Consider the following 288,358-nt stretch of genomic DNA (forward strand, 5'->3'; position numbering starts at 1 on the left):
CAGGCGCTACATGAACCAATTTAAGGCCCGCTACCTTTAGGCCCCACTCCCTGCAATGGGGAAAATGATTGAGAACGAAAATCCCCAGGAAACCAAGTTTTAGGGCAATGAAAATATTTGTTTTCTTTTTGTATAAAACGTCAAATACCAGTAAAGCAGGAACTTTGAAGAAAAAGTACCTTAAAATTGATGTTTTAAATTGTAGCTATAAAAATGTTGTTTTAATCAATGCTGAACGCGGAGAAAAACCTAAAGAGTTAATGCTAAATATTCTGGGAAGTTCAAGCAACAGTCTTAGAACAAATCACTTTTACAACTAGCAGCTGGCCCCAATTAATGGAGCCGGCAGACCTAGGTTGTCAAGCTCATAAGTCAAGAGATAATATGTAGGTTACAGTGTCTGGGTAAGATAAATAGGACTGGGGAATCATTCAAAGAAGCATCACCTTTATCTGATGTCATTACTTAAAGGCCAGCTAATGAGTAACATAAGAACATACGAAATAGGAGCAGGCCATACGGCCCCTCGAGCCTGCTCCACCATTCAGTAAGATCATGGCTGATCTTCGACCTCAACTCCACTTTCCTGCCCGATCCCCATATCCCCTGATTCACTTCATGTCCAAATATCCATCAATCTCAGTCTTGAATATACTCAGCGACTGAGCATCCACAGCCCTCTGGGGTAGAGAATTCCAAAGATTCACAACCCTCCTGAATGGCCGACCCCTTATCTTGAGACTATGACCCCTAATTCTAGACTCTTCAGCCGGGGAAACAGCCTCTCAGCATCTACCCTGTCAAGCCCTCTAAGAATTTTATATGTTTCAATGAGACCACCTCTCACTCTGCTAAACTCCAGAGAATATAGTCCCATTCTACTCAATCTCTCCTGACAGGACAACCCTCTCATCCCAGGAATCAATCTACTGAACCTTCGTTGCACCCCCTCTAAGGCAGACCGAGGTTGGAAAGCTTATGGGCCTGATGTTAGCAGGGCTGTGGGTTCTCGGCGGGGGGGGCTATCAGGCGCGTGGATAACGCGCCCGGTAAAATTAGTCAGCTCCCCACGCGATTGTAGCATACAATCCACTAATTGGATCCACTTACCTGCTCCTCCGGGTTCCCCACTGCTGATCTGCGCGTCGGGCGGGCTGCGCATGCGCAGTAAGATCTGTCAGCTGGAGGAGCTCTATTTAAAGGGGCAGTCCTCCACTGACAGATGCTGCAACAAACAGCAAAAATTACAGCATGGAGCAGCCCAGGGGGAAGGCTGCTCCCAGTCTAATGATGCCTCACTCCAGGTATCAATACATGGGGTGAGGAGGAGAGGGAGGACAGAGATCTTCCACCCGGCAGGCGGGAGGAAGCGGCCTGCCTCTGCCACCAGGAAGGCCTGGCTCGAGGTAGCAGAGGAGGTCACCAGCACCACCAACATATCGCCCACCTGCATACAGTGCAGGAGGCGCTCCAATGACCTAAGTAGGTCAGCCAAAGTGAGGAAACTTACCCTTTCCTCTACCCTCCGTCTGCCACATCACCGCCCCCAACCCACATCTCCTTCTGCACTGCCAACACTACTCTGTCACATCACCCCTCATACCCACTCAAACCTCATCCTCATCGTACCTGCACCTACTCACCTCGCCAGTACTCATCCCGCCACTAACACTCAACCCAATCCTCATACAATCTCATGGCTCTATCGCATACTCACCCTCTCGTGCATCTCTTTCACGGCCAGCCTCATTCATCCTGCCATTACCTGTGCTGCAGCCACAGGGCATGCATCACATATGTGCAGTAGGCAGCGTAAGGCAAACGTGTCGTGAGCATGAAGGGGATGCACAAGGGTGTTTGAGGGTTTGTCATGGTTGTTACCTATATTGAATTTCTGACCAACTCACATTACATATTATATTGGCACCACTACTGCCATGACTTCGCGAATCTTGTCTGGTTTGTGCAATAATGCCCTTTCCTGAGGATCACTATGAAGACCCACAACTGATGCCACCCATTGTGTCACTGCAGAGTGGGTGTAGGTGTATTTGCAGGGCTCTTTTGTGCAGACGGCTGAGAGACGTCGGCGATGTCCCCGGTTGCACCCTAGAAGGATGCGGAGGAGAGGTTGTTGAGGGCAGTGGTGACTTTGACAGCGACAGGTAAGAAGATGGTGCTCGGGCCAGCCAGGAGCAGCTTGGCAGATGTCCACGGCTACATGTCGAGTGACTCTGAACCTCCGTGTGCACTGCTGCTCAGAGAGGTCCAGGAAGCTGAGCCTCGGTCTGTGGACCCTGTGGCGAGGGTAGTTCCCTCTGCGACGCATCTCTCTCTGCGGTTGCCCTCCCTCCTGCTGTGCAGGTGGATGTGTCACAGCACTCTGTTGTGGAGCTCCACGTGTCAGAGGTGGATGGCGAGGCTGGCGAGGCTGGTGATGCTGTCCGCCCTCCAAGGAGGTCATGACTGCAGCTACGGCGGCCCCCAGCCGCAAGATGTACATCTGAGGGGGTCCGCAAGGTAGGTACATGTGTCTGGACACCGGGGTAAGTGTGCAAGTTGGTGACTTTGATTGTCAGGAGGAGGGTGGTGGAGGCCAAACTTTGTCCCAAGTGACAGAGTGGCCTCCTGCAATGAGTGAGGGTCTCCCCCCACCACCTGTCAAATGGACCTTTGCAGCTGCCACAGGCTGATGGTTGCAACAGGTCAATTTGAACTGGGAGTGTTTCCCCCAGTGTGGGAAACAGTCCCAGGTTGCTCTAAAATCCCACCCCTCCTCACATAATCCCTTAATCAGGTCAGTTAATGACCTGAACAAGCCCAATAAATACTTTCAAGTGGAACCCCGCTGGCTTTAATTGCCTGCGGGATTCCCACCAGCGGAGGCTGCGCACGCACGCCGGCGCGTCAGTGGGGAACCCGGAAGTCCGCGGGTTCGAGGCGGGCTCCGGTCCCGCTCCGGGATTTCACGATTTTCGGGCCCCCCCCGCCAGGAACGCACCCGATAGCGGGTGCTAAAATGCTGCCCTATAAGTCTGTGTAAACCTGATTTCAGTCTTATAATTAAAATTTGCTCCTCATAAACCCTAGACATGTGTCTTGCAAGGTGATTGACATGTTAAGGTGAATCTTTGCAATAAAATGGTTCCTCTCGATTGGTTATACATCAAAATAAAGGGGCCTTACTTTATGAAATTAAGTGTATGAAAAATTGGGTTTTTGACACCCCAAACCAGAAATCTGGAGAGGTTTGGAGAAGTCTAGGAATGACTCAGAGCCGCCTATGAAGAAAGCCTTCTATGCCAAGAAAGTATTAAGAATGAGAATTCAAAAAGTTTAAGAACTAGTCAGATATAGGCAAATGCTTCAGTGTATCACACGTATGCAATGGTTCAAGTCTCAAGAGAACAAAGGGACATTTGTAAGATTGGATCGACCAAGTGGAGAAGCAGGCAATGAAAGGAGGAAGGAATACCATGGCTACAGTTGGAGATGAACCTTCCAGATGTCCCAAGAACAAACACAAGTGATCAGAGGAAGGTAGATTCACCCAGCTTTACCACCACCAACCCAGAAGGACATATTGGTGTAAAATCTAGAAATATTGGTTTCGAGTTTCCGCTTGTTTCGCCAATAATATCAGCGCAATCAAGATGGAATTGGCCGAACCAACGCAAAAAATCGGGGAATTTTAAACGTGAGTTATACCCAAAATCACTTACGCTCGTATTTTCCACGATCATTTACGCTGGTTCAAGATTCAATTTGACCAGATCAGGCCCCGCCCACAAAACTGGCCGTGCCCCCAGGTTGAGATTGTGATATTCTGCCGATTGTGCTAGTTCGGGAAGGCTCTTCAAATTCATCAGGCGCACAGGCACTGGTAGGCAGATTTTAAAAGTTTTCTCATATCAAAAAATATTAAATTTACTAAGAATAAAGTACACCAATGAAACTATTGAATGGTTCAGTATAGTTTCATTAGGTCATTTTCAATGATTTTAAATCAGGTTACTCATAGGTGGAGTATAAGGAGCAAATTGAATGAATTGCAGGCGCAAATTCAACTTAGAAGGTACGACATGGTGGCCAATACTGAGACATGGCTGCAGGACGGTCAGGACTGGGAACTGAATATACCAGGTTATAAGGTCTACTGGAAGGATAGAGAAACTGATAGAGAGGGAGGAGTAGCCTTAGTGATTAAGGATGAAATTACATCAATATAACAAGAGGTAAGCAGGCAGTGGAGGCTTTATGGGTAGAATTAAGAAATAGAAAAGGATTTAAGACTGTAGTGAGAGTTGTGTATAGGTCCCCTGGTAGCAGCTGTGAAGTGGCAGAATTTATAAATGCAGAGATTAGACAAGCATGTCGCAAAGGCAGAGTGGTTTTAATGGGGAATTTTAACATTCATATAGATTGGGATAAGCAGATGAACTCATGTCAGAAAGGTGGCTAATTTCTTGAATGTGTTCAGGACAGCTTTCTGCAACAATATGTCCTAGAACCAACAAGGGGGCAGGCCATATTAGATTTAATAATGGATAATGAGCCAGATTTAGTTAACAGCCTAATGGTGCGTGAACATTCATCTAATAACTGACATAATATGATTGAGTTCAATGTTGTGTTTGAAAGGGAGAAATGTATCAGCTACTAAGATTCTAAATTTAGGTAAGGCCGACTTCAACGGGATGAGACAGAGACTGTCCACTGTAAACTGGGCAAATCTGTTAATGGGTAAAGCGACAGAAGATCAGTGGGAGATGTTCAAAAAAGAATTTAACGTGATACAGAACAGTTTATATCTCTAAGGGGCAAGAGCTCTACTTGCCAAAAATAGCCATCGATGACAAAAGAGGTAAGGGACAACAAAAATCTAAAAGAAAAAGCATACAAAAATGCAAAAAAGAGCACAGATCCTGGTGACTTGGAGCATTACAAAGAACAGCAAAGGGTGACAAAACAGATAGTAAGAGCTACAAAAAGGGAGTATGAAAAGAAATTTGCAAGGGATATCAAAATCAACACAAAAATTTTGTACAATTATATCAGGAAAAAGAGGTTGGTCAAGAACAATGTGGGCCCCTTAAAAACTGATAACGGTGATATTGTAAATGAAAATAAGGAAACATGTTAAATAATTACTTTGTGTCAGTATTTACAGTAGAGGACAAGGATAGCATGCCAGAAGCCCCAAGGAAACTAATCTTGAATCAGGGACGCACCAAAATTAATGTAAGCAAATTAACAGTAATGAAGAAAATAATGGCACTAAAGAATGACAAATCCCCAGGACCAGATAGTTTCCATTCCAGGGTTTTAAAGGAAGTAGGTGAGAACATTGCAGAAGTCCCAACTATAGTCTTCCAAAGTCCAATTGATTCAGGAACCATTCCTTTAGATTGGAAAATTGTACATGTCACTCCGCTATTTAAGAAAGGTGAGAGAGGGAAACCAGGGAATTATAGACCAGTTAGCCTAACATCTGTTGTTGGGAAATTGCTAGAATCTATAATTAAGGATAGAGTGACTGAACACCTTGAAAATTTTCAGCTGATCAGAGAGAGCCAGCATGGATTTGTAAAGGGTAGGTCATGCCTGACAAACCTGATTGAATTTTTTGAAGAGATGAATAAAGTAGTGGACAGGGGAATGTCTATGGATGTTGTTTATATGAATTTCCAGAAGGCATTCGATAAAGTCCCTCATAAGAGACTGTTAGTTAAAGTTGAAGCTCATAGAATTGATGGCAAATTATTAACATGGTTAGGAAATTGGCTGAGGGGCAGAAGACAGAGAGTAGGGATAATGGGCAGGTACTCAAATTGGCAGGATGTGACTAGTGGTGTCCCATGGGGATCTGTGTTGGGGCCTCAACTATTCACTGTATTTATTAACGACTTAGATGACAGAATAGAGAGCCACATATCCAAGTTTGCCGATGACTCAAAGATAGGCAGCGTAGTAAGCAGTGTCGATGGAAGCATAAAATTACAGAGGGACATTAATAGGTTAAGTGAATGGGCAAAACTCTGACAAATGGATTTCAATGTAGGCAAGTGTGAGGTTATCCACTTTGGACCTAAAAAGGATTGGTCAGAGTACTTTCTAAATGGTGAAAAGCTCGAAACAGTGGAGGTGCAAAGAGACTTAAGGGTCCATGTACGTAGGCCATTAAAATGTCATGGACAGGTACAGAAAATAATCAAAATGGCTAATGGAATGCTGGCCTTTAAATCTAGAGGACTAGAATACAAAGGGGCAGAAGTTATGCTACAGCTATACAAAGCTCGGGCACACCACACCTCGAGTACTGTGTTCAGTTCTGGGCACCGTACCTTAGGAAGGATATACTGCCTTGGAAGGAGTGCAGCGTAGATTTACTAGAATGATACCTGGACTCCAAGGGTTAAATTACAAAGAGCGATTACACAAACTAGGGCTGTATTCCCTGGAATTTAAAAGATTAAGGGGTGATTTGATCGAAGTTTTCAAGATACTGAGGGGAACTGATAGGGTAGATAGAGAGAAACTATTTCCACTGGTTGGGGAATCTAGGACTTGGGGACATAGCCTAAAAATTAGAGCCAGGACTTTCAGGAGTGAAGTTAGGAAACACTTCTACACGCAAAGGGTGGTAGAAGTTTGGAACTCTCTTCCAAATGGCAGTTCATAATTTTAAATCTGATATTGATAGATTTTTGTTAACCAAAGGTATTAGGAACATAGGAACATAGGAACAGGAGTAGGCCATTCAGCCCCTCGTGCCTGCTCCGCCATTTGATAAGATCATGGCTGATCTGTGATCTAACTCCATATACCTGCCTTTGGCCCATATCCCTTAATACCTTTGGTTGCCAAAAAGCTATCTATCTCAGATTTAAATTAGCAATTGAGCTAGTATCAATTGCTGTTTGCGGAAGAGAGTTCCAAACTTCTACAACCCTTTGTGTGTAGAAATGTTTTCTAATCTTGCTCCTGAAAGGTCTGGCTCTAATTTTTAGACTGTGCCCCCTACTCCTAAAATCCCCAATCAGCAGAAATAGTTTCTCTCTATCCACCCTATCCGTTCCCCTTAATATCTTATAAACTTCGATCAGATCACCCCTTAACCTTCTAAACTCTAGAGAATAATCTCTCCTCGTAACTTAACCCTTGAAGTCCGGGTATCATTCTAGTAAAGCTATGCTGCACTCCCTCCAAGGCCAATATGTCCTTCCGAAGGTGCGGTGCCCAGAAATGCTCACAGTACTTCAGGTGCGGGATATGGGGCTAAGGCGGGTATATGGAGTTAGGCCACAGATCGGCCATGATCTCAATGAATGGCGTAACAGGCTCGAGGGGCTAAATGGCCTACTCCTGTTCCTATGACTGGATATCCTTATTAAAAATGCTTATTTTTGCTGATAAACTCATTTTCAGCTGTATTAATAAAACTGCACCAGGTTACCGCTCTTAAATACATCAAGGGATACTTTTTAATGGAAAGAAAAATAAAAGAAATGATTACTTTCTATTACACTGTCCGATTGCACTGGTTAATGGAAAATTTTATGTTTGTGATTAAGCAAATGAATTTTAGTGGAAACTTGAACCGTAATCTAACCAGTGCAATTTCAAGTGGAAACTCTACCCCAACATTGTCAAACCTAGCAGCTTATCATCAATATGCTGACATAGACTTTAGACATACTTAGATGTCCAAAGCTGTTAACTGGTCGGCAATCTAACTCATAACCTAACATAACATAAGACCTATGTCATCTTATGCAGTGATCGTAACTCTATGCTATATTAAGTAGACCCCAGCTGCTACTGAGTTGTTGTGACGCATTTAAATTATGTTTAATTATTGAACTGTCAGTTAATAATATTTATTCAAGTATTTCATGCAGTCCTTAATACTTAATCGTGGAATCACAGATGTGTTAATAAAGTGATGTTAGTTCATGTTTACTTGTGTCTGACATCATTTTTGGTGGCTCTGGTAAGATGGAATTAAGATGGAGTTAACTAATTTATTTGGTGCTGCACAGGGTTCGACCTGAGTTTGGCTTGGTTTGTGTAACTGTTAAGATACTTGGACAGATTAATATAAGACATTCCAAACAATCCAAGTTCTGGGAGTCAAATAAACCTTAGATGTGAAAGGTAAATCTCCACACCTATTCTCTAATGGAGAGTTGAAGAAAAATGGTTAAAGATTTATTTGACACCCTTTGACGAGTACCTAATACATGATTTATGGAATTTCCATGACAGCCTCCTTCTTACAAACTTTATTTTTTCCTGGGTAATTTTCCCGAGAAAAACACAATTCCCATTGCTATATTAAATGGTTGTTTACAGTGTGTCACTGGTGTGACAAACAAAACTTTAAAGAATTCCAAGTTTCACAGTGGAACGAATACTAATTGATCACAGCAGCTGCCTTTTTTTTAAACTTGTTTGTACTGAGAACTCAAAAAACAATATTTGTTCATGGAAACAAAACACAGAGCAAACTGGAGAAAAATTTGTATAAAAGTCATGAATTTACTAACAGGTACAGCTTTAATACAATAAATATTGTTACAAGGATATTTGGTAAAGGAGGAAAGATGCTAATAAGAAAAGACTTATAAAGTTTCATATATTTCTTAGGCTTCGCAATAGAAAGCCACACTTTGAACAGGTCGACAGTATAGTACTGCTCCCCATATTACATGGTATTTATTTACCTCTGCGCAGTCGGTGAAGAAAACAGAGGCCGCAAAATTCCAAGTGTGGTGGAGAGGGCTTTACGTCCGCCAATGTCAAGTGACCCAGACTCCATCCCAAATCGTGGCGATGGGCCATTTGCCTCATTGGGGCTGGCGGCCCACAACTATAAGGGCGCATCAGCAGCACTCGCCCGACCCGCTGGCAGAGAACAGAAGGGTCCAAAGCTGCCTCGATAAGGGAACCGCCAATGCCCTTCCCAGAGTTACTCTGGGAAGTAAATTATCACTTTAGTTGTGAATTTTAAGTTAATAGTTCCCCTCAACTAGACATGCCCCCTTGATGGGGGGTGGGGGGGAGGGCAGAAGATTTGCTCGCGATCTTCACCCCCCCCCCACATTCCCCCACACTGGAATTTAAATTGGCACTTGGAATTGGAAAGAATCCCAGCCAACCATGTTCCACCCCAAATTCTGGCCTCTGTCACGGAATCCACCTAAATTGTTCTATTGGGTCCATTTAGAGTTACGTGCTCTTTATGTAACTTTTAGGGACCAATTAAAAAGAAAACACTTGCCTCATTGTTTCTAGGGAGATCTCTTACAAATTTCTTTTCAAATTCTTTGATTGGAAATGTGCACCTCTCCCCCAACTTCCATACCCAGCACCCTCCCCCTTGCAATAACGTAACCTCAACTCACTTGTCACACAGCACATGTCACACTTTGCCACAGTTGCAAACAGCCTTTTTTTAAAGAAAGAGAAAGAACACCACAAATTTGAATTGAGATTCTTCTGAACTGGAACCTGAAATTTACAAGCTATTTACTGACTTAAAATTGACTTCAGGAATTTACAAGCAGCTAAAATTACATGGATTCCTACACGGATTACTGCCTTAAAAGGAACGGTCTGGGTTAGCGTCTATAAAAAACAGTAGATCTGTGGCCAATAAAGAAAAGAAAGACTTGCCTCTATATAGTGCCTTTTGTGACCTCAGGACGTCCCTAAACACTTTACATCCAATGAAGTACTTTTGAAGTGTTGGCAGTGTTGTAGGTAATGCAGCAGTCAATTTGCACACAGCAAGGCCCCACAAACAGCAATGAAATAAATGGCCAAATGATGTTGGTTGAGGGATAAATATTGGCCAAGACACCAGAAGAACTCCCTTCGAAATTGTGCCGTGGGATTTCTGACGTCCACCTGAGAGGGCAGAAGGGGCCTCGGTGTAATGTCTCATCCAAAAGACAACAACTCCAACAGTGCAGCACTCCCTCAGTACTGCACTGGAGTATCAGCCTAGATTTTGTGCTCAAGTCTCTGGAATGGGACTTGGACTCATAACCTTCTGATTCAAAGGCGAGAGAGCTACCACTCAACCAAGGCTGACAGCTAAGCCATGGGAATTCTATTAAATGTTAAAACAAGATCAACAGCGGAGGTAGTAGACCTGTTTATTTTGACATCTGTTATAGGGAGGGTGGCTCCCCATCTGTTTCTTGACTGGACAGTCCACTTTTTGAATTCTGTTCATCCATTTTATTCCCTCCCACTCCCTCTTGTGCTGTTCCTTTTTAAATGCTGTTCTTCTGTAATACCTTCCAGTTTTGACGAAGGTTCCATATCTGAACTGTTAACTTGTCTGTTCTCTCCACCTGACCTGCTGAGTGTTTCTCAGCATTTTCTGCTTTTGTTTCAGATCTTCAGCATCTGTGGTATTTTGCTTTTTAATCCATTTTTTGAGCTGGCACCATGAAAAAATATCACGAAAGCTGTCAGATAATTGTAGAAATCCAACTGGTTCTGCAATATCCTTCAGAGAAAGGAACCTGCCACCCCTACCGTGTCTGGCCTACAAGTGACTGCAGTCCCACAGTACATGGTTGACTCTTAATGCCCTCAGGGAAAAAAATCCAGCATTGCCCGTATCTCAAGAGAAAAAACATCCTGGTTTTGGTGCGTTTTTTTGTCCGATATCGTGGATTTTACAGTAGCATATTAGAACCAGACCTAGAATCATAGAATCATAGAATGGTTGCAGCCCAGAAGGAGGCCATTTGGCCCATCGAGTCCATGCCGGCTCTCTGCAAGAGCAATCCAGCTAATCCCACTCCCCCACCCTATCCCCCTGTAGCCCTGCAAATTTTTTCCCTTCAAGTGCTTATCCAATTCCCTTTTGAAGGCCATGGTTGAATCTGCCTCCACCGCCCCCTCGGGCAGTGCTTTCCAGATCACAACCACTCGCTGTGTAAAAAAGTTTTTCCTCTTGTCACCTTTGGTTCTTTGGCCAATCATCTTAAATCTATGTCCGCTGGTTCTTGACCCTTCTGCCAATGGGAACAATTTCTCTCTATCTACCCTGTCTACATGATTTTGAACACCTCTATCAAATCTCCTCCCAACCTTCTCTGTTCCAAGAAGAACAACCCCAGCTTCTCCAGTCTATCTACGTAACTAAAGTCCCTCATCTCTGTAAACTTCTTCTGTTCCCTTTCTAAGGCCTTCACAACCTTCCTAAAGTGTGGTGCCCAGAATTGGACACAATGGGGCCGATTTTCGGATGGCGGAGCGGGTGCATTGGGGATGGGGGGTGGGGGGTGGGGGGTGGGGGGTGGGGGCTCCAAAAATCGCAGAAATCCGGAGCGGGTTCGGAGCCCGGCTCCAACCCGCTGACTTCTGGGTTCCCTGGTGACGCGTTCGGGTGGGATAATTTATGTATTTGACAGAAAGTTAAAGTACTTGAAATACTTGATTGAGTCGACATTTTGGCAGAGGTGCAATTTTGAAGGATCGTCAGAGCTGTGCCAGCAGCCAGAGAGAGATGCAAATGATTATTTGACAGATGGGGAGAAAACCTCATTTATTGCAGCAGGGCACTCTGTCACTTCAGACAAAGTTTTCGCTGCAAGACCTTTGTGTTTTCACTCAAAATTCTTACTTTCCACCCAAAACTCTGCTGTGCATACATATTTACCTACTTTGTGGACCCCTTCAAACTCACACCGTCAGGATGGGGGGGCGCCATGGGTGCATTCACTGCTTCATCTGAGGACAAGCAACGTCACCAGCCTTGCTAGGCATGGCGTCCACCTCCGCCATGTGGAGCTCCACAACACAGTGCTGTGCCACAGGCACCTGCACAAGAGCACAGAGGGCAACAAAAGCGAGTGTGACGTCGCAGAAGGCACTACCCTTGCAATAGGGTCTACAGACTGAGGCTCAGCTTCCTGGACCTCTCTGAGGAGCAGTGCATACGAAGGCTCAGAGTTAGTCGTCAGCTAGTCGCAGACATCTGCAGCCTCCTTCATGCCGAGCTGCTTCCGGCTGGCCCGAGGAGCATCTTCTTACCTGTCACTGTCAAAGTCACCACTGCCCTCAACTTCTTCGCCTCCAGATCCTTCTAGGGTGCCAGGGACATCGCCGGGGTCTCTCAATCGTCTGCCCACAAGCGCATGAGGCAGGTCACTGATGGCTTGTTTCGTGGGGTCTCGCACTACGTCAACTTCCCCATGGACAACCTCAGCCAGACGGAGAGGGCAGTGGGATTCCACGCTATGGCTGTCTTCCCACGAGTGCAGGGTGTAATCGATTGCACCCATATAGCAATACGAGCACCTCCACACGAGCCAGGACAGTTCATCAACAGGAAGGGTTATCACTCCATCAACACTCAGCTCATTTGTGACCACTGCAAGAGATTCCTTCATGCCTGTGCCAGATTCCCTGGCAGCTGTCATGATTCCTTCATCCTCCGGGAATCCAACATCCTGCCCCTCTTCCACGCACCGAACACCCTTAAGGGCTGGCTCCTCTGGGCCAAGGGATGACCCCTGCACACGTGGCTCATGACACCTCTGAGGAACCCCACCACCGAGCAACAGCGTCGATATAACGACAGCCACATCGCTACCAGGTCTACAATTGAGCATGTGATAGGGCTGCTCAAGATGCGCTTCAGGGCCTTGATTGTTCTGGGGGAGCGTTTCAATACGCGCCAGACAGAGTGGGACGCATTATAGTTGTGTGTTGTGCCCTGCACAATATGGCACATCAGAGAGGGGTGCTGCTTGAGGAGGCCCCATCCACATCTGCCACCCACATTGAGGAGGAGGAGGAGGAAGAGGAGGAATCGGAGGAGGAGAAGGAGGAGGAGGAGGAGGAGCAATCCATGGGCAGAATAGCAGCTCACCTGGCTGCTCGTGAGGCCAGCGAGTCACTGATACGTGAACGGTTCTCCTAACATCAGACAGTGTGAAGAGTCCAGTCCACACCACCTGGATAGAACAGTGGCCACACCAGCCCCTCCCACCACCACATTGCACAAAACAGTCCTACAACTACACATACGCCCACTGTAGAGTGACCCAATGGGTGGCATCAAGTGTGGGCGTTCATGGTGAACCTCATGAAAGGGCCTTCTTACAGAAGCCAGTCAAGCATGGCCAAGACGTGGCAGTAGTGGTGACAATTATAATATTTAATGTGCGTTTAACAAAAAGCAAATATAAATAAAAAACATGACCAACCGTCAAACAATCTTGTGCATCCCCTTTGTGCTTACAAAATCTTCGCCTTTCACTTCCGACTACTCTACGTGGTGCCACCCCTGTGGCTGCAGCAGAGGTAGTGGCAGGTTGCTCTTGTTCATGCCCTGACCAACTAGTTGCTTTGGGCTTATGCCCTCTGGGTTTCAGTGCCCATGAGGGCCCTTCCAAAGACTGCTCCACCTGCACCTGTGCAGGGGCAGACTCGGCCACCTGGAGAGGAGGCAGCATTGCAGGTACTGGTTGATAGGGGACAAGGGGTGAGACGCGGGGGTGCTTTGAGCGGTGTCCCCATTTCCATGTCCCCTTTCGCCATCATCCCTCTCCTGGGCCAGGCCCACATCACTCCTACCATTCAGCTGCATGACAGTTTGGAGGACATGTGTGAAGCCTTGTAAGGCCGGTGTTAGTGTATCTGCCTGCCTGTTTAAGGCGGCAGAATTTTGTTCGCCCTGAGTCTGAAGGGCCGTTGTCAGGGCCCGAATGGACTCATTTGTGAGACGTGCTTGAAGCTTCATGGAAGCTGGCCTTCCCTCCATCGCATTCCCGCACTTACCCGCGACACTATCTCAGAGATGCCCTCACGTCCTTGTGACAGTATCTCAGAGATTCCCTCCCGTTTCTGTGCCACCATTCCCCTCATGCAGGAGTTGGACTCCTACATCCTCTGCGCGATTGTGGAGAGTGCGCGTGGCAACTGTTCCAGTACCTCGCAAATGTGCTGCTGCCCTTCGATCATTCTCCTTTTAAAGGATGGCCCCTAGGGTTCAGCATCTGTGTCCAGCTGAGCAGAGCCTGGAGAGGAGTCTCCCACTGACGCAGACTCTCCACATCTGCCCCTGCCACCAGTGTCTGCTCGTGCTCACGTGTGTGGTAACTCACCATGTGCGACCCCAACTAACTGAGGACGGGGACCCACCGAGGTGTGTGTATCTGCGCTGGTGGATGGCTCGCTCAGATGTGACGGTGCCCCCTCACAGGCTGGCAGGTCCTCTGAGGTGTCGCCCTTCACCGTCACAGCAGTCGCTGAAGAGAACAGAAGGCAACATTAAGCATCATCACAGATGTTGAGGTGCTGAAGATGGCAAGGTATGTTAACATCAATTCATATTGTGTGTGCTGAATGTTAAAGTTCTGTCACCAGATGTTTGTCGGGTGCTAGTCTCGGTGTCCCTGACGGACTGGTACTCGAGGGTGCGTCTCAGCTCCAGCGCCTCCTGCTCAGCATCTTTGAGGATGACGATCTGTTGCAGCCCCCCTCCGGTTCTCGCCCTCTCCCGTACATTCTGGGCTCTCCTCCTATAAGGGGAGAAAGTACAGACACGTGAGTGAGTGATGGTGATGTGGCCAATCGATGAATGCATTGGTTTGGGTGTGGCTGACCCTGAAAGAGATGCATCAGAGGGTGAGTATGAGACAGCCATGACATTGTACGAGGATTGGGGTGAGTGGCAGTGGTGGGGTGAGTAATGGGGAGGTGAGGAAGTGGTGAGGAAGTGCAGGTGAGTTGAGAATGAGCTTTGAGTGGGTGTGAGGAGTGATGGGATAGAGCAGTGTTGGCAGTGCACTAATGTCCTTTAGGGAAGGAAACCTGCCGTCCTTACCCGGTCTGGCCTATATGTGACTCCAGACCCACAGCAATGTGGTTGATTCTTAATTGCCCTCTGAAATGACCGAGCAAGCCACTCAGTTGTAAAATCTCGCTAAAAAAAGTCATAATAAGAATAAAACCGGACGGACCACCCGGCATCGAACCACTAGGCACCGGACTCGACAATGGCAAAACAAGCCCAGTTCACCCTGCAAAGACCTCCTCACTAACATCTGGGACTTGTGCCAAAATTGGGAGAGCTGTCCCACAGACTAGTCAAGCAACAGCCTGACATAGCCATACTCACAGAAACATACCTTTCAGCCAACGCCCCAGACTCTTCCATCACCATCCTTGGGTATGTCCTGTCCCACCGGCAGGACAGACCCACCAGAGGTGGCGGTACAGTGATATGCAGTCAGGAGGGAGTGGCCCTGGGAGTCCTCAACATTGACTCTGGACCCCATGAAATCTCATGGCATCAGGTCAAACATGGGCAAGGAAACCTCCTGCTGATTACCACCTACCCGTCCTCCCTCAGCTGATGAATCAGTCCTCCTCCATGTTGAGCACCACTTGGAGGAAGCACTCAGGGTAGCAAGGGCACAAAATGTACTCTGGGTGGGGGACTTCAACGTTCATCACCAGGAGTGGCTCGGTAGCACCACTACTGACCGAGCTGGCCGAGTCCTGAAGGACATAGCTGCCAGACTGGGCCTGCGGCAGGTGGTGAGCGAACCAACACGAGGGAAAAACTTACTTGACCGCGTCCTCACCAATCTACCTGTTGCAAATGCATCTGTCCATGACAGTATTGGTAGGAGTGACCACCGCACAGTTCTCGTGGAGACGAAGTCCCATCTTCGCATTGAGGACACCATCCAACGTGTTGTGTGGCACTACCACTGTGCTAAATGGGATAGATTCAGAACAGATCTAGCAGCTCAAAACTGGGCATCCATGAGGTGCTGTGGGCCATCAGCAACAGCAGAATTGTATTCCAGCACAATCTGTAACCTCATGGCCCGGCATATTCCTCACTCTACCATTACCAACAAGCCAGGGGATCAACCCTGGTTCAATGAGGAGTGTAGAAGAACATGCCAGGAGCAGCACCAGGCGTACCTAAAAATGAGGTGCCAACCTGGTGAAGCTACAACTCAGGACTACATGCATGCTAAACAGCGGAAGCAATATGCTATAGACAGAGCTAAGCGATTCCACAACCAACGGATCAGATCAAAGCTCTGCAGTCCTGCCACATCCAGTCATGAATGGTGGTGGACAATTAAACAAGTAACGGGAGGAGGAGGCTCTGCAAACATCCCCATCCTCAATGATGGCGGAGTCCAGCACGTGAGTGCGAAAGACAAGGCTGAAGCGTTTGCAACCATCTTCAGCCAGAAGTGCTGAGTGGATGATCCATCTCAGCCTCCTCTCGATATCCCCACCATCACAGAATCCAGTCTTCAGCCAATTCAATTCACTCCACGTGATATCAAGAAACGGCTGAATGCACTGGATACAGCAAAGGCTATGGGGCCCGACAGCATCCCAGCTGTGGTGCTGAAGTCTTGTGCTCCAGAACTAGCTGCGCCTCTAGCCAAACTGTTCCAGTACAGCTAAAACACTGGCATCTACCCGACAATGTGGAAAATTGCCCAAGTATGTCCTGTCCACAAAAAGCAGGACAAATCCAATCTGGCCAATTACCGCCCCATCAGTCCACTCTCAATCATCAGCAAAGTGATGGAAGGTATCTTCGACAGTGCTATCAAGCGGCACTTACTCACCAATAACCTGCTCACCAATGCTCAGTTTGGGTTCCGCCAGGACCACTCAGCTCCAGACCTCATTACAGCCTTGGTCCAAACATGGACAAAAGAGCTGAATTCCAGAGGTGAGGTGAGAGTGACTGCCCTTGACATCAAGGCAGCATTTGACCGAGTGTGGCACCAGGGAGCCCGAGTAAAATTGAAGTCGATGGGAATCAGGGGGAAAACTCTCCAGTGGCTGGAATCATACCTAGCACAAAGGAAGATGGTAGTGGTTGTTGGAAGTCAATCATCTCAGCCCCAGGGCATTGCTGCAGGAGTTTCTCAGGGCAGTGTCCTAGGCCCAACCATCTTCAGCTGCTTCATCAATGACCTTCCCTCCATCATAAGGTCAGAAATGGGGATGTTCGCTGATGATTGCACAGTGTTCAGTTCCATTCGCAACCCCTCAGACAATGAAGCCGTCCGAGCCCACATGCAGCAAGGCCTGGACAACATCCAGGCTTGGGCTGATAAGTGGCAAGTAACATTCGCAGCAGACAAGTGCCAGGCAATGACCATCTCCAACAAGAGAGAGTCTCACCATCTCCCCTTGACATTCAATGGCATTACAATCGCCGAATCCCCCACCATCAACATCCTTGGGGGGGGGTCACCATTGACCAGAAACTTAACTGGACCAGCCATATAAATACTGTGGCTACAAGAGCAGGTCAGAGGCTGGGTATTCTGCGGCGAGTGACCCACCTCCTGACTCCCCAAAGCCTTTCCACCATCTGCAAGGCACAAGTCAGGAGTGTGATGGAATACTCTCCATTTTCCTGGATGAGTGCAGCTCCAACAACACTCAAGAAGCTCGTGCCATCCAGGACAAAGCAGACCGCTTGATTGGCACCCCATCTGCCACCCTAAACATTCACTCCCTTCACCTCCAGCGCACAGTGGCTGCAGTGTGTACCATCCACAGGATGCACTGCAGCAACTCGCCAAGGCTTCTTCGACAGCACCTCCCAAACCCGCGACCTCTACCACCTAGAAGGACAAGAGCAGCAGGCACATGGGAACAACACCACCTGCACGTTCCACTCCAAGTCACACACCATCCTGACTTGGAAATATATTGCCGTTCCTTCATCGTCGCTGGGTCAAAATTCTGGAACTCCCTTCCTGACAGCACTGTGGGAGAACTGTCACCACACAGAATCAGAATCAGTTTCTTTCTTGGACACACGAATCTCCATCAAAGACGGTGGTGGAACTGTCACCACACAGAATCAGAATCAGTTTCTTTCTTGGACACACGAATCTCCATCAAAGACGGGCACCTCAGCACCTCACTCTACCGCAAGCCCACGGACAACCTCACGATGCTCCACTTTTCCAGCTTCCACCCTAACCACGTCAAAGAGGCCATCCCCTATGGACAGGCCCTGCGAATACACAGGGTCTGCTCAGACGAGGAGGAACGCGATGGACACCTACAGACGCTGAAAGACGCCCTAGTAAGAACGGGATATGACGCTCGACTCATCGATCGACAGTTCCGACGGGCCACAGCAAAAAATCGCATAGACCTCCTCAGGAGACTAACACGGGACGCAACCAACAGAGTACCCTTCGTCGTCCAGTACTTCCCCGGAGCGGAGAAACTACGCCATGTTCTCCGCAGCCTTCAACATGTCATCAATGAGGACAAACACCTCGCTATGGCCATCCCCACACCTCCACTACTCGCCTTTAAACAGCCACCCAACCTCAAACAGACCATCGTTCGCAGCAAATTACCTAGCTTTCAAGAGAACAGCGTCCACGACACCACACAACCCTGCCATGGTAACCACTGCAAGACATGCCAGATCATCGACACAGATACCACCATCACACGAGAGGACACCACCCACCAGGTGCATGGTTCATACTCCTGTGACTCGGCCAACGTTGTCTACCTCATACGTTGCAGGAAAGGATGCCCCAGAGCATGGTACATTGGCGAGACCATGCAGACGCTGCGACAACGGATGAACGGACACCGCGCAACAATCGCCAAACAGGAGGGTTCCCTCCCAGTCGGGGAACACTTCAGCAGTCATGGACATTCATCCACCGACCTTCGGGTAAGCGTACTCCAAGGCGGCCTTCGAGACACACGACAACGCAAAATCGTCGAGCAGAAATTGATAGCCAAGTTCCGCACCCATGAGGACGGCCTCAACCGGGATCTTGGGTTCATGTCACGCTACACGTTACCCCACCAGCGAACAAATGTTATCTGTTTTTAATATAATGGCTCATTTGCTGGCTTTCTCTGCCTTCCGGATGTTTCTGCTTCTCTCTGTTTTTTTTCCTGTTTGTTTTTTTGTTGAATGTGTATTCGGGGGTTCTGCAGGTGACACCTCTCTGTCTGAACACGGTGATTGCCTTGGCAACGGGCAGTTGCAGGGGCATTCTGTAAACACCATGTATTGTTCTATATGTATAAATGCGTAGGCTTCGAGGAGCTCCTGAACATTTACCTGAGGAAGGAGGAAGCCTCCGAAAGCTTGTGAATTTAAAATAAAATTGCTGGACTATAACTTGGTGTTGTAAAATTGTTTACAACCACACAGACTGCAGCGGTTCAAGAAGGCGGCTCACCACCACCTTCTCAAGGGCAATTAGGGATGGGCAATAAATGCCGGCTTCGCCAGCGACGCCCACATCCCATGAACGAATTAAAAAAAGGAGTTGTGGGGTGGGGGCAGGGATGTGGAAGACAGAATGTAGGAGAATGAGTAAGTGTACTTACTTTGGGTGACCTAGTTAGGTCATGGAAGCGCTTCCTGCACTGGATCCAGGTGGGAGAGATGTTGCTGCTGCTGATGACCTCCTCCGCCACCTCGAGTCAGGCCTTCCTGGTGGCAGAGGCAGGCCATTTCCTCCCGTCCGCCGGACAGAACACATCCCTCCTCCTCCTCACCCCATCCAGTAGCACCTGGAGTGAGGCATCACTAAATCTAGGAGCAGCCTTTCCCCTGTGCTGTTCCATTGTGCTATTTGGGTGTTTGCTCTAGGAACAGCCATTAGAGGACTGCCCCTTTAAATAGAGCTCCTCCAGCTGACAGCCTGTGATGTGGGTGCGGAGTCCGCCCGCTGCGCAGTTTTCCAATGGCAAACCCAGAAGCCACGTTAAGTGGCTCCAATTTACCCGCGATCGCGTGGGGAATGGACAGATTTTATTGGGTGGGTTCCCCACGTGCCCAATCGCCCCCCCCCCTCCCCCGCCGCTGCCATCCCACCTCCCCGCTAATATCGGGGCCAATACTCCAGTTGTGGCCAAACCAGTGTTTTCTCAAGGTTCATCACAACCTCCTTGCTTTTGTACTCTATGCCTCTATTTATAAAGCCCAGGATCCCGTATGCTTTTTTAACCGCTTTCTCAACCTGCCCTGCCACCTTCAACGATTTGTGCACCTTTACCCCAGATCTCTCTGTTCCTGCACCCCTTTTAGAATTGTACCCTTTAGTTTATATTGCATCTCCGTGTTCTTCCTACCAAAATGTATCACTTCTTTTCTGCATTAAATTTCATCTGCCACGTGTCCGCCCATTCCACCGTCCTGTCTATGTCCTTTCGAAGTCTATCACTATTCTCCTCACAGTTTACTACACTTCTAAGTTTTGTGTCATCTGCAAATTTTGCAATTGTGCCCTGTATACCCAAGTCCAAGTCATTGAGATATATCAAGAAAAGCAATGGTCCCAGCATCGACCCCTGGAGAACACCTCTGTACATCTCCCTCCAGTCCGAAAAACAACCGTTCACTACTAATGTCTGTTTCCTGTGACATCAACCTGTGTTCAAATCCTTGAGAAGCCACTTCAGTCTTAATGTTCAGCACCATAAGCCAGAAGAGGAACAGCTGGTCCCAGGAGTTAATGGAAAATTATTAAGAGCTGTGCAATTATTGGTTTTCAACAATGCAACATTGAATAGTTGGAGTGGGATTTACTGGAGGCACTCAAGCAGCTGCTTCAGGGAACATTGCGATGAGTTTGTGAAGTTAAAACTGGCCACAACTGATGGAAGAAGATCCATATCATGCAGCCAGGGAAGGTAGCCTCACAGTGCCTGGTCCTGGAGATAGAAGGAAGCCATCCAATGTATCAGTTAACAGAGCTTGGGGCACAAGCCAGCGAGAGTATCAAAATAAATATAAATCATTTGGGTCGGAGTCAATTTTTGTCTGATTACACCTCTGATGTCTTTCTACCTTAAAGGCTTAATATAAGTGCAAGTTGTTGTTGCTGTTCTTTTTTTATTTTTGTATGGAAAAATATTCCGACATTTCAGCTACTGAATGTTACTGATGCATTCTGGGAAATTAGATACACTGAACATGCTCAGACTTCACAATTTGAATTCTGCTCACAACATCTGGGTACAAATAGTAAACTCAAGTCTCGGCTTTTGGGAGACGAGGTCTTCAAGTAAAAGCTTTAATGAATGTATTAAAAGACACAAACAACAATTAGATTTAATCATGTTCATAGAATCATACAGCACAGATGGAGACCATTCAGCCCATCTGCCTGTGCCGGCTCTTTGAAAGAGTTATCCAATTAGTCCCATTACCCTGCTCTTTCCCCATAGCCCTGCAACTGTCAGGTTATTGTCAAATAGGTAATTTTTTTGAATTTTTAAATTATGATAAAACTCTTACTTTGGATAGCAGAAATTATAGTTACTGAGAAATAAAATGGCAGTTGGAAAAAAAATTTTCATCAAGCATTTTGAATGATTTGTAGGAACCTGGTGGCCAGATTGCGCAATCACAAGTTTACATTGCAAAACCCATTATAAATATGTACATAAGAATTTATTGCGGGAAAAAGTTGACAGAAATTGTGTGACATGACAACAAAAAGTAAAGTTGTGCAGACAAGAAGTGTGCACAGATGTAAGATGTTTAGTATATTACTCATTGATCTCTAGTGACACAGCCACTGGGAATTCAAGACCAAGTGTAAACTTCAGGTGAAGTGGGGTTAGAAGGTTTGGGTAACTGAGCCAAGGCACACAGTTGTACTTCAGTCTCTATTTTAAAGTCATACATTCTTTGGTTATTTTTATATTTCCATTATAAATTCCCGTGTCTATGTTTTTAATGGAAACTGTCTATGTAAACTTGTCACACTGTAGTTGTATCATCCCGCCTGCGGGGAGGCTGCAGCACCACCAGTGGCAGGAGGGGATCAATACAGCGTGACAATTTTACATAGGCAGTTTCTATTATAACTGTGGATAGAGGAATCTTTCATGGGAAAAAAATGACACAAAATGCATGCAGATATAAGACTTTTCAATGTGTTATAGATACGCATAGATGCAGGATTTTAATGTGTTATAGCTCGATATTTAATAAAAAGAAACCTTTGATGATTACGTTTTGTAAATTTTTATCTACACAAATATAGAATCATAGAATCTTACAACACAGAAGGAGGTCTTTCGGCCCATCATGCCTGTGCCAGCTCCTTGAAAGAGCTATCCAATTAGTCCCACACCATCACTCTATCTCCATAGCCCTGCAACTTTTTCCATTTCAAATATATATCCAATTCCCTTTTGAAAGTTATTATTGAATCTGCTTCCACCACCCTATCAGGCAGTGTATATTACAGATCATAACAACTCGCTGCGTAAAAAATATTCTCCTCATCTCCCTCTTGGTTCCCTTGCTAATTGTCTTAAATCTGTGTGCTCTGGTTAACGACCCTCCTGCCAGTGGAAAGATTTACTCTATCAAAACCCTTCATAATAATATGATTATTTTAATGGTGAAAGTTCAATAAACTGTAAGTTGCAATAAATAGATGCATACTGTTATCATTGAGAACACAGCAAGCAACGGTGAAGGAAGGACCTACACCAAAAGGCAGTTGTACAGAAATCTATTTGCAATTTTAGAAGACATTAATTTATATTAGCAATAAAAACAGAAAATGCTGGAAACACTGTTTCTCTCTCCACAAGTGCTGTCTGACTTGCTGAGTATTTCCAGCATTTTGTTTTTATTTCACATTTCCAGCATCTGCAGTATTTTGCTTTTAATTTATATTAGCAGCAGGATTATGTAAAATGCTAAATCATGAAGACTTAAACTAACTCACCCCCCAAAGATAAACGATGAAACCCAGAATTTGAAAATACAATTTCCTCAACCTGTCAGCTTCTGGTTTTCTGATGGGAACTGCAAATATTATTCTGCATCCTTTTTCCTTCGACAGACACTGCGCGGAAAAGTGATCTTTGTTTATTTTTATGAGCTAAATAAAGCTCCATACTGAGCTATTTAAATCCATGAAGGGAAAAACAAAAGTGATGCATAAAACTTCCTAAAGGATCAGATCATAAATAGGTGGGAGTTATAACGTGTTTTCTAGAATTATTCTCAAATCAATAAATAATCAAGATCGACCAAACCTATAAGCAGGTAATTGCTATCGAATAGTTTGTAGGTTTGCAATAGTCTTTTTGCAGAGGCTCAGTGTGTGTGTATTCACTCCAGGAGGGGGCGGGACAACGTGTGACCGATTCCCCCGAACGTCATCTGGACCATCTCTATATAAATAGCTGGGCTCTGCCGGCTTGTAATTTCTGGACTAACGGGGAATGAATGGTGTGAGCATCGCCGATTGTTTGACGGACGGTTTCCCCTTTTAGTTCCCAAAGAGCTGATGAAAGACATGGCTCTGTCTTTCTGTGGGAATGACACCGCTACAGCTTACAACGTCGACGGGGGCGTTTTAAACAACGGCTGTTTCGTGGATGCTCTTAATTTAGTTCCTCATGTCTTCCTGCTCTTCATCACTTTCCCCATATTATTTATCGGTGAGTAAATGTACGTTATTAAGAGTTTCTTGATTGGGAATAGTATCAGAACTAGAATAATCAAGAATTCACCCACAGCGCAGGACCTTTGCTTTGACAGATCGACTCTAGCCTTGTGTTGCTTTGTTTCTGTAACGGAATTGGGTGCATTGGAACCTGGCTTTCTCTTAAAGAGACACTGTCCTAATCTGCTTAGGAACAGGTAGGAATCCTGGAGAGTTTCTTCTCTGCACATTAAGCAAGTTAACCCAACTGGTTGACTAATGCCTTACAGGTAAAGGACCCTGTCCCCTCACCCCCCCCCCCAAAAAAAACCCCCACTTGGTCAGGCCTATCCGTGATTCTAGTCCATCTATGTGGTTGACTCTTAATGCCCTCTCGAGTGGCCTAGCAAGCCACTCAGTTATACAAGCCATCACTATTCAAGAAGGTGGCTCACCAGCACCTTCTCAGGGCAACGAGGGGTGGGCAATAACATTGTCCGCATCACCCGCATCTCAACAACAAAATTTTTTAAAGTTGGGTGGTTTACGTAGGGATCATTACACATGGCCTTTTCTTTAATGCTTTCCTAGGCCTTTATGACTCACAGGGATCATAACCCCTTCCTAGGCAAGAGTGCCTTGAACCATAACGGCTGCATTGTCTCCCAGCCCCACATTTAAGAGATGTCTATGCTTCAAGGCGCTCACAGTCAGCCCTTCTAAACATTGTTCATCAGTATGATGATGTATGAGGGAGTGATTATACCATAATGTGCAATTTGATTTTTTTTTGCCCTTCAGGTAGGGAATTTCTAGGCTTAATTCTTGTCTCACCTACTTACAAATTAGAAGTTTTCAAATGTGGTCACTAGATTCTATCGCCTACAGAATTTTAAATCATTTGGACCAAAATGTTTAACTGCAACTAGATTAGTTAAGCATAATATGTGACCTGATAATCTCACCATATAGGTTTAGAAACCAAAAAAGTTGTCTTGCTGATTTCTTTTAAAAAGGTAATATCCCATTAAGAGAAAAACAGAAGTGTTTTGTATAGTATAAATCACTTAAGCAGCTTCAGAATGGTTTTGATGGCCCAAAATATTTCAGCACATTCTACGAACTGAGAATATATATAAAATTATTTGACCTTGGCCCTTTAATAGGGTATCACAGGACTATAGGAATAAGTGGACTGTTTCCTCTAAGTGCAATGGTTTGATTATTCTCAAAGAGTATTTTAACTTTTGGTACTATTCTGAAATCTGTGAAGGGTTATGTCATCATCCATTTTGACAGGTTACCTGGATTGATCTCGTTTGGACATGTGGGACAGGTTTTTTGCCTTTGGTGTAATACTGGTGGAATCTCACTAGGACATCCTTGGCATCTGCTCTACGTCTCCACTCTTAACCACGGGGCAATTTTCTAGGGTCAGGCTATTAGGCATATTTTAGACAGGGCGCTTGCACCTCCACCAGGCAGCGCACCTGGTAACAAATGGAAGATGGCTAGGGTAGGCCTCAGGCATTCGCCACAATCCAGTGCATCTGGCAGCCTCAGGACTGATTGGATAAAGGGGAAAAAGCCTTAGTCTAAGCAACTAATTACCCTGTGGTCAATTGCATAGGCTTTGGCGGCCTTTAAAATTTTAATGATGCCAAGGAATGCACCAGCATTGGTCAGGTGCAAATGATGGAAAATATGCCAGATGACGTATGTCCATCATGTGTGACCATTTAGAATATGGCCACCAATATTAGGGCAGATGTATTCTATATTCCTGTCACTTCCGACTGAAAATCCTGGAATTAAGGGGAGAGTGGAGAGCTGGCGAAGCGAATCTAGGAGTGGTTTCTCACCCAGCCTCCTGGAGTTATGCCCGACAATGGGCATAAGTCCAACGGAACATCTTGCCTATAATTCGTACGAATCAGACGTGGCTGCCCAATATGAGATGGAAGTGAAGACTGGAATATGATCGTGTGATGTAATCATAGGTGAAGCAGGAATTTGCTGCAGCAATCATTTGAGGGTATACAACCTAAGAAACAGACCAATCACAAAACATCTGCTACCCCTTAGAACAAGATAGGATAGCAAATAAGGATGAAGAAGCAGATGGAGAAATAAGCCTCATAACTTGAGCATGAATCCAAGGATCAGAAACCTTAAAGATTTGGACATGAAAAGTTGGATGTCCATGGTCATGAAGGCGGTAGAGAGATTAGTTTAGGAATGAATTCTCAGAGTATGAGATGGTCTCCTTCATTCACAGTTGTTCACCACCAAAGGAAACTTGCACAGGCTACAAAGCAAATGAAAACATACAAAATGCTATAGCAAAAGCAAAATACTGCGGATGCTGGAAATCTGAAATAAAAACAGAAAATGCTGGAAACACTCAGCCGGTCAGGCAGCATCTGTGGAGAGAGAAACAGAGTTAACGTTTCATCAGAACTGGAAGAAGTTAGAGATTTAACAGTTATTAAGCAAATACAGAGCCTGGGAAAAAAGGTGGGGGGTGGAGGCCGGAGGGAGGGAGGAAGGAACAAAGGGAAAGGTCTGTGATAGGGTGAAGGGCAGGAATGATTAAATGGCAAAAGGGATGATGGTGCAAGGCAAAAGGGGGGCGGTAATGGGACAAGAAACAAAAGATGGGTCCAGAGGAGGTGTGAATGGTTACAGCAGAACCATTACCAGCACCCGCTGTCCTGAAAATGGGAGCGGTGGTTAAGATCTAAAGTTGTTGAACTCAATGTCAAGGCCGGAAGGCTGTAAAGTGCCTAATCGAAAGATGAGGTGCTGTTCCTCTAACTTGCATTGAACTTCATTGGAACAGTGTAGGAGGCTGAGGACAGAGAGGTCAGAGTGGGAACGGGGCGGAGAATTAAAGTGGCAAGCAACCAAAAAAGTAAGGGTCATGCTTGCGGACTGAACAGAGGTGTTCAGCAAAGCGATCACCCAATCTGCGTTTGGTCTCCCCAATGTAGATGGGACCGCATCGTGAGCAGCGATACAGTATAATAAGTTGGGAGAAATACAGGTAAATCGCTGTTTCACCTGGAAGAAGTGTTGGAGGCCTGGACCGTGGGAAGGGAGGAAGTGTATCTCCTACGCTTGCACGGGAAGGTGCCCTGGGAAGGCGAATGGGTGTTGGGAGTGATTGAAGAATGGACCAAGGTGTTGCGGAGAGAACGATCCCTTAGGAATGCTGAAAGTGGGGTGGGGGTGGGGAGATGTGTTTGGTGGTGGGATCGCGCTGGAGGTGGTGGAAATGGTGGAGGATGGTCCGTTGAATGTGGAGGCTGGTGGGGTGAAAGGTGAGAACAAGAGGGACGCTATCATGGTTCTGGGAGGGGAAGGGGTGAGGGCAGAAGTGTGTGAAATGGGACGGAAATGGTCGAGGGCCCTGTCACTCACTGTGGAGGGGAATCCTCGGTTGAGGAAAAAGAAAGACACTACAGTGGAGGGGAATCCTCGGCTGTAGATTCCATAGCAGCTGTCTGGAGAACCTAAAGAAATCCAATAGCTGGAAACAGACCAAGGAAGCAGCCTCCCAACAGCTTCTGACTTGCTTCAGCCTGGTGGGAATGTCGTAGTGACTTCAGGCCCGAGTTGAAAGCCCATTGACGTAATTGGAACCCCGATTAGCATAAAGTTATGAGGCTTCTGCCTGCTTCTGGTGGGTCCCTCAGTTATTGAACTTCAGCAAGCAGTTAAAATGGTGGCCAGTGGGATTCCAGCAATAACAAGGTGATAAGTCGGAAAGCTCTATTTTAAAGGCCCCCCCCCCCAACCCCCATCCCATTCTTGCTGGGCGGGTTGGGTTAAAATTCCCCCCAAGGTTTTACAAAGAGCATCCTTGTGCAATTAGGATAGGACAACCTGGATTAACAGAAAAAAGGGGAAGCATCATGGAGGAAGATCTAAAGTCATGTTGTAAGTCACATACCTTTAAACCTTAGCAATAACTGGGATCGCTTCTCACAAAGGATATCAAATGGTCACATAGCAGCTAATGCAGAAATAGTTGGTTGGATTGTAAGCAGAGAAGAGTTACAGATGGTGGGATCTTGTTAGCTCCAAGATTTGAACAACTAGTTGACATGTGTAGGTTAAATTTAATGTTCCCTGTTCAATAATGAGTTGATCTAATAGGGAATCTGAAGCTGTGTGACCTTCACATGAGAAGCAAGGTGAGGGGAAGTTTGAAAACTGAAGCTCAGATTCTTTCTCTTACGGAGTCCATGACTGTTGAACCTCATGGTCACTTCAACACCTGTGTCTTCACAAAAGAGAGGAAAAGAACTAAATGACAGTGTGGGAATTGAACCTTTGAAGTGAATTTGAAGAGTGAGGCCTTGAAATTCCTGAGGCTGAAGAGGCTAGAATTGTTTATTTATACTGTGGAGGGTGGGGGGGGGGGGGCGGGTGGGGAGGATGGGCTGGGATTTGGGTCAGAAACCAGTTATGTTGGGATTCAGCCCCATTTGCCCATGTCTTTTAAATTCTGGAAGAGCCTTCTGAAGACCTCCAAACCTTTACTAGACTAAGGTGATTGATCTTGAAGAGGATCAATTACCTTGTCTGGAGGCAGAATGGCTCATTTTGGAGCTTGAGAGTGAATAAAGATCATGGGGATGACTTTAGTTGTTTCCCACTAGGCGGGAAACAGGCAGTAATGGGTTAATTGTTCGTTTTGCACCCCACCCGCTTTTCCTTTCCAATGATAGGCCTATTCAGAAGGCAAATATTCTGATAATAAAGAAGACATCATCTCATTTAAATGCACAGTGAAAACCTTGGAGCGAAATACAACAAAGTGATCAACAACAACAACTTACATTTATATAGCGCCTTTAACGTAGTAAAACGTCCCAAGGCACTTCACAGGAGCGTAATCGGACAAAAACTGACACTGAGCCAAAGAAGGAGACATTAGGACAGGTGACCAATTGGTTGGTCAAAGCAATAGGTTTTAAGGAGGGTCTTAAAGGAGGAGAGAGAGGTAGATAGTCGAAGAGGTTTGGGGAGGGAATTCCAGAACTTGGGGCTTAGACAACTGAAGGACGGCCAACAATGGTGGGGCGAAGGAAGTGGGGGATGGGCAAGAGGCCAGAATTAGAGGAAGACAGAGTTCTTGGAGGGTTGTAGGGCTGGAGGAGGTTACAGAAATACGGAGGGGTGAGGTCATGGAGGGATTTGAACATAAGGATCACTGGCAGAGACACCATACGAGAAGTTTTTAAGCTTTTATGAAATGCCTTACATGGATTGATGCTCAGAGGACTGCACTTGTTTAGTTAGCAAAAAAAAAGAATTAAAAGAGGACATAATCCAGGTTTTAGAAATACTGAAAGATATAAGTAGTGTAGAAGTAAGGATGCTATTTAACTTGGTATTAACAGATAGCTGAAAGACACAAATTCAAAATTAACATTGGATGAATTTTTTTCCTCTGAGGTGGAAAAGTGGAGCAGAGTTTCAGCAAATGCCAATCATGCTCTGTGAAATAATAACTTTAAGGAGAAGTGGATAAATATGTAGTTTGGAAGGGGATTGATGGCTATAGGGATACATATGGCCGGACGATCAAATATGTTATGGGACAGGATGGTTCATGTGCTTTTGGAAATGTCATTTGTGGAAAGCAAACAACCAGAGTTGAATATTGGAACTTGTACAGCTGTATTACTATTCTGTAGTGCTGTTTCACAATAGCTCTGGTGGTTGGGAAGAAATTATGCAGAACTTTCCCTCAGGAGATTAAGTTAGTTGCAGTGTCCATAATAGGGCAGATTGTGCAAAATCTTTGAAAGCAGTGGATTTGATGGGACACAGGAGATTTTTTTTTCTTGTTTTGAACTTCTTATATATTCTAAATAGGGAACTTTAGGAAGACTTAACTACATAGTCCTTGCTGATGATAATGACCTTCAAGTTTTTCAAGGATTGTAGTCTTCATTAATCCATTAAGGATAAGGTGGATTCCCCTCAACCCATTGGAATTGTGAACACAGTAATCAGTCCTCCCCTTGAAAATCCTGAAGGAAGAAGAAATGCTTCATCACCTTATCTGTCCAGGACTAAAGTTATATCCCAGATAATAAAGAATTATCACGGAATATCACACTAGAAGGGCTCATGATGACAATCCTTGGGTGTTCCTCTATCAAATCCAACATATAAGAGATATAACAGCCTGCTAATTCTAAAGGCAGTGTTATTTCCTTTTTGATACTGGCCTAAGGATGAAAGACTGAAAAAATCAGTGTTGTTTGAGATAAAAGAGGCTTGGGAGTTCATCAGAAGACAGATATGTGCAAGAAAACTCATTAAAAACTTTGATCCTCTAACCCTTAATGGTTTGCTAGAGAAGACTGATGCCTCTTCTTAGTTTGATTCTTTTGAATTGCTCTGAGTGAATTAAAAATCCTGTCCAGGAAGATTATGGAAATCTCAAGAAGATTATGGAGATTATGCCTGCTCTAAAAAATTACACTCTCAGGCAGCATCCATACGTTTATACCATGAATCATTATTTTCCAGTCTGAGCAAGTTGATTTAATAATCCTTCACCATTGCACCATAAGAGAAAGCCCAGCTCTTACCTTGCAGTGGAGTGTGACGAGGTGTTAATAATAACCTGTTGGGATGTAGCTGATTAACAAGTGAATAACTATCACATTTGATGATGATTTGGACCATTTTTCCACAGATCTGATTTGGAAAAAGTGTTACTTTTAGATATTTTGAAGCGTAATGTATTAACACCAGTTTTTTTAAAAGGCACTGAGATGATCAGTGGTTAATATGCTAATGAGTAAAACTTTGATGTTGACTGTAAATAATAAGCAATTCATTAGCTTGAATTGGCAATCGGTAAACGCCTCACATCCATTGTGTTGGGACGTCTCTGATCCTTTTTGGCTGTGAACTGAAAGAGATTTTAAAAAAAACAGACAGATACAGTTAGTCTTGCATTTTGTAAAACAGAATGATGCACAACAGTCAAGCCCAGGAAAGGCTACAAAAAGATTTTCACGAAGGGGAGTAGTTTAAGGTAATTTCAAATCAAATGAAATGCCCCACTGGTGTGAGGAAACGTAGCATATTCATTATTTTGTACTATTATGTGAAGTCAAATTAAGATGTACTGATTGAACTAAATGAATTTGACCATAACTGTTGCTCTTTATGTTCACTTACTGCGCAATACATCAGTTTAACAATTTGTATCTGGCCTTGACCTACCAAGTCTTTGCTCAGTCTGGCTTCGGAGAGATTGAAGACATACACGTGCAAATGACACGCATATCCAGTGCAGACCATAAGGGGTCCTATTGTTATACCTCCAGGTTATGCACCTCCATGATTATACTATCATATAGTTAGATAGTGAGGACTACAGGCACACTCCTGAACATAAGATGCTCAGACCGCTTACAGGAGTGACTTATCTAACTTATCGGAAAGAATGGGCTGGATTTGGCTGTGAAAATAATGGTGAGGCTAACAGTGCTCACCGTTATTCATGTAACTTCTGGCAACCGCACATGCACAGTTAAACGCGGAAATCCAGAAGTTGCTGGCTGAGATGTGATGCTCCTCCAAAAGCTGCACGAAAATGGCATCTGGCTCCCGTTCAAATGTATTGAACGGCATGAAGTTCCTGTACTTACCTCAAAGGTACGGTCTAAACTCGCCAAAAAAAGTTACGTCGAGTCATTTCAAGTCTAAGTACTCTTTTAATGGTGTGATAAGTCTTATTTACTGCCAAACAACCTTTCTGGCACTGAAAATTAACTTTAACAAGTGTGGAGTCTCATTCCTTCAGATTTTAATTATTGTTGGACATTTAAAAAAATGGAGGGTCGGTGGGATCCTGAAGGCAAGCCAAAGATGTTGGTCAAAGTAGAAACTTTCCTTTTAAAACCTTTCCTCCTTCTCGGATGATCTAAAGGCACTAGGCAGTGGCCGGGAGTCCAGCTTCAGGCTTGTTGAGGGAAGACTTGTGCCGGGCCATGCAAATGACCCAGAGCAGAAACATTAGGTGCTCCATATTATGACAGGTGCTCACCGGGCACCTGTAGAGGAAATTCAGCCCCTTAATCTTATGGTTGAAAGATCGCTTACTATTATCGAGAAAGTTTTTTTTATTCGTTCATGGGATGTGGGCGTTGCTGGCGAGGCCATCATTTATTGCCCATCCCTAATTGCCCTTGAGAAGGTGCCTTCTTGAACCGCTGCGGTCCGTGTGGTGAAGGTTCTCCCACAGTGCTGTTAGGTAGGGAGTTCCAGGATTTTGACCCAGCGACGACGAAGGAATGGCGATATATTTCCAAGTCAGGATGGTGTGTGACTTGGAGGGGAACGTGCAGGTGGTGTTCCCATGTGCCTGCTGCCCTTGTCCTTCTAGGTGGTAGAGGTCGCGGGTCTGGCGAGTTGCTGCAGTGCATCCTGTGGATGGTACACACTGCAGCCACAGTGTGCCGGTGGTGAAGGGAGTGAATGTTTAGGGTGGTGGATGGGGTGCCAATCAAGCGGGTTGCTTTATCTTGGATGGTGTCGAGCTTCTTGAGTGTTGTTGGAGCTGCACTCATCCAAGCAAGTGGAGAGTATTCCATCATACTCCTGACTTGTGCCTTGTAGATGGTGGAAAGGCTTTGGGGAGTCAGGAAGTGAGTCACTCGCTGCAGGATACCCAGCCTCTGACCTGCTCTTATAGCCACAGTATTTATATGGCTGGTCCAGTTAAGTTTCTGGTCAATGGTGACCCCCAAGATGGTGATAGTGAGGGATTCAGCGATGGTAATGCCATTGAATGTCAAGGGGAGGTGGTTAGACTCTCTTTTTGGAGATGGTCATTGCCTGGCACTTGTCTGGTGCGAATGTTACTTGTCACTTATGAGCCCAAGCCTGGATGTTGTGCAGGTCTTGCTGCATTCGGGCATGGACTGCTTCATTATCTGAGGGGTTGCGAATGGAACTGCACACTGTGCAATCATCAGCGAACATCCCCATTTCTGACCTTATGATGGAGGGAAGGTCATTGATGAAGCAGCTGAAGATGGTTGGGCCTAGGACACTGCCCTGAGAAACTCCTGCAGCAATGCCCTGGGGCTGAGATGATTGACTTCCAACAACCACTACCATCTTCCTTTGTGCTAGGTATGATTCCAGCCACTGGAGAGTTTTCCCCCTGATTCCCATCGACTTCAATTTTATTCGGGCTCCCTGGTGCCACACTCGGTCAAATGCTGCCTTGATGTCAAGGGCAGTCACTCTCACCTCACCTCTGGAATTCAGCTCTTTTGTCCATGTTTGGACCAAGGCTGTAATGAGGTCTGGAGCTGAGTGGTCCTGGCGGAACCCAAACTGAGCATTGGTGAGCAGGTTATTGGTGAGTAAGTGCCGCTTGATAGCACTGTCGAAGATACCTTCCATCACTTTGCTGATGATTGAGAGTGGACTGATGAGGCGGTAATTGTCCAGATTGGATTTGTCTTGCTTTTTGTGGATTGGACATACCTGGGCAATTTTCCACATTTGTCCCCCTCACTCTGAATAATGCTGAAATCAAAATCTGGTTGACATCTTGAGTTGAGACCTACATGGACCTTAATTTGCCTTGATTGAAAGTTAAATTTCCTATTCACTGATAATTCCACAGGCCTAAACATCCACCCTCTCAACCACCGTGCAGTGTCTACTATCTACAAGATGCACTGCAGCAATTCGCCAAGGCACAAGTCAGGAGTATGATGGACTTGTTTCCATTTGCCTGGATGGGTGCAGCCCAGTATGTTTATTGTGATTTGAGGGAGCTTTTGCATAAATGTTTTTGTAAATAAAGGAGAGGCTAACTGAAGACAACTTTGTCTCTAACTTATAACTGCGCAATAGGTCCTGCAATTTTTTTTTGTTTCAACAAGATATATCGTTTATACAGAAGATGACTGCAATGGTTTCAAGAATGGAAACAGCTAGAATACCTTTCATGTCCCTGCACACAGAGGTCCATGGAACAAGAAGCTGAGGAAGACCAAGGAAGTGCTGGATAGACAATGTCAAGTGTGACTTGTCACAGAAAGAGATCCAGAGGACTGAAACGGCCAGGGCTGGTTCAGAAGTGACAACAGTGGAGTGAATTCATTTGGCCCCATTGTCACTGTTGAGCTGACTGATTGGAAGTTACAGTCCGATTTGCACATAAATAACGGTGGGTGCTGTTAACCTCAACTTGGTAGTAGTAGGTCCTGCAAGGCAAGACTTGCAGAAATCCCAATGATAGCCCAGAGTAAATGAAATGCATCAACATGACTTCACATCCCCATTACTTTATCAACTGTCAATAGGAAGATACCATGGGGATTGCAATGTTGCATGCAGCTGCTACAACTACTGTAATCAACTGGATTCATCTGTGTAACGAATTCCAATAGGGGTAGTTGGAAATCAGCACCAGTAAGGAATGGGACAAAAACATATTTGGTTTAAAAAAAATCAAACTTTAAAGGAATGAGGGCTGGACTGTCTCCAAGGCTCTGAAGGTTACAATTAGCAGGGCACTGGCAATGGCTACAAAGCCATCACTGGGGCCTAGTGAGGTTTTACAGGGTCCAGGCACCTATAGTGTAATTGCAATAACCGGTAAAATATTGGGCCAGATTTTGCTGTAAAAATATTGTTGAGGTTAACAGCACCCACCGTTATTTATGTGCAAATCGGACTGTAACTTCCGGTGAGCGCACATGCGCAGTTAAACGCAGAAATCGGGAAGTTGCTGTCCGAGATGCAATGCTGCTCCAAAAGCTGTATAAAAACGGCATCTCGCCCTCTGACTCCTCATTCAAATGTATTGAATGGTGTGAAGTTCCTGTACTTACCTCATAGATACGGACTAAACTCACCAAAAAAAATTAGGGCTTCTCCATTCCAGTGTAAGTACCCCTTTAATGACATGGTAAGTCTTAATTACTGCCAAACAATCTCTCTGGCACTGAAAATTAACTTTAACAAGTGTGGAGTCTCATTCCTTCAGCTTTTAATTATTGTTGGACATTTAAAAAAAAAAGTAATTAATTTTTTTAACTTTTTCTTTCTGTCTCTTATCTCCGTCCCTTAATTGAATCTTTCTTTCCCTCTCTTTATTTTGTTTACTGTATCTGATTTGACTTTGAATTCACTATTCTAATTTACACTTCCTAGTTCAGACTGCGCTATTCTTAACGATTCTTCGATCTGGTTGGTTAAGGAGATACACAGTTGCTTGTGCTGTTCACACAGGCCCCAGATGCTATGTAGAGGACGCCGCGCTGTTTGGCTGTCCCATTGACACTAACTTGCCGTGCAGAAGCTCATAGAAAGTCTATGGGCAAGTGCAAGTCTAATGAATGGCGGGCACTGTTTGTTCACCGCTCACAGCAAATAGGAATTAATCTACAACTTAGGCTGGAGACGTACCGCTCTGTGAAGAACCTCCTGATGACAGACCTAAATTTGCCTTTAACTAATTTGAACCTGTGTCCCTTGTCCTACTCACACGATTTACTTTAAAGTAATTTTCCAGATTTACTTTTTCTATGCTATTAACTATCTTGTATGAACCATGAAGTCGTAGAACTTTACAGCATAGAAGGAGCACATTTGGCCCATTGTGTCTGTGTTCTAAAGGTGCTATATAAATGCAAGTTGTTGTTGTTGTTTACTCTTTGCTAGAGCAACTCAAAACTAATCCCACTGCCCTGCTCTCTCCCCATCGGTCTGTATCTTCCTCTGCTTCAGATATTAATCCGATAGCCCGCTAAAAGATGCAGTGGGCCCTGCCTCAGTAACCCCTGTGTGGCAAAACGTTCCATGTTCCAACAACCTTCAAGAAATTTCTTCTAACCCATCTCCTTCCTTTCTTAGTAACAATTTTAAATTGGTTATCTCTTGTCAGATTCCCCAAACAGGAGAAACTGGGGGTAAATTTTCATCTTCACTGCCTGGGCCATAATCTGGCAGAGTGGATCGATCACCCATTGTAGAACCCTCCTGCTTTTCATTCCATTGAAGTCATTGGAATTAAAATTGGATGATTTCTATAATGGGCGGACTATCTGCTCTGCCAGATTACCACATTTACCCCCGAGTTGTCTTCTATTCAATCTCTGAAAACCCTTCATACTTTTAATCTCCTCGTGGCTATCTCTGATCAAGTGGAAATAGCCCCTGATAACTAAGATCGTCAGTTAAATGTCTCCCTTCAAGGCAGAAAAGCTGTGTAGACATTCCTTAAGAACCAACCTTAATAAGAACTAACCAGTATGGATTTAGAAGGGAAAGGTCCAGTGAGGCAAACCTCATTGATTTCTTTGAGGGCATGCAGACAAAATAGATTGTGGACCTCACTATGAAAGTGCTTACTTTGACTTTCTGAAAGATTTTGATAAGGTTCCACATGAAAGACTTCTAATGAAACTCAAAGACACAGGAATCCAGAGTAGAACACAGACTGGGTAAAAAGTTGATTTGAAAATAGAAACTAAAATACTCGTAATGTTGGACTCTGGGTGAGGTGTTGAGTGGACTCCTTCAGGGTCAGTACTTGAAGACCGGTTTACATTGCTTTTCTGGGTTGGTTCAGATCATCCGCTGAAGTTACAACCGGAGATCAGGAGAATTCCTGCAGACATTCTATCCTAGAGGATGTAATAAAATATTTGCAGAAGATTAGCTATTAAACTGGGTAGACAAATGGAAAATTAAATGAAACACTTATTTATGAAAAGTTGTGTACATTGGTCAGAAAAATGTGCGTCACACATATGTAATGAATGGGATTGAACTGGCAGAGGGAGACTAAAGGTTCATTAAACTGCCACTTTTGTGTCTACACATTGTGGCGAAGCAATTTAATAAGCTAATAAAATGCTGGAATAAATAGCCAGAATAATGGACAGTAAGCAGTTCCACTTTGTAGCAAAGCAATAGTGGCCATATATTCCAGAGCCTGTGACTCTAAATAAGTGTGGGACCTCTATGGGGCAGGTGTCTCACACCAAGTGGAGTATAACTTTGATGGGTTGAACATATTTTTCTTGTCCTTAACTCTTTACGCTTTTAGAACCAGAATAATTATGGCCTGAAATAAAAGATCTTTCAGCCCATGTATACACAATTTAGACTTAACGAGGGTAATTTGGACTTTGGGCAATAGCGTAAAATGAGCAATATTGGATCAGCTGCCATTATACACCTCGGACGATTTTCATTAAATTTTTTATTTCATGTATGTTATCCTTTGCTCTTTAATCTTACATTCTATTATTTTGCATTGTCTAATTCTAAAAAGAAATTGATTATTTGAATTTCAGGTTGGGGAAGTCAAAGTTCAAAGGTTCAGATCCACCATAACACGTGGTTGCACTTCCCTGGACACAGTTTCCGATGGATTCTCACGTTTGTACTTCTCTTTGTACTTGTCTGCGAAATTGCAGAGGGAATGGTTTCAGATAGGTATGGTTTGGATTTATTACATTAACATTTTAAAAAATTGTGGCATTGCAAATGGAATATTAAAAATGTGATCAGAAGGCTATAAAATATAGAGCTATTGTTTTGATTGCATTGGTATCATATAGTTGGTGAAAGAAAACTTTGTAGGCCAAAATTCCTACTTTCGCTGAAGAGCAGACGTGAGAATAAAAGTGGTGAAATGTAGGTAGAAAGTGCCAATGAGCTAGTCACCATTGTTGGTCAAATCTACCTTTAGTGAGGCTAATGAACAGGGACATTTTCTAAAATGTCACCACAGCGGTGACAGAGGTGAATAGTATACAGGAGATTTTATTTGTCAAAGCATGATTGTTGTACCCATCGGGAGATAAGTAGAACAGGAGGAGAAGGGGATATGCAGGAGCACAGAGGGTTTAGGATTCCAGAAGGTACTACCTGGATCTGCCACAAGAGTTAGCTACCTGGGCATGACGAGGAGCAGTGCACAAGCAGGCACAAAGGCTTGCTAGGGAAATTGCTGTTAATAACAGACACTGCGACTTGTATTGATCGATGAGGTTAAATGGAATCGTCTGAATAATATCTTGCACGAAATCTACTGCACCAACTTTATAACTCATTTTAGGGCAGTGCTCAATACGTTAGCCACTAGTCACATGTGGCTAATTGGGAATCCAGATGTGGCTGACTGTATTTCTGATTAGTAAATAAAAAATGAGTAATGGATACCATCATTGGGCCTGTGATCTCAATACCCGTATCTGCACGTGTATACATGTGAACTTTAATCTTGTGCGTTTGTTGGTAAGACGAAAAGCAGAGAGTGAGAGTGTTTTTGGATCATTGCAAGTACTTTATCTCCTTGGTTATTGAATGGTGGTAGATGGTTGTTAAGTAAATATACACATGTGAAGTACATTTACCTGTATTGTGTGAGTGTGTGTAAGGGTTTTTCTACTAATATTAGTGCATGTGGTTAAAACTGAATCGCCGTAGCCTCACTTGTGGCTAGTCAGCGATTTCTATTGGACAAAAATGGTCTGGAGCAAACTATCCACAAGTTCCATTTGCAAGTTTGAAACTTGAAGCTTGCAGCGTTCTGTGATCAGAATAACAGCATTTCTTGGACAATTTATAAGATCAGGATAAACCTTGGCTAGGTATACACACTAGCACTGCTTAAGAAGGTTATTTACTGAGCCAAGGTTCAAGGATAAAGTGCGATATTAAATTTGTGCAGCGCTATAGGTATAACCAAGGGCAATCGGGAAATAGTCTTAAGTAGAAAGAAGTGCTTTATACTTTACTGTGAACTTGGAACACAAATCTGGGCACTTTTGCAGACATTTTTGCAAATATTTTCAAGTTTCACTCATAACAAAGGATAAAATTCTTTGATCGTCTCTCAATAGCAGTCAGATATTTAAGCAGAGTCTATTCCAGTGGAAATGGCTGTCTTGTTTCTCTGCATCGTAGTGTTTTCACTAAATAAGGAGGTCTTTTGTGGGTCCATATAAAACCTCCTTATTACGCTGCATTTCATTTCTCAATAAACACTTGGAAGATTTGCAACATTCCAGTACACTTGGTCACCTCCACCGTTTATTTTTTTTGGCTGTCCTCAAGGTGAGGGATTTTAGATGGAAAGAACTTGCATTTATATCGTGCTTTATATAACCTCAGAACATCCCAAAGCGCTTTGCAGCTGATGAAGTACTTTTTGAAGTGTAATGTAGGGAAATGTGTCAGCTAATTTGAGCACAAGGTCCCATAGACAGCAATGAGGTAAATGGCCAGAGAATCTGTTTTAGCGATGTTGGTTGAAGGATGAATATTGACCACGACACTTCCCTTCTCCTCTTGAAATAGCGGGCAGACGGGGCCTCAGTTTAACATCTCATCTGAAAGGCAGCACCTCCGACAGTGCAGCGCTCCCTCAGTACTGGACTGGAGTGTCAGCCTAGATTATGTGCTCAAGCCTCTGGAGTGGGGCTTGACCTAGTGCTTGGGAATGGGACTCTTCCCATTTCAGGTGACCTTTTATCAGCAAGCACATAGGAACAGGAGTAGGCCATTCAGCCCCTCAAGCCTGTTCCACCATTCAGTGAGATTATGACTGATCTGTATCCTAACCCCATTTGCCAGGTTTGGCTCCACATCCCTTAATACCTTTGGCCGGCAAAAATCTATTGATCTCAGATTTAAAGTTATTAATTGAGCTAGCATCTATTGCTTTTTGTGGGAGAGAGTTTCACACTTCTACCACCTTTTGGGTGAAGAAATGTTTCCTAACTTCTCTCCTGAATGGGCCTGCCTCTGATTTTAAGGTTATGCCCCCTTGTTCTAGACTCCCCCACTCTCATGACAAGTGTACCACATCCAGATGCAGAGTAAAGTTCCCCCTACTCTGTCCCAAAAATGTGCCACAACCCCAATCTTAGAAGAGTACCTACACTAGCCTTCCCGTGGCCTATCTGTGAGATTGATAATTAGTGCTCGTTTTGTGCTGTAAAGACACATGCTCACTAGGAATTGGATTAAGATTGCCCAGACCCATTTCACATAGGATCCTTATAGCCAATACACAAAGGAGACTCATTCCTTGAGTCTAGGTTGGATTTGAATCCAGGTCCCTGAGGTGAAAGGCCATTGTCAAACCTACTGCACCCGGTTTCCAACCCATGTCTGTAGAAGAACCAAGATTTGGATCTCTCTGATCATTGAATCCTGCTAATTGAATAATATCCCCATAATCAGAATGGTCCAGGTATAATGAGACCCAAAAGTGCAATACATTGCAGCTTTTGCCTTTTGCTATGCCCATTGTCCGGTAAAATACATTCCTGGGTTAGGGGATGGGGGGGCGCAGGTGCAAACAGGACCACCCAAACAGACTGACCATGACTGATAAAGTGGTGAAAGAGTGTCTCCGATGGCAGGAGTGGAGACTGAACAATTGCCTCTTGCACTCGCCACACCTGTTGATGCTCACAGTGAGCCTGAGAGCTTCATTACAAAGTCTGACTTCAGGCATAACAGTAGATAGTTGAGGCTCGCATAAAACGCTCATTTTCTTGCTCCGTTCCCGCAGTACGCCGAGCTCACCCAGTTAAAATGGGTGTTTAAACAAAGCAAAGTTCTTGCCTGTCGTAAAGCGATTCCTTAAACCAGCACTTTTTTTGTTGTTGCTGCGGCTCAGTTGCAAGATACAGGGATTGCTTTCAGTGGTCCCCTCTGGCATCATTTCATGGAAGTGGATGAAGAAGAACGAACAAGGAATACCAAGGGATTTCAGATGACACCAGGAGTGGATTAGGAATGTCTGAACAGGAGTAGGTCATACAGCCCCTCGAGCCTGTTCCATTATTCAATTAGATCATGCCTGATCTGTATCTTAACTCCATCTACCCACCTTGGTTCCATAACTTTTAATACGTAGCCTAACAAAAATCTATCAAAATCTCAGTTTTGACATTTTCAATTGACCCCCAGCCGCAACAGCTCTGTGGGGGAGTGAGTTCCAGATTTCCACTGCCCTTTGTGTGAAGTGCTTTTTCACATCACCCCTGAACGGCCTAGCTCTAATTTTAAGGTTATGCCCCCTTGTTCTGGACTCCCCCACCAGTGGAAATAGTTTCTCTCTATCTACCCTATCAAATCCTTTAATCATCTTAAATACATCAATTAAATCACCCCTTAATCTTCTACACTCAAGGGAATACAAGCCTAGTCTAAGCAATCCGTCCTCATAATTTAACCCTTTTAGCCCCAGCATCATTCTGGTGAATCTGCCCTGCACCCCCTCCAAGGTCAGTATATCCTTCCCGAAGTGCAGTGCCCAGAATTGAATGCAGTACTCCAAATAGGGTCTAACCAGAATTCTGTGCAGCTGTAACATAACTTCCACCCTATTGTATTCAACCCTCTTGAGATAAAGGCCAACATTCCATTTGCCTTTTAAATTATTTTTTGTACCTGTCCACTTGCTTTTAGTGATTTCTGTAAATTGACCCCTAAATCCCTCTGCTCATCCACTGTTCCTAGCTTTTCACCATTTAGAAATTACTCTGATCTTTCTTTCTTAGGTCCAAAGTGAATGACGTCACATTTCCCAACACTGAACTCCATCTGCCACAGTTTTGCCCACTCACTTAATCTATCAATGCTCCTTTGCAACATTCTGCTCCCATCTACACTACTTACGGTGCCACCTAACTTAGTGTTGTCAGCAAACTTCTATATACGGCTCTCTATTCCTTTTTCTAAGTCATATCTAAATATAGTGAATAGCTGAGGCCCCAGTACAGATCCCTTGGGGACACCACTAGTCACATCCTGCCTCATTACGTTCTCATTAGCCCTACTCTCTTTCTCCTACTTAACCAATTCCCTACCCATGACAATAAGAGAAAGTCATGTTCTCTGACCGGGAATCAAACCCAGGCCGTGGCGGTGAAAACATCGAATCCTAATCACTACACCATCAGGGAAGGCTGTGAGGGCTCCCCTAGGCAACGTTCTGTGCAGGAAGCAGCTTGTACGAACAAGGACATTTTCTACAAATGCTGGAATTCGAGGTGTGACCAACTGTGCAAGAAAAGCGCTCTGGATTTCCCACATCTGGCCATTCCACCTGAATTGCATCCCAACAGGATTTTCTGCCCTTGTGATAACAGAGAGTGAGAAAGAGAGATTGGTGTGAATGATGTAAATTAAAGGAATGTCTAACCTGTTGCCCTTGTTTTACTACTTTTGTGACCTGTGGCATAATATACATTGAGCCCTTCCTCCGCAAAAAGCTACTTTACCCTTTTAGTCTGCTGTAAACTCGAAATACTTTTGGCTAAAGAGCAGAAGGTAAAGACTAATCTAGACACTGTTCTAGACTCATTACTAGAACATGTAAAATTGCCAAAAATATCTCTTAATTAAAATAAATTATGATGTAAATCTCAATCAGTCAATCTCTCCCTCTTTCTTTTGTCTCATCACTTAATAGGTCCATCTAAGTGATGCTATCTATCCGAGTACAAAATGTTCAGTTCCCCCAGTGTCTTCTCTCCTGACCCAGTGACCCCCATCACTTTAATGGTTTGAAGATATCTGATCGCAAAGGAGTTAAGGGCCTGCAGAAAATGTTTGGAAAATAGACACATTAAAACATGATGTACGCAGGCATATTATAAAATATGTTTACGACATTTGCCTTTCATTATCCAAGATTAACTAAATTATGAAAATTTTACTTTATGAAAATGCGACAGTTAAATATCTGAAGGAGAGAAACTGAACATTTTGTAGGACTTTTTTTGAACTAGAATGAACTACAATATCATTCTTTCGAATCATATAATTGAACTGCTGGTTTATACATACTCCATTTATTTTGATTCATGCATTTTATAATATTTGAGTTTGTTGTAATTTTCTTTTAGTAGCAGAGAATTTGCCAAGACCACGAAGCACAGATTTAAAGGAACCTTACATGTTAATGTGGGAATGGAACATATACATCAATCTAGAAAACCAGCAAAGGCTGACACAGGCCCAAAATAGCTGGCAGCTCAAACAGGCCTGAATTAGTTACACTGAGAGTATAGTGGAACATGAGTTTGTTATAACATCTCATCACTTGTATAGTGGAAAATTGTGGCAAAAATGATGGGGATTTTCCCTCATGTCTTTTGGAGCAACTGAAATATTGTGCATCTATATTAATACTGTCTTGCTAAATTTGATTGATAAATTGTTTTGAAATTCTTTATACGGTTGTCGCAGTGACATGGAGTCAATCTTTTGCTCCTCTCCCCAGCTCCAAATGGCACTCATTGTCTCTCTCCCCTCTTCTCTGCCCGGCCGTTCATGCTGGCACCCTTCTTTTCCCACTTCCCTCAGTTTACATTGACACTCCTATCTGATTCTACTTTCCCCTCCCCTCTCCTGGTTTACTATGTTCTCCAATTCCTCACCCCCAGTTCACTCTGGCACTATTCTCTGCCCTCTCCCCGACTCTATTTTGCGCTGGCACTGTCCTTCCCTGATTCTTCTCTCATTCTTACCTAATATTGGTGCTCTGGAGGAAGCAAAACTCTCTTGCATCGCATAGGGGAGAATTCCTGATGTTGAGGTGCTTTCACGAGATCAGGAATTCCCACCACAGTGTGTAGTGGAGTTACAATCTCCCAGAAAATGGCATCAGACAGGGCTGAAGAGGGAACACTGCTGCTCTTAGTCCATAAACTGGGTTAAGCGCGGGGCTGATTCCCTAATTAGGTGCTACCAGCGAAGAGCGCTTGCAGGGACCACTGGCTGGAAAGTTGTGGGCCTGCAGCCCTGATTTTTCATCCACTTAAATTAATGGATCGACAATCAGGGGCTGCAGACCCCAATCGCTGCTCCCTATGAGCGCCACTCCTTGCCTGGAGCCGCCCAATCAGGCAGTCAAACTTTATGCTTGAACATAGGAACATAAGAACAGGAGTAGGCCATTCAGCCCCTCGAGCCTGTTCTGCCATTCAATTGAGATCATGGCTGATCTGAAGTGTGGATAGTTGGTATGTATATAGAGCAGGAATTATTAATGTCTCAGCACCTGTGCACCAGGAACCATTTAGGAAACAGGATGTCAGCCTAGGCTTGGAGGTAGCACATTTGCCTCTGAGTTAGAAGATCGTGGCTTCAAGTCCCACTCCAGAGACTTAAGCACATGATATACACTGGCAATTCAGTACAGTACTGAGGGAGTGCTGCACTGCCAAAGGTGCTGTCTTTTATCCCCTGGCACTATTCTCCTGGTGTCCTGTCCTATTAGCTGGAGTCCTGTCCTATTACTGAAAAAACAGATTATCTGGCCATTTATCTCATTTGCTGTTTGTGAAACTTTAAGCATAAATTGGCTGCTGCGTTTCCCTACATAACAGTGACTTGATTGAATTTTTTGAGGTGGTAACAAGCAGGGTCGATGAGGATAGTGTGTTTGATGTAGTGTACATGTATTTTAGCAAGGCTTTTGACAAGGTCCCACATGGCAGACTGGTCAAAAAAGTAAAAGCCTATGGGATCCAAGGGAAAGTGGCAAGTTGGATCCAAAATTGGCTCAGTGGCAGGAAGCAAAGGGTAATGGTTGGGTGTTTTTGAGACTAGAAGGCTGTTTCCAGTGGGGTCCCACAAGGCTCAGTACTAGTTCCCTTGCCTTTTGTGATATATATTAATGATTTAGACTTGAATGTGGGGAGCTTGATCAAGAAGTTTGCAGATGATACAAAAATTGGCCATGTGGTTGATAGTGAGGAGGAAAGCTGTAGACTGCAGGAAGATATCAATGGACTGGTCAGGTGGGCAGAAAAGTGGCAAATGGAATTCAATCTGGAGAAGTGTGAGGTAATGCATTTGGGGAGAGCAAACAAGGCAAGGGAATACACAATAAATGGGAGGATACTGAGAGGTGTAGAGGAACAAAAATGACCTTGGAGTGCATGTCCACAGATCCCTGAAGGTAGCAGGACAGGTAGATAAGGTGGTTAAGAAGGCATACGGCATACTTTCCTTTATTAGCTAAGGCTTAGAATATAAGAGCAGGGAGTATATGCTAGAACTGTATAAAACATTGTTTAGGTCACAGCTTGTGTACTGCGTACAGTTCTGGTCACCACATTACAGGAAAAATGTGATTGCACTAGAGAGGGTGCAGAGGAGATTTATGAGGATGTTGCCGGGGCTGGAGAATTTTAGCTATGAGCAAAGATTGGATAGGCTGGGATTGTTTTCTTTGGAACAAAGGAGGTTGAGGGGAGATTTAATTGAGGTGTATAAAATTATGTCGGGACTAGATAGAGTGGATAGGGAGGACCTATTTCCCTTAGCAGAGAGGTCAGTGACCAGGGGCATAGATTTAAAGTAATTGGTAGCAGGGTTAGAGGGGAGCTCAGGATAATTTTTTCACCCAGAACGTGTTGGGGGTCTGGAACTCACTGCCTAAAAGGGTGGTAGAGTCTGAAACACTCAACTCATTTTAAAAAGTACTTGGATATGCACTTGAAGTTCCGTAACCTAGAGGGCTACGGAGCATAAGAACATAAGAACATAAGAAATAGGAGCAGGAGTAGGCTATATAGCCCCTCGATCCTGCTCCACCATTCAATCAGATCATGGCTGATCTTCGATCTCAACTCCACTTTCCCGTCCGATCCCCATATCCCTTGATTCCCCTAGAGTCCAAAAATCTATCCATCTCAACCTTGAATATATTCAATGACTCAGCATCCACAGCCCTCTGGGGTAGAGAAATCCAAAGATTCACAACCCTCTGCGTGAAGAAATTCCTCCTCATCTCAGTCTTGAATGTCCGACACCATATCCTGTGATTATGCCCCCTAATTCTAGATTCTCTAGCCAGGAGAAACAATCTCTTAGCATCTACCTTGTCAAGCCCCCTCATAATCTTATGTTTCATTGAGATCACTTCTCATTCTTCTAAACTCCAGAGAGTATAGGCCCATTCTACTCAACCTCTCTTCATAGGACAACCCTCTCATCCCAGGAATTAATCTAGTGAACCTTCGATGAACCGCCTCTAAGGCAAGTATATCCTTCCTTAGATAAGAAGACCAAAACTGTACACAGTACTCCAAGTGAGGTCTCACCAATGTCCTGTACAACTGTAGCAAGACTTCCTTACACTTGTACTCCAACCCCCTTGCAATAAAGGCCAATGCGCCATTTGCTTTCCTAATTGCCTGCTGTACCTGCATACTAACTTTTTGTGTTACTTATACGAGGATACCCAAGACTCTCTGAACACCAACATTTAATAGTTTCTCACCATTTAAAAAATATTCTGCCTTTCTAGTCTTCCTATCAGTGAATAACCTCACATTTCCCCACATTATACTCCATCTGCCACCTTCTTGCCCACTCACTTAACCTGTTTATATCCCTTTACAGACTCTTTGTGTCCTCCTCACAGTGTCTTCCCCAAGTGCTGGAAAGTGGGATTAATCTGGATAGCTCTTTATCGGCCAGCACGGACATGATGGGCCGAATGGCCTCCTCCTGTGCTGTAACTTTCTATGATTCAATGTCTACACTTCAAAAGTACCTGATTGGCTGTGAAGTGTTTTGGGACGTCCTGAGGTCCTGAAAGGTGCTATATAAATGCAAGTGCTTTCTATGTATGCTCATCTATCGAGTTTTGCTGGGCGAATATTTGAATCTTGTTTGTTGGGCCTAAAAGGTTCACATTATCAATCCGAATCCTTGATCTTCAGGATGGGACTGTTCTTCCATGGGTCTTTTCTTGCCTCCTCTGGTTCTGAATACAGCCAGGCACCCCAAGCTTTGTCGTAAGACACATGGAACTGAGGCCTGCCCATCCCAGAAAGAGATCCGTTACGACTCATAAACCATGAGCTGAATTGACCCTGTCAGTGGCACTGAGGATCAGAGCCAAGAAAATAGGAACATAGGAACTGGTAGATGAAAAAAGACCAAGGTCCATCTAGTTCGCCTTCTACAATCCTGGTAGTTGTATGATACAATGATAATGGAGTTGTTGGTTAATCATAGCAATCAATTTCTACCAATTAGTCTACAACAGACCCAGACATAAGTTGAAGAAAATCCCAGTGGTGGAGAGCTTTGGGAACCACTAGTGCAAAGTTAGCTGTTTCTCCCAAGCATGTTACACTAACCACATGTCATGTCTCATATGACTCACATACTGTATCCCAAAATGTTATTTTCTAGAGCGGAGCTGAAGGGCAGAGCTGGGATTGGTGTTGATTTCCATCCTGGATCCACATCCCATTCTGTACTACCTTCACTAGGTGTAGTAGAGGAAAAAAAGTGAGGGTATTGTGCTCCTAGGACTACGGGAAGTGTGCTGTGTGAGTGTTAATGTGGGTGTTAATATTGTGTGTGTATGTGCCCTCCTGCCTTCATCGGTTGAGGGAGCACAATGTGACCATAAGCTGCAGCATACATGGTGCGATGTACATGCAGCACTGATTCAGAAGCCTGCATGCTTGTGGACTTACCATCCCCCTATCAGACACCATTGCGATACGTACATTTACTTCTTAGTACTTATGGACCCCCTCCCCATCTCTGGGGGACAAACTTGGGTGAAGATTGTAAGCCCTGTATAGCTAGATATGTACTCTTTGCAGCAGTGTAGGAGTTTCAGAAGCAAATGGCCACCACCAGTACCTGCTCATGATCTGGCATTGTGCGTGAAATTTGCCTGCAGTAAACAAAATGGTGACAAATCATAGATTCTTTCAGCACAGAAGGGGGCCATTCGGCCCATTGTTCCCATGCCGGCTCTTTGAAAGAGCTATCAAATTAGTCCCACTCTCCCGCTTTTTCCCCATTGCCCTGCACGTTCTTTATTTACAAGCATATATCCAATTCCCTTTTGAAAGTTACTACTGAATCTGCTTCCACCACCCTTTCAGGCAGTGCATTCCAGATCATGACAACTCGCTGCGTAAAATAAAACTCCTCATCTTCTCCTCTGGTTCTTTTGCCACATATCTTAAAGGGTAGCTCAATTTTTGGATTTCTGTGTAAGTGGCAGAAAGGACCCAGAAAGCCAAGGTCACTACAACACATATCGTGATGCCCAGATGACCCCTTGCATAGATTCAGTTACGTGTTTGCTGCCCGTGGTGTAACTATCCTGCAATTGTTCACATGGGGTCCTTTCTGACACTTACATAGAAATGCAAAAACTAGCTACCCTTCCTCAATTTTATTCCAATATCTCCTCACATATGCACCAAATGCTCAACCATTTCATGCTGCAGGCTTTCATAGCTTATTGGTCCATTGATAATTACTGAACCAGCTCATTAATGGTGAGCATTGAAATAGCAGCTTCACTCACATTCCTTTTTACATTCGACCATATTTGTCAGTTGTGACTATAGCAACATTTCTTTTTTATTGGCTGAAGAAAATATGATGCCATACAATGCAGAATATTTTCCATTGCAATAATATATCTTGTTGACACTGTTTGCTCTGCACCTTTTTAGAATCATAGAATCATAGAAGTTTACAACATGGAAACAGGCCCTTCGGCCCAACATGTCCATGTCGCCCAGTTTATACCACTAAGCTAGTCCCAATTGCCTGCACTTGGCCCATATCCCTCTATACCCATCTTACCCACGTAACTGTCCAAATGCTTTTTAAAAGACAAAATTGTACCCGCCTCTACTACTGCCTCTGGCAGCTCGTTCCAGACACTCACCACCCTTTGAGTGAAAAAATTGCCCCTCTGAACCCTTTTGTATCTCTCCCCTCTCACCTTAAATCTATGCCCCCTCGTTATAGACTCCCCTACCTTTGGGAAAAGATTTTGACTATCTACCTTATCTATGCCCCTCATTATTTTATAGACTTCTATAAGATCACCCCTTAACCTCCTACTCTCCAGGGAAAAAAGTCTGTCTATCCAACCTCTCCCTATAAGTCAAACCATCAAGTCCCGGTAGCATCCTAGTAAATCTTTTCTGCACTCTTTCTAGTTTAATAATACCCTTTCTATAATAGGGTGACCAGAACTGTACACAGTATTCCAAGTGTGGCCTTACTAATGTCTTGTACAACTTCAACAAGACATCCCAACTCCTGTATTCAATGTTCTGACCAATGAAACAAAGCATGCTGAATGCCTTCTTCACCACCCTATCCACCTGTGACTCCACTTTCAAGGAGCTATGAATCTGTACTCCCAGATCTCTTTGTTCTATAACTCTCCCCAACGCCCTACCATTAACGGAGTAGGTCCTGGCCCGATTCGATCTACCAAAATGCATCACCTCACATTTATCTAAATTAAACTCCATCTGCCATTCATCGGCCCACTGGCCCAATTTATCAAGATCCCGTTGCAATCCTAGATAACCTTCTTCACTGTCCACAATGCCACCAATCTTGGTGTCATCTGCAAACTTACTAACCATGCCTCCTAAATTCTCATCCAAATCATTAATATGAACAACAAATAACAGCGGACCCAGCACCGATCCCTGAGACACACCGCTGGTCACAGGCCTCCAGTTTGAAAAACAACCCTCTACAACCACCCTCTGTCTTCTGTTGTCAATCCAATTTTGTATCCAATTGGCTACCTCACCTTGGATCCCGTGAGATTTAACCTTATATAACAACCTACCATGCAGTACCTTGTCAAAGGTTTTGCTAAAGTCCATGTAAACAATTTTACAACACCAAGTTATAGTCCAACAATTTTATTTGAAATTCACAAGCTTTCGGAGGCTTCCTCCTTCCTCAGGTGAATGTGGAAATGAAATCCTCGAACCCTTCGCATTCATAAATCACAGAACAATACCTGGTGATTACAGAGAGTCTTTCCAATTGCCCATTGCCAAGGCAATCACAGTGTGCAGACAGAGAGGTGTTACCTACAGGGCCACCGAATATACAAACAACCAAAAAAAAACAGAGAGCGAGGCAGAAACATAGAAACATCCGGAAGGAAGAGAAAGACAGCAAATGACTTTCAAAAGGAAATCGGATATGTCCTTGAAAAGGAGAAATTTGCAGGGCTACGGGGAAGGAGCAGGTGAGTGGAACAAATTGAACAGCTCTTTCAAAGAGCCAGCACACACACTGTGGGCCGAATGGCCTTCTTCTGTGCAGTGTGATTCTATGATTTGCATATTACTTAATTGTTGAATATGTCATCCTATGATTACCCACAGAATATTAAGTCCTGTGTTTCAGTCAAGTGCAATGTGCTGCTTATTTTGTTTTATTTTGTTTTGTTGCAACAGAAAAATGACGACTCGCCACCTTCACCTATTTATGCCTGCTACTATGGGATTTATAGCTGCAACTACATCTATAGTGTACTATCATAATATAGAAACCTCCAACTTTCCAAAGTTACTATTAGGTGAGTATGCATTTCTAATTCCAGGTGTACAAAACCATTCCTGATGTAAAATTCCTCTTAATATGTTATCAACTAGCTTGTTTTTTTTGTTGAGAGAAGCAAAAAGTAATTTGACTATTGATGATTAACACAGGCCCTGGATTTTCTCTGAAGGGAGCCTGGTGGAATTTCTCAGAATAGGGCCAAAACCTGGATATGCTGAGGTCCTTAGTTGGGGGTTTCCTGGTTGTCTCTGTAAAGGGCAGTGCCTCCGCCTTGCCCTCACAAGGCCTGCCTTGTCAGAGGGGGCGGGGCCAGAGGTGGGGAATCCCTATGCTGGGGGGGTTCCCATTTCCCTGGTCCATTAGACACCTGGTGTAACACCGGGAGGCTGATGCCCCCATTGAGAACAGATGTTCCAACTTCTAGAAGGGCAGAAGTGAGCTGCACCAGGCTAGGTGAGGTCCAGTGAAGAAAACGGCCTGGACCCTCAAAGGTGTGGAGAATTTTTTTAAAAATGTATTGGCCCCTTACTACAGGGGGTCAAATGGGGGAGAACATGTGATCTCGGGGGTGGGGGAGGGGGCCTGGCACACCCCTATTGGCAGCCAGGCGCCGATGTTTCAGGTAGCATAGGACCGGCGGGCGCCTGCGATGTGCCCATCATGGCACGGGCGCCGGTCGTGGAGCAAATGAAATCCCCCGACTCCCCCCCCACCCCCACCCCCCATTGACTCCGGGGGTGTGGGATGCGTTGGTGAAGGGACAGCGGCCTGTGGATTCTTGGGGCCACGGTATTTATGAAAACAAAAATGGTTGTAGTCGGTTTAAGAGACACGAGAGACCTCAGCAACCCCAGGGACATGAGATCACTTCTCTTTTGTTAAAGAAAATGTAATGCAGAAGCAAAGTGAAGCATTGAACAAAAGGTTTAATCCTGTGCCTAAATCTGTGCATAAAGAGGTTTTCTTGTGTTAAGGACAGATTGCATATCCCTGATTTCCATCGCTGCACCATTGGTGGCCGAACATTCAGCCGTTTAGGCCCTAAACTATGGAATTCCCTCCCTTAACCTCACTGCCTCTCTACTGCTCTCTCCTCCTTTAAGACGTTCCCTAAGTCCCACCTCTTTGACTAAGCTTTTGGTCATCTGTCCTAATATCTCCTTATGTGGCTCAGTGTCAAATTTTGCTCGATAATGCTCCTGTGAAGCGCCTTGGGATGTTTTACTGCGTTAAAGGCGCTATATAAATGCAAGTTGTTGTTGATTGTATCTTTGTTTTCACAGCCCTTTTCATCTACTGGATCCTGGCTTTTATCACTAAATCCATTAAGCTGGTGAAGTACTGTGATCATGGAGTGAGCATGTTCCAACTGCGGTTCTGTATAACGCTTATGTTGGTCTTTCTGTACGGATCGCTGATGGCTGTTGAAATCAATGTGATCATATTTAGAGTAAGTAGTTCCAATTATCTTATGAAAACAAGTGGAATTTTTAATGTTTCTGATTTAATTTAATCAGAAATAAGGAAAACCCGTCCCTGCAAATCCAGAGCATGTTTTGCTATCTTTCGCAAACTGCATCGGTTTGAAGTTTGCAGCAGTAGCACAAGGCACATCAAAACGAAGATGGCCGTGACACACAAGCCTATAATAAAATCACAGTGGGACTGTAGTTTGCTCTATAGTCTGAGGTCTGGTGCCCACAGATGGGGGAGGTGATGGTCGGAGAGGGGCGGGGGCAGTGTCGCACATTTCTTAGGTGTCCGATGTACAAGCTGTTGGTGACAAACCTTTCTCCTGCTGCCATCATTCCGTTCACTTCAAAGTAGGGCCTCACTTCACTCCAGATTTCCAGAGTGTGTAATTGTTGGCTACAATTCTCTAGGTCTATGTATGAATGTCACATTCATTACATTTGCTCTTCAAGTTTCCTTTGAAGCATTTCACTGGCCCAGCCTCCCCCTCGCTACCCCTGACCTTTACCCCATCAGCTGGCTGTATATTATGGCTTTGGGCCAGTATTTTGTATATTGTTTGGACAACATTTCCGGCCCACTGGACCAGTATCTGTAAAACCGTGACTTTGATGCATACTATGTTATTAGGCTGCAACACTTTGGTGTTCATGACTCTATTTTGCCACTTGATTTTCAGGAGAGATCAAATATGCTTTTGAGGGGCAGGGCTGGGAGCGGCACCGGTTTTCGTCCTGGGTCCACCTCCGACTCTGGCAGCTGCATACAGCTGTGCAGCTGTGTCTTTAATATCACACCACGTTGGTTCCAAACATGGTGCAGCAGTTGTACGCATCGCTGGCCTTCCTGATGTGCCTGTCGTTTGCTTTGCCTGTTTTTAAAAAAACATCATTCTCTAGATGTGGGCATCGCTGGCAAGGCTGGCATTTATTGCCCATCCCTAATTGCCCCTGAGAAGGTGGTGGTGGGCCTTCTTCTTGAACCGCTTCAGTCCATGTGGTGAAGGTACTTCCACAGTGCTGTTAGGTAGGGAATTCTAAGATTTTGACCCAGCGACAACGAAGGAATGGCGATATATTTCCAAGTCGGGATGATGTGTGACTTGGAAGGGAACTTGGAGGTGATGGTGTTGTTCCCATGCACCTGCTGCCCTTGTCCTTCTAGGTGGTAGATGTCACGGCTTTGGGAGGTGCTGTCGAAGAAGCCTTAGTGAGTTGCTGCAGTGCATCTTGTAGATGGTACACACTGCAGCCACTGTGCGCCAGTGGTGGAGGGAGTGGATGTCTAAGGTGGTAGATGGTTTGCCGATCAAGTGGGCTGCTTTGTCCTGGATGGTGTCGAGCTTCTCAAGCGTTGTTGGAGCTGCACTCATCCAGGCAAGTGGAGAATATTCCATCACACTCCTGACTTGTGCCTTGTAGGTGGTGGAAAGGCTTTGGGGAGTCAGGAGTTGACCCACTCGCCACAGAATAGCCAGCCTCTGACCTGTTCGAGTAGCCACAGTATTTATGTCGCTGCACATTGTCACTGGATGTGCTTAGATATGTAAAACTATTCAAAGCATTTAGCTTTGAGCCGCCAATCGTGATCTTGGGTTTGACCTAGTGAAGTTTGGTTCATAAGTTCAGTTCATTTTTTTAACTTGATGGTCCCTTTCAGGCAGTGCATTCCAGATCATAACAACTTGCTGTGTAAATTTTTTTTCCCCGTCTCCCACCTGATTCTTTTATCAATTATCTTAGATCTATGTCCTCTCGTTATTGACCCTCCTGCCAGTGGAAACCATTTCTTCCTATCTACTCTCTCAAAACCCTTCATAATTTTAAACACCTCTATCGATCTCCCTTTAACCTTCTCTGTTCGAAGGAGAACATTCCCAGCTTCTCCAGTCTCACCACATAACTGAAGCCCCTCATCCCTGGGATCACTCTGGTAAATTTCCTCTGCACCCTCTCCAAGGCCTTGACGTCGTTCTTAAAGTGTGGTGGCAAGAATTGGAAGCAATACTCCAACTGAGGCCTAACCAGCGATTTATAAAGGTTTAGCATAACTTCCTTGCTTATGTACTCTATACCTCTATTTATAAAGCCAAGGATCCTGGTATGCCTTTTCAACAGCCTTCTCAACTTGTCCTGCCACCTTCAAAGATTTGTGTCTGCTGCCTTATGTTAGCTTAGGTTGAAAATATCACTAGTTGTCCAGAATTGTACGTTGATGCCCTTGTTCAAGTGTATAGTGGCATTGTCCGACAAAGCTGCAAATAACACCCCGATCTGGCTGGACTTGAGTAGGTAGCTTCACTTGTTTGTCATGGAGATGTATCACCATCAGTGATTATGTCACGGTAGAATTGGCAGATTATCGAGACAGATTATCTCATCGGGACAGCCAAACTTGAGCAGCTTCTGGACTCCTCCCCTGCGGGTCACACTGAAAGCTTCGACGGTATTTACACTGGGATTTCAACCCAGTGGATTCTCAAGGCCCTAAGGTTCAGGTTTAGATCTATTTCGCAGATTCATTTGGAGCAAAAGGTTGGAAATGTTTGATTGCACACAACAATTGAAAAGAATCAATAGGTGCCAGAACCAGATCGAGGATCGAGCCTAGGACCTTTATGGTCTATAATAGGTTAACTACTTAGTCAGAACCTCTCAGTTCTGATATCTATCAGGAAAGATTGAACAGGCTGGGGCTCTTTTCTCTAGAAAAGAGGAGTCTGAGGGGTGACCTGATAGAGGTCTTTAAAAAAGGATTTGATAGGATAGACGTAGAGAAGATGTTTCCATTTGTGGGGGTGACCAAAACATCCCGCCATAAATATAAGATACTCACTAATAAATCTGATCGGGAATTCAGGCGCTACTTCTTTACAGAGAGAGTGGTTAGGATGTGGAACTCGCTACCACAAGGAGTAGTTGAGGTGAATAGCATAGATGCATTTAAGGGGAAGCTAGATAAACACATGAGGGAGAAAGGAATAAAAGGATATGCTGATGGGTTAGATGAAGTTAGGTGGGAGGAGGCTTGTGTGGAGCATAAACACAGGCATAGACCCGTTGGGCCAAATGGCCTGTTTCTGTGCTGCACATTCTATGTAATCTAAAACCAATGTGATTTGTTCAAGTGACATCTGTTTAACCAGCCTCATTTTCACTCCTGCTAGAAATATGTCTTCTTTAAAATCCCCAAAAAAGTGAAGCCTCCAGAGGACTTGCAAGATCTGGGAGTGAGATTCCTGCAGCCATTTGTCAATTTACTATCAAAAGCGACGTACTGGTGGATGAACACGCTCATCATTTCAGCACACAAGAGGCCAATAGACCTGAAAACCATCGGCAAGCTGCCCATAGCCACAAGGGCTCTCACCAACTACATGTGTCTGAAAGAAGCTTATGAAGAGCAGAAGGTAAGAGTCCCAATCAAACGCAGACGTGTCTCATCTCGTTGAGCGGTGACGGCAAAATATATCTTCCATAATTCTCTGTCTGCACTGGTGATAATGAATTGTGTTATCGATTTCTCCATTTATTTAATACTATTTAGAGTTTATTTAGCACCTGGAAGCCATGTAACTTCAAATCAAAATAAAAGTAGTTCAGTCCCTTGGAATTAATACACAATAACACCTCAATATTTTAGATGCGAAATATTAGAACTTGTTTCTGCCTGAATTCTTCTGCAATGGCGACCAATAATATTTTGTCCTTATGATGGTGACTTCCAAATCACGCATAATTTTGAAGCACTTTTTGGAAGGTCAAACCTTATATCTGAAAATGTTTCACAATATCACTTTTTAACAAACTTCTTGGCTCTGTGCAACAATTAATGATCATAGCAAAGCACAGAATATCTTCAGTATTATCGTAGGGCACCGGCAGTCCCACACAGTAGGGCATCGGCAATCTACACCCTAGTGTATCAATGGTCCTTCATCCATTACATAGGAAGATTCCCCAGACTGTCAAATATTTTATAAAATGTGAGAGTAAGACAAGGGGACACAGGTTCAAACTAGTAAAAGGCAAATTTTGGAAATTCTTCTTTACACAAAGACTGATCAAGTATGGAATAGATTTCCAGCAAAAAATCTGGAATCTTTTAAGAAACAATTAGATACTAAAGTGGGAAGACCTTAGGAACTCCCTGGATGGATGGACTGAGGAAGAATGGCCTTCCTCACCTGTAATTATTTTCTGATCTTGAGTAACCTAATAGTGCAATTTGTTAATTTGCTTTGGAGACTGCAGAGTGTACATTTTCATTAATTTTCTATTGCTAGTTTCATCCTGAGCAGTAGTTACTGACCCTTATGACAATTTTACTAGTGAGCAAAATGATTGAAAATTAATGTGTTGTGCCATCCTTTCAATCTGTAAACAAACTGCTCACTTTTGCCCCTGGCCAGCTTCTAAATCTCTTTTTTTTTCTTCAAATGTACAGTTGGTTGAGTTTGATCTAATATTGTATGTTTATTCTCTCCTGCAGAAAAATGCACGCTTCACAGGGGATCGGCCTCCATCGATATGGCGTTCTATGTACAGGGCTTACGGTCGACCGATCCTCCTTAGCAGCACGTTCCGCTATTTGGCTGACCTCTTGGGTTTTGCTGGCCCCCTTTGTATCTTTAAAATTGTCGACCACCTTAGCCGGCCAAGCAAACTGACTAGCGCAGTGAGTTTGCGATTTAGTACATTAGTCCGTTTCTGGGTGTGATCAGTTCCTATTGATGTGTTCATGTGTTTAGCAGAACGCCAGGCATGTCTGAAATTCGCCTTTCTGTTCTTGTCTGATCTGAACAGCTGTGGTTGGGCCTTTCTATGAACCAAATGGCTCGTGAGGAGCATGAACACCGGCATAGAGCAGTTGGGCCGAATGGCCTGGTCCTGTGCTGTAAATTCTGTGTCATTCTATATAAAACTGAGGAGTTTTTGTTGTGACGTACACTGAACTGGGAGAATGTGTCGGCAAGCAAAGTGTTGGCGGATAAAGTGACATGTCTGATAAGATCACAAAAACACATTTTCATTCGGAGAAGACTGGCTCCTCAGTTATTTGAATGTAATGGGGAGAGTGGCAGATTCATGAGCTCTGATCCAAGGCAGCCTTCCCTTGCAGAGGCTTTAAATGGAACTCACCCTCAAGCCTCTTAGGTTAGGTTTTGCTAGACCATAATGTCCTGGAAATTGGAAAGAAGCAGCTAACCAGTGACATTGAGGTGCCCTGCCACCTCTCCCCATTTATGCTGACTCAATTGTCTGGGCACCTGGTGCCAATTAGAGGGGTAGAAGACCTTCTTTCTACTGCTAGCTTGCTCTGAGCACCTCTATAGCTGCATCAGGGAGCCCTGAAGGAAGTCATGCCGCTCGCTAATTCAGAAACACATTTTCCACTAACCACCGTTGAAAAGAGCACCTCCTCTTTAAGGGGTTGCAGGCTGCCTTTAAGTAACGGCCGCTTCCCTCCTCTTCCGTTCCCCCGCCCACCCCGGTTTTCCTGCCCTCCCACACAGCGAGCTGCCCATTAAGGGTGCAATCAGCGCTGGCAGCTCGTCAATCCGATTTAAATGAGGCAAGACCATGAAAATTGATTGGGTCTCCAGCCGACTGCATCGGGCAGAGGGAGCAGACACCCCACCCAGTGGTTACCCAACATACTCCTGAAGCAAAACCCCCCACCCCCCCAGAAAGTCGGTCTTAAATCTTCTGAACACCACTTATTCAGAACATTAACAAAACGTTATTGGAGGAAAGAAAATATAAATGTTATACCGACACCCGCGGGATTTTTAAAAAAAGAAACTCTTTGCTCATAAAAGTGGATCATTGAAAGTCTGACTTTCCTCAGGTTAATGAAACCAGTATCCTGGAAAACTCCAGCATTACAGAGAATCAGACGGACAAAGTAAGTAAAATTGGCCCTTTTTTCCTCTGATAATGACGCACCCTATGATTAAAAAGATGTATATGGACCACGACAAATGAACAAAATCCAGTGCATTCGCAGTTAAAAGACCAGCAGAATTGACACATCTTTTCCATTAATGTATAAGGTTACGTAGTGTAATGGTTATGTTACTGGACTAGTAATCCAGAAGGGCCTGGATTAATAATCCAGAGAACATGAGTTCAAATCATACCATGAGCAGCTTGAGAATTTGAATTCAGTTTAAAAAATCTGGAAATAAAAAGCTGATATCAATAAAAGTGACCGTGAAGCTGTTGGATTGTTGTAAAAACCCAACGGGTTCACTAACGTACTTTAGAGAAGGAAACCTGTCGTCTTTACCTGATCTGGCCTATGTGTGATCCAAGTCCCACAGTGTGGTTGATTCTTAACTGCCCTCTGAAGTACAGTTGTATCAAACCGCTAATAGTGGTTCAAGAAGAATGTCCACCATCACCTTCTCAGGGCAACTAAGGATGGGCAATAAATGCCGGCCTTGTCAGCGACGCCCACGTCCTGAGAATGAACAAAAAACAAAAATAAAAATGGATGCCTGTACATTCTAATACAATCAATTGCAGACAAAGGGAGGTCTTTATTAATTCCCACTGCTGCTGACTTAGTATAACTCCTCCCATGTGCAGTCAGACGTCACTCCTGTCGATTCACATAAAAGGACAGTCACAGTTGAATGAAGCCAAGCCAATTCATAACTATGTATTTCAATATTTTACTTTTTTTACTTCTCAGCAACCAGAGTAGCAAGTTATCCCACCATAATCTGTGGATCTTAAACAAAGCCCGCAGTTCAATCTGCATTTCTCCTTGGCCATGCCATTTCATTTGCATATTGTGACCCATCTAGCAGTTCTGTTATTGCCTACCTCCATTGGAGACTTATAAAGCCAGTTGTGAATTGCAGTGAATCATCCTCTGGCAAAGGCAATAGCACTCAGATGGGAGATACAGAATGGGCTGGACAGGGCCCGAGGGGGAGCTCATTGGACTCAAGTTGTAATGAGAATTTGCTTCTATAAATAAATAAATTGCATGGGCAGTGGGAAACCAGAAGATTCCAGTCCCACTCACTCTCCCGAACCTGCTCCAGCTCCTTCCATTGAAATGTAATTTGAATTTTGCTACCTCACCATTGCCAATGTCTGGCCAATGTTAATAATTCCATTATCTATGGGTCTGGTCCGGGAATATGGTTGAACCCTTGTCCAATAAAAGAGGTGCCCACGGGAAAAATGTAGACATCGGTCTGACTCCAGTGATGTAATGATGCACTTAGCTGGCGAGTGTTTAAAACACTGTATAATTGCGCCTCTAAAACCAAGGCTTAAGTGGCACCCTTAACAAGAAGTGCTGCAATAAAATGGGTTGTTATCATTACTTGCTATTACAGCATGGAAAAATGAACAGATCCAGCTGACAGCCCAATTGTTTTGTTTTAAGACCTGACTTGCAGACATAAGGGGGCAGCATCTGGGGACAGTGTGGAAAATGCGTTTAGGATTAGACTGATCAAAGTCACCTTCTTTTGTTCATCCACAAACTTAATGAAACTTTAATGAAACAAACTTCGGAAAGTGTTTATGCCCGATATAGTTAATGTTTTCTGTTTGAAATGTTATCCTTAGTAAAATAAATCAAATGGATTTCTCTGTGGCTGAGATGCCTTTTAATACTTTGTACATATCCAGCAGACATCAGGCTATAAGGCAAATGCTATCGTTTCTACTGTTGACTGAAATCTTTTCTTTTTTAGGTAAAGTTTTTGGGCGTTTATTTCCTGTCGTCAAAGGAATTCTTCGATGATGCTTATGTTCTGGCAGTGTTGTTGTTCCTTTCCCTTATTCTGCAGAGAACGTTTTTACAAGCCTCCTATTATGTGGCCATAGAAATGGGCATCAATTTACGTGGAGCCTTACTGGTGCGTAAGATACCAAATTGTCTCACATCGTACCCTGTTTACTGCTGCTCATTTCAAGTTAAGATTTTGTTTTGTCGTAAGACTGATCACCTAATCAAATGCTGCAGTCACCTAATCAAATGCTGCAGCATCTGCAGCTGGTCCTAGAGGACACTGTGGGAACCGTTCCAAATAATATGATAGCAAAATCTTACAGGGATTGACCAGATCTTTTAAAAGTGGATATTTGCTTTTCTAGTGCTTTTAGTGAGTCTTACATAGAGTGCTATACAGCCAATGAAATGCTTTTGAAGTGTAGTCACTACTGCAATGTAGGAAACGCAGCAGGCAATTTGCGCACAGCCACCTCCCACCAACAGAAATGTGATAAATGTCCAGAAAATCTGTTTTAACAGAGCCTGCTGTGGTCGGTCTGCCCTATATGCGACTCCAGTCCCTTACCAATGTGGTTGACTCTTAACTGCCTCTGAAGTGGCCTACCAGTTGTATCAAACTAGGGATGGGCAATAAATGCTAGCCCTGCCAGAGAATCCCATTGTATTGATTTTTAAAAAAAAAACAGTGCCACAGAAATGCAATTGGCAGTTCTCCCGATAGCTCGGTTGGTGAAGATGAGAAACGGAACTCCCAGCAGGGAGCGATGCGTGTAGAGTGTTGCATCTTGGGAGATCTAGGGCTGTACGCTCACAATTGCCCAAAATGGGTTCCCTGCCAGCACCGATCCCTGGTTGGGATCACCAGATCATGGAATCATTCTGTGTTCTGGTCAGGTTTGATTCCCAGTCTGTAGTGAGTTAGCAACCTTCAATCAGGTTCCTATTCCTGATGGTTAACCAGTAGCCCTTGTTGGAACATGTGAGTGGGTGGGAACAGGTTTGGGCTTAGTTCCTAGGCCCATCATGGTTGAATAGCCAACTGACACTCGCTGAGAACCCTGCCTTCCTCCAATTCTGACCTCTTGTGCATCCCCCACTTCCTGCACCCCACCATTGGCAGCCGTGCCTTCAACTGCCAAGGCCCTAAACTCTGGAATTCGCTCCCTAAACCCCTCCGCCTCGCTACCTCTCTCTCCTCCTTTAAGATGATCCTTAAAACCCACCTCCTCCTGTCCTAATATCTCTTTTGTGGCTCGGTGTCACATTTTGTCTGATAACGCTCCTGTGAAGTATCATGGGACATTTCCCTACATTAAAGGCGCTATATAATTGCAAGTTATTGTTGTTTGGCTCACACACAAAGAATGGCCACTTGGCTGAGGTACCGAAAGGAGCCTGGTTCTGGTGGAACCGTGTATCAGTAGCAGTCATGTCTCAGGAGAGGAGAAAGTTAGCAAAAAAATAAGTTATCTCTATTTCAGTCCCTTCATTGATGACTGCCAATGGAGGGGGATGGGGAGTGTGGAATGAGGAATATTCAATATATTTTAAAGCAGCCTCACCCCTCACTCAGGGGTGTTGATGGTACAATCAATGATACTGTGCTTCTTCCAGTGGAACTGCAACCTCGGGATTCTTCAGCTGCCTTAAGCTGGCGCTGAGTGTGACGCTATCATCAAATGATATATCTGCTGATCTCTGCCTGCACCTTACAAAGCTGCGATGCAACATAATCTCTGAATGTTTTCTGCCCCCTTTCCTGTTCCACTTCCAACACACAAACCTCAAATGCAGTAAACGTCGTTGAGTTTTCAGTGTATTTTTCTCATTTGTTATCGAAGGCTGATTTTCAGCACAAAATATCGAGGAACTTTCGCGTGTAAGTAACTTGTTACACTACGCCCGAGTTTCCTTGACCCTTTGCACCGATTCAGTGAAACCTCCACTGAAATCCTCTGCCGCTCATTAACATAGCTCTGCCCCTCATGCTAAAGACCAGCTCGCTCGAGCTTCGTGCATTTACGCCAGTTCTGAACGGGATGAAAATTTGCACTCAAGATTTTAGACGCAGCAGACCCGAAAGCCATATTTCTGGTGTTTTATGGTGATTTATTTTTAAGTGTTTTTAAAAAAAATTCTCCTCATTGAGACCTGCACTGTATTTTCTGTATCTTTGAATGGTTTTGTACAGCATCAGAGTGAGTTGCATTATAAACAGAGAATCTTCCATTATTGCATTTTCTTATTCATGCTGGACCTAATTTGCAGTAATGATGATGGATTGATAGCTTCCATTTTAAATTTTCTTGCGTAAAGAAGGACTTCATAAATATGGTGTATGTACTGCACTTTCCTTAGGTCCTGATTGTTTACACTGATTTCTGCTTGTTTAACCCGGCTTTTACATTTTTTCTATTCGTTCATGGGATGTGGGTGTCGCTGGTGAGGCCAGCATTTATTGCCCATCCCTAATTGCCCTTGAGAAGGTGGTGGTGAGCCAACTTCTTGTACCGCTGCATTCCGTGTGGTGAAGGTTCTCTCACAGTGCTGTTAGGAAGGGAGTTCCAGGATTTTGACCCAGCGACTATGAAGGAACGGCGATATATTTCCAAGTCGAGGTGGTGTGTGACTTGGAGGGGAACATGCAGGTGGTGTTGTTCCCACGTACCTGCTGCCCTTGTCCTTCTAGATGGTAGAGGTCGCGGGTTTCGGAGGTGCTGTTGAAGAAGCCTTGGCGAGTTGCTGCAGTGCATCCTGTGGATGGTACACACTGCAGCTACAGTGTGCCGGTGGTGAAGGGAGTGAATGTTTAGGGTGGTGGATGGGGTATCAATCAGACGGGCTGCTTTGTCTTGGATGGTGTCGAGCTTCTTGAGTGTTGTTGGAGCTGCACTCATCCAGGCAAGTGGAGAGTATTCCATCACACTCCTGACTTGTGCCTTGTAGATGGTGGAAAGGCTTATCTGAGGTATGCTAATGATATAGGCAGGAAATTTCGTTGTAAGTACTGGTCGGGCAAGATTGGCGTAGAAACTGGCATAAGTTTTGGCGTAACTTGCCGACCAGACCCTTTGAGGAAATTCCGGGCCTTTAAATTTAAAATGGATCATTGTCATTTTCAGTAGGGCCACTTTTAACGTTCGTTACCTTATTTTATATGCAAATTATTGTCCCTTATTTTGCACCTGAATTGACAAAATGCTTGCAATTTCTTGCCGCCATTTATGAAATAGGTCTGTTCTCACTGAAAGTAACATTGTGTTATGCTTTGTTTTCTTTAGGCTATGATCTACAATAAGATTCTCCGTCTGTCCACCTCAAATATGTCAATGGGAGAGATGACCTTGGGCCAAATCAATAACCTTGTTGCCATAGAAACGAATCAGTTGATGTGGTTCCTATTCCTCTGTCCTAATCTGTGGGCCATGCCAGTTCAGGTAGAGCACTCAAGTAATATTTTACTAACAACCCTGGCTTGTCAAACAGGTAACTTGTACTAGAACTGAAAAGGGTATTTCTGAATGTCCGATCCAGTCTGACTGCATCTTGTTCAATAGAAAGCAGGTTGCTTTACTAATCTAACTAGTGTAATAAAATAAGCTTGCACACTGAGCCACAGAGCCTACTTAAGAGTATGTTCTGGGCTGAACTGTGTTCTTTGTGTTTTGCACAAACATGTTGCACGCTTCATTGGTTCATTTGCTTGGAAACTTTTCGGTAACACTAGGCAGCACTTTAAGTAGTCAAGTAAACCTACATTAAATTCAATTCCTGGCATGTTTTGACATTGGCACCTGAATTATATCTGGGCCTCAGGCTTCACATGGTGCAAGAAGATTAATGTCACAGAACAATATTACATTTCTATTTGGGCTAAAATGGCACTGAGCCTTTTATAGGATCAAGGATCTGTGACTACACATTTTGTACTTGGTCCTTAAGAATGAAGGAAATAAAAGACGGATAAAAGACCTTTTGGGCCATCAAGCCTATTCCTTCAACAGACCATAGACTCCACTGTGTCTTATCTCCTGGGAGATGGTTCTGTGTTAAGCTCCACGATCCCCGAGGTTAGTCAACCAAAACTCCAGAATCCATTCCCACATCTCCACTATTTGCACCTAAGCCGCAACTGGCAGAATGTGGGGTATGTGGGCACCCCAGAGTTCAAAACACTGCCCTGTGGCAGGCGTTGGGCACTGCACTGATACTCCATCCACCTCTTCTTAATGATGTGATGCAAACATCATGGACCTTTGCTCACGGGAAGATGAGTAGAAGTCATTGGGGTAATTTTCACCATCACCCCTGTGCTCAGTGACCTACATTGGCTCCCGGTCCAGGAACGCCTCGATTTTAAAATTCTGATCCTTGTTTTTAAATCCCTCCATGTACTCGCCCCTCCCTATCTCTGTAACCACCTCCAACCCTACAACCCTCCGAGAGCTCTGCGCTCCTCCAATTCTGATCCCTTCATCGCTCCACCATTGGTGGCTGTGCCTTCAGCTGCCTAAGCCCTAAGCTCTGGAATTCCCTCCCTAAACCTCTCCACCTCCTTCTTTAAGAGGCTCCTTAAAACCTACCTCTTTGACCAAGCGTTTGGTTTAGTATATCTAATATCTCCTATATGGCTCTGTGTCAAGTTGTTTGATAACACTCCTGTGAAACACCTTGGGACATTTTACTAGGTTAAAGGTGCTATATAAATGCAAGTTGTTGTTGTTCACGATTGGTGGTAAACTGGCAGAGCTGATTGCCTATCCCTTATAGAACCCGCCCGATTTACAAATGAGAATGAGACGGGCTCTAGAACAGGTGGTGACCCACTCTGCGAGGTTACTGCCCAGGCATGCAAAGTGGAAATTATCTCCCATTATTTCCTCATTATTCATTTATAACGGTGCTGTAGAACAAATTGTGCATTGCTGCAAAGAGTTATGCAGGGGTTGAAGCCTAATCTTGTGTATGTGGTAGAAATCAGTGTATGGAGGTGTACAGATCAAAATATAACTATCCTGACAGCTCCTGCTGATTGTATGTTGCATTCAAGGTAAACGTGACCATATTCTCAGCAGTACGTTGTAAACCTATGTTTGCCCCATGCTTCAACCATGGTCCATCAGCTACTGACTGGACCCTTCTGATGAGCTTTCAAAGACCAGACAATGTGCAGAACCAATTGAAAGGGCAAATAGAATGCTGGGATATATAGTCCCAACAGTAGAGGACGCTGACTGAGGCTTTAAAAACACTGGTCAGACTAACGGGTACAGTTGCGTATTGGTTATGTTGCAGGATTAGTAATCCAGAGTACGTGAGTTTAAACCCCACCATAGCAGTTTGAGAATTTGAATTCAGTTTTTAAAAAAATCTGGAAATAAAAAGCAGTTATCAGTAAAAGTGACCATGAAGCTGTCGGATTGTCACAAATATCCAATTGGTTCACTACAACAACAGCTTGCATTTATATAGCACCTTTAACATAGTAAAACGTCCCAAGGTGCGTCACAGGAGTGTTATCAAACAAAATTTGACATTGAGCCACATAGGAGATATTTGGACAGGTGAGCAAAAGCTTGGCCAAAGAGGTGGAATTTAAGGAATGACTTAAAGGAGGAGAGAGAGGTGGAGAGGTTCAGGGGGGATTTCCTGAATCTAGGCTCTAAGCAGCTGAAGGCACGGCTGCCGATGGAAATTGGGGATGTGCAAGAGGCCAGAATTGGAGGAACGCAGAATTCTTCGAGGGTTGTAGGGCTGGAGGAGGTTACAGAGATAGGAAGGGGCAAGGTCATGGAGGGGATTTGAACACAGGGAGGAGAATTTTAAAATCGAGGTATTGACGGACCGGGAGCCAATATAGGTCAGTGAGCACAGGGGTGATGGGTGAACAGGACTTGGTGCGAATTAGGATACGGGCAGCAGAGTTTTTGGATGAGCTCAAGTTTACGGGGGGTGGGGGGGGGGGGGGGTGGAAGGTCGGCCAGGAGAGCATTGGAATAGTCAAGTCTGGACGTAACAAAGGCAATAATGCCCTTTAGGGAAGGAGACCTGTCATCCTTACCCAGTCTGGCCCATATGTGACTCCAGTTGAATCTTAACTGACCTCTGAAGTTGCCTAGCAAGTCACTCAGTGGGGCAACTAAGGGAGAGACAATAAATGCCGGCCTTGCCATTGTACCCACGTCCTGAGAATGAATTAAAAAAAAGCAGTGTGCATTTACACAACAGATGTAGTGTTGACGTGGCGATGTTTGGGTGTGCACCTTCACTACAATTTTAGTGTAAGTGCAGCCTGAGCCTGGTGTTAGGGCCTGACCTAACACTGTGGAGGTGAGACCCCCTGGAACCCACCAGCACACACCTTCTAATCTCACACATGAGGAACACCCACATGGATGAGGTACAGGCAAGAGCCCAGCCCCCATGGAACCCCATCCCAACAAAGAAAAATCGCTTTCAGGCATTGGGGAGCGGACAAAATTGGTGGGGAAAAGTTTTTAGTTTAAGGTGAGAGTATTCACTGGAGAGTTAATTTATTAACGACTAAACCTATATCATCATCTTCTCTTCTGTGGCTAACAACACGTGAGGCTACTCATTTCTTCCACTGCTTTAACATCCAGCAGATTATGCCTTGGGTTGTTGCTGTAACAAAGACCCTTTATTTATTACAAAGACAGATCTATTGGCCAGACTGAGGGTGGGGAGAGGCTAGATGTCAGGAAGAGGGGTTGGTCACCAGTCCATTCCCAGCAGACAGGAGTAGCCTGCTGGATATCACCCATCATTTAGAGACAGTAATTCTGGTCTCTACTTACCTGGGCTGTCTGGAGTGGGGCTTGAACCCAAAACCTGCTTATTACAGAGGCAGGAATGCTACCATTGAGCTAAGGCTCACTCCACTAACCCCGATATTTCCCTGTAAGTGTTTTACCGTTGATCATTATCCTATGATGTGATTTATTCGTTCTTACTCACAGATTATCATGGGTGTGATCTTGTTGTATTACCTGCTGGGAACAAGCGCTCTGATTGGTGCGTCTGTCCTAGCTCTGCTCGCTCCTCTGCAATATTTCATAGCAACTAAGCTTGCAGATGCACAGAAAAGCACTCTGGTAAGTACTGAGTATTTAAAACAAGAAATCACGCCCAACTTCATGTAACATACAATTTACTGGTTAAATGGGAGCCCATCTCTGGGTTTTGGTTTAGCAGTTGGTGAAATTTTGCATTCGAAGTGAGGGATGGTGTGTACTTTACATTTAGTGCACCCAGTTTGCAGCTTGAAATGCTCTCCGGTCTGGTATAGATCAAGCAGCTGCACAGTAAAGTGCCAGTTGGAGCCGGATTAAGAATTCAGGGCCTCTCGGCACACCCTCGCACAGCTCCCTCAACACCCCTCTGCAGAACCCCCCTCCATCCATTCAAACACAAATGTGTAGTAAAATGCATGAAGAAATGGGCCCATAGAATGTTTACACATTGCATTAATATTATTAATAATAAAACATATCATGTCACAATATACTATGCTTAAATGAAACATATTTGCACGGAACTCCTGATGGGGACCCCATATTCGTCTGGAGCCCTTGGGCAGAAGCCTCATAAGCCCATGCGTTAATCCAGCCCTGCCACCAATATTCTGCACCAATGATACACCTTGGCTGCAACCTTAAGAGAACCCTGATCTTAAAGGCCTCATTGCAGCTGAGAGGCCTGTCAGGCCTCCCATCTCCTGCCCGGTCAGGCCTCCCATCTCCTGCCCGGTCAGGCCTCCCATCTCCTGCCCTATTTGTAGCCAGAAGGCAGGGACAGGGCCTGTGACTGGAGTTCCCCAAGACCATGCAAACGGCGGGTGAAGAACCATAAGGGGCTTCTCCTCACAGATGAGTAAACCTCAGCTTTGCGGCCATGTTGGGAACCCATAGAAGAAAGTCTATTGTCTGTTGTACATTAGGATAAACAACGTCATTCTTATCATAGAATCATAGAATCATTGAAGTTACAACATGGAAACAGGCCCTTCGGCCCAACATGTCCATGTCGCCCAGTTTATACCATTAAGCTAGTCCCAATTGCCTGCACTTGGCCCATATCCCTCTATACCCATCTTACCCATGTAACTGTCCAAATGCATTTTAAAAGACAAAATTGTACCCGCCTCTACTACTGCCTCTGGCAGCTCGTTCCAGACACTCACCACCCTTTGAGTGAAAAAATTGCCCCTCTGGACCCTTTTGTATCTCTCCCCTCTCACCTTAAATCTATGCCCCCTACCTTTGGGAAAAGATTTTGACTATCTACCTTATCTATGCCCCTCATTATTTTATAGACTTCTATAAGATCACCCCTTAACCTCCTACTCTCCAGGGAAAAAAGTCCCAATCTATCTAACCTCTCCCTATAAGTCAAACCATCAAGTCCCGGTAGCATCCTAGTAAATCTTTTCTGCACTCTTTCTAGTTTAATAATATCCTTTCTATAATAGGGTGACCAGAACTGTGCACAGTATTCCAAGTGTGGCCTTACTAATGTCTTGTACAACTTCAACAAGACATCCCAACTCCTGTATTCAATGTTCTGACCAATGAAACCAAGCATGCTGAATGCCTTCTTCACCACCCTATCCACCTGTGACTCCACTTTCAAGGAGCTATGAACCTGTACTCCTAGATCTCTTTGTTCTATAACTCTCCCCAACGCCCTACCATTAACGGAGTAGGTCCTGGCCCGATTCGATCTACCAAAATGCATCACCTCACATTTATCTAAATTAAACTCCATCTGCCATTCATCGGCCCACTGGCCCAATTTATCAAGATCCCGTTGCAATCCTAGATAACCTTCTTCACTGTCCACAATGCCACCAATCTTGGTGTCATCTGCAAACTTACTAACCATGCCTCCTAAATTCTTATCCAAATCATTAATATAAATAACAAATAACAGTGGACCCAGCACTGATCCCTGAGACACACCGCTGGACACAAGCCTCCAGTCTGAAAAACAACCCTCTACAACCACCCTCTGTCTTCTGTCGTCAATCCAATGTTGTATCCAATTGGCTACCTCACCTTGGATCCCGTGAGATTTAACCTTATATAACAACCTACCATGCGGTACCTTGTCAAAGGCTTTGCTAAAGTCCATGTAGACCACGTCTACTGCACAGCCCTCATCTACAATTAATTGTTTCATTTTATGCATTATTGCATTTTCTAGTAAACTTACTTCTTAGTTAGAGTAGAGTTTTACAGCTCAGTACTCACTGATTGATTGTTTACAGTGTTTTCATTCCTTTCATAGGACTACTCCACAGAAAGACTGAAGAATACCAATGAGATCTTGAAGGGCATCAAACTTTTGAAGCTTTACGCCTGGGAGCACATTTTCTGCAACAATGTGGAAAAAACAAGAATGCAGGAGTTAACCAGTCTCAAGAGCTTTGCACTTTACACATCGTTATCCAGTAGGTATTGACCAGAATTAGCATGTTGCCTCAGAGATAATTAAAATACCACTTACATTTTGGAAAACAAAGCTTGCAGGGGCAGAATTTCCTCTTTGCCACAATGCGATGGATTTCCACTGACCGTGGTCCCAACCGGTTCCCCAGGATCCGTAATTTGGATGGGCGTAGAACCAGTGACATCACTGCCGGTTGCCTTTACTACGTTAATGTTACTACGTTAAAGGCTCTATATAAATGCAAATTGTTGTTGTTGCCTGCCTTGGGTGGAGGGGAGGGGGAAATTGTTGCGATCAATTGCACTCGGCAAAGTGGCCCCTTTAAAATTTAAACCCTCCCCATTCCGCCTTGTGGCATATAGCAACACTGGAAAGCAGGAAGACCCTGGCATTCCTTGCGCCAATGTTGCTGGAGTGCAATTAAATGGAAATACGGCATATGATGTACTCCTGTCCTTCATATCTAATTATAAGTTTGTGTCAGCTGTACCTCAGTCATTAGTACTCTCGCCTCTGAGTCAGAAAGTTGTGAAACTCCAGAGACTTGAGCTCGTAACCCAGGCTGACACTTCAGTGGACTGCTGCACTGTCAGAGGGGGCTGTCTTTTGGATGAGACGTTAAACCGAGGCCTCACCTGACTCTCAGGTGGACGTAAAAGATCACATGACACTATTGGAAGAAGGCGGGGGAGTTCTCCCCAATGTCCTGGCCAATATTAATCCCTTAGCCAACACCTAAAACAGATTATCTGGTCATTATCCCTTTGCTGTTTGTGGGACCTTGCTGTGTGCAAATAGGCTGCCGAGTTTCCTACATTACAACAGTGACTACACTTCAAAAGTACTTCTTTGATTGTAAAGCGCTTTGGGACATCCTGAGATAGTGAAAGGCGCTATATAAATGCAAGCCCTTTCTTTCTAATATGCCCACCCATATTTGGGCAAACCTGTAAGCCGCCCACTGTAATTTCTCTGGGAAATCCCGGAAGTGGAATTGGGTGGCGGGGAGCTGGTGGAATGGCTCCTCTTTCTGCCCAGAAGAGGAGATTCTGCTCTGTAGTGTATGAATTATAGCAACAATTCCGATCACTCTATGGCATCCTGTCACTCACTGAAGCTTTGTACTCTTTATTTTTCTAGTTTTTATGAATGCAGCGATACCGATAGCAGCCGTGTTGGCGGTAAGAAAAAAAATGTTTAATGAAAATGTAGTAGAGAAGCTCCCTCTCTCCTCGCTTCCTGAACTAGATAAAGTCTTAACATGAAAGTTTGCTGTTGTTACCTTTTAAACACAGATCAGTGAGAAGTTTACGCTTTAGAATAGCTGTTATAACTATTTAAAATCAAGCTGCCGCTAGTTCAACAGTGAAGAAATGTAAACTTAAAAACCAGGTGGGAAAGGTGAGCTTAGAATCATCCAGCTATAAAATGTTTTTTTACTGTACTCATTACTCAAACAGTAAATTTTGTTTCAATGGTGATTATCTGTGTGCTAGATTTTTTCACAGTGAAATGCTGCTGGGGAAGGGGAGGGGAGCAGAAGGGAGCCTGTTAATGCTACCCCGGGGGAAATTCAACTTGCACCCGAGATGGGCGCAAAGTCAGCGGGATGATTCAAATTCATTTAAATGCCGCCGATCCCTGGCAGACTGAGGCCCAATCAGAATAGGGCCTCGGGCCGCTTTTGCATTAATCAGGCGCGCTGTGGTCACCAGACGGGTGTCCCGATGCAGATCGGCTCGGGGCCTGACCAATTCCGGCCAGCTCCAAGGACGAGCTGGCCCGCGGGTAAGTCTTGTGGGAGCGGAGGTGGGGGGGTTGGAGGCGATGCTGGGCGGGTGCAGGGCCCGGTAGTTTTGTGGAACCAGGCGGGCGCCCTGCTCATCTTGAGATCACTGGCTTCCAATTTGGCAACTGATGCACTTCAGGGGGAGATCGGGCAAGATTTTTACACTTAAAAAACAGGCTCAACAATGTTTAATTCCCCCCCCCACCCCACCAGTATCTCCAGCTGTGACTTCACAAACAGATGAGAAAGTGGCCAAGCAAGGCTGACTGAATAACTCATGAAGACAAAGACTCACAAGTGGAGATATTTACCTTTGTGATGACCTATTCTATTTATAAGCTTGTAGTGGCATCAGAGATTTTTTTTGTAGCCAATCTACATGGTAACGTCATTGGGCTATAAAGCCGTCTTGGCCATGTGGGCAATAGCAAATTAATAGCCCATTTTACACTCCGCCTGATTTTTGTTTTCCATTGTGTTACTGCCTGAGATGAATTCATACCTCAGTGTCTCTTATTTCTCCCCACAGCTGGAGTCAGGCCACTTTTAGTAAAATATTTACAATACCAGCCATTACTCATCAAATCAATCTTGCTTGTTGATATATTTGTCATAAGCCACATTCCCCATGACATAGGAATTGCCAGACGGAAAAAGACCAGGGTCCATCTAGTTCGCCTTCTACCATCCTGGTAGTCACACGATACAATGATAATGGAGTTGTTGACTAATCATAGCAATCAATCTCTATCAATGTGATAGATCTTGACTTTGTGCGATACTGTAAAACGGGTGATAGTGAAGCAGTAACCCATTATACATCTCTCTTGGTTTTTATTTCCATCAAAAAATGGAAATAAAAATCGGGACAGATGTAAAACAAGCTGTCGACTCGCTATCACCCGTTTTTAAACTATCGCACAAAGTCAAGATCTACCCCAATTAGTCTACAGACATGACACGAGGAAAACCCCCAGTGCTGGAGAGCTTTGGGAACCATAGGTCCAAAGTCACCTGTTCCTCCCAAGCATGTTCTACTTCCACATGTCATGTCTCAAATTACTCATACACTGTATCCCAAGATGTTATTTTTCACCAGTCCAGGATTCCACTTCATGTATTAGACTCCAGGATTGCTAGACATTTTAATCTTCCTTTCACGTTTGGAAAAGGTCTGTGCTCTCAAGTTAGTTCACTGGGTGGGACTGCTTCCCAAAAATGGAAGATCGCAACTTGGAAAAGAAAAACTAAAACTTAGCAAATGTCATCTTGCACCTCAAGTAAGCTGGTTATAGAACAACACTGACAAACTTGTGACCTGCATTATACTGTCACCTTAATCAGTGCAATCAAGGAAGAGAAATCAGAGGAACTAAGAGAACTTGATGAGCAGACACCCTGCTTGTTAGAGCTCGACCAGTCAGCATTGCTACATAGAATTACATAAAATATATAGCACAGAAACAGGCCATTCGGCCTAACAGCTCTATGCCAGTGTTTATGCTGCACATGAGCCTCCTCCCACCTGACTTCATCAAACCCTATCAACATATGCTTCTATTCCTTTCTCCTTCGTGTACTTATCTAACTTCCCCTTAACTTCATCGATGCTATTCGCCTCAACTACACCATGTGGTAGCAGGTTCCACATTTTAACTACTCTCTGGGTAAAGAAGTTTCTCCTAAATTCCTTATTGGATTTATTAGTGACTATCTTATATTTATGGCCCCAGCGGAAACATCTTTGCTACGTGTACCCTATCGAACCCCTTCATAATTTTAAAGACCTTTATTAGGTCACCTCTCAGCCTACTCTTTTCCAGGGAAAAGAGCCGCAGCCTGTTCAGTCTTTCCTACATAAGAACATAAGAAATAGGACCAGGAGTAGGCCATACCGCCATTCGAGCCTGCTCCGCCATTCAATAAGATCATGGCTGATCTTCGACCTCAACTCCACTTTCCCGCCCGATCCCCATATCCCTTGAGTCCAAAAATCTATCTGTATCAGCCTTGAACATACTCAACGACCCAGCATTCACATGCCAATTTGATTTGTCCAGTCTATATGAAGATTAAAGTCCCCCATGATTATTGCATTACCTTTGTTACAAGCTTCTATCATTTTGTGATTAATACTCTGCCCAACAGTATTGCTACTGTTAAGGGCCTATAAGCTATTCCCACCAGTGTTTTCTGCCCCTTGTTATTTCTTCTTTCCACCCATACTGATTCTACTTCCTGATCCTCCGAGCCAAGATCCTTTCTCACCACTGTCCTTATGTCACCCTTTATCAGGGCTACACCCCCTCCTTTTCAAGTCAAGTACCCTGGAATATTTAGTTCCCAACCTTGGTCACCTTGCAACCATGTCTCTGTAATGGCTATTAGATCAAACACATTTATCTCTATTTGTGCCACTAATTCGTCTATCTTGTTATGAGTGCTTTGTACATTCAAATAAAGTGCCTTTAATTTTAACTTTTTACCGTTTTTCCCTGCTTTTACCTTATTTACTGATGCATTATTACAGTTAAACTTTCTGTCCCTTCCTGCCACACTCTGCCTATCTTTACCCAAATCACTACACTGCTCTGTTGCCTTGACTTTTCTCTTTTGATTTCTAAACTTCTCACCTGACCCCTCCTGCTCCCCCCCCCCCCCCAACTTTTTAGTTTAAAGCCCTATTTACAGCCCTAGTTATTCGATTCGCCAGGACGCTGGTCCCAGCCCGGTTTAAGTGGAGCCCGTCCCATCGGAACAGCTCCCTCTTTCCCCAGTACTGGTGTCAGTGCCCCATGAATCGAAACCCCTGTCTCCCACACTACTGTTTGAGCCACACGTTTAACTCACTGATCTGTGTGCGTGGTTCAGGTAGTAATCCAAAGATAATTAGCTTTGAGGTTATGCTTATTAATTTAGACCCTAGCTCCTCAAACTGTATCAGCAGAACCTCATTCTTAGTTCTGCCTGTGTCGTTGGTTCCTACGTGGACCACGACAACTGGATCCTCCCCCTCATGCTCCAAGTTCTTGTCCAGCCGTGAGGAGCTATCCTTAACCCTGGCATCTGGCAGACAACACAGCCTTCACGACTCCTGGCTGCGGCTGCAGAGAACTTTCCTGATAGTTATGACCTTTCATTTCTCGTATTAACCTTGTAAATCTTTTTTGCACTTTCTCATTTGTTGTAATGCTTTCAGTAATTGGTTGAACTGAAGTAAGATTCTAAGAAATGCTGAAACCAGCTCTACAAGAGCAAAACTGGGTTAGAACCAAGTAAAGTCTCCGAGTATAGTTACTGTTCAGACAGTGGTCATTTAATCGACTACAGTCTGCAGGCGAAGCCATTGTGTTTCCTTTTTTTGGAGAATGAGATTATTGAGCGCTGATTTACTGTGATGTGATGTGGAGCGTTATCTTTAATCAGGATTTTTTTCTGCTGTCCGACAGACCTTTGTGGCGCATACCCATGACAGTTCAGCGGTTCTGACCCCTGCTGTGGCCTTTGCTTCGATGTCTCTGTTAAACATCTTGGTGACCCCGCTATTTCTGCTCTCCACCATGGTCAGATTCGCAGTTAAAGCCCTGGTCAGGTATAGTAATCATTTATAATTTTCAATATTGCAGTTTCTATTTTTTTTCCAGCTTGGAAGACACTCTAGGCCACTAAACCTCTGCACTGATGCTACTCCACTGGCATGTAATCATCAGGGCTTTACTTAGAAGTCCACTGTCTTACCTCAAGAACTGCTCGGATGATATAAAAATAATGATACAGGCGTTTATTTATGGCCGCATTGCGTTGAAGTATCTCAAAATGCTACCCACAAGGACTTTTTTTTAATAGTGCAGCAAATGTTATGTAGGCAAACAGCTAACCCTACCTTCTCTAACTTCTTTCTGGTCAGTTGCCACCATTAATGGCCATGCCTTCAGCTGCCTAGGCCCTAAGCTCTGGAATTACCTTCCTAAATTCTCTACCCCAGAGAGCTGTGGATGCTCGGTCGATGAATATATTCAAGATTGAGATCAATGGATTTTTGGACTCTAAAGAATCAAGAGATATGGGGATAGGGCGGGAAAATGGAGTTGAGGTGGAAGATCAGCCATGATCTTACTGAATGGCAAAGCAGGCTTGAGGGGCCATATGGCCTACTCTTGCTCCTATTTCTTATGTTCTTAAACCTCTTCGCCTCTCCATCTCTCTCTCTCCTCCTTTTAAGATGCTCCTTAAAACCTACCTCTTTGACCAAGCTTTTGGTCACTTGTCCTAATGTCTCTTTCTTTGGGTTGGTGTCAATTTGTTTTTGTCTCATTACGCTCCTGTGACGAGACCTTGGGATGTTTTACTACTTTCATGGCACTATATAAATGCAAGTTGTTGCTGTTGTCAGTTGATCTCCAAATGTGAGGAATCAGTGCTCAGATTCAAAAGATTTGTTGGAGTTTTGTTTTCAATATTTAAGAGTCTCCAGTTACTTCATTTCTTCACATTTCACCTTCTTATTCCACTGTAGAGTACAGCCCCTTTCCACCAGTCTGTTGTGTTCCCATTATGTCTATCCACACAGCACAGTTTCTTTTGTAGATTGAAGAACTTCTGTAAACTGTTCAACCTGCAAACCTGAGACCAATTGCTCATTGTAAGTTATTTAAGAACTCCTCTGGTTTGCTTGTCAGTAAACCTGTGTCCATTTTTCCAATCAGGAGTTTATGAAGATTTTTAAAAGCGTGTTTCTCTGCATTTGATGGGGAGAGGGCAAAGAGATTGTACAAAGAGACAAATTTTAGTCAGGAGGAACAAACAAAAACATACTAATCATTCTTGTCTATATGCACAGTCCTTTGAAAAATCTTCGCAGTGTGAGAATTAATGTTCCGACGTGCTGTGCTATGGGCTTGTTCTTGTTTTATGCTCAGTCGGAGTTTTAAAAATTTAATTTCTTACTTTATACCCCATTTTGTTTTAATCTTTGCTTCAAGTAGGATAGCAGTCATCTGAGACTCATCGTAGGCCTGGTTTCTGCACGTCTGTAGGGAATGAGATGTATGTAAGTCTTAAAGCGAATGTAGGTGAGCTGGATTACACTCCATTTTCCACTGACTGGACACAATTAACTCATTGACTAAGAAGCACTGTATAATGTGAACAGGCTAGAGTGCACCTGTCAAACAGAGAAGAGGGCGATGAGTAATGGGACACATCTCGATTTGGCTACTGCCACTTTGTGTACAGTGTCGTGCACTTTGAAAAACTGCAGAACTTTGAACTCTGAAAAGGAGAAGATTGAAAAGCACTTAGAGCCATGACATCCCATCAAGTGCTCAGAAACTGTTCAACTTCACAAGCCAAATGACACCTCGTTAAGAAGTTTTTTGCTTTGATCGTTAAATAAATATCACGCAGAGCCTGTATCTGTTTTTGCAGTCAGAAGTTTCTCACCAATTTCTATTTTAAACAAAATAATTGGGATATGGAAGGTTTATATACTTGGTTAAGTTGTGGTAGAATTGAATTCACCTTGTATAAGTAAATATTCATTACACATATGCTTTGAAGCTGTTTGTTGGCAAGAGGCAGATTTTTTTAAATGGAGAGTTTGATTTTGATTGGGATATGGCAGACAGATAGAGAAATCTTGCGAGGAATAAACTGCACAGGGTGGGGGGTGGGGGGTAGATTGTTCCCTGTGCTGGAGTAAGATGACAACACATTTAAAAAAAACACTTTAACGCTCGTAAAAAATGCAAGAACAAAACCACTAAGTGCTATAACACGAGGCTCCTTCAGTTTAGAAGGAGTCAGTGCAATGAGGTTCACGAGATTAATTCCTGGGATGAGAGGATTGTCCTATGAAGAGAGGTTGGGTAGAATGGCCTATACTGTCTGGAGTTTAGAGGAATGAGAGGTGATCTCATTGAAACATATAAGATTATGAGGGGGCTTGACAGGGGAAATGCCGAGAGATTGTTTCCCCTGGCTAGAGAGTCTAGAACTAGGGGGCATAATCACCGGATAAGGGGTCAGCCATTCAAAAGTGAGATGAGGAGGAATTTCTTCACAAAAAGGGTTATGAATTTTTGGAATTCTCTTCCCCAGAGGGCTGTGGATGCTGAGTCATTGAATATGTTCAAGGCTGAGATTGATAGATTTTTGGACTCTAGGGGAATCAAGGGATCGGGTGGGAAAGTGGAGTTGAGGTCGAAGATCAGCCATGATCTGATTGAATGGTTTACTCCTGCTTCTATTTCTTATGTTCTTATGTCCGACTTCCCGAATAAAGATACAACAAAGTAGGGTTCATCCAGGGGCCTCAATATTGAATCCCAGCCTGGACAATGTTGAGTCCAGTGGCAGGGACACTGAGCAAGCAAACAGTTTTAAGCTGAAACTATGTTAGATAGCAACATTTTATATAAATTGCTATCAGTGTTATACTAGAGAACAAAACACTAATTTATCAGTCTTTTTTAAAAACTGAATTTATTTCAATATTTGGCTTTATTTCTTGGATTTGCTCCAGTAAAATAAAGTTGGTTAGTTGCGATTTTTGAGCAAATAGTTTTCTTTTGTTTACAAAGAAACTTGTCGGCTCTTCCTTGAATTTGATATAATCAGTCATTGTCCATTCAGTTGCTATTGGTTGACTAAAGATTCTTGCAGGATAGATTTGTAATGTATTCTAACGGTCTTATGTGGACAGGGGATCATTTACATGATGGTGTCAGGCGTTCCATCATGCATACTTGCTTAGTTTGTCAGTTGGGTGATGTGCTGTTTTAAAAAGAAACATTTAAACATAAAATCAACAAGGAATGACATAGCAACCTCTAAAATCCAGCAACAAATGGTTAAATAAAAAAGAGTTGCAATTATATAGCGCCTTTCATGACCTCAGGAAGTCCCAAAGCACTTTACAGCCAATGAGGTACTTTTGAAGTGTAGTCACTGTTGTAATGTTGGAGACATGGCAACCAATTTGCGCACACAAAGCTCCCACATACAGCAATGCGATAATAACCTAATGTTCTGTTTTAGTGATGTTGGTTGAGGGATAAATATTGGCCCAGGTCACCAGGAGAACTGCCCTGCTCTTCTTCTTAATAATGCCATGGGATCTTTTACATCCACCTGAGAGGGCAGATGGAGTTTAATGTTTCACCCAAAAGACCACACCTCCAACAGCTCAGTACAGCACTTGCTGGAGTGTCAGCCTAGATTTTGTGCTTAAGTCCCATGGAGTGAGGCTTGAACCCACAACCTTCTAACTCAGAGGCGAGAGCGCTACCAACTGAGCTACAGCTAGCACCATGTCAGGATGTTGTATCAAAAAAAAAGGAGCTTCTCCATGACTTACTCGGTAAATTAACTAAATGGTATAGTACTGAGCCACAGAAACGAGGAAAAGCTCAGCTTTGCTATCTGATCGATATCGAATTAGCTGATTTCAATTGGAACGATGGTGACGGTGTCATATGTCACTGGGATAGAGTGGGAAAAATCGATCTGCCAGAGTTCCTGATCTTGAATGATGTGTAGTGACTCTTCTAGAAAGTGTATTGGCATTAGGTGAGGACAGGATGAGGCTCTACTGAAAGTAGAAACCTAATGCCTCAGAGTTTCCTCATCAGTTATATGATGACCATCTGCCTTCGGCATGTTGAGGGGACCTACACAAGATGGCGTATATAGTCTTCTGGAGACCTGCCATTATGAGTTCAGTATTGGCCAGGACTTGAGTCCTCGTTCTCCATGGATGAAGGTGGAGGTGGAAGAAGACTGGAAAAACCCGGGAAAAGAATCCTGCCCCCATCCATGTGGATAGATCCCAAGCTCTTCCCTTTTCCACTTTCTCTATTCTTTGCCATCTGCATGATTTTGTGCCTCTTCTCAACCATCTCATGCCCTATTCTCTAAATACTCATTAAAATCAGAGTGGTTCGTGAGACATATCTGGCTGGGAATATGTACCCATTCTATTTTTTATTTAACACTCAAACCAAAGAGCTTAAAATCTTTTTGATAGAAAGTTAGAATTGAGAGAATGCCAAAGAATTTCAATCCATGTCTCTTCCACATATTTAGCCTAATGAGCAGCAATAAGGATTTATAAATTTGTACATAGTCTAATTGCTATCCTCTGCACCAAGACCAATATCAGTTGCCTTGGTAGCTTTTCTAAAAATGCAGGAACATATGAATATTTAGTAAAAGGAAAAGGCTGTTAGATCCAAACAAACTTGGCCATTTTTTATAGATCAATTTCACTTAACCACCTTCTCACTGTATCTCTCAATCCCTTCTCTCTCTCCCAAAATGCATCAAATTGCCTCTTTGAAATCATTTGTAGTGCCTGCGTTAATGGTAACTCAATGCACAATTTTGAGCCGCAGAGTTTTTTTGTAGTGCGGGCAAATTGCTCTCTAACCCTTAGGAGGGGTTGCCAATGGAGCATGTGGGCAACTTACTAGAAAGCAGCGCTGCTCTGTAAGATAAGTTATGATGAAGAGCAGGAATTGCCAACGTTAAAAGGTGACAATAATAAAGGAAAGACGGAATGAAGAGAGATGATGGAACCAGACAAAAGAATGGAGGTTCGATGGATATATGTGGGGTACAGTTTTCTGAAGTATATCATATAATTTTACAGCACAGGAGGCCCACTCAGCTCATTGGGCTTATACCAGCTCTCAAAGAGCTGTCCACCTATTCCCATTCCACTGCTGTTTTTCCACAGCTTATTGATTTTCTCTTATTTATTTCCGTTTTAACAGCAATTCTAGATTCTGCCTCCACCACAAGGCATTCCATGTCTCTTATTCCTCTTCCTTTGTTCTTTTGGCGATGATCTTAATGAATACCCTCTAGTTACTGACTTGCTTACCAATGGGCTGCTTTACCAGAGAAAGCTATGTGATTTCAGTTTTTGTTGCTATCAGGTTTTTTGATTTTGGGGTGATGTCATTGGGCCCCAACAGCAATTTTAACTTATAGAACCATGGAATGGTTACAGCACAGAAGGAGCCATTCGGCCCGTCGAGCCTGTGCTGGTTCTCCAAGAGCAGTCCAGCTAGTCCCACTCCCCTGCCCTTTCTCTGTAGCCCTGCAAATTTTTTTCCTTCAGGTACTTATCCAGTTCCCTTTTGAAAGCCACGATTGAATCTGCCTCCACCACCCTTTCTGACAGTGCATTCCAGATCATAACTACTCGCTGCGTAAAAAAGTTTTTCCTCATGTCGCCTTTGGTTCTTTTCCAATTACCTTAAATCTGTGTCCTCTGGTTCTCGATCCTTCTGCCAATGGGAACAGTTTCTCTCTATCTACCCTTTCTAGACTCCATGATTTTGAATGCCTGTATCAAATCTTCTCACAACCTTCTCTGCTCTAAGGAGAACAACCCCAACTTCTCTCCTCTATCCACGTAACTGAAGTCCCTCATCCCTGGATCCATTCTAGTAAATCTTTTCTGCACCCTCTCTAAGACCTTCACATCTTTCCTAAAGAGCGGTGCCCAGAATTGGACACAATACTCCAGTTGTGGCCAAACCAGTGTTTTATAAAGGTTCATCGTAAGTTCCTTGCTTTTGTACTCTATGCTTCTGTTTATAAAGCCCAGGATCCTGTATGCTTTTTTAACTGCTTTCTCAACCTGCCCTGCCACCTTCAGCGATTTGTGCACATATACCCCCAGATCTTTCTGTTCCTGCACCCCCTTTAGAATTGTACCCTTTAGTTTATATTGCGTCTCCTTGTTCTTCCTACCAAAATGCACTCTCTGCGTTAAATTTCATCTGCCACGTGTCCACCCATTCCACCAGTCTGTCCATGTCCTCTTGAAGCCTATCACTATCCTCCTCACTGTTCACTACACTTCCAAATTTTGTGTCATCTGCAAATTTGGAAATTGTGCCTGTACACCCAAGTCCAAGTCATCAATATATATTAAAAAAAAGCAGTGGTTCTAGTACTGACCCCTGGGGAACACCACTGTACACCTCCCTCCAGTCCGAAAAACAACCGTTCACCACTGCTCTGTTTCCTGTCACTTAGCCAATTTCGTATCCATGCTGCCACTGCCCCCTTTATTGCATGGGCTTCAAGTTGGGCCTGAGTGAGGCTTTCCCTCACTCAAATAATGTTTGACAGATCAATTTTGAATTTACCCCCCCTTCAAGCGCAGGCCGTGTCCTCTGGTTCTACTGTTCTGGACCAGGTGAAACGGCTGGTCATGGTCTACATGATCTAGTCTCTTTTTGGAATCTTAAGAACAGCAATCGTATCACCTCTCTCAACCTTCTCTTTTCCGGTGAGAACATGGCCAGTTTACATAATTGCTCCTTATTACCCGAACTTACTAACCCAGTAGTGGATGCGGAGACTGACTGGGAATCCAAACTGGGATGGTGGCTTGGACTGCTACCAGCAATTTTTTTGTTAAATGGCTTCTTTGTAAGGCGACAGCGAGGCGGAGCTAGAATTTCCTACCGGAGGATTGTGGGGGTGGGGGGAATGTGTGCAACACTTCCCCCTGGTTGAGGACTTACACTGGACTTTCTAGTTTGGTTTATATGGCAGATACCCCTGCTGTGCCTTGGCAGGAAAATTAGAGAACCTCCCCCTGACCCCAGAAAGTTCGCAGGGGTCAGCAGTGAGGGTTCCTGGAAGGCACGATCCGGCGTAAATGCTGGGATCACTGGCCGGCGGATTTTCTAGGCTTCACAAGCTCAGTGTTGGTGCAAAGCTTTCTGCTAGCTTGTAGTGCGAATGCACTATAGTCTGTGGTCCCTTTGCTCATTTTAACCTGATATTTGAATTTGTGGGAATGATTCGCTGCCCTTCTCGCATGATGCTGACTACTATTTTTTTTTCGAATCTCCCACCAGCGAGCAAAAGTTGAAAGAGTTTCTGACGAGTGACGAGATTTCGGCCGTTGGTTTCCGGGGCGGTGAGACCTCATTGAATGTAGAGACATGCAAAAAACACTCAGGAGTTGTAAGTAACAAGACCACAGTTAAACTATAGACAGATAAGCCTTTTCCAGAAACAAATGGCAACAGATCCAAACATAGGTAATACTGATGCGTCCAATGTTGGCTAAACTGCCTTGCTTAAAAAAAATTGCAATCAGTAATTGTGCGAAGCCATAAAAAACCAAGATGGCATCACATAAACCACTTGACGTTAGATTATACTTTGTATTGGTTGAAAAGTCACAGGCATGACTCTGAAATCACAACAAAAGGAGTTATTTTGTACAGTTTCTTAAAGTCAACTATAAATATCAGAAGGCCCTCTAGTTCCTGTAGTGTTAAGTGGCGTTTATCTGTCCATGATATGTTGGCCTAACGCTGAAAAATGATAAGCCACAAAACTATAAATTCAGTTTTCACTAAACTTGAAATAATAAGGTCATCCAAATGTTATTAGTGTGACTTATCAAAAATTTGGCACACTGTTCGACAGTCATCTTTGGTTGCTGTTGCTGTAGTGCATTCTTGGTAGCAATCAATCCCTGTATGATTTTGTTACAGGCTTAATTTCCAGCATATTAGGAAAAATGGAAATGCATGGAATTGGAGGCAACCTATTAGCTTGGATATTAGTTAGGAGGTAGGAGACAGAGTAGGGGTAATTGTTATGTAATCCAATTGGTAGGATGTGACTAGTTCCTCCAGGGGTCTGTACTGGAGCCTCAGCTTTCACTAGAAATGACTTAGATGAAGGACTAGAGAGCCGTATATCCAAGTTTGCTGATGATACCAAGTTAGGTGACGCAGTAAATAGTGTAGATGGGAGCAGAAAGTTGCAAAGGGACATTGATAGATTAAATGAGTGGGCAAAACTGTGGCAGATGGAGTTCAACGTGGGAAAAATGTAAGGTCATCCATTTTGGACCTAAGAAAGATAGATCAGAATATTTTCTAAATAGTGAGAAGCTAGGAACTGTGGAGGAGCAGAGAGATTCATGTACATAAATCACTAAAAACTAGGTACAGAAACTAATTAAAAAGGCTAATGGAATGTTGGCCTTCATGTCAAGGGGGATGGAATACAAACGGGTGGAAGTTATGTTACAGCTGTACAGAGCTCTGTTTAGACTGCATTTAGAGTACTGTTCAATTCTGGGCACTGCATCTCAGGAAGGTTATTTGGCCTTGAAGGGGGGCAATGCAGATTCACTAGAACTTGGGCTAAAAAGGTTAAATTATGAGCACAAGTAGCATTGACTAGGCTTGTATTCCCTCGAGTTTAGAAGATTAAGGAGTGATATAATTGAGGTGTTTAAGATGATTGAAGGATTTGATAGGGTAGATAGAGAGAAACTATTTCCTCTGGTGGGAGAGACCAGAACAAAGGGGCATAACCTTAAAATTAGAGCTAGGCCGTTCAGGGGTGATGTCAGGAAGCACTTCTTCACACAAAGGGTAGTGGAAATCTGGAACTCTCTCCCCCAAAAAGCTGTTGAGGTTAAGCCAATTAAAAATTTCAAAACTGAGATAGATAGAATTTTGTTGGGTAAGGGTATCAAGGGATATGAAGCTAAGGCAGGTAAACGGAGTTGAGGTACAGGTCAGCCATGGTCTAATTGAATGGCGGAACAGGTTCGAGGGGCTGAATGGCCTACTCCTGTTCCTATGTCTCTGCAAGGTACTTTAAACTTCTCCCTGGCTCGGATAATGGCTAATGGCTAAAGGCAAGAAAAATAAGAGCACAGATTTAACTCCCTGGAAGGAGTCGTGCAGGTGGGAGCAGGGGCAGACAGGAAACCGTTCGGTGTTCTAGGAAGTTTTACCTCCCAGGCCTCATCTCTGTGGGCCCAGTCAGTCCCACGCCCAAACCTGGTTTGTAGCCCTAGCTGGCAGGTGGGCGGGAGCGGGATTTCGGGCGGCTGGAGGCCCCCGCCGGGGACCCGAAGGAATGGTCCCCGGGCACTCAGGTAAGTGGTTGGGATGATGGTGGGGAGAGGATCTGGAGGGCATCTTGGTCGGGAGAGATGGAGGGAAACCCAGGGCAGGGGGATGCCCAATATTTCCTTGTGGGACCTGGAGGGCCATTCCTCCTACGCCTGGCCCACAAGGAAACCAAAAAAAATTAAATTATTTAATTTTCTGGGCCTCTTCTGGCCCTGGTTCCACTTGCCGCTAGGTTTTACTGGCACTGGACGGGACTTCCACGATTTGTAGTTAAATTGGCGTCGGGGTCCTAATTGTGCCGTAGCCTGCCTCTGAAACGGTTAAAATGGCGGCGGGCAGGCAGGGTTAAAATCGGGGCTAAAGTTAGCACAAAAAGATGGAGCGAAGGCTGCAAACTACAAAATTGAAAATACTACAAAACAACCGGGTCATATCTTTGTTAATATTTTAGTATAAAATAAACACCGTGGAGTTATTAGAGGTAAATGCAGATGGGATCCTAAAGTGTTGCAGCTTATTCGCCGGGAGCATATTGTAAAGAAAGTGGCAAAAGTGGTAAAAACAAAGCTGTGCTGAGGCAAGTGGCAAAACATCGGCTAGCGGAAAGAAAAAAGTACAAGACCAAAACAAAAGGACAACAGAGCTCAACCCCTCCACCATCTACTGAGATAAGCAGCGATGTCTTCTTCTGACCTGCCATTCAAATTCACTGCAAACACTCTACACTTGGACCATGATGGTTGAACAGGGTTGAAATCCTACTTTGAACCCTGGATGTGAAAGGCAGTGTCAGCTCTGCTACTTCACTACACAAGTGAACAAGTCCTGTAATATATCTGATACATTGGCAGACACAGAGGGTATTAAGAATTGTGACCAAAGCAAAGTAGCATTTGCAAGTTATTTCTCCGCCAAGAAAAATTCTTGACGTTGAAATGTATTAATTCGGCCAAGTCCGGCAAAAATCCGGAGAGCACCATGCAAGAGTGTGCAAGCTTGCTGCCGTGCGTGAGTACACAATTCTGGATAAAGACATTGGAATTCAGACATTACAAGGGGTAGAGGTACATAGATCATTGAAGTGTCATGAACAGGTGCAGAAAATAATCAAGAAGGCAAATGGAATGTTGGCCTTTATATCTAGAGGACTAGAGTACAAGAGGGCAGAAGTTATGCTGCAGCTATACAAACCCCTGGTTAGACCGCACCTGGAGTACTGTGAGCAGTTCTGGGCACCGCACCTTCGGAAGGACATATTGGCCTTGGAGGGAGTGCAGCGTAGGTTTACTAGAATGATACCCGGACTTCAAGGGTTAAGTTACGAGGAGAGATTACACAAATTGGGGTTGTATTCTCTAGAGTTTCGAAGGTTAAGGGGTGATCTGATCGAAGTTTATAAGATATTAAGGGGAACAGATAGGGTGGATAGAGAGAAACTATTTCCGCTGGTTGGAGATTTTAGGAGTAGGGGGCACAGTCTAAAAATTAGAGCCAGACCTTTCAGGAGCGAGATTAGAAAACATTTCTACACTCAAAGGGTTGTAGAAGTTTGGAACTCTCTTCCGCAAACAGCAATTGATACTAGCTCAATTGCTAAATTTAAATCTGAGATAGATAGCTTTTTGGCAATCAAAGGTATTAAGGGATATGGACCAAAGGCAGGTATATGGAGCTAGATCACAGATCAGCCATGATCTTATCAAATGGCAGAGCAGGCACGAGGGGTTGAATAGCCTACTCCTGTTCCTATGTTCCTATATATATCAGTGAGGTTGCGGAGGTTAAGTTCGAAGAGGTCACGACATGTTCTTTAACCAAGCTAATGGATGCCGTTCAAGGAAATAAAGCAACAGGCACAGCGAAAAGGAAAATGGAGTCAGTAGCTACATAACCAAAACTACCACATCCATAAAGCACAAGTCACCAAAACAAGCCAAATATGCAGCTTCGCTGCTGATACCAAATCTAAAGTCTAACGTTGTATGCTGTCCTAAAACCAGGCACATTACCACATAGACAGGCTGTGTCGGCATTTCATCAGTTGCTCTTATTTCCCAGAATGTCATCAGGCAAGCAATATTTGGAACTCCAGGAGGGTAATTTTGACTTTGTGCGATAGTGTAAAACGGGTGATAGCGAATCGGCAGCCTGTTTTAAATCTCTCCCGATTTTTATTTCCATTGAAGTTAGTTTTGAGTCATATACATTCAAATCAGTGCTCTTTGGATTTAAGGGAGCGAAGTTGGGGGCCGTGCCAGGGGGAATGAGTAAGATGGGAAAGATTAAGGGTTTTACTGGGGACAAGAGCATTAAAGGAGGAGATGAGAGTGATTAAGCAGATCGACAGTTGCAAAAGTATTGTGGCAAATGAAGGGCCAAAAGCTAGAGTTTGAAAGTTCCATTGGATGTGACTTGGGGGAAAGTTTTTTCCAGGGGTAGCAGGAAGAGGGATTGGAAGGAGGAAGGGGGATGTGAGTGGTGAGGGATACAAGGAAGTGATCAGAGATGGCTTTGTCTGTGATGAGACAATGGGACTAAAGTGGTCATGTGAGATGGCAAGATCAAGGGGGTGACTGTGAATATGTGTAGGAGAGTTTATATGGAGGAAGAGGTTAAGGGAGGACAGGTGGCCAGTGAACTCAGAAAAAAGAAGGCAAGGTGAGTTGAGATGGAGGCTGGAATCACTGAGGATGAGAAGTTGCTCGGTGCAGAGGCTGAGGGAGGAAAGCAGTGAGGATATCTCGGTGAGAAACTTGGCGTGGGGATTGAGTGGGCGGTAGAGAATGAGGATTTTAAAGGAGAGATGAGAGGGATGGAACCAGGTGAGGTGATCAAAGGAAAAGAAGGTGCCAAAGGAATTGGGGGACAGACCAAGGTGAGATTTGGTGATAAAAACCACAGCACCACCGCGGTGGTTTGGGCAGAAGGTATAGCCAGGCGGGGAGGCTTCAGTAAGAGGAAGATGTTGTCACCGGAGAGCTAAATTTCTACCAAGGCCATGGTTTCAAAGTAGTCATCCACAATAAAGTCATAGATGGCAAGGGCTTTGTTCGCAGAGTTATTCTGGAGGGAAATGCAGAGAGAGGCAGTGATTATTGATCTGTTGGCAGAGTTTACGGGCTCAGTGGTGGGAGGGGAAGGAAGTTAGCAAGATTAGCCCCCAGCAGGGGTATGGGTGGGAAGGTTGGCAAGAGAGTAGGATGGGGCAGTTGAGGTTGCTGCTGGTAAGGAGGCAGCGACGAGTGCCTCGATGGGTCCTTTGTTGAATGCCGAGAGGCACAGAGGGAAGCTGTGGGCTTATCCAAGAGGGAGTCAAACTTACGGAAGTAGGAGAGTAGGAAGGTCGGGGAGTCGGGCTTTGGCGGGGGGGGTGGTGTCAAAGTACCCGAGAGGGGAAAAATGAAAGGAGGAATGACTGGGCAATGGGAAGGGGAGGAGACAGGAGTGAAGGGCCTAAGAGGGGTAAAGAGAAGAGAAAGATAGGGGTTGATAGGAGTAATGGACTTGGGTCCGGAGGGGTAGTCAAAATGCGCGTGCGAATGGACACAGAGGAAATTCAGGTTGCATAGGCTTGGTAAAGATTAGGATAGATATGTCCTGGTTGTAAATGGAGAATAGGGAGAAGACAATAAGAGAGAGTCCAAAGTTAAAGTCAGAGGTCTCGTGGTGGGATGAAGTTGACTTAATAAAGTGATCTAAATTAGCTTTGAGTCAGCAGAATTGTAATAAAATGTTTTTTTATTTACAACACAGCACACTAAGGCCTTCAACAGGAGGCAGCCCCTGAAGAGCCAGCTGGAAGGTAATGAACAGCCACTGAGGAGGTACATTCGGTCCAGGGAGACAGAAGATGTGTCAGTCAAGGTCACTAACTTGTAATTGTTTCCTTCTGTTGAGTTGTGGTTCTCATGCTTGAGATTAATCCCTGTCTCTGTGTGTACACGGTAACAAAACGGAAAGAGCAGTCCAGACTGTTGCTCAGAAATTATAAATGAGGCAACATTAGCCTTTCCCACAGTCAGTGCAGAAGTCACATTGTGTAAGAGTATTCACTTCCTGCTTTTAATCACTGCAATAAAATTATAAATCAAACAAAAAAAATGAATTGGATGTTAACTTGCTGTTATTTTAAAAGGACAGCAGTAGCTTTATCTGCACTGAGATAAAAATGCTTATCCCTCGATCAAACACTCCCAATGAGGAAGCCCTGATTTTCCATCTACTGTCCCCACCACTTTCACCATCCTCACTTATCCAGGATAGCCGCCTATATCGGGCAAACAATGCTGACCGTTTGCCATCACCATAGGCATCATTTACAAAGGCGCCATTTAAACCGCACACAGGCACACACACACACACACACACACACAGACACAGGCAAACACACACACAATCGCACACACAATCGCACACACAAGCGCACACGCAATCACACACACACATGCAAACACACACACAATTTCCAGTAAGGATTACTTGATCACAACTTGAATTGGGAACACCAGCTGACTTTACTCCTAGCCAAGGCTCTGGGCACAGAGACTAATTGTAAGACCTCAGTGTCACTCTGACTAAGATCTCCTAACTCAGCACAAGCCAGGGTTAAACCTGGGACCTCCATAGTCTGTCTATGGCAAAAATATATTTTCCAATAGTTAAATGCTTTCCACAAACCAGCCCCAGTGACATTAGGCCTTGAATAATTCATCTGTGATCTGTAAATAGTGCTAACGATGCAAAACAAAACCAATACATTTGAGGAAAACTGAATCTGTCCAATTTCAAATCGTTCAGAAATTTTTTTTAAAAACCTTTCAGTTAAATTGTATGTCTGAAACACTTTCTCACCCTAAATATTTTCAAATCCCAGGTTACCAATGGATTCTTTTCTTGGGGCAGTGGCGTGGCAACTCTTTCTGACATCAGCATCAGAGTTCCAACAGGTAAAATATACCAACTCCCATAAATCGGATTTTGCCATTAAAATATACCAACTCCCATTGATCGTATCTTGCCCTTACGTCCAGTTACATCGAAACTACAGCACAGAAACAGGCCATTCAGCCCAACTGGTCTATGCTGGCGTTTATGCTCCACATGACCTCCTCCCTCCCTACTTCATCTAACCCTATCAGGATGCCCTTCTATTCCTTTCTCCTCCACGTTTATCTAGCTTCCCCTTAAAATATACCAACTCCCATTGATCAAATCTTACCGTTAAAATATACCAACTCCCATTGATCGAACCTTTCTGTTAAAATATACCAACTCCCATTAATCAGATCTTGTCTTTAAATATACCAACTCCCATTAATTGGGAGGAATCCTTTCATGGGATCCCTGTGCAGCAAGTAATCTCCTGCTGAAACATTTTGCTAGGCACAATGTGCTCTTCCTCAAAAAACGTGAGAGTTTAATTAAAATGTTATAATCGATGGTGATGAGCGTTAGTGTGATTCCCTGAATTTCTAGTGGGGAATGTGTAATGTGCTTATCTCGTCCATATAAAGCGGATTTACTCCTTGGGCTTATTCCCACGAGATTTAGTCCTCGGGCTTATTCCCATTGACAGCATCAGTCAATTTATGCTATTTCCCACCTCTTCCATTCCCCCTCCCCCACCTTTGGTGACCTCCCACTTGGATGCCCAATTCACCTTGCATAACACATGAGAGCCAATCACCAAAGACCCAGAAAGATTGGCATTTCCAGATTCAGGTGAGCAAGAAATTTGCAGACAGTCCTTCTATGCTTTGAGATATGCCCAAATTCCATTAACAGTTGTGGGTGTTCAGTGTCTCCAAACCAGCACTGGCAGAGCCCAGATCTAAACTGACCCAAAGCTTATTTTGATATGAAAACTACTTCTCCTAAAATGCTAAATTGGAGAGTCGAGTTCTTACCCATTGGTGGGTAAGGATTAGTGGAATTATGATATTTTAGTTGTCTCCTTAATTCAAATGAACTTGTATGTAGTTCAGAAAATGGTAGAGTGGGAGGGAGGGGGAATGAATAGATTTATCACCTCAAGTATGTAATTCCAACTCCCTATGGCAAAACCTAGATATGTTTATTTGTTCACAACCTCGTAGATTGGTTAGTTCCAGCTTTAATACAAGCAGCCCATTTAGAAGGTTTCTGCATCTCTGCTCACATTGCCTAAATTGAATTTCTGAAACATCATTAGATAGTTTTGGTTAAAAGGTAATTTAATACAGAACTGATGAAAGATTGTTTGCTTATTATTCATTTCCAGGTCAACTGACAATGATTGTAGGGCAGGTGGGATGTGGAAAATCTTCACTTCTCCTTGCTACCCTTGGAGAGATGCTGAAAGTTTCTGGGAAGGTTTACTGGAGCAAGTAAGTAAAGTGACTATGATTAGCATCAATGAAGAAGATTGTCTCATTGTGTTTCCTTGCAGTGAAATACAGGTTAACAGCCCTGTTCCTTTGAGTGAAATTTAGGCCTACAGCCTCCACATATGCCAAACTTTCCGTTCCTCCGACTCTGGCCCCTTATGAATCCCCATTTCCATTTGCACCATCATTGGCAGCTGTGCCTTCAGCCATCCAGGTCCCACACTTTGGAATTCCCTCCCTGAACCCTCTGCCTCTCTAACTTCCTCTCCTCCTTTAAGTTTTTGGTCACCCCTCCTAATATCTCCTTCTTTGGCTCGCTGTCCATTTTGTGATTACAGCTCTGTGAAGTGCTTTGGGATTTGTTTTTGGGTTAATGGTTCCATATAAATGCTAGTTGTATTTCCTTTGACTAGTGGTAATATAAGTTCTGCCAACACATCACTATAGATTTCTCCATCTGCCTCATTTAAAATAAATGGCATATGTTAGGACTTGTTAGGAGAAGGTAGTTGTGTCCAAACTCTACTGTTGGAACAAACATCCTGCCTCTGTGTTGTCACTCTGCTTGCCCAACATCCTGGATGAGCCAGAATTTCCTCCAATTTATTATTGGGAAGACCAAAGCCATTGTCTTTGGTCCCTGCCACACATTCTGCTCCCTCGCCACCAATTCACCCCCCCCTCCCTGGCCACTGTTCTAGGCTGAACCAGACTGTTTGCAAACTTGGCGTCTTATTTAACTCTGAGCTGAGCTTCCGACCTCATGTCCTCTCCGTCACCAAGACCGTCTACTTCCATCTCCGTAATATCGCCTGTCTCCGCCCCTGCCGCAGACCATCTGCTGCTGAAATCCTCATCCATGCCTTGTAACTCCAGACTCGACTATTCCAATGCTGTCCTGGCCAGTTTCCCATCTTTCACCCTTCATAAACTTCAGCTCATCCAAAACTCTGCTGCCTGTATCCTAACTCACGCCAAGTCCCGTTCATCCATCACCCATGTGCTCTCTGACCTGCATTAGCTCCGGGTCCACCAGCTCCTTGATTTTAAAATTCTCATCCTCATTTTCAAATCCCTACATGGCCTCGCCCCTCAATATCTCTGTAACCTTCTCCAACCCCACAACCCTCCGAGATCTTTGTGCTCCTCCAATTCTGGCCTCTGGTGCATCTCCCACTCCTTTCACCCCACCATTGATGACCGTGCCTTCAGTCGTCCAGGCCCTAAGCTCTGGAATTCCTTCCCTAAACCTCTCCGTCACCCCAACTATCTCTCCTCCTTTATGATGCTCCTTAAAACCTACCAAGCTTTTAGTCACCCGTCCTAATACCTCCTTCTTTGGCTTAGTGTCACTTTGTGCCTGACTACGCTCCTATGAAGCGCCTTGGTACATTTTCCTACGTTAAAGGCGCTATATAAATGCAAGTTGTTGTTACTGTGGTGAGTGAGCAGCATTATTACTGAGGTTGGGGGATTGTTGAATTGTTACACAAGGTTAATGATGATACAAAGTAGTGAAAGTGCTGGATATGATTGGTCGTGTTGCCACATGCGTAAAGTAAATTACTGCTTGCTGCGATGTAGCCTTTTGGATTCTGTACAGTTGCTTATTACTGGTATAGTTGTGTCAATTGTTTCCTTGAATGCAACAATCTACTGAAGAAAAATGCATAATTTTTGCCCTGTTCATTTATTTGAAGTACAGGAAAATGTTGCAGAATTTGTGATATAAGTCAGTAAATGAACAATATTCTCATTTTAAGTATCGTGACGACAGTGTCGAATCTCATGGTATTTGTACCTTGCTGTGCCCACTAACCCTGAGAATGGTTATGTTTCTTGTTTTTGATACAAATTCTAGAGAGCCTGAAAATGAAATGAACCAGGAAGCAACATGGAGGTATTTTGAGCTACGTTATAACTTCATTTTCATCTGCACCAGGGAACTAAATCCTCTGATTTTAAAGTCTTATTTAAGTGTTCTGAACAGTAGTTGATTCACTTTGTTTGATCCACCTTGTTTTCGAGGTTGGAGTTCTCTGCTTAGCACTATGTGTCTGAACACTATTTCTGTATTTGGAATGAATTTTTCCCTCCAATTTTCTTCTGTCCTCTCCAGTTGAGATACAGTTCTACAAGTGCCTGCCCCTTTCTGGTACCTTCTGGCCGTTCTTCATGCATGAGCCGGCTGTTTGACTGTAGGGGCATCACAGAGAAGCGCACTCCTCCCCTCACCTGACGTTCTATATAACTGGCTAGGAATTGGGAGCAGTAACCCTGGCTGATTTTCATCTTCTCTAATCCGGGTTTAAGGGCCATTACTACTGTCTCAGTTTAAGACCACTTGTCAGTACAGACCAGGGATCACACCTGGTACTCTCCTGGCCTCTGTGCTTCAGTTCCACAATATGCAGTGCATTTGATAGCTTAGCCATTTGGGGAGGCCTTTCACAGAGAAACTATTTCCTCTGATGGGGGAATGAAAGGGTATTGCTATCAGTTTAGTTGTAGTGTCTACTATCAATGTTAAGTGTTCATTAAGTAATGCAAAGAAATTGGACAAGGATTAGATATTATACAGAAAAACATTGGGCTTTTAATGCGTGGGAAAGCAATACATCATGATGAACGGAAAAAGCATTGCTCCATAAGTGATTGTTGCTGATATTAGTGTCAGGATTCTTAATTTGCTCATACGGCATTCATTTGTTTGCAGAGGTGTCAACCCATTGAAATAAAGGTTATAGTGACCAAGTTAAAATAGCGGACATGAACGCATTAAGTATCGTCCACTGATATCGCCAGCGGTCTTTCAGGAACATCGGAACAGTAGTAGACCATTCAGCCCCTCGAGCCTGCTCTGCCATTCAGTTATGATGTGGAGATGCCGGTGATGGACTGGGGTTGACAAATGTAAGGAATCTTACAACACCAGGTTATAGTCCAACAGTTTTATTTGAAAATCACAAGCTTTCGGAGGCTTTCTCCTTCGTCAGGTCACCTGACGAAGGAGAAAGCCTCCGAAAGCTTGTGATTTTCAAATAAAACTGTTGGACTATAACCTGGTGTTGTAAGATTCCTTACAGCCATTCAGTTAGATCATGGCTGATCTGTATCTTAACTCCATTTACCCACCTTGGTTCCGTAACCCTTAATACCCTTACCCAACAAAAATCTATCAATCTAAATTTTGAAATTTTCAATTGACCCTTAGCCTCAGCAGCTTTTTGGGGGAGAGTTCCAGATTTCCACTCTCCTTGTGTGAAGAAGTGTTTCCTGACATCACCCCTGGAATGGCCTAGCTCTAATTTTAAGGTTATGCCCTCTTGTTTTCGATTTCCCCACCAAAGGAAATAGTTTCTCTGTGTCCACCTTATCGAATCCTCTTAACATTTTGAGGCTGTTGACTTCATGATAGAAAAGCTGAGGGGGGTGGGGGTAGAGTTGGTACATCCTGGGGGAGTCATTCCCTGCGACTAACAGGAGCATTCCTGCTCGTATCACCACTGAGGCACCCAAGGATTTTATTTACTGTGTGCGTTATGACTTGTTCCCTTTCTCTCATTCCCTGATTACCTTTAAAAAGCGCCGTTCCCATGTGAGTGATAGGAAAATTTCTGTCTTGCAAGATTAGAACAAAAAATAAAGCTTTGGACTGTGAAGGAAACTTGTTCAGTAAGTAATCTACTGTCGCAATCACTTTCTCTTGCTAACTTGGTTTTACCATAAATTGCAGTGCACATGAGATTGAGCCTGTATTCGAGGCGACTGGGAGGTACACCCTTTCTTACTCTTTGCCAGTTACTAATTGTGTGATGTATTATTTTTCTAGTGACACTTCATCCTGATAACCATCACATCAGTGGTAATGCTTTTTACACTTGTAACTAATCATTGCACCGTCCACCATTTTCTTCTGTTTCTTCCCTCTTTTTAAGAATGGTGTTTTCTGTTGCTTGGCTACCTGGGCCCTGATTCTGTCACTGCTGACCACCAATGGAAGGTCCGCTTCTGTTATCACAAACGTATGTTGGCATGCGATGCTCGTCATTTGTGATCATGTTTAGCCCAACGGGTTGCCTGAAATTAATCAGCATGACAGTCGCACTGGTCACTTTCACCCTTCGATGGTTTCAGCAGTGCCAATCCTTAAAGACAAGTAGATGCACAAAGGACACTGGACCGGGAGAAGATAGTCCACAATAATAACAATAGATTTGAGCAAATTCGTGATTCTGTCAAATCTGAGCTTGGAACCTGGAATAGGGTTGGGGGTGGGGGGTTGATTTTGAGGTTTTACATATATGCGATGGGTGGTGGACATTGAGCATGGTGTAAACAGTGCCCCCCATCATCTTTCCCCCTTAAGGGTCAGTGTAGGACATGATCCATTTTGGTTCGGGGTTATTATAATGTGGCCAGTGAGCTGCCAGTTCCAAAACGCACTCCCTGATAAACAGCCCGCCAATCTGGAGGTGGGAGATCGGCAGGATAGACAAATGCGAAGGGCCTACTGCAGCACTTTAAAGGGGGGGGGGGGGGTAGAATCATCCAGGAGAAAAACAAATATCAAGGACATTAAATTTGGATGTGGAGATGCCGGTGATGGACTGGGGTTGACAATTGTAAACAATTTTACAACACCAAGTTATAGTCCAGCAATTTTATTTTAAATTCACAAGCTTTCGGAGGCTTCCCCCTTCGTCAGGTGAACGTCGTTCACCTGACGAAGGGGGAAGCCTCCGAAAGCTTGTGAATTTAAAATAAAATTGCTGGACTATAACTTGGTGTTGTAAAATTGTTTACAATTAAATTTGGACACCTTTTAAGGCTCAAAACCCACAACCGACTGCCACAGAAATGTCCCAAACCTCCACCCAGCTTTCGCTGATGGCAGGCGAGGGTCCCTTTAATTTACGCAGTCAGTGGCCGCGTCCCTACTTGTCCCACTCAAGGTTGTTGGGCGCGAGCAGGAAGTAGGCGGGCAGAGACGAAAATGGTGTTGGTGGTCCCAACTGCGCCATTTGACCCCAATTAGCATATGTATGAGGCCCCCGCTTGTTTCAGGCAAAAGCTCTAACCGCCTAGATTGACGTCCGTATGAAATTGAGGAACTTCTGTTCCACATACTATTTTGGTACCACCATAGCCCCATTTTTAAGCGCAAATATGGCACAGAAGAAGGCCGTTTGGTCCATCACACCTGTGCCAGTGCTAGCTCTTCGACAGAAGCTGACTGCTCTGATCCCATTTCTCTGCCCTGCCCCCATAACCTTTTGTATCCTTCCTTTTCAACTATTTATCTACATCCCTTTAAAAGAGTCCCTGCCTCAATCGCCTGTCTGATGAGAGACTATTTGACACCAGTAAGAAGGTTTGCAGAATTTAGCCGTATGAAGCTCTGAGTCAGAAGGTTGAGGGTTCAAGTCCCAGTCCAGAGACTTGAGTACATAATCCAGGCTGACATTCCAATGCAGTACTGAGGGAGTGCCGCACTGTCGGAGGTGCCGTCTTTCGGATATGACGTTAAACCGAGGCCCCGCCTGCCCCCTCATGTGGACATAAAAAATCCAATGGCACTATTTCAAAGAAGAGGAGGGGAGCTCTCCCTGGTGTCCTAGCCAACATTTATCCCTCAACCAATACCTCCATAAACAGATTATCTGGCCATTTATTTCATTGCTGTTTGTGGGAGCTTGCTGTGTGCAAATTGACTGCCACATTTCCTACATTGCAACAGTGACTTAACTTCAAAAGTACTTAATTGGATGTGATGTGCTTTGAGACGCCCTGAGGTCATGAAAGATGCTATATAAATACAAGTCTTTCTTTGTTTTCAGTTATCAAGTTCACTACTCTTAAACAGTGACGGCAGCATCTAGCATCTGACCATCCAGCTTCAGGAAGACATTGATAGGCTGGTAGATTGGGCAGATAGATGTCAGCTTAAATTTAATCCGGAGAAATGTAAGGTGATTTGTTTGGGAGGAATAATAAGGACAGGAAGTACACACTCAGTGGTAAAACCTTAAAAGGAATAAAGGATCAGAGAGACTTAGGTATCGTGCTACACAAATCATTAAAAGTGGTTGTTGTTGCTGTTTTCGTATCTCCCAACTCTTCCCTTGGAGAATAATGTGAAGTAGTGGAAGGATTCACAGGCTGATTAACAGTCTGACAGGCCGTGACGTGAATGCTCCATCCATGGCCGTAACCATCTTCATACCACCTGATAGTTGGTTAGACCTATACGGTGGGAGGGTTTTATGGGCTCCCACAACCCATACAATGAGGAGGGGCCACTGACACCCACAGGATGTGAGTATCCCACCAGATGTCAACCCAGAATTCAGAGTCAGGGCTCTGGGACTGTCTGGAGCAGAGTTCGAACGCTGCACCTTCTGACTCAGAGGCAGGAACGCGACCACTAAGCCAACAGCTCGCTCCATTTTAGAAGTAGTAGGACAAGTTGATAAAGCTGTTAAAAAAAAAACAGGGTTTATAAATAGTGAGATAGAATACCAAGGCAAAGAAGTCATGCTAAACCTATAAATATCACTGGTTAAGCCCCAGTTAGAATATTGGGGGGGGGTGGAATTTCAACATGATTTTTTGGGTGAACAATTACATCAAGTTACATCGAGTCTACAGCTCAAACAGGTCATTCAGCCCAACTGGTCTGTGCTGGTGTTTATGCTCCACACGGGCCTCCTCCCACCCCTCTTCATCTAACCCTATCAGCATATCTTTCTATTTCTTTCTCCCTCATGTACTTATCTAGCTTCCCCTTAAATGCATCTATGCTGTTCGCCTTAACTACTCCCTGTGGTAGCGAGCTCCACATTCTCACAATTCTGAGTAAAGAATTTTCTCCTGAATTCCTTATTGGATTTATTGGTGATTATCTTATATTTATGTTCTCTGGTTTTGGACTCCCACAAGTGGAAACATCTTCTCTATGTCAACCTATCAAACCCCTTCATAATTTTAAAGACCTCTATTAGGTCACCCCTTAGCCTTCTCTTTTCTAAACCTTCTCTTTTCTAAAGAAAATAGCCACAGCCTGTTCAGTCTTTCCTGATAGTTATAACCTCCCATCCTCGTAAACCTTTTTATCACCTTCTCCGGTGCCTCTATATCTTTTCTATAATATAGCGACCAGAACGGTTCACAGTACTCCAAGTGTTGTCTAACTAAGGGTCAATATAAGTTTAACATAGCCTCTCTGCTTTTCAATTCTATTCCTCTAGAAATGAACCCCAGTGCTTTGTTTGCATTCTTTATGGCCTTGTTAACCTGTGTTGCTACTTCTAATGAGGAAAACCCCAGTGGTGGAGAGCTTTAGCAGCTATAGGCCCAAAGTTTTTCCTCCAAAGCAAGCTACGCTTACCACATGTCACGTCTCCCATAAAGAATGGGAAATTGTGTAGAGAATTGAAGAGAGAAGCACCAAGACAGAGTGGTTTGAACTGCCTTAAGCAGATCACTAATGATGATTAAAGGGAACTTAAAGAGGGGAGAAATAAACAACAAAAAAGGGAACTCAGGGAAAAGAGACACTCCATATAAATACTATTTTTTGTGCAATGCCTGGTGCAATATACTGCAAAATATAAATTAAATGTCCTGTGCCAGAGTTGACAACGATCGTTGCTCATGACCTGTTCTGAATCAGGGCCCTGCTATCCTAATTGCTTTATGTTCTTTTTACATGATTAAGTTGCTGTTTTCTATTACAGACCTGACATTGCACCTTAATTGGCTTTACCTTTTATTTTGAGCAGAAACCGAAACTCCGTTGCTTATTCTGCTCAGAAGCCTTGGCTGCTAAATACAACTGTAGAGGAAAACATCACGTTTGGGAGTCCCTTCATAAAGCAAAGGTAATTATGGCTGTATCAGTCTGGATGGTGTGAAAATCATCAGCCAGAAATTACTGCAATGGCGCATCTCATGACGAGTGACATGAATTGGACTTTTTAACTTCACTGTTCAGATCACACTATATTTTCACTTCAAATTGCTGGAACATTGAAACGATAACCGCACAGCGATGGCAACGTCACATCTGGGACCTCATGAGCATCATGCCCAATGGTCTATCTCCTTAACCAATGAGAGAGAACGATAAAGAAACAGAGTGAACGGTGGAGGAGGAAATAGGGTGAATTGAAGTCAAATTAGAGACCGGAAGAGAAATAAAGAGAGGGAAAGAGAGTGGATTTAAAGAGAGAGAAAAAAGAGACAGAAAGGAAGAGTAAGAAACATTTTTTAAAAGTACAAGCAAAAGAAGAGGACATTGTAACCAGTTGTGTTTGGGAATTGTGTTGGTCCTTGAGAAGTTAATGAGTGAATGGCAGGGTGGTTTGTGAAATGTGCAAACACTCTTGACCCATGAAGTATAGAACCAATGGCCCCATCCATCATGATCAGGAACTGTGGAACACCCAGTGGGTATGCCATTGCATTGCTTTCATAGGAACATAGGAATGGCTAGATGAAAAAAGATCAAGGTCCATCAAGTTCGTCTTCTACCATTCTGGTAGTCGCATGATACATTAATGGAGTTGTTGACTAATCATAGCAATCAATCTCCATCAGTGAGTCTACAACAGACCCAGACATGAGGTGAGGAAAACCCCAGTGGTGAAGAGCTTTGGTAACCTTGGGTCCAAAGTCACCTTTTTCCTCCCAAGCCTGTTACACTTACCACATGTTATGTCTCAAATTACTTATATACTGCATCCCAAAATGTTATTTTCTGAAAGAAACCTATCTAATTTGCATTTCTGAATGTCAAAACAGCTTTCCATCCTGAAAATAGTGCCTTTCAACACTAACAGGAGTGTGGATGGCAAGACTGGCACCAAAATACTGCAAAGACAGATAAAAAGTTTAAGAAACCTCTAGGAACAATTCACTACCTGCTGGAGTGAGACTCCACAGCTTCAATGTTCCCTTCCTGGGCCTCCAAGGTTGAGTAACATGTCAGAACCACAAATCACGTCATTAACAGGGTCTTACGACATGAATTACCAGCCCTAAATGGATGCGGCGAGATTAATTTGCATTAACATTATAAATATACATCAATTTCTTGACAAGTAATGAACTTCAATGGAGAGCCTCACAGCGAGATGATAAATTTTTTATTTTTTGGCGAGGATAGTAGCACAAATCGTCCAGCAACGTGTGGAGAATCAGCACTCATATCGTATCTCTTCTTCGCCACAAATTGCTGGATTCCATTGAAGTCAGTGGAAAAGAAAATTGGGCGGGGTGTAAAACCGGGCGGGGTATAAACCCGGACAGGGTGTAAAACTATCGCCCATTTTGCACTACCGCCAAAATCAAATTTCACCCCCCCCCCCGCCCCCGCCCAACACAATGTCTAAACAGCACTTCTCAACTTGCAGGACAAGGTGGTACATAACAGACAGGAGCAAACCTGAATGATGGCAAGGGCCCAGCATTTTAAATCAGTGAGAAGAAGAGTTCATGACTGCTGTCTGGGAAGTGGGCATTCGCCTACATAGGGCTCGATATTAGGAGGGAGGCGGGTTGGCAGCGGGGGGTCGACTGGGCGCGTGGGTAACGCGCCCAGTGAATTCAGGGTGCTCCGCACGCGATCGCAGCCTAATTGAAGGCACTTACCGTGGCTTCCGGGTTTCCCGTTCCAGACCTGCGCAGCGGGCGCACTGCACACCCGCATCACAGGCTGTCAGCAGGAGGAGCCCTATTTAAAGGAGCAGTCCTCCAGTGCTCCTCCTGCAGCAAAGAACCAATTTAGGATCATGGAGCAGGCCAGAGGCAAGGCTGCTCCAAGGTTCTCTGACTCCTCACTCCAGGTGCTGCTCGATAGGGTGAGGAGGAGGAGGGAATTTTTTTTTCCATTGGATGAGAGGAGGTGTCCTCCCTCCATCCACCACCAAGAAGGCCTGGCTGGAGGGGGCCGAGGAGGTTACCAGCAGCGGCAATGTGTCCAGAACCTGGGTCCAGTGCAGGAAGCGATTTAATGATCTAACCAGGTCAGCCAAAGTAAGTATACTTACGCATTTTCCCACACTCCGTCTTCCACATCACCTCCATCACCACACAAGTCCTTCTGCATTGCCACCACAAAGCTCTCGCATCACTCCTCACATCTACGCAACTATCATCCTCACCTTGCCTGCACTTACTCACCGCCGCAGTTCCCATTCGAACACTACCACTCAACCCAATCCTCATACAATCTCATGGCTATGTCTCACATGCACCCTCCCGTGCATCTCCCTCACACTCACCCCCACCCACACCAATGCATGCAGCGAGTCACCATGCAACCATCGCTCAATCACGCCTCTGTGTTTTGCCTTGATAGGAGAAGAGATGCCAGAACGCCCGGGAGAGGGCAAGGACCTGAAGGGGCCTGCCACACTATGTGGCCTTAACAGATGCGGAGCAGCAGGCACTCAAAATAAGCTGGACGCTGGAGTGCCTGTCCGTAGCGGACGCCAAGACTGGGAGTGCACAAGCGGCTGGTGATAGAAATCTAACACTCAGCACTCATGATAGCGAATGATCTTAACATCACTTGGCATTTGCAGCACCTCAACATCTGTCCACATGCTTAATATTGTTTTCTGATCTCTTGCAGGGCCATCTGCGAGCGCCGTGACTGCGGAGGGCGATTCCTCAGAGGACTGAGGGTGCATCGTCACATCTGAGCCAGCCACCCGCCAGCACAGATACACACACCTCGGTAGGTCCCCGTCCTCATTTAGTTGGGCTTGCATATGGTAAGTCACCATGCACATGTGAGCACGAGCAGACCCTGGTGGCAGGGGCAGCCGTGGAGAGTCCGTGTCGGTGGGAGCACTCTTTTCCAGGGTCTGCTTAGCTGGACCCAGATGCTGAACCCTGGGGGCCAGCTGTGAAAAGGAGAGTCATTGAGGGGCAGCAGCACATTGCCGAGGTACTGGAACAGTTGCCACGTGCACTCTCCACAATCGCGCAGAGGATGGAAGAGTCCAACTCCTGCATGAGTGGAATACTGTCACAGGGACGTGAAGGCATCTCTGAGATAGTGTTGCGGGTAGGTGCGGGAATGTCTGCGGTGGAGGAAAGGCTAGCCTCCATCGAGCGTCAAGCACGGCTCAACAATGAGTCCATTCAGGCCCTGACAACAGCAGTTCGGATTCAGGGTGAGCGACATTCTGCCACCTTAAACAGGCTGACAGATACCTTATAACTGGCCTTCCAAGGCTTCGCACAAGTCCTCCAAACTGTCATCCAGCAGGGTGGAAGGAGTGATGTGGGCCTGGACCAGGAGAGGGATGATGGTGAAAGGCGACAAGGAAGTGGGGACGCCACTTAAAGGGCTCCCACGTCTCACCCGTTGCCCCCCTCTCAACCAGTACCCGCAATGCTGCCTCCTCTCCAGGTGGCCGAGTCTGCCCCTGCACAGGTGCAGGTGGAGCAGTCTTTGGAGGGGCCCTCACGGGCACAGAAACCCAGAGGGCGTCCGCGCAAAGCATCTCATCGGTCAGGGCATGGACAAGAGCAACCTGCTACTACCTCTGCTGAAGCCACAGGGGTAGCATCACGTAGGGGTTCCCGTAAACGTAAGGCAAAGGTTTTGTGAGCACAAAGGGGATGCACAAGGGTGTAAGACAAAATCATGTTTTTGATTTATTTTCGTTTGTTTTGCAAAAAATCATTAAAAATTGTTATCACCGCTACTACCACGTCTTTGCAAATCTTGTCTGGTTTGTGCAATAATGCCCTTTCCTGAGGATCACCATGAAGACCCACAACTGATGCCACCCATTGTGTCACTGCAGAGTGGATGTCGGTGTATTTGCAGGGCTCTTTTGTGCAGACGACTGACAGATGCCGGCGATGTCCCCGGTGGCACATTGAAAGGATGCGGAGGAGAAGTTGTTGAGGGCAGTGGTGACTTTGACAGCAACAGGTAAGAAGATGGTGCTCGGGCCAGCCGGGAGCAGCTCGGCATGAAGGAGGCTGCAGATGTCCACGACTACATGTCGAGTGACTCTGAACCTCCGTGTGCACTGCTGCTCAGAGAGGTCCAGGAAGCTGAGCCTCGGTCTGTAGACCCTGTGGCGAGGGTAGTGCCTTCTGCGACGCATCTCTCTCTGCGGTTGCCCTCCCTCCTGCTGTGCAGGTGGATGTGTCACAGCACTGTGTTGTGGAGCTCCACGTGTCAGAGGTGGACGGCATGGCCGGTGAGGCTGGTGATGCTGTTCGTCCTCTGAGGAGGTCATGACTGCAGCTATGGCGGCCCCCATCTGGAAGATGTACATCTGAGGGGGTCCGCAAGGTAGGTAAATGTGTCTGCACACCGGGGTTGAGGTTGCAAGTTTGTGAATTTTAGTGTTAGGAGGAGGGTGGTGGAGGCCAAACTTTGTCCAAAGTGACAGAGTGAAAATCCCACCCCTCCTAAAATATCCTACAAATCAGGTCTGCTAACGACCTGAACTATCAAATTAATTTGTTTAAGTGGGATCCCGCCGGCTTTAATTGCCGGAGTCCCGCATGCGGGGGCTGCGTGCGCATTTAAGCACGTCACTGGGGAACCCGGAAGTGGGCAGGTTGGAGCCGGGTTCCGGACCCGCCCCGTGAATCCCCAATTTTCGGAGCCCCCCCGCCACGAACCCACCTGCTTGGACGTCCAAAAATCGAGCCCATAATCTTTTATGGCTGGCCACCGACCACCTGCACATTGAGGAAGCAGGACGCTTTGCAGTTTATGAAGGGAAGAGATTGTGTACAGGGGCCTGGGTGGCTACATGAGTTTCATCAATAAGTTCATGGACTTTGGGGAATCCTGTGATAATGAAAAAGTTGCTGGACCCTCTTGTTCTACTGCCAGGTTTCCAGGGGAAAGATAATGAAGTTGTTTGCCCTGGCGAGCAACACATCAGAGATCTATTTGATGGATCAGTACACTGCAGATTGATGTTGCTGATGGAATAACAGAGTCATGAAAGTTCAGGGGTGTGTTCACTTTGACTGCCACTGGCAATACTGCTCTTGTGGTGAAGGTTAACCACAGATTGAGTTTGAGTAAATGACACAACTTTGTTCATTTTTCCCCGCTGAAGTGCAGTCAGTGGAGACAGTTTTCCTTCAACATTCCCAAATATCTGTGCCCATGTGGGAATGACAAGGCTGTGTGATTGAGGGCAGTCAGGTTTGTGCATTCACACCCAATTCATATCCTATTCTTCCTCCTCCAAATAACACCAAAAGGCCAATCTTCATTAGAATTCTGAGATGCAGAATTTTGATTGCAGCGACAAAAAATCTCACTGGCAAAAATCTCTAAAAAAATAAAATGCCTAAAAAAAACCACTGAACAATTCCACTGTCACAAACCCAAAGTCCACTTTCATATATGCGCCCAAATAAGCTGCCACTTCTCTAAACATTGACCTTCTCAGCCCTGACCATGCCTGGCACTGATCACCTATTTTAAATGGGTGACCCAACTACCTGACCCCAAGTCAGGAGTGTGTTGGAATGCTCTCCAATTGCCTGGATGAGTGCAGCTCCAACAACACTCAAGAAGCTCGACACCATCCAGGACAAAGCAGCCCGCTTGATTGGCACCCCATTCACCACCCTAAACATTCACTGCCTTCACCATTGGCACACTGTGGCTGCAGTGTGTACCATCCACAAGATGCACTGCATCAACTTGCCAAGGCTTCTTCGACAGCACCTCCCAAACCCGCGACCTCAACCACCTAGAAGGACAAGGGCAGCAGGCGCATGGGAACAACACCACCTGCACATTCCCCTCCAAGTCACACAACATCCCGACTTGGAAATATATTGGCCGTTACTTCATCGTCGCTGGGTCAAAATCCAGGAACTCCCTACCTAACAGCACTGTGGGAGAACCTTCACCAAACGGACTGCAACAGTTCAAGAAGGCAGCTCACCACCACCTTCTCAAGGGCAATTAGGGATGGGCAATAAATGCCAGCCTCGCCAGCGACGCCCACATCCCATGAATGAATAAAAAAAATTCCCTGCAGGAAAGTCGGCTAATCGCATCTGGGCTCATTTTTATTGATTGTGATATTTAAGTGAGGCACTCGCCTTTTTAGGGCGACAGCACTTTAAGCCAGCAGAAGATCACGGTGCTCGCAGTGGATGGAGTTCCTGCAAAGGTGATCTCCCAGCCTCTAATCCCCATTCCACTCCAGCATCACTGGATAGTCAGCTGTGTTGTCCTTTAGCAGTTTAGTTCGTGGACACAAGATGTTGCTGAATTCCTACAGGTGATCCAATATTTTGCAGCGGCACTGTGCTTTTAAATATGCACAATATTGGATCCAAACAACTGTGTCAGTATGCAACAATTTGCTTCATGTAACGAGACTTTCGAATTTACAATTATTACTAAGCTCTGACATTGTTTAAGATAGCTTCTGATATTGAGACTTTTGCACACAAGCAAAAAGATATCTGGAATGGGAAAAAAAGCCATTCAGGCCATCAAACCCATCATTCCAATTTGCCCTCTCATGGACTCTATCCAACTGGCTTAATCTCTTGATTGAGATGAGTATCCACAGATGAAGAATTCGAGAGGGTGAAACTCTGTGCAATGTCTCCCTCACTTTTAAGATAATCTAGTGAAACTTCACAATATGTCGTGTTATAGCCTGGACCATTCAACTCTTATCACCTTCATTCCACAGATGACCTTTCCGTGCTCACAGGAGCACAGAAATGGTTGTGTTTCAAAGAGTATTTGGTCTGTGCCTATTACAAACTGTAAAATGTACAGTCTCTTTTCTTAGCTGTATATTTGGGTTCTTCCTGAAGGAATTATTCAACACAGCATTACTTTCAAATATCCACTGGTCTTTGGGGGAAAAGAATTCCGTCAGCTCTCTGGTCTTGCTTGAGGCTGGTTAATTTTGTACACACGAGCACTATTGCTGTCCTCTCAGTATAGGGTAACTAGTTTGCTTTCATCTGCCTTGTCAATGTTTCTTAACAATTTATGGACCAGGATCATGCCTCATTTGAATCTTTTCAAAAGTGAAAAATTAATTTGTTTGAGTCGAGAGAAATTGACTATCATAGAATCATACAGCACAGGAGGAGGCCACTTGGCCCATCGTGCCTGTGCCGACTCTTTGAAAGAGCTATCCAATTAGTCCCAAACCCCTGTTCTTTCCCCATAGCTCTGCAATTTTTTCCCCTTCGAGTATTTATCCGATTCCCCTTTGTAATGGCAGATTTATTAAACAAATACTTTGAATCCATTTTCACAGTAGAGGAAGAGGATAAAATACCAGTGATAGAAATAAATCAAGGGGAGGAGCTTATTGTATTCAATATTAATTCAAAAAAAATGGTAATGGAAAAAATAATGGGATTTAGGATTGTCATAGTGTGTTGTTATGATCTGGAATGCACTGCCTCAAACAGTGATGGAAGCAGCATCAATAGTAGCTTTCAAAAGGGAATTGGATATATATTTGAAAAGGAAAAATTTGCAGGGCCATGGGGAGAGAGCAGATGAGTGGGACTAATTGGATATCTCTTTCAAAGAGCTGGCACAGCCACGATGGGCTGAATAGCCTTCTTCTGTGCTGTAAGATTCTACGAGTCTGTCCCAGAGTCCTCCTTTCCTGAACACTCCCCTAATCAGTAAAGTGCTTTTCAAGATAGTGTTCAAAAGGATATACATTTATTCATTAGCTTCATTGTGTCCTCAAAGAATACCAGTAACTTCATCAGATATAACCTTTATATTATATTTAGCAATGACGACTGCTTATTATGGGCTGTCTGCTCTTTAGAGATTGATTAGCATTTTAGAAAGGTATTTGCCCTATATTGTATAATTCTCTCATTCATGTCTCATTCCTTTCTCAGAAGATGAGGATAATGCTCACTGTTTTCCAGTACAGCTCCTCCATTCCAACAAGGATTAGTTAGAGCCTCTACCATTTGATTGTTTATTTCCCTGAAGATTTAGTAACATAGGAGTAGACCATTCAGCCCCTCGAGCCTGTTCTGCCACTCAAGTAGATCCTGGCTGATCTGTACCTCAACTCCATTTACCCTCCTTTGCTCCATATCCCTTGATACGCTTACCTAACAAAAATCTACCGATCTTAGCATCTTTTCGGGAAGAGAGTAATTTCTACCACCCTTTATGTGAAAAAGTGCTTTCTGATTTGGAAGTATATCCCGATGTCCTGTGTTCATTTAGTGCATTGAAGCTTCATTACAGTTTAACCTCGGTGGTGGGTAAACTTTTAGAAACTGTCACAGAAAACTAAATACTGCAGAAAGCCTAAAGGAGTATAGAAAGTACAGGGATGACGTAAAAAAGGAAATAAGGAAAGCAAAGAGAGGACATGAAAAAATATTAGCTAGTAAGATTAAAGAAAACCCAAAGATGTTTTATCAGTACATTAAGAACAAGAGGATAGCTAAGGAAAAGGTGGGACCTATCAGGGATGATAAGGGTAACTTGTATGGAGAAGCAGAGGATGTGGATAGGGTTTAAATGAATATTTTGTCTCCGTATTCACAAAGGAAAGGGATGATCCAGACATAGTAGTTAGAGGAGAGGTGTGAAATATTGGATAAGGTAAACATAACGAGAGAGGAAGTACTAGAGGGACTGGAATCCTTGAAAGTTGATAAGTCACCAGGGCCGGATGGATTGTTTCCTAGGCTATTGAAGGAAGCCAGGGAGGAAATAGCAGATGCTCTGAGGATCATTTTCCAATCCTCACTAGATACAGGGGAGGTACCGGAGGACTGGAATACTGCAAATGTAGTACCATTGTTTAAAAAGGGTACGAGGGAAAGGCCGAACAATTATAGGCCGGTCAGTCTTACCTCGGTGGTGGGCAAACTATTAGAATCAATACTGAGAGATAGGTTAAACTGTCACTTGAAAAGGCATGGTTTAATCAGGGATAGTCAGCATGGATTTGTTCAGGGAAGGTCATGCCTTACAAATCTGATTAAATTCTTTGAGGAAGTGACCAGGAGGATTGATGAGGGTAGTGCAGTGGATGTTGTCTACATGGATTTTAGTAAGGCATTTGACAAGGTCCCACATGGCAGACTGGGCAGAAAGCCAAAAGCACATGGGATACAGGGAAATGTGGTGAATTGGATCCAAAATTGGCTCAGTAACAGGAAACAAAGGGTAAAAGTCAATGGATGTCTTTGCGAATGGAAATCCATTTCCAGTAGTGTGCCACAGGGCTCAGTGTTGGGTCCCTTGCTGTTTGTGGTATATATTAATGATTTGGACTTGAACGTAAGGGGCATGATTGGCAAATTTGCAGACGACACAAAAATTGACTGTGTAGTTGATAGTGAGGAGGATAGATGTAGACTCCAAGAAGATATCAATCGGTTGGTGGAGTGGGTGGAAAAATGGCAAATGGAGTTCAACCCAGAGAAGTGTGAGGTAATGCAGTTGGGGAGGGCAAATAGTAAAAGGGAATACGCAGTAAATGGGAATATATTGAGAGGAGTAGAGGAAGTGAGAGACCTTGGAGTGCATGTGCACAGGTCCTTGAAGGTGGCAGTACAGGTAGATAAGGTTGTGAAGAAGGCATACGGAATGCTCTCCGTTATTAGCCGAGATATAGAATACAAAAGCAGGGATGTAATGATGGAACTGTATAAAATGCTGGTAAGGCCACAACTGGAGTATTGTGCGCTGTTCAGGAAGGACGTAATTGCTCTGGAGAGAGTGCAGAGAAGATTTACAAGAATGTTGCCAGGGCTTGAAAATTGCAGCTATGAGGAGAGATTGGATAAGCTGGGGCTGTTTTCCTTGGTGCAGAGGAGGTTGAGGGGAGACTTGATTGAGGTGTACAAAATTATGAGGGGCCCAGATAGAGTAGACAATAAGTACCTGTTTCCCCTAGCGGAGAGTTCAAGAACTAGAGGACATAGATTTAAGCTGATTGGCAGAAGGATTTGAGGGGACGTGAGGAAAACCTTTTTTACCCAGAGGGTGGGGGGTGTATGGAATTCACTGCCCAAATTGGTGGCAGAGGCAGGGACCCTCAACTCTTTTTAAAAAGTACCTGGACCTGCACCTAAAGTGCTGTAAGCTGCAGGGCTACGGACCGGGTGCTGGAAAGTGGGATTAGAATGGGCACCTGGTTGTTCTTCGAGCCAGCACGGATACGATGGGCTGAATGGCCCCCTTCTGTGCCGTATCTTTTCTATGGTTCTAAACGAAAACCCAGGACAGAATTAGCAGTCACTTGGACAAGTGTGGATTGTTTAGGGAAAGCCAGCACGGATTTGTTAAAGGCAAATCGTGTTTAACTAACTTGATTGAGTTTTTAGATGAGGTGACAGAGAGGGTAGATGAGGGCAATGCAGTTGATGTGGTGTATATGGACTTTCAAAAGGCGTTTGATAAAGTGCCACATCATGCTTGCTTGTCATTAAGATTGAACCCATGGAATAAAAGGGGCAGTAACAGCATGGATACAGAATTGTCTAAGTAACAGGAAACAGAGAGTAGTGGTGAATGGATGTTTTTCGGACTGGAGGGAGGTGTACAGTGGTATTCCCCAGGGACTGGTACTAGGACCACTGCCTTTCTTGATATATGCCGATGACTTGGGTGTACAGGGCACAATTTCCAAATTTGCGGAAGAAACAAAACTTGGAAGTGTAGTGAACAGTGAGGAGGATAGTGATAGACTTCAAGAGGATATAGACAGGCTGGTGGCATGGGCGGACACGTGGCAGATGAAATTTAATGCAGAAAAATGCAAGGTGATACAATTCGGTTGGAAGAATGAGGAGAAGCAATATAAACTAAAGGGCATAATTCTAAAAGGAGTACAGGAACAGAGAGACCTGGGCGTAAATGTACACAAATAAAGGGCAAGTTGAGAAAGCAGTTAAAAAAGCGTATGAGATCCTGGGCTTTATAAATCAAGGCATAGGGCCCGATATTAGCATGGAGGCAGGATGGCAGTTGGGGGGGAGGGCAGGTGATTGGGCGCGCGGGTAGCCCGCCCAATAAAAAATGTCTGTTTCGCACGCAATCACAAGTCAGTTGGAGTCACTTAACGTGGCTTCTGGGTTTGCCCTCCGAAAGCTGCGCAGCGGGCGGACTGCGCACCCGCATCACAGGCTGTCAGCTGGAGGAGCTCTATTTAAAGGGGCAGTCCTCCAATGGCTGCTGCTGGAGCAAACACCCACACACCACAGTGGAGCAGCACAGGGGAAAGGCTGCTCCAAGATTCAGCGATGCCTCACTCCAGGTGCTACTGGATGGGGTGAGGAGGAGGGGGGATGTATTTTACCCGGCGGACGGGAGGAAGTGATCTGCCTCTGCCAACAAGAAGGCCTGGCTCGAGGTGGCAGTGGAGGTCACCAGCAGCAGCAACATCTCCCGCACCAGGTCAGCCAAAGTGAGTACACTCACTGATTCTCCTACACTCCGTCTTCCACATCACCGCCCCCACCCCCCAACTCATTCTGCATTGACAACGCTACTCTATCACATCACTCCTCACACCCACTTAAGGCTCATCCTCAACTTAACTGCACTTCCTCACCTTCCCATTAGTCACCCCACCACTACCACTCAACCCAATCCTCATACAATGCCATGGCTCTGTCTCATACCCTCTGATGCATCTCTTCCAGGGTCAGCCTCACCCAAACCAATGCATTCATCGGTTGGCCACGTCACCATCACTCACTCATGCATCTGTTCTTTCTCCCCTTATAGGTGAAGAGAGCTCAGAATGCATGGGAGAGGGTGAGGACCGGAGGGGGGCCGCAACAAATCGTCATCCTCACAGACGCGGAGCAGAAAAAGCTGGAGCTCAGCCGAACCCTCGAGTGCCTGTCCATCGGGGACTCCGAGACTGGCACCCAACAAACCTCTGGTGACATAACTTTAACATTCAGCACACACAATATGAATTGATGTTAACATGCCTTGCCAGCTTCAGCACCTCAGTATGCTCATCGCAACATGACACATCTGTGATGATGCTTAATATTGCCTTCCGTTCTCTTACAGGGCCTTCAGCAACCGCTGTGACGGCAGAGGGCGATTCCTCAGAGGATCTGCCGACCTCTGAGGGTGCACCGTCACATCTGAGTGAGCCATCCACCAGCGCAGATCCTCACACTTCAATGGGTCCTCGTCCTCAGTTAGTTGGGTTGGCACCTGGTGAGTTAGCAGAAACACATGAGCACCAGCAGGGGCAGGAGCAGCTGCGGAGAGTCCGTGTCGGTGGGCGCACTCCTCTCCAGGCTCTGCTCAGCTGGACGCACATGCTGAACCCTGGGGGCCATCCTTTAAAAGGAGATTGATCGAGGGACAGCAGCACATTTGCGAGGTGCTGGAACAGGTGCCACACACACTCTCCACAATAGCGCAGAGGATGAAGGATTCCAACTCCTGCATGAGTGGAATGGTGACACAGGTACGGGAGGGAATCTCTGAGATAGTGTCACAGGGATGTGAACAAATCTCTGAGATAGTGTCACTGGTAAGTGCGGGAATGTCTGTGATGGAGAGAAGGCTAGCCTCCATTGAGCTTCAAGCACGGCTCACAAATGAGTCCATTCAGGCTCTGACAACAGCTGTTCGGATTCAGTGAACAATATTCTGCCACCTTAAACAGGCAGGCGGATACACCAGCACTGGCCTTACAAGGCTTCAGACATGTCCTCCAAACTGTCATGCAGCAGAGTGGGAGGAATGGTGTGGGCCTAGCCCAGGGGAGGAATGATGGCGAAAGGGGACATGGAAGTGGGGACGCCACTCAAAGCGCTCCCACATCTCATCCGTTGCCCCCCTCTCAACCAGTACCAGCAATGCTGCCTCCTCTCCAGGTGGCCGAGTCTGCCCCTGCACAGGTGCAGGTGGAGCAATCTTTGGGGGGGCCATCATGGGCACCAAAACCCAGAGGGCATCGGCCCAAAGCATCTAATCGGTCAGGGCATGAACAAGAGCAACTGTCCACTACCTCTGCTGCAGCCACAGAGGATGCACCACTTAGAAGTAGTCAGTAGAGAAAGGCAAAGGTTTTGTAAGCACGAAGGGGATGCACAGGGGTGTTTGACGGTTGGTCATGTTTTTTATTTATATTAGCTTTTTGTTGAACTCACATTAAATATTATTATTGTCACCACTACTGCCACGTCTTGGCCATGCTTGACTGGCTTCTGTAATAGGGCCCATTCATGTGCTCACCATGAAAGGCGACGCTTGATGCCACCCATTGGGTCACTCTACAGTGGGTGTATGTGTAGTTGCAGGCCTGTTTTGTGCAGGGAGGGGTAAGGGGTGGTGGGGCTGGTGTGAGCCCTGCTCTATCCAGGTGGTGTGCGGACTGGACTCTTCACGCTGTCTGATGTTAGCCATTCACATATCAGTGACTCCCTGGCCTCACGAGCAGCCAGGTGAGCCGCTGTTTTGCCATGGGTTGCTCCTGCTTCTGCTCCTCCTCCTCCTCAATGTGGGTGGCAGATGTGGATGGGGCCTCCTCAAGTGGCACCTCTCTCTGTTGTCCCATGTTGTGCAGGGCACAACAGACGACTATAATGCGTCCCACTCTGTCTGGTGCGTATTGAAACGCTCCCCCAGAACGATCAAGGTACCTAATTTGCATCTTGAGCAGTCCTATAACACGCTCAATTGTAGACCTGGTGGCGACGTGGCTGTCGTTATATTGACGCTGTTGCTCGGTGATGGGGTTCCTCAGAGGTATCAAGAGCCACGTGTGCAGGGGGTATCCCTTGTCCCTGAGGAGCCAGCCATTTAAGGTGTTCGGTGCCTGGAAGAGGGGCAGGATGTTGGGTTCCCGGAGGATGAAGGAATCGTGGCAGCTGCCAGGGAATCTAGCGCACGTGAAAGAATCTCTTGTGGTGGTCACAAATGAGCTGAGTGCTTATGGAGTGATACCCCTTCCTGTCGATGAACAGTCCTGGCTCATGTGGAGGTGCTCGTATTGCTATATGGGTGCAATCAATTGAACCCTGCACTCGTGGGAAGCCAGCCACACCATGGAATCCGACTGCCCTCTCCGTCTGGCTGAGGTCGTCCATGGGAAAGTTGACGTACAGCGAGGCCCTGCGAAACAAGCCGTCGGTAACCTGCTTCATGCACTTTTGTGCAGATGACTGGGAGACCCCGGCGATGTCCCCGGTGGCACCCTAGAATGATCCGGAGGTGAAGAAGTTGAGGGCAGTGGTGACTTGACAGTGAAAGGTAAGATGCCACTCGGCCCAGCCGGGAGCAGCTCGGCATGAAGGAGGCTGCAGATGTCTGCGACTACCCAGCGACTCACTCTGAGCTTCCGTATGCACTGCTCCTCAGAGGTCCAGGAAGCTGAGCCTCGGTCTGCGAGGATAGTGCCTTCTGCGATGTCGCTCTCTCTGTTGTTGCACTCTGTACTCTTGTGCAGGTGCCTGTTGTGCAGCACTGTGTTGTGGAGCTCCACATGACTGAGGTGGATGCCATGCCTGGCAAGGCTGGTGATGTTGTCCGTCCTCGGATGTAGTGATGAATGCAGTCATGGCGCCCCCCCATCCTGACGGTGTGAGTTTGAGGGGGTCCGCAAAGTAGGTAAATGTGTTTGAACAGCAGAATTTTGGGTGGAAAGTAAGAATTTTCAGTGCAAACACCAAGATCTTGCAGCCAAATCTTTGTCTGAAAGAACAGAGTGCCCTGCTGCAATAAGTGAACTTTTCTCTCCATCTGTCAAATATGCATTTGAATGTCTCACTGGCTGCTGGCCGAAACACGTCTATTGCAACATGGAGTGTTTCCCACAGCACGGGAAAGACGCTGAGGATGCTTCAAAATCGCACCCCTACCAAAATGTGGAGAAAATTAAGTACCTCAAGTATTTAAACTACCTCAACAACTGTGTAAATGATCATCTCGTCGGCTTTAATTACCGGTGGGACCTCTGCATTCAGAAGGTGCGCACGCACCCAGACACGTCAATGGGGAACCCGGAAGTCTGCGGGTTGGAGCTGGGCTCCGAACCCCGATTTTTGGAGCCCCCCTGCCCCCACCGCACCTGCTACTTCACTGGAAAATCGAGCCCATGGAGTACAAAAGCAAGGAAGTCATGATGAACCTTTATAAAACACTATTTCGGCCAGAACTGGAGTATTGTGTCCAGTTCTCGGCACCGCACTTTAGGAAGGATGTGAAGGCCTTATAAAGGGTGCAGAAGTGATTTACTAGAATGATTCCAGGGATGAGGGACTTTAGTTACGTGGATAGACTGGAGAAGCTGGGGTTGTTCTCCTTGCAACAGAGAAGGTTGAGAGGACATTTGATAGAGGTATTCAAAATCATGAAGGGCATAGACAGAGTAGATAGAGAGAAACTGTTCCCATTGGCGGAAGGGTCAAGAACCGGAGGACATAGATTTAAGGTGATTGGCAAAAGAACCAAAGGTGACATGAGGAAAAACTTTTTTACACAGCGAGTGGTTAGGATCTGGAATGTACTGCCTGAGGGGGCGGTGGAGGCAGATTCAATCATGGCCTTCAAGAGGGAACTGGATAAATACTTGATGGGAAATAATTTGCAGGGCTACGGGGATAGGGCTGGGGAGTGGAACTGGCTGGATTGTTCTTGCATAGAGCAGGCACGGATTCGATGGGCCGAATGGCCTCCTTCCGTGCTGTAACCGTTCTATGATTCTATGATTACTCATTGGGATAGAGTTAACAGATGGGTGTCCCCAGCATAGAGCTTTGTGCCCGTTAATGGACGGGGCATCATGCGAAGCGCACTGACCTTCATACCCAAATTCCTGACGTGCTCTTGTCATGTGAAACTTTGTCCAGGAACACTTATATGCATACCTTTCTGACCTCGAAATACCTTGTTGGTTCCTCAGCCAGTTTGGATCTGGATCTTGTCCCACTTAACACATCTAGCTTTTCCTGAACATTTCTATCCAACTTATCCATTAAAAGTATCCAACATTACATCTTCTACTCGCTTAATTGAAACAAAATGTTATGAATTCCTCTTGTTGCTGTTAACTATTTGCCTTTCTGTTCTCCTCTTAACTATTTTAATGCTCATTTTAGCTATCCCAAACTGATTTTTGTAAAGTTCCCAATATGTAAATCATTACGTACACTCCTTCAACAATTTTAAGTGCTTTTGGGGAGTTACTTTAATCCAGACTGATGCATTTTATAGCACTCACATCTTTTATTTCTCACCCTCTCAGGTACAAGGCTGTCATTGATGCCTGTTCCCTTCAGCCCGACATTGATCTGTTACCATTTGGAGACCAAACCGAGATTGGAGAGAGGGTAAATTCTGAGCATTTGCCATGCCATTCCATTCACAAATTTGCTCGAGGTTATGAATGGAATAAAGTGAAAAGCAATATTTGTAATTCTGATTTTATATCAAGAATCCATGGGGTTGGAGCTCATTTTGGGCAGCAGCGCAAAACGGGCGGTAGCGAACTGCCACCCGGTTTTACTCTCCGCCTGATTTTCTTTTCCATCGACCCATAATGGGCGGAGTGTAAAACATTCGCTAATCCCCAAAGTGGGTTTCACCCCCATGGAGTCGGAACTGCGTTCAAATCAGTGACAATGTTTGGAGATTGTAGGTGGATCAACAATTCGTTCCAGAAAAAATCCAATGTAGAACATGGAGTAATTGAAGAGATTAGGGAAAAGCACTTGCAAAAATATGTTTTGAATACACAGTCCTTCTGGATACATTTGGATTGTGAAATTCTAATGAAGAATAGAGGAATAAAAAAAAAGTTCCTCTAGCAATAGATCTGATTTCAGTGGACTTGTGCCAAATCTAATACGATTGGTGTTATCAGAGGGTCGTGGATCTGTACACAAGCATAAATCAAAAAAGAAATGTGTATCACTGCACAACAGACTTACTCCTGGTGATAGGGAGGGGGAGGAAAGTGAAAGTAAGCCTTTCTATGGAACATTTTTCGAACTAAACACTTGAGAGGGACATTGAGGCACGAGTTCTGCCAATTCATGTGGGGTCTGGTTAAATTTATAAATGATTGGGAAAATAAAGCTGCAAAAATGGGTAAGAATGGTCAGAATTACAGGACTCTTCTACTCTGTATAAGTGGGTGTGAAACAGATTTACCTACTACAGGTACTGGATTGATGAGGTTAGAGTTTCACCTCTTTATAATTATAATGCCAACAGATTAGCCATCAATGGCACATAAGTGTGAGCAAGAACAATGCTTTGACTCTATTGTCGCTGTGCAGGCTTTATGGTTGTGCGGTAGCTTCTGAAAGGCTCATGGTCATACCACTATCATTGTGATCTGGCCATTGAGATGTAACTTCTGGTTTATACACTTTGCAGTTTTGCTGGATAATGGGCATCTGACCCTATACCTGACTATAACCTTAGGGTACATGATCCCATTCCGGTTTTGGAATTGGCCTCTGATTACCATTAAAGCACCCCCATCCTTTTCTTTCACTCTGTATAATCCGCTAAGCATGGTTTTTGAATCATGACATTTAGTCTCATTACAACATTGCCTCATGTATGGAGAAGAAGAATTTTGTAATTTAACACATGGAGCTTTTTTTTAAGATTCTATGTTAAAAAGAAATGGTTCTATAAATAATGTGACTTTTTTGCTTATGTAGGGGATTAACCTGAGTGGAGGCCAGAGGCAGAGAATCTGTGTAGCTCGAGCCTTGTATCAAAACACAAGCACCGTGTTCCTGGTAAGAAGCCATGCCTTATATTGGGCGTTATCTGTCTTTAGTGTTTTTCAGCGTCTTTGTCGGTCAGGTGAAAACGAAACAATATGTTCATTGGGGCCTCCTTTCCAGAATTCAACAGCGTGCAGTCTGCTGCTTTGGTTTGCTGTGTTGTTCCTAATGGGTGGTTGATGGAATCCTGTCAGGGAATTTCAATCCTCTCTTAGAAATCACAAACTCTCCAGCTCAGGAGCAATGGGCTAGAATCAAATAGCAAGAATGAACTTGCAATTTTTTAGCATCTTTCACATCGTCATGACAACTCAAAGCGCTTTATAACCAACGGAGTACTTTTGCAGTACTGTCACTGTTGTTGGCGTAACTCTCAACTTTGCAGGGTCGTAAAGTTGACGGTATAAAATCGGCCGCCCGTTGTACACCCCGCACGATTTTCCTTTCAATTAACTTCAATGGAGTGTTACCCCCGTTATGTAGGTAAACATGGCAGCCAATTTGCACACAGCAAGATCCCACAAACAGCAATTTTTTAAATATAATATAAAATAAAAACAGAAAATGCTGGAGAAGCTCAGCAAGTGAGGCAGCATCTGTAGAGAAAGAAACAGAGTTTAACGTTTCAGGTCGATGACCTTTCATCAGAACTGGAAGATGTTAAAAGAGTTAAAGTTTTTAAGCAAGTACAGAGTCAGGGAAAGGGGGGGGAGGGGAGGGGTGGGGAGGAAAGAACAAAAGGGAAGGTCTGTGATAGGATAGAGGGCACGAGTGATTAAATGACACAAGGGATGATTCACAAGACAAGGAAGGTGGTAATGGGACAGCTTAAGAAACAAAAGATTGGTCAGGAGTAGCTGTAAATGGCAGCAGCAGCACCATTACCAGCACTAGCTGACAAAAAATGGGAGCAGTGGTTATGATCTGAAGTTATTGAAATCAAGGTTGTAAAGTGCCTAAACGAAAGATGAGGTGCTGTTCCTCGAGCTTATGTTGAGCTTCATTGGCCGAGGACAGAGAGGTCAGAGTGGGAGTGGGACGGGGAATTAAAATGGCAAGTGACCGGCAGGTCAGGGTCACGCTTGCGGACAGAGGGAGGTGTTCAACAAAGAGATCACCCAATCTGCGTTGGGTCTCTCCAATGTAGAGGAGACCACATTGTGAGCAGTGGACACAGTATATTAAATTGAAAGAAGTACAAGTAAATCGCTGTTTCACCTGGAAGGAGTGTTTGGGGCCCTGGACGGTGAGCAGGGAGGAGGTGAAGGGGCAGGTGTTACATCTCCTGCGCTCACATGGGAAGGTGCCGTGGGGAGGAGAGCGGGTGTTGGGGGTGATGGAAGAGTGGACCAGGGTGTCGCGGAGGGAGCGGTCCCTTCGGAATGCTGGAAGCGGAGAGGAGGGGAAGATGTGTTTGGTGGTGGGAATGCGCTGGAGGTGGCGGAAATGGCAGAAGATGATACGTTGAATGTGGAGGCTGGTGGAGTGGAAGGTGAGGACAAGAGGGACCGTCCCATGGTTCTGGGAGGAAAGGGAAGGGGTGAGGGCAGAAGTGCGGGAAATAGGACGGTCACGGTCGAGGGCCCTGTCAACTACAGTGGAGGGGAATCCTCGGTTGAGGAAAAAGGAAGACATATCTGAAGCACTGGTGTGGAAGGTGGCATCATCAGAACAGATGCAACGGAGACCGAGAAACTGGGAGAAGGGAATAGAGTCCTTACAGGAAGCAGGGTGGGAGGAAGTGTAATTAAGAAAGCTGTGGGAGTCGGTAGGCTTATAGTAGATATTGGTTGACAGCCTATCACCAGAAATGGAGATAGAGAAGTCGAGGAAGGGAAGGGAAGAGTCGGAGATGAGCCATGTGAAGGCGAGGGAAGGGTGGAAATTGGAAGTAAAGTTGATGAAATTTTCCAGTTCGGGGCGAGAGCAGGAAGCAGTCATCAATGTACCGGGAAAAGAGGTGAGGGAGGGGACCTGAGTAGGACTGGAACAAGGAATGTTCCACGTATCCCACAAAAGGCAGGCATAGCTGGGACCCATACGGGTTCCCATAGTGACTCCTTTTATTTGGAGGAAGTGAGTGGAGTCAAAGGAGAAGTTGTTCAATGTAAGAACAAGTTGAGCCAGGCGGAGGAGGGTGGTGGTGGATGGGGACTGGTTGGGCCTCTGTTCAAGGAAGAAGCGGAGGGCCCGCAGGCCGTCCTGGTGGGGGGTGGAGGCGTAGAGGAACTGGACGTCCATGGTGAAAAGGAGACGGTTAGGGCCGGGGAACTAGATCCGAAACATGAAGGGTGGAATTTACCTGGATTTAGTGTTGAATTCACGGCCTCTTCTCTTCCAGGAATGCTCCACCTTGAAGTTCTGCTCTTCTCTCCGACGGGATTTCCGTTTGTCTCTTTTACCTTGTTCACCTTCATTGCTTTCTGATTCCCTTCTCGTGTTTGATCAGGTTTCTTCTAAAACTCCCTTTCACAGCCACATCTCTTTCCTCAGCAACTGTCTCTGGCTCCGACTTATTCCACGTGGATTCCAACTTAAATTCCACCCTTCATGTTTCGGATCCGCCCATGATTACAGATATCTCAATGATATTCAGCGCTCCTGGCGCTGATCTTGCTTAAAAACTTTAACTGCTTTAACATCTTCCAGTTCTGACGAAAGGTCTTCGACCTGAAACGTTAACTCTGTTTCTTTCTCCACAGATGCTGCCTGTCTTGCTGAGCTTCTCCAGCATTTTCTGTTTTTATTTCAGATTTCCAGCATCCGCAGTATTTTGCTTTTGATTATTTTTTTATAACCATTTCGTTGCTGTCATTAAACATCATGACCCCCCCCAATGCTCCCAGTCACCAAGCAAGTACATAATCTCCTGGGAAAGGCACAAAAAAAGGAACAGGTAGAAAAATATAAATGAGTGACTAAATATGTTGGTTAAGGGAGAAATGTCGGCCAGTACACTGAGAGAACGCCCTGCTCCTCTGTGAATAATGGAATCTTTAACCTGTATAAGGTCCAGAAAGGATTTCCTTATGATTGATTTCCAACTTTTCAAAAAAAAACAGAGAGAACTAATGTGAGTTTTTTTAAAAGCATCACCAGCTTCATCAGTCAATAAGAAGAGTTGTGTGAGGAAAAGGGGAGATGAGAAGAATTTTACACAGCGAGTTGTAATGATCTGGAATGCACTGCCTGAAAAGGTGGTGAAAGCAGATTCAAAGCAACTTTCAAAAGGGAATTGGATAAAAATTTGAAGGGGAGATAATTGCAGGGCTATGGGGAAAGAGCAGGGAAGTGGGACTAATTGGATAGCACATTCAAGGAGCCAGCACAGGCACGATGGGCCGAATAGCCTCCTCCTGTGCTGTGTCAGAGATAGAGAGTAAGATGAAGCAGAAAAAGGGGGCGTATGACAGATGTCAGATTGATAATACAAGTGAGAATCAGGCTGAATATAGAAAGTACAGAGGAGAAATAAAAAAGGAGATAAGAGGGGCAAAGAGAGAGTATGTGAATAGACTGGCAGCCAACATAAAAGGGAATCCAAAAATCTTCTATAGGCATGTAAATAGTAAACAGGTAGTGAGAGGAGGGGTGGGACCGAGTAGGAACCAAAGAGGAGATCTAAGCATGGAGGCAGAGGGCAGGGTGAGGTACTAAATGAATACTTTGCACCAAGGAAGAAGATGCTGCCAAAGTCACAGTAAAAGAGGAGTTAGTTCAGATACTGGATAGGCTGAAAATTGATAAAGAGGAGGTACTAGAAAGGCTGACTGTACTTAAAGTAGATAAGTCACCCATTCCAGATGGGATGCCTCCTAAGTTTCAGAGGGAAGTATGGATAGAAATTGCAGAGGTGCTGGCCATAATCATCCAAACATCCTTAGATATGGGGGTGATGCCAGAGGACTGGAGAATTGCAAATGTTACACCCTTGTTCAAAAAAGGGTGTAAGGATAAACCTACAGGCCAGTCAGTTTAACCTCGGTGGTGGGGAAGCTTTTAGAAATGATAATCTGGGACAAAATTAATCACTTGGACAAGTGTGGATTAATAATGGAAAGCCAGCACGGATTTGTTAAAGGAAAATCGTGTTTAACTAACTTGATTGAGTTTTTTGATGAGATAACAGAGAGGGTTGATGAGGGCAATGCGGTTGGTGTTGTGTATATGGACCTTCAAAAGGCTTTTGATGAAATACCACATAATAGGCTTGTCAGCAAAATTGAAGCCCATGGAATAAAAGGGGCAGTGGCAGCATGGATACAAAATTGGCTAAGTGACAGGAAATAGAGAGTAGTGGTGAACGATTGTTTTTCAGACTGGAGGGAGGTGTACAGTGGTGTTCCTCAGGGGTCGGTACTAGGACCACTGCTTTTTTTGATATGTATTAATGACTTGGATTTGGATGTACAGGGCACAATTTCCAAATTTGCAGATGACACGAAACTTGGAAGAGTAATAAACAGTGAGGAGGATAGTGATAAACTTGAAGAGGACATGGACAGGCTGGTGGAATGAGTGGACACATGGCAGATGAAATTTAACAGAGAAGTGCGAAGTGATACATTTTGGCAGGAAGAATGAGGAGAGGCAATACAAACTAAAGGGTACAACTCTAAAGGGGGTGCAGGAACAGAGAGACTTTGGGGTATATGTGCACAAACCTTTCCCATTGGCAGAAGGGTTGAGAACCAGAGGACACGGATTTAGGGTGATTGGCAAAAGAACCAAAGGCGATATGAGGAAAAACTTTTTTACGCAGCGGGTAGTTATGATCTGGAATGCACTGCCTGAAAGAGTGGTGGAGGCAGATTCAATCGTGGCTTTCAAAAGGGAATTGGATAAATACTTGAAGGAAAAAATTTGCAGGGCTACGGGGAAAGAGTGGGGGAATGGAACTAACTGGTTTGCTCTTACAAAGAGCCAGCACAGGCTCGATAGGCCATATGGCCTCCTTCTGTGCTGTAACGATTCTATGATTCTAAGAGATGATGCTGCTGATGATGATGATTCTGTACAGGGGAAATGTGAAGAACAAGCCAGGAATACATCAAGAGGGATTCAGTAGCCAGTGGGGCAGATGAGGAACATGGAGTGACAGGTCAAGGACATTGGCCATAAAATAGTTTGGCTTTTGACTGTCATCCTTCCCAATGTAACTTTCAGAACAATAGCGGAAATAAAATATATTTAATTTTTTTCTAGCAGTTGCTGAGATGCATTCAGCTAGTCCCACCTCTCTCCGGGTCAGCAAGAAAGACAAGTGTAGTAACCAGTTTATAATATTCTTTGGGAAATCTGGAAATATTACAACTGCGGGGCTTCTTTCTAAAGAATAGAATATTGCCCTGAGTGTTTCACAACAGTTAAATTAAGCAGTTGTATTTGGAAATGCCAGAGTGAATCAGGCTAATGAACTATTAACATTTTTGTAACTACTTTGTGACAGGCCTTCTGTACTGTTTAATGTGGTATCTTGTTACATAAACTAACTGTGCATAATAACTACTTAAAAAGCACTTAAAATACATTTGTTTATTTGTTAGCAAAGCAGCACCGCAATTTTTCCATACTGTGTTTATCTTTGGACAGTACAAAAGAACATGTTAAAGCTACAAGTCCTGGAAGTCCCGTATTAACTAAAGAGCAGGATTACTGCAATAGGTGGAGATTTACCAAAATGATACCAGGGCTAAAAAGGTTACATTATGCGGACAGGTTGCATAAACTTGGCTTGTATTCCCTTGAGTTTAGAAGGTTGAGGGGTGATCTAATTGAGGTGTTAAAAATGATAGAGATTTGATAAAGTAGTTACAGAGAACTAATTTCTTCTGGGACAATCTTAAAACTAGAGCTAGGCCAATTAGGAGTGAAATCAAGAATCACTTTTTCACCCAAAGGGCAATGAAAATCTGAAACTCGCTTCTCCAAAAGGCTGTGGATGCTGGATCAATTTAAATTTTCAAGACTGAGATTGATATCGTTTTGTTAGGTAAGGGTATCAAGGTGCATGGATCAACACTGGGTAAATGGAGTTGAGGTACAGATCAGCCATGTTCTACTTAAATGGCGGAACAGTCTCAAGGGGCTGAATGGTCTACCCCTGTTCTTATGTTCCTTTGTTCCAGATTGGGCCATAGCTTATTTTGTGCTAGAGTAGATCTTATCTCTGACACTAGAGATATAATTGGGGTCGCCAACCCTCCCAGATTGTCCTGGAGTCTCCAGGAATTAAAGATTAATCACCTAGACACTGCTGTGAGCAACCTGGGAGAAAAATCATAGGGGCATGTTAAAAAAAAATCAAAGATTGGGGAAAAAAAGGCTCATTGTGTGATTCTTGACTGGCAAGTCAATCAGGTAATGATGAGTCCATTTGCTTGTCAGTTGGTGTGGGAAGGCAGGGATGAACATGTCAGATGCGAGGATGGATATGTCGGACAACCAATGGTGGGAGCGTGAAGGGGGGAGTGGTTGGAGGTGGGAGGTCATGTGATGAAACCTCCCGGAATATGTCCAACCAGATATACGTGCAATCATTAAATGGTTTCTCACTTTATAGTCACACCAACCTTTTCACTAACTTCAGCGAATGTAGGAAAATATATACCATGGTTAAAGCACTTGTTCATTTCTATAAAGGCACAAAAGTTCCATTGTTTCTTTCCCCCCCCCCCCACCAGGATGATCCATTCTCTGCACTAGATATTCACCTCAGTGACCACCTCATGCAGGAAGGAATCCTCAAGTTCCTTCGTGAAGACAAGCGAACCATTGCTCTGGTGACACACAAGCTGCAGTATCTGATACACGCTGACTGGGTAAGTAAGAAGAATAAGCAATTCAGGCAAGAGCAGTACAGGCTGACACTTGCGGGTAGATTTTGACTCTGTGCGATTGTGTAAAACGGGTGATAGCGAGTCGGCAGCCCATTGTACATCTCTCCCGGTTTATATTCCCATTGAATTCAGTGCAAAAAAAAACCATGAGAGCTGTAAAACAGGCTGTTGATTCGCCATCACCCGTTTTAAACTATCGCACAAAGTCAAGATCTACCCCTTTATCTCCAATGATTGAACCACCAAGAGAGTTTTGTTCCAAGAGGAATCAGGTTGTCCATTGCTTAAAAGCAAGGTGTATGAGAAGTGGACAAGATGTGATTTCAATTGCTGTCAGGTGTCAAAAGCAAAAAGACCATTAGATGGCCGAGAGATGACCATTTACACCTTATCTACTTAAGTGTTGGAAATGATTCCTGTCTTAATTGCCTGACATTGAGAAGAATTAATTTTATTTCAAACAAGACTATTGTAATAGCAAAGTAAAGATAGATTTATACTTAGATATATAATTAGCAGGCCTGTAGTTCTTGGGTTCCCCGCTTTGGACTGTTGTAAACTTCTATGATTCTATGCCAAGTGCAGGCAATTGGGACTAGCTTAATGGTATAAACTGGGTGACATGGACATGTTGGGCCGAAGGGCCTGTTTCCATGTTGTAAACTTCTATGATTCTACATCAGAGACTCAGTCAAAACCTATTGAAAAGATTCTTCTTGTTTCAAAACAATTTATTTATTGTGTAAATCAAGTATTGTACTTCTAGTTGGCTGAAGCGCCTTTTTGCTTTTATGTTGCATGTTACTTATAAATAAACCTGATGATTAGTTTTAGTCTGAACGTGACAATTGTGATATTTACTGCTTTTGGATTGGCAGGAAGACGAGGTCCCCAGTGGAATATGCCATAGTAAAGGGGTAATTGATAATCCCATTGTACACTATCCCACATGGCATGTGTTTATGTTGCAGAACATAAATATCTTCTGTTAAAGAACAAATAAGAAAATTCTGAGACTCAGCTTGGCTAAGAAACTGACTATTCTTTTATCTTTCAGATAATTGCTCTGAAAGATGGCACCATCATAAGGGAAGGCACCCTGAAGGACTTTCAGAACCATGACGTGGAACTGTACGAGCACTGGAAAACACTCATGAACCGACAGGATCAGGAATTCGAAAAAGTAATGTGTGAACCTACAGGAGCCGACTTTACAAACGCACAATACCCACCAGCCTTTCGGGCAACTCACAAATTCGCTGGACAAGATTTTCTCTCCGTTAATTTTAACAGATTGATGCTCTCTGCCGGCAGAGTGTGTTTGTAAAATCAGCCCCTATAAATCATGACATTATTATGGCATGTTGTAGAGGATTGTAAACTCAAATCATGTTTAAAGATTAATACTTTTATTTGCTATGCCTGTGACAGACTGATCCAAACATTGGTCCATTCAGCTGTTAGTCTTGTCAGATAAACCAGAGGAATAGGGACAGTAACTGGGATTTATAAACACATAGCTTGGAGAACCAGGCCTGTTTATACTATTCCACAGGTGTTGCCTCCTTTCTGAACTAAATTGTTACATCAGTGCTCTGTTTCCAAGGCAGTTTGTTTTGTATCTTGCTCACTTAATCTTAACAGACAAGAAGCAAGATCTTAATCCTCTGAAGTCTCTCCTGAATATAGCTATTGCCAGGCTAGATGGCACATAAACAATCTTTGTGACATGTAAACAGTGTTTTTTTTTCTTTATAAACATTTTAGTTCAAGAAGCCAAACATTACAAACTAACAGATTACAAGTTGAAACAGAAAAACTGTTTAACAATTTATGGTCCAAGTAAAAATCACACACTGGTTTTCACACTGGTACGTTGAGGGTGTATATTCACAAACTGGTACAGTACTGGTGTATATTCACACTCTGGTACAGTACGGGTGTATATTCACACTCTGGTACAGTACGGGTGTATAGTCACACTCTGGTACAGTAGGGGTGTATATTCACACTCTGGTACAGTACGGGTGTATATTCACACTCTGGTACAGTACGGGTGTATAGTCACACTCTGGTACAGTACGGGTGTATATACACACTCTGGTACAGTAGGGGTGTATATTCACACTCTGGTACAGTACGGGTGTATATTCACACACCTATAAGTAGCATTTGGTGTTGAATTCCAGAAGACTGCATTCTATGGTCTCTTATTACTGTTGCTAATGGTTCTATGGATTAGAGGGGATAGGGGCATTGCTACCCTGTCCCATGTTTGACAGAAAATGCAGGAGAAGTGCTGACACTAACAGACAGTGGAATTGGGGTGTGAACAGAATTTTCTTTTCCCATTACTGAATCCTTTGCCAAACACCAGACATCATTCTCTGCAACATTAATATTGGTTCAAGGAAGTAGGACTTTATAGAATTTAAAGGGCCCCAGTGATTTATCTGTCTGCAGCCCATTCATTGCTGCTTGGATCTTTATGGTCTGGATCAAGGAGTCCAGTGACTGGGCATCCTCTGGTCAATGTTGAGGGAGGAGGACATTTGCCAAATAATAAGATTCTGAAGTAAACAGCAGGCTATCAAATTGTGTAAACTCTCTATTGATGATGAGGTGAGGTTGCTGTTCATTTTCTATTGGCTGTGATGGTTCTACTAAGCAGTTGCAGATGTTAGAGTGTACAGCGGAACATTTCTGGGTTTGTCCCCTTGTCCCTAATTTGAAGAATCGGTGTAACTTCCCTCCAAAACAGTGGGGGTGAAATTCAAATTTGGCAGGGGAGCAAAACTGGAGCGAGTGAACTGGTGCCAGCTACACACCCCGCCTGATTTCCCTTTCCATTAAAGTCAACGGAAAGGAAAATTAGGCGAGGTGTATAACTGGCGTTTTATGCCCCAGCTAAAATATAGGCCCCGATATTTACGGGGAGGCGGAGAGGGATGGTGGGGGGTGACTTTTAGCGGTCAGGTAACCTGGAAATCTGGGGAAGGCCGAGGCCCTGTCGAGTTTAACAGCGGGACCTCGTTTGAATTTTTTTCCTCCGTTTCCCGGCTGGCAGCTGGCCAGATTGAGAGGCTGTCGTGTGGGAAGGCCTGTGGTACAAGGCCACAGCCGGGGACTGGAAAGGAGGGAGAGATCGTGGGAGGGTGGTGGTGGGGGATGGGGAGATCACCAGGGGCGGCGGGGAGGGTGGGTGAGAGATCGCGGGTCGCCCTGGAGATCGCGGGGGAGGCATCAGATCATGGTGGGTGGGGGGGGGGGGGGGTTTGCCTGGAGAGCGCAAGGGGGTTGGTTGTTGGATTATGGGGAGAGTGGCCTATCGTGGCAGGTTTCTTTGGGGGCCTGGGGGGAAGCACTCTTGCTCCTCCTGACCCACAAGCAGTGCTGGAAAGGCCATGCTCGCCTCCAGTCAGCTGCCAGGTTTCCCAAACCCTGGGAAACCCGGCCCACTGCCGTTAAGTCTAAATGGCTGCTAAAATCTGAGGCATGCTGCCTCAGCAACATATTTAAATTATTGACCCGCCTCTCGAGAGCAAGTTACTCACCCCACCCCACCCCCAACCCGCTCCGATTAAACTGGAAGTAGGTGCTTTCACAGCGGGTTGGGTTTCACATTTTTAATAATTTAACCCCCCTTCCCCCCGACCCTCTCCTGCCCGTCATAGGGGGTTAAAATTCCCCCTATAAAGTTCCACCCTATGGAGGTCATTTTAACTTTTGGCGATAGTGTAAAATGAGCGGTATAGGATCGGTTGTCTGTTCTACACCTCGCCCAACTTTTGTTTCCATGCAAACTAAAATTACGAGAGGTGTACAACAGGCGGCTGATCTAATATTGCCCGTTTTACGCTATCAGCAAAAGTTAAAACTACCCCCGATGAATTTTAATGCTTCAGGAAAGAAAGGAGCTGGAAAAATGTCATGGAATAATTCCAACCTGAAAGTAAAAAAAAAAGGCAGTCATAAAATGTCAGTGATCTTTAAATTCAGGCAGTTTTAGTGTGAAACCTGCCTTCTTAAAACAGCTAATGTTAATTCAGTTGAACTCAATGAAAACGTTTCTGTACATTTTTTTCCAGGAGACTGAAGGCGAAAGCCAGACAATTATGGAAAGAAAAACTTTGCGGAGAGCAATGTATTCTCGTGAAGCCAAAGCCCAAATGGATGATGAGGATGAAGGTTGGAGTTTTTTCCTTACTTGGTTGCTCATTACTGCATAGTGCCACTCGCACCTGGTCCAGGACTATTTGAAATAGACCAATAAGATGGCATTGGCTCCAGTGCCATCTAACCAACAACATCACTCTGGTGGACAACACTCATAAAACATTTTCACAAAAGGTCCAATCCCACGAAGAGAAACTGAATTCCAATTCTGTCCTCCTCATCTATGATACAGTTTACGTCCTGCAGTGCCCGCTGGACACAGAAGGTCTCAAGCGTACCGGTGTACCTCTCCAGGGCCACCCGGGCCCGTACAAGGTCCCCAAATACAGGCAGTTGGAACAACCTATTCCCACCAACCCCCCTCCCACTGCAGGCCCTATGCCCCCTGGACCTATGAATAGCGATTTTGGCCAGGCCCAGGAGCAGACCCACGAGGAGATCATCCAACCTGCCTGGTCCTTCACGTTCTAGTCCAGGCCCTTTCCCCCCCTGAAGGCTGTGGATGCTGGGGGCCAATTAGAATTTTTAAGACTGAGTTCGACAGATTTTTGTTGGGTAAGGATATCAAAGGATATGGAGAAAAGGCAGGTAAATGGAGTTAAGATACAGATCAGCCATTATCTAATTGATTGGCGGAACAGGTTCGAGAGGCCGAATGGCCTGCTCCTGTTCCTACCATCCTGAGTAAAAGACGTGACAACATATAAGATCAGTAGTGTTTGAAGAGAGTATTGTGTGTGATTGTATAAATATTAATCATATCTATGTGAAATTTTCCTTCTCTTTCTGCACTATTTTAAAGGTAATGTATTACAATTGAAATACTGTTAAATGATCTCTTTGTGCTTTTGCATTAGTTAACATTTCCAGCTTATAAAAAGTGCTCATTCACTGCTATATAATTATAAACTCCAGAGTACGGTACAGTGTGAAGTTAATCACTTGTATTCAAAACTTTGATGTAATATCCGCCGGAATGAATAATTTTCTTCTTTCGCTCATACCCCTGAGTATAGAGGAGGATGAAGAAGAAGATGATGAAGATAACATGTCAACAGTAATGAGGCTTCGGACAAAAATGCCTTGGCGAGCTTTCTGGAGATATCTGACCTCAGGAGGGTTCCTTCTGCTCTTCTTGCTGATCGTGTCCAAGTTGCTAAACCATTCTGCCATGGTGGTCATTGACTATTGGCTGGCAAGGTGGACATCTGCGTGTATAAACCAAACATCGACAAAAGAAAACAGTACGTACACTGACCAGGTAGGAACCTGACTGAATAATGAAGTACTGTAAACATGGGATGACTCAATGGGAGCAGATTACCAGGGGGATTGGGTGGGTGGGCTCTACAAAAATAGCCAAGAGCCCGAATTAGCATTCTCCCTAAATGAAAATGTTAACAGCAACAACTTGTATTTATGTGCTGGAGTCTGCCGTCTGGGCATAGAACGGGCATTGTGAATTGGCCATGCGTTACAGAAACCGCCCAAAATGAAAATCGGGTGGTTTCTGTAACGGGTGGGCAATGTGCAAACGCCACTTTCACGCCCGGGCAGCAAGTTGAAAATCTACCCCAGTGCCTTTCACATAGAAAAACATCCCAAAGCATTTTGCACAGGCATAAGGAAGATGGACACCGAGCTGAAGAAGGAGAGATTAGGAAGTGTTAACCAAAGCTTGGCCAAAAATGTGGCTTTTAAGTATGGTCTTTATGGAGGAGAGGGAAGTGGTGAGCTGCGGGGGTTTAGGGAGGAAATTCCAGACTTATTAATTTTATACATGGATATTTATCTATTTTCCCCATAAATCAGGACTATTTAGAAATTGTAAGATCTTGGTTTTAACTTCTCCAAGTTAATAGTTCAGGGACTAAATGTCCCTTAAAAATGTTTATAACGATCTGGCCTGGGTCTGAATTCTGCCCAGGCAGATGAGATGAAAGTCTCACTATTTGATGGATCCTAAGTGAAATGGGTTGAGCATCCTCGGGAGATGGATACAAGTTTGCAGCACAAAACAATCCTATAATTCTCCATTAACGGTATTTTAGAATTCTCACTATGCGAGTGCATAACAATGGCTGATGTTCAAAATGGTGATGAAGCACATTGCTCAGTCAGATTTCACCAAACGGTTCACGCCGTGTCTGAACTGTGCTATACCTGAGCTGGGAACACCTGATGGTGACAGATGAAACACAAAGTATCGGGGTGGAAATTTGCCACGTGCGGCACTGTGAAACAGGCAGTATCGTATCAGCCATCTGTTATACTCCTCGCCCGATATACAGTTCTATTGAAGTCATTATTTTCCATTGCTTCGATGAACACAAAATTGGCCCCAAAGTATTTATATTAAAACAGGAGTCTAATGTATCACAGACTGTGCAGACCCAGTAGGGGGTCGTTCTCACCTTCACTGCTTGGATGTAATGGGGTGAAGCGGATCGTCTGCCTGTTATAGTAATGAAAATCTATGAGTTCTGTAACTGGGGGGGAGGGTCAGTCCGTTCCACCAGTTTACTGTTCTGGTGGTGACGTTTAAAATGACCCCCAAGGTGTCCTGCACCACTGGATGGGACATGTGTAAGAATGTGATTAAATAAGACTAAGAGTTTAAACTCTTCGTGACAAGGGCATCATCTTATTAAAGTTAAGTGTAAGTTTGGGACTGAATGCACAGTAGATATTGGGATAGATTTTGACTTTGTGCAATAGTGTAAAATGGGTGATAGTGAGTCGGCAGCCCTTTTCACATCTCTCCTGATTTTTATTTTCATTGACTTCAAATGTGTCCGCATGGTCATTCTCTGGTGTGTTTGCAGAAATAGTTGGTGGCATCTCGACAGGTGTGGTCAAACAGGCAAAGTTGGCTCCTGAACACCAGGACATGTCTTCTTTCATGCAGTGCCATGTATAACATGGCATGCTGTGATTGAGTGCTTCGAAAGATTCTTCCAGCAGAACAATTAGTCAGGCCTTCACATCACATAGCGATGCCACCAAGGGTCTGCTGGCACGGTCTCCTTTGGGAGACCACCAATACAGCGACCGCTGGTTTCAGTTAGTTTCCTGCCCTGCCGGTGGCAGTGTGAGGCCATGGCGTATTTAACCGATGGGTCTGATTAACATGGTGCTGGTGCAGAACAGGTGGGAACTGGGCAGGAAGCAGTTGCTGGCCTCTGGAATATTGGGTGGCCCTTGGCCACCTGCTGGCACTCAGGTATGTATGGTGAAGGTTGTTTTGGGGGGTGGGGGGGACTCCTGTGGGAGGGAAGGGGCAGAGTGTGGGGCGGGAGTGGGGCGGCTTAAACCTTCTGGTGGGGCCCAAAATGCACTCCTGCTCCTCATGGCCCCACAAGAGAAAATAACAAACTTACCTGGAGGCCTCTTCAGCTCTCCGATCCTCTTCATGCTGATTTTGACCTGGCACAATGGCCGCGGTGGCTTCCCCGCCCAGGCCAGAGTAAGAATCGCTGTTGGCCGCCGATGACCCCATCGGACCTCAGTTAGCATATCTGAATTAGGACCCCGCCAGCTTTGGGCGGGCGGCTTAGCCGCCTGTCCAGAAGCGCCCGTTAAAATCGGAAACATGGCTTTCTGGCGGGTAAGTAAACCCAGGCATTTTCCGCTGGGTGGGTGGGGTTAAAATGTCCCCCCAGCTTCTAGGTGTGATTATAGTTCTCATTCCCTAGTTTGTCCTGTTTGAATTCCGTGGATCAGGAAGTTTGGAAAGGGCTGGTTATAGCATTGCTTCAGTATTGAGGGTGAATCCGAAATGAGAAGATGAAGATCCGTTACTATCAGCAGCTTGGGATATATGGAATTAATGGGAACTTTATGTATGATCCACAAGGCTCCATGGTACACCCCTATGTGGCCCATCAAGGCATACATCGTGTGGACACCCTGTTTTAAGGTGTTTCAGTTTGAGAAGAAATATATCGTATTCTTGGAAGACACTCAATGGAAATTAAGTGTACATTAATCTTCTGTTACAAATTAAAGTACAAGTGTTTTAGAAATAATTATGGAATTTCCACGAATGATTAATAACCTGACAACCCAGGCAACATTGTGCATTCTCGAATTTGACAGAATGTTAAACAAGTTCTGTACAATTTTAATGGTTACGTCTCACAGATAACCTGATAGGACTGTTTATAAAAGACAGGCAAAGTAGACCGATCCTGGAGACATTATTAACCGATCCTGGAGACATTATTAATCAACTAATGTATTGAACCTATTCTATAGCTGACATTCAAAACATTGGGTGAAGGGGCCTGGGTGATTCAGTGGACAAGAGCGGTGGGGGTGAATTTTCACGGCGGTGGGGAGGGGTTCTTCCACTAGACTGCCGGTTCTGCTGCTGGTTGACTGTCAAACACCTGGAATTAAACGAGAATCTCACTCAGTTGCCGCTAGATGTGAGTTTACTGGGCTTTAATGCCACAATTGGGTACGATATATAATCATCCTGACGCCCTCACCTCACGTGCATTTCAAGTTGCTGCCATCCTCTGATCCCTTCCTGACTGTGTTGCATTGTCCTTGGGGCGGGTCAACATATCTTCAGAGTTCAGATCACAAAATAGATACAGATGATCCAAGGCCGCAGGACCCATCTTAGCTCGAAAACTTCCTCATATCTGCCCTGAATTTGCCTTTAGTTTGACCCCCATGTCCTCTTCACATGGTTTAGTTGAAGTGGTGATTTATACCGTTGCTAACTTGTATACCTCTATAAGAACATTTCCTGGTCGCCCTCTCTCAAGGTTGTAAAGCTTGTTTTTTCACTACCTTTCTTTTTAGCTCAAGCCACTGATGATAGGGATCAATCTTGTGGGTTTTCTCTGACTCGTTTCCAGGGCTGCAATGTCTCCCATGTGTCTCACTGTGTGCAGGATGGTCAGTGGAAATTGCACGCATCAGGGTTTCTAAGGACTGAGAAATCCATTTAAAGAAGATATAATGGCCCCAATATTAGCGTGGAGGCGGGGTGGGGGGGGGGGCGTGATTGGGTGGGTGAGTAGCCCGCCCAATAAAAGATGTCCATTTCGCACATGATCACGTGTCACTTGGAGGCACTTAATGTGGCTTCTGGGTTTGCCGTCCGAAAGCTGCGCAGCGGGCGGACTGCGCACCCGCATCACAGGCTGTCAGCTGGAGGAGCTCTGTTTAAAGGGGCAGTCCTCCAATGGCCGCTCTTGGAGCAAACACCCACACACCACAGTGGAGCAGCATAGGGGCAAGGCTGCTCCAAGATTCAGCGATGACTCACTCCAGGTGCTACTGGATGGGGTGAGGAGGAGGAGGGATGTGTTTTACCCGGCAGACGGGAGGAAGTGGCCTACCTCTGCCACCAAGAAGGCCTGACTCGAGGTGGCAGATGAGGTCACCAACAGCAGCAACACCTCCCGCAACTGGGTCCAGTGCAGGAAGTGCTTCAATGACCTAACTAGGTCAGCTAAAGTGAGTACACTCACTGATGCTCCTACATTCCATCTTCCACATCACCAACCCCACTCCCCAACTCATTCTGCACTGCCAATACTACTCTATCATATCACTCCCCACACCCATTTAAGGCTCATCCTCAACTTACCTGTACATCCTCAGCACTTCCTCACCTCCCCAATACTCACCCCACCACTATCACTCAACCCAATCCTCATGCAATATCATGGCTCTGTCTCATACTCACACTCTGATGCATCTCTTCCAGGGTCAGCCTCACCCAAACCAATGCATTCATCGGTTGGCCACGTCACCATCACTCACTCAGGCATCTGTACTTTTTCCCCTTATAAAAGAGAACCCATAACGCACGGGAGAGGACAAGGACCAGAGGGGGGGGCTACAACAAATCATCATCCTCACAGACGCGGAGCAGGAGGCGTTGGACTCAGCCGAACCCTCGAGTACCTGTCCGTCAGGGATGCCGAGACTGGCACTCCACAAACTTCTGGTGACATAACTTTAACATTCAGCACACACAATATGAATTGATAACATGCCTTGCCAGCTTCAGCACCTCAGTATGCTCATCGCAACATGACACATCTCACATCTTTGATCATGCTTAATATTGCCTTCTGTTCTCTTACAGGGCCTTCAGCAACCGCTGTGACGTCAGAGGGCAATTCCTCAGAGAACCTGCCAGCCTCTGAGGGTGCACCGTCACATCTGAGTGAGCCATCCACCAGCGCAGATACTCACACCTCGGTGGGTCCTAGTCCTCAGTTAGTTGGGTTGGTGAGATACTACACACAAGTGAGCACGAGCAGACACTGGTGGCAGGAGCAGCTGCGGAGAGTCCGTGTGGGTGGGAGCACTCTTCTCCAGGCTCTGCTCAGCTGGACACAGATGCTGAACGCTGGGGGCCATCCTTTAAAAGGAGAATGATCGAGGGACAGCAGCATATTTGTGAGGTGCTGGAACAAGTGCCACGTGCACTCTCCACAATCACGCATAGGATGGAGGAGTCCAACTCCTGCATGAGTGGAACGGTGGCACAGGTACGGGAGGGAATCTCTGAGATAGTGTCACGGGTAAGTGCGGGAATGTCTGCAATGGAGAGAAGGCTAGCCTCCATTGAGCTTCAAGCATTGCTCACAAATGAGTCCATTCAGGCCCTGACAACGGCTGTTCGGACTCAGTGAACAACATTCTGCCGCCTTAAACAGGCAGGCAGATAGATTAGCACTGGCCTTACAAGGCTTCACACATGTCCTCCTAACTGTTGTCCAACAGAGCGGTAGGAGTGATGTGGGCCTGGCCCAGGGGAGAGATGAAGGTGAAAGGGGACATGGAAGTGGGGACGCCACTCAAAATGCTCCCATGTCTCAACCAGTACCCGCAATGCTGCCTCCTCTCCAGGTGGCCGAGTCTGCCCATGCACAGGTGCAGGTGGAGCAGTCTTTTGAAGGGGCCCTCACAGGCACCAAAACCCAGAGGGCGTAGGCCCAAAGCATCTAATTGGTCAGGGCATGAACAAAAGCAACCTGCCACTACCTCCGCTGCAGCCACAGGGGATGCACCACGTAGAAGTAGTCGGAAGAGAAAGGCGAAGGTTTTGTAAGCACGAAGGGCATACACAAGGGTGTTTGACGCTTGGTCATGTTTTCTATTTATATTAGCTTTTAGTTAAACTCACATTAAATATTATTATTGTCACCACTACTGCCACGTCTTGGCCATTCTTGACTGGCTTCTGTAATCGGGCCCTTTCATTAGGTTCACCATGAACGGCGACACTAGATGCCGCCCATTGGGTCACTCTACAGTGGGTGTATGTGTAGTTGCAGGACTGTTTTGTGCAGGGAGGGGTAGGAGGGTGGTGCTGGTGTGGGCCCTGCTCTATCCAGGTGGTGTGAGGACTGGACTCTTCAAACTGTCTGATGTTAGGAGAACCATTCACATATCAATGACTCCCTGGCCTCATGAGAAGCCAGGTGAGCCGCTGCTCTGCCCATGGATTGCTCCTGCTCCTCCTCCTCCTCCTTCTCCGCCTCCTCCTCCTTTGCCTCCTCATCCTCCATGTGGGTGGCAGTTGTGGATGGGGCCTCCTCAAGCGGCACCCCTCCCTGTTGTTGCCCTCTGTGCTCTTGCGCAGGTGCCTGTGGTGCAGCACTGTGTTGTGGAGCTCCACGTGGTGGAGGTGGACGCCATGCCTGGCGAGGCTGGTGATGTTGCTCGTTCTCAGATGTGGTGGTGAATGCAGCCTTGGCGCCCCCCCCCACCCCCCCATCCTGACGGTGTGAGTTTAAGAGGTCCGCAAAGTAGGTAATTATGTTTGCACAGCAGAGTTTTGGGTGGAAAGTAAGAATTTTCAGTGCAAATACAAAGATCTTGCAGCCAAAACTTTGCCTGAAATAACAGAGTGCCCTGCTGCAATAAGTGACCTTTTCTCCCCATCTGTCAAATAAGCATTTGAATGTCTCACTGGCTGCTGGCCGAAACACGTCTATTGCAACATGGAGTGTTTCCCACAACACGGGAAAGACGCTGAGGATGCTTCAAAATCGCACCCCTACCAAAATGTGGAGAAAATTAAGTACCTCAAGTACTTAAATTACCTCAACAACTGTGTAAATGATCATCCCGCCGGCTTTAATTACCGGTGGGACTTCCGCATTCAGGAGGTGCGCACGCACCCAGACGCGTCAATGGGGAACCCGGAAGTCTGCGGGTTGGAGCTGGGCTCCGAACCCGAATGGGATTTCCCAGATTTTCGGAGCCCCCAATGCACCCGCTACTTCACTGGAAAATCGAGCCCAATATGCCAGTCTAGGCTCAGTTGGTAGCACTCTCGCCTCCGAGTCAGAAGGTTGTGGGTTCAAGTTCCACTCCAGAGACTTGAGCACAAAATCTAAGCTGACACCCCAGTACATTACTGAGGGAGGTGCCGTCTTTTGGATGTGATGTTAAACCACGATCCTCCCTGCCCCCTCAGATGGATGTAAAAGATCCCGTGGCACTCTTCGAAGGAGAGCAGGGGAGTTCTCCTGGTGTCCTGCCCAACATTCATCCCTCAAACAACGTCACTGAAACAGTTTAATTGGTCATTTATCTCATTGCTGTTTGTGGGATCTTGCTGTGTATAAATTGACTGCCACGTTTCCTACATTACAACAGTGACTACTTCCAAAGTACTGTAAAGCGCTTTGGGATGTCCTGAGGTCATGAAAGATGTTGTATAAATGCAAATTCTTTCTTTTTAACAGCCAGCAGAGTCTGACTGGCTGCACCCCCCAAGATGCTACCAACCATATCCGCAGGCATTGGAACACTTACACAATGACAATGGGGAACTGTCTTCTCAGGGTCCGCAGCGATCCAGAGGAAGACCTTCTACCATCTGACATAAGGACATGCCAGCACCTCCTTTATAAAAAGTTCATTCTCGGGAGGTGGGTGTCACTGGCAAATATTACCCTCCCTAGTTGCCCTGGGAAGGTGGCAATGGGCCTTCTACTGATGCAACTGAGTGTCTTGCTAGGCTACTTCAAGAATTAACCACATTGATGTGGGACTGGATTCACATATAGGCCAGACCAGGTAAGGACAGCAGGTTTCCTTCCTTAATGGACATTAGTGATCCAGTTGGGTTTTTACGTCAATCTGATAGCTTCATGGTCACTTTTACTGATACTAGCATTTTATTGCCAGATTTGTTTTTATTAAACTGAATTCAGTGGGATTTGAATTTATGTGCCCTGAATTACTAGTCCAGTAACACAACCATTAAACTACCAGGCATGCTGCAATGCTGACCTCTGGGGATGCTGTCCACCCAGCCCGCACCCACCTCATCCAGCTACTCCAGCAGCCACCAAACAGGTGGGGTCGACGACAAATTGAAATGCCTTTTGAGCCTTTTCCAAAGTCTAGAATAATTTCCGTCACTCTGTGCTGACACTTGCCTTTAATTCTCCTCATCCCTTTAAATTGCAATTTCTGCACCCACCACTAGCGTCCTCCCTGTACACGTCCAAATCTGCAACTGGAACAATGCGTAACAATGATAATGGGGTAGAACGTTGTCTTGCGGAGGTAGGGCACCGTGAGTGGTATCACATACACTGCCCGTTAGACGTCCTACCCGATATTTTGTTGAACTAGACAGTGGACAATGCGATACCCCACGTTGTGCGCTGCCTCCCCAAGACACATTTATATCCCAGTCAGTTGGCCTCGGGAAATTGGGTGCAAACAGCAGACTTCACTTTGGGTGAGCTTTGCATCCATTTCTCACCGTTTGGGGCTAAGCAACGTCTACATCGGAAAGTTAAAATGAATGGATGGGAAAATTGCGAGCAAGACGCCCATGACTTGTCTCGAAGCGCGGCCAACGGGCCTGGTGCCCCGTGGCGGCAATCACTCGGGAAACTGGCCCCATGAACTAGTACTGCATTAATGTTCCCTCCATCATAAGGTCAGAAATGGGGATGTTCGCTGATGATTGCACTGTGTTCAGTTCAATTCGCAACCCCTCAGACAATGAAGCAGTCCCTGCCCACATGCAGCAAGACCTGGACAACATCCAGGCTTGGGCTGATAAGTGGCAAGTAACATTCGTGCCAGGCAATGACCATGTCCAACAAGAGAGAGTCTAACCACCTCCCCTTGACATTCAACGGCATTACCATCGCCGAATCCCCCACCATCAACATCCTGGGGGTCACCATTGACCAGAAACTTAACTGGAGCAGCCATATAAATACTGTGGCTACAAGTGCAGGTCAGAGGCTGGGTACTCTGCGGCGAGTGACTCACCTCCTGACTCCCCAAAGCCTTTCCATCATCTACAAGGCACAAGTCAGGAGTGTGATGGAATATTCTCCACTTGCCTGGATGAGTGCAGCTCCAACAACACTCAAGAAGCTCGACACCATCCAGGATAAAGCAGACCGCTTGATTGGCACCCCATCCGCCACCCTAAACATTCACTCCCTTCATCACCGGCACACAGTGGCTGCAGTGTGTACCATCCACAAGATGCACTGCAGCAACTCGCCAAGGCTTCTTCGACAGCACCTCCCAAACCCGCGACCTCTACCACCGAGAAGGACAAGAGCAGCAGGCGCATGGGAACAACACCACCTGCACATTCCCCTCCAAGTCACACACCATCCCGACTTGGAAATATATCACCGTTCCTGGGTCAAAATCCTGGAACTCCCTTCCTAACAGCACTGTGGGAGAACCTTCACCACACGGACTGCAGCGGTTCAAGAAGGCGGCTCACCACCACCTTCTCAAGGGCAATTAGGGATGGGCAATAAATGCCGGCCTCGCCAGCGACGCCCACATCCCATGAACGAATAAACAAAAAAGATGGGTTAACTAGGACTAGTGCTTATCAGTTACTGCCATCTCCTCGACCTTGCTTGACTGCCTTCGGGATCAGAGTGGAATTTCCCAGAGTTTTTTTTTTCCTGACTTGGCGTACAGTTTCCTGCCTAGCTTTTTGCTTCTCCCAGGGGATTGTGTGAGTGGGAGGGATGGGTCTGATGCTGTGTGTGGAGGTTACACCGACGTCTGGATGGACGAGGTTAATGGACTGACTGGGCTTTTCCAGGCCCTTTCTGTATGCTCGTAATAATCAGGAAGTTTATTTCTATCCTGTGGACATTGAAGATCCCTTATGGTGCCGGACTCTGTTCTAACTTCAGAAAGGCAGCAGCATTCAGCTGACGTTCAGGTGTTTGTGATATTACATGTACATGAACGTCAGCTGAATGCTGCTGCCTTTCTGAAGTTAGAACAGAGTCCGGCACCATAAGGGATCTTCAATGTGGGAGAGTCCAAAACTCGAGGACATAAATATAAGATTGTCACTAATAAATCCAATAAGGAATTCAGGAGAAACTTCTTTACCCAGAGAGTGGCTAGAATGTGGAACTTGCTATCACACGGAGTGGTTGAGGCGAATGGCATAGATGCATTTAAGGGGAAGCTAGATAGGTACATGAGGGAGAAAGGAATAGAAGGATATGCTGATAAGGTGAGATAAAGTAAGGTGGGAGGAGGCGCATGTGGAGCATAAACACCGGCACACAGCTTTTAGGCTGAACAGCCTGTTTCTTGCTGGAAATTTTATGTATATAGATGTCTTTCCTTTATAATGGGAAATAATTAATATCTGTAAAAAAAAACAAAGAAAAATTGATCTGTTGAGTTAATATTCTGTGACGGGGAGAGAATCGCTTTGAATTTCTGATAGGCAGAGATTGTTGTCAGTATGAACATTTACTGCACTTGTAACAAATTGTATCTTCTATTTTAACAGAGATATTAACCCAATCATTGGAATAGTGCAGAGAGGAGTTTGATATGAGGGCATTTAGACATTTAATACGATAACATCACTGACAGTCATTTCTACCCTCTAAAATCAGCATGACAGTTTAGAGATTTTAGATTCTGATGATGATTTGAAAATTCCGAACTTAATTCTCCCACTGGATAATCAGATTGTCATGCTTACTGGTCAAGTTTAGCTGCTGAAGTGTCTGGATAATTCTGCTAATACTCTCTTTAACTACTTTGTAATTTCACAAACTCTTTCTATCTATTTAGGCTGACCAAAATTACTACAAAGTGTGGTTCAGCATCCTGTGCAGTGTGGGGATCGTGCTGTGCCTCATCACATCTCTAACTGTGGAATGGATGGGCCTAACGGCGGCCAAAAACCTCCACCGTAATCTCCTAAACAAGATCATTTTAGCACCAGTGAGGTAAGCTGCAGCCTAGTCGTGAATTTTTTTTAATGAAATGCCACCAATGGAGCTATAACAACAACTTGCATTTTTCTAGCGCCTAAAACGTCCCAAGGTGCTTCACAGGAGCAATTATCAAACAAAATTTGACACCGAGCCACATAATGAGATATTAGGACAGGTGACCAACAACTTGGTCAAAGAGGTAGGTTTTAAGGAGGAGAGAAAGGTAGAGGCAGAGAGGTTTAGGGAGGGAATTCCAGAGCTTAGGACTTAGGCAGCTGAAGGCATGGCCGCCAATGGTGGGGCAAAGGAAGTCGATGATGCTCAAGAGGCCAGAAGAGGGTTGTAGGGCTGGAGGAGGTTACAGAGATAGCTATCTGCTTGGTGAAGCAGAATCTTTTTCGCTCATCTACACCTGACCATCCAAGTTAATGACATTCTTCGGAACATGGCTCCGAACACCTTGCTCCTCCTGCTGTGTCCTGCTGATATCCCACATCGATTTTTAACAAGGAAGATAAACTGAGTGTATTGACTGGGCGCCATTGTTATCACATGTTACTAATCTGCTTCCAACCTTTATAAATCTGCACTTCGCTTTGTGATTATGAAGAGGTTAAGCACTCTGATTTTACTTGCTTGTCCTTTTGTTTTGAGTTTTTGCTCTCTCCCTCTTTTCAGGATGTCTATACCATGTCCCATGTTCCAACCAAGAGAGTGTTTTCAAGATGGTCACTACATTGTGCCCTGTTCACCTCTCCTCCCTTTGGGGATGGGTTGTGCCCCTCCTGTAATGTTGTGACTACCCAGCTGAAATTGGAAACTTGTGTGTGTGGGGAATGAGAGGAACATTGTGACATCAAGGGATGAAATAAAGAAAGAAAAAACCTTGCATTTCCAACTCCATTATCACTGTATTATGTGACTACCAGGATAGTAAAAAGGGAATGTGATAGACCTTGGACTTTTCTCGTCTAGCTATTCCTATGTTCCTATTTGCATGATGCCTTGTCACATCTCTGAGCAAACTGTTTCATGTACAGTGAACTACTTTGAAATGCAGAGACAAAGAGTAATGTAAAGAAAAACCAGGTAATTCTATTTTTGAAGGAATTTTAGCTCGGATCACTGGGAGTACACCCTGCTTTTCTTCAAATACTTCTTTAACAACCACCTTTATAACAGGCAGACAGGACCTCGGTTTAACATCTCATCTCAAGCATGACACCTCCACAATGCAACACGCCCACGAGCAGTGCACCCGAGGTGTCCCAGTCCATGAGCAGTGCACCCGAGGTGTCCCAGTCCATGAGCAGTGCACCCGAGGTGTCCCAGTCCATGAGCAGTGCACCCAAGGTATCCCAGTCCACGAGCAGTGCACCCAAGGTATCCCGACCCAGAATCAGTGCACCCAAAGTGTCCTGGCCCAGAATCAGTGCACCCGAGGCGTCCCAGCCCAGAATCAGTGCACCCAAAGCATCCCGGCCCAGAATCAATGCACCCAAAGCGTCCCGGCCCAGAATCAGTGCACCCGAGGCATCCCGGCCCAGAATCAGTGCACCCAAATTGTCCAGGCCCAGAATCAGTGCACCCGAGGCGTCCCGGCCCAGAATCAGTGCACCCGAGGCATCCCGGCCCAGAATCAGTGCACCCAAATTGTCCAGGCCCAGAATCAGTGCACCCGAGGCGTCCCGGCCTGGAATCAGTGCACCCGAGGCGTCCCGGCCCAGGAGCACTGGTATTTCTTGTCCTGGACCAATAATGGTAAAATTGCTATCCTCCCATTTCCCCTGACCTTTGCTCCTGGGGAAGTAGACGTCTCCACTGAGTACAAAGGTCAGTAAAATGAATTCCACCATTTTTAAACATGGTGGGGGGGGGGGGGTAACGTTCAAATTTGGCGGGGGGCCGAATACCAGTGGGAGCAGATCGGTCACCCGTTATACACCCTACCCCCCCCAACCCCGAGTGGGTGGCTGATCCTTGGCCGCCAGTTTCCTGCCTCCGGCAACGTTGAAAATTTCCCCCAGTAATTTGGAACATTCAGAGTGAGTTAAATCCGAAAGCAGAAGCAGGGGCACTGATTCTGGGCCGGGACACCTCGGCTACACTGCTCGTGGGCTTGGGACACCTCGGCTGCACTGCTCGTGGGCTTGGGACACCTCGGGTGCACTGCTCGTGGGCTTGGGACACCTCGGGTGCACTGCTCGTGGGCTTGGGACACCTCGGGTGCACTGATTCTGGGCCGGGACACCTCGGCTGCACTGCTCGTGGGCTGGGACACCTCGGCTGCACTGCTCGTGGGCTTGGGACACCTCGGGTGCACTGCTCGTGGGCTTGGGACACCTCGGGTGCACTGCTCGTGGGCTTGGGACACCTCGGCTGCACTGCTCGTGGGCTTGGGACACTTCGGGTGCACTGCTCGTGGGCTTGGGACACCTCGGGTGCACTGCTCGTGGGCTTGGGACACCTCGGGTGCACTGCTCGTGGGCTGGGACACCTCGGGTGCACTGCTCGTGGGCTTGGGACACCTCGGGTGCACTGCTCGTGGGCTGGGACACCTCGGCTGCACTGCTCGTGGGCTTGGGACACCTCGGCTGCACTGCTCGTGGGCTTGGGACACTTCGGGTGCACTGCTCGTGGGCTTGGGACACCTCGGGTGCACTGCTCGTGGGCTTGGGACACCTCGGGTGCACTGCTCGTGGGCTTGGGACACCTCGGGTGCACTGCTCGTGGGCTTGGGACACCTCGGGTGCACTGCTCGTGGGCTGGGACACCTCGGTTGCACTGCTCGTGGGCTGGGACACCTCGGGTGCACTGCTCGTGGGCTGGGACACCTCTGGTGCACTGCTCGTGGGCTGGGACACCTCGGGTGCACTGCTCATGGGCTTGGGACACCTCGGGTGCACTGCTTGTGGGCTTGGGACACCTCGGGTGCACTGCTCGTGGGCTTGGGACACCTCGGGTGCACTGCTCGTGGGCTTGGGACACCTCGGGTGCACTGCTCGTGGGCTGGGACACCTCCGGTGCACTGCTTGTGGGCTTGGGACACCTCGGGTGCACTGCTCGTGGGCTTGGGACACCTCGGGTGCACTGCTCGTGGGCTTGGGACACCTCGGGTGCACTGCTCGTGGGCTTGGGACACCTCGGGTGCACTGCTCGTGGGCTTGGGACATTTCTGGTGCACTGCTCGTGGGCTTGGGACACTTCGGTTGCACTGCTCGTGGGCTGGGACACCTCTGTTGCACTGCTCGTGATTTCCGGTTGAACCTCTTGCTGCGGAGAGTAATTGGTTTGGCAGGACACACTGGAATAAGTATCGAAGAATCCTTCACCACAGCAGCTCCAGGCCAAACTTTGCGAGGCTTAAATTGACGTCCAAGTTTCTGTCAGTTTTACAAACCGCTGTGCTTCATGCAATGTTTGAAAGTAGGAATTGCGTCAAGATCTCTTCAGTGGAAAACTTTGTGGTTTTCTCCATCCACTTTTCATCTAAACTTAAATTACGTTGATTTATTCTCGCCCCAAATTCTATCAGCCAGAGTCTCTGTCAATATGCTTCTTAGTTAACAGTAACGACTTGATAAAAGGTCATTTTAATTTGTGGCATGCCAGCAGAGCAATTTTGTCAAATTTAAAATCCTAACGGCATGGGAACATGGGAACAGGAGGAGGCCATTCAGCCCCTTGAGCCTGTTCCGCCACTCAATTAGATCGTGGCTGATTTGTATCTTAACTTCCTTTATCCACCTTGGTTCGGTAACCCTTAGTACCCTTGCCTAACAAAAATCTATCAATCTCAGTTTTTACATTTTAAATTGACCCCCAGCCTCAACAGCTTTTTGGAGGAACACATTTCCAGATTTCCACTCCCCTTTGTGTGAAGAAGTGCTTCCTGACATCACCCCTGAACGGCCTAGCTCTAATTTTAAGGTTATGCCCCCTTGTTCTGGACTCTCCACCAATGGAAATAGTGCCTCACTATTTACTCTATCAAATCCTATCTATCAGCAACACAGCTTGAGCTGTTAGAGAATTTTTTTTTTTCTTTAGGAATTACCAAACCCTCTGCAGCATCAAGTTATGGCTGAGTGGGGCTGCAAAGCTTTGGAACATTGGGATCTTGATTCCTGCTAAGGCTAAACCCATTGGAGCCTGTGCCCAGAGAGCATTGAAACTGCACAGGCAACCTGAGGGACCTTTATCACATGCAGCACAACCAACAAGAATACATGATACCATACAGAGTATATGGTACAATACAGAATACACGATACAGTACAGAATATATGGGACTTGCAGATACATATATTGAACGTGTACGCAGCTTTATATATGTAAGTGGTATGGCCCTATGCTCTGGAATTTCCTCCCTAAATCTCTCTGCCTTTCCACCTCTCTCCTCCTTTAAGACCCTCCTTAAAACCTACCTCTTTGACCAAGCTTTTGGTCACCGCTCTTAAAGTCTAATTCTTTGGTTCGGTGTCAATTTTTGGCTGTTTACTCTCCTGTGAAACGTCTAGGGGCATTTTACTACGTTACTGGGGCAAGTTGTTGTTGTTGTTATTGCTCATAGAGTAATAAAAATAAATCATTTTTGACGGTTTGCTTGCTGAAATAACAGTAGCAAAAGACTGCACCACTGAGATGAGGCTGGGGGAGTTGAGGGGGGGGGGGGGGGGGGGGTTGAAAATTGCTTACGGCTCATTGTTGGCACACACCTTGGAGATAGGAGGCCTCCCCGAACTTGGCCCACGGGCCTCATTATCAATATTTGGGCGATCCAAAGACAGCTCGAGCGCACACTTGACAAGGGTGAATGTCGCCAAGTTGCTTGCCTCGCTGGCAGTGGCCCGAAGGTAAGTCCCGCAAGGGAAGGGGTAGAGGGCAACGTGGGGGAGGGGAGGACTCTGGAGTTGGGAGAGAACTCCTACCCCTCCTGAACACTTTTTAAAAAATGTCTTTAATCAAACTTAACCGTTTGTTGGTGGCTACTGCTTAGGCCGCTGAAGAATCCTGAGGGGAGCAGGCCGGGCAATTTCCCTTAGCTGGGTGTTGGCCCCTCACATGCAGGGGGCCTAACACCCATTTTTAGGTGGCCTCCCACATTTTGGGTGCAGGCTGTCCCACTGCTACATTTGTCAGCGTTGCGCCCGCTTTTACACCCCATAAACAGGCTCAACGCATATGCAATACTACCTCAGTGAATGTATTGCTAGCTCTAGCCGAGCTTGGTTATTTTTTAAAAAGGAGATACAGAAGTCAAAAACTAGGGGGGTAATTTTCATCTCCACCGCTTCAGGTAGATTTTGACTTGGTGTAAAACGGGTGATAGGGAGTGGGCGGCCCGTTCTACATCTCTCCCACTGACTTCAATGGAAATAAAAATTGGGAGAGACGTAAAATGGGCTGCCGTCTCACTATCACCATTTTACACTACTGCACAACCCTTGGGTAGTAAACTGCTAGTGGATCATCTCCCCATATAGAACCCGCCCAGGTTTCCTCTCCACTGGAATCTGCTCCACCTGTTTACCGTCTGAGGGGAAAATAACCCCCTAGCTTTAAGGCGCACATAAATGTTTTAACTAAAAACATTGTCTTGCCAAAATATTTCAGTTTAATGATATTTGGGTACCTCATCACAAGGAGAGAGATTCCAAAACCCTTATCAGATGTTTCCGGAACTGTCAATACCAAACCAACTTTTAGAGGAGCTTCAATGTTAACATTCTACATTTTTCACTTTGTAAATATTGTTGCTATAACTTAGAGTTTCATGCATTTCAAGGCTGCATAGTTGCGATTCATCGACTCCTTGAACTTTGCGTTGTTTATTTGTTTGGAATTTGCTTTGTTTTTTGATTCTTTAGATTCTTTGACTCGACGCCTCTGGGCCAAATTCTCAATCGTTTTTCCGCTGACACAAACATTATAGATCAGGTATGAATGTTAAGTACCTCAGTCCCTGGGGGGGGGGGGGGGGCAATGTAACCTAATTGGCTTCTGGGGAGCCCTTTGCCCTTAAGAAAATGGAACATGTGATCTGAACCATCTGCAAATCCAAGAACCCCGATTGCCATTGTAGTTCAGAACTGGTTGGAACATGCACCAGTTCATAAGAAATAGGAGCAGGAGTAGGTCATATGGCCCCTTGAGCCTGCTCCGCCATTCAATAAGATCATGGCTGATCTTCGACCTCAACTCCACTTTCCCACCCGATCTTCATATCCCTTGATTTCCTTAGAGTCCAAAAATCTATCCATCTCAGTCTTGAATATATTCAATGACTCAGCATCCAGAGCGCTCTGGGGTAAAGAATTCCAAAGATTCACAACCCTCTGAGTGAAGAAATTTCTCCTCATCTCAGTACTAAATGGCTGACTCCTTATCCTGAGTCTATGCCCCCTAGTTCTAGACTCTTCACGAGCGATGGAGCTGAAGAGGCCCAGCCAAGGTATGTTTGGAATTATTTTTGTGGGACCTGGAAGAGCACTGCTGCTTCTACGGGCCCCACAAAAATAATCTGGGCCACTGCTGCCTCAGGGCCCCCACCCATGGCGATCGCGACCCCCCCCCCCCACCCCTTGCAAGCGGTCGGGGCAGCCCGATAATGGGAGCTGCATCAAGATGCCAGTTTGGCACCCCGTGGCTCACCGGCCCGATAGTAATGAGGCCAGAGCCTCAAAACCACGGCCATCTCTTCACCGCGGGTACAGCCGATCGGCCGGACGGTGACCCAAAAGTCAAAATCAACCCCATGTGTGAGCACACTTAGCAATTGATGGACATTAACTGTTGGTGAGGAGGACGTACGATGCAGCTAGAGATGGGATGTGAACCAGCAACCAGAAAATGTAAAAGGAATGTCGATAAGCAAACTGCAGGCTGGTCTGAGCAGAAACAGCCGTTCTAGACCGCATGAGATTACGACATCTGTGACATCCATTGTGAGCAAGACCTTGCTGTCATTGCAGTTTCCTCTTTTTCAGCAGAACTCAGATGATTAATTAAGCCAAATATTAACTCATTCACTGTTGAAGACACCATTTTACATTATTCCCATTGCAGCCCTCTGTCTCTCAAGAAGATCCTTAGTGGGGGCTGTATGGGATTTTATGCGTCCCACTGTTCATCCATAGAGGGCATACCTTTGAAATATGACTGGGAATGTTAATTTGCGAGATGAGATTAGTAACTGTTGCCTCTTTGTACACAGCATATCCCACCAACACTGGAGTCCCTGACCAGATCAACCTTCCTCTGCCTGTCAGCAATAGGTGTGATCTCGTATGTGACGCCAATCTTCCTTGTGGCTTTATTGCCTTTTGGTGTTGCCTTTTACTTTATACAGAAATACTTCCGGGTTGCCTCAAAGTAAGTAACAACCAAATGCATTAGTCTTTGAAACGCTTTCTGAAGCAGGTTACTGTGAAACTCTTCCTTTTATTTAAGACTCATACAATATCATCAGATGTTTAAGTTGAGCTCACAATTCCATTAGACGAGATGTGACCTGTTTTCGTGTGGAACATGTCTCTTGTGATAAGTTCTAGTGTGCCCTTCATCCATTGCAAACGATATAACAGACTGAAAATTCCTGGGTCCCTGATGCCAACGTTGGTGGAGCAGAACCCCAGCCCCCACCACCCTGCCTGTTCAAGGCCTGGGACTCTGTAACCCTGTCCCAAATTCCAGGGATGGGGTCATTTGCACAGCCAGGGGTGGGGGGCATTGGTGAGGCTATTGGTTCATTGTGTATATAATTGGCTGTCTAGCATGGATTTCCTTTATGCCAGCCTCACACTTCCTATGTCACACTTCGGCTTTAACACTTTGATTGGCTGAAATTAAATTAAACACAACTCTGTAACGATGAACACTGAGGAAAATCTAACAATAAAATACAAAAAGTAACCGATCAAATCACTCAAACTGCTTTTTCTTCCAAAAATCTTTCATATGCCAATTTACTCCTCTCTGGCGAGCTTTACTGGACAGAGGTAATAAAGAAACTACTTATAAAAATAACATCTAAAAATATAAATAATTTAGAACAAATATTTTAACCTCTCCATAAAATGACCCAATTTCTGTTTAAAATGCTTCTATTAACTTTAACCTTCCCCCGAGGCCTAGCCTCCCTCACAGGCCTGGGTCCTAATTCTGCCTCTCATTTCGCTGCCTCTTCTCTTCCTGTAGCAAGTCTCCAGCCATTTAAATGGTACCGGTCAATTCAAACAGGGTATAACAGAGTTTGATCTACCAAAAAAAAGACAGGTATATGTTGCCCAATGGACTATTCCAGCCCCTAACAGTTCTTGGGCTGACTCCCCTCACCCCAACCTGAGTGCAAATCATACAGAGCCTGCCCAATGCAAAGTTCAGTTCATTCTATTAGCTCCACACGGACCGCAGCGGTTCAAGAACGCGGCTCACCACCACCTTCTCAAAGGCAACAGGGGATGGGAAATAAATGCCGTCCTTGCCAGCGACGTCCATATCCCGAGAATGAATTAAGATTCTCTGAATGAATTAAGGTGGTTAAGAAAGCATATGGAATACTTTCCTTTATTAGCTGAGGCATAGAATAAGAGCAGGGAGGTTATGCTAGAACTGTAAAACACTGGTTAGGCCACAGCTTGAGTACTGCATACAGTTCTGGTCACCACATTACAGGAAAGATGTGATTGCTCTAGAGAGGGTACAGAGGAGAATTATGAGGATGTTGACAGGACTGGAGAATTTTAGCTATGAGGAAAGATTGGATAGGCTGGGGTTGTTCTGTTTGGAACAGAGGAGTGCTGAGGGGTGATTCAATTGAGGTGTATAAAATTATGAGGGGCCGAGATAGAGTGGATAGGAAGGACCTATTTCCCTTAGCAGAGAGGTCAATAACCAGGGGGTATAGGTTTAAAGTGATTGGTATAAGGATTAGAGGGGAGCTGAGGAAAAAATTTTTCACCCAGAGGGTGGTGGGGGTCTGGAACTCACTGCCTGAAAAGGTGGTAGAGGCAGAAACCCTCAATTCATTTAAAAATTACCTGGATGTGCACCTGAAGTGCCGTGACCTACAAGGCTACAGACCAAGTGCTGGAAAGCGGGATTAGGCTGGGTGGCTCATTTTCAGCTGGCGCGGACACGATGGGCTGAATGGCCTCCTTCTGTGCCATAAATTTTCTATGATTCTATGAAGATAAACTTGCTGTGGGCACCTCTGTGTTTGGGCTTCTGGAAGCAGAGATCCAGGAAGTTGAGTCGAAGGCAGATGACATCAGTCCCGCCTCATTTCCACACTACTTGCATGTTATTTTGCCTGTGTCGGGCGAAAGCACTCCCCCCCCCCCCCGAGGGAAACCCCAAAGAAGTGTGCGTGTAGTGCAAAGGAGGGGACGCAGAGACCTCCATCATACCCCAGGTTCAATACCAAGGATAATTGATCATCTTAGTTCCAAATTACTACCATATGTAACCATGGGCAGAAAGTCTTGTACCATCTTAACCCTTTCTTTCAATTGTATATTTGTGAAGGGATCTTCAGGAGCTGGATGACAGTACGCAGCTACCTCTACTGTGCCACTTCTCAGAAACTTCAGAGGGGCTTACCACAATCCGTGCATTCCGGTAAGACGGTGGTTGCCAGTAACGGATGAGAATACTGCAGCACAGTCTTCTTTGTGTTGGCCACCACACTTGTTACAACCTGCAAAGCTCTTTGAGGGGCGTTCACTCTGAATGGGTTATCATTCACCCCAGGAGACATAGAGGGTGATTTTCTCGTGTCGTGTAGATTAGGCTGGCAGTGGGTGGAGCTTCCGCTGCACCTGCCCGATGACGTCATTATCATTGAATAGGCAAGCGAGGCGTCAGTGCTAATATAGGCAGCTTGCCATTTGGGAGGGCGGGAAATCCGGCAGGGCAAAGACTTAAAGGGGAGGGCTGGATAAAGATCGGGGTGATGGCTCCTTTAAGAGGGGCTGGAAATAGCTGCCTCCCAACTGCACCGCCCACAATTTGTTGCCAGGTTGAAGAAGTCGCGGTGGCAGCGCTGATTGACATGAAAATCGCGCTGGGGTCGTAACCGCATCATATGACCGCTTAAATCAGAACTGGCGGTAAGTGCTTTTTTTGCAATTTCCAGCGCGCACAACCACGTTTACCGGATGTACAGGCATAAACAGGGCAGTAGCGAGATGAAAACCAGTCCCATATAGATCAAAATTTATCGCAGAGTATATTAAAGTAATTTTAGCCAGCACAGCGCTGACTGGAGATAATATTTTTGCACTGTTCTGATAGACAAGTGTAGGTAAGCCGTTTGCTTGTACCAGAAGAGTAGATAATTGGGCCCAGTGTGTTGTCAGACTATAACCTAACGTGTAAAAAGTATAGTTCTTATTGACGGATTCTTTCTAAGAGATGTTTATCGCTGGTGGGATTCAAATAATTTCAAAGAAGTTGGTTGCCCACTAAGCTCTTGAGCTCGGGAACTGAACGTTCTACTGGTGCAAGGGCCAGGAACAAGGGATGGAGACTCCGTTAGCGTCGCTTTGGGATTCACGGGGCTTTTCTTGTAGGGGTGGAGGCTGGTCTGTGCTGGAGGGTCCTCAGGAGTTCTGGAGGGAAGGCTGAAGATCTACTCCCCATCCAGAAGTTTGCACTACAGTTTTGAACCTCTGGCTGCCAATCTCCATCAGCAGGCAAAAGGTCCCCGTCACCCAGTCCAGAGAGGCAGCTGCAGTTATGAGAGGCCAACAGCGGTCTCTGAATTACCAGGCCTTGATGCTGGAACAGGGCCCTGCCAGGGGGCGATAGAGTTGCCAACCCTCCAGGATTGTCCAGGAATTAAAGATTAATCGCCTGGACACTGATGCGAGCAACACAGGAGAAAAATCAAAGGGACATTAAAAAAATTGAGTTTTATTCATTTTCTTTGAACATTTTTGTTTATTAGTTGTAAAAATATTGGAGATGGAAATAAAAGGCTGTTTGACCAGGCGGGATGGTTGGAGATGGGAGGTCATGTGATGAAACCTCCAAGAATACATCCAACCAGAGTTGGCAACCCTAGGGTGTGGGCCTGTGCCAGGAATGCCTCTGAGCCATTTAAGTGGATAGATGGGGGCCCAGGAAAATTGGGCCTTATTAGTCTTTCTGTCAAAAGCAAAGATCTTTTCAAACAGCACTGTATCAGGAGCTTTAAAGCAGGAGAAATATATAATGTACCTGGAAAAATCCTGTCTTGTTTGAACTCCATTATCGCAGTGAACTAAACAATTGAAACTGGGTACAAAACTGTTGCTATAGTCTGTATATGGAGCCCAGAGAAATATACAATCACAGAATGAATTGAAGAAAGGAATCTGTTCTGTTGCAGACACGAAGCCAGATTTAAACAGCGTATGCTGGAGCTTACGGACGCCAATAACATTGCCTACTTGTTCCTCTCAGCTGCCAACAGATGGTTGGAGGTCAGAACGGTATGAGGGGAAAGATTTATACTCTAAACCTTCACAATTGCAAGTAAACAGACCATTGGTTTGACAAGTCATAAGAAAGGAAAATAAATGTGTCAGTGTTACATCATCTTAAAATAGCACAGGGTCCTTTTAAGTCTGCGTAGGAGTGTGGGCTCTGTCAGTTAACGTCTGCCCAGCACCCTTCCAAATTGCCCTCAGTTACAAACCGTCAAAGTGTCGTTCAGTTCAAGTGTAGGTTTGCCAGGCGGCGGTGTAGAATGTGTATGAATGTTCTGCACCTCTGCAGGACAGATGCCAACAAGGCCCGTCGCTGCTCAACGTTGCCACGCTGGCAGAATTTTAGATGAAATGTTGGCTACAATGTGTGTTTATACTGTTTCTTACCGGTGAAGTATCAAGAGTTCAGATAAAGGCAGCCCAATGAATAATTGCTCCATGTGTTAACTCCTTCCCTACAGAAGGACTTTTCACTTGTAGCACTTTAAATAATTCCTTATTATTATTTTGTTTGGCCGACAATACATTGCATCAGGTATTAGTTTGTAGCGGTGGCTATATCCATGTGACCACAGAGGGCGATGAATGTGTTAGCGATGTAGATCAGCTATGAAAAAAGAAACTTTTTTTAATGCAATGGAATGGTGTTGCTAAGATTATTATTTAAGTAGGTGATGGTTTCTGAATGTGACACAAGTCAACATCCATAAAAACAGACTAGGCGGAAGGATTGGCCATTGCAAAGCAGATGTTTTTATATACACAATGGTGTCATGGGATAGTTCTGTAACTACTTTACCACAGTTACTACTGAGGTGGCTGGCTGGTCCTGACCGCTGTCTGGTACTGAGCAGAGCTGGCAAGGAGGCTAGACAGGTTGAGCCTGGTATCGCCCTGATAACGGTTTCATGTGCCTACTCCAACCATACCCCTGGCGCTGAGCACTTCTTGTGCATATCCAGTGATCTACATGGGAATAGACCTCGGAGAACCAATGGGGTTTGTGAAGCCCAGTCTGATAGCTGTCTCCATCTGGTTCCCAGCATGAAGCCAGACAGGAGAGCTAGATGGAGATTGCCATCCAAGGCCTTCATAGCAGAAGTGTGAGCAGTCGTGAGAGGTACTCCTACTGTGTAAAGGACCTCTGTCACTGGAGGCTTCACTGGAGATTTCTGTTGAGTTGACAACACAAAGAACTGCAGTTCAAAGAGACAGTTCATGCACAAATGCACAGATGCACATAGTGACTTTCTCCAGTTTTGGTGTCAGAGCCAGCAAGTTGCTTTGCACACTTTCAAATAAATAAATAAGGTATGAACTGTGGCTTAGTGATAGCACTCTCTCCTCTGAGTCAGTGGGTTCAATTCTCACGCCAGAGATATGAACACAAAATCTAGGTTGACACACCAGTGCAATACGGAGGGAATGCTGCACTGTTAGAAGTGCTGTCTTTCAGGCTTATCTGCGCTCTCAGGTGGATGTAAAAGATCCCATGGCACTATTTCGAAGAAGAGCAGGGGAGTTCTCCCCGGTGTCCGCTGGTGACCATTGTTCATGTGTTGTCCTAGACAGTGAGCATCAGCAAGCAATTCATCTGTGGAGGGCGTTCAAAGTCAACTCTGAGCCTGCCCTGAGCCGACATCCACACTAGCAGTTCGGAACAGGAGCCCTTGCTGGTTTTTCCCCTCCCCTAGTCCAGGGACGCAGGGGATACTGTGGCATCCCCAACTGCTGGGCTGACTGGGGTCAGCCAACTGAACACAAACTGAACCTGGGGCCTTTCAGTTTAATGGTTTAGTACCACACCCCAAACTACATTCAACCACTAAAGCCATGAGGAGAGTCAAGCCTAATCTTCTAAAGGTTAATTGTTGGTAGCTTGCAATGTTACAGAAAACTAATTTATTCTTCCTCTTCATTTAAACAGGACTATCTCGGTGCTTACATTGTACTCACTGCAGCTCTGGCCTCCATATATTCTTCTTACTCTGAACTTCCAGCCGGCCTTGTGGGATTTGGTCTTACCTATGCATTAACGGTAAGTAAAATTGTTTGTCTTTGTCAAATATAATGATCCCACAAATCCTCGGTACGCAATCCCAGCAGCTACACCAGGATCGCTGACCTGACTGTGCACCCCTGGTCTGACCCCGCCAAAGTTTGTATGGTCAATGGAAGGTGCCCACATACCCCATGCAGCATGGAAATCGTTGCCTGATCACCACAGGGACTTTACCAAGGCCACGCCCCTCCAGACTCCAGCCACATTCCCCTCAGACCCCCCTCCACCGCCTCGTGTAAGGGGGCCGATCGAGATATGCTTTTTATTAAAATTAAAATTTCCCCTTTGGTGTCTAGTCCGCATACCCTAGCCTGGACCCCATTGGTGGGGCTCACTTTCACCCAGCTGGAATACCTCCACTCACTGGGCGTACTAGCCAGGCCTCATTGCGCCAGGGAAGTGGGAACTCCCGACGCAGGAAGTCCCCACCCCTCCCCCACCACTGCCCCCCCCCCCATCCCTCCGATTACATTAACCTTGCAACAGGCGGACAGACGTTCAGCCCCTTACTGGACATATTGGAAAATTCAAGAAACGGCAGATGCTTGGCTCAACCTGATCTTTGCCGTTAACTGATGGGTTCAGTAAATCTCCCGCTGGAGTCACAGGAAGAGGTCGGCGGAATCCCTGCTGATTTCTAAGGCCTATGTTTTCCAGCTAGCAGATCATAGCTATTTGGCAGGAAATCCTTCCACTGTGTACTAATGCTGAAGCATTGACCTTAACAGGGAGAAAAATCCTCCACGGTCACATTGAGTGTAATAATCGTTTTGATTGTGAGCTTATTAGAGGATTCCCAATTACACAAAGTCTGGAATGGCAAATTAGTCTCTTAATTGCTTCTGAGACCTTAATGACCAGAACAGATCTCGCCCAGACTGTTCATCGCTGTAGGGATATGCGTGGCAGGGATATGCACATTTTGTGTGAAACTCCACAGCTGCATTATTTCTATGGGGCTTTACACCTGAGAAACATAGGGAGATGTGTGGTCAAATTTTGAGGTCTAGGGAAAAAACAGTGCAACTTCCTTTGATTAGTTGATTAGTGAATTGATGCATCATTAAATCTTTGTGCTCATCCAGCTGTGAGACGGGTAATGGGTTAAGAACATAAGAAATAGGAGCATGAGTAGGCCATACAGCCCCTTGAGCCCGCTCTGCCATTCAATAAGATTATGGCTGATCTTCTACCCCAACTCCATTTTCCCATATCCCTTGATTCCTTTAGTGTCTAAAAATCTATCGATCTCGGTCTTGAATGTACTAAATGACTGAGAATCCACAGCCCTCTGGGGTAGAGAAATTCCTCCCCATCTCAGTCCTAAATGTCCGACCCCTTATCATCCCTAGTTCTAGATTCTCCAGCCAGGGGAAACAGCCTCTCAGCAGCTACCCTGTTAAGCCCTCTCAGAATCCTATGTTTCAATGAGATCACCTCTCATTCTTCTAAACTCCAGAGAATATAGGCCCATTCTACTCAATCTCTCCTCATAGGACAACACTCTCATCCCAGGAATTAATCTAGTGAACCATCGTTGCACCGCCTCTAAAGCAAGTATATCCTTCCTTAGGTAAGGAGACCAAAACTGTACACAGTACTCCAGGTGTGGTCTCACCAAAGCCCTATAAAATTGAAGCAAGTCTTCCTTACTCTTGGCCTTTATTGCAAGGGTGTTGGAGTACAACATACCATTTGCCCTCCTAATTGCTTGCTGTACCTGCATATTAACTTTCTGTGTTTCATGTACAAGGACACTCAAATCCCTCTGAACACCAACACTTAATAGTTTCTCACCATTTAAAAAATGTTCCATTTTTCAATTCTTCCTACCAAAGTGAATAACCTCACATTTCCCCATCTGCCACCTCTTGCCCACTCACTGAACCTGTCGATATTCCTTTTCAGCCTCTTTGTGTCCTCCTCACATCTTACTTTCCCACCTAACTTTGTATCATCAGCAAACTTGGATACATAACATTCGGTCCCTTCATCTAAGTCATTAATATAGATTGTAAATAGCTGAGGCCCAAGCACTGATCCTTGCGGAACCCCACTAGTTACAGCCAGCCAACCTGAAAATGACCCGTTTATTCCTACTCTGTTTTCTGTCCATTAACCAATTCTCAATCCATGCTAATATATTGCCCCCAACCCATGGGCCCTTATCTTGTGTAACAAGCTTTTATGTGGCACCTTATCAAATGCCTTTTGAAAATCCAAATATACTACATCCACTGGTTCCCCTTTATCTACCCTGCTAGTTACATCCTCAAAAGCTCTAATAGATTTGTCAAACACGATTTCCCTTTCATAAAACCATGTTGACTCTGCCTAATCATATTATGATTTACCAAGTGCCCCGTTGCCATGTCCTTAATATTCCAATATTTTCACGACTACTTATGTCAGGTTAACTGTTCTCTGTTCCTTGTTTTCCCTAACTGTTCCCTGTTTTCTCTCTCCCTCCTTTCTTGAATAGCGGGGTTACATTTGCTACCTTCCAATCCCCTGGGACCATTCTAGAATCTAGAATTTTGGAAGGTCTCAATCAATGTATTCACTATCTCTGCAGCCACCTCTTTTAGAACCCTCAGATGTAGGCCATCAGGTCCAGGTGATTTGTTTGCTTTTAGTTCCATTAATTTCTCCAGTACTTTTTCTTTACTAATATTAACTATTTTAAGTTCCTCACTCTCATTAGACCCTTGGTTCCCCACTATTTCTGGGTTCTGTCACCCAGTGCCAGTATTGCGCGCTCCCACTGTAATCCCAATCTCCAAAGGGCATCGCTTGACCGATGTGAATCTTCATTCCTAACACCAGCCCTCCTGTTCATTCTTTGACTCAAAGTTCCCACTTAGAGACTACGGGGGTGAAACTCGTCAAAAGAAAATGGGGCGGGGTGTAAAACAAGCTGCTTATTCGTTATCGCCTGTTTTGGGCTCAGGACAAATTTCACCCCCAATTTGTGCTGAATTTGAGCAATGTCCTGCAGCAGCTTACCAAGTGAACCGCAGTTTGAAGAACATAAAACTGCCAGCTTCTGATCAAACTGAAAGTTTCCTATGTGTATTAACTAGGTTTGTGTTAAATGTAAAATTAATTGATCTATCAGTCAGTTATGTGACATTCTTTACTTTGCTGTCTTAAGACAGATGTGTCTCCACCATTTGTCTTAATCAGGTTTTCATGAACTAAATTGAAAGTAAATACAGACCAAATGAATCCTCATTAAACCCCAGTAAACAACATGTGACGGGGAAGATGCTGTAAAGGAAGTTGTTAAATATATTTATTGTATAATAGGGTCTCTCATGAGTTATGCAGGTCTCCTTTATGTTTTGATTTTGATTTGATTTGATTTTGGATTAGATGTTAAACCGTCTGCTCTCTCAGGTCCCATGACACTATTTTGAAGAAGAGCAGGGGAGTTCTCCCCGGTGTCCTGGCCAATGTTTATCCCTCAACCAACATCAGTAAAAACAGATTAGCTGTTACATTTCCCTACATTACAACAGTGATCACATTACAAAAAAGAACTTCATTGGCTTTGAAGCACCTTGGGACGTTCTGAGGTCATGGAAGGCACAGTATAAATGCAAGTTCTTTCTTTGTGTAGGTTTGCAATTACCTTAACTGGGTTGTGAGAAATCTGGCTGACCTGGAAGTGCAGATGGGAGCTGTGAAGAAGGTGAACAGTTTCCTGAACATTGAGAGCGAGAATTATGAAGGAACCATGGGTATGATTTACAAATATAATATGTCCCTTTTTGGAATGTGAACCTAGCAGTGAAAAGAGATAGTAGATAGATGTGTCCTTGTTAGAGTACACAATATTGCTACGTTTGGTTATAAATAAAAATGCACTTTATACAAATTGTTGTATGTTGATATTCTCAGATGTATAAACATTAAGCACAATGGCCAAATTGTGTATTAACTAGTGCAATGCATTTATTACTGAATACAAAATTTTTTGTTACTCTAATTTTCTCTCCTCCCTTCATGCTGGGGTATCAAACATGGCCAACCTCCAGTCCTTCAGCCTAGTCAGTGAGTGTCCTGGGGCCATTCAACCATGAGGGCATCACAAGTCTATCCTAATCTGCTTGCACTTTCTAGCAGTCACTGGATGGTAATCAGCAGCAGGAACTGAGTAATCTTTCCTAGCCTTCCCTAGCCCTATGACTGTTCCAGCTGACTTCATTCCAGGGATCATCTCTGGAGCCTTTCATTCCTGCGAGGCTCACTTCCACACTGGCCAACAAATTTATCAAATAAGACATTGGGAGACTCGTCCGAGGTCAATTTTTATAGCTATTCTATTTCACGGAAGTTCATGAGAAAACTTGCACTGGCCTCCTCAATATGTGCATGAATCTGCTATGTGGTGATTTCACCTCATCAGGTGTGTGATGTCATAAAAGTGGGCGATTCCACGATCCCATGCCCCCCCAGAGGGGAGCCCCGTTTTCAGGGAGTGCGGGTTGGAGAATCAGCGCTACAACATTGTAACCCTGTGCGTAACCCATGCTCCCAGCTGGGAGCACAGAATCACCCCAAGACATCTGTAGAATCCAAGTAAATGGGACTTCTTTGCACCAAGAATTTAAGTCAACTGTGCTCTTCCATGTTGTGCAAAAGGATTAGAGGAGTAAGATTTACAAATGAGCACTCCCCACACAGAGCTTCACATGGTGGGTGCTGATATCAGGAGTTTGCATGTGCTGATCTCTGCACTCGTATTTCTGACGTGCTCTCCGATTTGTGCTCCCATTGCATGAAACTCTGTGCCAGAAATGCTCATTCATGAAATCTAGTTACAGGTAGTGTGTATCAACGGGTCAGTTAAAATATGTATAAATATACTGATGTGATGTGATGTATGATAGATTATATTGGGGTTATTTTAACCAAACCCACCTATCTAATTGAATGGCAGAACAAGCTTGAGGGGCTGAATGGTCTACTCCTGTTCCTATGTTCCTAAGTCAATGAAGAGTAAAATAGGGTGGGGTGTAAAACTCACGTTCAATCCGAACCTGTCAGTATCCCACCAAGAAATTATGTTCCAGAAGTTTTTCTGGAGTTGCTCCAGATCTAAAGACAATAAGAGCAGTTCTGTGAGGTGGAAAATCCACAAATTATACCATTGAGTCCTAGTAAGCTGGTTGTCACCTATGATTCCCCACAGGCTAAGTTTCTGATCCTGGTTGTCAGTTTAGATGGAAGAACCCAGTGTAGGTGGTGCTTCCCTATAGGAAGGGAGGGAAAGTCAGCACATGCGTTGTCCTGACCTGTTCATATATGCACTGGTTTAGAACAAAGAGCAATAGATTAAAACTAATTCCGAAGACCTTTAAAAAGATCCCAATTAACAATATCTGCTTGAGATTATGCATCCACTCTAGATCTTCATATTCTATCCAGATCCATCCCAGGTCCCAGAAGACTGGCCACAGCAAGGAGAGATAAAGATTCAGGATCTCTGTGTTCGATATGATCCCACTCTCAAACCTGTCCTTAAACATGTCAAAGCCTACATCACACCTGGTCAAAAGGTAACTAAGAGAGTCTTACAAATATTTTGCTTTTGTCTTACAAATCTTGTTCTTCAAAGGTCCTCCTAAGAAGTCAGAGAGATGTTGAAAATTTATCGTAGGCAAAAGGGCAGTTGCTGCACTACAAGAGGAAATGGGAATGAAAAAGAATCGATTACATCGTCCGTGTAATCCAGACTAACCCATTTTAAGAAATTTCATTTTCAAAGTTCAGATTCAGTGTGAACCTCATAAAGTATGTTATGCAACAGGCTTGTTTTGTTACTCAAATCAGAGGTACAGAATCTTATTCATTCCGTCATTTTCACTGATTTGCGCATCGTGCTATTTTAGACCCACAGCCAGACGGAACTGAAATCTGGATATTTTGACTGGGCCAATAGTGCTCTCTCTTTAGTCATTTAATGTTTGTTTTGCTTTTTAACCAGCTCAGAAGATTGAAAGAAATGTGAAAACAATGCACCTGCACTGTGTATATTTGTAAATGGTTTATTACTAGAAGTAACTTTTACTAGTGTGTGTAAAAGTTCATAGTATCACATTCTTGATTTAGAAACTTAATTCCTCCCCCTCCACACAATGTAGAGTGAAGTTACTCACATTGTACAGGCAGTGAGGTAAATGGGAGCTCAAATTGTTACCCATTTTTCACCACATTTAGATAAAGCTCAAGTACGTTAAGGTACACTAAAAATTACAAAAAGAGGGACCAGTTGAAAAGTACGTGCAAAAAAGCTGCTGGATGAGCTAAACAGTCACTTAGTCAAAATAAATAACGCACCCTGGGTCATTGCAGCTCTGGAAGTCCCGGGTCCAATGGAAAGAGGGTGTAGAAGGTGTGAAGTGCATCAAGATCTGCAGGTTATGGTTGATAAGGAATTGGTGTCTATGGGGTGAAATGGCAAGCCATGAATGCCCAGAGGGTGAAACAGGGAGGAAAGCCATCACAAGAACTCAACTTGGCTTATGTTCCAGAAAGTCTGGAAGGATATGTGGAAGAAGATGACAAACTTAAAGAAAAGAGCAAATGTGAGAGACTGAGTATGAATAAACCTAGCCACGATATCAATCCACGTAAATTACAGATGTCATATGAGTATCCTTGAGTACCTGAGAATGCTTACGGTGAATTTATGCAGTAACCTATAGGAAATGCCACACACAAGGAAGTAATAGAGCACTAACCCAGTCAAGAAAAGAGAATGTGGAATGATGCAACTGAGAAATGTCGCAGAACACGCAGGGGAGTTCTCCCCTGTGTCTTGGCCAACATTTATCCCTAAATCAACACCTAAAACAGATGATCTTGTCATTTATTTCATTTCTGTTTGTGAGACATTGCTATGCGCAAATTGACTGCTGCTTTTCCTACATTATAACAGTGACTACACTTCAAAAGTACTTTATTGGCTATAAAGCACTTTGGGACGTCCTGAGGCTATGAAAGGCGTTACATAAATGCAATTCTTTCCTTTCTCTCTTTCTATTTTTTTCTTTCCTTTCTTTCTTCATTGTCAGAGATGTTGGCATAAGAGTTAACCCGAGGCCCCATCAACTCTCTCAGGTGAATATAAAAGATCCCATGACACTATTTGAAGAAGAGCAGGGGAGTTCTTCCAGTGTCCTGGCAAATATTTATCCCTCAATCAATGCCATCAAAACTCTGTAAATTAACTGGTCATTCATATCATTGCTTTTTGTGGGACCATGCTGTGTACAAATTGGCTGGTATGTTTGCCTCTAACAGTGACGACACTTCAAAAGTAATTCATTGGCTGTAAAGCACTTTGAAAATGAAAGGTGCTATATAAATGTAAGTTCTTCCTTCCTTCCTTTCTCCCTCGTAGCCTTCTCATACATTGCTTCTCAATGAATCAAGCTAGCTTTGTCGCTGCTGATACACAACCTGTCTGGGTCGATAATGAATCCACATGGTGCTCCTATGGTCTTTGATTTCTGGCCTACTACTGCTCCACCAACTAATCCAGCAAAGTGAGATTTCTAACGTATCCATGTTGCTGTGAGAGTTGAAACAGTTGAATTGCTCCTTTTGATCATATGTGCTATGCTCTGTACTGGATCTCTGCTGACTGTTTCTATTATGTTGACATTACTTTTGTAGTGGGTACCATTAATGCATTATGGCTGGAAGTGAGCACTTGAATTGGTGCTTAACAAGCTATTAGCGAGACAAAAAAAACAAGTAAATATCAAGTATGTGCATTAATTTGCATCAAGCTCATTCAGTCTCGAGGGATTTTTGGAATTCAGATTGAAAATTCACTAAAGCTCCATTAATGATGACACACCAAGTGGTAGAAGTTCTGCTCAGTGTGAACAGTTCTGCTGATGGTAACTGGGCGAGCAGGACTAGAAAATCGCAGAATCCCAAACTCGCTCCTACCTGCTGATTTCAAACACTGGGCAAAGGCACATACCTGGTTTTCTGCCACCATTGTTTGCTGTCTTGTAGAATGTGCGAGGGCTTCGTTACATATATATATAAAGGCATACAGTGAGGGCATTGGAATGCAGCTGTAGATTTCCCATGTATCTTGTAAAGATTCCACCCAGCATTAAGTCCACTAATTGAAAGGATGTTAAAAGCCAGCAATTTTATCACTTGTCAAAAAGGAGCACTGAAAAGTGCATTGTCACTTTTTCAAAGGTCAATTTTTGCAAGATATGAGGATTGTTTTCAAAGTACCGCATGTCAGGATTTCATTGCAAGAAGACAAACAAGATGCCAAAGAAATCAGATGACAATAGAGCCGAATGGCCACACCCACCATTCAGCCTCCAACCATATCTAAATAATCATCACATTCTACCTGGCAATGATTAAGGGGACCTGTCACCACGGGCTGCTGATCAGTTGCCGAGATGCACTTTTGCTACAAAGAGACCTGCAGCCAACCTGCACCATAGGGACTGGACTGTCAGTGGCAGTCTATTTCTACCTCTGCCTCCTTCCACGTTAGCATGGAAATCATCTGCAGTATTAGTCAATTTCCTGTCCACAGATGTATCAAACAAGTGACTGATGTATGGCCAGCAATTCCGTTGCCTTTCCCACTGAATAGCAACTGAAGCATGACTTGGCTGCCCAATTTTGCTGCAGAGTTGGATTTCCCAAAGTACAGGGGATTGTTACCACCATCCATGTGGCCATCTAGGTAGCGGCCACAGTAGTGCTAAGGAACACTCCTGCTTCTCCTGACTCCACATTAAGGTAAGTATTTTTGCAAATCTTATCTCTGATGGTGACCAATGGTGGTCCCTTTAAGGACTGCAGGTTTGGTCTCATATAGATCAGGTAATCCTGAGCGCAACAGGCCCAATGACTGCTCCGCTCAGGGCAAACAAATTTCTGGAATGGGTCCTAAAAAGGCATCAGGCCCTTCATGAGCACATTATAGGAGTCTGGTTTAGGTGGACGCCTCTACAGCGCCGAACCAACTGTCCTTACCTGGTCTGGCCTATATGTGACTCCAGTCCCACACCAACCTAGTTGACTCTTAACTGCCCTCTGACTGGCCTCACATGACAGCAGCTCACCTAGGGATGGGCAATAAATGCAGGCCTTCTCAGTGATGCCCACATCCCAAGAATGAATAAAGAATAAAGTTCCCTATAGTAAGTACCTGTCGCAAACAGAGAGGCCTCAGGTCTGCTGTCTTTTTCGACATTTTCAGTCGTCTTCTGGACATTGCAGACAGGAATCACCCTGTCACCTATCTGTAGCCAGGCATTACTTCCTTGGGGAGTGTGCCCTGAGTGCCAACCCCCAGGACAACGCCCTGTTGCCTCATTGCATGCATCGGCATCTCAAGGACACCATCCAGAAATGTGTGCTTTCAGAACCCTCCATTGATGAGAAACTTTTAATCCCCTTCTCTTCAGTTCACATGAAACGAGGGTTTAATTCAGAATATTTATTGACTTCTCATTTTTTAAAAATTAATTAATGTTTTTTATTGGTACGGCATGAAAGAAAACCTTTAAGAGTTTGTTCTCCCAGCTTGCTTATTACTGCATTCACAACCAACTGAAGTTCCCTTTTTAATGAACCAAAGAGGTGACAAATTTCAGACCAAAAAAAAAGATTCTGCCTTTCAGTACAAAATGCAAACAAGTGATTTCAAGCAATTGGAAGATGCTGAGTACTCAACATCACTAAAATGTAAAATGCCTTTTTTCATTGGATTCGCAATCTACTGATTAGTTACTCTTTTAACTTTTTGTACAGTCTTTATTCTAATTAACATCGCCCGTCTTCCCCCCGCCTCAGCTTATCTGCTGCCAAAACTCTCATCCGAGCCTTTGTTGCCTCTAGACTCGACTATTCCAATGCTCTCCTGGCCAGCCTCCCACCTTGCATCCTCTGTAAACTTGAGCTCATCCAAAACTCAGCTGCTTGTATCCTAACTCCTATCAAGTCCCGTTCACCCATCACCCCTGTGTTCGCTGACCTACATTGGTTCCCGGTCCGGCAACGCCTCGATTTTAAAATTCCCATCTTTGTTTTTAAATCCCTCCATGGCCTCACTTCTCCCTATCTCTGTAACCTCCTCCAGCCTTACAACCCTCCGAGATCTCTGCGCTTCTCTAATTCTGGCCTCCTTGTGCATCCCCGATTTTCATCGCTTCACCATTGGCGGCCGTGCCTTCAGCTGCTTCGGCCCCAAGCTCTGGAATTCCCTCCCTAAACCTCTCCGCCACCCTACCTCTCTCTCCTCCTCCTTTAAGACAATGCTTAAAACCTATCTCTCTAACATAGCTTTTGGTCACCTGTCCTAATATCTCCGTATGTGGCTCATGTCAAATTTTGCTTGATAATCGCTCCTGTGAAGCGCCTTGGGACGTTTTACTATGTTAAAGGCACTATATTGTTGTTTTAATCTGTGATCCTCTGGCCACTTTTTTTTTCATTTTGCTATGAATTCAATGTTAATAACTGTTGCTGTCCCCATTAAAAAAAATTATTAACTTTCGTGCTGCTGTCACTCCTGAACCTTGAAGGCAGGAAAGGCAGTGGACAACAGGTATCACACGCAGCAGAATGTTCACTCTTAAATTAACACAGATTAACACACACTTAGCATGTGTGTTAGGTCCGATGAACATATTTGTTTTATCCCTGCTGCGTTTGAGCAAAATATTATAAAAGTTGGTTTCCAGTTAATAGTTCACACATTAAAGCCCATTTGACATTAACAAAAGAACGTGCAATGTTTGAACATGGATTGTATTCTTTTCCAGGTTGGGATCTGTGGGCGCACTGGCAGTGGAAAATCTTCCCTGTCTCTGGCTTTTTTCAGAATGGTGGATATATTTGAAGGTCAGTCTTGCCGTAGATCACGCAGTCTGTCAACGCTGTAAAATAGCAAAGTGTACGGTAAGCTTCTTGTTTAATTATTGCAAGAATTCAGGACACTATCTCAGGAATTGATTTCCAGCTTTGTCTCCACAGGTAGGAGTCATTTGGTTGTTATTGTTTATAGTTAAATAATCTACTTTTTTCACTGGCTGCTCCTGGTTAAGGCTCACAATCAAAGGACGTAAGGATTTAATAAATCTGTAAATGTGATTTATTTAACTGGAAAAAGACCAAATGACATGAGTAACAATAAATTTGTGAAGGGGTTAGGCACTTTAAGAAGAACATAACCTATTGTGCTTTGTATTTATAGTGTTTTGTATTTATATAACAGGCAAAATCGTCATTGATGGAATAGACATCTGTAAGCTCCCTCTTCATACTCTTCGCTCCAGACTTTCCATTATTTTGCAAGACCCTGTGCTTTTTAGTGGATCCATTCGGTAAGCAAGCACTTAAGCAATTGCTGGCTCCACGTCCATAAGTGTTCTTTTCTTGGTCTTGGAAAGCATCCCAGAATATGCCATAAATAGGAATGGCACATCTGCTCAGCTGCTCTATGTCAAATTGAACATTGCAGTTTACATTAAGCACGGAATCTCATTGCAATGAAAATGTGAAAGTTAGCAAATGTCTAAAGAGTTGAGGAGAAAGCAAGAAAAGTGGATGTAGATCCGAGTGTGCTTTTAATTCCGAGACTGCTGTTTCACAATGTTAGATTACTCCACCTGATCAAAGTAATCTCGACTGTCCGAACCTTTCTATCATAGGTCTTAAAACCTCTGTCATCCTGACCATGTTCTCCAGCCGTGCCATTAATTAAGTACAAGTCTAAACACTCATGGAAAATTGCCAGTGGAAATAAAGTCATGCTCCCACTGGTATGACACAGCAAAAGCAAAAGAAGTAAACCACTTTATAATGGTTTTTTTGAACTATTAATAGTTGATAAGAATGCTCTGTGACAGTTTTTTTCTTAGTCAAAAACTCACCAAATTATTTTGAACAGAATAGGTATAGACACCAATGTGATAGGAAAAGATATATCTATGTGAGGCTACATTAACCTGCTGATGAATTGCTTGAGCAGTCATGTAACCTATTTCTCAGTCGCATATCTGTACCTTTATGACCTTTTAAAGGAAACACTCCTTGCCACCGATAAATTGTGCAACTCAATCTCTGTGTTATGACACAGAATATGACATGTTGTGGTAGGTGTAACAGGCTTGAGAGGAACAGGTGGCTTTGGACCAAGCTCTCCACCATTGGGGTTTTCCTCACCTCATGTCTGGTTCTGTTGTAGACTAATTGATGGAGATTGATTGCTATAATTAGGCAATAACTCCATTATCGTTGTATCATTAGACTACCAAGAAGGCGAACTGGATGGACCTTGGTCCATTTCTATTTCTATTTCCCTACATTCTAGCCTTGATAGTTTCCCCCACCATAGTTTCAGCAAGAGACCGACATGACCCCCAGAGAATCAGCGTCAACGGATAATTTTAGCCATTTACGTCATTTCTCTTACGGTTCCTCCGGTCTCTCTCGTCAACGTTACAGCAGGAGAAGGGGAGACGTCCTCTCCCACCCCGTGGAATTTCCAGGTCCACTTTATTAAAAATTGTTCTAACCTGAGATGTGATCATTGTGCCTCTGATTTCTAAAGCACTTAACTCCTCGTCAAAAAAAAGTCCAACACTTTTTATTGATAGTCTGCTAAAAAGTTGTTTTATATCCCGATTTTTAACTCCTTTACCTCGCATTACAAATCCTTGTTGAAGATGAAGGAATGATTTGAGAAGTGGACGTTTGTAAGACTTGACCAACTTGTAAACGGTCTTGCAGCAGGCAGAAACCAGGCTAGCACTGGGTTTCCGTTCTCTGTGGCAGCTTGAGAGTTGCCACCTAGTTTATTTTTCACACAGACCTAGCTGGGATTTTGAGGTTGCTACTGGTAGCTGGAGTGACCGTTTTTAATGTTTGTTTGTTCAAGGAATTATTTTAAAAACAGGGCCAGATAAAGCTGGTTCCCATCTACCGGTGAATATGAAAACCCAAGCTGGGTCTGTGAAAAATCAGCCTGGAGGGAATGCTGGACTGTATATATAGTTGTGGTAAATGGAGCTAATGAGAGAGCTGGGACAAAGTGATGCTAACTTGACATTCTCACTCAAAGGCCACAGGACTACCTTCACTATGAAAACTGACCCTCATACATGAGATGCTGTCCTTCTAAGGTTGGGGTTAATTTATTTTAAGGGTGCAATGGGGAGGAGTTTGCTTTGGATCTCACCCCTGTTTGATTTTGATTTGGTGCCAAAACTAAATCTCTAAAACTGAGATCCTCCCCTTAATATACACAAGAAGACTAAATCTATTAAAACAATTTAAAATGTGATTACAGTGATATTTTTACGACCTCTTGTTTTTCTTTCAGCTTCAACTTGGACCCCGAGTGCAAGTGCACTGATGACAGACTCTGGGAGGCATTAGAAATAGCTCAGCTCAAGAACATGGTCAAGTCGCTGCCGGGAGGATTAAGTACGTCTGCGCAACTCCATTAAACTTTTTGTAAGATGCCAGAATTAAAACTATCGAGGACGAGGTTTGATGGTTTAATACTGATTCTCACAGCACTGAACCCTGGCATTGTTCAGTTTGTTTCACCCAGTACCTCGTAAATCATCCTATGACATCCTTATTGCTCAGGGTAAAGCTCAGTTATTTAGTTAATATCTCGTGCCGTTAAACAACGAAATATATATACTCTAAAGCATGATCCGAAAAATATCTTGGTGAGGCTGTTTTTTTTCTTTACTTTTCCTTTATTTTCTTGGCACGCAGCCTCTTTCAGTTGGAAGGGGAGGTTGTCGACACAACAGATTTATCCTTCACTAACTTTGGTGCTTTATTTTAACCCCTTGGTATCATGGAGTCAATGTAAAAGCTTATTTTTTTTTATTATTCGTTCATGGGATGTGGGCGTCGCTGGCAAGGCCAGCATTTATTGCCCATCCCTAATTGCCCTTGAGAAGGTGGTGGTGAGCCGCCTTCTTGAACCGCTGCAGTCCGTGTGGTGAAGGTTCTCCCACAGTGCTGTTAGGTAGGGAGTTCCAGGATTTTGACCCAGCGACGATGAAGGAACGGCGATATATTTCCAAGTCGGGATGGTGTGTGACTTGGAGGGGAACATGCAGGTGGTGGTGTTCCCATGTGCCTGCTGCCCTTGTCCTTTTAGGTGGTAGAGATCGTGGGTTTGGGAGGTGCTGTCGAAGAAGCCTTGGAGAGTTGCTGCAGTGCATCTTGTGGATGGTACACACTGCAGCCGGTGGTGAAGGGAGTGAATGTTTAGGGTGGTGGATGGGGTGCCAATCAAGCGGGCTGCTTTGTCCTGGATGGTGTCAGGCTTCTTGAGTGTTGTTGGAGCTGCACTCATCCAGGCAATTGGAGAGTATTCCATCGCACTCCTGACTTGTGCCTTGTAGACGGTGGAAAGGTTTTGGGGAGTCAGGAAATGAGTCACTCGCCGCAGAATACCCAGCCTCTGACCTGCTCTTGTAGCCACAGTATTTATGTGGCTGGTCCAGTTAAGTTTCTGGTCAATGGTGACCCCCCAGGATGTTGATGGTAGGGGATTCGGCGATGGTAATGCCGTTGAATGTCAAGGGGAGGTGGTTAGACTCTCTCTTGTTGGAGATGGTCATTGCCTGGCACTTGTCTGGCGCGAATGTTACTTGCCACTTATCAGCCCAAGCCTGGATGTTGTCCAGGTCTTGCTGCATGTGGGCACGGATCGCTTCATTATCTGAGGGGTTGCGAATGGAACTGAACACTGTGCAATCATCAGCGAACATCCCCATTTCTGACCGTATGATGGAGGGAAGGTCATTGATGAAGCAGCTGAAGATGGTTGGGCCCAGGACACTGCCCTGAGGAACTCATGCAGCAATGTCCTGGGCCTGAGATGATTGGCCTCCAACAACCGCTACCATCTTCCTTTGTACTAGATATGACTCCAGCCACTGGAGAGTTTTCCCCCTGATTCCCATTGACTTCAATTTTACTAGGGCTCCTTGGTGCCACACTCGGTCAAATGCTGCCTTAATGTCAAGGGCAGTCACTCTCACCTCACCTCTGGAATTCAGCTCTTTTGTCCATGTTTGGACCAAGGCTGTAATGAGGTCTGGAGCCGAGTGGTCCTGGCAGAACCCAAACTGAGCATCGGTGAGCAAGTTATTGGTGAGTAAGTGCTGCTTGATAGCACTGTCGACGACACCTTCCATCACTTTGCTGATGATTCAGAGTAGGCTGATGGGGCGGTAATTGGCCGGATTGGATTTGTCCTGCTTTTTGTGGACAGGACATACCTGGGCAATTTTCCACATTGTCGGGTAGATGCCAGCATAGCTGTACTGGAACAGTTTGGCTAGAGGCGTGGCTAGTTCTGGAGCACAAGTCTTCAGCACTACAGCCGGGATGCTGTCGGGGGCCCATAACCTTTGCTGTATCCAGTGCACTCAGCCGTTTCTTGATATCATATGGAGTGAATCGAATTGGCTGAAGACTGGCTTCTGTGATGGTGGGGATATCGGAAGGAGGCCGAGATGGATCATCCACTCGGCATTTCTGGCTGAAGATGGTTGCAAATGCTTCAGCCTTGTCTTTTGCACTCACGTGCTGGACTCCGCCATTATTGAGGATGGGGATGTTTACAGAGCCTCCTCCTCCCATTATGTTCAAAGCTTATGTTCAAAGATATCAAAGAAAAACATTGGTGATGTTTTACCTGGTATTTTTAGTAAGGGGTTGTTTCTTTTCCTCTTTCTCTTACTCACTTTCTTTGATAACAAAGGGTTAAAATGAATAGCATAGTCACTATGGATACCCATTTCATTTCATTCATTGGCGAGGTTTGGGGAAGGAATTCCAGAGCTTTGGGCCCAGACGGCTGGAGGCACGGCCGCCAATGGTTGGGCGAAGGAAGTGGGAGATGCACAAGAGGCCAGAACATGCCATTTCCAAAATTTGGTTGCTCAACCAATGCTGTGAACATTGTACTAATTCTGTCAGTTATTAGGAGGTTGACCGCAAGATAGTCTTGTGTAGTACTGAAGTAAAGGGGAAGTTAGAAGAGAAAAAAAAACCCTGAAGAATAAGTGTGTAGAAAAAAAGTAGTTAAAAATGTAGATTAGGTATTTAAGTGTAGGAAAACCGCAATTCGGATTATTGAAACAGAAGTATAGAATATTCAAATTTGTGGTAGAATTTGATCAATTGTGTGGTTCTCCGACCTTTCTCAGTACAACCAAAGTGAGAGAGTGAGAGAGAAAGAACGTGAAAGAAAGAGAGGGAGAAAAAAAAGTCCTTACTGGAGATCCATAAAAAAACCTCTCCTCTCCTTAAGATAGCCACTCATAAGTAAAAACTGCAGTAGATTTGACACTGGCCTTTCACCTCTGGGACCTGGGTTTAAATCCAGCCCGGACTGATGAGATGAAACTCCACATGCTGGCTGTATGTGAGATTAATCTAGGCATCAAACATAGGCCTACAGCACAAAACTGCTTCTAATTTGGCAATAATTGGCGGTGTCGCACAATTTGGCTCGGGTGGAAATTGGGGGGGGAATGCCACATTTGTGCAGTAGAGGGCGCTCTTCTGAGTTTGGGGCTGAAGCATGCCGTTGGGCCAATGTGGACGGACCTTTTCTCTGCATATAGCTGTGCTACACTTGACCTGAGAGTGCTTGATCCTGACATTATGAGCCTGACATGGATTATGTTCCATTCCCAGCATTAACATCTTCTTTTGAAAAAGAGATGGTGGCGCATACTGCTTTGCAATTCCATACGTGCCAGAAGGCCCTAGGCACCTCACCTAAGTGACCATTTCCTCGGGTGTGAATCTTTACAACCTGGGGCTGAAATTGGTCCATCCCAGTTCAGTGAAATGGGCTCATAAGGAATCGCGAAGCTGTTTTACACTGCGCCTGATTTTCTATGTCACTGAAGTCAATGGAAGAGAAAAAGTCTAGCGTGGTGAAAGAGGTTTGCTGATTCGCGATGAGCCTGTTTCACGCTACTGGTGAAGACAAATTTCACCCCCTCTGTGTTTGGTGGGCAAGTCTGAAGTCATCCACTTTGGATCCAAGAAAGATAAATCAGAGTATTTTCTAAATTATGAGAAACTAGGAACTGTAGAGGAGCAGAGAGATTTGGAAGTTCAAGTACACAAATCATTAAAAGCCAGTAGACAGGTACAAAAATAATCACAAAGATTAATAGAATGTTGGCCTTTATTTCAAGCGGTCTGGAATACAAAGGGGAGGAAGTTATGCTTTAGTTGTACAGACCCTTGGTCAGGCCCCATCTGGAGTACAGCATTCAGTTTTGAGCACCTTCCCTCAGGAAGGGTATATTGGCCTTGGAGAGGGTGCAGTGCAGATTCACCGGAATCATACCAGGGCTTAAAGGGTTAAATTATGAGGGCAGGTTGCATAAACTTGGCTTGTATTCCTTTGAGTATAGGAGATTGAGGGGTGATCTGATCGGGGTGTTTGAAATGTTATAGATATAAAATGAAAAATAAATGTTAGTTGCGGTTTATGTGAGAAAATAAGATGCTATTTGGCAGTAGTGATATTATTCAGTGAGGAGAAAAATGTATTGACTTGACCGTGAATATAAAATCAAGAACTTTGTGCTGCAGAGCCAAGCACATAATCTAGACTGACACTCCGAAGAAGAGCAATGGAATTCTCCCGGTGTCCTGGCCAATATTTATTCAACTGATCGTTCATCTCATTTTCTGGTTGAGGGACCTTGCTGTGTGCAAGTTGCCTGATGCATTTGCCTATATACAGTGATCACACTTCAAAAATAATTCATTTTGGACGCCCTGAGGACATGACAGATGCTATATAAATGCAAGTTCTTTCTTACTGTGAGAAACCTTTCAAAACACAGTAAACTACTGATACTGTCTATCATTTGTGTATTAACGACCAGTGAAAGCCCAAAAGTTGAGTGCTGTGCTTCAAAGTCTGTACAACACTTGACCTATGGTTTGATCCTGTAAATGTTGTTTGCTGGTTCTTTTTGCAGATGCCATGGTAACTGAAGGTGGAGAGAACTTCAGCGTTGGACAGAGACAGCTCTTCAGTTTGGCCAGAGCCTTTGTACGAAAGAGCAGCATTCTGATCATGGATGAAGCTACAGCTTCCATTGACATGGCTACAGTAAGTTAGACAGACCTTTGAGGACTGACCAGCACTTCACTATCACATAACAGAAGACATAAGGTTAGACCTTTGGATGGGTTTATAAAATCTATATGAAATAGTCCACTTAATTTTGACTTAATGGGGATAAAATTCAATTTTGGCTTGATCGTAATATGGGCAGTAGCGGATTGGCCGCCTGTTATACATCCTGTCCGATTTTTTCTTTCCATTCAAGTCCCCTGCCGCTGATCTCCATTTTCTCCACGACCGGCGCACTGCCTCTTGGGCCCACGACCGGTGCCCCCAGCAAGCCGGTCGTGTCCTGATGTCGCAAGAAGACCAATTTCACGTGGTCCCCCTCCTCATCAGTTTCGACGCGGTGGTTCATGGCTGCCGCTCGGTTCGTGCTGAAGTCGGGCGTGGACCACTGTCTAGGCCCATGGCTTTAGCTCCGCCTAACTAGAAACTTGGTAAAGCAACTTCTTCATGAAAGGTCAAAAATCTATGATTTTTTTTCTTTCCGTTTTCCATACGTTTAAAGGAGAAGGAAAGTGTAGGAGAGCGCAATTATTCAAAATACACACCTTTTTATAGAAGATTTGTCTTTTCTTTTAAATGCCTGATTATACATCAACTATGGGGAACATCCCTGTGCATCTTGCAGCACCTTTACTGCAAACAAAGGGGGCCACAATTTCAAACCAGCCCAAGAGCTGCCCTATATCAGGAAATCATTCAAAGTTTGGGAAGTTTGCATTGTGGAAACCAGCCTGTAGCGTGCTTTACTAGGGTCGGCTGGTTAGGGAATGCTTTGAAGCCACACATCCTGCTGTTTGCAATGGGCCCACTCCAGGGCGCTCCCTGTAACTACAATCACTGGAAGGGCCTAACAGAGAGGGAGACCCTACTCAAGGGTCTGCATGCCAACGGGAAAATTGATGTTTCTTTAAAAACAAATCTTCAGTGCAATTTTGTAGTTAAGTTAAGCCATTTTTGTTGGGACATTTCTAAACTAACAGACTCTGTGTGATTTCTAAATCTATTTTTGTTTACTAGGAGAGCATTTTGCAGAAAGTAGTAATGACAGCCTTTGCCGATCGCACCGTGGTGACAATCGCAGTAAGTACAAGTGATTACACTGAGTATTTGTGTTATTGTAGTCTTCATAGTCAATCTTCATTTGTGAGTTCCTCATTTATAATGCATTGACTACTCCGATGTTGTGGATATTTATGGATGTTTGCGGTTTATAGTTTTACTCTTTACCACTGTATCACATTGCTTTGTCTTTTCCACTTTCTGAATTGGTTTATTTCAAGGCGATTTATATCTAATTGATGGCATCAGCTTTAAGTGCCAATCAATGATTAGGGTTATCACAGCACCTTTTTTTTATCTTGCTGAAATCTCCAGGATAAAATGATGGACCAAGTACAAACCGTGAAATGCCTGCCTCATATTGTATTATTGTGATTACATGAATAAAAATTATGTCAAAGAAGAAAAGGAAGCATCAGTTCTCGCTGACATCAGTCTTGACAGGAAAGATGTCATCGCAAGGCATGAGGGGTATAATTTCCATCTTCAGCTTTGCCCAGAGGGAGGTCACATCATGATTTTATGACCATTAAAACGAATGAATTCACAATGTGCACTCCTAGTATGGGAAGCCCTGCCTCAGCATCACTGAAGATGAAAACTACCTTTAGCTCCAGCAGTTAGAATCAGAGTCTGAGAAAGCACAGTGGGGTAGATCTTGACTTTGCGCGATGGTGTCAAACGGGCAATAGCGAATCAACAGCCCACTTTACATCTCTCCCATTGACTTCAATGGAAATAATAATCGGGAGAGATGTGAAACGGGCTGCCGACTCGCTAGCACCTGTTTTATGCTATCACACAAGATCTACCTCAGTGAAAGGAAAAAATTAGATAGTGTAATTAAATAAGTGAATTGAGTAAACTTGTCATTCAACACCATAAGGTCAATGGAATAGAGGCATCCACTTAAAGCCCAGAATGAGTCAGAAAACAGCACTGTCTGGGTTTAGCCATTATAAAACAGCAGATTGTCTTAGCTCAATCTACCAGTCAGCAGCTCTCAAGGAGTGTTCCTCTGAAGCAGATGGTTTCCTGTGATTCTTCATTACTTGTGTTTCGTGCCTCTTTAAGTTTCTGCCATGTTTTAACAATCTTCCTTTTGTTGTTCTATTCACATGATTATTCGTCTCTCTCCTTCACTATCCCAGCCATTCACCTTTTGTTTTTCTCTGCTGTTTCTCCTTCCAGCATCGTGTGACTTCCATTCTGGATGCAGACCTAGTGTTAGACTTTTGCGAGGGTATTTTAGTGGAGTGTGGTGATTCCTCCAAATTGCTCTCCCAGGAGGAGAGCATCTTTGCCTCTCTGGTGAAGTCCAACAAGTAGAGGAGTCCAGTGCACTCTATTGGCACAGAGTCCAGCTATTGGGTTGGTAGACTTGATGGATACTGGCATCGGCCATGGAAGCTTTGATCTTTGTTTTTCAGCTGGAATCTTCATAAACACGCAAGCTTACTGCGTTTCAAGCACCAAAGTTGATATGCTGCCGTTGCGTGGCTTTTGTACTTTGAGATTTGTGCAGCTTTTATAGTTCAAGATCTAGGTCAATGCCTTGTAAAAAATTGTGCTTTAACTTTCATTTGTTGAGCAAAACTTAATCTTATCATGAAGAAGTGAGCTGTTAACCCCTAGAGCCCCCAAATATTATTTCAGACTTTTACTATCATTGAAAGAAAGAGTTCACATCTGGTACGTGACTATCAAAATACTGTTAATTGTAATACATTAGTTGTAATTCAGATTTTTGTTAATAAAGCCATATTGCAAGGTAAACAGTGACTCTAGAAACTCATCACAGGCACAAACAACCTTTGAGGCGATTGGCAATTTTTTTGATTCCTCAGCCAACCTGCTCTTAACTTCATCGATTGAAAACTTTTCAATTTATCATTATGTTCCATCTGTGCTTGCTGATTGCAAAATATAATTTCTGTAAGCAAACACTATTTAACTAATTAAAACTGCTTTCACTTTAATTTGATGCATTCACAATGACAAAGCCCACATTCACAATGGTTCCCCCCCCAAAAAACTTACAGGGGTGTATTTTCCTCTGGATGCTAAGTGTAATAAGAAAATAGACATCAGTAAACAAGTAAACAAGACAAGTAATAAGTGGAAAGCAAAATACTAATGCTGGAAATCTGAAATAAAAACAGAAAATGTTGGAAAAACTCAGCAAGTGAGAGGCAGCACCTGTGGAGAAAGAAACAGAGTTAACATTTCAGGTCAAAGACCTTTCATCAGAACTGGAAGAACTGATGAACAGCTTCCAGTTCTGACGAAAGGTCCTCGACCTGAAATGTTAACTCTGTTTCTTTCTCCACAGGTGCTGCCTCTCACTTGCTGAGTTTTTCCAGCATTTTCTGTTTTTATTTAAGTAATAAGTAGAAATGGACTAAAAAGTTTGTTTCTAGCGCTATTCTGTGTCTTGCTGTCAACATATAAAAGTTGTCAAAGACTATGAAAGTTTTTTAGAGGCCAATTGCGATAATATTGTGCAACCTCACATGGAGGAAATGGAAACTGAGTTCTGAACTCCCATTTAGAATGAGAATTAGCCATTTCAAAGTAGTCCTTACGGTTGCAAAAATAATCTTTGGGGGAATCAGGTAGAATCCAGGACATGTAGCACTGACCCAGTCCAACTCCTGCTAGCAGCCATGACTTGATCTGATTCCCATTAGCAATCCTAACCTGACCCAGTTCCCACTGGATACCCATACCTTGACTTGATGTGATCCAACTCTCACTGGCATCTCATGCACTTGAATGAACTTGCAGCTGAAAATCAGCCACGTTTAACATGGAGAGCATGGACATATATGGCTGATAATGCTATGAGTGTTCGTTTTTTAAAGATATATGAATAAAATAAATTAAAGACTCACACACAAATGAATGAATTTACAGCTGACAAGTTGAAGCAAACTATCAAAGACAATCTCTACTTCCCGATCTATCGAATGGACTTTGTAAAAGCTTTGTTGGGCCATTTCAATTAAGCTCTGCACACACTACACGGCAGGGTGAATGAAATATTAACCATTTATACAGTTACATGCCCATTTAGCTGCATGAGAAGTGTAAAATGACATTGTTACAGGCACACGTTGGGAGCGGTAGCCTAGTGTTTATGGTACTGGACTAGCAACCAGAGTAATAATCCCACCATATCAAACTTTGACATTGAGTTCAGTAAATCTGGTCATTTGTGGGCTAACACTAGAAAATTAGCCATGAAACCTGCCGGATTGTTGTAAAAGCCCAACTGGTTCACTAAGGGAAGGGAAGAGGACCCTACCTGATCTACCTACATGTGACTCCAGTCCCACGCTATGTCATTGACTCTTAATGCCCTCAGTGATGCACAATAAATGCTGCCTTGTCAGAGTTGGACAAGACTGGCCAAAATAATTTTGGGAGCACCCACCATTTTGATTGGCAGCCATTAAACATGAGCAGAAGTAAATTAAGTTTTCTTTGCGCAAAAGAGGAAAATATAACCAATAAAGTCTAAAATTCAAAAGGACCAATTTTGCTAGTTCATACTACTGGTGGGTGAGTGTAGCCTGTCGGACTTGTATATTGGGAAATCACAGGGACACTGCCCATGATTTTCCAGTCATTAATATTAAAGGACTGAAAATGGAGGAGAGGGTGCCTGTGATTTCCTGACCAGCGCAGATAGTGGGTCCCACCTGGTAATGCGAACAGCAAAAATGAATCTTTAACACTTAGCATTTTGTAATTTCTTCTTACTTTTGTGTATATGGGCCAAGATATTACTGCACTAACCTGGTGTGAAACTAACAAACATAAATACAGAATAATTATCCCTTTATTACATGGAAGGGGACAGTTTACCCAATGCACTCTCCTGGCTCCCAGCTTCACTCCACCGGAGTGCTTATCAGCAAATTGTAGGCGCACTTCACGCAATTTTCCATCCACGATGGGTGGAAAATCCGGGGGAACATGCCCACGGTTTCCTCGATACGTGCTTCTGCTGAGTGAGGCTCCTCGCCAGGCGAGCACATTGAGAAAGTCGGCCCTTACATTGTCATGAGGTAAATTTTCTGTGTGACTTGGAAGCATTTCTGGACACACTAAGTTCAGCTTCTGTATTTTTTAGTGTTCGTGTGGGCTTGCTGTGCTTTTTTTGTTTAATTTTTTTTTGATAAGTGTTATAAATCTGTGATTGTTATGAAATACAGAAACATGAGCTGTGTTGTCTCCTTTAACTCGCAGCTGCAATTGGTCACGCAATCCAGGCATTTTCCACAATTTTGTTTAAGTGTATCAATAGTTTTAAGTCCCAGCAACTGAGGCGGGTAAATGGAGTTCAGATACAGATCAGTCATGATTGAATTGGATGGCGGAGCAGGCTCGAGGGGCTGAATGGCCTTCTTCTGTTCCAAGATATTCCCTTTTCAGAATGAAAAAGGGACTTAAAACTTCTGATCCACAATATGCATGTAAATATTATGATTTAATTTTGACTGATTTAAATGGACTTGGGTCACATCCTAAAATGCTCTTCTTCTTCCTGCAGCATCGTGTGCACACCATACTAACTGCGGACCTGGTCATTGTGATGAAACGGGGGAACATTCTCGAATATGATAAACCTGAAAGTCTCCTAGCCCATGAGGGTGGCATCTTTGCATCTTTTGTTAAGGCTGATATGTAAATCTGCCTGAGCTCTCACATTGCATGTCGATATGTATTTCATCTCTCTCTTTGCACCAATAGTTTTGTATTTTTTTATATAAAGTTTACAGTAGTCTTCCTTAAAAATACCACGTTTTTATACACTGACTCTAAGAATAACAAAGTTGTAGCTCTGTCGCTTTAGATCAGTGACTCTCATCATAACAGTCCCATAATATGTCACACCCCACTAGCTATAGATACTAGCACATGCAGATACAGCAAGCAATTAGGAAGACAAATGGTATGTTAGGCTTTATTGCATGGGGGTTGGAATATATGAGTAAGGAGGTCTTGCTGCAATTATATAGGGCTCTGGTGAGACCACACCTGGAGTACTGCGTACAGTTTTGGTCTCCTTACCTAAGGAAGGATATACTTGCCTCAGAGGGGGTGCAACGAAGGTTCACTAGAATGATTCCTGAGATAAGAGAGTTGTCCTATAAGTAGAGATTGAGTTGAATGGGCCTATATTCTCTGGAGTTTAGAAAAATGAGTGGTGATCTCATTGAAACGTATAAAATTCTTAGAGGGTTTGACAGTCTAGCGGCTGTTTCCCCTGGCTGGAGAGTCTAGAACTAGGGGTCATAGTCTCAAGATAAGGGGTCAGCCATTTAGGACCATAATGAGGCAACATTTCTTCACTCAGAGGGCTGTGGATGCTCGATCATGGAGTATATTCAAGGCTGAGATCGATAGATTTTTGGACTCTGGGGAATCAAGGGATATGGGATTGGGCGGGAAAGTGAAGTTGAGGTTGAAGATCAGCCATGATCTTATTGAATGGCGGAGCAGGCTCGAGGGGCCGTATGGCCTACTCCTGCTCCTATTTCTTATGTTCTAATGTTCTAGCACTGATGGAGGGTCCTTTAATTCTTGAGCCTACACAAACATTAACCTTAAAATAAGTGACCTTTCAAAACTTTAATGAGCTACAGAACACAAAAACAATATTGCAGGGAAATGTCATTTTTCATGAACTAATGGATTTATTCAAACTTTACAGAAACACTCGTTTCAAGATGCAGTAATGATTAGAAAATATTTCAGCATGGTATCAGAATGGTTTTTATATTTTAAATGTGATAATCTATCTGAAGTTAATGTCAATTTGAACGTGTGTCTCGATACCTATTATGGATCGCTTTGTTTCAAATACTCATTTATTCAAGTTAATAAAATAAAGTTACTGGAGTTTTGGCAAGGTATGCAGATTGCAGATGTCTATTAGAGGAGGAAACTTTAAAGTTTAAAAATCGAAAATATCAGATTCAATCTGGACAGTGGCTGCAACATGGGGCACTGGAACCAGACTCGATCTTGGTCAAATAGATACATTAAACACATGGGCACAGCAACTACATTTGGCAGCTGAATTCTATCCTTTTGTTAAAAAATATAAAAGGTGACTATCAGAAGTGTGGAGGGGGGGAAATGTTACTGCAGATACATAGCCTTCATCATCCACTGTGCAGTATTTGGAAATGATCACATCCAAACAGCTACAGTGACTTTTCCACTCATTTGGATCTAACAGGATGTCCAACTCTTGTTCACATTGAGGTGATGAGCAGGTTTAGCGCGGTGACGACTCGCCGTTTGATCGAGTGCCAATTCAGGACATGTAGCTCCCAGCTGGAACACCGTATTCCATTGACAATCTTCGGTTGTTGCCTAGCAGTGGTCGCTTGATAGTCACCTTGAGTCACATTAATCGCAGCCTCCTGTCTCGCTCCATATCTTGAGTAGGACTCTCACCGCGCAGTTTGAAAACCTCCTCTAGATCCTTATGATAACTCTTGTATTCTCACACTGTCCAAGCAATAACAGTATATGCACCCTGAATAATTGGATACCTCATTTAGAAAGCCAAGTTCTGAAATTATCAGGGTACGTTTGTCAAGAATATTTGAGTTGCACTGTGGAAAGATTATTGAATTATTGTTGAAAGCTACAATATCCCCATTTAAATACCAGATCAATGGCATTGAAGCATGGATGTCAAACAGTAAAGCCCCCCCATTTGTAATACATCACAGAGGACAATAGCATTACAATAAGACTTGAATGTAAGAAGGTTGACTGTTACTGTAAAATTAATAGCAAGTGTAAAACATGCACATTATCATTGGTGCATTCAAGTTTACTGCATGTAGCGTATTTAAGTAATTACTTAGTTTATATTCCGGCCAGCTATGCCAATGGCTTTTAATAATCCAGTATATTAACTCTATTATCTGGCCATTCCTTTGTTTGCTGTATGTGGGATCTTGCTGTGTGCACATTGGCTGCTGCATTTGCCTCCAAAACAAGGGTGACTCTACTTCAAAAGCAATCCAATGGCTGTAAAGTGCTTTGAGACATCCTGAGGACCTGATATTAATGCACGTTATTTCTTGCTTGCATTACAGCCCCTCTCTTTCTATCCCTTCCTGTTTTCCTAGCATGTAATTGGAAAATAATTGTTCACGATTTATTAAGATGTGAGTTGGTATAAAAGACTGATTTAAGTGAAATATTTAGCCACGTTTATAGCACAATGCTTTATTACCAACAATTAAGAAAGGACAGGACTCTATTTACTGTAAGACAGCATCATTCTTCGTTAAAAGTTACTCTTACTCTGTAGAGCATCTTTGCAGAAACCCATTATACACAGTGTAAAATCCTGATAAACTTGTCATTTAAAATGTTGACAAGCTTGCATTTTATGTTTGGTCTGTTTTTGTTTTGGAAATTGATAAATATTTAAAAGTCAAATCAGTTCTGAGAAGCAGATGTCTGTGTATTTTAAAAGGAGATTTTATAATGGGTATCAGAGTGATAGTGTACGATAAGAAAAACATTGTACAATTTAGCTGAAATCATTTTGGAATGAATTGTATCACTTTTAACTTGGTTGAACTAGTACATCAGGAAGCACTTGTGTTATGTGAGTAATACTGATAATATTTTCATTAATAGCAAATAGGACTGCACGGTGCAGACACAATCAATTACTGGATATGCAATGACGTAATGAAGCGGCGTTGACCACTTTAATATGGCACAACACTAACCACTTTTGTCATACTGTAAATATGTATCTCGAGATTCTGTATTAGTTTTGAATACAAAACACCAAAACTTGTGCCTCGGCTGCTTTTACACTTTCTATTCAATAAAATTCAGACTTTGCTTGATTGTGCTGTGTGGTGTACTGATTGTTAACTACTGATTTTCTGTTCAACTTAAATGGCCATTAACTGGACAAAAGATACCCTTGGCCAAAGAATTTGTTTTTTTTTAGAATTATAGTATATATAATTATAGAATGAAAAGTGCAAGAGGCCTGATTCTGGTTGGGTTGAAAATCATACTTGGTCATCCAGTGTTGCAAGGCTGGGTTGGGTTGCAAGAAGGAGCCCCTCATGTTAGCAGACTTGGCCCATCGGTCCTGATGGTGCAGTGTGCTGGTGTACTAATGTGCTGGGCCCATGGTGTTGTAAAGTGTACCTTCAATTATTTTAACTCAATGGTGGGGGGGGGGGGGGGGGATTTTCGTGTCCCTACCGCGCTGGTAGTGCTTAAAAACAGGGTGATACTGGGACCAAAATAGTGCATGGAACAGGAGCACTAACATACCACCAGTTTCCTGCTCATTACGATTTTCAGGCAGACCTCAATCTAAGCAGCCAGAGATTCCCCCGGATACAGGCGGCAGCCTCATTAATATATGCTAATCGGAGGCAAATAGAATAGTTACAACCTCCCAAGCCATTTTTGTCTCCGCCCCTGTTGCTACCGCCAATTCCTGTTTCCGCCCACAAACCGCGAGGGGTACAAGTCAGGAGGTGGCCATTTCCAGTGGAACCCTCAACTGCTCTCAGGTAAAACTGTAGAAGGTTTTGGGAGACATTTAGCTTGTATTAGATGGTGCTTGCAGGAATCCTTACCCTCCCAACAGAGTATATAAGCCCTTGACAACCTGCCTGCAGTTCTCAGAGGGACAATGCATAAAGAAGCTGTGTTCCTCTAGAGACCTGCAACCAACTGCTGCAGCTAGCACAGCATTGCCTATTCCTGTCAAGGTCGCTGCGGTCCTTAAGTTCTTTGCCTTTGGCTCATTACAGGTTGCAACAGGGGATATCAGTAACATCATTCATACTGCAGTTCATACTTGCATTAAGCAGGTGACTGATACCTTGTTTGCTAAAGCAAAAACTCTCATCACTTTCCCCACAACCAGAAGCAGCAAGTTAGGACTTTGGGTTCTCACAGATTGCAGGTTTCTCCCAAATCCAGGAGATCATTGACTGCACCCATATCACCCCATGGGCTCCTTCACACAACCCCACTGTCTACATGAATCACAAGGGCTTCCAATCCATTGATGTGCAACTGGAACCAGCAGTGAATCTTGCAGGTCTGCGCCCGCTTTCCTGGCAGCTGCCATGACACATTTATACTGTGGCGACCCTTAAACCCCCTGCAACACTCTTTGCCCCTGTACAGAAAGTGAGAGGTTGGCAGTTTGTGGACAAGGGCTATCTCCTGCAAACTTCACTCATGATTCCTCTCAGAAACTCATGCTCGGATCCATCTGTAGGGGGTGGTGGTGTGTGTCAGCTTCACCTCTGACTACTGAGCGGTCCGAATCGCTCCCACTCCCTGGGTTCTAGACCTTGGACTTATTTGGGGGTTGTGACAAAGTGCAGCAGACAACTGGTTTTGGTGCAAGAAACTTTGACCTTTATTCAAGAGAGGAAATACAACACAACAGTCTTAACACTCTAATAAAATGGGGAACACTACAGTACATGCGAGGGAAATTACAGTAGAAGGATACCTCACCCCTCTCAATCCCACTGTACTAGCTAGGTTGGACTCTAAAGGACCAGGGATAATGCTCACCAAACGAACCCTTGACAGTAATTCACCCAGAGGTAAGTCAGAAATAGATTGTAGAGTAGTAACTTTGCGGGTCTTCGGTTTTCTCCCGAGTTGGTTCTCTTTGGTCGCGGTGGCTCAATATTACCCGGTTGGTTGGTGGTAATATTCGGTTGGTTGTTTCGTAAGGCCCTTGTTGCCGCGAGGTTTCTGACGGTCACTGGGACTGTTGCTCTGGTTTCTTCTTGTGTGTCGGCGTGCTTCTAGAGCTGCTGACCTTCCCTGTCGAACTGCTTTCCTTGTTGTCTGCTGGAAACTGCTCTTCTTTCCAGACACAGGCAGAACCAAGACAGTTTCTTCTTGTGTGTCGGCCTGCTTCTAGAGCTGCTGATCTTCCTTGTCAAACTGCCTTCCCCTCGCCTTGTTGTTTGCTGGAAACTGCAAACTGCTCTTCTTTCCAGACACAGGCAGAACCAACACAAGCAGCCCACCAGAGCTAGCAAGCCAGAGAGCGAGAGAGAGAGAGCTTTCGCCTTGTGGCTGTCTCTCTTACAATGGTCTGTTTAAACAGTTCTTACAAAGTTCTTTGATGGCCTTTTGATGGTCCCAATCATAATGCAAATTGCTTCTCCCAATGTGTCATTGTTTTAATTCTGATTTAGAGCTTGTCACATAAGGCTTCCTTTTGTATCCAACGTCCTAGGTGTTGATAGGTTTTGCATTAAAACAAAAGCACGGCCCCACCAGTCTGGAAAACATTGCCTCTTTCAATGGGTTTACAGTAATATATGGTAATATATGCAACGGGCAGTTGCAGGGGCAGTCTGTAAACACCATGTATTATTGTTCAATATGTATAAATGCGTAGGCTTCAAGGAGATCTTGAAACATTTGCCTGAGGAAGGAGAAAATCTCCGAAAGCTTGTGAATTTAAAATAAAATTGCTGGACTATAACTTGGTGTTGTAAAATTGTTTACAATTGTCAACCCCAGTCCATCACCGGCATCTCCACATCTTTCAATGGGAGTCATGATGTGGAGATGCCGGTGATGGACTGGGGTTGACAATTGTAAACAATTTTACAACACCAAGTTATAGTCCAGCAATTTTATTTTAAATTCACAAGCTTTCGGAGATTTTCTCCTTCCTCAGGCAAATGTTTCCTGAGGAAAACATTTGCCTGAGGAAGGAGAAACATTTGCCTGAGGAAGGAGAAAATCTCCGAAAGCTTGTGAATTTAAAATAAAATTGCTGGACTATAACTTGGTGTTGTAAAATTGTTTACAATCTTTCAATGGGAGTGATTGTCGACCCCCTGCGGTCAGTTTTGCATGAAAACAGAGACATGTCTGAAGCAGTAATTCTCCCACCTTCCACGTGTGGGTTGTGGATTTCGTCTGGTGACCTCTCAACTATCCTTCCATTTTAGGATTATAGTCAATGGCCAAAGTTTTCCCATACTCAGGGTAAAGGTGAATTTCTTTAGGGTTTTTCTCTGAGTTTTTGGGGGATCTGTGAATTTTTGAGAATCTTACACATCGGTCAACCAGAGCAGACCAATGGAGTCCTCAAGCAAGGATTCTGATGGCTGGACAGGTCAGATTATGTCATGCAATACGGCCCACAAAGTCCATTCCGTGTGATTGTGGTTTGCTATGCAGCCTAGAATCTTGCACTGGTTTAAAGAGATTTGCTCTTCATGCTTCTTCATAAAATGACACACTGAGGACCTAGTGAATGATCCCCCCTGTGCAATAAATACTCAAGTATGCAAAAAATAAATAGGTCCAATTTGGATAGAAAGGGTTGATAGAGAAAAAACATTTCCTCTGGTAGGAGAGTTCAGAACAAGGGGGCATAACCTTAAAATTAGAGCTAGGGCGTCCAGGGGTGATGTCAAAAAACATTGCTTCACACAAAGGATAGTGGAATTCTGGAAAACTCTGCCCCAAAAAGCTGTTAAGGCTGACGGTCAATTGACATTTTATTAACTGAGATTGATGGAGTTTTGTTAGGCGAGGGTATTAAGGGTTATGGAACCAAGGCGGGTAGATGGAGTTAGGATACAGTACAGCCATGAACTAATTGAATGGCGGGACAGGCTCGAGAGGCTGAATGGCCTCCTCCTGTTCCTATGTGCCCAAGTTCCTAATCAGATTTTATTTCATTACAATGAGACAATTGTAATGGAATCAATTTCATTGGGCAGAAATTTCCTCTGAGCTGCACCCACTCCGTTTACACGTTTTCGCCGCACTTCAGCGAAATTACAGCGGAAGCAGCTCCGAGGAAATTCCGAGCCATTATTTGCTATGGAATTATAAGTGCCGTATTTCAGTTGAAACCTGGGTGCAGTCTATAATTGTTTTGTAGATCGGTTACCTTTTTGTTTCATTGTTGGAATGGAATCTAATTTTATGTCAGCCCTCTCGTGTCATGGCTGTAGAATATAACTGTTATAAGAGTGGCAGTTCCTCAGTTAAATTATTTGCCTTTACCCTGATGTTCAAGCAGGCCGATTTGCTGAACAAAAGGTTTCTTTTCTCAATGGTCAAGCAATTAAAATCTGAGCCATTGCCTAATTGAATAGGTTGTCAGTTGTAATCTCTTTGCCATTTAATAAGTCTGTTTGCTTTTGAAACCATAACATTATCTGATTGGGATGGGCTGGAGTTAACATATAAAATAACCATTAGCCTTTATAGGACCTACCATTTGATTAGTTTGTGTTTAAAGGCCACTGGGGCTTCAACCCAAACACCCAATCTGTGATCCTTCATGTTGAATTTTGGTAAGGGAAGACAATTCAATTTAAACTCTAGCTATTCTTAAATTAAGATACAATTTTCTCTGTTCCTTCCTATGTTTGCCACAGTTTTCAAAAATTACTTTAATCAAAGGCACTACCTCTCAAAGCACTAAGCGAACAGCTACAACACTAGAGACTTCTAGCACTGATTGAAGTCCATCAGAGTTAAGTGCAGATTCACAGGTCTCTTCTATATCCTCGACAGCTCCATGTAGCCAAGTACCAATGCAACCCCTTCACTTCGACAGAGAAGTTCCTCATTAATGATCTTTAACAAGTTAAATTAGGTCTTTTGTTTAAAAAAAACTTTTTGCTAGCATTCTTACTCCTGTTTTTGAAGAGTTGGAGTGCCCAGAACATGAAATATGGACGATCAGTCTGTTGCCTTTTTCTCCTAACATTTCCCCATTACTATCTATGTTTTTTGTTAAGTTTCACAAACAGAGGAATATTATCCCCAGTGTCCAATGTCTTTATAGTGAAATCTAAAAATAGCAATAGAGAAATGCAAGAGTAAACTCTGAGTCTATGAGGGGACTAACAGTAAATAAAAAGACAGAAGAGAAATATAACCTTGTTAGAAAGTTAGTATTATTGGGCTGACTTATAGGGGTAAATTTTAACCCCGAAGAACGGGTGGGTTGGGGGCAGGGGGGCAGGGGGGCAGTGAAAATTTCAGAATTTGGGAGTGGGAATGAATCCCAGCTCCAACCCATCGACTTCCGCGTTTGACCCAGACGCATCTGGGTGCGTGCTTGCTTCTGGAACCCGGACGCCCTGCCGGCTTGATGACATTTGAAGGTGCAGTTAAGGTAGTTGAAGTAGTTGAGGACATTACATTTTAGTGTATTGAGGCAGACAAACAATTTTAACTCTACCTGAACGTGTCTCCTGTGGCCTCTGAAAGACGCCATGGAAACACAGGTGAGTTGCAGCCGTCCGCCATTTGGACCTTTAAACCAGTGATTGACACGTGAAGAAAAGGTGAGTTTTTGCAGCAGGGCAATCAGTTCTCTCAGGCAAACCTCTGGCTGGGAGTTCTTTGTGATTAGACTGAGATTTCTTTGTTCACATATATTTACCTTCATTTTGGACCCCCTCAACCTGACATCTTCAGGATGGGGGGGCGGGGGGGGGGGGGCGCAATGGATTTATTCCACAGTACATCTGAGGAGGAGGCACATCACCATTCAAGGCAGGCACGGTGTGCAGTTCTGGGAGTTGCAGCTCCACAAGACAGAGATGCGCCACAAGGACCTGCAGAAGAGCAGAGAAGGAACCAGCGGAGGGACCGAGATTGCAGGAGGCACTACCCACGTGCGAGGATCTACAGATAGAGCTGAGCTTCCTGGACCTCTCTGAGGAGCGGTGCCTACGAGGGCTCAGATTGAGTCACCAGGTGGTTGCAGACATCTGTAGGCTCCTTCATGCAGAGCTGCTCCCAGCTGGGCCTGGTGGACACGTATTGCCCGTCACAGTTAAAGTCACCACTGCCCTCAATTTCTTCACCTCCGGATCCTTTCAGGGTGCCACCAGTGACATCTCCAGGATCTCTCAGTCATCTGCACAAAAGTGTATATGACAGGTCATGGATGGCTTCTTTGCCAGGACATCCCACTACGTCAACTTCCCCATCGACGACATCAGCCAGACTGAGAGGGAAGTGGGTTTCCACCCTCTGGCTGGCTTCCCACGGGTGCAGGGCGCAATTGATTGCACACATGTAGCAATCCGAGGACCTGTACATGAGCCAGGACTGTTCATCAACCGAAAGGGATATCACTCCCTCAATGCTGGTTTGCGACTACTGGAAGAGGTTTCTGCAGTAGTGTGTCAAATTCCCTGGCAGCTGCCATGATTCCTTCATTTTGTGCGAATCCAACATCCTGGCCCTCTTCCACGTACAAGACAGACTTAAGGGCTGGCTCCTTAGAGACAAGGGATACTCCCTGCAGACGTGGCTCATGACACCTGTGAGGAACCTCACCAGCGAGGCACAGCAGCGGTACAATAACAGTCACATCACCACCAGATCTGTCAATGAACAAGCTATAGCAATGCTGAAGATGCGCTTCAGGTGCCTGAATCAATCTGGGGCAGCACTTCAGTACGCACCAGCAAGGGTGTGCAGAATGATAGTTGTATGTTACTTCGTACACAACATCGTTCAACAGTAAGGGTTACCGGTGGATGAGGTCCCATGTGCTCATAAAGCAGCTGCACCTACCATCAACATTGAAGAAAATGAGGAGGAGGAGGACAATGGGTGAATCATCGGCAGAGCAGCGTCTCAACTGGCTGCTAGTGATGCCAGGGAATCACTCATATTTGATAGGTTCTTATAAGGAGATCTGCAACGTGAAGATAGTCAAGTAATCAGACCGCCTGGAACAATCACCACGAACACCAGCCTGGCTCCCCCGCCCCCCTGCCCGCAGGTTGCACAAAACAGTCCTACAACCACACATACGTCCATTGTAAACTCGCCCAATCGGTGGCATCAAGTCTCGCCGTTCATGATGAAGCACATGAAAGCGTTTTCATAAAAGGGACTCAAGAATGGGCAAGACGTGGCTGTGGTGGTGAGAATTAGAACATTTGATATGCATTTAACAAAAAACAAATATAAATGAAAGACATGAATTCTGTCAGACACCCTTGTGCATACCCTTGGTGATTACAAAACCTTAGACTTCCTCTTCCTACTACTTCTCATGGTGCAGCCCCTGTGGCTGCAGCAGAGGTTGTGGCAGGTTGCTCATGTTCATGCCCTGACTGCTTAGATGCTTTCGGCCTACGCCTCTGGGTTTCGGTGCCCGTGAAGGCCCCTCCAAAGACTACTCCATCTGCACCTGTGCAGGGGCAGACTCGGCCACCTGGAGAGGAGGCAGCATTGTGGGTACTGGTTGAGGGGGGCAACGGGTGAGACATGGGAGCGCTTTGAGTGGCGTCCCCACTTCCATGTCCCCTTTCGCCATCGTCCCTCTCCTGGGCCACGGCCACATCACTCCTACCACTTTGCTGGACAACAGTTTGGAGGACATATGTGATGCCTTATAAGACCAGTGCTAATGTTTTTGTCTGCCTGTTTAAGGTGGCAGAATGTTGTTCAGCCTGAGTCTGCACAGCCGTTGCCAGGACCTGAATGAACTCATTTGTGAGCCGTGCACGAAGCACAATGGAGGCTGCCATTCTCTCCGTCGCAGACATTCCCGCATTTATCTGCACCGCCAGTCCGTTAATGCTGGAGGTGAACTCCTCCATTCTTTCCACTATTGTGGAGAGTATGCGTGGCAAGTCTTCCGGTACGTCACATAGGTACATCTGTACCTCGATCATTCTCCTTCTCAAAGATGGTCCCCGGGGTTCAGTCTCTGTGTCCAGCTGAGCAGAGCCTGGAGAGGAGTGCGCCCTCCGACGCAGACTCTCCACCGCTGCCCCTGCCACCAGTGTCTGCTCGTGCTCACTTGTATGTGGTGACTCATTAGGTGAGAACCCAACTACCTCTCTACCAGGACCCACCGAGGTGTGCGTGTCTGCGCTGGTGCATGGCTCGTTATAATGTGACGCTGCGCCCTCAGAGGCAGGGAGCTCCTCTGAGGAATCGCCCTCGTCCACATCGTCACTCCTTGAAGGCACTGGAAGAGAACACACAACAATATTAAGAATCATCGCAGAAGTAATGTTCCGATGAGCAGACTAAGTTGTGCAACAGGCCAATCATTGATAACATCAATTCATATTGTGTGTGAGAGATGTTAAACTTCTATCACCAGACGTTTGCGGAGTGCCAGTCTTGGTATCCCCGACGGCCGGGCACTCCACTGTTCAGCTGATGTCCAAGGCTTCTTCCTCCGCCTCTGTAAGGGCTACTATTTGTGGTGGCCGCCCCCTCCAGTCCTCGTACTCTCCTTTGCATTTTGAACTCTCTTCTCCTACAAGGGGAGAAAGTACAGATGTGTGAGTGAGTGAGGGTGATAGGGTCACCCGATGGATGCATTGCTCTGGGTCAGGCTGACAATGGAAGAGATGTATCAGAGGGTATCAGGTGGATTGATCATATTGCATCAGGATTGGGGTGAGTGGGAGCGGTGGGTGCACAAACGAGGAGGTCAGGAAGTGCACAAAAAGTGAAGGCAACTTGACACTGAGCCTTAAGTGGGTGTGAGGAGTGATGTGATGGAGTAGGCTGGGCAGGGCAGAGTGTGAGGGGGGTGATGTGCACCACAGAGTGCAGGTGAATCAGCAACTATACTCACTTTTCCTAACCTGGTTAGGTCATTGAAGCGCTTCCTGCACTGCATCCACGTCCAGGCGATAGTGATCCTGCTGGTCACCTCCTCTGCCACCTCATGCCAGGCCTTCTTGGTGGCAGAGGCAGAGCGCTTCCTCCTGTCTGCCGGGTACAAAGTTTCCCTCCTGCTCCTCACACCAGCTAACAGCAACTCCAGCGAGGAGTCACTGAACCGGGGTGCTGAACTCCTAACTCTGCTGCTCCAGCTCCTTAAATCACTCCGTTCTCCTTCAAATCCCAAGGTTGCAATGGCCCTTTAAATAATCCAGGTCCCAGCATATCATTCGGGTGCGCAGTGCGCCCACTGCGCAGCCTGCGGACGTAAAACCCGGAAGCCACATTAAGGGCCTTTAATTAAGTCATGATCGCTTGAGAAACGGTACGAAAATTTCTTATGGGTTTCCCACATGCACATTGACCCCCACCTCGCTGAGATGCCACCAGGATGTTAAAATTTACCCCATAGTGTCAGCCTTGGTTCAGTGTAGCACTCTTGGTTCTGAGTCAGAAGGTCAGGGTTCAAGCCCCACTTCAGACATTAAAGCACACATTCTGGGCTCACACTTCAGTGCAGTACTAAGAGAGTGCTGCACTGTTATAGATGCTATCTTTTAGATGAGACATTAAACCAAAGCCCTGTCTGCTCTCTCGGGTAATGTAAAACATTCCATGATACTATTTGAAGAAGAGCAGGGAGTTCTTGGTGTCCAGGCCAACATTTATCCCTCAACCAACATACCAATACAGATTATCTGGTTATTTATCTCATTGCTGTTCATGGGACCTTGCTGTGTGCAAATTGGCTACCATATTTGCCTACATTACAACAGTAATTATAATTCAAAAAAGTAATTCATTGATTGCGAAGAACTTTGAATAAGGTTGTCAGAAACAACAATGAGGCTGAAAAAAATGAAAAACAAAGACATAGTAAGGACTTTGAGTTCTGCCAGAGCTAGTCGGAGACAATTGACATGATGATATAAAGAGGTAAGAAGAAGATAGAGCTGTGGATTAATGAAAGCAACAAGGCAGATCAAAATGAATATTTTAGCTGTGTGTAAAATATAGTGTCAAAGACCAGACTGGATCTTTTGAATGGTAAGATTAATGTAAATGTCATGGTGGAAGTCAGGAAATGGCATATAGATTCAGGCAGTTTGTTACAAATTCCAGGTCCAGTTAAAATTCATTTAAAAAGTTGATAACAAGTCATTTTAATAATCAAGGCGGCAAATGGAATGTTGGCCTTTATATCTAGAGGACTAGAGTACAAGGGGGCAGAAGTTATGCTGCAGCTATACAAAACCCTGGTTAGACCGCACCTGGAGTACTGTGAGCAGTTGTGGGCACCGCACCTTCGGAAGGACATATTGGCCTTGGAGGGAGTGCAGCGTAGGTTTACTAGAATGATACCCGGACTTCAAGGGTTAAGTTACGAGGAGAGATTACACAAATTGGGGTTGTATTCTCTAGAGTTTCGAAGGTTAAGGGGTGATCTGATCGAAGTTTATAAGATATTAAGGGGAACGGATAGGGTGGATAGAGAGAAACTATTTCCGCTGGTTGGGGATTTTAGGAGTAGGGGGCACAGTCTAAAAATTAGAGCCAGACCTTTCAGGAGCGAGATTAGAAAACATTTCTAATCTCAACACAAAGGGTTGTAGAAGTTTGGAACTCTCTTCCGCAAACGGCAATTGATACTAGCTCAATTGCTAAAATTAAATCTGAGATAGATAGCTTTTTGGCAACCAAAGGTATTAAGGGATATGGGCCAAAGGCAAGTATATGGAGTTAGATCACAGATCAGCCATGATCTTATCAAATGGCGGTGCAGGCACGAGGGGCTGAATGGCCTACTCCTGTTCCTATGTTCCTATGTTCCTTCCTATAACCCTTTATAACCCACAAGTTGCGTTACACGCTTGGATAATTGGGAGATTCATCCTTTATGTATAATGAACTCGTAATCCTGTTTTTAAAGAATGTGCTTACTATTTTGCTATACCTATCCCCAGGGGGAATCTTTCCCACCATTATATGCATTTGGGTACCTTACTTTTAAAATAATGACAAGGAATATATCAGGAATCAAAACATCAAAGGGTCATTTTACAAATTTGCACTCCTGATGCAGATCTTCGGATGACACAAATTCACATTAGGAACTCGGTTCACTGCCTGACCAATTTTGCATCCATTCATTTCTGTGGACGGAGAACTGTTTGGGCTGTGAGTCAGGCAGTCTGTTCTTTGCGTCTCACACTGCTATTTCCCACATGTGGGAAGTAATGGTTATGGTATTGGATTAGCAATCCCGGGGTCGTGAGTGCAAATTCCACTAATGGCAAGTTGTGAAATTGAAATTCTCTTAATGTGTGGGTTTGTTTGTGAGTAAAGCTGGTAGCCCCGCAAGTAAAGACACTCTTACCCAGTCCAGCCTATATGTGATTCCAGTCCCACACTATATGGTCAACTTTTAAAAGCTAGCATTATAAGCTACTCAGAAAGCAGCAATATATGTGGCTTTGCCAGCATTACCCACAGCCCAAGAACAAATATATTAAAAGAAACACTCACAGTGTGCAAAGATCTGTACTGAAAGCACACCCAAAAAACGAGCCCCTAAATTAAAAGGATCAGCTGTCGTTTGGGGGGTGCAATTATCTGGTATTCTTCTCCAGAATTTGGTCTGACAGGACGGAATATCTGGTCAATATCAAACGGTAACTCACAGAGAGAGTGAGAAAGGGAGAGAGAGGGCTTCATTTTAGCACCCGCTATCGGGTGCGTTCCTGGCAGGGGTGGGGGGGCTCCGAAAATCGGGGAATCCCGGAGCGGGTCTGGAGCCCGGCTCCAACCCGCCCACTTCCGGGTTCCCCACAGACGCGCCGACTTGCGCGCGCAGCCCCCGCATGTGGGACTCCCGCAGGCAATTAAAGCCAGCGGGGTGCCACTTGACAGTATTTATCTAACTATTTCAGGTCATTAACAGACCTGATTAAGGGATTATGTGAGGAGGGGTGGATTTTACAAATAACTGGGACTGTTTCCCATACTGGGGGAAACACTCCCAGTTGAAATGGACCTGTTGCAACCATCAGCCTGTGGCAGCTGCAAAGGTCCATTTGACAGGTGGTGGCGGGAGACCCTCACTCATTGCAGGAGGCCACTCTGTCACTTGGGACAAAGTTTGGCCTCCACCACCCTCCTCCTGACAAGAAAATTCACCAACTTGCACACTTACCCCGGGGTCCAGACACATGTACCTACCTTGCGGACCCCCTCAGATGTACATCTTCCGGATGGGGGCTGCCGTAGCTGCAGTCATGACCTCTTCGGAGTGCGAACAGCATCACCAGCCTCACCAGCCTCGCCGTCCACCTCTGACACGTGGAGCTCCACAACAGAGTGCTGTGACACATCCACCTGCACAGCAGGAGGGAGGGCAACCGCAGAGAGAGATGCGTCGCAGAGGGCACTACCCTCGCCACAGGGTCCACAGACCGAGGCTCAGCTTCCTGGACCTCTCCGAGCAGCAGTGCACACGGAGGCTCAGAGTCACTCGACATGTTGTCGTGGACATCTGCAACCTCCTTCATGCCGAGCTGTTCCCGGTTGGCCCAAGCACCATCTTCTTACCTGTCGCTGTCAAAGTCACCACTGCCCTCAACAAATTCTCCTCCGCATCCTTCCAGGGTGCCACCGGGGAGATCGCCGACGTCTCCACAAAAGAGCCCTGCAAATACACCTATACCCACTCTGCAGTGACACAATGGGTGTCATCAGTTGTGGGTCTTCATTGTGATCCTCAGGAAAGGGCATTATTGCACAAACCAGACAAGATTCGCAAAGACGTGGCAGTAGTGGTGCCAATATATGTAATGTGAGTTGGTCAGAAATTCAATATAAGTAAAAACCATGACAAAACCTCAAACACCCTTGTGCATCCCCTTCATGCTCACGACACGTTTGCCTTACGCTGCCTACTGCACATATGTGATGCATGCCCTGTGGCTGCAGCACAGGTAGTGGCAGGTTGAGTGAGGCTGACCGTGAAAGAGATGCACGAGAGGGTGAGTGTGAGATAGAGCCATGAGATTGTATGAGGATTGGGTTGAGTGGTAGTGGCGGGATGAGTACTGGTGAGGTGAGTAAGTGCAGGTAAGATGAGGATGAATCAATCTGGGGCAGCACTTCAGTACGCACCAGCAAGGGTGTGCAGAATGATAGTTGTATGTTACTTCGTACACAACATCGTTCAACAGTAAGGGTTACCGGTGGATGAGGTCCCATGTGCTCATAAAGCAGCTGCACCTACCATCAACATTGAAGAAAATGAGGAGGAGGAGGACAATGGGTGAATCATCGGCAGAGCAGCGTCTCAACTGGCTGCTAGTGATGCCAGGGAATCACTCATATTTGATAGGTTCTTATAAGGAGATCTGCAACGTGAAGATAGTCAAGTAATCAGACCGCCTGGAACAATCACCACGAACACCAGCCTGGCTCCCCCGCCCCCCTGCCCGCAGGTTGCACAAAACAGTCCTACAACCACACATACGTCCATTGTAAACTCGCCCAATCGGTGGCATCAAGTCTCGCCGTTCATGATGAAGCACATGAAAGCGTTTTCATAAAAGGGACTCAAGAATGGGCAAGACGTGGCTGTGGTGGTGAGAATTAGAACATTTGATATGCATTTAACAAAAAACAAATATAAATGAAAGACATGAATTCTGTCAGACACCCTTGTGCATACCCTTGGTGATTACAAAACCTTAGACTTCCTCTTCCTACTACTTCTCATGGTGCAGCCCCTGTGGCTGCAGCAGAGGTTGTGGCAGGTTGCTCATGTTCATGCCCTGACTGCTTAGATGCTTTCGGCCTACGCCTCTGGGTTTCGGTGCCCGTGAAGGCCCCTCCAAAGACTACTCCATCTGCACCTGTGCAGGGGCAGACTCGGCCACCTGGAGAGGAGGCAGCATTGTGGGTACTGGTTGAGGGGGGCAACGGGTGAGACATGGGAGCGCTTTGAGTGGCGTCCCCACTTCCATGTCCCCTTTCGCCATCGTCCCTCTCCTGGGCCACGGCCACATCACTCCTACCACTTTGCTGGACAACAGTTTGGAGGACATATGTGATGCCTTATAAGACCAGTGCTAATGTTTTTGTCTGCCTGTTTAAGGTGGCAGAATGTTGTTCAGCCTGAGTCTGCACAGCCGTTGCCAGGACCTGAATGAACTCATTTGTGAGCCGTGCACGAAGCACAATGGAGGCTGCCATTCTCTCCGTCGCAGACATTCCCGCATTTATCTGCACCGCCAGTCCGTTAATGCTGGAGGTGAACTCCTCCATTCTTTCCACTATTGTGGAGAGTATGCGTGGCAAGTCTTCCGGTACGTCACATAGGTACATCTGTACCTCGATCATTCTCCTTCTCAAAGATGGTCCCCGGGGTTCAGTCACTGTGTCCAGCTGAGCAGAGCCTGGAGAGGAGTGCGCCCTCCGACGCAGACTCTCCACCGCTGCCCCTGCCACCAGTGTCTGCTCGTGCTCACTTGTATGTGGTGACTCATTAGGTGAGAACCCAACTACCTCTCTACCAGGACCCACCGAGGTGTGCGTGTCTGCGCTGGTGCATGGCTCGTTATAATGTGACGCTGCGCCCTCAGAGGCAGGGAGCTCCTCTGAGGAATCGCCCTCGTCCACATCGTCACTCCTTGAAGGCACTGGAAGAGAACACACAACAATATTAAGAATCATCGCAGAAGTAATGTTCCGATGAGCAGACTAAGTTGTGCAACAGGCCAATCATTGATAACATCAATTCATATTGTGTGTGAGAGATGTTAAACTTCTATCACCAGACGTTTGCGGAGTGCCAGTCTTGGTATCCCCGACGGCCGGGCACTCCACTGTTCAGCTGATGTCCAAGGCTTCTTCCTCCGCCTCTGTAAGGGCTACTATTTGTGGTGGCCGCCCCCTCCAGTCCTCGTACTCTCCTTTGCATTTTGAACTCTCTTCTCCTACAAGGGGAGAAAGTACAGATGTGTGAGTGAGTGAGGGTGATAGGGTCACCCGATGGATGCATTGCTCTGGGTCAGGCTGACAATGGAAGAGATGTATCAGATGGTATCAGGTGGATTGATCATATTGCATCAGGATTGGGGTGAGTGGGAGCGGTGGGTGCACAAACGAGGAGGTCAGGAAGTGCACAAAAAGTGAAGGCAACTTGACACTGAGCCTTAAGTGGGTGTGAGGAGTGATGTGATGGAGTAGGCTGGGCAGGGCAGAGTGTGAGGGGGGTGATGTGCACCACAGAGTGCAGGTGAATCAGCAACTATACTCACTTTTCCTAACCTGGTTAGGTCATTGAAGCGCTTCCTGCACTGCATCCACGTCCAGGCGATAGTGATCCTGCTGGTCACCTCCTCTGCCACCTCATGCCAGGCCTTCTTGGTGGCAGAGGCAGAGCGCTTCCTCCTGTCTGCCGGGTACAAAGTTTCCCTCCTGCTCCTCACACCGGCTAACAGCAACTCCAGCGAGGAGTCACTGAACCGGGGTGCTGACCTCCTAACTCTGCTGCTCCAGCTCCTTAAATCACTCCGTTCTCCTTCAAATCCCAAGGTTGCAATGGCCCTTTAAATAATCCAGGTCCCAGCATATCATTCGGGTGCGCAGTGCGCCCACTGCGCAGCCTGCGGACGTAAAACCCGGAAGCCACATTAAGGGCCTTTAATTAAGTCATGATCGCTTGAGAAACGGTACGAAAATTTCTTATGGGTTTCCCACATGCACATTGACCCCCACCTCGCTGAGATGCCACCAGGATGTTAAAATTTACCCCATAGTGTCAGCCTTGGTTCAGTGTAGCACTCTTGGTTCTGAGTCAGAAGGTCAGGGTTCAAGCCCCACTTCAGACATTAAAGCACACATTCTGGGCTCACAATTCAGTGCAGTACTAAGAGAGTGCTGCACTGTTATAGATGCTATCTTTTAGATGAGACATTAAACCAAAGCCCTGTCTGCTCTCTCGGGTAATGTAAAACATTCCATGATACTATTTGAAGAAGAGCAGGGAGTTCTTGGTGTCCAGGCCAACATTTATCCCTCAACCAACATACCAATACAGATTATCTGGTTATTTATCTCATTGCTGTTCATGGGACCTTGCTGTGTGCAAATTGGCTACCATATTTGCCTACATTACAACAGTAATTATAATTCAAAAAAGTAATTCATTGATTGCGAAGAACTTTGAATAAGGTTGTCAGAAACAACAATGAGGCTGAAAAAAATGAAAAACAAAGACATAGTAAGGACTTTGAGTTCTGCCAGAGCTAGTCGGAGACAATTGACATGATGATATAAAGAGGTAAGAAGAAGATAGAGCTGTGGATTAATGAAAGCAACAAGGCAGATCAAAATGAATATTTTAGCTGTGTGTAAAATATAGTGTCAAAGACCAGACTGGATCTTTTGAATGGTAAGATCAATGTAAATATCATGGTGGAAGTCAGGAAATGGCATATAGATTTAGGCAGTTTGTTACAAATTCCAGGTCCAGTTAAAATTCATTTAAAAAGTTGATAACAAGTCATTTTAATAATCAAGAAGGCAAATGGAATGTTGGCCTTTATACCTAGAGGACTAGAGTACAAGGGGGCAGATGTTATGCTGCAGCTATACAAAACCCTGGTTAGACTGCACCTGGAGTACTGTGAGCAGTTGTGGGCACCGCACCTTCGGAAGGACATATTGGCCTTGGAGGGAGTGCAGCGTAGGTTTACTAGAATGATACCTGGACTTCAAGGGTTAAGTTACGAGGAGAGATTACACAAATTGGGGTTGTATTCTCTAGAGTTTCGAAGGTTAAGGGGAGATCTGATTGAAGTTTATAAGATATTAAGGGGAACGGATAGGGTGGATAGAGAGAAACTATTTCCGCTGGTTGGGGATTTTAGGAGTAGGGGGCACAGTCTAAAAATTAGAGCCAGACCTTTCAGGAGCGAGATTAGAAAACATTTCTACACACAAAGGGTGGTAGAAGTTTGGAACTCTCTTCCGCAAACGGCAATTGATACTAGCTCAATTGCTAAATTTAAATGTGAGATAGATAGCTTTTTGGCAACCAAAGGTATTAAGGGATATGGGCCAAAGGCAGGTATATGGGGCCCGATTTTAGCAGGGCTGCGGGTTCTCGGCGGGTGGTCTATCGGGCGCGTGGAAAACGCGGCCGGTGAATTGAGTGCGCCCCCCGCGCGATCACAGGATAATTGAGGTCATTAAGCTGTGGTTACGGGTTCTCTGCTTCTCAGCTGCGCGCCGGCGGCCTGCGCATGCGCAGTGACGTCTCAGCGATGGTGGAGCTTTATTTAAAGGGGCAGTCCACCAATGCCCCTCCAGCTGCAAACAAGAAGTAGCGCACCATGTAGCACCCCAGGGGTAAGGCTGCCCCACGATTCTCTGACCACGTTGGACGGGGCAAGGAGGAAGAGGGAGACGTTGTTCCCCAGCGACGGAAGGAAGTGCCCTGCCTCCGCCACCAGGAAGGCATGGGCGGAGGTGGCCGCGGAGGTTAGCAGCAGGGGCAACACCACCAGAACATGGATCCAGTGTCGGAAGAGATTCAATGACCTCACTAGGTCTGGCAAAGTGAGTACACTAATGCACTCTCCCACACTCCGTCTTCCACATCACCTCAAACACCTCACAACCCCGTCTGCACTGCCACCACAGCGCTCCCACATCAATCCTCACAGCCACTCAACTATCATCCTCACCGTGCCTGCAAGTACCCACCGTCCCTGTCCCCACTCGAACACTACCACACACCCCAATCCCCATACAATGGGATGGCCATGTGGCACACGCATCCTCCCATCCATCTGCCACACACTCAACCCACCCACACCAATGCTTGAAGCGTCTCACAATGCAATCATCACTCAATCACGCATCTGTGTTTTGGCTTGACAGGAGAAGAGATGCAAGAAATGCAAGAACGCCCGGGAAAGGGCACGCACCGGAGGGGGCCTTCCACACCAGGTGGTTCTGACGGACGCAAAGGTGGACGCGTTGGAGATCAGCCACACGCTACATTGCCTGTCCGTGGCGGATGGCGAGGCTGGGGCTGCAGAAACGTTTGGTAAGGGAAAGCTGACACTCAGCACTCATGATCGCGAATGATCTTAGCATCGCCTGGCATCTGCCGCACCGCAACATTTGTCCACATGCCTGATATTGCCCTCTGTTCTCTTGCAGGGCCGTCTGCGAGCGCCGTGGAGGGCGATTCCTCAGAGGACATGCCGGTCTCTGAGGGTCCATCGTCACATATGAGCCAAGCATCCACCAGCGCAGATACACACACCTCGGTGGGTCCCCCTCCTCAATTAGTTGGGATTGCACATGGTGAGTCACCGCGCACATGTGAGCATGAGCAGACCCTGGTGGCAGGGGCAGCCACGGAGGGTCCGCGTCGGTGGGAGCACTCTTCTCCAGGCTCTGCTCAGCCGGACCCAGATGCTGAACTCAGGGGGCCACCAGTCAAAAGGAGAGTCGTCGAGGGGCACCAGCACATTGCCGAGGTACTGGGAGAGGTGCCACGCGCACGGTCCACAATCGCGCAGGTGATGGAGGAGTCCAACTCCTGCATGAGGGCAATGGTGGCACAAGTACAGGAGGATATCAGCGAGATAGTGTCGCGGGTAGGTGCGGGAACGTCTGCGGTGGAGGACAGGCTAGCCTCCCTCGAGCGTCACGCACAGCTCAAGATTGAGTCCATGCAGGCCCTGACAACGGCTGTTCGGATTCAGGGTGAGCAACATTCTGCCGCCATAAGCAGGCTGACAGATACATTGGAGGTGGCCTTGCAAGGTCTCACACAGGTCATCCAAACTGCCGTCCAGCAGGGTGGAAGGGGTGATGTGGGCCTAGGCCATGAGAGGGAAGATGGTGAACGGGGACATGGAAGTGGGGACGCTACTCAAGGTGCCCCCACGTCTCACCCGTTGCCCCCCTCTCAACCAGTACCCGCAATGGTGCCTCCTCTCCAGGTGGCCGAGTCTGCCCCTGCACAGGTGCAGGAGGGGCAGTCTGTGGAGGTGCCCTCACGGGCACCGAAACCCAGGGGGCGTCGGCCCAAAGCATCTACCCGGTCAGGGCACGAACAAGAGCAACCTGCCACTACCTCTGCTGGAGCCACAGGGGTAGCACCACGTAGGGGTTCCCGCAAACGTAAGGCAAAGGTGTTATGAACACAAAGGGAATGCACCAGGGTGTATGACAATTTGTTATGTTTTTATTTATAGTCGTTGACTGCACATACACAATAAACACAATTGTTCTCACCACTGCTGCCACCTCTTGTCCATTCTTCAGCGGCTTGTGCAATAGGTCCCTTCCATGCGGCTCATCATGACGACGAACACCTGGTCCCACCCATTGGGCACACTACAGTGGGTGCAGGAGTACTGGCGACACTCTTCTGTGGAGGGGGCTGGTATGGCCCCTCGTCTATGCACGTGATTAGATGTGAACGCCTCAGACAGTCTGATGTTAGGAGAACCGTTGACATATGAGTGCCTCCCTGGCCTGACGAGCATCCAGGTGAGCCGGTGTTCGGCCCATGGGTCGTTCCTCCTCCTCTCGCTCGTCCTCCTCCTCCTCCTCATCGTCGTCCTCAATGTGGGTGGCAGGTGTGCATGGGGCCTCCTCCAGCGGCACCCCTCTCTGTAGTGCCATGTTATGCAGGGCACAGCAGACAACTATAATTCGTCCCACTCGGAGTGGCATGTATTGGTGCGCTCCCCCAGAACGATCAAGGCACCTGAAGCGCATCTTGAGCAGCCCTATAGCCTGCTCAATTGCAGACCTGGTAGCAGTGTGGCTGTCATTGTATCGGCGCTGCGGCTCGGTGATGGGGTTCCTCAGAGGTGTCATAAGACACGTGTGCAGGGGATATCCCTTGTCGCCGAGGAGCCAGCCGTTGCCGGTGTTGGGTGCGTGGAAGAGGGGCGGGACGGTGGACTCCCTGAGGACGAAGGCATCGTGGCAGTTTCCAGGGTATCTGGCGCACATGTGTAGGAATCTCTGGCGGTGGTCACAGATGAGCTGGGCGTTCATGGAGTGATACCCCTTCCTGTTGATGAACAGCCCTGGCTCATGTGGAGGTGCCCGTATTGCTATGTGGGTGCAATCGATTACACCCTGCACCCGTGGGAAGCCGGCCACAGCATGGAATCCAACCGCCCTCTCCATCTGGCTGCGCTCATCCATGGCGAAGTTGATGTAGTGGGAGGCCCTGCGGAACAACCCATCGGTGACCTGCCTTATGCACTTGTGTGCAGACGACTGAGAGACCCCGGTGATGTCCCCAGTGGCACCCTGGAAGGATCCGGATGCGAAGAAGTTGAGGGCAGTGGTGACTTTGACGGCGACGGGTAAGAAGATGCTGCTTGGTCCATCCGGGAGCAGCTCGTCATTAAGGAGGCTGCAGATGTCGGCGACTACCTGGCGAGTGACTCTGAGCCTCCGTATGCACTGCTGCTCAGAGAGGTCCATGAAGCTGAGCCTCGGTCTGTAGACCCTGTGCGGAGGGTAGTGCCTCCTGCGACGCATCTCTCTCTGCGGTTGCCCTCCCTCCTGCTGTGCAGGTGGATGTGCCACAGAACCGTGTTGTGGGGCTCCGCGTCTCTGAGGCGGACGGCGTGGACTGCGAGGCTGCTGGGGCTGGTGATGCTGTTCGTCCTGCGAGGATGTCAAGGCGGCCCCCATCTGGAAGGTGTAGGCCTGAGGGGTTGTGCACGGTGGAAAAGTGTGTCCTCGCACCGGGGTTGCGGTTCCACGTCGGTGAATCTTCTTGCTAGGAGGAGGGTGGTGGAGGGCAGGCGTTGCCCAATGTGACGGAGTGGCCTCCTGCGTTGGTGAAGGCTCTCCCCCCCCACCTGTGGAATGCACCTTGCCAGCTGCCACAGGCTGCTGGCTGCAACACGTCCGTTTGGAGTGAGAGTGTTTCCCCCAGTATGGGAAACTGTCTCAGTTCAAGGTAAAATCCCACACTTCCTAATAAAACAGCTCAATCAGGTCAGTTAATGACCTGAAATAGCTAAATAAATACTCTCAAGTGGCATCCCGCTGGTTTTAATTGCCTGTGGGATTCCCACCAGCGGGGGCTGCGCGCGCACGCCGGCGCGTCCGTGGGGAACCCGGAAGTCGGCGGGATCGAGGCGGGCTCCGGTCCCGCTCCAGGATTCCCCGATTTTCGGCCCCCCCCCCGCCGAGAACGCACCCGATAGCGGGTGGTAAAATCGAGCCTATGGAGTTAGATCACAGATCAGCCATGATCTTATCAAATGGCAGCGCAGGCACGGGGGGCTGAATGGCCTACTCCTGTTCCTGTATTCCTTCCTATAACCCTTTATAACCCACAAGTTGCGTTACACGCTTGGATAATTGGGAGATTCATCCTTTATGTATAATGAACTCGTAAACCTGTTTTTAAAGAATGTGCTTACTATTTTGCTATACCTATCCCCAGGGGGGAATCTTTCCCACCATTATATGCATTTGGGTACCTTACTTTTAAAATAATGACAAGGAATATATCAGGAATCAAAACATCAAAGGGTCATTTTACAAGTTTCCACTCCTGATGCAGATCTTCGGATGACACAAATTCACATTAGGAACTCGGTTCATTGCCTGACCAATTTTGCATCCATTCATTTCTGTGGACGGAGAACTGTTTGGGCTGTGAGTCAGGCAGTCTGTTCTTTGCGTCTCACACTGCTATTTCCCACATGTGGGTAGTAATGGTTATGGTATTGGATTAGCAATCCCGGGGTCGTGAGTGCAAATTCCACTAATGGCAAGTTGTGAAATTGAAATTCTCTTAATGTGTGGGTTTGTTTGTGAGTAAAGCTAGTAGCCCCGCAAGTAAAGACACTCTTACCCAGTCCAGCCTATATGTGATTCCAGTCCCACACTATATGGTCAACTTTTAAAAGCTAGCATTATAAGCTACTCAGAAAGCAGCAATATATGTGGCTTTGCCAGCATTACCCACAGCCCAAGAACAAATATATTAAAAGAAACACTCACAGTGTGCAAAGATCTGTACTGAAAGCACACCCAAAAAACGAGCCCCTAAATTAAAAGGATCAGCTGTCGTTGGGGGGTGCAATTCTCTGGTATTCTTCTCCAGAATTTGGTCTGACAGGACAGAATATCTGGTCAATATCAAACGGTAACTCACAGAGAGAGTGAGAAAGGGAGAGAGAGGGCTTCATTTTAGCACCCGCTATCGGGTGCGTTCCTGGCAGGGGTGGGGGGGCTCCGAAAATCGGGGAATCCCGGAGCGGGTCTGGAGCCCGGCTCCAACCCACCCACTTCCGGGTTCCCCACAGACGCGCCGACTTGCGCGCACAGCCCCCGCATGTGGGACTCCCGCAGGCAATTAAAGCCAGCGGGGTGCCACTTAACAGTATTTATCTAACTATTTCAGGTCATTAACAGACCTGATTAAGGGATTATGTGAGGAGGGGTGGATTTTACAAATAACTGGGACTGTTTCCCATACTGGGGGAAACACTCCCAGTTGAAATGGACGTGTTGCAGCTGTCAGCCTGTGGCAGCTGCAAAGGTCCATTTGACAGGTGGTGGCGGGAGACCCTCACTCATTGCAGGAGGCCACTCTGTCACTTGGGGCAAAGTTTGGCCTCCACCACCCTCCTCCTGACAAGAAAATTCACCAACTTGCACACTTACCCCGGGGTCCAGACACATGTACCTACCTTCTGGATGGGGGCTGCCATAGCTGCAGTCATGACCTCCTCGGAGGGCGAACAGCATCACCAGCCTCACCAGCCTCGCCGTCCACCTCTGACACGTGGAGCTCCACAACAGAGTGCTGTGACACATCCACCTGCACAGCAGGAGGGAGGGCAACCGCAGAGAGAGATGCGTCGCAGAGGGCACTACCCTCGCCACAGGGTCCACAGACCGAGGCTCAGCTTCCTGGACCTCTCCGAGCAGCAGTGCACACGGAGGCTCAGAGTCACTCGACATGTTGTCGTGGACATCTGCAGCCTCCTTCATGCCGAGCTGCTCCTGGCTGGCCCGAGCACCATCTTCTTACCTGTCGCTGTCAAAGTCACCACTGCCCTCAACAAATTCTCCTCCGCATCCTTCCAGAGTGCAACCGGGGACATCGCCGACGTCTCCACAAAAGAGCCCTGCAAATACACCTACACCCACTCTGCAGTGACACAATGGGTGTCATCAGTTGTGGGTCTTCATTGTGATCCTCAGGAAAGGGCATTATTGCACAAACCAGACAAGATTCGCAAAGACGTGGCAGTAGTGGTGCCAGTATAATATGTAATGTGAGTTGGTCAGAAATTCAATATAAGTAAAAACCATGACAAACCCTCAAACACCCTTGTGCATCCCCTTCATGCTCACGACACGTTTGCCTTACGCTGCCTACTGCACATATGTGATGCATGCCCTGTGGCTGCAGCACAGGTAGTGGCAGGTTGAGTGAGGCTGACCGTGAAAGAGATGCACGAGAGGGTGAGTATGAGATAGAGTCATGAGATTGTATGAGGATTGGGTTGAGTGGTAGTGGCGGGATGAGTACTGGCGAGGTGAGTAAGTGCAGGTAAGATGAGGATGAGCTTTGAGTGGGTATGAGGGGTGATGTGACAGAGTAGTGTTGGCAGTGCAGAAGGAGATGTGGGGCGGGGGCGGTGATGTGGCAGATGGAGTGTAGGGGAATGAGTAAGTGTACTCACTTTGGCTGACCTACTGAGGTCATTGGAGCGCCTCCTGCACTGTATGCAGGTGGGCGATATGTTGGTGGTGCTGGTGACCTCCTCTGCCACCTCGAGCCAGACCTTCCTGGTGGCAGAGGCAGGCCGCTTCCTCCTGCCCACCGGGGGGATGATCTCTGTCCTCCCCCTCCTCCACACCCCATCTAATGATACCTGGAGTGAGGCATCATTAAACTGGGAGCAGCCTTCCCCCTGGGCTGCTCCATGCTGTAATTTTTTCTATTTGTTGCAGCATCTGTCAGTGGAGGACTGCCCCTTTAAATAGAGCTCCTCCAGCTGACAGGCCTTACTGCGCATGCGCCGTCTGCCCGACGCACAGATCAGCAGTGGGGAACCCGGAAGACCAGGTAAGTGGATCCAATTAGGCTGCGATCGTGCGGGGGGCTGATTTCACCGGGCGCGTTACCCACGTGCCCAATAGCCCCCCCCCCCCCCCCCCGCCGCGAACCCGCAGCCCTGGTAACATCGGGCCCAAAGTTTCTGATTCTGCACATGTACCTTAATCCAAAGTCAAACTTATTTTGCTTCAACTATGAGCCAAATACTCTCCCAAGGTTGAAGCCTGCTCCATCCACTCAACCTCTCTACTGACCTCAAGTCAAATGTTCATGGAATCAAAGGATCGTACAGCATAGAAGGAGGCCATTTGGCCCATCCTGCCTGTGCTGGCTGTTTGAAAGAGCTACCAATTAGTCCCACTCCCCTGCTCTTTCCCAGTAGCCCTGCGAATTTTTCCTTTTCAAGTATTTATCCAATTCCCTTTTGAAAGTTACTACTGAATCTGCTTCTACCACCCTTTCAGGCAGGGCATTCCAGATCATAACAACTCGATGGTAAGCAGATCATAAAGAAAATGATTCAATTTGCCAATATTGCTGGGAGATAAATGTCAAATATAATTCCTAAGAGGCTGAAGTCAAAATAATTACAATCACTAACCGCACAATGATTTGTTGCTCGTGATTTTTTTTTAGCAAATTCAAATTAAAACTAGAAATATTTTAACACGTGTAGTAATTATGTTAGAAATGTTACAGAACCTGGACGTTCTTGGACTGACTGAACTCAGAACAAAGAAAGTTTGAGAGTCCGATTGTGGAGGGCTTGTTCAAGGAGTTACTTTTTCCGAGAATCTATTAGCCTGCGTCATGAGACTGCAATTTATATTAACGTAGTATCGCAAAAGGAGTGATTTTTATATGCCCGATAATTTCTAAATTGCATTGCCTTTACAAAGTGTGTGTATTTTTTGTTCGAAATTAAATCACTGATGTAATAACGATTTCCTGGTTTAATTTCAGGGGAAAATGTAATAATTGTCTCCATAACCAAAGAGTTCGGAACAATGCGTCACTTTCCCATCACCCGTTCCTCATTTACTGGAATCGGAAACGAGCAGTCACGGCTCATGTGCGGGAATTATTAATTTAAGAACACAAACCTGTGAATCTGATGGGGCACCAGGTACGGGACTGATGTGGCTATCGGAGAAAACTTGGCTAAAATCCACCTACATGATTGGTAACTTTTAAAGAAAGTCATTTCCAACTTTTACTTAAAGTGATCGCCAACTTTTTTACTGAAAATAACCTCCAACTTCTTTGCCCTCCCCCAAATCATTGTGTTCTAACCGCACAAAATGATACAAAACAGGCACTGAGTGCAAGTTGATCGGTGGGAAATAGGTCAGGGCCAAATTCGCAGCGGCATCAGCGTGGGGGCGGGCGGTGATCGCTCTCACCAGATCTCTGTTTATTCTGTGCCTTCTGCCAAGCCTTTTAGGTTTAGCTGAAGTGTTCTGACCCTAAGCAGGCAAGAGCCTCATTTTAATATGTAAACCCATGCTAATGAGGAGGGATAAGAGAAATTGAGACTTTTTCCATTAGAAAGAAGGTAGAGATCAGTTAGAGATTATGAGGAGTTTTGATAAGGTCATTTCTGGAAGGCTATTTTCACTGGTTGATGAGTCGGTAACTAGAGGGCATAAATTTAAGATGGGGGTGAAATTTGACTTGGGCGTAGCGCAAAACGGGCGATAGCGAATCGGCAGCCTGTTTTACACACCGTTCAATTTGCTTTTCCATCAATGGAAAAGAAGATTGAGCAGGGTGTAAAACGGGCAGCTGATTCACTATTGCCCATTTTGGGCTACTGCCGAAGACCAGTTTCACCGTCGTGGTTTCTAAAAGGATAAAAGGAGAGGTTAGGAGATTAGTGTGTGCCACTAATGTTTGTGGATTGATGCTTCCCTTTGATGCTGCTGTATGTTTTTGTGTGTTCCACAGCCTCATCTTGAACGCCCATGTTGGCTCTCAGTCTGGCAATGCCTTTAATTTAAAATTCTCACCCCTGTGTTCAAATCCCTCCATGGGCTCGCCCCTCCCTATCTCTGTAACCTCCTCTGGCCCTACACCTCTCCAAGATCTCTGCGCTCCTCCAATTCTGGTCTCTTGCACATCCCCACTTTCCATCGCCCCACCATTGGCGGCCGTGCCTTCAGCTGCCTAGCCCCTAAGCTCTGATTTCCCTCCCTAAACCTTTCTGCCCCTCTACCTCTCCTCCTTTACGATGGTCCTTAAAACCTACCTCTTTGACCAAGCTTTTGGTCACCTGTCGTAATATCTCTTTATGTGGCTCGGTGTTAAATTATGTCCAATAACAATCCTGTGAAGATAGGCCATCCCCGATGGACAGGCCCTACGAATACACAGGATCTGCTCAGACGAGGAGGAACGCGATGGACACCTACAGACGCTGAAAGACGCCCTCGTAAGAACGGTATATGACGCTCGACTAGTCGATCGACAGTTCCGACGGGCCGCAGCGAAGAATCACATAGACCTCCTCAGAAGACTAACACGGGACACAACCAACAGAGTACCCTTCGTCGTCCAGTACTTCCCCGGAGCGGAGAAACTACATCATGTTCTCCGCAGCCTTCAACATGTCATCGATGACGACGAACACCTCGCTAAGGCCATCCCCACGCCTCCACTACTCGCCTTTAAACAGCCACCCAACCTCAAACAGACCATCGTTTGCAGCAAATTACCCAGCTTTCAGGAGAACAGCGTCCACGACACCACACAACCCTGCCACGGTAACCTCTGCAAGACATGCCAGATCATCGACATGGATACCACCATCACACGAGAGGACACCACCCACCAGGTACATGGTTCATACTCCTGTGACTCGGCCAATGTTGTCTACCTCATACGTTGCAGGAAAGGATGCCCCGGAGCATGGTACATTGGCGAGACCATGCAGACACTGCGACAACGGATGAACAGACACCGCGCAACAATCGCCAGACAGGAGAGTTCCCTCCCAGTCAGGGAACACTTTAGCAGTCAAGGACATTCAGCCACCGATCTTCGGGTCAGCGTTCTCCAAGGCGGCCTTTGAGACACACGACAATGCAAAATCGTCGAGCAGAAGTTGATAGCCAAGTTCCGCACCCATGAGGACGGCCTCAACCGGGATCTTGGGTTCATGTCACGCTACACGTAACCCCACCAGCAAAAAGGGAAAAAAAAGTTATGTATTTTAATATTCTCTCTCTCTCTCTGCCATTTGGGTCTCTTTCTTTCTGTCTGTGTAATTGACACAATGTATATCCAGTGTACTGGGACGTGCTGTTCTCTGTGACTGGCCTGTTTGAACAACAACGACACCTTTTGATTGGTGTGATGCTGTCCCAGCCTAATATAAGATATGCGATTTGAGAACCTTTCACTCATTCACCTGATGAAGGGGATAATCTCCGAAAGCTTGTGATTTTAAAATAAATTTGTTGGACTATAACCTGGTGTTGTAAGATTCCTTACATTAATCCTGTGAAGCGCCTTGGGACATTTTACTATGTTAAAGGCGCTATATAAATGCAAGTTATTGTTGTTGTTGTAGTTGTAGTTGCCTCTCCAGTGGCGGGACTAAGTGATGGGGCACTTTGTTGGGTGTAATTGGCAGCCTCTAGGAATGAGATGGCCCCATACCTCATTGAGCGGATAGGATAGCTCAGCAACTAATGCTGTGACAGCCTCTGCTGCGGTGACTGGCTGGTCCTGTCTACTTTCTGGTGCATGTTTTGTCATTTAGGTATGCTCCCGCCTATTATGCAGCCTTGTCCTACTGGAAAATACCATTTAGATGTTGGAAGTATAAGGAACACGTAAATCAAGACCCAAATGTCCACCCTATGTCCCAGATTGCACATGAGTAAATGAGCAAGCATCATGCAGATAGATTGTGAGATTGCAGTATACGGTTGGTTTGTGGGCTCCAGTTTGCCTCTCCGCCTCTCTCTGCTCCTTTAAGATGCTGCTTAAAACCTTCCTCTTTGACCAAACGTTTGGTTACCTATTCTAATATCTCTTTCTTTGTCAACTTTTGTCTAATTACATTACTGTGACGTTTTACAATGTTAAAGGCGCTATATAAATGCAAGTTGTTGTAGTAATAATAAGGCTTTCCTAGCTGCAATATGGGCATGCATGTGGAGCGTATAAAGAACTGTTTTACGAGTGCTCAGTTTATAGCCTCAGTCATGGTTTGACAGGGTGAGAGAAAGCTCATTGTGGTGTGGAGAATTTGCTCATCTATTTTAGTATAATGAAATATTGGCCAGCCTGAGGCTATTAACCTTTTTTTCTATCATCTCCAACTATGTCCTTTGGCTGTTTATCATAACATTTACTTTGCCCAGCACCTCCTGCCAAGCAGACTGTATACTGCTGCTGTGCGTGTATATGGGAGAGGGGGAGGTGATGTGCTTGGGATCCCAAACAGGGCCTCCTTTACTGCATTTCTTACAGAAGCACCTTCAAAGCAGCATCTGCAAATAAAGGTGCTCTGCATGGTCAGCTAGTCAAATTTTCTGCCCAACAACAACGAAGCAGCTGCTTTAACCAATAGCTACAGCCTTTAAGAGGTGCAGCTAAGTTGCCCACTGCTGATGGCAAGCTTCTGCCGATAGGCACAAATTGGGTCAGGAGTTTGCTGTGTATGAATCATGAGGTTGACTTCCAGTGAGTTTGGCTCAGCACCAGTGCTAAGTTCAGTATGCTCCGGTCTTGGTGCTGAAAATTGGCCCTGAAGTGTTAGGGTGGACATCCTGTCTGAGAGTCATGAATTTGTTCGTCCATTGACATTGAAGAAGACAACTAGAATATCATCTCATTTTGTGCGGTGAGTTCTTTGATGACTGATGAGACCTATTTTTGCTGGGAATGAGTGTCCGCACATTGAACAGTAGATCCCGGATACACCAGGTTGGGGATCTTGAGTTTTCAAGCGAGACTTCCTCAGCTGGTGTCCACATTCAGCATCAACAATGCAACGGGCCTCATAGTAGGAGGTGTCTTCACGGATGGTTTTTGGTCCATGCTTTCTTATCTTCAGCAAATCGTTCCCATTTATGGACGTCTACTTCGCACTGTTTCAGAGTCGCTTTTTAAGCTGTCTTTGTATCTCGTTTTCTGTCCACCACGAAATCGATTCCCGGCTGCCAATATGCCATAAAAGATCTTCATTGGGATTCGTTCATCAGACAGTCGCACCACATGACCTGACCCTCGTAACTGTGCCTTCATGATCAGAGTATCTATGCTATCAGGTCAGCTTTCTCCTTCCTGAAATAAAAGGGTAGTTTTTATTATTCATTCATGGGATGTGGGCATCGCTGGCGAGGCCAGCATTTATTGCCCATCCCTAATTGCCCTTGAGAAGGTGGTGGTGAGCCATCTTCTTGAACCGTGTATGTATGGTCTATAAGATAAAAATGGAAAATGCTGGAAACACTCAGCAGGTCAGGCAACATCTGTGGAGAGAGAAACAGAGTTAACGTTTTAATTCTATGACCTTTCATCAGAACTGGAAGATGTCGGCAATAAACAGCTTTTAAGCAAATACAGAGCCAGTGAAAAAGGGGGCAGGAAAAGAAAAAAGGGAGAGGTCTGTGATAGGGTGGAGGGCAGGAATGATTAAATGATAAAATGACAGTCAAAGGCAAAAGGAGTGATAGTGAGACAAGTATAGAAAAAACTATAATAGAGTCTATTATAAAGGATGTGATAACAGGACACTTAGAAAATATCAACGGGATTAGACAAAGGCAACATGGATTTATGAAAGGGAAATCGTGTTTGACAAACTACTGCAGTTTTTTGAGGATGTAACTGGTAGAATAGATAAGGGAGAACCAGTGTATGTGGTTTATTGGTGGTAATATACTGGCATGGACTGAAAATTGGTTAACAGACAGGAAACAGAGAGTAGAAATAAATGGGTCTTTTTCAGGGTGACAGGCGGTGACTAGTGGGGTACCGCAGGGATCAGTGCTTGGGCCCCAGCTATTCACAATATATGTCAATGATTTGAATGAGGGAACCAAATGTAATATTTCTAAGTTTGCTGATGACACAAAACTAGGTGGGATTGTGAGTTGTGAGGAGGATGCAAAGAGGCTTCACGGCGATTTAGACAAGTTGAGTGAGTGGGCAAATACATGGCAGATGCAGTATAATGTGGATAAATATGAAGTTATCCACTTCGGAAGGAAAAACAGAAAGGCAGAGTATTATTTAAATGGTGATAGATTGGGAAATGTTGATGTACAAAGGGACCTGGGTGTCCTTGTACACCAGTCACTGAAAGCAAACATGCAGGTGCAGCAAGTAGTTAGGAAGGCAAATGGTATGTTGGCCTTCATTGCAAGATGTGGAGATGCCGGTGATGGACTGGGGTTGACAATTGTAAACAATTTTACAACACCAAGTTATAGTCCAGCAATTTTATTTTAAATTCACAAGCTTTCGGAGATTTTCTCCTTCCTCAGGCAAACATTTGCCTGAGGAAGGAGAAAATCTCCGAAAGCTTGTGAATTTAAAATAAAATTGCTGGACTATAACTTGGTGTTGTAAAATTCATTGCAAGAGGATTTGAGTACAGGAGCAAGGATGTCTTACTGCAGTTATACAGGGCCTTGGTGAGACCACACCTGGAGTATTGTGTGCAATTTTGGTCTCCTTACCTAAGAAAGGATATACTTGCCATAGAGGGAGTGCAGCGAAGGTTCATCAGATTGGTTCCTGGAATGGCAGGACTGTCATATGAGGAGAGATTGGGTCGACTCGGCCTGTATTCACTCGAGTTTAGAAGAATGAGGGGGGATCTCATTGAAACATCTAAAATTCTGACAGGACTAGACAGACTGGATGCAGGGAGGATGATTCCACTGGCTGGGGGGTCCAGAATGAGGGGTCACAGTCTCAGGATATGGGGTAGGACATTTAGGACTGAGATGAGGAGAAATTTCTTCACTCAGAGGGTGTTGAACCTGTGGAATTCTCTACCACAGAAGGCTGTGGAGGCCAGGTCACTGAATATATTTAAGAAGGAGCTAGATAGAATTCTAGGCACAAAAGGCATCAAGGGGTATGGAGAGAGAGAGCGGGAATATGGTATTGAGATAGAGGATCAGCCATGATCATATTGAATGGCAGAGCAGGCTTGAAGGGCCGAATGGCCTACTCCTGCTCTTATTTTCTATGTTTCTATGTTTAAAAAGGTGGATCCAGAGGAGGTGTAAATGTTTACAGCAGAGTGGCAGAGGAAGAGGGAAGCAGGGAAAATCTGGCAAAGTGGGAGAGGGTTGCCATAGCCCGATTATGTCTGGTCTATACCCATTTGAAAAAACAGGGATAAAAGTTTGAAGCGGTCACAAGCTTGCAATGTGTTTTTCCGTAACATAAACTGAGAAGCTGGAGAAGGGCTCTAGTATTTGAATACTGCACCTAATCTGTAACCCTGATTGATGTCAGCCTCTTTGATTGTCAGATAAGTGGTCGGGATTCAGAGCAAAGAGAGTGCAAATGCATTATATTACTACATGCATGAAATTTCTATTCCTACATGTAATGTCTGGGACGTCTTGAGATTGTGAAAGGCATTATATAAATGCTAGTCTTCCTTACATGGACATGAAGGGTATTTGCACCATCCATTTGAGTGGAATTTCATATCTGCCAGAAATCATAATAGGGAATCCAGTGAGTGAACCTGACCCAACAGAAAAAAAGAGCAAATAGTTTAAAATGTTTAAATAGGTCATTTAAAAAGTCAGAAATGCTGATTGGGCAAAGGTAAACCTATGCTGAAAAACAATGCAGCTGAAATACAGCTGAGAAAATCGTGTTCCACGGATATTGCCTCATGAGTGGAATAAAGGTGTAAAATTTTATTTATGCATCAAATAAACAAAGGCCTGCTTTGTGGGTAAAATATTGTCAGTTTAATAACATTTCTTACTTAATGTTAATTTTATTATTAAAACTCCAATGTGTTGGGCTGTGAAGACGTTTGATTTAGGATTTTGAAACAAAAAGGATTTCAGGTTGGAGCTCTTTTTTCTAGAAAAGAGAAGGCTGAGGAGGTGACATAATAGAGGTCTTTAAGATTATGAAGGGGTTCGATAGGGTAGACATAGAGAAGATGTTTCCATTTGTGGGGAAGACCATAACTAGGGGCCATAATCGTAGAATCATAGAAAGGTTACAGCACGGAAGGAGGCCATTCGGCCCATCAAGTCCGTGCCAGCTCTATGCAAGAGCAACCCAGCTAGTCCCACTCTCCTGCCCAATCTCTGTAGCCCTGCAATTTTTTTTCTTTCAAATACTTATCCAGTTCCCTTTTGAAGGCCATAATTGAATCTGCCTCCACCACCCCCTCGGGCAGTGCATTCCAGATCCTATCCACACACTGTGTAAATAAGTTTTTCCTCATGTCACCTTTGGTTCTTTTGCCAATCACCTTAAATCTACATCCTCTGGTTCTTGACCTTTCCGCCAATGGGAACAGTTTTTCTCTATCTACTCTGTCTAGACCCTTCATGATTTTGAATACCTCTATCAAATCTCCTCGCAACCTTCTCTGTTCTAAGGTGGTTAGAACAGAGAAGGTGTTGTAAGATTCCTTACATTTGTCTACCCCAGTCCATCACCGGCATCTCCACATCATGTTCTAAGGAGAACAACCCCAGCTTCTCCAGTCTATCCACGTAACTAAAGTCCCTCATCCCTGGAATCATTCTAGTAAATCTTTTCTGCACCCTCTCTAAGACCTTCACATCTTTCCTAAAGTGCGGTGCCTAGAATCGGACACAATACTCCAGCTATGACCGAACCAGTGTTTTATAAAGGTTCATCATGACTTCCTTGCTTTTGTACTCTATGCCTCTATTTATAAAGCCCAGGATCCCCTATGCTTTTTTAACTGCTTTCTCAATCTGCCCTGCCACCTTCAACGATTTGTGCATTTATACCCCCAGATCTCTCTGTTCCTGTACCCCTTTTAGAATTGTGCCCTTTAGTTTATATTGCCTCTTCTCAGTCTTACTACCAAAATGTATCACCTCACATTTTTCTACATTAAATTTCATCTGCCACGTGTCCGCCCATGCCACCAGCCTGACTATATCCTTTTGAAGTTTATCACTATCCTCCTCACTGTTCACTACACTTCCAAGTTTTGTGTCATCTGCAAATTTTGAAATTGTGCCCTGTACACCCAAGTCCAAGTCATTAATATATATCAAGAAAAGCAGTGGTCCTAGTACCGACCCTGAGGAACACCACTGTACACCTCCCTCCAGTCCGAAAAACAACCGTTCACCACTACTCTCTGTTTCCTGTTACTTAGTCAATTCTATATCCATACTGCTACTGCCCCTTTTATTCCATGGGCTTCAATCTTGATGACAAGTCTATAATGTGGCACTTTATCAAACGTCTTTTGAAAGTCCATATACACCACATCAACTGCATTGCCCTCATCTACCCTCTCTGTTACCTCATCAAAAAACTCAATCAAGTTAGTTAAACACGATTTGCCTTTAACAAATCCATGCTGGCTTTCCCTAATCAATCCACACTTGTCCAAGTGACTGCTAATTCTGTCCCGGATTATCATTTCTAAAAGTTTCCCCACCACTGAGGTTAAACTGACTCGTTTTATAACTGGTTTTATAAATATAAAAACAAACAGTCATCAATAAATCCAATAAGGAATTTAGGAGAAACTTCTTTACCCAGACAGTGGTTAGAATGGGGAACTCGCGACCACAAGGAGTAGTTGAGGTGAATAGCATGATGCATGGATGCATTTAAGGGGAAATTAGATGAGTACTTGAGGTAGAAAGGAATAGACGGATCTGCTGATTGTGTTAGATGAAGTAGGGTGGGAGGAGGCTCATGTGGAACATAAACGCTGGCTTAGACCAGTTGGGCCGAATGGCCTGTTTCTGTGCTGTAGACTCGATGTAAATCTATGTAATATGTAAAATCTTTCCAGATTTCAGGTGAGCATTTTTGATATCAAAGTGAAAAATGGTTGGTGTAGTAAAGATAGTCTCCCCTAAATATCATAAGCAGATCTTGTAAATATAATTTAGTATAGGACTTACTAAATGTGATAGTGGCATCTACTGGCTAAACATTAATGCTACATAGTCTTTATATTATCAAGTTATCCCCGTTTGTGTCTCTTTTACATTGCACACAGTTTGAAATGTCAACTAGATGCTTGAGTATATAATCAGATTTAACACTGGATTGCAAAGTTACATCTTGTCATGTTTCACAGACTTAATGAATTATTAATATGCTGATGGGGTTACATGAAGAGGGGTGGGAGGAGACTCGTGTGGATGGACCTGAATGCTGTAAATTCAATATAAATTCACTGTAACTCGATGATGTGATTCGATGTAATCTTCCATTTATTTAAGGAGTCTATCTAGATCAACAAAAGAGCAAAATACTGCAGATGCTGGAAATCTGAAAAAAAGAGAAAATGCTGGAAACACTCAGCAGGTCAGGCAGCGTCTGTGGAGAGATGCAGGATTAACATTTTAGGTCAATGACCTTTCATCAGAACTGGAAGATGTTTGAGATGAGCAGCTTTTAAACGAATACAGAGTCAGGGAAAAGGGGGGCAGGAAAAGAACAAAAGAGATAGGATGGAAGGCAGGAGTGATTAAATGATAAAAGGGATGATGGTGCAAGGCAACAGAGGGTTATAATGGGACATCGAGATTACATGTTTGTACAGTGAAAAATTAAAATGTTTCGCATAATACCCCCATCACCACTGTAAAGAATCTCCTAAATTTTAAACATCAATATCAGCAGAATGGATTTTAATTTTTTTTATACAAGATAGCTTGGAAGCAGTGCTTTTACAATGAATACGGAAGATGTTTTCAAACTGAAGTCATTTATGTGATTGGTAATGTGTGAGTACAGTTATAACATTTCTGTAGTATTCAAAGTGTTTGCATCAACAGCAACCAGTGTTTGCATATCTATAGCATTCATTCCTACATTACAACCGTGATTGCACTTTTAAAGTACTTCATTGGCTGTGAAGCGCTTTGGGATGTCCCGAGGTCATGAAAGATGCTATATAAATGCAAGTCTTTCTTTCTTGAGATACCTCATACTGCTTGACAATGTAATGTAACTCGCAGACATTTTTACAGTTTTCTCAGGCTGTTAATAAGCCAGCACAGTGACGTCACCTTGTCTAAACACTTGCCTGATTTCATCAGTAAAGGAATGTAGGATTTTCTTACTTAAATGATGCTAACTGCTTTATAAAAAAAGGGGAGAGCTAGATACACATCTGATTGATAGCAGGACTGGAGGGTGAGCATCAGAAGAGATATCAAATACTTTAAAGGACATGATGTTTCTCTGCTCCTGGGTGCCTGCAGAAAGCAGCAGGTTAAGGCAGACAGAATAGTCTGTCAGCTACTGGTGCCAAACAGAAAAAAAAAATTGAAAACAAGCTAACCATCCCCAACAATTCCACAGCATATGTTATAAAGAAAACTGGTTAAAGGTAGCAGCACGGCAATAATCATATTGAGGTGTTCGGGGTATGGTAGTGTAGTGGTTATGTTACTGGACTAATAATCCAGAGAATGTGAGTTTAAATCCCAACGTGGCAATTTGAGAAATTGAATTCAGTTTTAAAAATCTGAAAATAAAAAGTGACCATGAAGCTGTCAAATTGTCGTAAAAATCCAACTGGTTCACTAATGTCCTTTACGGAAGGAAACCTGCCATCCTTACCCGGTCTGGCCTATATGTAACTCCAGTCCCACACCAATGTGGTTGACTCTTAACTGCTCTCTGAAGTGGCCTAGCAAGACACTCATTTGTATCAAACCACTGAAATGTAGCGGTTCAAGGAGAAGGCCCACTATCACCTTCTCAAGGGCAACTAGGGATGGGCAATAAATGTTGACCTTTCCAGCGATGCCCACATCCTGAGAATGAATCAAAAAAGTTCAAATAATGCTATGAATCTTACTATGAGAATTAAGTTGAAGGAATGTATTATTAATATCACCTACACCCCAAGGTGAAAGTACTTCCTGGAAATCATTCTCATCTATCTGTTATCTTCTAGTGCCATTCTGTGAAGTGCCTTGGGACGTTTTTCAATGTTACAGGCACTATATGAATGCAAGTCATTATTGTTCTTTGTAGTAGAAATCGGAGTGGGTGGACCATTTATATTTTGTTTTCGTTCCTACTTTGTCAGTGGCAAATTTCACAGAAGCTAGTGGCGCCCAGGACAGTCTCTGTGGTTGATTCATTGTGATGTGTCCTTATAGAAGTTTATAGAGTTTAATTTTAAGTGGCAGTCTCACGGTCAGCACCATGTTTAAATGACAATAACAAAAAAAAATTAGAACTAACCTCAAAACCACATTTGTTTTAGTTCCTATCCACCTGTCAGTGTTAGGGGTGCAATCGATAACCTTGGATATTTCAGCAATCTTTTCATTTCAATTGTATATTAGTTCAGCTTCTCTAGACTGTCTGGCTTGCTATCTCCTCCAGGCTAAATATTCCATGTCATGAAAGCCTAACAAAAAGGCAGGAAATGCAAAAGGATGTTCCAAGTCATTCAGTCTTTTGCAGCTCATTTTAAGAAACAGTTGCTGATGGTAACAAGTTACTACTTAATCTTGAGTTGTTAAAAACAATGTTATTTAAATCTTACAGATTTGTGTGAACTATACTGAAAATGATAAAATAATTCTGGTTTTCCAGCCTTGGTCTCCTTTGTTGATCAAGAATGTTCCAAACACTGTCACAGCTACACATCAGCTTCCCCGACACATTTTCATTCCAACAAGGTGCAGTGTTTGTAAGAATGATGTAAGAACATATCCCTGTCCAACTCCCACCAACAAACACCCTGATCCTGAAGCCTGTAATGCCACTGTATCACCATGTGCTTCTATGCAAATATTGTATCAATGTATACACCTACAAACAAATGTAAGGAGTCGCACAACACCAGGTTATAGTCCAACAGCTTTATTTGAAATCACAAGCTTTCGGAGCTTCGCTCCTTTGTCGAGCAAAGCTCCGAAAGCTTGTGATTTCAAATAAAGCTGTTGGACTATAATCTGGTGTTGTGCGACTCCTTACATTTGTCCACCCCAGTCCATCACCGACATCTCCACATCATACCTACAAACAAGATATACAGCTGCAACATTATGTAAAACAGTGTCAAATTCTTATTAATGAAAACACATGTCAACAACAACAACAACTTGCAATTTATATAGCGCTTTTAATGTAGTAAAATATCCCAAAGTGCCTCACAGAAGCATTATCAAACAAAATTTGACATTGAGCCACATAAGGAGATATTAGGACAGGTGACCAAAAGCTTGGTCAAAGGGGTAGGTTATCGGCTAGAATCTTGAATTAAGAACGTTATTTTCTCGCTTTCTGGGAACGAGTTGGTGAGGAGCAGATAGTCTCAAACCCATTTCACATGCACCATAGTCTGGCTCTTTAACCAATGCTCATGTTAAATCCCTTTTAGCATCTTACAGCATATGTAGCAGTTCACATTCTCAAAGGTTACACACTCTCGCTGAATAAAAATGGAAATAACAAAACAATGACAAATGATTACAACGGAACAAAAGGATTTAAAGAATGTAAATTTAGGATAAGGAAAGGACTTGCATTATATGGCGCCTTTCATGACCTCAGGATGTCTCAAAGGGCTTTACAGCCAATGAAGTGCTTTTGTTGTGTAGTCACTGTTGCAATGTAGGAAACGCAGCAGCCAATTTGCGCACAGCAAGGTCCCACAAACAGCAATGTGATAATGACCAGATAATCTGTTTTTTTTTTAAGTGATGTTGGTTGAGGGATAAATATTGGCCAGGACACCGGGGAGAACTCACCTGCTCTTCTTCGAAATAGTGCCATGGGATTTTATACATCCACCTGAGAGGGCAGATAGGGCCTTGATTTAACGTCTCACCCGAAAGACAGCACCTCTGGCAGCGCAGCACTCCCTCGGTTCAGCACTGGAGTGTCAGCCTGGATTTAGTGCTCAAGTTGCCAGAGTTAAATTTTAAAATGAATTACAGGCAAAATAATAAAATGCCAAATCATAAAAACTGCCTGAATGATTGCAATAACAACTGCCTGTGATTATAATACGGAGCACAATGTATGTGGCTTGTGTTCACTTTGATGTCATCTTGTGATCTGCACTGTGTATGTGGCACTGTGCCTGCGATGCTGTGAAGTGACAGGCCCAGTCCTACACTAACAGTCCTACACGCCAGTCTCAGCTGGTGCCTGGGAGGTTAGAGCAGGCCACATCCCTGTCACAAGGATTGGGAAACCACTTATTGATTTAGTTCGCACCAACGATTGATATGTGGGCATTTCACTTCCATATTGTTCTGCTCCAGTTTTAATGCTTGACAATGCAAACTTTTATCAAAATCATCCAAAAGTCAATCTTAAAAAGGAAAATTCACTTTGGAAATATTTTTTTTTTTAAACTCTGCATGTTAAATGTTTGAAAGTTGGACTTGCAGTTACACTGACACTTTTTACATGGAATCACATAGAATTTACAGCACAGAAACAGACCATTCGACACAACTGGTCGATGTCGGTGTTTATGCTCCACATGAGCCTCCTCCCACTCGACTTCATCTAACCCTACTAGCATGACCTTCTATTCCTTTCTCCCTCATGTGTTTATCTAGCTTCCCCTTAAATGCATCTATGCTATTCGCCTCAACTATTCCATGAGGTAGAAAATTTCACATTCTAACCACTCTCTGGGTAAAGAAGTTTCTCCGGAACCCCTGATTGGATTTATTAGTGACTATCTTATATTTATGGCCCTTAGTTTTGGACTTCCCACAAGTGGAAACATCTTCTCTACGTCTCCCCTTTGAAACCCATTCATAATTTTAAAGACCTCTATTAGGTCACCCTTCACCCTTCTCTTTTCTAGAGGAAAGAGCCTCTTTGCATTGATTCAGTGTGATTTGGGGTATTCATCAACAATAAACTGGCAATAGAATTGGTCAGTTCTCTGACTCCTCAATATAGTAATGACCAGTGATGAGACTCCCTTGCCAGGAGACCCCCTCACACTAGGCTGTGTTCCTCCTGGGTGCAGTATAAGACCAGTCTTGTGTAAAGCCACATTTCAAAAGTGCAGATAAGGTCCACTGGACCTATTTTTTTTAAGTTTGAAACTTAGCACAAGCCGGTATGCTTCTGTCTCTCTCCTAACATTAAAAACCCACCCAAGCAAACACGTGGTTGAGTCTAGTATGAGCTGCAATCGGCAGTATGACGAGGGTCTGAGGATATTTTAAAACCAAACAAAATTAACAGGGACTGTTTTTTGCTGTGAAACTATATTACAAAGATTGCATGGCTGTTTAATGTTAAAGAAAAAGACTATCGGTGTTTATAATTGCGATTTAATCTCGAAGATGCGGCGCCGGTCCCCTCTAAGGTGTTAATTTCTGGCAGGCTCCTTTTGACAAGAGCAGAAGCAACAAATTCAGGTCCGCCCATTCACGTCAGAAAGTTTATGGCCTCAGGCTAAGAAAGTGGAAAGAAAGTGTGCTGATATGCACACGTCAGCTGCCCACACTCCCCCTCAAAAATAGCTGAGAGGAGAAAGAAGTCCCAGTATATGACAGCCTTACATTTAGGATTACAATAACCCTGGTGTGTCCGTCTCGACACTCCACACCTAGATGTACAGATTTCGGAAACGACATAATTCATCACGGAGGAGGTGACATCTCCAGGTGATTTTTGTTTTTCTACGGCCATTTAACCCTGAATTAAGATTACAGAGCAATGAGTGTTAATAAAACGAGTCCAGACATCCAACGCTTGTCTTAATCAGATTGTTCAAAGGCAGACCTTTGGGTAACTAAATGAGGAGCCGGAATAGGACAGTCCATGCGAAGTCCCCGTCTCCCACATTACCTTTGTAACCCCAAGACTATGTTCCCAGAATGTTGGCCAGGAAGAGCATCATCCCAGAGGAATATGTCCTGGCTCGGATCGCAGCTGAGAATGTCCGGCAGCCCCGCTACACCGTCCGGCCGCGCCAAGCTCGGTTCATCGCCAAGAACGGGGCTTGCAACGCGGCTCATAAGAACATCCGAGAGCAGGGCCGCTTCCTGCAGGATGTCTTCACCACCCTGGTGGACCTGAAGTGGCGCTACACCCTCTTCATCTTCACCATGTCCTTCCTCTGCAGTTGGCTCCTCTTCGCCATGATTTGGTGGCTGGTGGCGTTTGCCCACGGAGACCTGGACCACCATCGGAACTCAGTCTTCGAGCCCTGTGTGACCAAAGTGAGATCCTTCACCTCGGCTTTCCTCTTCTCCATCGAGGTGCAGGTCACCATCGGCTTCGGGGGCAGGATGATGACCGAGGAGTGTCCGACAGCCATCACCGTGCTCATCACGCAGAACATCTCGGGTCTGATCATCAACGCCGTTATGCTGGGCTGTATCTTCATGAAGACGGCACAGGCTCATCGCCGGGCCGAGACCCTGATCTTCAGTCGCCACGCCGTCATCGGGTTGAGGAACGGCAAACTCTGCTTCATGTTCAGGGTGGGCGACCTGAGGAAGAGCATGATCATCAGCGCCTCGGTCAGGATGCAAGTGGTGAAGAAGACCACCACCATCGAGGGAGAGGTCATTCCCATTCACCAGATCGACATCCAAGTGGACAACCCAATGGACACCAACAGCATCTTCCTGGTGTCCCCACTCACCATCTGCCACGTTATAGACAGGCGCAGCCCCCTCTATGAGATCTCGGCCAGCGACCTCCAGAACCAGAACCTGGAGATGATTGTTATACTTGAAGGGGTGGTGGAGACCACGGGCATCACAACTCAGGCCAGGACATCCTACATAGTCGAGGAGATCTTATGGGGATATCGGTTTGTCCCGATGGTGACTGAAGAGGACGGCATCTACTCGGTGGATTATTCCAAGTTTGGCAACAGGATCAAGGTGGCGACTCCTCGCTGCAGTGCCCGAGAACTGGACGAGAAACCGTCCATCCTGATCCAGACTCTGCAGAAGAGCGAACTCTCTCACCAGAACTCCCTGAGGAAGCGCAGTTCGATGAGGCGGAACAACTCAATGAGACGGAACAATTTCTGTTTCTTAAATAAAGTTCAGTATTTTACGCCCGAGAGCACGGAGTACTGATTAATTCTAAAATTAATTGGGATATAAAACCAAACCATCTTCCAGAATACACGAGGTGAACGCGTTCACTGTTTGAGAATCTATGTGTTTAAGACCAATTCACTAATGATTGTTCTGTAGTGTAAGAGAATTCGCTGACAAGGTTTTTATTGTAATATTATTCGTCCTATCTGCGCCTGGATTAAATCAGAACACGGACTGAAAATATATTTCAGCACTCTGAAGTGTAGACCTTTGTTTCTGTTGGATATTATGAAAACCTTCTGTATAGAATAAAATTAAAGTACTATGTCTGATGAACGGATTGGACAGGGTTAGATGGAGATGGATGCTCGTTTGGAATGTAAACGCCAGCATAGACCAGTTGGGCCGAATGGCCTGTTTCAGTGTTGTCATTTCTATGTAACATGGGCCTGCCTGTCTGTCATGTTTCTTGGATTTCATTGGCCTCACGTCTTATAATGACAGGACTGCCAGCCAGGTGCAAGATGTGGGACAGTCCAACCACCAATCAATTAAAAGGCGGATGATCTTTCAGCTACCGCTTTGTTCGGTTGGTTTAGTGCCAATGTTGTATCATTATCAGCAGCCTTTTATTTTTGTTAGAGCTGGCACTACACTCACTATATGGAGCTTGTACTCACCAAAGTGCTTCTCCTCATGTCGTTCGCCCGTGCACCTTTCCCCAGCCCCCCACACTGCCTTTGGTCTGTGCTCCACTCCTGAGCTTATGCCTTACCTCTGCTCCACCTCCCAGATTGCAGCGCTGTGGAAATTCCTTGAATTGGCATTCATTTATCTCCCTTTAATTAGTTCAGCTGAAATAAATAGGCTAAACAAAGTGCAAGTCTTATTCGTACGGGTTTTCACCTGTGCTCTTAGCCCAGAGAGCACAGCACAGGAGGAAGAGAGATAGGTGTTCCTGGAAGGAGAAAGGGAGACAGATTCTATTAAGAGGGAATAAGGAAGACGTAGAGAAACTCCTTTGAAGGGGAGAAGACCGCAGCAAGCAGATGGGAGAGGGAGATAGACCTTGTTATAAGTAGGGAGTATCCCTGCCTCTGCTGGGATTGTGAAGGGTGGTTTCTGTTGGCGTGTAATAAAACATTGCGCTGGCTCACCGGGAGCAATGCTCTGGGAGATCCGGTTTTATGTTTGATGTATGCTGAGAATTATCTCGAGTCTTAGAGTAAGTGGAATGTAAACAATGCTGTGCTGTAACTCTTATCACTCAAATATACCCATTAAAAATAAGAGGAGTGGAGACATTAATGTATGAAGAGCCATAAAGATTTCAAAGCATCTGGTGGTTTATTAAACAGCATGCTATTTATTATTGAAAGAGTTCCAATAATCATTAAACTGTCCACAGCTGTTGGATATGAAGGAGAATTGGCTCATTGTGTGTGAGCATGTGAACAGTTATAAATATTAAAGTGTGACACTATTTTTCCAACCACTGCACTGCTATAATGCCATTAAAGCTGTGCTTGTCTGGCTCTTTGAGACAAGCTAGAAAGCTAAAAACGAAACATCATCCTGAACATGACTTTTTTTTACTAATTTAAACCCTGGTGAAGGTAATACTTCAAAATACAGTTCTGCTCAATCATCCCTTACCAGGGATTATAAATACCTCCTTTAACACAATACTTGAAAACATTTTGCTAGCGGATTTCCTGTAGCTGGTTACAGAAATTCAGAGGATACACTGATTAGTAAGTAGAGCAATGTTACACCATGTAACACAGAATGGAATATGAAGCTGCGTCTAAGATACGTCCGGTCCCTTTCGGACCATGTATTCTGATTGCTGTGAATAGGTATATCCAAAGGTCATCTAGAGACTAATTGCTTATAGATTGGCAGATGCTTGTAAAACCCTGGCTGCTATTCAAGGTTTCAAAAAACAGCAGGGAATGACTTGCTTTCCTTTTTTAAAAATGTTTTTGACACTTTGGTGATGTCGGTAGTGTGATGGGAAATGCTAGACACAAAACCTCTGCATATAGGTGTTTTATGGTACAGTTGAAATATAGCGTATGAACACAGGTTTTCTTGATACCCCATTGCCTTCCCTCAGTATTCTCAGCACCTTTCCTCTCTTAGTGCAATGGTTGAATCAGTGGGGTCAATTTTCACTTGTATCACCTGGTGTTAAAAGGGACAATAACGGCCCCAAAATGAGATTGGTAGTCTTACAGCCCAGTTAACACCAGCAAACAGGCCGGCGGCATTTTGAATGGTGGCGCCCCGATTGCCATTTTAGGTTGGAACTGGTCAGAGCGATGGAGCCGAAGAAACACAGCCAAAGTAAGTTTGGAATTATTTTTGTGAGGAGCAGGACTGCACCTCCGGGCCCCACAAAAATAATCTGATGGGAGGCCTCAATCCTACAAGCTGCATTGGGATGCCTGTTTGGTGCCCCACAGCTTGCCAGCCCAATGTATATGAGGCTGGTGCCTCAAAATCACGGCCACCTCTTCACCACGGGTATGGGCGATCGGCTGGCATGCTCCACCAGTCGGTCGACCAGAAGTCAAAATTGACCCCACTGTATCTCAATCTCCTCCATTACTTCCAATGAGGCAATTAACTTTCTGATTCTCTTCCTCAAGGACTCAGTTTCTTCATGTTATTGACCAGTCTGACCAACCTTTGATGGCTTCATCCTTAGTGTTTCTTCATCTATTAACACTCTTGGTTTCACTTTCTCCTCTGATCAGCCACAATCTCATTGACTGGCGGAACAGGCTCGAGGCGCTAAATCATAGAATCATAGAATCATAGAAGTTTACAACATGGAAACAGGCCCTTCGGCCCAACATGTCCATGTCGCCCAGTTTATACCACTAAGCTAGTCCCAATTGCCTGCACTTGGCCCATATCCCTCTATACCCTTCTTACCCATGTAACTGTCCAAATGCTTTTTAAAAGACAAAATTGTACCCGCCTCTACTACTGCCTCTGGCAGCTCGTTCCAGACACTCACCACCCTTTGAGTGAAAAAATTGCCCCTCTGGACCCTTTTGTATCTCTCCCCTCTCACCTTAAATCTATGCCCCCTCGTTATAGACTCCCCTACCTTTGGGAAAAGATTTTGACTATCTACCTTATCTATGCCCCTCATTATTTTATAGACTTCTATAAGATCACCCCTAAACCTCCTACTCTCCAGGGAAAAAAGTCTCAGTCTATCCAGCCTCTCCCTATAAGTCAAACCATCAAGTCCCGGTAGCATCCTAGTAAATTTTTTCTGCACTCTTTCGAGTTTAATAATATCCTTTCTATAATAGGGTGACCAGAACTGTACACAGTATTCCAAGTGTGGCCTTACTAATGTCTTGTACAACTTCAACAAGACATCCCAACTCCTGTATTCAATGTTCTGACCAATGAAACCAAGCATGCTGAATGCCTTCTTCACCACCCTATCCACCTGTGACTCCACTTTCAAGGAGCTCCAATATACCATCTTGCATATTCTTCTTCCATTCTACATCCTTTCTGTGTTCAAATCAAGACATTGCACAGTCTCCTACTCTAATTCATTCCCTTCCAGGACCCCAAAACTGTGGAAATTTTTACTTCTTTTGACCTTTCCTTCTACCTACAATCTAAAGGTTTTTTAAAAGTTGAGCTGGGAGTCATTTAGTCAGTACTTGATGATTCACCTCACTTTCTCCTTTACTCTTTTGAACCTTGCTGGTAGGACATGGACCATGGAGCTCGCTCTTCACTATGCGGTCTTAATAAAATCAAGCATATTTAAGCAAACGTTGTTAATGCTTAATATTTTTTTTATCAGTGTACTGCTGTATTTTTTAACAGTAGTCCTAAAGTTACTGTTGCTGTGCTGGTCAGAACATTGCTATTTAATGTTATTTATCTATTTATTTAGGAAACTTAGACGATTACTATTTATATAGTGATGTGCCCAGCACTGTTTGGTAGGGGTAATATATTTAGCCTAATTATCCCTAGCTTTTCCTTCGAGGCTGATGTAAAATTTCATGTCGCTCTTCTAATTATCAGCCATGGTTCAGTAGTAGCACTCTCACCTCTGAGTCAGAAGGTCATTGGTTCAAGTCCCACTCCAGAGAATTGAGCACATAATCGAGGCTGACTCTCCAGTGCGCACTGACTGAGTTGCTGTCTTTCAGATGAGAAGTTAAACTGAGGCCCTGTCTGCCCTCTTAGGTGGATGTAAAAGATCCCATGGCAGGGGAGTTCTCCCCAGTGTCCTGGCCAATATTTATCTGTCAACCAACATCATTAACAACAGATTCTCTTGTCATTGTGGCACCTCTCTGTGCGCAAATTGGCTGTCGCATTTCCCTACATTACAACAATGACTACACTTCAAAAGTACTTCATTGGCTGTAATGTGCTTTGTGGCGTCCTGAGGTCATGAAATGCGCTATATAATTGCTAGTCTTTTTTTCCTCTTTTTAGTTAAGTTTGTGATCACTGAAAGACCAAGTTTTCACAATCCCCAACTATAGAGTAGAGTTCTCGATGTGGGGAGACACTAGTCTGTTGTCGTTTTCCACTCAGATCCAATGGAAGAAAATACTGTAATCTGTGACTGCTTTTGATTTAGCTTCTGCTTTTCTTTCAACTTTTATGTACAATTTATTTTTCCAAGCCGCTTGTAATCTTTGGCTGCAGTAATGAGATCCAAAAATATCTCCTGCTGCTCTGATTTATTGTCTTAATTAACAATAATGCCGTGCCATTATTATTTCCCACATAAAAACAGTGACTTCACTTCAAAAGTACTTCTTTGGCTGTAAAGCGCTTTGGGACATTCTGAAGTCACAAGAGACGCAATAAAATTGCAAGTCTTTCTTTAAAAATTTCATGTGATGTCCAGACCCTGAACAACTCTTTCTACTGTACATGTGTATATATTGCAATAGTTTTTTTAAAATTATCTTATTTAGTTGCCAAGGCTCATATTTTGGGGGTACTGGGAGACCCCATCAGGCACTTGATAGAACTCCACAATTTGCCCACATTTTCATTTAAAAAAATCACGATTTATAAAATTCCTGACAAAATTGGATCCTGTTAGTGAAAAATGTTAAAGTTAAGCATGCCAGCAACGTCTTTGGATAAATCAGCCTTATTTAGAACACATTTATGGCACATAGCTCCTTTTAAAATTGAGAATGACTGAACATTTGTGTTGAAAGAAGGAACTAGTTAGTGACACATTCAGATTACTGGTACCACATTTAAACATAACCAGTATTTTAATATAAGTTATTGTTCACAGCTGGAGAAATGAATGTCAGAATTGCAGTTTCATAGCAACAGTTGACAATTACATCCATGTTAATTATACTGCTCACCTGTGAAATGTTTTATAGAAACTGTTTTCTGTACCTGAACTATGTGGTGATGGCTAAGAAAAAAATAAAATTAAACACATATTTTTGTTGTATATATTTTTCATTTAATATATTATGGAGGTTATCTTTCTCTCCTCACTGGCTGGCAAAGTGGCTTGGCATACTAACCTCATGGACCTGGTGCCATGTTCTTTGGGTTTTTACGCAAGGTATTTTGGCGGGATTGGTGTCACTGGTTGCATCCATAAGCGGACCTCGTGTTCCTTATGATGTGGAGTGTACCTTTTCCTGCCCCGCAGAAATAATAGTGAGACCCATTGATCACAAAAAAGAACTCCTTACTCTGTACAACGACTACTGAAATGATCAAGTGCCATCACACAAATTCTTCTTTCTCTCCAAACAGTGAACTAGATAAGCATTCTTATCAAATTGAGATACAGGCTTTGGACCAACAAAAGTGGTTACATTTACATAAGGCAGATGAGTGAACAGTAACGAGTATAATATTGTGAAATAGACATTTCTTTGAATATATAAAAGTAATAAAGATGCAACACGCTTTCTGAACATAGACCTTGAAAACAGGCTTTCTGGTGATCTAGCTTAGCACCCTGGCTAAACTGACACCGACTTTTCAAACATAAACAGGCCTTTGGCTGTTCGCTGTGAGATTCACATTCACTGGCTGAAACTGGCTGTCGACTGCCAATATAATTCTGTAAGAGGAGGGCCCTGACTGCAATCAATCAGGACTTCAGCCAATTAATGGCCCTGCCCACATTTTAAACAAGGTTAACAGCTGTTAGTCAAAGTCACTAACCCAAGGCTGGGGCCTACGCCTTGATCTGTGATCAGATGATTTATGAACAGCTCCCTACACGTCCTGATGCAAAGGCTGCTAACAACTGCATCTCGTAAGTATATTAGATCAAATATTTATTCATCATTATTGAACAAAGGGAAGCTTTGACAATGGTAAATATGCCTGTCATTGAATATGATAGCTCCATCCAACTGACATCTAGGAGATTAAATATATTTTGGACAGTATCGCAAAATGAGTGCTAGTGAATTAACAGCCCATTTTACATTGAGGTCAATGGAAAAGAAAATCCAACCGAGAATTTAAGAGGTCGCCAATTTGCTGTCGCCCATTTTGTGCGACCACACAAAACAAATTTTACCCCCCTTAAATTTACTATTGTGCTTAGTGTTCCCAATTTACACTTATGAAGAACACTGCAGCCAGCTTGTCTGGAACTGAATGGGTATGTTTTCCTTTGAGAAATACACTGTGTGATCCTGGTTTAACCCCTTAAATGCTGATTCTGGGAGTACAAAATGTAAGTTTAAAAAGTTCAGCACAGAAAAGTGTGTTTTTTCACAACTGGGTTCAATATTCAGTCCAGAGTGAAAGGATGAAAGTATTTTTTCCTGATGACTGCAGGTTCCTACTGTTACATTAGTCACACCTGTATTACCTGAATTTGGAATCAAGTTGCTAATAAGTATAAGCATAGAACATCAAACTGCTCATTATTAGCTGCTGATTACTCTAGTATTGACACTATCCAACAGAGAGGCAACAAGGAAAGTTGGTGTGGAAAATGCAAATACCACACTGGTGAAGGTTGAGGTGCCCTTCTGAGATTGGAATTAAGGCATATTGTTGGAGCAGTGCAAATAAAGCTTTATTGTATATTTGACTTGTGCTGAACCTGAGCTGGAGCTGTCGGGAACAGATCATTCCCAATTTTTACCTACTCAACTGAGCAGGGGGCAAAGACACATGCATGATGGGTCCCTATGACATCACCAGGACTTGACTGCAATTTAAACTTGATGACCTGAGCCTTTTCTACCTGCACTCACAGCTTTAAAGGTTTTCTGCACTCCTACATCTTTCTGTTCTTCAACTCTGTCAAGACTCTTGCCCTTTATGATACACTTTCTTTCACAGTTCTTTTCCTCAAAACGTACTACATATTTCTCTGCATTGAACTGCACCTGCCACCTATCTGCCCACTCCATTAATCTGTCTTTGTCCTCCTGCGATTTCTTCTTTAGTCTGCTTTGCCTCCTAATTCAATATAATCATCAAACTTCAATATAATTTCTCCTGTGCCTATGTCCAAGTTATTTCTTATAAACAGAAAAAAAATCAGTTCCCAGCACAAATCCCTGGGCACATTACTTCTCATGAAGCCAGAAAATCCATTTAATCCCATTCTTAGCTTTCTGCCCATTTCTCTATCCACGTGGCTAAATTCCCTTTAAGGCCACCTGCTGTAACAAATTTGTTATGCGGCTCTTCAGCAAATGCTTTCTTAAACCCCTTTATCTATTCACGCTATGATTTCCTCACGAAATTCAATTAAATTAGTCAAGAAGAACCTTCCGTTAAAAATCCATGCTGAATATCCCTGATTAGGCTTACGACTTTCTAACTGTTTACTAATTTCATTGCGTAGGATGGACTCTAAAGGCAGAATTTATTACTCAGATTATACCACCACCCCATGATTGGACTGAGACAGAGAATCCCTGCCCAGAAGGTTACCCACAGTGTAAGTAAGACTAACTGGCCAGTAATTTTTTGGCTTATCCTTTTCCCTCTTTAACCCAACCAGTCCACATGAGCAGTAGTTCTAATTCCACATGCCTACCCTGCTCCCAAATTCCTTAATCCCTTTTTCCTTAAACCACCTATATAACCTATTCTTAAAAGCTGACATGGTTTCTGCTTCAGTCACTAACTCTGGCCTGGCAACGCCTCGATTTTAAAATTCTCATCCTTGTGATCAAATCCTTCATGGCCTTGCCCTTCCCTATCTCTGTAACCTCCTCCAGCCCTACAACCCTCCGAGATCTCTGCGCTCCTCCAATTCTGGCCTCTTGCTCATCCTGATTTCCTTCACTCCACTATTGGCGGCTGTGCCTTCAGTTACCTAGGCTCTAAGCTCTGGAATTCCCTAATTAAACCTCTCTGCCTCTCTACCTCTCTCTCCTCCTTTAAGATGCTCCTTAAAACCTACCTCTTTGACCAAGCTTTTGGTCACCTGTCCTAATATCTCCTTATGTGGCTCGGTGTCAAATTTTGTTTTATAACGCTCCTGTGAAGCACCTTGAGATGTTTTACTACGTTAAAAGTGCTCAATAAATGCAAGTTGTTATTGTTGTAGTGCATTCCACACACTCACAACCTTCTGTATAGAAAGGTTAATCTTACTTTCTGTCCTAAATCTCTTAAATTTTAACTTATATCTCTGTCCCCTCATTCTAGCCCCCTCAATCACTGGAAAGTCTGTTTCTATCTTCTCTGTCCCATCCCATCATAAATGTAAACACTTCAAACAAATTTCCTTGTAAATCATTTGCTCCTTCTCTTTATGTTGACTACCAGTCTTTATTTATATACCCCCTGTTGGCCTTCCTAATCTCCCTTTTTGCTTCCCTTCTCAGAGGCGCCGTCTTTCAAATGAGACATTAAACTGAGACCGCTTCTGCCCTCTCAGGTGGACGTAAAAGATCTCCACGGCACTATTCCGAAGAAAAGCAGAAAAGTTGTCCCAGTATCCCTCAGCTAACGCCATCAAAAACAGATTATCTGGTCATTTATCTCATTACTGTTTGTGGGACTTTGCTGCGCACAAATTGGCTGCCACGTTTGCCCACAAAGCAACAATGACTACACTTTTAAAGTAGTTCTTTGGCTGTGAAGCATTTTGGGGCAACTTGAGGGCGTGAAAGGTACCATATAATTACAAATTCTTTCTTTTCTTTCATGTTTTTATGTTTCTTACAATTTCCTTCTGCATTATCCACTAATATCATCTGCCTCTTTTGTTAAAGCCTCATTTTGCTCTGACTTCTTTATTTCTCCACGGCATCCTAGCTTCTGACCCACCCTTTAACCCTAGTAGGAATGTATTGGAATATCAGCTACTGGTGGTCCAATGTTTGATGAGCAATTTTTTTCCAACCAATTCAACTGGACTTGGTTTAATTTCATGCTACTGAAATTAGTTAATTGTCAGTCTGACACCATAACCTTGTACTCCTCTTTATCTTTATTTTCAATGTGAACCTTATTATGTTATCGTCACTATTTCCCAAGTGTTCTTCTACCTTCGGGTTGTTTACTTGTCCAGCTTCATTACCCAGGATCAAATCTAGTGCTGGAACTTTTCTTGTTGGACTTGCAAAGTACTGGTTAAGGAGACAGTCTTGGATGTATTCTACAAACCATTTCCCACCCTGACCACAAACTTCTATCTTAACCTAGCCTACCTTAAGTTTAAATTCCCCCTTATTATAGCTCTGTTCCTACTGCTATCCTCTCAAAACTGCCTACAAGTCTCTTCCTCAATTTCCATCCCATTACCTGGTGGTCCATAGTATACTCCCAATATGGTAACCTATCCCTTATTACTTCATAACTCTACCGAAACAGACTCTATCTGGGCACCACTATCAATAAAAGCTTTCCTTTCTACGGCTGTCTCTTATTAATAAGGCTGCCCTCTCCCTTTTTCACTTCACTCTCTCGCCTGAAGATTTTATAGCCTGGAATATTTAGTTCCCAATCTCCCCTTGGCTGAGGCCAAGTTTCCATCTTGATGACAGTGTCATGATGACATTGTGATGTGATCTAAGATGTCGAGCTTTCCTTAGGCACGTTCTTTAGGGGTATAGCTGACTGCAGACAAAGATGTGGGCCTGAGATTTTGTTTATGGGATAATGCTGCTGGTTTTATATGTGCATTTTAATGGAGTTACTGGTATTAGACTAATAGCTGCAGTGTCAGTTTCCCATCGACACTGGTTGAAACTCCAATTCTCCTGTCGAGGAGACAACCCCATGTTTGGATACATGCACTATAGACTTTCAGCAATTAATATCACACTTTTTCACTCAAAGGGTAGTAGAAATCTGGAACTCTCTACCCCAAAAGGTTGTGGATGCTGGGGGACAATTGGAGCTTTCAAGACTGAGATCAATAGATTTTTGATTGGTAAGGGTATCAAAGGCTATTCAGGAAAGGCAGGTAAATGGAGTTGAGGTGCAGATCAGCCATGATCTAATTGAATGGCGGAACAGGCTCGAGGGGCTGAATGGCCTACTCCTGCTCCTAATGCTCCTATGTTCCTAATCCTTTCTTTGTGAGAGCTGCCCATTCAATCCCACACTTGTGAAAGAAAGAACTTGCATTTATATGGTGCCTTTCATAACATCTGGATGTCTCAAAACCCTTCACAGTCAATGAGGTACTTTTTTTAAAGTGTAGTCATTGCTGTAATGTGGGAAAACGCAGTCGCCAAGTTGCGCACAGCAAGGTCCCACACAGGAATATGATAATGACCAGCTGTTTTTTTTAGTGACGTTGGTTAAGGGTTAAGTATTGGCTAGGGCACCGGGAGAACTCCCCTGCTCTTTTTCAAATATTGCTTTGGGATTTTTATACCCACCTTAGAGGGCAGACAGGGCCTCGGTTTAATGTCTCATCCGAAAGACGGCACCTCCGACAAAGCTGCACTCCCTCAATACTGCATTGAAGTGTCAGCCTGGATTATGCACTCAAATGTCTGGAGTGGGACTTGAACCCACAACCTGCTGACTCAGGCGAGAGTGCTGCCACTGAGCCATGGCTGACACCTAATATACTCCGAGCCGGGATACATTTTCGTGAATGTTCACTATTCAAAGAGCAGAGGGCATAGCCAGCATTCCTTCCTCAGCCGTCGGAAGCAAATTGGGCAATCATAATGCCTTTCATCCCCGTGAAATCAGCTACTACTGGGATTTGGACGGGTCGCCACCTCAAGCCAGAAAATGCATCTGACTTTTATAGGATGGAGTCCCAATGGACACCCAAATGCTGATTCATTCGGAGGTTCTGTTTCACTCTCTCATCATTCAACTTAACATTCAATGACATTACTTTTTCCTGGATAAGTGGCTGTTAAATTCATGCTGACATAATCACCAGTCAATTGGGATTGGCCAGCTATGCAGCATTAACATTCTACAAAAAGGGCAAATATTTTACCAACTGCAATGGATGGGAGTTTTTAAATGGAAGCAATTCAGCATTAATTTCCTCAAAAATAGGGTTATCAATACTAAATCAGAAAGTTTCTATAACGGGTAACCAATCCTGAAAGTCACTTTTACAGGGTGTGGTATGTTGAAAATCTGCTCTATTGTGTTTCTACGGAATGTCAACAGTTTTCCATAGGATCCAACTGGACTTGTTTATATCTGATGAATAGAATGAACATGGCATCCCATTGCTTTCCATTGTGCATTGTGTTTATACAATGAGCCTAAATTTAGCTACACGTTAAACTGGGACAACAAACCTCAAATAGGCAAACTCCAGTGGTGCTCCTCAAGATGTCAGTGGTACAAATAACACACAAATAAAAAATAAAATACAGTGTGCAATTCAAAAAGCAGTTGCAAGACGTACTTTCAGTTTGACTGAAGCAAATTTGAGTACTGTGGAAAAAATGTCAAACCAGCAAGTGTGACCCTAAACTGTTCTTATGAAATAAAATTGCAATACAAATTGGTCACCCATTTTCCACTGTTAAAAATTTCAAGCAACTATTTAACTCTTCCGTTGTGTGAGATGCCGGCCCCATCTGACGTTGTATATTCCAACTCTGGCTGCATCTGTCCCACCTGATTCCATGTTTTACCAGTTGTATATGATAGTTCAGTAAACTGCCAGTAGGATTTTATCCTTTATTTGCAGTGGCTGTAAGAACAGGCACTTGCATTACCTTTGATGTGTGCTGCCTTGTCGGCCTTGGCTCAGTGGTAGCACTCTCACCTTCGAGTTAGAAGATCAAGGGTTCAAGTTCCACTCCAGAGACTTGAGAATATAATCTAGGCTGACACTTCAGTGCAATACCAAGGGAGTGCTGCATTGTCGGAGGTGCTGTCTTTCGGATGAGACGTTAAACCGAGGTCTCGCCTGTCATCTCAGGAGGATGTAAAAAATCCCATGGCACTATTTGAAGAAGAGCAGGGAAGTTCTCCTGGTGTCCTGGCCAATATTTATCCCTCAACTAACACCTAAAACATATTATTTGGACATTTATTTCATTGCTGTTTGTGGGAGTTTGCTGTGTGCAAATTGGCTGTCATGTTTCCTACATTACAACAGTGACTACACTTCAAAAATACTTAATTTGCTGTAAAGCACTTTGGGACGTCCTGAGGTTATGAAAGGCGCTATATAATGCAAGTCCTTTCTTCCTCCTTTCTTTATTAGGTGATCATGATTATTAGTTTGAGGCTGGTTTTCAGTTCTGGTGACTATCAGAGCTAATGGGAGAGCAGATGTGCCAAAAACATTTCATCTTACGGTATTAGTAAGACTAACAGGATAGCCTATACAGAGTTCTCAGTTTAATTCACATGATTCAGTTGTAGAAGTCTGTCGTCTGTTACTGTCAGCCATGACACCCACTGCCAAAAACAGGAACCTCATCAAAAATGGCATAAAGAGCAGCAGTATCGTATTCCAAAGCAAAACAGAGTTTAGGTTTGAGCTGAGATTACTAAAACACTCAAGCTTTATGGATGGACTTATACTAATTACATTGCGGTTGCAATAGTGACTACACTTCAAAAGTGCTTTATTGGCTGTAAAGCGCTTTGGGATGTCTTGAGGTTGTGAAAGGCGCTATATAAATGCAAGTTTTTCTTTCTTTCCTCCTCTTTGAAATCAGCAGCACTCGATACAATGTCCACACTCAAGATCAGCAAAAACAACAATTGATTTATACAATACTTTTCATGTAGAAAAACATCCCAAGGCGCTTCAGAGGTGTAATCAGGCAAAAATAGCCACCAAGCCAAAGAAGGATATATTAAGAGGGGGAATCTAAAGCTTGGTGGGTTTTAAAGAGGGTCTTCAAGGAAGAGGGGCTTAGGGAGGAAATTACAGAGCATTGGGCCTAGCATAGCTGAAGGCACGGCCGCCAATAGTTGGGTGAAGGGAGGCCTGAGTCAGAGGAATGGAGGGGTTTTGAGCTGGAAGAGATTACAGATCTTTCTGCCATTAGGCCATTCATGGGTGGGATTTTTTATACAAATAAAAACAATTGTTATAAATGGAACCCCTTAAAACAAGGTCCCAATGCTTGTTTTCTGAAAATGTTTATTTTAAATAATCCACAGTAATTTCAATTTTTCTTGTTTAATACTGCAGGCATTAGACCAAGAGTCTGCTTTTGGACGGATGTGAGTTCTCAGCCTCATATACGCGGTCTTTTAAACAAAGCAGAGCTCCATGCATGCATACTTGAACACTGATGCAGACTGATGCAGACCTCTGCTCTCCAGCATCTAACTCCCAGTGACATTCCCAATATTGGAAAGCAGCTAATCTTACATCTTACATAAGCATTAATGTTAAGGATTAAGAAGTTGGCTTTGTACCACTTGCGTTATATTTAGTGAAACTGATATTACTTCCTTATTGCAATTTACAGGTTTTTATGCTAGATATCTCCTTGGGGTTCAGTGTCACCAGTCACTCCCATAAGGCAACCTCATGTGCCTTACAATCTGGAGTGCAACTTTTTCTGCCCAATATCTAGTTAAACAATAACATGATCCAGAGAACATTGACTCATTACACCAGTCACTGGAAAGATATCACATACCACCATGTTAATTCTCCTGTTTTTACAGAAGGTGAGTTGAATAAACACTATAACAAGACGAGGCACAGCTTTTGAACCAATAAGTGCTTTATTTACATAAAATGTATGAACAAACAGTACAGAGTTTTCATAGTGAGGATATATTTTTCCTTACACTCCTTGATATACGAAAAAACAATAAAAATGCAACTCACTTTCTCTCTAAACATGGGGTCAATTTTAACTGGAGACGTGTTTGGGATGGGCGGAGGTGGGAGGAAACTCCCACGGGAAGCTCAGTTTGAGGCCTGCATCATTTTAACTCCCAGGCCTAAGTTAAATAATCCAGGACAGTCTCTCATCCGAAGCCGGCAAGAGTGTTAACAGGGCTGGTGGGCAAGACCAAAAATCAGGTCGAAGCCCAAGGACACCAGGGATACAAGGGAATGGTCCACGGAATAAAATTAATGGTAGACAGGGCTTTGGAAGCTTTGGGAGGTAGAGACAAGTTTGGGTCTGGGGAGACTCAAGGACTCCTTGTGGACCTCAGTGGGGGAGGGGGGGAAGAACCCCTGTTCCTCCAGGCCCACCTGGTTCCCACAGAAAAGTAATTTTTGAAAACTATCCGTAGCCTATTCTCGTCATTCTGCGGACTCCCACTGTGGTTCTGCTGTCGGGGTTGGCCCCATGCAGACCTGCCGAGTCCAGAGGCTAAAATACAGTCGGGGCCGTGACTTTTCGACGTAAAGTAGGTCCCTACCTGCCGGGGGGTGGGGGGGCAGGGGCGGCCCTCCTGTGCCTGAATAAAGGTGTGGGGGATGGGTACATGGCGCAGCACACCTCCCCATCATCTTAACCCCCTGCCCGAACTCCCACTGTAGGGCACACCAAGTTTTATCCCATTCCAATCTTTGGGATGAAAATTGGGTGGGATGTACAACGAGCGGGCCATTCATTCTGGGAAGGTGAAAATTACAGCCATTAAGTTTTGAATGCTGAGAATGAATTAGGATTAGGGCCCAGTAATTTGAAAAACACGCTATATAATAAATGTAACTTATCTAGTATCTTGGTATGGAATTGCACACAGAAAAAATCAAAATAGGGGAATTGGTGGCTCACCATGTTCAAAGTTAAAGAAAAGGAAAGAGCTTACATTTATATAGCACCTTTCACGACTTCAAGATGTCACAAAGTGCTTTACAGCGAATTAAGCACTGTTGAAGTATAGTCACTATTGTAATGTAGGAAACACGGCAGCCAATTTGTGCACAGCAAGGCCCCACAAACAGAAATAAGATAATGACCAGATAATCTGTTCTAGGTGTTAGTTGAGGGATAAATGTTGGCCAGGAAAATGGGGAGAACTCCCCTGTTCTTCTTCGAAGAGTACCATGGGATCTTAATTAGTCTTTGGAACCTGGGATCAAATCCAGTCCCACCTGATCAAAGAAACATCTTTTTTTCCTGTCCTGTGCAATTGACTATGTTATTTTAATTTCAAATACAATCCAAGAGTTTCCATTGCGATACCTTACCCACTGAACTATCCGGTTTGACTATCTGTATCATATCAACTTGTACGAAATTACATTCTAGTTAGCATTTATTGTAACTTTCCAACTGTGTAAACATGTTCAGTATTAATTAATTGGAATTTAATAATCTCAAGCAAATGTTTCCTATGAACGTGTATACAAAACAGATCATTCATTAGGCTAATAAATAAATGCTAATGCATGGTGAAATTTTGCTTTAATTTTCAATGTTAGGCATCCAACAATGATATGTCATACTTAAGCACTAGCCTGAAGTGACTGAGGACAGCTGTCTAGGTTTGAGGAGAAGGACTGTCACCAATTTCTCATTGGAATGCACGGAAAGAAAGTTCATACTTCTTGTTCGATTGTGCTTTCTCGGAATAATAAATTAATATTATTTTCCTTGTTAGTAGAAAGTACAACCCAACAAAAAATAACCCAGAGCCAACGAGGGGGAAAAAAACTCGGGAAAATTCCTCTCCGACCCCCCCCCACCTCCCCTCATACCATTCCAGGTGATCACATTGACCGTGCGTATGTTAATTGTTAATCCACTTACCTCCCATGTGATGCTATTTGAAAGGAAGCCTCTTATGAACAAGCACTAGTTTCCCATTAGTCAGCAGTTAAAACTACAACTTTAGGATCATGGTGTGAAACTCTTAGGGTGGGAGGAGGGGGCCTAACCTCGCCCCCATTATGTTTCACTACAGTGTAAATCCACTACAGGGGCCAAACTTGGTTTAACCCTAGGACTCATGGACACTTTTGAAACTGACCTGGAGCCATTTTAAGTGTGTAGGCAAGCCTGCATTTTAGAACATTTATCTTTTAACTGCTGAGAGAGGAGCTCATTGCATGCAAGTCACCACAGAGCCCGAGCGCTCCCTTGGGCAGGAGAATCAAAGTTTCACGCAGTGTAGAAAGGGTACTTCAGAGCTGGAACTCAAACTGTAACTACCATTCCGACCAATAGCTACAGTATTAATGTAACTTAAAGGAGCTTGCAATACAGAATCCAATCCTACAGAAATTAACTGAGTTAAGGAATGCACTATTCTTAAAACAAAGGCAAATATCCCTGGCTATCAAGTTTCTGGTAAGTAGTTATGTACTTTTATTAAAAGGTCATTGGAAATTTGCAAACATAATCTTGTATTAACTTTCAAACGCTATTACAACAACAACTTGCAATTATATAGCGCCTTTAACGTAATAAAACGTCTCTGGGTGCTTCACAAAATTTGACACGGAGCCACATAAGGAGATATTAGGACAGGTGACCAAAAGCTTGGTCAAAGACGTAGGTTTTAATGAGCATCTTAAAGGAGGAGAGAGAGGTAGAGAGGCGGAGAGTTTCAGGGAGGGAATTGCAGAGATTAGAGCCTAGGCAGCTGAAAAACACGGCCGCCAATGGTGGAGTGATGAAAATCCGGGATGCGCAAGAGGCCAGAATTGGAGGAACGCAGTGGTCTCAGAGGGTTGTAGGGCTGGAGGAGGTTACTTGCCTATTTTGTTAGTGCTATAGTGCTGCTGTAATATGAAATCAAGTGAACTAGTGTAAACACAATCTGTTCCTACAAATAATTTTGTAAATGATATACATTCAACTGTCCAACCTCCGACAGAAATCAGAGCTACACCTAGAACCGATCCAAGTTAAGTTATTATATCCCAGCTCAATATTTTACGTTTTCGAGATATACCAATAAATCAAAGTGTCAACGTAACTTTCAAAAAACAAGGCGGCAAAAAAGTGGCTAGTACTGAGCGATTGCTTAAAGACTCGTTCTCAGTTAAATTATTCTTCGATTTAACCGATATGAAGGGGAAAGGCAAAGATTCCAAATGTGAAGTAAATGGTTTGCATATTAGTCTATATTGTGACCCTCTTTAAAATGTAAAGAAATTCATCTAAGCAGTGAATACTTGAAATCCTGATTTTGCATAAATTAAACTCTGTTATCAACCACATCAGGATTAGTCTCGGGCGTAAAGAATTGAACTTTAGGGACTACCAGAGAGGAATTGTTCCGTCTCATTGAGTTGTTCCGCCTCATCGAACTGCGCTTCCTCAGGGAGTTCTGGTGAGAGAGTTCGCTCTTCTGCAGAGTCTGGATCAGGATGGACGGTTTCTCGTCCAGTTCTCGGGCACTGCAGCGAGGAGTCGCCACCTTGATCCTGTTGCCAAACTTGGAATAATCCACCGAGTAGATGCCGTCCTCTTCAGTCACCATCGGGACAAACCGATATCCCCATAAGATCTCCTCGACTATGTAGGATGTCCTGGCCTGAGTTGTGATGCCCGTGGTCTCCACCACCCCTTCAAGTATAACAATCATCTCCAGGTTCTGGTTCTGGAGGTCGCTGGCCGAGATCTCATAGAGGGGGCTGCGCCTGTCTATAACGTGGCAGATGGTGAGTGGGGACACCAGGAAGATGCTGTTGGTGTCCATTGGGTTGTCCACTTGGATGTCGATCTGGTGAATGGGAATGACCTCTCCCTCGATGGTGGTGGTCTTCTTCACCACTTGCATCCTGACCGAGGCGCTGATGATCATGCTCTTCCTCAGGTCGCCCACCCTGAACATGAAGCAGAGTTTGCCGTTCCTCAACCCGATGACGGCGTGGCGACTGAAGATCAGGGTCTCGGCCCGGCGATGAGCCTGTGCCGTCTTCATGAAGATACAGCCCAGCATAACGGCGTTGATGATCAGACCCGAGATGTTCTGCGTGATGAGCACGGTGATGGCTGTCGGACACTCCTCGGTCATCATCCTGCCCCCGAAGCCGATGGTGACCTGCACCTCGATGGAGAAGAGGAAAGCCGAGGTGAAGGATCTCACTTTGGTCACACAGGGCTCGAAGACTGAGTTCCGATGGTGGTCCAGGTCTCCGTGGGCAAACGCCACCAGCCACCAAATCATGGCGAAGAGGAGCCAACTGCAGAGGAAGGACATGGTGAAGATGAAGAGGGTGTAGCGCCACTTCAGGTCCACCAGGGTGGTGAAGACATCCTGCAGGAAGCGGCCCTGCTCTCGGATGTTCTTATGAGCCGCGTTGCAAGCCCCGTTCTTGGCGATGAACCGAGCTTGGCGCGGCCGGACGGTGTAGCGGGGCTGCCGGACATTCTCAGCTGCGATCCGAGCCAGGACATATTCCTCTGGGATGATGCTCTTCCTGGCCAACATTCTGGGAACATAGTCTTGGGGTTACAAAGGTAATGTGGGAGACGGGGACTCTCTGGCAGTTGTTTCTGTCTGCAGCTACTGTCAGCCTGAATGACAGGGGCGACCCGGCAGTTTCCAGGCTCGGGTACAACTCCGATCTTCACTTGTCTTCAGGTCCTCGCAGGCTGGTTGAATGCACGCTGATCAAACGCCACAGCTGCTCAGGGAGCTGGACATTCGCCTGGTTGGTGTTTTGTCCAGGTGCAATGGGGAGCCTGGCACTGCTACCTTCTGTGCCGTGCTGTAAAGCTCCCAGGGGCCGCTATCCAAGAGCTGGGCAGATCCGACAGCTGCACTTCAGAACGCAGCTCAGGGAGAGAGTCATCGTTGGAGGGAGTTCCGCACATCCACACCGCCAGTCCCGGGGATGTGTGTGTGTGTGTGTGTGTGTATGGCGGGGTATGCCGGCCTGGGAGACGAAGTCCTCTGATCGCAATGAGTCCAAAGCAACTAATGCCACAGATTGAGCCGGTTTTCAACCCAGTTCCCGAGCCCCGGCTCGAACTTTCTGACGTAAATGGGAGGATCTTTCCCCCTTGTTCCCAGAGGCAAATCCAGAAAATTACGTCGGCCGTTACCATTAACCCTCTCAGATCACCAAAATCATCCATTTGTAGCATTTATATCCGTTCTGCATTTTTAAAATTTGCTTTAACTACTTAGTGAAACTGGAGTCAACTCTTTTGACTTCATTTGATTTCAGTCAGAGCTGATTTTTCAGCTTTCACCCTGGAAATCATAAATCCCACAGCCTCCCAGTCCAGTCAGTACCGAGTTACTGCGAAGTAATGGGGAATGGACACTTGGCTGTTGTCCCACCTCACTCCCGCTCTGCTGAATTTGCTCTGAGTCTCCTCTCTGGGCTGAGTCTCCCCAACACACACTGCCCGACAGACACTCCGAGCGGCACAGCCGACCAAATCAGCCGGCTTCATATCAATAACACATTCTGACCCGTCCCTGCCCACTCGGTGTGTGTTAAATGGCACTTGAACTAAAATCTCCTGCCTGCCACTCAAAGGTTTAGAGGGTGGGGGGAGGGACACGTGGGGCAATTTTAGGACCGGCAATCTGAAGGAGAGCGGTCATTAATAGGGGAGAAGAGGAAAGGAGAGGAGAGAGGAAAGGAGAGGAGAAGAAAGGAGTGGGGAAGAGGAGGGGAGGTGAAGAGAAAAGAAGAGGGGAGAGGCTGGGAGGGGAAGAGGAAAGGAGACGGGAAGAGGAAAGGGGGTGGGGGGTAGAAAAGGAGAAGTGAAGAGAAAGAGGAAGACATCCCACTTACCCACTCGGTGATTGAACCTATGCTTTGATTTATCGGTTCTATTGAGCAACCTTGAGGCTGAAATCTGTGCTGAGACTAAATTGGTTTTGCCTCTTTGTGTATGCAAAAGCAAGTCAAATTTCAGTTCCTCCATCTTTATAATGTAAATAATAAAGATAGTGACACATGCCCTTTACACATGAGGGAAGGGGCGGTGGAGGGAGGAGGAAACGGTCACATCACTGAGTTCAGGGCTTGCAAAGGAGGCAGGCGGTGGTCGATGGTTACCAGAATCGAGTTGAATCGTTCAAGAAGAAATCACTTTCAGATAGGAAGGAATTTATTGAAAATAGTTACATCCACTATAAACATTCTGGCTTCAGTTTTAAGTGTGAAATAGAAATTTGCATTAGTCGTGTGTGATGTCTGGAGTGTATTAATGATAGATAGATAGGTAGATGATATGTGTGTATATATATATATATATATATAAAGTTAGATAGATAGATAGGCAAATATGCTTCATAAATCTTCTAGAAACATCTATTGAATGAAATATATTTTATCTACAATAATTTTGCATGTAATTCTCTACATTTTATTTAACACACCTTTGAAGATAACCATGCGAAATTTCATAAATATTATCCCGATAGACAGATCGTGTTTTTAGATGTTTTTTTGGTTATGCAGGGAGATCCAGCATAACATCGGGCGTGGGGGCAAGAAAGGAGCAGCACCAAATCGATACATTCATACTGGAGGTTAACATTGGAGAAATGGGTGTGAAAGGATGAGTAAAATATCTGTGAGTGGAGTGGGAAAGGAGGAGCACAACATCAAGGAATGGGAGAGAAGCAGTTGGGGAATGAGGTGGCAGAGGAAGAGCATGGCATTGTGAATTTTGTTTTATTCATTCGTGGGATGTGGGCGTCGCTGGCAAGGCCAGCATTTATTGCCCATCCCTAATTGCCCTTGAGAAGGTGGTGGTGAGCCGCCTTCTTGAACCGCTGCAGTACGTGTGGTGAAGGTTCTCCCACAGTGCTGTTTGGAAGGGAGTTCCAGGATTTTGACCCAGCGACGATGAAGGAACGGCGATATATTTCCAAGTTCAGGATGGTGTGTGACTTAGAGGGGAACGTGTTGTTCCCATGCACCTGCTGCTCTTGTCCTTCGGGTTTGGGAGGTGCTTTCGAAGAAGCCTTGATGAGTTGTTGCAGTGCATCTTGTAGATGATACACACTGCAGCCACGGTGCGCCGTGGTGAAGGGAGTGAATGTTTAGGGTGGTGGATGGGGTGCCAATCAAGCGGGCTGCTTTGTCCTGGATGGTGTCGAGCTTCTTGAGTGTTGTTGGAGCTGCACTCATCCAGACAAGTGGAAAGTATTCCATCACACTCCTGACTTGTGCTTTAGATGGTGGAAAGGCTTTGGGGAGTCAGGAGGTGAGTCACTCGCCGAAGAATACCCAGCCTCTGACCTGCTCTTGTAGCCACAGTATTTATGTGGCTGGTCCAGTTAAGTTTCTGGTCAATGGTGACCCCCAGGATGTTGATGGTGGGGGATTCGGCGATGGTAATGCCATTGAATGTCAAGGGGGAGGTGGTTAGACTCTCTCTCTTGTTGGAGATGGTCATTACCTGGCACTTGTCTGGTGCAAATGTTACTTGCCACTTATCAGCCCAAGCCTGAATGTTGTCCAGATCTTGCTGCATGTGGACATGGACTGCCTCATTATCTGAGAGGTTGCGAATGGAACTGAGCACTGTGCAATCATTGGCGAACATCCCCACTTCTGACCTTATGGTGAAGGCAAGGTCATTGATGAAACAGCTGAAGATGGTTGGGCTTAGGACACTGCCCTGAGGAACTCCTGCAGCGATGGGACAGAAGAGGAGGAAGACAACTTTGGGGAATGGGGTAGGACAGAAAGAGCTGAACATTAGTGAATGGGGCCAGGTAAGGAGCAGCATAACAGGGCAGGAAAGGGGCTACAACATCAGGGAACAGAATGGGAAGAGGAGCTGCATGACTTCAAGAAATGAGGTGCAAGAGCAGAAGCGCAACTTTGGGGAAAGGGGGGATTGAGGAGAACTGATAGAATATTAGGCAACAGAGCAAGAAAATAATTGGCACAATATCAGGGAGTGGGGTGGGAGAGAACTGGCAAAACATCAGGGAGCAGAATGGGAGAGAACATTAGGATTGGAGTGGGAGAGAATTAACACAACTTTGAGGGAAAGGTGGGAGAGAAGCTCACAATATTAGAGAGTGGGGTAGGAGAGAACTGGTACAACATCAGGGAGAGGAGCAGGAGAGTAACAACAGCACTGTGGGTCAGGGTGAGAGAGAAGTGGAAAATGAAAGAGAGACTTGCATTTATATAGCGCTTTTCAAGTCCTCAGGGCATTCCAAAGCTCTTTACAGCCAATGAAGTATTTTTGAAGTGTAGTCACTGTTGTAGTGTAGGAAACGCGGAAGCCAATATGCGCACAGCAAGATCCCACTAACAGCAATTTGATAATCTTTTTTTTAGTGATGTTGGTTGAGGGATAAATATTGGCCAGGACATCAGGGAAAACTCCCCTGGTCTTCTTCGAAATAGCGCTGTGGGATCTTTTACATCCACCTGAGAGGGCAGACAGGACCTCGGTTTAACATCTCATTGGAAAAACACCATGGTGGGAGATAATGAGCAAAGTATTGGGAAGTGGGTTGGAGAAAACTGGCACATAAGGGAGTGGGGTAGGAGAGAACCAGCAAAATATAAGTAATCAGATGGAGGGAGCACTGCTGATGGCACAAGAAAACAGCCATCAAAACCAAGTCAATAATTAAAGTTCTCGGCAAGTGCCCCAAAGCTGTGCCCCAAAATGGCAGTTAGCCTCGTCAAGAAAATATTTAGCAGGGATTTACAGCCTTGTACAAATAACTATAACTGTGCATATAAAATATGCATTTTACTCAATTGTTAAATTTTTTAGGGGCTGAAGTTCTAAGCGTTACTATTACCTGTAAATTTTCAGTTGGGTGATCTCATTGGTTGGTTTCTGTTACCAGTTCAAGATTGGTCTTTCCTTTAGTTTTCAGTACAGAGGGAAAAATCGATCAATTGGAGTTTTCTGCTGCTCATTCACCCCTCATTACTACTTACCAACTGAAACTAACTACTTTTGATTCATTGGCGTTTAGCCTTGAGATGACAGCTTCACTCATTTACTTTCTCTTTAAGGCATATCATGAGGGTAATTGTCAATTTCACGCCTGGGCAGTAAAGTCCCCCTCCCCTTAGTTATACAACTCATCCGATTTTAATCCTATTGAAATCGATAAAATGAATACACCACATTACCACCCAGATGGTGAAATTGACAATTGCCCGTCATCTCTCAACTGTGGCTATAGCAACTGGATTTTCATAACCTTATTGGTTGAGCAAAACATATGATGCTGTACAGTGCAGAGCAAAGCTTCCATTACAATCACTCACCTTGGTGGCTTTCTACATTTTTTCTATATTTCTTTGACATTCTTTTATACACTAAGTTGGCTCACCTTATGTGTTATTTAACCTGACGACCGAAATATTTGATGCCTGTGAGTCAGCACTTCCTCCGTGAGTATAGATACAACACAGGTCAGTAAATCACACTTCGCTTGTCTGGGTAGTAACAGCAACAACTTGCATTTATATAGGGCCCTGAACATAGAAAAATGTCCCAAAGCACTTCACCAAGGCATATTCAAAAACAAGTGAACACTGAGGAGATGTTAGGCAGGGTGACCAAAAGCTCAATCACAAGATGGGTTTTAAGGAAGGTCTTAAAGGAGGAGAGGGAGGTGGAGACACGGAGGGGTTTAAGGAGGGAATTCCGGATATGGGGCCCAGGCAGCTGAAGGCACGGCCACCAATGGCGCGGAATAGGGAGGAGGCAGGATGCATAAGAGGCCAGAATCAAAGGAATGGAGAGTTTAGGGGGGAGGGATGGGGTGGGGTTGCGAAGGTTACAGAGATAAGGAGGAGTGACCAAAGTCTCCTAATCCCTCCCTCCGTAGACGTATCAGGGGCTGGAGCCAAATTTGCCGCAATTATTAAGACTGCCAAGCCACTTAATAAATGCCTAATAGCCCCACGCTGATTTGCAATTTGTTTATTTGTCACTAACCTGTGTGGCATGGGGAGCCAAATGATTGCTCAGTGGAGGGCATGGGCAAGATTATTTACCTGGCAACAACACCACTAAAGGACGAATTTTGAAAAAACCTACTCGAAAACTGTGTGCTAACTCTGCCTCATCATGTACTTCAATGCACTATCAAAATGAAACCGTTGACGGCAGATCATTGTTCAAGTACGAGCTATTGCTAAGTATGTTTGAAGTAACTCGAGAAACTGTTTATGTAAATGTATTAGTCATATTGTTTGACCTCTCTGCTCTATTCAGCGAAGCTCTTGAAAGATTCATGGAAGACTTGGCAGGGGAATTGCACACTCTCCAGAACCTCTAGAATGCAATAACTGCTTGAGGAAAGGCTCAGACGACTGTCTTTCACTCCCACAAGATCATCCTTCGTCATCATCATACCCAGCGAATTCACTTTTCTACTGTAGGCTCAATAGACTGATGTGACCAGTAAATGCTCTCACATGGCAATGAAATGCCAGGGTATATCATCCCACAGGTGTACCATCAGAAGTAATGTTTAGGGTGGATAATATGGTGGCAGGTCCTCGCTCCTTATATTAGTGGGCTCGGAGACCTGAGACCTCCAATGTGTCCGGGGGCACCCAGCGCATCCCAGTATGAATTGAGAGTTTAAAGGGAGCTTTGGCACTTTGACATTAGGCTCATTAAACCTGCAACTTTGAGAAATTAGGCAGCTATCCCATAATACAGTTGGAGTGCCAGATCAGCACTCCAGGTGCTCAGCGGGCACACAGAAGCTTTTTACTGGCTGCATTATTAGACTGTTAGTGTGATGGGTAGGAAAACTCTCCTCATCAGTACTAATTGGACACAAAGCCCACTGAGACATGGTATTCCAAAGTCCAGTGTCCAGTTGAATATGATTATTAGGTGTCAGCCGTAGCTCAATGGCAGCACTCTCGCCTCTGAGTCAGAAGGTTGTGGGTTCAAGTCCAACTACAGAGACTTGAGCACATAATCAAGGCTGACACTCCCAGCGCAGTACCGAGGGAGTGCTGCATTGTTGGATGCCGTGTTTCCTACATTACAATAGTGACTACACTTCAAAAGTACTTCTTTGGCTGTAAAGGGCTTTGGGACATCCTGAGGTTATGAAAGGTGCTATATAAATGCAAGTTCTTTATTAGGCAAACATGATTAGTGGTTGGAGGCTGGTTTTCAGTTCTGGTGACTATCACAGCTAATGGGAGAGCAGATGTGCCAAAAACATTTCATCTCGTGGCACTAGTAAGCCTACAGGACTCCTCATAGTTCTGCAAAGACTATCTTGTTCCCATACAATGTGCAGTGACATAAACTCTGATATTACTGTAGAACAAGTTACATGCTACAGCAACACCTCAATTTAATTCAGAGTATTCAGTTGCAGAAGCCTGTTGTCTGTCACTGTCAGCCATGACACCCACTGCCAAAAACAGGAACCTCATCAAAAATGGGATAAAGAGCAGCAGTATCGTATTCCAAAGCAGAAATAGAGTTTAGGGTTGAGCTGAACTAAAACACTCAAGCTTTAATGAACGGACTTATGCTGATTACATTGCGGTTGCAATGCAGACAAATCTTTAAAAGAAAGACTTGCATTTTTATAGCGCCTTTCATGACCTCAGATCATCCCAAAGTGCTTTACAGCCATGTAGTACTTTTGAAGTGGAAGACTGGAGGATTGCAAATGTTACAACCCTGTTCAAAAAAAGGGGAAAGGCATAAACCCGGCAATTACAGGCCATGTAGTCACTGTTGTAATATAGGAAACGCAGCAGCCATTTTGCATACAGCAAGATCCCTCAGACAGCAATGAAATCATGACCAGATCATTTTTTTTTAGTGTTGTGGGATAAATGTTGGCCAGGACATCGGGGCAGCCTTCCCTGCCCGTCTTCAAAACAGTGCCATGGGATCTTTTATGTCCACCTGAAAGGGCAGGCTGGACCTCAGTTTAACGTCTCATCCAAAAGACGGCACCTTCGACATTATAGCATTCCCTTAGTACTGCATTGGAGTGTCAGACTAGATCTTGTGCCCAAGTCTCTGGTGTGGGACTTGAACCCACAACCTTCTGACTCAGTGGCGAGAGATTTGGGGATGGTGCCGGAGGACTGGAGGATTGCAAATGTTACAACCCTGTTCAAAAAAGGGGAAAGGCATAAACCCGGCAATTACAGGCCAGTCAGCCTAACGTTGGCAGTGGGGAATCGTTCAGAGACAATAATCCGGGACAAAATTAATTGGCACTTGGAAAAGTATGGGCTAATAAATGAAAATCAGCACGGATTTGTTAAAGGAAAATCGTGTTTGACTAACTTGATTGAGTTCTTTGATGAAGTAACGGAGAAGGTTGATGAGAGTAGTGCGATTGATGTGTATATGGACTTTCAAAAGGTATTTGATAAAGTACCACATAATAGATTTATTAGCAAAATTAAAGCCCATGGAATTAAAGGGTTAGTGGCAGCATGGATACAAAATTGGCTAGGGAACAGAAAGCAGAGAGTAGTGGTGAACAGTTGTTTTTCAGACTGGAGGGAAGTGTACAATGTTGTTCCCCAGTGGTCAGTATTAGGGCCACTGCTCTTTTTGATATATATTAATGGACTTAAGGTATAGAGGGTACAATTTCAAAATTTGCAGATGACATGAAACTTGGAAATATAGTAAACAATGTGGAGGATAGTAACAGACTTCAGGAGGACATAGACAGACTGATGAAAAGGGCAGACACATGGCAGATGAAATTTAATGCAGAGAAGTGTGAAGTGATGCATTTTGGTAGGAAGAATGTGGAGAGGCAATATAAACTAAATGGTACAATTTTAAAGGGGGTGCAGGAACAGAGAGACCTGGGCGTGCACATACACAGATCTTTGAAGGTGGCAGGACAAGTTGAGAAGGCTGTTAAAAAAGCATATGGGATCCTGGGCTTTATTAATAGTCATAGAGTACAAAAGCAAGGAAGTTATCCTAAACCTTTATAAAACGCTGGTTAGGCCTCACCTGGAGTATTGTGTTCAATAGTGGGCACCACACTTTAGGAAGGATATCAAGGCCTTAGAGAGGGTGCAGAAGAGATTTACTACAATGATACCAGGGATGAGGGACTTCTGTTATGTGAAGAGACTGGAAAAGCTGAGGTTGTTCTCCTTAGAACAGAGAAGGTTAAGGGGAGATTTGATAGAGGTGTTCAAAATCATGAATGGTTTTGACAGAGTAAACAAGGAGAAACTGTTTCCAGTGGCAGAAAGGTCGGTAACCAGAGGACACAGATTTAAGGTGATTGGCCAAAGAGCCAGAGGTGACATGAGGAAACATTTTAACGCAGCGAGTTGTAATGATCTGGAATGCACTGCCTGAAAGGGTGGTGGAAGCAGATTCAATAATAACTTTCAAAAGGGAATTGGATAAATACTTGAAGGGAAAAAATTTACAGGGCTTTGGGGAAAGAGCAGAGGAATGGGACTAACTGGATAGCTCTTTCAAAGAGCCGGCACAGGCACGATTGCCGAATGGTCTCCTCCTGTGCTGTACCTACTATGATACTATGAGAGTGCTACCCACTGAGACACGGCTGACACAAGACACAAACCTAGATTTTCTGATTGGGTGTTAGCTTGACTGGAAGTCAGGACCAGTGTGTGAAGAGCAGTCACTTGACCTCGTGCTCACTCACTGGATATTTCAGGAACGTAGTACATCATGATCACTACAGGGAGGGCAAGGGAGACCAAAACGTGAGACATACCTGCAACATTCCAACACTTCATTGGTTCAAGCTGCATCTGCCTCCTCTTACTTTGGCTAACTTGGTGAGGTCATTGGACTTCTCCCAACGTTGAGTAGCTGCACAGGGGTTAGCAGAGGTGGCATTCATTGCCAAATCCTCCTCCTTCCACTGAGCCTTTCCTCTTTTGGGCATCCTTTCCTCTGTGTGAAAAAGATCGGTCATACTTTGGCAGATTGCAGCCAGCAACACCTCAATTGAAGAGTGCATAAATTTGAGGGCTCAGTGCCTTGACGAACCAACAACCTCAGACATTATTTTTTATATTTGCTCTCACGGTATGGAAGACACACTGGGAAGGCCACAAAATGGCTGCCAGTTCCTCTTAAGCTGCTGCAGCTAGTTTGATACTGAATCAGAACAGGATTTCCTCTTCTCCCACCGAGATGATCTCCCAACAAAGGGCACAAATAGCGCTTAGAATCCGCTGGCAATATTCAAGTGAAGTTGGCCAAGGAAAATTGGGTGGGATCATGATGGGGTCACAGCAGTGGGTGAAAGGGCCGTCTCAGCACAATTCTGACAGTAAACCCACCATGGAGGAAAATCTAATCCAATGTAAGATCCTTCTGCTATGCTTCGATCTTGCAGACCAAAAGTGCCCCAGCTACTCGCAAAGCTTGCATTTGTTGATTAAATTACACAATAAAAGGAAGCATTTTAAAATTTTCTGGTTCAAAGATTTCCTGGGACTTCAATCATTTGTTTACTGTAGGGAAGTAATTACCACTAAATATTGGAAGCTCTTGTTGTGATCCTGAAGGAACATTTATGACATTGCACTTCAATGTAATATCAGTGCGTCAGCTGGAGTTTTTCTCTTTGACATAGTTTGTGCAAAAGACAGACTTTGTTTTTTCTGCAAATTCCTTAAAGCAACTTCTCAGGCTTGTTTGTCTTCTCTGTGTCCAAGATGTGTTATCCTGGGATATAAATCTTCTCTTACTTTTTCTTGTTCGGGAGAAGCATCTGGTTCAAAAAACATTGCATCAGCACTTTAAACAGATGGTGTCTGATATGTATGAGACATTTTCTTATAGAAATCATCTTGAATGATTCGTTTGGTAAAAGCAGCACGGAGCCTTTGAAAGGCAGAAGGTTCCCAGGTTATCAGGTGAAGTGAGAGTGCAGGGATTATGGTTGGTCTCAAAGCCACCAGGCTAGGGTGAGGGAAATAGAACATCAGCAATGACTTCTCCTCCTCCTGATGTTTATGCAGTAATCCCTGCTAGAAGGGTGCATGCATGGGCGTCAGGTACGGACCAGTCAGCTGTGATAGCCCTATGGGCAAGTAGCATGAAGAATGGCTAGTTGGGCGAGGAACTGGAGAACAACAGCCTGTGGACTTGTACCCCTTCAGGAGAGACAGGGTGAGGAGACGTCTAGCTATTAAGGATGCATGCTGAACTGAATTACAAACCCGAAGTGAATTAAATTGGATTGGCCTGGTTTAATTAGCTAGTCGAACTTAGCCTATTTTAGGTTTGGATGTTCTTTTCTCTTTAAAAGAGGACATCAATGCATAGGTGCATTTTCAGAGAGATGTCGGAAGGACACCTGCCACCCTTACACGGTCTGGCCTATATGTGACTCCAGGCCCACACCAGTGTTGTTGACTCTTAACTGCCCTCTGAAGTGCCCTGGGATGCCACTCAGTTTTATCATACTGCTCAGCTGTTCAAGAAGAAGGCCCAGCATTACCATCTCAATGGGCAATAAATGCCTGCCTGGCCAGCGACAGCCACATCCTGAGAATGAATAAAAAGAAACGTTCTTCGAGCTTGGATTTTTCTCTTTGGTGTGATTACTGGTAGACTTGTGATGGGGCAGGACTTTGCCTGCTGAAATGCCCCAGCATTGAACCTGCCAAAGTCTCCTGAGTCAGCCTAATTTTAATATTCCGGGCAAAGTCCCAGTTTTGACAGTTTTGGCTCAGTATGGCATTCTCGCCTCTGAATCAGAAGGTTGTGGGTTCAAGCCTCACTCCAGGGACTTGAGCACATAATCCAGGCTGGCGGAGGCAGTACTATTCCAAGAAGAGCAAGGGAGTTCTCCAGATGTCTTGGCCAATATTTTTCCCTCAACCAACACCTAAAACAAATTATCTGGTCATTTATTTCAATGCTGTTTGTGAGACCTTGCTGTGCAAAAATTGGCTCCTGTGTTTCCTACAACAGTGACTACACTTCAAAAGCACTTCATTGGCTGTAAAGCACTTTGGGATGTACTGAGGTCATGAAAGGCGCTATATAAATGCAAGTTCTTTCTTTCTTTGTCTATGCATTGCATGATAACCTCATTAAAAAGCAAACGTGGTAAATTGCTGAAGTACTAGATAATGTACATTTATCTTCTTAACACAATGCCTACGAAGGACCTTCTCGTGAGAAAAGCAGGTTGTGATTGCCTTCAAATGAAGAGTTACCCGGGCAAGAATTCATAGAGATAGACAGTGAGCAGAAGAACAAAGTGTTATCCTCAGTGTTAAGGAAATAGTAGGGTGACGCAGAGATATGGGGCAAATTCAGGTTCCAGAGTACGGGTCGGAGAATTGGAGTCACATTGTTACAGCCTGATCTCCAACTCGTGCTCCCGCCAGTGATCTCCACTTCAGGAGTGCAGTGTTGATGAACTTTCCCTTGTAACTGAAGTGGCACCACAAGCGTTACGCTTAGCCTGGATTCTATAGGGTTAATTATACAATTGCACAAGACTGGCGAAGAGTCTCGAGCACGGTGAGGCAAAAGTTTCTGTCTATTATGGGTGCAAAATCATGGTGAAAGTGCTGGTGATTTGAGGATATGTGTTCCCGGTGGGCAAGGTGAAATTGATCCTTTATATTTATGTCAGGAATACAACAAAATGCTGCAGTTTAACATTCTGTATCAACTCAAAATATCCTCACGGAATACCTGCACTGAAGTTTCACACACCACTTCTGCTAAATAGTGCCCATTACCTAGAGGCCTGTCTTGTAAATATAGAAATTCAAACGTAATTGAGCAAGTGATGCTAACATCAGAGTATGGATTACATCGAGTTACATCGAGTCTACAGCACAGAAACAGGACAGTTGGCCCAACTGATCTATGCCGGCGTTTATGCTCCACACGATCCTCCTCCCACCCCTCTTCATCTAATCCTATCAGGATAACTTTCTACTCCTTTCTTCCTCATGTGTTTATCTAGCTTCCCCTTAAATGCATCTATGCTATTTGCCTCAACTACTCTTTGTGGTAGCGTGTTCTACATTTTAACTACTTTCTGGGTAAAGATGAATTTCCTGAATTACCTATTGGATTTATTAGTGACTATCTTATACTTATGACCTCAAGTTTTGGACTCCCCCGAAGTGGAAACATCTTCTCTACATCTACCCAATCAAACCCTTTCACTATCTTAAAGACCTCTATCAGGTCACCCCTCAGCCTTCTCTTTTCTAGAGAAAAGACTCCCAGCCAGTTCAGCCTTTCCTGATAATTATATCATCTCAGTTCTGGTATCATCCTTTTGAATTTTTTTTCACCTTCTCCAGTGCCTCTATATCCTTTTTATAATATGGAGACCAGAACTGTTCACAGTACTCCAAGTGTGGTCTAACCAAGGTTCGATACAAGTTTAATATAACTTCTCTGCTTTTCAAATCTATCCCTCTAGAAATGAACCCCAGTGCTTGGTTTGCCTTTTTTTAATGGCCTTATTACCCTGCATTGCTACTTTTAGTGATTTGTGTATCTGTACCCCATGTTCCCTTTGCTTCTCTACCCCATTTAGACTCTTATTATCCAAGCATAAAAACATAAGAAATAGGAGTAGGAGTAGGCCATATGGCCCATCAAGCCTACTCTGCCATTCAATAAGATCATAGCTAACCTTCGACCTCAACTCCACTTTCCCGCCTGATCCCCATATCCTTTGATTCCCCTAGAGTCCAAAAATCTATCTATCTCAGCCTTGAATATACTCAATGACTGAGCAATCACAGCCCTCTGGGGTATAGAATTCCAAAGATTCACAGCCCTCTAAGTGAAGGAATTCCTTCTCTTCTCAGTCCTAAATGGCCGAACCCTTAACCTGAGACTATGCCCCCTAGTTCTAGACTCTCCAGCCAGGGGAAACAGCCTCTCGGCATCTACCCTGTGAAGCCCTCTTAGAATCTTATATGTTTCAATGAGATCACCTCTCATTCATCTAAACTCCAGAGAGTATAAGCCTATTCTACTCAATCTCTTCTTATAGGACAACTCTCTCATCCCAGGAATCAATCTAGTGATCCTTCCTTGCACCCCCTCTAAGGCAAGTATATTTTTCCTTAGGTAAAGAGACCAAAACTGAAAACAGTACTCCAGGTGAGGTCTCACCAAAGCCCTATACAATTGCAGTAAGATTTCCTTACTCTTTTACTCCAACCTCCTTGCAATAAAGGCCAACATGCCATTTGTCTTCCTAATTGCTCGCTGTACCTGCATGTTAACTTTCTGTGTTTCGTGTACAAGGACACCCAAATCTCTCTAAACACCAACATTTAATCGTTTCTCACCATTTAAAAAAAATCCTATTTTTCTATTCTTTCTGCCAAAGTGAATAACCTCACATTTCCCCACATTATACTCCATCTGCCACTTTCTTGCCCTCTCACTTAACCTGTCAATATCCCTTTGCAGGCTCTTTGTGTTCTCCTCACAGCTTACTTTCCCACCTAGCTCTGTATCATCTGCAAACTTGGATACATTACACTCGGTCCCTTCATCTAAGTCATTAATATAGATTGTAAATAGCTGAGGCCCAAGCACCGATCCTTGCGGCACCCCACTGGTTACAGCCTGCCAACCTAAAAATGACCCGTTTATCCCTACTCTTTGTTTTCTATCCATCAACCAATCCTCAATCCATGCTAATATATTACCCCCAACACCATGAGCCTTTATCTTGTGTAACAACCTTTTGTGTGGCACCTTATTGAATGCCTTTTGAAAAAAGTAGTTTGTGACCTCCTTATTCTTCTTATCAAAATGCGCGACCCCACAATTATTCTTTATTGAAATTCATTTGCCAATTACATGCCCATTCTCCAAGTTTATTAATGTGTTCTTGCGTTTTGACACATTCTTCCTTTGTATTAACTACACCCCCCAATTTGGTGTCATCCGCAAATTTTGAAATTGTGCTTCCGATTCCCGAGTCCAAATAGTTAATGTAAATTGTGAACAAGCACTGATCATTGTGGATCACCACTTCCCACATTTTGCCAGTATGAGTAGCTACCCTTAAACCCCTACTCTCTGTTTTCTGTTTTGTAGCCAGCTGCTACCTGTCCCCTGACTCCACATGCTCTGACCGTCGTCACGAGTCTACAATGCAGTACCTTATCGAAGGCTTTTCAAAAATCCAAATAGTTTATATCTACTGCATTACCCTTGTATACCCTTTCTGTTACTTCTTCAAAGAATTCAATAAGGTTGGTCAAGCATGACTTTCCCTTCTGAAATCTGTGCTGACTCCTCTTTCATTTTTCATATTTTCATTTTCTAGATGTTTTTCTATTACATCTTTGAGTAAAGAGTCTTTCCTACCACCGACATTAAGCTAACTGGTCTATGGTTTCCTGGATTTGTTCTATCTCCCTTTTTAAATAAAGGAGTCACATTAGCTGTGGGAAATCTTTGACCTGCCCGTTGGTGCCTTAGTGCAATTTATCTAAGTCATTTTGTGCTCCCAGAAGACAGTGGAATCAAATTCGTGAGGCATCTGTCATCTTTCCAGTTGTCTCCAGCTACACCCTCTTGCAATGTCATGTACTATGAATACATCATAAGTGTTAAGGGAACAGCAAGTTTAGATGGGAATGCCTCTATTTAGTGTCTAGCATCCATCGGCTAGCCTCCATAGTGGGGGGAGATGAACTGGGAGTCTTTGAGGTCAAGTTGGCACCAAGAGACGTGCTTGGTAATGGAAAATTGGAAGTGAGTCAACCCTCTCTGATAGACTTGGTAATCCGATGCCTGAGCCAAGCAAATCTCAGTAGTTCAGGCCATTGTTCATGATTGATCAGCCAGCCCAGCTGATTAATGGGAGATGGAGAGGTGGGACTGTCACTAGAGACTGGGTTTCTTCCCATTCAGCTCCAGATAACCCTGCAAGACAATGCCATAAGAGGTAGGGTGGTTATGGCTGGACACACAGCAGGAAGCTGGCCTGTTTCTCTATGCTGGTAAGCTATATGGTTTTTGCTCTTAAACCTTGATTCTTGCCAACTTGCTACCTAAGCTCTCTGGACTTAGATAGGTTGGGTCTGTCCCTTTGTGAGAGTGCATACAGTCCACATTGGGCAAACGGCAATGTGGATTACTCAGCAGCTTGGTTCAAAGACTGTTAAGTACAGTGATGTTTTTCTGCATTTGTCAGACACCCAGCTGACCAAACAATGGCAGCAAACTGATTCATTTTCTGGTATACAATCAATTTCTATGAGAATGTTGTCAGAGGTAGTATGGTATTGTGATACAGTTTTACTATAAATGTAATTTAAATGAGGTGCAATGTGACTATCATTACTATGTTATGGCAGCATTTCAGCATTTTGATCTCCAGAGACACTTAAAATTCTTATCCTTGTCTTCAGATCTCTTCATGGCCTCGCCCCTCCCTATCTCCATTCCCTTCGCTCCACCGTTGGCGGCCATGCATTCAGCTGTCTAGGCCCTAAACTCTGGAAGTCCCTCCCTAAACCTCTCCACCTCTCTACTTCTCTCTCCTCCTTTAAGTCGCTCCTGGAAATCTACCTCTTTGACCAAGTTTTTGGTCACCTGTCCTAATATCTCTTTATGTGGCTCAGTGTCAAATTTTGTCTGAATACCTTCCTGTGAAGCGCCTTGGGACGTTTTTGTTACGTTAAAGACAAATGTAAGTTGTTGTTGTACTTGCTGTACAATCAAATTCTTACAGTCCATTATAATTAGCCTCACACAGTAGAATCAACAGGGACAATTTTCCTCTTGGCGATGAGCTCCCACAAGGTGCCCGACGAGCACAGTGGGGATGAAATTGGTCTTTGCCTGGTGCGCAATTTGACTTCAATGGAAAAGAAAATGGGGTGCAGTGTAAAACCGGCGGCCGATTCGCGACGCGTCCGTTTCATGCTAGTGGCGAAGGCCAATTTCACCCCAGTGTTCCTGAGGCGAACTGCACCTGTCAGGGGAGATGCACCCACCATCTTTCTGGCTGATGTGCATAGCCCGGGCGCTCGTCTGGCGCAGGCCCTCCCCCTCGCAGGGCCTTGCGCTGAAATCGGGAGGCGGAAGTAGGAGTGTAGCTGCCTTTCTCAGAGGCCCGTAACTGTGCTGCTGGCTGCTGCTGGAGAACCAGAAGGCTGTGAAGCCTAAAAACTGTCCAGATGGGGGAATTCCGTAGAAACTTTGTCTTCTATGATCTTCGGGCTGCCGTCAGGATGCCTGCAGGTTGTCCGATTCATGGAAGGCCCTGGCATAAGCCCAGCTACCATGTTTATTTGATGTCAATGGAGTGCAAAGTGGGCGGGGTACAAAACGGGCATCCAACCCGAACCTGCACCATTCCCGCCGGAATGTGAGCGGAATTGGTGTAGGATCACAACAACTTTATCCTACAGACCCTGCGTATTAAACCATGACGGCCAGATTCCCATCTGCAATCATGAATCCAGCAATGAAGTGTAGTCACTGTTGCAGGAAACGCAGCAGCCGATTTGCACACAGCAATGAGATAACTGGCCAGATCACCTGTTTTTTAGGTGTTGGTTGAGGGATAAATATTGCCCAGGACAAGTCTTTCGTTTATTGTTTTGTGCAGTAAAGTCCTCAGCTAAATCTCTTGTCATTGCAAGCAACTTTGTGCATCCTTGGTATTTATACACAGTCTGGAAAACACCTCTGCCCTCTAGTGAAACAAGTATAACATTCACATATAATTTATTTTGAGCTTGTTTCTTGGATTTCATGGTCAGCTCGTACAATTATAGTCGGGATTGTATAAAAGACAGTCAAAGTTGCTGATGTGATGGTAGTAATAGGTAAATTCACTGAACCAACAGAATTATTTCAATACAAGAGAAACCAATTAATGCCCTATTAAAAAAGTCAACTAGTGGAAGCGTTGAGAGGGTCTGCACTTTAAATTGGGGCTCCATATTCTATGAGACAGGTGTCAGCTGTGGCTCAGTGGTAGCACTCTCGCCTCTGAGTCAGAAGGTCATGCGTTCAAGCCCTTTGAGCAAATAATCCAGGCTAACATTTGAGTGCAGTACTGTGGGATTGCTGAACTGTCAGAGGTGTCGTCTTTCAGATGAGATGTTAAACTGAGGCCACTATTGGAAGAAGAGCAGGGAAGTTATCCCTGGCGACATGGCCAATATTTATCCCTCAACCAACACCTAAAAACAGATGATCTGGCCATTTATCTCAGTGCTGTTTGTGGGAGCTTGCTGTGTGCAAATTGGCTGTCATGTTACCTACATTACAACAGTGACTAATTCATTGGCTCTAAAACACTTTATGATGTCCTGAAGTTGTGAAAGGTGCTATATAAATGCAAGTCTTTCCTTTTTTTCCCTAGGGACAGGATACTTTTTGGTTCCCTTGAATTTGGATTTATTAATGTAAAGAGGTTTAATAACAATTTCACCCTTTCCATAGGGACACACATCACTTAACCTAAGCCCAGAGAACTCCGATATAGGTTGGCAGTAGCCCAAGTTTCAGGTACACATTATGCTGGAGTTTAACCAGCTAAAATCAAGCAGCTTTCAAACACTTGGCCTTGGTAAGCTTTTTCCCTCTGTTATCTTCATTCCAAAACATGGCCTTATTTGTCTCTCAAAAAATGCTATATCCTGAGACCCACATGCTTTTCGCTGAAATAAAATTTTATATTGCCAAATTTCTAAGTGATGGGTCGGATCTATAATTCTATTTACATGCAGGATTTAAGATTACAATCAATGTTTTGCCACAGTAGGGAAAGATGGAAAACTACAGGAATTATCAGGATGATGATATAGACCACCTCCCAAACCTTCAACAAGTGCACAATGATTTTATTGTTATTGTCCAGAGATCATAAACTATATGCTATTGACTACCAGGTCAGCATAGGAAGGGCAAATTTTCTCTATGAAGAGATAGGAAGGGTATGTGAAAATAGGAAAGTTACTTTAATGGAAGGCTTCAACCGACCAAATATAAACTAGAAAAATTCAATAGCTAAGGGTGAAGCTGAAAGAGACCCAGGAGTCTTAGTAGACTCTACGCTCAACATGTCCAACTAATGCAGAGCAGAATCAGCAAAGCCAATAAGGTGTTCAACTATATAGCTAAAACAATAAGTCAGAGGAGGTAATGATCAAACTTTAGAGTGCTCCAGTCAGGCCGCACCTTGAATATTGTGAACAGTTCTGGTCGCCAAGCATGGTTCAAGTATTGGAGGCAGTGCAGAGAAGAGCAATGAGGACAATGTTCAGTGTAAGAGTTATGAGAAAAGATTGGAGACACGTGAGCTTTTCTGCCTGGAAAGGAGGTGTCTGAGAGGTGACCTCATAGAGGTCAAAATCCTGGAACTCCCTACCTAACAGCACAGTGGGAGAACCTTCACCACACGGACTGCAGAGGTTCAAGAAGGCGGCTCACCACCACCTTCTCAAGGGCAATTAGGGATGGGCAATAAATGCAGGCCTTGCCAGCGAGGCCCACATCCCATGAACGAATAAAAAAAAAATTGTTGAGAGTATAGATAAAGTTAACCTAGAATATTACTAGGGGGCAGAAGTTTAAACCAGAGAAGGCGATTTTTAGCACAGATATCTGGAAATTCTTCTTCATACAAAGAATGTAGAATAAACTTCCAGATAAAATTGTGGAAGCTAAAAACCCTGGAATCATTTAAGAAACAATTGAATGCTATAATGGAGAGGGGGGGAGCATAGGAACATAGGAACAGGAGTAGACTATTCAGCCCCTCGAGCATGTTCCGCCATTTAATTATATCGTAGCTGATCTATAGCTTAACTCCATTTACCTGCCTTGGTTTCATAACCCTTAATACCCTTGCCTAACAAAAATCTAGCAATCTCAGTTTTGAAATTTTCAATTGACCCTCAGCCTCACAGCTTTTTGGGGCAGAGAGTTCCAGATTTCCACTACCCTTTGTGTGACTAAATGCTTTCTGACATCACCCTTGAACTGCCTAGCTCTAATTTTTAGGTTATATCTCCTTGTTCTGGTCTCTCTCACCAGAGAAAATGGTTTCTCTCTATCTACCCTATCAAATCCTTCAGTCATCTTAAACACTTCAATTAGATCACACCTTAATCTTCTGTATTCAAGGGAATACAAGCCTAGTCTATGCAATGTGTCCTCATAAATTAATCATTTTAGCCCTGGTATAATTCTGGTGAATCTGCGCTGCATCCCCTCCAAAGCCAATATATCCTTCCTGAGGTGTGGTAGCCAGAATTGAATGCAATATTCCAGATGGGGTCTAACCAGAGCTCTGTACAGCTGTAACATAACTTCCACCCCTTTGTATTCCAGCCCTCTTGAGATAAAGGCCAAAATTCCATTAGCCTTTTTAATTATTTTTTGTACCTGTCCACTAGCTTTAGTGATTTCTGTACATTGACCCCTAAATCTCTCTGCTCATCCACAGTTCCTAGCTTCTCGCCGTTTAAAAAATGCTCTGATCTATCATTCTTCGGTCCAAATTGGATAACCTTACACTTTCCCACATTGAACTCCATCTGCCACAGTTTTGTCCACTCACTTAATCTTTTAACGACCCTTTGCAACTTTCTGCTCCCATCTACACTATTTACTGTGTCATCAGCAAACTTAGATATACGGCTCTCTATTCCTTCATCCAAGTCATTTATAAAAATATTGAAAAGCTGAGGCTCCAGCACAGATCCCAGAGGGACACCACTAGTCACACCCTCCCAATTTTAGAACATACCCATTATCCCTACTTTCTGTCTCCTACCTCCTAACTAATTCCCTATCCAAGCCCATAGGTTGCCTCTAATTCCATGCATTCTCATTTTTTGTTAACAGTCTCTTATGTGGAACCTTGTTGAATGCCTTCTGGAACTCCATATAAATAACTCCCTTATCTACCACACTAGTTACCTCCTCAAAAAATTCAACTAGGTTTGTTAGACATGACTTACCCTTTACAATCCATGCTGGCTCTCTCTGATCAGCTCATATTTGTCCAAATGCTCAGTCACTCTGTCCCTAATAACAGATTGTAGTAATTTCCCCACAACTGATCTTAGACTAATAGGCCTATAATTTCCTAGTTTATCTCTTCTTAAATTGTGAAACGCTAGGATCTTTCTGGATGGATGAATCAAATGGGCTGAATGGCCTTCCTCACCCATAATTATCTTGTGCCTGATTCGAGAGAGTGATGTCGGTCCTAAAGCATGTCCATTATCTCAGAGCCTGATAGGTTTTGGTCAGACTATTGGGCCTTTGATAGATACTTTTTCAAAGTTAATTAAAGAACAAACAGCTTTTGTAAGGATATTTAAAAAGATAGCTGGATGAAAACACATAGCCCTAATTCGTGTTATGTTCTATGGCCATTATGAGGAAAATACACAAGAATGGAAAATATAGAATAAGAAAAGTCCTTGAGGACTATCAAACCTGCTTCTTCCACATGCCATGTACCCCATTGTGGACTCTATCCACCTATTTACTCTCCTGAAGCAAAGTCTGCATATACACACCTTGATCTTCACAAAATAATAAAACGAAACTACAGAGTATGTCTTCATTCTCATATTTCCACTATTCAACTGTGTACTGCTGCTCTCAAAGGTCAACCCCATCAGCAGCTACAGCGTGGGAACTATTGGGAGCAATTTTTATCGTCACCACCTGGGTAATAATCTGGTGGAACGGTTTCCCCACCCATTGTAGAACCTTGTCCCCTGCCTACCCCTCCCCCCTCTGCACACCTGAATCACGCCAATGAGAACAATCTCGTCAATTATCTTATCATTAACAAGCAATATAAAGGGAGACCACTTGGATCTTATATCCTTCAATCTGTCAATAACAATCTCTGGTTTACATCAGAGCTACACTTTGACCTGAAAGGTTTAACTGAACAATAAGAACATAAGAAATAGGAGCAGGAGTAGGCCATACGGCCCCTCGAGCCTGCTCCATCATTCAATCAGATCATGACTGATCTTTAACCTCAACTCCACTTTCCTGCCCAATCCCCATATCCCTTGATTCCCCTAGAGTCCAAAAATCTATCTATCTCAGCCTTGAATATATTTAATGACTCAGTATCCACAGCCCTCTGGGGTAGAGAATTTCAAAAATTCACAACCCTCTGTGTGAAGAAATTTCTCCTCATCTCTGTCTTGAATAGCTGACCCCTTATCCTGCAACTATGCCTCCTAGTTCTAGATTCTCTAGCCAGGGGAAACAATCTCTCAGCATCTACCCTGTTAAGCACCTTCATAATCTTATATGTTTCAGTGAGATTACCTCTCATTCTTCTAAACTCCAGAGAGTATAGGCCCATTCTGCTCAACCTCTCTTCATAGGACAACCCTCTCATCCCAGGAATTAATCTAGTGAACCTTCGTTGTACCGTCTCAAGGCAAGTATATCCTTCCTTAAATAAGGAGACCAAAACTGAACGCAGTGCTCCAGGTGAGGTCTCACCAATGCCCTGTACAACTGTAGTAAGACTTCCTTACTCGTGTACTCCAACCCCCTTGCAATAAAGGCCAACGTGCCATGTGCCTTCCTTATTGCCTGCTGAAATGAGAGAGATCCTGCATACATAATGAAACAGAAAGGGTATAGGTTTTAGAGTGTTGGCATTTTATAAAATAGGGTTTTAGAAAGAAAATAATTGATGCAAGTTAAATTTACAGTACAAAGGAAGCTTTGTAACAAAAAGATTGCAGTTTTTTATATAGCCTTTCTGTATTCTTTTAGTAAGTACACATAACTTCAACCTTAGTGCTAATAAATGATCTCAAATTCTATTATACAACCTGAAGGATTGCAGTCTTTTAGAATCAGTTGGTTCTACCTGTATAAAAGGTTTTGTTTAATGGTGGCGTGGATAATAAAGATTTAGCCACACCCCAAATCTTTCGCATTAGAGGGCATTTCGGAGATGCAGCAAGCTTTCTGTGAGATTGCTCACATCGCATAACAGGATGCAGCTGGAAGCAACTGTAACGAGGACAGAAATCTCTCTTAAAACCGACCCTGGTGGTTGCTGAGAATGCAGGAAGATTTGGAATTTTTTTTTTTACTGGGGTACCAATGAGTAAGTCAGAGCTTTCCCACGACCTAATGCATGCTCCACAGAGCTCTGGTTCAGTAAATGATGGTTAACTCTCTTCAGACCTCTGCATAGAAGGGACTGTATCCAGGAGGGAGTTCCACATCTTTTAAAATCTCAGCAACGGTACAAAATTATTGGTAATTTAGGGCTTTGCCACATGGAGTGGCTGAGGCAGAGATTATTAAATCTTTTTAAGGATAAATATTTGACGCAGAGAATGATACAGGGTTATGGAAAGACAGCAGGGCAATAGGATTAGTTTTGGCTTGCTCTAGCAAAGGACCAGCACAGAAACGATGGCCCAAATGGCCTCCTTCTGTGGTGTAATCATCTATGGTTTGTGGATTGGCGTACAAGGCAAGATTATTGTTCTTTACACCAGCTAATCAAACTTCGATAATCTACTAATCTTATTTTAATACTATTTTTGGAGTACTTTAGAGTGTTTTCTTTTTCTTTGAGATAGTGACCAATATTAAACGTGAACCTCTAGATTAAATCAATTCCAGAACAAGGGCAGAAACAGACCAGTTCCAGTGGCTATTTCAAAGGTGTGGTTTAAAGTAGACATTAATTCTACAGGTAGATAAGCGAAGCAACTGTAAGTATTCACTCACTTTCTTCTCTTGTGCAGTTGAAGTGTTGCTGGGCAGTGCAGTGGGTTAGACACTGGCTTTTTACCTCTAGGCTGCAGTCCAGCCAAAATTGAGGGGGTTAATGTTTCCACTGTTAGGATTCTATGTGGGATAATGTCCTCTGGTTCGAAGCAGGCAGTCTCAATACAGTTCCTCATGGCTACTGGGCCATTACACAAGTCACAAGATAATTACAGATGAGGAGACCATTTTTTAAAAATTCGTTCACGGGATGTGGGTGTCGCTGGCGAGGCCAGCATTTATTGCCCATCCCTAATTGCCCTCGAGAAGGTGGTGGTGAGCCGCCTTCTTGAACCGCTGCAGTCCGTGTGGTGACGGTTCTCCCACAGTGCTGTTAGGAAGGGAGTTCCAGGATTTTGACCCAGCGACGATGAAGGAACGGTGATATATTTCCAAGTCGGGATGGTGTGTGACTTGGAGGGGAACGTGCAGGTGGTGTTGTTCCCATGTGCCTGCTGCTCTTGTCCTTCTAGGTGGTAGAGGTCGCGGGTTTGGGAGGTGCTGTCGAAGAAGCCCCCCTACCCCTGCTTTTAGTTGGTGCTAACACGATGTGCCCGCGATATGGAATGGACGGTTTATCACCTCCATCTACAACACTCCTGATGTTCGGAAGAAAGAACTGAAATATCAATTAAACAGATTTAGCGCTAAAACAGCAACAGCTACATATATAAAAAAACCATTTATGAAGATTCAGCTTTTCCTTTATAGAAGAACGTAATGGTTTTGGATATTTTAGAATATTCCTTTGGTAGGTATAGTCAGAAAGCTGAAAAATAAATGGTAAGTGAGGTACTGGGGTAAGGATCGGCAGCGGTGGTCGTACTACAGCAGAGATCAAAGATTATCTGCCAGATATTTTGTACTTTGGACCTTGATCAGGCTCTATTTACTTTGCTATTGCAAGTCAGTGCTAAGTGCTGGAAGCTGTAACCTGACACCAGTTAGAGGTGATTATGTAGACCAGGTAATTGCACCTTGACGAGGTACAAACAACTGAATGAACACCTGTTTCTGCCCAAAATACACGGGCAAGCAGCAACTTTGTAATTGACTATAATGGAAATGGAAAATAGTTAGTGTTTTTTGGCCAACTTGAACGATTGCCCGATTTAAAGGTGGGTGGTTTAAGTGGTGGGGACTGTACCTCTATAAAATCACCTCTCAGATGCTTCTCCAGTCTTTTCTCATAACTCAGATCTCTGACACTGGGGATCAGTCTCGTGGCTTTTCTCTGTGTTGCTTCCAGTGGTTGACTCTCTCCTTTGTTTCTCAGTGACCTGGCCAGGACACTGACATCAAACCGAAGCCCCGTCTGCCCTCTCAGGCGGACGTCAACGATCACATGGCACTATTTCGAAGAAGAGCAGGGGAATGCTCCCCGATCACCTGGCCAATATTTTATCTGTCAACCAACATCACTAAAACATAGTGGGGGTTAAATCGGTTAACCCCAGAAAACAGGCGCTGGAATCGTGGTGCGCGATTAACCCACGCCCGGTTGTTTGAATGCAGGCAGCACGTAACATTCGTGCTGCCTGATGATTTCTACGATTGGTGCGTGCAGTCAGCTCTGCCTACGCTGTTGATTAGCTGCATGCACCAGCAGGGGGCCCCGATATCGGGAGTGGCCAGCACTACTTAAAGGCAGCCTGCACCTCTTAAATGAGGAATGGCTGGGCCTGCGAGAGAGCGTGCACCAAGGTTCTTCAACGATGCACTAGAGGCCTCAGTGCAAGAGGTGGACGCATGGACGGGCATCCTTTACCTGCAGGGGGGCAGAAAGCCCTCCATACATGTACTGAAGAGGCAGTTGGAGGCTTTGGCGGATGAGGTAAATGCCAGGAGCATCGCACTACCCACATGGATGCAATGCAGGAAGAAGTTCAATGATTTGACACGGGTGGTCAAGGTAAGTGACTTCAACTGTCAACTGGCATATCCTACCAACGACACCACTAGCCTCATCCACTGCTGCACGCACTATACCCCCCATCACCCACTTACCAACAAACTCTTTCCATCATTACACAATTCTTCAAATCAGATGCTGCATCTCACTCTCACACTGTACCACTCTTGCAAGCCGCACACCCACAACTCACAGGTCACACACACTGGTAGCTATTCAACCATGACAGCCACATCACCCAAACATCTTACAGGACACTCACTGACATACTTCCCTCTTTCTTGCAGGAGAAGGTGGCACATAACAACAGGCAGCAGGAAAGAACTGGAGGAGGACAGGCTCGCCTACACGTCCTCACCCCAATGGAGGAGACAGTGCTGTCCATCATTGGAAGGGCCATTGCTGAGGCCGTGGCCACTGGTGGTGCTGGAAGTATCGATGACGAGGGTCTCTGCATACCTAATCCTCTTTCTCACTCCCCACTTCTCTCTCATCCGACAATCTTTTCTGACCCATGTGCTGCAGATGGTCTGAGCACACACGTCTTACTTTCTCCTCTCCCCTCACCACAACTCAACCCGTCTCCCTTTGTCATTTCAGATACCCAAGAACTGGAACCGCCATCGACAGAGGAGGCAGAGGAAGTTCACAGTGATGATGCAGATACACTGTTACTCAATCTTACACTCACAGCTACCAGCTCAGAGACTGACACTGCGCATACTTTAGAGGCTAGGATTGAGGAGGGATCTGCACGTGGTGAGACACCGGGCACAAGTGCGCAGGAGCCGGGGCAGGGGGAACGGATACCGCGGATTCTGTTGCCGATGAGTCAGATGATGACTTCGATGGGCCAGGCTACAGAAGAAGGCTAATGGGCGTACACAACCAAATGCTTGGTGCACTGGAAAGCCTGCCAGGAAGCCTGCGCACAATGTCAAGGGGCAAGAGGAGTCCAGCTCCAACTTGGCACAGGGCTTTGCGCAGAGCTTGGAGCCCAGCTGCTGCTATCGTGGCTCTGGGGACCACTGTGGAACGGGCCTTCTAGGGCATCACAACACTCCAGCAATCTGTTCTCCACCAGATCACCAGGATTGCTGAGGCACCGCCCCGGGAGAGTGGCAGTGGCGCCATGGAACACGAACCTGCTGACCTCTCTCAGGATGACAGTATTCCTGCTCCCCCCCCCGCCACTCCGCCAGTGCCCTTGCTGTTGCCTGTCAGCCAGCCAGGCCAGACTGCTGCAGCCCAGGCCGAGATGGTGCAGTCTGCAGCCGGGCCCTCCCGGCCCAGAGCTGCTCGAGGTCGTCCTCCAAGGCCATCTATACTCTCCTCCATTGAAGGCCAGCAGCCTCTCACCACCCGTGCTCCAGCCACTGGGGATGCACCTCGTAGGAACGCTAGGAAGGGAAAAGGTTCACGAACAACAGGCACTAAGTGAAGGCACAAGTTTCATTTTGTTTGAATTATGACGTGTTAATTTATAAATTCAGATTTGAATTAGCATTTGTTGTTGGTTTTCATTTTTGCGATGAGCTGAGGGAAGAAGCAATGTGTAGTTATAAGGAGGATGATTTGATGGTCATGTAGGAGCGGAAAGGTAAGGCATGTACCACTGTTGGTGAGTGGGGAGGTGTCGTTGAGGTTACTGGTATCGCTCATTAATCAGCTGATCACACAGAGTCCTGGCAGAGAGGGCCTGTCTACCTTGTTGCCTATTTGCCTCCTTGCCCCTTCATCCACTTCCTTCTCTACTTCCTCCTCCTTCTCTACTTCCTCCTCCACCTCTTCCTCCTCGTCCTCTGCCTCTTGTTCAGGTTCTCTCCTGATAGGCGGTAGTAAGGGCTGTTCCCTCATAATGGGCGAGATTGTGCAGCATGCAGCATACAATGAAAAATCTTGATACCCGCTCAGCTGAGTACTGCAGGGCTCCTCCAGAGCGGTCCAGGCAGCGGAAGCATTGCTTGAGGACTCCTGTGGTGTGCTTGATGATGTTCCATCTGACAGCATGGCTGTCATTGTACCCCTGCTGTGCATGTGTGCGTGCGTTCCAGAACGGAGTCATGAGCCACTTCATGAGGTGTAGCCCTTGTCACCCAGTAGCCAGCCTTTGACTTGCCGTGCTGGTTGAAATATAGGTGGCACATTGGACTGCCGCAGGATGAAGGAATCTTGACTGCTGCCAGGATAGCGGACATTGACCTGCATGATGCACTGCGTGTGGTCACACACCAGCTGCACATTGAGGGAGTGGAATCCCTTTCTGTTCATGAAGATGGCCGAGTTCAGATGTGGAGCACACAGGGCAATATGCATGCAGTCAATGGAACACTGCACCGTGGGGAACCTGCAATGTGAGTAAACCCTCGTGCTCGCTCATGCTGCTTGTCTCTCTCCAGAGGAAACATGATGAATCTGTTTCTGAGTGCGTACAGAGCCTCAGTGACCTCCCTTATACAGCAGAGCACTGCAAACTGTGAGATGTTGCTTATATTGCCAGCAGCAGCCTGAAAGGAGCCAGAGCCGTAAAAATTAAGTGTCACAGTTACCTTGACAGCCACAGGCAATGCTGTCCTTGCCCTTCTCTGAGGCTGAAGTTGTGGCTGCAGCAGTTAACGAAGCCCAGAGAAAGTGCGGGAATCCCCCCCCAGCGGCCGGGAATTCCGCCCAGTGGCCAGAAATCCCCCCAGTGGCCGGGAACATCCACTCAGTGGCCTGGAAAACCCCCAGTGGCTGGGAAATGGCCCCCCCAGCGGCCGGGAAAATCCCCAACGGCCAGGAAAACCCCCCAGCGGCCGGGAAAACCTCCCAGCAGCCGGGAAAACCCCCCAGCGGCCAGGAAAACCCCCCAGCGGCAGGAAAACCCCCCAGCGGCCGGGAAACACCCCAGTGGCCAGGGAAACCCCCCAGCGGCAGGGAAAATCCCCAGTGGCTGGGAAATGGCCCCCCAGCAATCTGGAAACCCCCCCCCCAGTGGTCTGGAAACCCCCCCCCCAGTGGTCTGGAAACCCCCCCTCAGCGGTCTGGAAACCCCCCCCCCCCAGCGGTCTGGAAACCTCCCCAGTGGCCGGGAAACCCCCCCAGCGGTGGTATAAAGGGACAACAGAGAGAGAGATAATCGAGAAGTAATGCTGCAGGACAACAGGTAGGTGATTGGTTGGTGAGTATTACTGTTTTGTTGATCTCTGAGCTAGGGCAGTGGTTTAAACTACGAACTGGGAAACCATAACTTGCTATTAAATCAATAACTTAATCTAGATAAACTAATTAGTTAATAAAACTAAAAATCTCGAGGGAATAAAAGCTTTAACTAATTAAATATATAAAACATATATTGGAGGAGGAGAAATTTCTTCACTCAGAGGATGTGAATCTTTGGAATTCTCTACCCCAGAGAGCTGTGGATGTTGAGTCATTGAGAATATTCAAGGCTGAGATCGATAGATTTTTGGACTCTAGGGGAGTCAAGGGATATGGGGATTGGGCGGGAAAGTGGAGTTGAGGTTAAAGATCAGCCATGATCTTATTGAATGGTGGAGCAGGCTCGAGGGGCCGTATGGCCTGCTTCTGCTCCTATTTCTTATGTTCTTAAATTTCAGTCATGACCTCTTCCGTGAACCGCAGCCGTCAGATGCACTGGTCGTCGCTGAAGTTGAGATAAGAGAATTGGTCCCTGAAGGCGCTCAATGGATGTGGCCTCCTGCTGAGTGCCCTGCGCCTCCTCCTCCTCCCTCTTCTAGCAGTTTGTCCTGCTCCGCGTGGTCTCTCTGCACGCTCCCAGTCATGTTCAATTCTCAGAGGAAGCCCTAGCAGGCCACTCATGTCTGAAAGCAATTTTGTTCAGCACACTATTTTAAATGCCACTAACAGTACTGCATGGCCAGCCAGACCACTCTCTGTAAAAAAAAAGCAACTTTCTCCAAGTATAGGAAACTTCCACAAACGCCTACAATTGTACCAACAGCCAGAATAACTAATCCAGCAACTATCCTGTAACTCCTGCATGATCTCTTTAAATAGCGCTGGTGGGGTTCCTTCATGCCCTTGAACTCTTGTTCAGCTGTGCGAGGTTAAGACAATGCGTTGACTGGAGCGGAGAGTCCAAAAATGCTGCCAGCTGCTTCGAATCAGCGTTGCACACTGATTAATGTCATAATCTCCCTACTTTACATGCAACCGGCGTTCATTAGGTGCGCGTGCACACACACCTTTACCAAGATGGCATCCTGCGCATGTCATGCCAGGAGCGTGCGCGCACATCTTGGACACCATTTTTGGGGCTTAGGTATCCACATAGCACCACATTTCCTACATTAGAACAGTGCCTACACTTCAGAAGTACTTCATTGGCTGTAAAGCACTTTGGGACGTCCTGAGGTCATGAAAGGTGGGATATGAATACAAGTCTTTCTTTTTTTTAATCTACCACTGAAAGTGCTTTTACACTGGGGTTTGTTAAATTGTGGGTCTGTGAGTCAGCCCCACATATTTACAGTGCTGGATGTAGCTTCCTAATCCTGACAGAAGAATTGTAGACCACTCCCCAAAAAAGAAAAGGGCCTATGTTTCTGCCGCCGGGATAAGACAGCTGGATGTAATTGTGTGAACGCGGATGGTTGTTCTCCCAAAATCTGAATTAAATGTAAACAATTTTACAACACCAAGTTATAGTCCAGCAATTTTATTTTAAATTCACAAGCTTTCGGAGGCTTCCCCCTTCGTCAGGTGAACGATGTGAAGGGGGAAGCCTCCGAAAGCTTGTGAATTTAAAATAAAATTGCTGGACTATAACTTGGTGTTGTAAAATTGTTTACAATTGTCAACCCCAGTCCATCACCGGCATCTCCACATCCTGAATTAAATGAGCCTTAGTGTAAAAGGGAGTTGGGTGATAATAAAGCAGAACCAGTGCAGAAAGTGGTAAAATTCACACCCCTGAAGAATGGGATACCCTTCGGAGTTTGGAGCTAAGCAGTGTTATTGAGGCATGAATACACACAATTTGCTCTGCAGTTGGCTATATTAGAGTTCATCTGGGAGGACTTGATGGTGATACCAAATTGGACAAAGGGTTTTACTCCCCAGCGCTGATGTACAGCGCCTCAGTAATACAGAATTCAGCCAAGTATTACTTTTGAAAGTATTTATCTTAACACGGTCGCTTCACGGAGCCCTGTATAACATCCATTATATCCCAGCAACAGTACAGAGGACATGTTGGGTGATGCCAGCCAAGAGGAACCTTTTGAAGTTTACTCCATTCTCTAACAAAATCAATGTAAACAGGATCAGTTTTTCGAGAAGTGGAGTATGGGTCATGTGTTCCCAGTCTGCACCATTTAATTTGTTCTAGCAAATAGTCAAAAATGAATAAACCAGGAGTCCCAAAATCCCACAGACGCTCTTAATGACCGGCCTTCCTCCAAAGGCTTCTATCACTGTGCTGGAATGAAATGGGGGGGTATACAGGATTCCACAGTCAAAATATCTTTTAAGAAAGAACTTGCATTTTATTTTCAGTTTTGAGAACAGCTCGTCAGGAAGGATATATTGGCCTTAGAAGGGGTAGAGCACAGGTTCACCAGAATTATACCAAGGCTTAAAGGGTTAAATTATTAGGATAGGCTGCATAAACTTGGCTTGCATTTCTTTGCGTTTAGAAGGTTGAGGGGTGATCTAATTGAGGTGTTTAATACGACCAAAGGATTCGACAGACTAGATACAGAGAAGCTATTTCTGCAGGTGGGAGAATCCAGAACAAAGAGGCACAATCTTAAAATTAGAGCTTCAAGAGTGAAATCAGGAAGCACTTTTTCACAGAAAGGATAGTGGAAATCTTGAATTCTCGCTCCCAAAAGGCTGTGGAAGTTGGGTCAAATGAAATTTTCAAGGCTGTGATCGATAGATTTTTGTTAGGTAAGAGTATCAAGGGATATGGGCCAAAGGCATGATCAAATTGAATGGCAGAACAGGCTCAAGGGGCTGAATGGCCTACTCCTGTTCATATACATATTGCAAGTTTTTTTGAGAAAAATAGCATTTTTGAAAATATTGGGATTAAGATAGTTGTTTCATGGCGTCCATTTTGTCCCTCTAACAGTAGAGCAGATGTGTCAGGTGATGCCAGCCGAGCAAATCACCTTGGAAGCACTCATTCCATAACATGTCCCAAGGTGCTTTGCATCCAATTAATTACTTTTTGAAGTATAGTCACTCTTGTTTTGTGGGTAGATGCAGCAGCCAATTTGCACCCAATAAATGAGAGAAATGGCCAGTTCATCTTCTTTTGTTAAGGGAGGTATGTTGGCCAGGACACCAGCAGAACTTTCTGCTCCTCTTCAAAAAGTTGCCATGCGATCTATTATATCAGGGACTCAGTTAGGGGTCCATGTACACAGATCACTAAAATGTAGTGATCAGGTACAAAAAAAAACAAAAAGACCAATGGAATGTTAGCCTTTACAACTAGAAGTCTAGAATATAAAGGGGAGGAAGTTTTGCTACAACTCTTCGAGCCGACACAGACACGATGGACCGAACGGCCCCCTTCTGTGCTGTATCTTTTCTTTGGTTCTATGGTTCTAACGATACAAAGCCCTGGAGTACTGTGTACAGATCCGGGCACCGCACTTTAGAAAGGATATACTGGCCTTGGAAGGAGTGCAGCGCGGATTCACCAGAATGGTACCAGGGCTCCAAGGGTTAAGTTATGAGGAGAGATTACACAAACTTGGCTTGTATTCCCTGGAATATAGAAGGTTAAGAGGTGATTTGATTAAGGTTTTTAGGATTTTGAAAAGAATCGATAAGGTAGATAGAGAGAAACTTTTTCCACTGGTGGGGGAGGCTAGAACACGGGGACATAACCTTAAAATCAGTCATGTCATTCAGGATAGAAGTTCTTCACACAAAGGGTGCTGGAAGTGTGGAACTCTCTCCCATAAAAAGCAGTAGATGTTAGCTCAATTATTAATTTTAAATCTGAGATCGATAGATTTTTGTTAGCCGAGGGTATTAAGGGATATGGAGCCAAGGCAGGTAAATGGAGTTAGGATACAGATCAGCCATGATTTCATTAAATGGTGGGAAAGGCTCAAGGGGCTGAATGGCCTATTCCTGTTCCTACACTCCTACATTCGTTTATTCAATATCTCAGCCCAGAGACGGCACGTCCAAGAATGCAGCATTGCCTCGGTACTGCGCTGAAGGGTCACCTTAGGTCATGTGCTCATGTCTTGGAATGGAGCTTGAACCCATAACCTTCTGAGTCAGACGCTAGAGTGTTGAGCTAAACTGACACTGTAATTTTTCTTTTAAATACATGGAGACAATCTGAAATTCTTGGTATCAATGGAAGACGTAACATTTCATTTCAGTCTGTTTATAATTCTGTTTTATTAAGCTCAATTCAAAACCTGTATTTTTAATTCTGGCAGAAGTTCTATCTTTTATCTTTAATAGAAGAAGAGGAGTGGATCATTGTGAATGATAATGTGGAGAGCATTTAGCAGCGTACATTATACAGCTTCTTGTTGGAGGATGAAACTGAACTGTCTTCTGTTAAATGTAATCCTCCGACAGGAAATTACATGTCAGTAATTTGTCTGGTGCAGTAATGGAACCTATAATGAGGGGGAATTTAGGAACTTTTGTTGTAAAAGTATTTAAACACGGTGGAGTAGGCTAGATTAATCACATATTAAAGAGTGCTGATGGGCTAGTTTCCATAATAGTTCAGTGAGTTTATACTGGTGAGTGGCTAAGAGATCCAGACTATGGAAAGCCCTGAGTTCATTAGCCTCAGTGTCCCTGGGTTAGACAGGGGACAGTCAATCAATGTTCTCACTCCTGGTTGCTGTCCTTTGTGTAGATGTGATTGGGGACAGAATTGGGCTCAGCTGTGTTGCTCAATGTGGTTCAATCGTCGGCTGACACTCACTAGTGAGGCTTGTATGTTAATAAGACCCATTTGACTGAGATACTGGAGGCCCATGTAATTATATAACGTCAGCCGCCATTAATTTGGCCTTGTATTAATTCAGATTCCGATAAGCTGGAATCTGTGAGCCAGCTCCTCACATTTACACTGCTAAATCCATCTCCCTTAGCCGAGCAGCAAGCTTATAGGTTGAGGTCTTAGATCCAGCTTTTTGTGGGGTAAAGGAGTTGTGTTTAGTAACCTATACACCCAAGATCTGACTTACCGATGCTTGTATCCAAAAATCCAAATTAAAAGTAAAAGGGGCCAATAAGCCTAGAGCTATGGCCAGCAGATGGTGTGAAGCAAGTCGAGCCGATTCAAAAATTAATATTGTTTTATTTGAAACTTTATTTTGGCCGAATTATTTCCTCACCTTCTCCGAAAGACGTCTTGGGGGTAATTTTCGGTTTTGGCGCAAAGTGGGCGATAGCGGATTGGCCTCCTGTTATACACTCCACACGATTTTCCTTTCCACAACTCTTCATTACAGTGGTGCTGGAGTTAGTTTCCTCTGAATGAACTTTGATGATCAACTCGTGGGACAGGATTCTAGGGGAGACAGCAAAGACTGATTCTCTACAGTACTTCAAGGCGATAGATGGACTTCTGTAAAATAAGGTTATCATGGCAAATGGAAGGTAGGAGTAAATCATTCTGGACAATAACTAACGGTTGGGCCCTTCAGGGATTTTCCTGATCACCCATGAGGAGATAGAGACGATTTTTTGACAGGGATCTCCTGAATCGGCTCTCCATTCTTTTTTTACCTCTCCCAGTAAGTGGGGAAAGGCATGGTTATACATGGGGTTCTTACCAGCAGAAGGAGGGGAATGGGAATGGGTATCAGCCGTGGCTCAGTGGTAGCACTCTCTCCTCTGGGTCAGAAGGTTGTGGGTTCAAGCCCCACTCCAGAGACTTGAGTACATACTCCAGGCTGACACTCCAGTGCAGTACTGAGGGAGCGCTGCAACGTCAAAGGTGCAGGGATTGGATTTGCAGTTTCTAAAGGAAATGGTTTTAGGACCTGCTGCATGTTTGGAAGGTTGAGGGATGATCTGGTCAAGATGTTAAAAAGGATTTGAGAGGGTAGATACAGAGAAACAACTTCCTCTGGTGGGGAAGTCCAGAATAAGGGGACGTAATCTTAAAATTAGAGCTAGGCCATTCAGGAGTGAAATCAGGAAGCACTTTTTCACACAAAGGCTGGTGGAAATTTGGAACTCTCTCCCCCAAAAAGCTGGGGATGCTGGGGGTCAACTGAAGCTTTCAAGACTGAGATAGATAGATTTTTGTTGGGTAAGGGTATCAATGGATATGGAACAAAGGCAGGTAAGTGGAGTTGAGGTACAGATCAGCCATGACCTAATAGAATGGCATAACAAGCTTGAGGGGCTGAATGGCCTACTCCTGTTCCTATGTTCCTACGTGCTTCTCTTCTACAGTGGTGCTGGAGTTGATTTCCTCTGAACACCGCAGGCATCGGATCACAGTAAAGCTCAGATAGTGAAAGTGAGTAAAGAAAGTGTAACAGTGGAGTAACACCAGGAGGAGCTGGGGGAGGAGATCAGCGGGCAGCAGTGGATTTGCTGATTGCTTTGCTAATTTATAAGTGGATGGGGAAGGGGAATGGGAGAGAAGTGTAAAATAGGGGAAAGGGGAAGAAAGTGGCTTTGGGCCTTGGTAAGTGATTGCAAAGAGTCTACAGGAGGACAACAGAAGGGGAGCAAGTGTAGCCAAGAAGTGCCTGTGGGAGGAAACTGGGGGAGCAGGATTAGTTGCAGACTGCAGTAGTTGGTTAAAAAATGACTAAGAGCATAGAAAAGGGGGAAGGCGGGGTTGAGTGGTGTGAGAAACAGGCTGGGACTGGTGAGGAAGGAGAGAGCCTCACTGCACAATGCTGATGTAGGATAAGAACGGACAGGTAAACTATGGAGAAGTTTGAACTCAACGGAGGTGATTTTAAACCCCCAGAACGGATGGGTTGGAGACGGGTGGGAGTTGAAAATAGTTGTTTTTTGGGTCGCGACCACAACCTGGCTTTATTTCTGGGTTTAACGTCGGCATGTAAAAGTCCGAAAATTTTGCGGTCGCGACCCGAAAAAACAACTATTTTCAACTCCCACCCACCCCCAACCCACCCTTTCTTGGGGTTTAAAATCACCCCCCACATCTTGGTTCTTGATAATCTGCTGCAGCTAATAGGGAGTCAGACCTGAGAGGACCGGGGCTCAAAGTAAAGTTAGTCACATGGTAAGAATCATCCAAACAGAGGTAACTATAGGATATTTGTCTAGACTGGAATAAATTTAGGTGTGATTATAATGGGCCGGAATTTCCTGCGAGCAGCGAACGGACAGCACTCGCCATTTGTTAGACTTACACTTGTCCATGGACTTTTCATGGGCTTTTGCATGGCAAGTTCCTCTCATAGGGCCCTCAGTCCAACATGGCCCCTTCTCCCAGCATCTGGGACCTGTGTGAATGGGACAAGCAACTGTTTATCCCCTTAATCAATCAGATCGAAGCATTTTAATAAGCCACCCGGAGTCAGAATCAGGGAGTATAAGTTAGAATAGTGAATTCATTATCAAATCAGTTACAGAAAGCAAAATAAAGGGAAGATAAGAAATATTGAATTAAAAGACAGAGATAAAAGAGACAGACAGAAAAAAAAATAAAAATTATAACTTTTTTAAAAATGTCCAACAATTAAAAGCTGAAGGAATGAGACTCCCAGGGCTAGAAATTGGGTTGTCTAGCCCCGTTGTTTCGGTGCCACATGGCCTTCCGAACATCCAAGATGGCGTCTTGAATGCGCACATGACGTGCGCCGGACGCCATCTTGGTAAAGGGTTTAGCGCATGCACAAATAACAAATGTTGGCAGCATGTAAAGTAAGGAGAAAATGCATTCAATCAGTGTGCAACATTAATTTAAAGTGATAGACACCATTTTGGTACTTAACACTCAAGTCAATGCATTGTCTTAACCACAACCATTTGAACATGTCTTAGAGTGCCTGGAGGACCGCCCACCAGCGCTATTTAAAGGGACCATGCAGGATTTACAGGTTAGTGGCTAGGTTATTGCTTCTGGCTGCTGATGCATTTATAATATTTTTGGAGGTTTCCTATACTTGAATACTAGAACTAGGGGATTTATTTTTTATTCGTTCATGGGATGTGGGTGTCGCTGGCGAGGCCAGCATTTACTGCCCATCCCTAATTGCCCTTGAGAAGGTGGTGGTGAGCTGCCTTCTTGAACCGCTGCAGTCCGTGTGGTGAAGGTTCTCCCACAGTGCTATTAGGTAGGGAGTTCCAGGATTTTGACCCAGCAACGATGAAGGAACGGCGATATATTTCCATGTCAGGATGGTATGTGACTTGGAGGGGAATGTGCAGGTGGTGTTGTGCCTGCTGCCTTTGTCCTTCTAGGTAATAGAGGTCGCGGGTTTGGGAGGTGCTGTTGAAGAAGCCTTGGCGAGTTGCTGCAGTGCATCCTGTGGATGGTACACACTGCAGCCACAGTGCACCGTGGTGAAGGGAGTGAATGTTTAGGGTGGTGGATGGGGTGTCAATCAAGCGGGCTGCTTTGTCCTGGATGGTGTCGAGCTTCTTGAGTGTTGTTGGAGCTGCACTCATCCAGGCAAGTGGAGAGTAGTCCATCACACTCCTGACTTGTGCCTTGTAGATGGTGGTATAGCCTAACATTTAAAGCCAGGACGTGCCGGAGTGAAGTTAGGAAATGCTTCTACACGCAAAGGGCGAGAGAAGTTTGGAACATTCTTCTGCAGTCAGCAGTTGATGCTAGCTCAATTGTGAATTTTAATTCTGAGATTGATAGATTTCTGTAAACCAAGGGTATTAAGGGATATGGGGCTAAGGCGGGTATATGGAGTTAGGTCACAGATCAACCATGATCTCATTGAATGGCGGAACAGGCTCGAGGGGCTAAATGCTACTGCCTCTTGCTGGAACCTGTTATGCGCCACCTTCTCCTGCAAGAAAGCGGGACTTGTGTCTGGGTAATGTGCCTGTCATGTTTGAATAGCTGCCAGTATGTGTGGCCTGTGAGTTGTGGGTGGGCAGCTTGCGACAGGAAGCATCTGATTGGAAGAGTTGAGTACTGATGGAAAGAGTTTGTTGGTATATGGTGATGGGGGGTGTAGTGCGTGGAGCAGTGGATGCAGCTAGTGGTGCAGTTGGTAGGTGATGCCACTTGCCAGTTGACCTCACTCATCTTGACCACTCGTGTCAGAGCATTGAACTTCTTCCTGCACTGCATCTATGTTCATGGTGCTATGTGCCTGGTATTGACTTCATCCCCTACTGCCTCCCACTGCCTTTTGAGCATTTTTCTGGAGGGCCTCTTGCTCCACCCCCCCCCCCCCCCCCGCCCTGCGGATATAGAACTCCCCTCCTTCTGTCCACCTCTTGCACCAAGGCCTCTAGTGAATCATCAGAGAACCTTGGTGCACGCTCTCTCGCAGACCTGGTACCAACTCGGACCGGCAGATTGGTGAGGTCTGGCATGCAGATTGGAGGATGTGGGATTTAGTAGTGCGCAACCTTTATTCAATGTTTTAACATAACTCATCAGTGTGTAAACATAGGGACGGGACCTGCATCTGTGTTTTACGTCTGCGATGTGTGATCTCCGTTCAGAGAGACATCCTGGCTTTAAGAAAGTCAGGCTCCCCCTGCTGGTGGAAAGTGCAAATTTTGTGGAATCGTAGTGACAAGGCCAGGATTTTTCACATGCACGAGGTAAGTTCTGTGATAGCACGAAAGTCCCGTCCTACCTGCGACAGGCCGACCAGGCCCGATACCCGTGCCTGTTTTCGGGAGTTAACTAATTTAACTCCCAGATGTGTAAAAGTAAATTTCCAGTGCCAGAGAGGTTGTTTGACAGTCATTAAGACTTACCACGCCGTTAAAAGTTTGCTTAGATTTTTAAAACTTGATGTACCTTTTTTTGGCGAGATTACTTTGCTTCCATCAGGACAGGAGAGGAACTTCACGCTGTTGCATTCATTTTAACGTGAGTCACCTGGAGAGAGGCAGTTCTCGTGAAGCTTATGGAGGAACAGAGCATCTGGTAGAGGAACATACGGATTTCTGCGTTTAACTGCACATGTGCGGTTGCCGGAAGTTGCTGTACCAGATGCACTGAAATGGCGGTGAGCCCTGTTAGGCTTGCCATAACTTTCAGAGCAAAATCCGGCCCACTAAGTTTGACTATGATTAATTGTGACTGAGAAGCGTTACAGAAAGTATCACACACAGGATGTATCTAATGGCATGTGATATACACAAATGTATTTATTTTTATTCCTTAACTGACTCGTTTACAGTCTTGGGGGTGAAATTGGTCTTTGGCGTTAGCGTAAAATGGACGATAACAAATCAGACATCAATGGAAAAGGAAATCGGGCAGGGTGTAAAGCCGGCCGCTGATTCATTATCGCCCATTTTGCACTACTGCAGAAAACCAATTCAATCCCCTTTAGTCTCTTGTTGGAGCTGCTGTGTTTCAAATGAGATGTTAAATCGAGACCCCGCCTGCCCATTCCAGTGGTTCAGGTGAATCCCTCGACACTACTCAACGAAGAGCGGGGAGCTCTCCAGGGGTCCTGGCTAACATCCCTTCTCAACCAACACCATCAAAACAGATTAACTGGTCATTCAGCTCATTTGCTGTTTGTGGGAGCTTGCTATGTGTACATTGGCTGCCACATTTGCCTACATAACAGTGACTGCACTTTAATAGCAATTTATTGGTTGCGAAGCACATTGGGGTGTCTAGAGGATGTGTCTGGGCATTATACAGATCTACACTTACCGCTTTCTCTAATTTTACATAAGGTACAATTATAATGACTGCAGCGCCCTCATGTGGAAACATTTTGTCATTTAAAAATTATTATTAAGTCTTCTGTCTCTGGACTCATTGTAATATTTTTTACACACTGTAAACATTATGCAAAACAATTTGCTTTCATTGCCCACGTTCTCTAATATTTATTGGCATCTCAGTCCCTCGCTAGGCTGTTGGTGACCTGTGCCTCATAGCGCTGGAGGCTGTAGAGAGGGAATCTGCCACTGAAAGTTCTCTCCTACCAGTATATACTCAGAAAATTACCCTCTGTTTCTTCCATAGCAATAGTTATGCCTAGCAATGGGAGGGGGAGAGGAGAGAGGGGGGGTGATGGTGTGTGTAAGTCACACCATGATAGTTCCTCCATGGCCTCGCCCCTCCCTATCTCCTCCAGCCCTACAACCCTCAGATCTCTGCGCTCCTCCAATTCTGGTCTTTTGCGCGTCCCCGATTTCCATCGCTCCCCCATTGGTGGTCGTGTCTTCAGCTGTCTAGGCCCTAAGCCCTGGAATTCCCTCCCTAAACCTCTCTGCCTCTCTCTCCACCTTTGAGGTGCTCCTTAAAACCTACCTCTTTGGCCAAGCTTTTGGTCACCTCTCTTAATATCTCCTTACGTGGCTCGGTGTCAAATTTTGTTTGATAATCGCTCCAGTGAAATGGCACTATATAAATGCAAGTTATTGTTACAAGACAAGCTCGATGGATCAGTTGGTCTTTTCATGTCATTCTTTGAATATTCATGAGTGTAATGATGGCCTATGCCTCACCTCTCTGGTGGTCTAGTGATGACTTCTGGGGTGGGGGGGCGCTTATTGGTGATCTATGTGTCACAATGTAGGAGAGGAAGGTGGAGGAGATTCGGGATTGAATTCCAGAGCGTGGGGCATAGCGGCTGGTGGCATGGCTGCCAATTGGAGGGGGGGGCAACAAGAGGGAGTTGCACAATAGCCCAGAATCAGATGGGAGTTCAGGGAGTAGGGGTTGTAGGGCTGGAGGAGGTTAGAGAGATAGAGGGATATGGCCATGGAGGGATTTAAACAAGTTTCAGGATCGTATTCTTATTCAGAACTGATAAATGAAAGATGAGGAAGAATTTGATTAGAATCTGAAAAGGGGGGAGGGGAACCGGGAAAAAAAACTTACATTTTTTTTAAAGAAACAACCCAACAGCAATAGCAAGTGATCCCTGAAGTTAGGAAGGACCCATAGATTCAAGAATTGTGCCTTTGGATTGGAAAATGGCACTTTCATCATTGAAGAAGAGAGGGAGGGTGAAACCAGGCCCTAAATTTTAAGCCTGAAGAACGGGTGGGTTGGGGGCAGGGGGGGCAGTGAAAATGTTTTAAATCGAAAACCCGCCTCCAACCCGCCCACTTCCGGTTTCAACGGAGGCGGGACGAGGGGCGGGTGACCAACCTGCTCTTAGGAGGCAGGTCGGTCACTGAAAGCTTTCAAGGAGGAGTGGGCCCCCATTTTTACAGCTTTTTTATTTTTAACCCCTTGGGGGTCGGGATTCCTGGGCCTTCTGCTTCACGCCATGTGAGAGGAGGTGAGAAGGCCCAAAACTGCAGGTAAATGCCTTTATAGCACAGCTTGTGGGCCTAGAGGAGCAGGAGTGCTCCCCCCAGACCCAACAAGCCTACCTGCAGCGACCCCCCCTCCATGATCTCCAACCCCCTGATGACTCCCGACCCCCCCCAATGACTCCCAACCCCCGAACCCCCAATGATTCCTGACCCCAACCATCCCCATGACCGACCTCCCGATGACTCCCGAACCCAACCCCCCCCCCCCCCCCGGATGAATCCCAATGACCCCTGACGCCCACCCCATGACCGACCACACCCCCACCCCCCCAATCTAAGACTTACCTTCTCCCATCCTCTTCCTTCCTCTTCTCCCGTCTGACTGACGGCCAGCCTGTCAATCAGTCGGGCCGGAAACCGACAAAGAAAAAATAAAAGACATCCTTATGTCAAAATCGTAAGGACATCCGAGAAACCCGTACTTCCCCCTGCCACCCTCGCCGTCTTCCCAGCTCCATGTTAAAATTTAAGCCCTGATAACTACAGACCTAGCAGATTAACATCAGTTGTAGGGAAGATACTGGAATTTATCATCAGAGGCAGAGTGGTTGAGCACTTGGACGAGTATGAGCTGATCAAAGAGAGTCAGCATAGATTTGTGAAGGCAAGTCATATCTGACTCATCGAGTTGAATTTTTGAGGAGGTCACTAGCATGGTTAATAAGGGTGTGTCTATGGATGTTGTCCATATGGACTTTCAAAAGGCAGAGATTATTAGCAAAAATGAGAGCTTACGAATTGGAGGTAACCTTGTGACATGGGTTGGTAATTGGTCAGGAGATAGGAGACAGAGTAGGGTTAAAGGGGACATTCTCCGATGTGACAATGGTGTTCCCCAGGGATGTGTACTGAGGCCCCAGATTTTCCCCAGATATATCAATGACTTGGATGAAGGAATAGAGAGTCGTATATCCAAGTTTGCACGTGACACTAAGTTAGGAGGCACAGTAAGTTGTGGAGATGGGAACTGGAAGTTACAAATGGACATAGACAGACTAAGTGGGAGGGCAGAAGTGTGACATATCTTGGGGAAGTGTAAGGTCATCCACTTTGGATCCAAAAAAGGCAAATCGGAATATTTTCTTAAGTGAGGAAGTGATGCTCCAGTTGTGCAGAGCCTTGGACAGACCCCATTTAGAGTACTGCATTCAGTTCTGGGCACAGCACCTCAGGAGGGGATATATTGGCCTTGGAGGGGATTCAGCGCAGATTGACCGGAAAGATACTGGGCCTGAAAGGGTTAAATTATGTGACCAGGTTGCATTAACTTGGTTTGTATTCCCTTCAATATAGAAGATTACGGGGTGATCTAATCGAGGTCTTTCAAATAATTAAGGAATTCGATGGGTTAGATACAGAGAAGCTATTTCCTCTTGTGGGGAAGTCCAGAACAAGGGGGCACAATCTTAATATTAGAGCTAGGCCTTTCAGGAGTGAAATCAGGAAGCACTTTTTCACACAAAGGGTAGTGGAAATCTGGAACTCTCTCCCCCAGGCTGTGGTGCTGGGACAATTGAAGGCTTCAAGATTGAGGTCGATAGATTTTTGTTAGGTAAGGGTATCAAGGAATATGGTGTAAATGGAGTTGAGGAGCAAATCAGCCATGCTCTAATAGAATGGTGGAACAGAGTCAAAGGGCTGAATGGCCTACCCCGTCCCTATGTTCCTTGAGACTCCCCCTGACTCAGCCGAACTCGTCAAATTATCCGGACCCTCAAATAGTGAGTAGTTCCATCAAGTACCCTCCACTTTTGATTGTGTCTGTTTTAATTAACGAGTGGAAGATTAGGGGCCGATCAGATCTTTGACGGTGTCAGGGGCTTTCAGTTGTATGTTGCAGCTTGTGCCCTGTTGCAGTAATGGGTGAGAAGCTGTAAAAGAACAAAAAGGTTTTGTTAACAGCTTGGCTAGCAATAAATGTTGACGGGGAATACTTGGGCTATCTACCTGGTAAAGGCTCTTACCTTGGCAGCTTTCTTAAGATCATCTTCTGCATCGGTGTGGGTAATGTGCACAATGTGAGTCTGACCACTACCTCTTGCCAGGCATACTGAACAGCTGTCCTCTGGTTATGTGGCTCGGTGTCAAATTTTGTCTGATTACGCTCCTGTGAAGTGCCTTGGGACATTTCACTATGTTAAAGCTGCTATATCAATGCAAGTTGTTGTTGTTGTTGTTGGGGTGCCATGGAGTGCTAAACAGGGCAATCCTTCTCCCCCACTTCATGCAGCAGCTATTCCATTTTGACAGCCATCAAACAGGGGTTTAGGTGCTGCACCATTTCTTCACTTGCCCACAGACTCTGTTTTCTACCTCCAGATTTGTTCTACCTTCCCTTAATTTTTGCCCGACACTTCTGTTTCCCCCTCCCCCTTTGAAAAGGCTGAACGATACATTAATTGATCGTGAGTTGTGAGGAGGATGCAAAGAGGCTTCAAGGCGATTTAGACAAGTTGAGTGAGTAGGCAAATACATGGCAGATGCAGTATAATGTGGATAAATGTGAAGTTATCCACTTCGGAAGGAAAAACAGAAAGTCAGAGTATTATTTAAATGGTGATAGATTGGGGAATGTTGATGTACAAAGGGACCTGGGTGTCCTTGTACACCAGTCACTGAAAGCAAACATGCAGGTGCAGCAAGTAGTTAGGAAGGCAAATGGTATGTTGGCCTTAATTGCAAGAGGATTTCAGTATAGGAGAAAGGATGTCTTACTGCAGTTATACACGGCCTTGGTGAGACCACACCTGAAGTATTGTGTGCAGTTTTGGACTCCTTACCTAAGAAAGGATATACTTGCCATAGAGGGAGTGCAGCGAAGATTCACCAGACTGATTCCTGGGACGGCAGGACTGTCATATGAGGAGAGATTGGGTCGACTCGGCCTGTATTCACTCGAGTTTAGAAGAATGAGAGGGGATCTCATTGAAACATATAAAATTCTGACAGGGCTAGACAGACTGGATGCAGGGAGGATGTTTCCCCTGGCTGGGGGGTCCAGAACAAGGGGTCACAGTCTCAGGATACGGGGTAGGACATTTAGGACTGAGATGAGGAGAAATTTCTTCACTCCGAGGGTGATGAACCTGTGGAATTCTCTACCACAGAAGGCTGTGGAGGCCAAGTCACTGAATATATTTAAGATGGAGCTAGATAGATTTCTAGACACAAAAGGCATCAAGGGGTATGGGGAGAGAGCGGGAATATGGTATTGAGATAGAGGATCAGCCATGATCATATTGAATGGCGGAGCAGGCTCGAAGGGCCGAATGGCCTACTCCTGCTCCTATTTTCTATGTTTCTATGTTTTTATATGCAGCCTTTGGAGAGGTTAGGAACATAAGAACAGAGGAAAAAGCCATTCAGCCCCTCGGGCTTGTTCCACCGTTCAATTGCTGATCTGTATTTTGACTCCATTTATGTGCCTTGGTTCCGTAACCCTTAATACCCTTACTTAACAAAAATCTATCAATCTCAGTTTTGAAATTTTCAATTGGCCCCCAGCCTCAACCGCATTTTGGGGGAGAGAGTTCCAGATTTCCACCATCCTTTGTGTGAAGAAGTGCTTCCTGACATCACCCCTGAATGGCCTAGCTCTAATTTTAAGGTTATACCCCCTTGTTCTGGATTCCCCATCATAGGAAATAGTTTCTCTCTATCTACCCTATCAACTCCTTTGGTCGTATTAAATACTTCAATTAATTCACCCCTTAATCTTCTATACTCAAGGGAATACAAGTCTAGCTTATGCAACCTGTCCTCATAATTTAACCCTTTTAGCCAGGAATCATTCTGGTGACTCTGCGCTGCACCCCCTCCAAGGCCAATATATCCTTCCTGAGGCGTGGTGCCCAGAACTGAATGCAGTTCTCTAGATGGGGTCTAACCAGAGCTCTGTACAGCTTGTATAACTTGTATAACTTGCAGTCCTCTTGAGATAAAGGCCAACTTTCCATTAGCCTTTTAAATTATTTTTTGTACCTGTCCACTAGCTTTTAGTGATTTCTGTACTTGGCCCCCTAAATCCCTCTGCTCTTCTACAGTTCCTAGCTTCTCGCCATTTAGAAAATAATCTGATCTATTTTAGGTCAAAAGCAGTTGACCTCACACTTTCCCACATTGAACTCCATCTGCCACAGTTTTATCCACTCACTTAATCTTTCCCTTTGCAACTTTCTGCTCCCATCTACACTATTTATTGTGCCACCTAACTTAGTGTCGTTAGCAAACTTAAGATATACAGCTCTCCATTCCTTCATCCAAGTGATTTATAAATATAGTGAAAAGCCAAGACCGCAGTACAGATCCCTAGGGGACACCACTGGTCACATCCTGACAATTTGAGTACATACCCATCATCCCTTCTCTCCATCTACTACCTCCTAACCAATTCCCTATCCAAGCCAATAGATTGCCTCCAATTCCTTTGTGTTCCAAGCCCCCTGGAGATAAAGGCCAACATTTCATTAGCCTTTTAAATTACTTTTTGTACCTGTCCACTAGCTTTTTGTGATTTCTGTACTTGGACCCCTAAATCTCACTGCTCATCCACAAGTTGAAGCAATTTTTGTCCCCATATGTGACCACTTACCTTTAAGTAGCCACATACCCATTAAAGTTCGCCTGCAGTCCTATAAGGTTTGGTGATGTGCAATTTTCCATCCCCCACCGCATCGATGAGCTCCCAGAGCCAGGTCCAGTCTAAGGCTGCAGCGTGCCATACAAGGCTAATTAGGGACAGCCTTGGGTAGTTCTGCAAGGTTGACTTGGCACTAATTTGACGAGCAGTAAGCTTTCTGCACTCCAATGCCATGAACGGAAAATCAGCCCATCTATTTTGTCCACAAGAATATCTAGCACGACAGCTTCTGGGATAGGCTACATGACATCAGCATAAACATATTGACCACCTAGGCTGGTTGGATTAGAAACTGCTTTGTTTGAGTAATTGGCATTGCCCCTTATTTATCATAACTGCTTACCCCCTCTGTTTCTGGTCACGTTCCAAAAATATCAAGGACCCCATCACCAACAACGGTGCAACAGCACGGTTTGCTTTCTGGGCCTTCTTCTTGAACCACTGCAGTCGTTATGGTGATGGTGGTCCCATGATGGTGCATTACATAAGATCGTGCTAAAGCTACATAGTGTTCTGATCAGGTCGCACCTTGCATACTGCATTCAGTTCTGACTACCAAGGCACCAGGGAAACATCAAAGTCCTGGAAGGTGGTGCAAAGAAACAAGGCTTATCCCTGTTGTCAGAGGACTTGGTTGTGAGAGAAAATTCACTCTTCAGCCTGAAGGAAGGCCATTGACAGAGGGGCTTTGTGGGGATAGGTAAGTTATCAAGTAGCATCGAGAAGATTAATGCAGAGCACTCTCTAAAATGAAAGAGGACAGAAGGTGAATTCAGGACTGAACATCAGAAAACATTTCCTCGTGCAAAGAGAGATTTACACATGGAATAGTCTTTTGGGTAGGGTTGTGGATTCTGGAATCATTCAAGAGGCCATTGGATACTGCAACTGTAGATTTCAATGGAAGAATGAGCTAGATATTCCTTCACTGTCACTGGGTCAAAATCCTGGAACTCCTGACCTAACAGCACTGTGGGAGTATTTTCACTCCTTTACTGCAGTGGTTCAAGAAGAAGGCCCACCAACACCTCCTCTGGGGCAACTAGGAAGTGGCAATAAATGCCGGCCTTGCCAGCGACACCCATATCCCAAAGAATACATTTTTTAAAAATAAAAGATGGGCCAAATGGCCATCCTCATCTATATTTATCTTAGTCTTAGTAGCCTTGGAAAGGCTCTTAATCCAAGATTCCTAACATGGGCAAATCCTGGCATATCTTGTAGTCTCCCTGGCGCAACCAAGCAATAGATATCTACAGCTAGTGACCACATTGATAAAGATTTCCAACTCATCTGTGCTAAATCCGTCAGTTGTTTTTGCATCTGTGTCATTAAATCTCTGCTGGCAATTATTTGTTACTTGTATGTTTACCACTTGTTTGTGGACCTGCTCATTTTCTCACTTTCTAAATAATTGCTTGTAATTTGTGGAGTGGAAGGTGCATTTTCAGAAAAATTACTGAAAACAGCCAGGTGAACATTGAGTCAGAGCAACAGCACAGTCCTGGGCCAGTCGGCTCTGACATCCAGAGATGTGGGTTATAAAGAGATTAATGCTTTTGTCCATCCCGATCTGTTGCATTCTTTTTATGTATCAAAATCATAATGCATAAATTGACATTACCATGGTAAATGAATGGGGGGAAAAAATAACCTATCAAAAACTGGTAAATCATGGCAATGTTTGCAATGCAAAAAGAGTAAACAAAATGTAATCATTTTATGGAAATCAGCGTTTTGTCCAGAATAGGTTATTTTTATATATTATTTATGAAGTGGACCTCTTGAAACAATGAGCTAGTTAGCCATCATTGTAATTCAAATGTGTGATGCTGAGTAAAGGACTGAACCCTATTACTAATGGGGGATGATTCACAGTAACGAAACACATGTTCAAAAGCATTTTTGTTTGTTGTTTTTGAACAGGTCTACGCACTTAACACAAAGCTGATTGTAAAAAGCTTTCTGGAAATTAACTCACAAAATTCAGGTTAATTCTATCCCCTATGCTACCTGGTTGAAAAATATCACCAAAAAAGACAAGACAACTGTATGTGACTCAAGCAAGCTTCAGGAATACCCTACATATGCGCACTAACAAGTAGTTTTTGAAGAAGAGTAGGGAGCTCCCCTCATGTCCTGGCCAACATTCCTCCTTCAACCAATACCAGAAACTGGTCATTCATCTCATCGCTGTTTGCAGGATACCACTGTGGGCAAAATGGCTGCTGCAAATGCCTACATAACCAAGGTCACTGCACTTCAAAGTGATCCATTGTTTCTAAAAGGACTTGATACCTTTCAGAGAGGCAGAATAAAGTGCTGTATAAATGCAAGAGTTTTCTTTGTCTCAATTTTTAAAAATACAACTGTTAGAGGCACAAGGCAGAGATTAAATCTTAGGGTTCAGATGGCAAAGAAAACAAGATTATTATTCTTTTTTGTTCTTTTTTGTTCTGTCCTAAGGCAGGCCCTACCTCAAGTATCTCACTTGAGCCACCATGAAAGAATAGCTGAGGTGGTTTCCTATTGTCTTCCTCACGGTTTTTATCTTCAGAGTACCTTCTCCTAGGTGGGCTACAACCAAGCCAAAGAGTCTCACCTACCCTTACAGTGAAAAGAGGGGCCACTCACACCCATCAAACATGTGTACCCATGGAATCATAGAAAAGATACAGCACAGAAGGGGGCCATTCAGGCCATCGTGTCCGCGCTGGCTCGAAGAACAACCAGGTGCCCATTCTAATCCCACCTTCCAGCACCCAGTCCGTAGCCCTGCAGCTTACAGCACTTTAGGTGCAGGTCCAGGTACTTTTTAAAAGAGTTGGGGGTCCCTGCCTTTACCACCAATTCGGGCAGTGAATTCCATACACCCACCACCCTCTGGGTAAAAAAGTTTTTCCTCATGTCCCCTCTAATCCTTCTGCCAATCAGCTTAAATCTATGTCCTCTAGTTCTTGAACTCTCCGCTAGTGGAAACAGGTACTTCCTGTCTACTCTATCTGGGCCCCTCCTAATAGAATCATAGAAGTTTACAACATGGAAACAGGCCCTTCGGCCCAACATGTCCATGTCGCCCAGTTTATAACACTAAGCTAGTCCCAGTTGCCTGCACTTGGCCCATATCCCTCTATACCCATCTTACCCATGTAACTGTCCAAATGCTTTTTAAAAGACAAAATTGTACCCGCAATTTTGTACACCTAATTTAGTACACTTCAATCAATTCTCCCCTTAGCCTCCTCTGCTCCAAGGAAAACAACCCCAGCCTATCCAATCGCTCCTCATAGCTGCAATTTTCAAGCCCTGGCAACATTCTTGTAAATCTTCTCTGCACTCTCTCCAGAGCAATTACATCTTTCCTGTAATGTGGTGACCAGAACGGCGCACAATACTCCAGTTGTGGCCTTACCAGGGTTTTATACAGTTCCATCATTACATCCCTGCTTTTGTATTCTATACCTCGGCAAATAACGGAGAGCATTCCATGTGCCTTCTTCACAACCTTATCGACCTGTACTGCCACCTTCAGGGACCTGTGCCCATGCACTCCAAGGTCTCTCACTTCCTCCACCCCTCTCAATATATTCCCGTTTACTGCATATTCCCTTTTACTATTTGCCCTCCCTAAGTGCATTACCTCACACTTCTCTGGGTTGAACTCCATTTGCCACTTTTCCACCCACTCCACTAACCCATTAATATCTTCTTGGAGTC

General features: G+C 44.8%; 2 protein-coding genes and 1 pseudogene across 5 annotated transcripts; 2 read left to right on the plus strand and 1 right to left on the minus strand.

Annotated features, from left to right (window-relative positions):
• The first annotated feature begins 23,270 nt into the window (after positions 1–23,270).
• LOC137341549 (ATP-binding cassette sub-family C member 9-like) lies at positions 23,271–179,369 on the plus strand. 4 transcript variants are annotated; one of them, XM_068004726.1, is made up of 41 exons: positions 23,271–23,490; positions 36,839–36,980; positions 49,784–49,905; positions 51,173–51,339; positions 54,529–54,771; positions 55,854–56,039; positions 57,213–57,269; positions 59,083–59,247; positions 62,405–62,560; positions 66,104–66,238; positions 68,433–68,595; positions 69,735–69,775; positions 73,833–73,975; positions 81,267–81,375; positions 87,051–87,161; positions 88,171–88,243; positions 89,557–89,662; positions 91,524–91,562; positions 93,399–93,437; positions 97,447–97,545; positions 113,920–114,004; positions 115,349–115,429; positions 122,101–122,238; positions 123,314–123,439; positions 126,345–126,444; positions 127,449–127,693; positions 138,520–138,677; positions 144,536–144,605; positions 145,882–146,039; positions 148,194–148,286; positions 150,040–150,142; positions 152,067–152,177; positions 155,824–155,944; positions 157,635–157,765; positions 163,028–163,106; positions 163,480–163,588; positions 165,589–165,692; positions 170,255–170,388; positions 171,430–171,492; positions 172,663–172,782; positions 176,030–179,369. In XM_068004726.1, the coding sequence occupies exons 1-41, from the start codon at positions 23,337–23,339 to the stop codon at positions 176,165–176,167; spliced, it is 4,917 nt and encodes a 1,638-aa protein (XP_067860827.1). In that variant the 5' UTR covers positions 23,271–23,336; the 3' UTR covers positions 176,168–179,369. The 4 variants fall into 4 exon arrangements, with proteins under 4 accessions (XP_067860827.1, XP_067860824.1, XP_067860825.1 ...); XM_068004723.1 differs by lacking the exon at positions 172,663–172,782; XM_068004724.1 differs by lacking the exons at positions 93,399–93,437; positions 172,663–172,782.
• A 39,676-nt stretch (positions 179,370–219,045) lies between these two features.
• Positions 219,046–222,068, plus strand: LOC137341550 (ATP-sensitive inward rectifier potassium channel 8 pseudogene; annotated as a pseudogene).
• Positions 222,069–234,713: 12,645 nt separating this feature from the next.
• Positions 234,714–239,995, minus strand: LOC137341552 (ATP-sensitive inward rectifier potassium channel 8-like). The gene has a single exon (XM_068004727.1). The coding sequence runs from the start codon at positions 239,353–239,355 to the stop codon at positions 238,117–238,119; it is 1,239 nt and encodes a 412-aa protein (XP_067860828.1). The 5' UTR covers positions 239,356–239,995; the 3' UTR covers positions 234,714–238,116.
• Positions 239,996–288,358: the final 48,363 nt, after the last annotated feature.

This window comes from Heptranchias perlo, chromosome 24 (assembly GCF_035084215.1).
Source record: "Heptranchias perlo isolate sHepPer1 chromosome 24, sHepPer1.hap1, whole genome shotgun sequence".
Lineage (NCBI taxonomy): Eukaryota > Metazoa > Chordata > Chondrichthyes > Hexanchiformes > Hexanchidae > Heptranchias > Heptranchias perlo.

Excerpts from the sequence above, each read along its gene's own strand:
- LOC137341549 (XM_068004726.1), top strand. The coding sequence starts at position 23,337 with ATGAAAGACATGGCTCTGTCTTTCTGTGGGAATGACACCGCTACAGCT. Across the intron at positions 36,981-49,783 it reads GAGGGAATGGTTTCAGATAG|AAAAATGACGACTCGCCACC; the intron begins GTATGGTTTGGA and ends TTGTTGCAACAG. Across the intron at positions 138,678-144,535 it reads ATCATTTTAGCACCAGTGAG|ATTCTTTGACTCGACGCCTC; the intron begins GTAAGCTGCAGC and ends TTGATTCTTTAG.
- LOC137341552 (XM_068004727.1), bottom strand. The coding sequence starts at position 239,355 with ATGTTGGCCAGGAAGAGCATCATCCCAGAGGAATATGTCCTGGCTCGG.